The sequence below is a fragment of the Gavia stellata genome, chromosome 2 (genome assembly GCF_030936135.1).
Source record: "Gavia stellata isolate bGavSte3 chromosome 2, bGavSte3.hap2, whole genome shotgun sequence".
NCBI lineage: Eukaryota > Metazoa > Chordata > Aves > Gaviiformes > Gaviidae > Gavia > Gavia stellata.
Genome location: NC_082595.1, coordinates 98,255,535 through 98,543,892, shown reverse-complemented (window position 1 = coordinate 98,543,892; position 288,358 = coordinate 98,255,535).

Sequence of the window (288,358 nt, the reverse complement as noted above, 5' to 3'; positions counted from 1 at the left end):
TGAGTTAGATCTGCTTATAAAGAGGTAGATATATATCTCTTAAGAAGGCGAAACATTCTCTTAGAAAAAAATGTATTCTAGAACATAATTATACTTATGTTTTCTACAATAAAATCAGGCAAATATAAAAGAAAATTAATCAGGCTAAACTAATATCAGTTAAATGTAATTGCTTCACTGCTGGCTCTGAACTCCAGCATCTGTGTTGCTGTGCTTTGTTGCTATTACATTACACCATAGAAAAATGCTGAAACATTCATCAGGATATACCTGAAGATCTGACTCCACTTCAGGGTAAATTTTTTCTGCTACACTGCAAAATGAAAGCATGGATGAGCTGATAACCACAAGAATCTCAGGTAATGCTATATGGTGCTGGCAAGTATGGCCTGTTTAAAGGCAAGCCCTGTACCTCAATTGAGCTAATATGACATTTCTAATGAGTTCTGTATCTGAATTCATCAAAGACTGATCTCAGAACTATAATGGTATTTTTTGAGTTTTAATTGCTTTACTAGTGGTGAATACAATGCATACACACAATGGTTATATATGGTGAATACAATAGATGATACATACAATGGATATGTATTCACCATTAGTGAAGAAATTCATTATAGTTCTGAAATCACTCTTTGATGAGTTCAGATACAGAACTCATTAGAAATGTTCTACTTGATCAATTGAGAAATCATTCTATGAAAGTAATTGCACTAGTGAAAGAGTTAAAATACAATTCACCTGAGAAGGGAAAGGATTTAAGATAAAAATTGACAGGGAAAAAGCAAGTATATCTAGAGAAAAAAAAATATGTTGTAACAACAAGATAGTTTTTAGATATTATTCTATGCGTAATAGAAAAAGAGGGAGGAACAAAAATAAAACAAGATACAAGGAGCAAGGCAATAAATATTGATATTGCAGCAGCAATTGACTTGACATCGTAATCTCTTGTCAAGCAGCACAGTGTCTCTTACTTTTGCATTGACATACAGCAGCTCCAAATGTCATCCTAATTATACTGGTGGAGCAGAGTGTCCTTAGGGAAATACAAAGTGGAAATAAACAAACACAGACTTCCCGTGGTGTGGGAATGGCACTTACACTTCCATTTTAGTGTTGAGAAATACCATGTTCCATTTGGATCTAAAACATTAGCTATCATTTATTTGGCTGCTTTTGTCTTTATTATACACTGTAGATATTTACATCTGTGATGATATTGTTTGTCTGCAAAAAGCTTTTCAAATCTATGTTCTAAGGAAAATATATGTCCTATTAAGGGCCAGATGAATTACTAAAAACAAAAGAACATTTCATTATAGTTCTCAGATTTATTTTTTCTCTTATTCATTTTCACTAGATATATACAGCCCTGTTGTCACAAGACCAATGTTTTAATATTTTTTTCTCATAGGATGCTTGTGAAGCAGGAACGTATGATCAATACCTTTAAACAGATGAAGAATAGAGGCACAGAAAGAAAAAGGCCAGATCTTCAGAAAGCATAGCCACTGTGATTCTTACCAACAGGAGAAAAAAGCAACCCAATTCCTGTTTGAATGAGGATAGACATATACAGAGATAAATTTCCTTGCAGAGGTCTGAAAGGACACATTTCCAGGCAAGGCAATGCTATAAAACCAAGCTTCTTTTCACCTTTAGGGAAAACAAAATGCAGTAGCCAGATAAATAGAACACAGTAGTAGTAGTAGCAGTAGTAGTAGTAGTGACTCTTGTGACTTCAGATATCTTCTGGAGTGGCTCTTCCTAAACTGGAAGGAGATGCAGTGCTCTAGCACAGTTCACAGACCAGAAATTTGCTGGAAGGGACAACAGTACATGCCATTAACCAGCGTGCAGGGCAGACTGACACATTTCCTTTCCTAAATTCTTGCTGAGGGAATTTTTACACCTGGAACTCACAGATGTTCTTTTTCATATGTTCAGCCACCATAGAAGCTTTTATCTTTATTCTAGCGGGGCATTTATTTTTCGTTGGAGGGGAAGTTGTCCACAGAAAATTATTCTCCTCTCCATAGCCCATGCAACCTATCACATTTTATCGAGTAGCTTACATTCACTTTCATGATAAAGCTTTAAAAGGACCATATCAGATAGAAAGGAAGGTTGTTCTCAGAAGTGAAACATGATGGGTACCTCAAAAAGTACTAGCTCTGTATGTCAAAATTATTTCCTTAGTGGAAAAAGTTGAGAATAAATGAAAGGTTTGAGCAGGAGCCAGGTGATTCACATGGTCCTTCTTTTCTTGCAGAAATTGCGCAGGATGGCTTGAATCAACAATATTTTTCCTACATAGTCTCCTCAATGATAAGAAATATTTATTCATGGTTGCAGTAACTCCACAGATATGCAGACCTGGGATTTTTTTAATTTATTTATTGTGTTGGTGAGCTCTATTTCTCCCATATGAGTTACACTCTCGCTCTCCTCTGAGGGTTTACCAGAACAGAGCAGCATGCAAAGAATTTTCATTTTGCTTTGAATTCTATGATATAGCACTCGCATGGCTGGAGTGCTGCGATGGAGGGCTATAAGCTCTTCAGGAGGGATAGGCAAGGAAGGAGAGGCGGTGGGGTGGCTCTGTACGTCAAGGAGTGCTTTGATTGTATAGAGCTGGATGATTGTCACGACGGGGTTGAATGCTTATGGGCAAGGATGAGGGGGAAGGCCAACAAGCCGGATATCCTGCTGGGGGTCTGTTATAGACCACCCGACCAGGGCGTAGAGGCCGATGAAGTGTTCTACAAGCGACTGGCAGAAGTCTCACAGTCGCAAGCCCTTGCTCTTGTGGGGGACTTCAACTTACCGGATGTCTGCTGGAAATATAACACAGCAGAGAGGAAACAGTCCCAGAGGTTCCTCGAGTGTGTGGAAGATAACTTCCTCACGCAGCTGGTAAGCGAGCCTACAAGGGAAGGTGCCCTGCTTGACCTGCTGTTTACGAACAGAGAGGGTCTGGTGGGAGAAGTGAAGGTCGGAGGCCGTCTTGGGCTTAGAGACCATGAAATAATAGAGTTTTCAATTTTTAGCCAAGTAAGGAGGCGGGTGAGCAATACCGCTACCATGGACTTCCGGCGGGCATACTTTGCCCTGTTCAGGACACTGGTTGGGAGGGTCCCTTGGGAGACGGTCCTAAAGGGCAAAGGGGCCCAGCAAGGCTGGACATTCTTCAAGAAGGAAATCTTGAAGGCGCAGGAGCAGGCAGTCCCCATGTGCCGTAAGAAGAGCCGGCGGGGAAGACGGCCGGCCTGGCTGAACAAGGAGCTTATGCTGAGGCTCGGGGAAAAAAAGAGAACTTATCACCTCTGGAAAAAGGGGCAGGCAAGTGAAGAAGAATACAAGGACCTCGTTAGGTCATGCAGGGAGGGAATTAGGAAGGCGAAAGCCCAGCTAGAGCTCAACCTGGCCACGGTCGTGAGGGACAACAAAAAAAGCTTCTATAAATACATTAACCACAAAAAGAGAGCCAAGGAGGATCTCCATCCTCTACTGGATGCGGCGGGGAACATTGTCACGAAGAATGAGGAAAAGGCTGAGGTACTTAATGCCTTCTTTGCCTCAGTCTTTAACAGCCACACCGGGTATCCTCAGGGTATCCGTCTCCCTGAGCTGGATGACAGGGATGGAGAGCAAAATAGGCTCCCCATGATCCAGGAGGAAGCAGTTAACGACCTGCTATGCCACCTGGACACTCATAAGTCTATGGGGCCTGATGGCATCCACCCAAGGGTGCTGAGGGAGCTGGCGGAGGAGCTTGCCAAGGCACTCTCCATCATTTATCAACAGTCCTGGTCAATGGGGGAGGTCCCGGATGACTGGAGGCTTGCCAACGTGACACCCATCTACAAGAAGGGTCGGAAGGAGGATCCGGGGAACTACAGGCCTGTCAGCCTGACCTCGGTGCCGGGGAAGGTTATGGAGAGGCTCATCTTGCGGGCGCTCACGGGACACGTGCAGGATAACCAAGGGATCAGGCCAAGCCAGCACGGGTTCATGAAAGGCAGGTCCTGCTTGACCAACCTGATCTCCTTCTATGACCAGGTGACCCGCCTAGTGGATGAGGGGAAGGCTGTTGATGTTGTCTACCTGGACTTCAGCAAAGCCTTTGACACTGTTCCCCACAGTATTCTCCTAGAGAAGCTGGCGGCCCGTGGTTTAGACAGGTACACTCTTCGCTGGGTAAAAAACTGGCTGGACGGCCGAGCCCAGAGAGTTGTAGTGAATGGGGTGATATCCAGCTGGCGGCCGGTCACAAGCGGAGTCCCCCAGGGCTCAGTTTTGGGACCGGTCTTGTTTAATGTCTTTATTGATGATCTGGATGAGGGGATAGAGTGCTCCCTCAGCAAGTTTGCAGATGACACCAAGTTGGGAGGGAGTGTTGATCTGCTGGAGGGTAGGAAGGCTCTGCAGAGGGATCTGGACAGGCTGGATCGATGGGCTGAGGCCAACCAGATGAAGTTCAATAAGGCCAAGTGCCGGGTTCTACACTTCGGCCACAACAACCCCAGGCAACGCTACAGGCTTGGGGATGAGTGGCTGGAAAGCTGCCCCGCAGAAAAGGACCTGGGGGTGTTGGTTGACAGCCGGCTGAATATGAGCCAGCAGTGTGCCCAGGTGGCCAAGAAGGCCAACGGCATCCTGGCCTGTATCAGAAATAGTGTGGCCAACAGGAGTAGGGAGGTGATCGTGCCCCTGTACTGGGTGCTGGTGAGGCCGCACCTCGAATACTGTGTTCAGTTTTGGGCCCCTCACTACAAGAAAGACATTGAGGTGCTGGAGAGTGTCCAGAGAAGGGCGACGAAGCTGGTGAGGGGTCTGGAGCACAAGTCTTATGAGGAGCGGCTGAGGGAGCTGGGGTTGTTCAGTCTGGAGAAGAGGAGGCTGAGGGGAGACCTTATCGCTCTCTACAACTACCTGAAAGGGGGTTGCAGAGAGGTGGGTGTCGGTCTCTTCTCCCAAGTGACTAGTGACAGGACTAGAGGAAATGGCCTCAAGTTGTGCCAGGGGAGGTTCAGGCTAGATATTAGGAAAAAGTTTTTTACTGAGAGAGTAGTGAAACATTGGAATAGGCTGCCCAGGGAGGTGGTAGATTCACCCTCCCTGGAGGTATTCAAGGAGCGTGTGGATGTGGCATTGTGGGATGTAGCTTGATGGGCAAGGTGCTGTGTGGTGTTGGGTGGGTTGGTTTTTGGTGTGTTGTGGTTTGTTGTTGTTGTGTGGTGTGGTTTTTTTTTTTTTTTTTTTTTGTTGTTGTTGTTTTTTTAGGTTGGACTTGATGATCTTACAGGTCTTTTCCAACCTTAGTGATTCTGTGATTCTGTGATAGCCTCAAACCAATGTTTGTGGTTTTCAGTTCTGCTGTTTTCTTCCACTATTGTGCTAGTGTTAACAGAATAACCTGAAACAGAAGAAATGGTAAAGAATTAGACGAGTTGAATAATAAAACTTATCTGTAACTTGTGTGCTGAAAAATATAAGCCAAATATAAACCTTAAAACTGTTAGCATGTAATAAAGATTATTAGTTTAGAAGCCATTAATTAAGTATAATCCCCACCATTGTTACTTTACCCCAGCTAAGAAAGTTTTCAACAAGATCTAATAATATTGGTATGATATCATATTAGAAGAAAAATATTGAAAGTAGGAAATAACTTCCAGCTCTGCCTGGCATTCACTGGTAATAAACCATGGACAGTGGTATACGATGGCTTGGTATATTACATTATATGCCATTGTATATATACTGTCACGTATACACACCTTAAGTTGTATTACATAATGTATTCTAGGACTGTAAGTCACAACATGTATTGTTCAGTATAAACTTATTGACTTCAATAATGTTTTTCTTTAATTCTGAACTATTTTTCCTTAATACATTAATAAAAGCATAATATAGATAAATGAAACGTAGCACAAACAGCAAAATATTTAGATACCACAGTTAATGAATTTCATGTAAATTGTCATTTAATGGATAATACGCTTGTTTAAACTTCAGATTAAAAAAAACCCAAACAAAAACAAACAAACAACTTTCTGTCATAGCTGTTCTGGAAAAGGAATTTCCTTGGTTCTTAGGCAGCTCCAAAACTCTGAGCTCTTCTGTGTGCCCTGTTTACAACCCTTGCCATCTCTTCTTTCTCTTCTTTCCAATTTTTTTTTTTTTTTTTAGTATCACTACTGTAGTGTTATAAAAGCAGAAGACCAGAAATAAGAGGTTTGGGGCTGAACATTACTGCCAATCTTTTTCAAAAACATGGCTACACTGTTGTTGCCTGTTAATCTCAGCACTGACCCTCCAGCTGGCATGGCAGATGAAAGACATTTGGACACAGCAACTTTTCATGCCATTTTAATTCCAGCCCTGTCTTGGAAAGCCACCTCTGTTAGAAGATAAGACTGGAAGATAAGATTGAATCTTTGATCAGCTGATATGCAGAGGTAAAAAAATAGAATTAATATAAGAAAAGAAGCAGTGAGATGGGTAAGAAATTGGCTAATAGTCCACACTCAGAGAGTGTTGATCAACTGTTTTTACTCAGGCTGGAAGCCTGTCACATGTGGGATTCCCTGGGGATCGATACAGGGCCCCATGCTGTTCAACACCTTCATAAATGGTCTGAATGATGGGATTGAAAGCACCCTCACCAAGCTTACTGATGACACCAAACTGGGTGGTGAGTTGGACATGTCAGGAGAGCCATCTTACAAGAGAGACCTGGACAGGCTGGTAGAGTGGGCTAGCAAGAATAGTATGAAGATGATCAAGGAGCTGGAGAACTTGCCCTATGAAGAAAAACTGAAGGAGTTAGGTCGTCTTCTCCTGGAGAAAAGAAGGCTTGGGAGGGACCTCATCACTGTATTCCAGTACTTAAAAGGCTGCTACAAAAAGAATGGAGACTCTCTCTTTACAAGGACCCAAATAGAGAAGACAAGGAGCAACAGGTACAAGTTGTACTGGGAGAGGTTTTGTCTCGACATAAGAAAGAAATTTATTACAGTAAGAGTAATCGTTCATTGGAACAACATCCCCAGGAATGTGGTAGTGTTCCCATCACTGGGGGTTTTCACAATGCATTCAAACAGGGTGCTTGATAATCTTATCTAAGCTCCCTCTCCCATGAAAGGCTGGACCAGATGATCTTTCGACGTCCCTTCCAACTGGGGCTGTTCTGTAATTCTATGCAAAGTTGGGAACTGTAACTGAAATGGTCAGATTGGTGATTTGCAGAGATTCCAGAAATATTGTTGAAGAGGACAGCACTACTGGGAAGCAATGGTTTTATGGCCTCCTTCGGTAGCAGTGGTGCAATGTGAAAAACATTTCAACCGAACGTGAAATGTGAGGCTTTGCAAAAATTAAATAGACCTATATTAGCTCCTATCACTCGAAGTAGTTGTTTGTAAACTGGCCCTCGTTCCTGCTCCTCATTCCCACTTGAACGTTTACTTTTAAATGTAAATACTATCTCTAACACAGAAACCAAAAGTCTGACAGGTCAGATTTTTCTGGCAAGTACACAGCTGCTCAGCTTTCCTGAGTCAAGACAGTTACTGGAAGACAGAAAGTCCCCAGAACACCATCTCAACAAGGTTGCTAAATGCTTCTCATGGCCTTATTGCTTCTTTAATGCCTCATTGAAAGGTAATCTCTTACAGAATGTACATAAGTAAGATATCCTGCATATTTATTATTCACATAATTATGCCCCTCTAGAGCTAATGATTTAAAATAATGATCCCATTTATGACAGAGAAAAGGTATTTAAACAAAATAAAGTTATCATTTATTTCACAGTTGATTTGAAACACATTGTTGAAATGAATGCTTTGGGCTGCCTGGAAAAATAATACTAAATGAATGAAAAATCAATTAGAACTCAATATTTCTAACAGTGTGTACTTGGGACAAATGAAAGAGAGAGGCCATGACTGAAATCTGTATTATCACAGTGATTTCATGTTTTCCAGTCTCATGTCTACCACAACACTGGAAACTCTGTAAAGAATATAATGAAAATAAGATCCCTGTAGGTAATTACAGCAGGAAATGCTGCATTTGTCTGATGACACCTCCTGTCATGTGAAAGAGAAGTAATCTTTCATCCCTCCTTCCTGCCAGATAACTGAGAACAAAAATTAGGATCCGTTTTTGTCAGCGTGCCTGTACGTCACAGTAACCGTTGCTCTCAGTAGGGCAGCTAAAGTCAGCAAATTGACATTAATATTAAAATATTTTCAACAGTTACCACTGAGTCCTGTATGGATGTCTCATTTGAGTGGATCCATTGAAGTCAACTGGATTACTTACTGACTCAGCTAAAGTCTATGGGATCAAAGGCAACTCCCATGTAATCAAACTGAGCAAGGTTTATTCTTACAAGTGAAAATGTGAGACTAACTCTACTGAATAAATGGCCCTGAAGTCCTTTTATATATTTTTTAAATGTGACTTTACCTGGAGAGTCATCACCTTCTTTTCATTGTAACACTTACAATTTCATATACTTTGAACCTGGCACAAAATGAACTCTTTCAGAGAATCTCTGAGTTGCCAAGATTACAGATATTATATGCTACTTAATCAAGTACATTATGATTCTTTCAGGCATACACATTTTTAGAAAGACTAACTTTACAAAAATCAGACTGGATTTTATATATTCTGCATTAATGGAAAACACATAAGAAAAGATTTGATTTAAAAGAAGAAAAAAAAAAGTTTTCTTGGCATATCTTCCTGTGTGTGCAATTTATGAAAAGTCAGAAAACACCTGAGAAAGTCAGGATGAAATGAGGAGAGGTATAAGGGCCTGAAATGGAGACAGAGTACTGCACATGAAAGACAACAGTTAAAATAACTTGAGAGATGAGTTTTGGATAAGACAAGTTAGAGAGTCTGATACCAAGGTATCTGATATTCATAAATTATATGGTTTAGCATTTGTCCTTTTGAAATTGCTTTTAATCTTATTTGTCAGTTGTTGCAGAAAAGGGAATGCTTTCATATACCCCATTGATTCATACATACACACAAAAACAGAGAGAAAGAGAGAGAGGGGGGGGGAAAAGTCAGCACTGACCAACAGAGAGCATGTTTCTGGACTGAATTCTTTTACTGTAATGAAATAGAAAAACAGTCTCTCTGATGTCATTATATACTACCTTCTCATGAACAGTCATTTTGAAATGGCTTTTCACTATCATCTTTAATAAATGTGTTCCCTGTACAAATTCATATATGTTATTTTCTTGGTAAAAAACACAAATTGGGAGGGCAGAAACATCAAAAAACACTGTGTGGGTAACTATGTTAAGTTTTCAATTATCTCTTTCTGGACCTTCACTAAAAGCAAAAGAGTGGCCCTGAACATTTTTCTAAAAGATTTCAATAGTGGGTCTTCCAAGACACTATGTAGCATTTGTTCTCTTCTTTTTGGTTGTAACCTGAATACTGAAGATATTGTAGCTCATAAGAATATCCTGCTACTCAGAGTAGAGATGCTGGTGCTTTTCTCTTCTTTGTAATGTAAGATCAGGGCACTTGGCTTAAAAAAGTTTTTTTTACCTGATTTGAACACTTCTCCCACTTCTGCTAAGAGCTCCCTAGTGCCAAAACCAATTCAGGTAGGGAGAAATAAAAGGTCAACATCTCCAATGCCCCCATTGAGTTCCTCCCCACTAGTGGGTCAGAACTTTCTAACCCCTTTTAAAAAATGATGTAGTTTTGAGAGATTGCTTGCAGTCCTTTTCCTTTCCCATCTAGCTGCCATGAATATCCTTACAGCATTTCCGTGGGGAAAATGGGATTGAATCCCCTTAGGAAGGGAGTAGACCTATAGGTGAGAAAGTATTGCTGTTACACTGCCACCACCAGCTTTAAAAAAAGCAATCTAATTTTTCTGGTTATAACTTGCTGTTTATTGTCTGAAAATGCCTCCAAATAGGTGAAAAGAATGAGGGGGGTGACTGTGTTAGGAGTGGGCAAGGCACAATGCTGCTTAGCCTGGCAAGGGCTGAAGCTCTGCACAAGCTCAGAGGCACAACTCTATATCCCTGCAAACGTGCAGTTTAAAAATGCAATGTATGCAGAGAGTTAGATGGCAGTTGAGTGTGTGTCTTAACAATCACAGTTTTGAACCTAAGTTTTTGAATTTCACTTAAATCTCATTTTTAAGAGTCTTAATAGCATCCTGTCCATAATAAGTGACATATAACTGGGACTAATGAGGTTAAACTTAGAAAAAGAAATGCCTTTTCCATAATATATTCCAAATAAATATTCTTTTCTCCCAACCTGCCAACAGTTGTCAAGCACTGGAAATAAGTATTCCGGTGCAAACTATAATTGCTTCTTGTTTTTTTAGGTATTCAATTACCCTTTTTCAGAAATAAAACACTAACTATTAGCAAAGTCATAGAAACAAAGCACTACAAAGAAAAACAAAGCCCAAAATATCCATCAACTCAACAGAGGGAGCAAAGGAGTTCAGAGACAACTGGAAGATGAAAGTGATATAAAGTTAGAAGCAGAAAAACATTTTTTAAGACATAAAATCTATGTCAGTTCTCTCACCTGTTTACTAGGACTCCCTACTCATGTATATACTTGCATTTAAAAAGTTTATAGTAAGTCTTCTGTGATAAATCTCATCCTTTAAGAAATGTTTCATTAATTTCTCTTCATCAGATGAATACAGGAAATTATCCAGGCATTTTACTAAGTTGTATTTTCTCTTGGACATGAGCCAGCAATATGTCCTTGCAGCAAAGAAGGCTGATGGTGTCCTGAGCTGAATTAGGCATTGCCCGCAGGTCAGGGGAGCACTGGTGAGGCCACAGCTGGATTACAATTTCCAGTTCTGGACTCCGTAATATAAGAGAGATATGGACGTACTGGAGAGACTCCAACAAAGGGTGACAAAGAGAAGGGGGATCTTATCCATGCATATAAATACCCAAAGCGAGAGTGCCAAAAAGACTGAGCCAGGATCTTTTCAGTGGTGCCCAGTGACAGGACAAGAGCCAATGGGCACAACCTGAAACATAGGAGGTTCCATCTGAACATCAGGAAACACTTTCTCACTGTGAGGGTGACTGAGCACTGGCACAGGTTCCCCAGAGAAGTGATAGAATCTCCAACCTTGAAGATATTCAAAAGCCATCTGGACACAGTCCTGGGCAGCCAGCTCTAGGTGGCCCTGCTTAACCAGGGTTGTTTTACTAGATGACCTCCATAGGTCCCTTCCAACTTCAACGATTCTGTGATTCTGTGATTTTGGGTAGAAGTCCTAAAAATAACAATAAAACCTCGTAGGTTTTATCCCATTGATACTTAAGTTAAAATGGTGATCTATGGCCTGAACTTCATTGGATTTCCTGATATAAATCTAGTCTATAAAGCCAGAACTATATCTCCAGCCAATGGATTAAATATGATACATTAACTGCTTAGGAAAAGGAACATACCTTTTCTGTTCTTGTAACTTATAATAAGAGGATTCTGTTCTACTTGAGATTTTTAGACACTGTACTATATGCAGTGTATTAGAAAATAAAAAAAAATTATGTGTGCGTGTGTGCGCGTTTGCACATCTACACAATAAATGCCTATCATCAACCAACGGGCCAGCTAATTCAAATAGCACACTTTATTGTACATTACTATGCAATTAGATAATGAGAAAAAGTGGCATTTTGCATTTTTTTCTACACTTGTTCAGAAATTAAGTTCAGTAGGTCCTTTGAAATGAAGAAGGATTGAATTTTTTTTTTAGAGGACATTGCATTTTATTTTCTATGTTTCTAAATGAATGGTGTAGATCATTTCTATGACGAATCTCCTATTTCATAGTTTTAAAGAGCGACAAAGACAATTTCAATGAGTGCAGCTCACAAAATCTTTAAATAAACTACAATGTGTTAAAAGCATAAAAGGAATTGTATAAAAGTACAGATTCCACCTCAGGAGCTACCATATATACTTCTACTAGTCTCGTACTCTGTATCTTCATTTTAAACATTTGCTGCCTGTGTTAACTAGACTAAAATAGTATGTTCCTGTTGAAACTTGCCATACATGTATCTTCACACTGTATTCCAGACTAGTAGGCAGTAGCCTATGAGGCCATGATGAGAGGCAAGTTCATAGCTTCATGCTCTTGTACAAGTGTAACACAGTAACCCTTCTAGCTTCAACAAAGGGGTTGTGCATGTCTGGCGCCTTGAAGCTGCATTGTGTTCAAGCTGGCATGCTTGAAACGAGACTTTGCTAGTATATCACTGGGCTGTTGAACTTCTCTATCACTGGTATTTCACTTGATGCTAAAAGGTATTTGAAGCATAATCAAAAGTTATAAGCAGCTACCATAAAGAGAACAACACTGCAATCTGTCTTTCTATCACATTCTTTGGTATATATTTTTAGTGTATTTTTTAAAGGAAGAGTGAATAACAAAGAGAGAAAGTAGATTTTTTTTCCTTGCAATTATTCCCTCTCAAACAATAACACTTAGCCTCCGGAGTGCTATAAAGGTGTTAAGTTCGACCTCTGCAAATCTGCAGAGGAAATATAGCTGTTGGGTGTGCAGACTTAAACCCTATTTATGGCAAACAAATCCAACAACTTGTTGTTATCAAAATAAGGAGGTCATACCTTCTTGTTCTGTCTATTTCTCTCCTCTGCTCTTAGCTGCACCCGTTCATTTTGCTAAATCCCTCAAGTAAGCCAGTTAAACTTACATGGCTAAGGAAAACAAACCACGAAAAATGTGAGCAACTTTCTTTTTGGTTAGCATGGAACTGAAGTCTTCAGCAAAAGGGACTTGCTAGGACTTCAAATTCAAGGTGCTGAAAAGAGGGTGAGGTGCTGAAACAGTGAGCTGTTAGCTTGGGTCAGCTGCTCCTACGAACAACTCTGTTAGGACTGCAGCATATCAAAACCTGTATTATTTCACTTAATGTTGAAGGCCTAATTAAGTTATCTACATTAGATCAAATTAATCACATTCATGAAGGGGTCACTCTGTCTCAAATCCGGCCTTACTCTCAGAGCTAAGTGTCCAGTTTTGAGATGTAGAGACATGTCTCTTCCTATTCAGGAATCACAATCCCAAAGTTTGTTCTCGCTATAGCTTTTGTATTAAATATTGAAAAGTGCCAATCATTCTAGCAAAGCATGTTCTGAAGAGGACCTTTCTTTTCTATAAAGTATCACCTAAAAACTGGATGCCAGATTTTGAGTTTTGTTTGCTCCTCTTTGGGATATCAACCCAATCTGCTGGCAGCCAACCCTTCCTACTAGGTTGTAGAGAAGTCTCATTCCATTCAGCTGAAGTTCTGTTACATTATGTATCATAATGAGTAGTCCTTTTGGCTTGGGTTGCAGAACAGCATCTATGCCTGGTTGTTAGTATACATTTTATGTGGTTTTTAGTATTTATTCAATATGTTACTGTTTTAACTGTTTCCAGTATTTGACAACAGGTAAGTGGAGAGTCAGAGGATCCAAACTGTGGCTTAAAAATTACAGGCATGTTACATATAAGTATTGCTTATAATCTGGGAATGTTTGAAAAAAATTCAAAAAGCAGAGAGATCTGAGCAGAAATAAAAAGAGAAAATGGAGGGGTTTCAAGTAGGAATGTTCCTTGTGGGAACTTGGTAGCAATCACAAAGTGATATCTGGGAAGAAGGAGAAAGAAAAAAATCACATAACTTTTTTTATGTTTAACACAAAAAAAAAACCTTGAGAGGTTTCTTCTCTGTGTAGACAGTGTTCCCTTTGTAGTTTTTAAGGAATTTAAAAAATATATATTGTGAGCAGCATTATCTGAACATACCTCAGGAAAGTCAAAGTGACTTTAAAGCAAGAAGTGAACTATTTTTGTTTGATACTTGTAAGCAACGACATTCTTGATCTGGATCATTATTTGAAGGGAAAGCTAAGTATGTTTTTTTGGGCCAAATGACAATTGAAAAAACAGACAAGCTTGGAGGGTTTCAAACCCTTCTTCAAGTATTCTCAGTGTCTTCTTGCAAAAGTCCTACACATATTCACATGCTGAGTAACCTTAAACACATGAGTATTAGTGAAAAGTGTCACTCTTCCCATTCCTAAGCATTTGCCTGACTAGCAGTTAAATCCAATATGACAAGGGTCAGATTTTTTTCCAGATCCTGTCAACTGCAATTTAAAATCAGTGAAGATAGTTAACATTTTTATTTCCTGAGGTGGCCAAAAATGTGTCTATCATCTAGAATGCCTTTAACCTTAAAGTCTTACAAGTGAATCCCTGCACTCTTGATGGCCTAATTAGCCACATGTTCAAAAAGCTTGAAGTGATCCTTAGGGCAACAGGTTAACACAGTGATTGTTGTCTTTCAGCCTCTTGAGGTAAACTTTAGGAAATCTTTATTTTATCAGCTCTGTTTACATTATCAATTAAATGCATATTTTCGCATTGTGATTTAAAATATCACCCAAATGGTCTGAAAATCGTTTTTGGAAATATTAAAGAGCAGCCAGTTATTGAATTAGCTGAAAAGTCAGGAAGCATTAAGTTAAGTTTTTTTATTAATGAATTCCTAGACAGTGTTAGAACCACAGACAGGCAGCAGGCAAAGTACTTTGCAGAAACCAAATATAGTCACATTACAATCAGGAAAATAGGAACGGGGGAGCACAGTTAGAAGTTCAGCTATTTATTTACAATTTATAACTAATGAATAAGGGACATATTGCATACTACATACAGTGGATAAGGTGATCTTCATGGATTACTATCTAAATATGTGACATTTACAGTACAGCTGTAATATCTACTGCATATACTGTACATACTGTGAACAGTAGGGAAAGAAACATGTAAATATAAGATGCACAGAAGAGAAGACAGAAGACAGGAAAAATTAAAGGATAGGAAAGAAATTTCAAAGAGAGAAGGAATAAGGTACTGTCATCAACTGCCATTGAATATAACTTGCAAAACTACAGAGCTGCAGAGTTGTATCTAGCTTTTACCTCTAACTCTCTGTACTCACTATGATTTTGTCCATACAAATCAGGTGAGGAGTTTCGTGGAGAGGATCAAAAAAGTATTAAGTGTATTTACATTAGTATGACACAGGAAAAACTCCATTTCAGTCAGCAAAGTTACTCTGTTACTGGTGAAGTAGTATGAATATAGACTTATACCACCATAATTAATTCCATAACCATGACAGGGATAATAAATTTAGCTTTTGAGATTAGGTTGTGATACCACATGTGAGAAATGACACACATGCATGTGAGGACAATGTATCAGGTAGACAGAAGTGTCAAATGTGGAAGAGGAGAGTCATGCTGAGAAAACTGAAGAACACAGGGCAGCTATGAATACATATAAAATGGGAAGAAAACACTGAAGGTGAGTGGGAGAGACAAAGCAACATAGCTATAGTACAGGAGAATGTTGTCCTGGGTTAGAGGCAGGGGGATCATGCTGTGTCTGATGCTATTCCTCTCCCCCTTCTATTCAGAAATAATGAAGATTTATTTAGAACATAGGCAACTAGAACTGCTCCATCAGCAAGCTGTATAAGCCTAAATTGTATAGTTCCACTGAACTTAATGGACTTATCTGAGGCTTTAATCTGGGCCAATGAACAAAAACATATGAAGACTTTGATGGTTGGAGAGGGTGTTAGAATGAGTCTGTTTTCTTTTATAAAAGGCAAATATTAAAAATCTTAATGAGCTTGAACTTTGAATACATATCTGATACAAAGAAATGTGACAATGTCTTGTTTGACAGTCTTCAAAAATAGACTGCAAGAACACAGTAAATGATGCATCTACATTGTCAAGTTGCTGGTTTAGTGACTAGTTGCTAAATATCTTTCAAAAATCTGAAAGCAGTATCTGTCAATCCCCCCTGCCCAGTGTAAGCCTAAAAAACTGTGTGTGAATTTAAAAATCTTAAAATAAAAGAGGCAGCAATAACAATAATATTAATTGCATAGGGGATATTTTTAATTTATTTCATTCATATTGCATTTTCCAGTTACTGAGGTTTTTTGATAGATCTCACTCTATTTTTTTTCTTTCTTTTCTTTTTTTTCTCCTGTATGCTAAGGAGTCTATCACTTCCGAAGTCATGTATTATCAATGGAGTTGCTTCCTTATCTCAGCAACAGAGACAATCCTGGATACATCTTAGTGTGGTTTAATCAAAAAACACATCTAATTTCTGCATGGCCTAACATCTGCTCTTCCGCTCATTCTTCTGGGAACTGCATGACCAGCCTCACCATAGTTCCTTCCTCTTCTTCCCTTCATACAATGAATACTTGGACACAGAAGTCCACCTCCTCCAAGAAGGTGGGAAAAACACATTTCTTCCTCTAAAGTGCCTTTGACCACCACCCTGCCCTAGCCTAGCTCCCAAATTTCCTAAGTTTTCCTGCATCAGCTGCTATCCAAATGGCAGTACACTGGGAAAGAAAACTGGTTTCATTTTCACTGAATAGAGCTATCCAATACAAGCCCTCTTGAATGAAAGAAGAAATGCACAGGGTTATGATTTCAAGGTGAAAACAACTCAAACATAAAACTGCATAAGCCAAACCCTTCCCTATAATAATTCCAACTAAGACAGAGCTCAGTTCAGCTTCATATGTGGAGTTTCCAGGCCACACAAAATGTGATAATCTTCAGTAATGCATTTCAGATGAATACTGTTGTTAGTAATGTGTTTCAGGTGAATACTGTCTATAGATTTTTAAGAGGTGAATGTTCATAGAAGAAGTCTTTTTCTCACAATTTTCACTATTCATGTTTGGTGTAAACTGTTCACTCATTCTGCAGAATGGTAATTAAAATGATAAACCTTTGAAATAGGATGTCCATTTTTTCACAATATCCTCACAGATAATGCAGACAGAAAAAGAAGCAGGCAATGAGCTGGTTACTAAATGAACAATTCACAAATAAATGTTACTGCTTCAGTCCTTTTACTTATAACACTTGCATCTTGCTTCCACCATGTTTGCTTTCAGCTTTGCAGTGAAAAATATCCAGGATATTGTTTGGAACAGATTTCATGTAATTCAGTCTGGCTTTTTGTGTGCTACATGTACTCACAATCTTTATAATTCATGTACAACACAATCTGTCATTAAACTTACATCACAAGATAAGAAGTAGATGCATTAGGAATGCTGGATGAGTAAGATGTCTTAGAAAGAAACTCTAACAGTTGTGATAACATGCATACAAAACATTTTGCAAGCCAAAATTTTGTAAGATACAGAGTGATGAAATGGCAAGATAAAAAAAGACAAGTAACATTAGAACAGAATGATTAATGAAGCACTATTCCATAAGACCATGGCAGTAATATAATGTTGTCACATGAAAAATCAAATAAAATCTTTGAGGTAGGAAAGGAAAGGAACTTGATAGCATCATTGGATTGGCAATATGGACACTCAGCATAAAAATAATTATCTGTAATACAAGTATGTTAAATAGTTAATTAGTAGATATTAACAAAAGTTGAGAGATCTTTGTAGATCTACATGCTTATCCTCCTAAAGAACTAGATTTTTTCCTACTTTCTAAAGAGACACTGACTGGACTTTAATCATTCTAGAGTTTGATGAACTGATTTTACAGCATAAGCTGTTTTCTCCAGCAGTGGAATGGGGAAGACAAAGTTTTCAAAGTGCAAGAGGAAGAACATTTCTCTTTATTCCGAATCAAATAAAGCTGGCTGAACATTCGACTCTGAAAACTAATTACAAATCCATTCCTTCCATTAATTACTGAACCACTTTCAATCAAATTCCAGTTTCTAAATGTGCATCCCTGCAACTCTTAAATGTATGCCAAATAGACCTATAGAAAAATGGGTGGATCTTTAGAAAAATAGTAAGGCCTTGGTTAGCCAAACCAAAGCAGTTTTAGATCAGACGTTTCATAGAATTCATCATCAAATGCAAAAAAGAGTGACTCATCTATCATGATGTTAGATTTTGTCGCTGAGCTAGAATTGTAGTCAGCATAAAAGTTAGCCTTGCTGATTCTCCTAGTGGTACTCTTACTAAGTTACTACTTCCTTGTGAGGAATTGGATACAAAAGGCAGCAAGGGATTTTAAGGCACAGAAAATCTATTATGATCCTAAATCAAAGTAAAAAATCCATATAATGTCAAGACACTCTTCTAAATTAGAGGCCACAGATGGAAACACTCATAATTGATTGTCTGTCAGAGTTGAAATGAAGATACAGATTAATTATACCCTTACAGCAAATATGAAGACAGGAAATGTTACAAAAATCTATAATTCTGAAGAAAAGGTTGCTATCCCAAAACACACTAAAAAAAAAGGTAGTACTTATTGTCCGTACTAGTGAAGATCATTTCACTTCATCTATGTAGGTAACCTTAAAGAAACACTATGTACCCAGGCTGCAATGTAATTTTCAGGCTGGCAATTTTGTGGGGTGCTAACTTCCTCTGATCAAGGGGTGCCAACAGAGCTGAATATTTAACTTTTGGTAGGCACTAGGAATTTCTAGGGTTAAAATGGGCTTGATCTTACAGCAATTTTAAAGAGAAACGTTACATGACCAAAAGTGAGCCAATAACTCTTGGTTAAAAATGTACTAATTTTTTTTTTACAAATTTGAACAATCATAATTAACCTCTCATTGCTTTTAATGTCACTGATATCGCCTCCATTATGGATAAGTGTCTATATTTCAAGTAAAGTAGCTGAACAACTTGAGGTAGATTAAATTCATGGGTTTTGATTTTTTAACTCCAAGACAAACAGATAGCTTTTAAACACTGAAAGCAAAATAAATGAAGTGGTCTCTAGGAGCTTGTATCAGTGTTTACTGTTTTGTTTTGGAAACTTTTTCACCCCACTTTGCAGCAGTCCTGTAACATTCTGAGAATTTGGAGGTCAAATAAAAAATCCACTAAAGTCAACAGAGGAACCCTTGGCAAATGTTTCCATCACCACGTGAAAAGAAGATCTGAAGACTGGGAAGGCTGAGAGCCAGGACCCTCCTCGCATTCTCTGTCTAAGGGCTTTGTGGGCAAAGTGAAACCTGGAGCCCAGAAACATGATATCGATGATGTCTGAGTATTTCTTTACTAAACCCGTATCAGAAAACAGCAGTACACAGAGTTTCCAAGTACAGGGTTTGTGATAATGCAGCTAATCTTCCCACTGTTCTGTAAAATAGTGAGGTCCTGTTCAAGCTGCCTGTTGGGAGAGGAAGTTGACTAACACTAATCATGATCAGGCATAGGGTGGGAGGGAGTTTGTTCTCTGAAGCCAAAACCAAGCCATTTTTTGATCAGGCTATTCGGTGATAAGGAAAATCACGTACCAGTCCTCAGCCTTGTGTCTGGCCTTTTTCTTTACTAGTGTAGATGCAGCCCAAATCCCTGAACAGGCTCTGGAATATCATTCGAGGAAGCCTTTTAAAGTGAACTTGGAAGTTTACAACATGGATATTAGGAGAGTTTGGCTGTTGAGGGAAGATTTGGACTCCAGATAGTATATCCCATTAAATTCAGCAGGTAGTTCACAGAATCACAGAATCACTAAGGTTGGAAAAGACCTGTAAGATCATCAAGTCCAACCACCAACCCAACACCACCATGCCCATTAAGCCATGTCCCACAATGTCTCGTCCACACGTTCCTTAAAGATCTCCAGTGATGGTGACTCCACCACTTCCCTGGACAGCCTGTTCCAGTGTTTCACCACTCTCTCAAGTAAAGAAACTTTTCCTAATATCCAGCCTGAACCTCCCCTGGTGCAACTTGACGCCATTTCCTCTTGTCCTGTTGCTAGTCACTTGGGAGAAGAGACCGACACCCACCTCTGTGCAACCTCCTTTCAAGCAATTGTAGAGAACGAGAAGGTCTCCCCCTCCCCTCAGCCTCCTCTTCTGCAGACTAAACAACCTCAGTTCCCTCAGCTGCTTCTCATCAGACTTGTGCTCCAGACCCCTCACCAGCTTCGTCGCCCTTCTCTGGACACTCCCCAGCACCTCAATGTCCTTCTTGTAGTGAGGGGCCCAAAACTGAACAAGGCATGTTGGCCACCTTGGCCACCTGGGCACACTGCTGGCTCACATTCAGCTGGCTGTCAATCAACACTCCCAGCTCCATTTCTGCGGGGCAGCTTTCCAGCCACTCGTCCCCAAGCCTGTAGTGTTGCATGGGGTTGTTGTGACCTAAGTGCAGGACCCAGCACTTGGCCTTGTTGAACCTCATACAATTGGCCTCGGCCCATCGATCCAGCCTGTCCAGATCCCTCTGCAGAGCCTTCCTACCCTCCAGCAGATCAACACACCCGCCCAACTTGGTGTTGTCTGCAAACTTACTGAGGGTGCACTCAATCCCCTCATCTAGATCATCGATAAATATATTAAACAAGACCAGCCCCAAAACTGAGTCCTGGGGGACTCCGCTTGTGACCGGCCGCAAAATAGATTTCACTCCATTCACCACAACTCTCTCGGCTCGGCTGTCCAGCCAGTTTTTTACCCAGCGAAGAGTCCACTTGTCTAAGTCATGAGTCGCCAGCTTCTCCAGGAGAATACTGTGGGAGACAGTGTCGAAGGCTTTACTAAAGTCCAGGCAGACAACGTCCACAGCCTTTCCCTCACCCACTAGGCGGGTCACCTGGTCATAGAAGGAGATCAGGTTGGTCAAGCAGGACCTGCCTTTCATGAACCCGTGCTGGCTGGGCCTGATCCCTTGGTTGTCCTGCACATGCCCTGTGAGTGCCCTCAAGATGAACCTCTCCATAATCTTCCCTGGCACCGAGGTCAGGCTGACAGGCCTGTAGTTCCCCGGATCCTCCTTCCGACCCTTCTTGTAGATGGGCGTCACGTTGGCACGCCTCCAGTCATCCGGGACCTCCCCCGTTGACCAGGACTGTTGATAAATGATGGAGAGCGGCTTGGCAAGCTCCTCCGCCAGCTCCCTCAGCACCCTTGGGTGGATGCCATCAGGTCCCATAGACTTGTGAGTGTCCAGGTGGCATAGCAGGTCATTAATGGCTTCCTCCTGGATCATGGGGAGTTTATTTTGCTCTCCATTCCTGTCTTCCAGCTCAGGGAGCTGAATACTCTGAGGATACCTGGTCTGTCTATTAAAGACTGAGGCAAAGAAGGCATTAAGTACCTCAGCCTTTTCCTCATCCTTGGTGACAATGTTCCCCCCTGCATCCAGTAAAGGATGGAGATTCTCCTTTGCTCTCTTTTTGTTGTTAATGTATTTACAGAAACATTTTTTGTTATCCCTTATGACAGTGGCCAGATTGAGCTCTAGCTGGGCTTTTGCTTTTCTAATCCCCTCTCTGCATGACCTAGTGAGATCCTTGTACTCTTCTTCAGTTGCCTGCCCCTTCTTCCAAAGGTGATAAACTCTCCTTTTTTTCCTGAGTCCCAGCAAAAGCTCACAGTTCAGCCAGGTTGATCCTCTTCCCCGCCGGCTCTTCTTACGGCACATGGGGACTGCCTGCTGCTGCGCCTTCAAGATTTCCTTCTTGAAGAAGGTCCAGCCTTGCTGGACCCCTTTGCCCTTCAGGACTGTCTCCCAAGGGACCCTCCCAACCAGTGTCCTGAAATGGCCGAAGTCTGCCCTCCGGAAGTCCATGGTAGCGGTATTGCTCACCCGCCTCCTTACTTGGCTAAAAATTGAAAACTCTATCATTTCATGGTCACTAAGCCCAAGACGGCCTCCGACCTTCACTTCTCCCACCAGGCCCTCTCTGTTTGTAAACAGCAGGTCAAGCAGGGCACTTCTCCTGGTAGGCTCGCTTACCAGCTGTGTCAGGAAGTTATCTTCCACACGCTCCAGGAACCTCTGGAACTGTTTCCTCTCTGCTGTGTTATATTTCCAGCAGACATCTGGTAAGTTGAAGTCCCCCACAAGAAAAAGGGCTTGTTACTGTGAGACTTCTGCCAGTCGCTTGCAGAACGCTTCGTCAGACTCTTCGTCCTGGTTGGGTGATCTATAACAGACACCCAGCAGGATATCTGCCTTGTTAGCCTTCCCCCTCATCCTTACCCATAAGCACTCAAGCTTGTCGTCACAATTGTTGAGCTCTATATAATCAAAGCACTCCCTAACACACAGAGCCACCCCACCGCCTCTCCTTCCTTCCCTACCCCTCCTGAAGAGCTTATAGTCATCCATTGCAGCACTCCAGTCATGCGAGTCGTTCCACCATGTTTCTGGGATGGCAACTACATCATAGCTGTCCTGCTGCACAATGGCTTCCAGCTCCTCCTGTTTGCTGCCCATGCTGCGTTCATTGGAGTAGATGCACTTGAGCTGGGCTATCGATTTTGGTCCCAACATCGGCACGCCCACCCCTAGGCTCATCTCTAGGCAGCCTGGTTTCATATCCTGCCACCTTCAAATCTAGTTTAAAGGCCTCTCGATGAGGCTCGCCAACTCATGAGCGAGAATCCTTTTCCCTCTTGACGATAGTTGAACTCCATCTGCAGCCAGCAGGCCTGATGCTGTGTAGACCGCCCCATGGTCAAAAAAACCAAAATTCCTCTGATGGCACCAGCCTCTGAGCCACGTGTTAACCAGATTCGCTTTCCTGTTCCTTTCAGTGTTCCTCCCCGCCACTGAAGGGATTGAGGAAAACACTACCTGCACTCCCGATCCCTCAACCAGTCTCCCCAGCGCTCTGAAGTCCCTCTTGATCACTTTTAGGCTACTTCTTTGTGAACTTCATCGTTGCTAACCTGCAAAACCAATAGCAGGTAGTAATCAGTGGGCCGTACCAGACCAGGGAGTTTCCTAGTTGAACAAACCTGTGGAGAAGTAAAAAGGAAATGAATTCACATGAACTTGAATGTAACTTGCATAGCAAAGGTTTGATCCAGCTATATGTAAAAGCCTTTAATGAGACGTTTTAAAAGTACTGAACTGCAGTATAACAGCATATGTCGGATTGTGTGCCTATACAGATATCTATACCTTTGAAAAATATATATATGTATATACATATTTAACATACTCAGTAAGATCAGTATTATTAGAAAGCATTCAATGTGTTGGTCTATATATTTGTAATTATAATATCTTGTCTAAATACAGATTTTGGCATTTTACCAAATAAAAAATCCTTGCTTCTAAAGGTACCCTGTCATCGTTTATAATGTGGGAAATTAACATAACTGTAAATTTGACTACTACTGCTGCATGCAATCTCCTGGAATACTTGCTTTTTCTCTCTAGGCATCTGTTATTGTATCACAGTTATTTAATTTTTTAAAACAGCAATATTCTTAATTTAGATATAAATCAATTAATGTGTACTTTTTTGGAAAAGAAAACCTACAGGCACCTTGAAAAACAGTCAATGGATATACTTTTTTGTTTAAGAATGTAATGGCCATAACAACCTTTATGTACATTAAAATTATAAAGCAACTGAAACAATAGCTATTAGAGCTAATATCAAAATGCATTTAGGAAAAGTCTGTTTAGTAATTTTGGATTCCAAAATATATGTAGACAGAACGAATTCTTGCAATAAAAAAAAAAGAAGAAGAAAGAAATGAAGAAGAAGAAATGAAGAAGAAGAAAACTACAAAGAAATGTAGTTAACCTGAGAAGACAGACGTTGGTGTTGCCTTGTTTGTTAACATAGTTGTAGCCATAGTATGTTAGCATGTATTTCTGCATGTTCTTTGTGAATAATTCACAATGAAATTCTTTAGAAACATATGACAATGATGTGCAGATAAATAAAAAAGTCCAGCAACTGTATACTTGGAATGCATTTACTCAAAGAAATAAATATTTTATAATCACCTGTTATGCAAATCAAAAGCAGATGTTGTATCAGTAGTTCATAGCAATTACAACAATAGTCCATATTTGACAATTTGTCCTACTAGTAAAAGGATGGGAAAGTTGCTTGAATAGCTAGCTAAATTATTCCTGTAAGACAGGGTGGCAATATCAAAATTTGGTGTTTCTAGCAAGAAGATCAAAATTTGATGTTTCTATTTAAGGTGTGCCACATATCATGAAGGAGCGATAATGAATCATTTCGGTACCAAAGATACATTTCCTTTTTTCCTTCACTCTCTTTCTAGCTGTTTTGTCAGCCTGCTGCAATTGCAAACTTGCAGTCCCTCTTCCAAGGCAGTAGCAACAACAGAGCTTGGACATTTGGCTTCTTTAACAACTCTTACCAACTGTCAGTTTTGCCTGTCTCAAACTATGACGATAATAAACAGGACATAAACTGATCTCTTAACTAGGTTATCAACACTTTGGAGAGGGATGATTTTTTCACCCGAATGACTTATGAACAGGCAACCTGCCTGCAAGGTTGTTAAACCTAATAGTAAATGTTATGTACAATGAGCATTGGTCTCCTGCTAAAATGGATTTAGAAAAGATCATCAATGAAGGACTGGGAAAAGGATTTAAGAATACAGTTATAATCTTCAAAACCATAAAAAAGCTTTTTTCAAAACAGATCTTGAAAATAGTTCTTTATATCTACCAAAGGTAGACATGCATATTAGTAAAAATATTTAATAAAAAATAATGAGCCTAAGTTAATTCAAAATATACTTGATATAGATAAGGAAATCATAGTTAAGCACATTACCTAGGGAGACTGTGTAATTCACAACATTAGATCTTAGTTAAAACAGACATATTCAGACAATAACAGCCAGTAGCATTCTGTCAGACCTTGTCTAGACCCATTTGGTTATGCCTCTGAGCAGTGGTCTAGACCAAATCATCTCCTGAAGACACTTTCAAGCCTATGCTTCTCTGACCGTATTATGTAGCTCATTGTTTCTATTCTGAAAAATGACAGCTTGTGTATAAACTGTGAAGAGTACTGGAACATCTATTAATATTTCCTAAAGGAATCTTTTGGAGATAGAAGTATTATCTAAAACTCTGTAGTAAAATTCAGTATTTCACTGAAGACTTTTTTTTTTTTCTCTTCAGAATTGGTTCTTCTCGTGCTAAGAGGGTTTTGGCTTTTTTACTTGTTTTTTTTTCTTGTTTCTAGTAACCCTCAAATTACTTTTTCCTTAGCATTGTTATTCATTATTACTGATTGCGTTTTTAGATGAAATAAAGAATTCGAAACATTTGTTTTTCATATAGCTCCATAATAGGATGTATTGAATGTTTTATGCTTTTATATACAAAAATAATGATAGAATTAGTCACGTTATTGGCAATATATAAAGAAAAAAAATTGTTAAACATTCTAGAAAGGAAGGTGATTTTCTTTTGATCTGGGTAACACTAATTATTTCTGCCTGAGATACTTTAAAGGCAGCTGTGCAGGAATTGAATTGTTTAGACTTAATTGTTTGCCTTTTTTTCTCTTCTACTTCTTATGGGGTTTGTGTTTGTTTGCTTTTAGATCAGTTGCAAACAACATAGCCATAAGCTTCTGGCTATCGTTTAAAGATAAACAAACAGATATGATGAAATGAAAATATGCACAACCTACTTTAGCATAGCGGAAGAAATAGTGTGTTCAGAACTAGCTCATGAAAAAGTTTAATAGATCTAGAGGGCTTTCTGAAATACAACAAAATTGGTTTTTAAAATGGGATCAATGAGGAAAAATAAAAAATGTCTCGATTTCTCTGGTCAGTTATAAGAAAAAACAGAACTACTGCCTCTGCATAACCATAGTTCAGCTTTTTAAAGAAGCATCATTAGTATCTAAATTAGTAATAGTTTGACTGATCTAAGGAAACATGAGCTTTTTGGAAGATATGCCAGTGCACCATAGCATTATAATTTTGAGTCCTTAGGTCAGCAAATGGAATGCTAAAATGCTTTGCATCATTACGGCTTCATCTAATATTCCTATCAGCCCACTGCTGTATTTTAGCAGTGTGGTGCTGTGCAGAGATAACTAGTCATAAGTAAGTGAACTTTAGTACTGAAAACAGTGATGCTAGTCCTTTAGGTTACATCAGCAGAGTGTATGCATCAGGAAGACACTTCTGACCCTCAGGCCAACAGGCAGAGTGAGAAAAATGCACTCTGTTCAAGGCTAGTCCCTCCAGTCCAAAATAAAGTGTATAAAGAAATAGATGCCCATTTAAGTCATTTTTTATGGAATGAAGTTGAGGGTATCAAAGCTATGAGGTATATTGTGACAGTGTGCAAGGGCATTTGAAGATGCAGAGCCTGGTAGGGTAGGGTAGGAAGGTGTTACAAAGTACAGAAAGAGCTGGAGCTGGTGCAGTCTTGTCTGTGATGTCTGTTGGTAAATGTTCCCCTCGGCACAAGCCGAGTGTGTAGTCAGGAAACCAGGACCTGGGATCGATCTCTGAAATTAAACAGCAAGTGTAGAGGGGAACACTGAGAATTAATGTATCAGCTCTACTTACTGCTTCTGTGATTAGCTCAAGAATTTCTACGTAGCTCTGAATTATGTCAAAAAAATCATCCACTTATTTTGTCGCTGAAGAATTCTGCTTTTCCAAACCTGGGGTGTTAGGCCTATGTATAGATTTGAAGGACGCATATGGATTTGAACAAAATAAGAATTGTTTGAGTTCTGATACCTGTTTTTCCCTATCCTTGGGGAACCAAGATGGATCCTTTTGGAAATTTTAAGAAAAGAGAAACACACCTGCACACTCAAATTCAAAGACCAGTGGTAGAATGATAAAATATCTCAAGTTGGAAGGGACTCATAAGGATAATGGAGTCCAACTCCCTGCTCCTCTCAAGACTACCTAAAACTAAACCATATGACTAAGAGTGTCGTCCAGAGGCTCCTTGAACTCTGACAGGCTTGGTGCTGTGACCACTTCCCTGGGGAGCCTGTTCCAGTGACTGATCACCCTCTCAGTGAAGAACCTCTTCCTAATGTCCAATCTGAACTTCCCCTGACGCAGTTTCATTCCATTTCCTTGTATCCTATCGCTGGTCACCAGAGAGAGGTCAGCACTTCCCCCTCCACTGCCCCCCTTCAGGAACGTGTAGACTGCCATGAGGGCACCCCTCAGCCTTCTCCAAGCTGAACAAACCAAGTGACCTCAGCTGCTCCTCATAAGTCTTGCCCTCAAATGGTATAGGAGGTCCTGCTTCAAATCCCTGCTCTTTTTTCTGGAATATTTAATGGCAAAAACTGCTGATCTGCTGTAAGCACAAAACCACAGTTTTTCTTAAGCAAAGTAATTATACCATATCCATAAATTAATTTTGTACCATAATAGGGTCAGTAATAGGATTTAATTTTAAAATATCATGTTTTCCTCCTATTTTAGTATTCCCAAACATTGGACTTTATAATGTATTTTTTTACATGGGGGAAATAAAAAAAAGTAATTTCTTCTTAGATTTGATTAAAAATAAGTCCATCTCTCAAGGAATGAAAAGTAAATGACAATGAATGATAACTTCTATCTGATAACTCTAACAGAAAAGTATTCAAAACTGGATCCAAAATAAATAAACTTTATGCTGTCTGTTTTTCTATGAAAATTGATTATTCATTCAATAAAATTTTTGAGTCCTGAAATTATTGTTTCCAGCCATAAGTTTTCCTGTTTATTATTAAATTCTCTTCAATTAAAAAATTATATGCAGTTTTAGAAGCATCTGTATCAATTTTTAAATTTGATTTATGCTATTCTGTTTAAATTAGGGACTGTATATTTTTCTGAACATACTCATTAGATTCCCCACATCCTTATTTCTTTGAACTATTTTAATGTCAATGTTCTTTTTTTTAAAATGTTTTTGTTTAGATTGAAGTATTGAAGATAAAATTGTCTGTTTTCCTCAGCAACCTCTGAATTCCAGAACAAACCTGGACCCCGACCTATCTCTATTTACATAATTCTCCTGATCATGGTATCTAAACACCTCCCAATTTTGTCTGCAATTATCCTCATAACACCTTGCTATGTATAAGAAAGGGACTGTTTCTCCTTAAGTATTTGTAATAATTTGTTATGGTCAGTGTTTCAGAAATAATTATTTTAGAATTTTAGATAGCAGTATCTACCTAGAAAAGTATTAATCTATGTCTTGTCTAGTATAGATACCCAACACAGCTATTCAAAACACAGAAGTCAGCTTCTGATTCTGTATAAACAGAATAGATGCAATCACCCCTGTGAAACACTGCTGTCTACATTTTACTGATTGTGAAGAGCTATAAACAGAAGCTAAGCAAATAGGACTAGATCACAGATGAATCCTGCTATGAAGCAAAGTTGCTTGTCTTCACCTTAGGCTATGGATTTAAGCATGGCATTTACTTGTCTCTAACCAGTTCCTCTATGCTGCTGGCTGTTTTTTCTGAAAATGATGGCAGTCTATGTTCATGGTAACTTATATGCATAACTTATACTTGCAGAAATACTTCTTCCTCAAAAAAATGCAAGATAAATGTTGTTATAATATAGGGTTTAATAAACTACAGATATAAGCAAGGGATTAATTTATTTGCTTTTGCACATGTGTAAAATGGTAATGAGTTCAAGAAGTTTCCTATCAAACAATATACAATCTTCACTTTATATGAATTGCATATTTTTTCATTTCCCCATTTTTCCCATCTTTAATTTTATCCAGCTTTCTAGATTATATAGTTAACTCATGTTTCAGAGAACAATCAAACCTCTATTTCACATTGATTTTGAAGAATCACTTACAACTGCATTATTAGGTCCCAGATATACCACAGGATCTGTTCACAGATGCACATAAAGAAATTTGATAGCAGGAGTGGATTCATGCACACCAGGATGGTTAGGTAGTATGAATTAGTGGCAAGTTCCATAGCTCTAGTGACTCCAACAGCATTAAGATTCAAGTTAAAAATGGGTTCAAAAGGCTCTTTTTCACAAGTACTTTCTACAGATAATTCTATAATACTTGGACATCCCTGAGGTATGATAAGCAACTGATCTGCTCTGAAATTTATACCTGAGACATTTAACATAGGGCTTTAAAACTTGAGACTCTCACTAGCCTTTTTGCTTTCTCTCACCTTCATTTGTAGTTCCCTCTCTCCTAGATTGACATTTTTGTATTTTGGTCATCATCAACAATATTCTTAGGCCATGACTATGTACATATTCTCTCATCTTTCTTAATTGCTACAGAATAGGTGGAGATAGATACAGAGAAAACTGCCTGCCACTGTAATGACAAGAATCAATCTGATTACAGAAGTTTAGCAGAGAAGTTTCAGATGCATTTCTAGAAATTTAGCCACACATCTCATAATTTTAAATAAATTTTGAACTTTTTGCTATTCCACCCTAACTGGATTTTCTATCTTTAGTCTTTTTTATTGCATTTTATTCCATAGTTCTTCTATCTCATCTCCCATTAATTTCTTAACTAAAATTTGAATAGCAATGTCACACTGCATATTTCAGGCGTCAGGTGAAAAATAACAAAAGGCATAACTACATGTCATGGTTTAACCCCAGTTGGCAACTAAGTACCACACAGCCACTCACTGACTTCCTCCGCCCTCGGTGGGGTGGGGGAGAGAATTGGAAGTGTAAAAGTGAGAGAACTCATGAGTTGAGATAAAAGCAGTTTAATAATTGAAAAATAAAATAAAATAAAATAAAATAAAATAAAATAAAATAAAATAAAATAAAATAAAATAAAATAAAATAAAAAAATTAGTAGTAATAACAAATTGCAAGGAAAAGGAAAATAACAAAGAGAGAGAAATAAAACCCAAGAAAGACAAGTGATGCAAATGAAAACAATTGCTCGCCACCAACCGACTGATGCCCAGCCAGTCCCCAGGCAATTGCCCCTCCGCCAAACTCCCGCCTAGTTTTATTGCTGAGCATGAGGACATATGGTATGGAATATCCCTTTGGTCAGTTGGCATCAACTGTCCCGGCTGTGTCCCCTCCCTACTTCTTGTGCACCCCCAGCCTACTCACTGGTGGGGTGGTGCAAGAAGCAGAAAAGGCCTTGACTCTGTGTAAGCACTGCTCAGCAACAGCTAAAACATCCCTGAATTAGCAAGACTGTTTTCATCACAAATCCAAAAACACAGGCCCATACTAGCTACTATGAAGAAAATTAACTCTGTCCCAGCCAACACCAGCACACTACAAAAGAACAAATTAATTTGCAGATGACAACTCAAAAATTTTTAAGACATAGAACTTAATTATTAGCACATAAGTTAGATTTTAAAACCTTTGTATACAGTGTAGATTTTGGGTATGAGATAAATAAATGTTTCTGGAAACAATTATTGTGTCCAGTCTGAGAATCTATCTACACAGGGACACTGATGTTGCACACCAGACATTTTACCTGAGTTACATAGAATCATAGAATCATAGAATCATTTAGGTTGGAAAAGACCTTTAAGGTCATCGAGTCCAACTGTTAACCTAACACTGCCAAGTCCACCACTAAACCATGTCCCTAAGTGCCACATCTACACGTCTTTTAAACATCTCCAGGGATGGTGACTTAATTACTCCCCTGGGCAGCCTGTTCCAATGTCTGACAACCCTTTCAGTGAAGAAATTTTTCCTAATATCCAATCTAAATGTCCCCTGGCACATCTTGACGTCATTTCCTCTTGTCCTATCACTTATTACTTGGGAAAAGAGACCAACACTCAGCTTGCTACAGCCTCCTTTCAGGTAGTTGTAGAGAGCGATAAGGTCTCCCCTGAGCCTCCTTTTCTCCAGACTAAACAACCCCAGTTCCCTCAACCGCTCCTCATAAGACTTGTTCTCTAGACTCTTCACGTGTAAAGTCCTTCAACAGCTAATGAAGTTATATGGCATTTTCAGAGGATAATCATACTCACACTAAAAATACTTACCATAAATAGGTGAGATGTATTATCCATTGGTATAAGTGGAGATCTTTCTACTGGGACTAGAACAACTTTCATAAAGCACTTACCTTTCAGATGGCTCAATATAGATCTGAATGACTTTCAGTACTGTGAAGTTCTTCCGCAACTCTTTATTAACAGCGCAATTTATGCATTTTCAGATTTGTTTTATATCACACAGAACTTTTATAATCTCCTTGTTTTCCTAGATTATTTCTGAATAGTTCACCCATCTTAGGTTCCAGAAAAAATAATCCTTGCAGGATCCTTGAAAATAGATTACTTCCATTGTGAGAACCAATAATTTCCTACTCCTTGACACCTGTTTTTTGACTATTTCATAATTAATTTTGATTTCTCATTCCCTAAGCATTTTATTTAAGATTTTTCTTTATGCATCTTTTTTACAAAGCTGTTTTCTGAATCAAAGTGTTTTGTACTAGTTTTAGTTCTTTGGTTCAAATACTCATTCATTATTTCAAATTATTTAATACTTTGGAAGATATAATATCCTAGTGTAAAAGATGTATTGACTTTCCCTGTATTTTTCCATGTGTTGACTAATAGATTTCCATTTACCACTTCCACAAATTTGCATGGTTTATGTGTCAGAACTATCACCTGGTAATTTCTGGACCATTGGTGCCACTCTTGCAAAAATTTGTTCCTCTAATTCTGGACAGAATGGATGGACAAATTACATATTAATTAATTTTTCAGTAGTTTCATATCTGAGTTACTTTAGAACTTGTGGAAGATTAGCATCTAGTCCTAATGTTTTATTATTCCTTCATTTTGTTTTTTCTTTCAGAACATTTTGTACTGATACTGAAATTTCATCAGACTTTTCCTAGGAATCCTCTCTAACAGAGAGTAACTCTGGTGAAGGAACCTCCCTGAAGACATTTGTCATGGGAACACTGGTGCAAAAAATATTCTTAAATAATTTTGCTTTTCTACAATATATTTATAGATCTTGTATGCTGATTTTAAACTTTATTACAGTCAAGTCATTTTGCATCCATTTTCTGAGCAAGGTTTTCCATTCCTCTTCAGTTTTTGCTTCTAATAGGACCTATTGTTGCACATAATAAAAAATTGTATGTGCAATATACTGTTGAACCTTGCAATTTCTGCCCATTAGATCAATTGGAATAACAGTAATAAATTTTGTGGTATGTCTAGGAAGGAACCTTTTCTAGAATTATAATTAATTCAGCAAAACAAGGTCTTCTTATCCAGCACAGCTGACTTTACGTATTGGAGAGCAACCAAAGTAGAGTCTGATATTAGCATTACACCTTGAAAACACATTTTAGTTCTTGGATCTTTTCCTTTTTGATCTTAGGGAAACAGTTCATAAACATTGTGGTAGAGAGACAAGATAGTAAGAGTCAAAGCCACCTATCTAGAAGATGAACTCCAGATTTTCTTCAGACTATGATCTGATCTTTCCTGTTCTGTGGATTGTAAATATTTCTGCTGTGCACTTGTGTTTATAAGACCATAGCAAGTCAAATCTGCAATTACTACTCACTACAAAATTACAAAGAACAAATGACAGAATGTAGGCTGTAATATAATCCATTTATAATTAAATAAATGGACTTGGGAGCTATATTGGAAGTACCTAGTTGGATTTCTTATTTCGATGTCACAGTTCTTTCACAGGACTGTATAGGAAGTTGTGTTCTGACAATACTGGATAGAAAGCTTTTGAAATTACTGATACGTTTTTGAATGCAGATGCTTTAGCAGTTATAGCATTAAGTTAGCAGACCTTATTAAACTCTTTGAAAACAATCCTTTATCACTACTTAAATGTCAGTCTGGTATATTTTTTGATAGAAACTTGAGAATCAAATTTACAAAATGAAATAGCTTTACTAATTCCTCAAGATATTAAAATATCAATGTCATATAGGACAAGCCAAATTTTTCCTGTTCTCCCAGTGTGCACCATTTTTGGAATATTATACCAATATTAAAAGAATGGAAGCTACTACAAATTCATTCAGCTATTCAGAGAGCTGAGCAATACCAAAAGGGTTGGTATCTCACACTCTACAGTTTATCAGCAGTATTACTGGTATATGGATTTTTATATAATCTAATTATATCATTTCAGTCTGTATTGATATAGAACTTAATTTCTGTGTATGTGTTTGTGCATGTATAAATACACACAGAAGAGAATGCATATGCAAATTATATACTCCACTAGAATTCTGTATTAACTCAGAGATGGCAGAGATTTATAATTAAATAAATAAATATTCTGCTTCTAATGGAACAAGTCATAAAAGTCTGCATGAGTTTCCCAGGGGTATCATATTTTAAAGAATTATTAAGTGCTAACACTAGAATGGTGCTTTTTTTATGTTGCACTGGATATGCAGAGATGGGGGAAAAAGAAGTAGGAGTTGCTCCAGGACAGTGTGAGAAAGAAGGCTCTAGGACTCACTAATGAATGTTATTCTTTATCTTTAAATCATTCTTACGTAAATTGTACGAAATGCTTTCCAGTGCATGAAAAGGATTTTTATTTGTGGGGGAACATAATATCTACACAACCACTGAAATAAAATCCTTCATATTAGAACACTATTGTGTCCCGTTTCTAACAACACTGAATCACTGAATTTTGCTTCTCTACACCCCATTTAATATCAGTGCAAAATATCTGTAAAATTCACAGGCTTCCTGAGTGTTTGGTTACTCAGAAGTTAGTGCAACTTCTAACCTAGCTTTCTTTTACTGCTTGTACAACATCCATCTTGTAGAACTTCACGAAGTTGCAGTAGGGCCAAATTAGCCTGGTTGTTCATAGCAATGATTTGCTGCACTTGATATTTGACATGTCTTGGAAGCATTTTAAGTGCCGCAATTAAGCTATATATGGTATGTCCTTATTGGCATTTGCCGATGTACATGAGCTTTAACCATTGTCAGCTTCACCAGGATGTGTATCCAGATAGATCGTTTTTTGCTCTTTATTTGTATAAAACCATAGGAAAATTATGTTCTTTTCATGTTCAATATCCTCTGTAAATTTCTGTGTTTAAAAAAAGATTTAAAAAATTAATAAACATCCTTCCATCCACCATTAAAAAATATATGCATATTATTAATTTAAGCTTCAGTACTGCTGAAGTTCCAAAAAAGATTTAAATTCTTCAGTAGGAAACATAATAATGAATAAGAAAACTTCACCATTAGAAAGAGTTTGTAGTTTCAGTACAAATCATGGAAGCACAGAAAACCATGATAGTTTTAAAGACCAGACATCATATAACAATATTACCATAAATACACATCTACTTATTAAAAAATATTTAAAAAGAACACTCTGTTTGTGAGCTAAGGGATGTATACACAATCCCATAAATAACCGAAGGAAGTTTTTGTTTGATCCATTTTTCAGCAGATTGTAAGTTTTTAACTGCCTCAATCTTCCATGCTTCCCCCTTGCAGGAAAATTTAAGGAAGACTTAAATTTCTAGCTGCCTCACCCTAATAGTGCAAACACTTCAGAATATAGAAAAAAAAATCCTGAAACAAATAATACATAACTAAGAAAATAAATGCAACCATTGTTCGCCATTTCTTATGTACTGTTTACATGAGACTGAATAGTTAAAAGATAAACCCCATATCAATAAGCTCTACTACCTGAAAGCATACGCACACATTAAATAGATTTTCTCATCAAGGAAGTGCCGTTGTTGCAAAATTGATGCTTGACCTCACTGACTTCGTATCAAGCTCTGCAGCCGAGCTGGTAAGTGTCCCTGTCTATGGAGGTTTTGCTTTGTTTCCTCACTTTCAGTTTTGTAGCTTGCTGTTAATAGACTAACTGTATTTCAGCCATATTGTAGCTTAAATATTACAGACTACATTGTTTCTTTGCCAGTGGCTACTTTTTTGTTTATTTATTTTTGGTTGGTTGGTTTGGTTTGCTTTGTTTTTTGAGAGAGAGTAAAACAGTCTTATTGCAACAGTAGCCTTAGGCAGAGAGAAAGAATAATTACTTTGGAATTTATCACATCATATCCTACATTTTATACATGTTCTGTAAAGCAGTGGTCCTCTGCATCAGAACTGGTACACAGCACATTGCCTATGAATCTCCCACTGCATGCAATCATCAGAAGAGAGTTAAAACTCAGTTATAACTGAAAGCACACAGGGTGTGAAAAGCACACCCATACACTAGTACTCACATTATGGTCAACAGACCATGAATCAGCAAAAGCAAGTGCCTCCCTTTTCTGTAGGCTTGTAAGAATATACAGAAAATATACATATACACGGGGAAGGGGAAGGGGAAGGGGAAGGGGAAGGAAAGAGGAAGGAAAGGTGGCCATCAAGACTGTGATAGAGGTTCAGGATTTCCTTCCCTAATTTATTTTCCGTAACAAATTGAATAGAGCTTACAATGGGGGTGGCTAGTGTTAAAGAAAATGTGTCTTTGAAAGGAGAAAACAAACACTGGCAAGGTCGTGAGAATCACACACAGCTCTGTGAAATGAGGTCACAAAAGATTGGTTGTTAAGCTTTTAGAAGGGGACAATAAATCATCATTAAGGATCTTGTACCTTCAGTGAGCTATTCTTAAGGGAAAGAGGTGAGTCTGAAAAACTATTGCAGGCGTAGTAACTGAAAAAAAAATGGTATCTGGAACACAAATGAGTGTCTTAGATCTACAGGGGTGTACCTAGACATGAAAAAGTCAGATTGTGAAAGCAGGTATAGTAAAACTGTATGACACTTACTGACTAGGGAATCAGGACAGATGCAGCAAAATTAGTAGTCGGAGAAGACTGCTTTTGGGAAAGGAAAGATACCTACTTCTATTTTTCCCTGAGAAAAGGGGGAAAATTACTGTTTGGAGAATAGTAAATACATGTATAAATTAGAAAATCTTGCCTATGTTTAATTCTACATTTTTCTCCAGCCTCTTAAAAAGTGTTGTTTTGATCAGCGTAAGTGTTTAGGTGACTTCACCACCGAGGAGAAAAAAACCACAATACAGCTGTACCTCCTTATGGGAAATAAAGACTGCAGACTTGTGCCTCCCTTCAGTCCTGTTCAAGTGGCACAGAGGAAAAAGGTCTATTTTAACAGGCTGTGCTGTGGAGTAATTGCAGTAGATGAGCAAAAGGAATGAAGCTGAAGGACCTCTCAGAAGATAAGAATAAATTATGTTGGTCCTTTATTGTTGGTTACAATAACTTTGATCTCTGCTAGGAAAAGCCAATGTTCAGGGCCAATGTTCAGGTTCAATTTATAAATTGAATAGGGGCAAAACTATCAATGTTTTTATGACTTGATTTTTAAAAATATATTATTCTCAACTGCAGCTAGAGGAAGGTACTTACTTCTAAATAACTGAAATTAAACAATTTGTTAACCAATGCCTCATTATTAAGCAAATAATAACAAAAACTGGAGATCTTTTTCCTTCATTTTCATTTGTTGCAGTTAAAGCACAAGGAATATCCGAGTATACCTGAGTGATTTCAAGTAAGACAATGCTTTTTATATGACAATGCTTTTCACGAGAGAGAAAAAAATACCATTTAAAATTAAGATAACAATGGGAACTGCATGTGGATTGTTCATCTTGCCTGTTGTGTGCTTTTTAAGGTTATCTCTCTTCAGTTCTGACCACAGAACTCAGCAGTACAAAATGTTCTTAGGGGTTAATTGCTTCAAAATGCATTGAAGTCCGGTTTCCATGGCTCTCCTACTCACAGTTCAGAAACTACTAAATGTGACAGTACTTGGAGTACTGTAAAAAAAAGATAATTTCAGTTAACCTTGGCATATTGGAAAAGGTAGGCAGAAACTCACTGTTGATTAGCTTTTGTATTCCTGAAATAAACAAATTTAGCTTGATCTTTTAATTCCTCTCTCATGATTGTTTGCACTTTGTTTTTAGAATCATAAAATCAGAGAATAATTTGGGTCAGAAAGGATCTCAGGAGGTTTATAGCCCAACCTCCTGCTCAAAGCAGTGTCAGCTATAAGATCAGACCAGGCTGCTCAGGGCTTAATCTGGTCAGGTCTTGAAAGCTTCAAGGCTGGAGACTGCACAACCTGTCTGGGCAAGATCATACTACAGTAGACCCTTTAATAGTAGATCTCTGTAGACTTACGTAGATCCTCTAAATCCTTTAGTAGGTCATCCTGTTTCTATAGAAACATTTCTTAGCTAGAACTAGCACAATCTAAGCAACTACTATAGACCCTGGGATCTTAGTATGGTTATTCCTCTTCATCTAGTTACCACATGCCTGAAGACATCTGAAGCTTTCATTTTTCTTTACTGAAAGGATAGGAAACCCTAGAATAAGCTGTAAAGTAAGCCCTTGCACATGGACAGCTGACATCGTAGTGCGGCTCCTGTGTGGGAACTCACTCCTGGGAGAAGCTGGAGCTTCTGCTATGCGGTATGCTTGCTTCCTTGCCTGGTCTACTCTGTGGTCTGGGCTTCCAGGCATGGGGAAGGGTGGTTAGGAAGAGAATACAACACTGTTGAAAGGCAGGGCTATGGTATAAGAAAGTGAAAAAGCCAGAGGCTGGACTTAGGGGACTGTACGGTATCGTGGACATTTACATGGAAGGCAGGTTTTCTTTTATTAAAAGGCAAATTTTCTTTTATTAAATGGCTTGGGACACTGCTATAAAATCTTCCTTGGGTCTCACGAGGCTGAAGGCTGAACCTGTTTAACTTTGTTTAACAATATTTAACGTTGTGTGACACAACCAGCCATGGAGCTGCTAAAGATTTTAGTTTTGTACTTTTTCCACCAATGGATAAGCACAGGATAGGTCTTAAAGGAGTATTACCAATTATTTGCTCCATGTATTTCACTGAGGTAGAAAGTTTGGCAGTCCAAAATTTCATTGATTCAGCCTAGAAGACATGGGTAGAATTAAGTAAGCCTAGCAACAAGGCATTGGGAAGCAGTGTGAAGAAGCAAGACCTCCATTATTTCTTCTATAGATGATCAATATTTTAGTATATTTTAGTCTCCTTTTTGGGTACACAATCTAGGAATCAATGGTCTGATAGACAGACATGCTAAGTATTCACAGTTTTAAATCAAAAGGAGCCATACTTTCAAACTATGAAATTGTAGTGCTAAGTGCTTTGAAAAATCAAGTTGTAATCATTTCATACCGGACACTCAGAGGGAACATTTTTGTTAAAAGTTAAAATTTTAATTGCTTATCTTTATATGAAGGAAAACCTTCCTGAGGCCTTCTTAAGGCTTTATCTCCCTACCCCCTTAAAAGGAAGTTATCTTCTCTGTTCGTAACAGTGGCATGCGATAAATATGTTCACATGCATGAGTAAAGAAAGTGTTATACTGATATTTCTAAGGATGGGCTTTGTAAGTCCGTATTCCAAGCATGATTTGAGTAAGATGTCTCAAATAAGGCATATTGGCTATGCATAAAACAGTGGGTACAAAAAGAAATGTTGAAATGACCTTCATTTAAAGGGAACAGCAAAAGCAGGACTGGTCCATGAGGGAGATGAGCCAGGAGCTGAGAGTGACAGGCAGGGCAGTGACCTGGGCACAGTTCTGCAGGACCTGAGCAGGACCAGGTTGGTGACAGTGACAATTTCTACCTACAGTCCCAGAGAACGCAAAGAAATGAGTCATGTCTTGGTCCATCCAGTCAGGAACAGCAGAAGACAGGTCCAAGGACTGGAGACAATGTAACCTATAACATGGATCCAGGGTCCATCTAGGAAGATCAGTTGGTACAGCAGGAAGCAGGGTTGGGCACAGCCCATCTTACTCTACAGCTTATGCTTGCTAATTTTAGGGTTTCCTATCCTTTCATTTAAGAAAAATAAAAGCGTCAGGGAGCTGGTCAGGGCCAGTATGGTCTGGAAGGGCCCTCAGGTCCTTGACAAATGGGTGGCCTGTGAGTCGTTTTCATATGTGGCCAACTTCTGGCTCACAAGTGACTGTCCTATTTGGCCAGATGAGAAAGTGGTCTTACTGAAATATATCCATGTTACTAAAGATTCTTTCAAAACTTATTAAAACATTGGAAATGAGCTGAAGATGAATAGTAATGTTAGTTCTGGCATTTGGTAACTTCAGAATACCAAAGCTGCACTGACAATATTTCTTTCCTGGCATTGATTTCTTAAGATAATATTTAAATGAAGTCAAATTTCTTTTTCTTCTTTTTGTCTTTTTTCCCACCTCATTTCCCTGCCCCGCCCCCTTGAGTTCTGTATGCAACTAAGTTCTGAAACTGAAAAAAACAAGGGAAAGGAAATTAAAGCCTTGAGGAATCAGGTGTGATCTTCACATCATCTTAAAATAAGACAGATGAGAAATGTGTCCGAGAAGGAGGTTTTTGATTTTGTAAACCCTCTGATTCTTGCTTTTAAAGAAACAACTAAAAATACTAAGACAACACTTCACACCTTTATTCTGTTTTATGTGTCCCTTTACATGGGGTTGAGGAGTGTCAGATGAGAGGAAAAGAACATCTTTAATCTTCAATATAGGAAAGAAAATGCAGGGAGAAAGTGTGGTGTGTTAACCTTCACTGGCTACCAGGTGCCCACCAAGCTGCTCTATCACTCCTCCTCCTCAACAAAACGGGATAAAAGTATGATGAAAAGCTCGTGGGTCAAGATAAGGACAGGGAGATCACTTAGCAATTACCATCATGGGCAAAACAAACTCAACTTGGGGAAATTAACTTAATTTATTACCAAACAAACAGAACAAGATAATGAGAAATAAGAACAAACCTAAAAAAACACCTTCCCCCCACCCCTCCTGTCTTCCTAGGCTGAACTTCATGCTTGACTTTTCTACTTCCTTCCCCCAGGTGGCACAGGGGGACAGGGAATGGGGGTTGCAGTAAGTTCATAACTTGTTGTCTCTGCTGCTCCTTCCTCCTCCTATTCTTCCTCTGCTCCAGCGTGGGGTCCTACCCATGGGAGACAGTTCTCCATGACCTCCTCCAACATGAGTCCTTCCCACAGGTTTCAGTTCTTCATGAACTGCTCCAGCATGGGTCCTTTCTACGGGGTGCAGTTCTTCAGGAACAGCCTGCTCCAGCATGGGTCCCCTGTGGACTCACAGGTCCTACCAGAAGACCTGCTCCAGCGTGGGCTCCTCTCTCTCCATGGGGCCACAGGTCCTGTCAGAAGCCTGCTCCCATGTGGGCTTTCCATGGGGTCACAGCTTCTTTCTGGGCACATCCACCTGCTCCAGCATGGGGTCCTCCATGGGCTGCAGGGGGCCAACCTGCCTCACCATGGCCTTCACCAGGGTCTGCAGGGGAACCTCTGCTCCGGCGCCTGGAGCACCTCCCCCCCCTTCTTCTTCACTGACCTTGGTGTCTGCAGGGTTGTTTCTCTCACATATTCTCACTCCTCTCTCTCAGCTGCTGTTGCACAGTTATTTAACCCTTTCTTAAAAATGTTATCACAGAGGCACTACCAATGTTGCTGACTGGCTCAGCTTTGGCCAGCAGCTGGTCTCTCATGTAGTCGGCTGGAACTGGCTCTGTCCAACATGGAGACAGCTTTTGGCATCTTCTCACAGAAGACACGTCTGCAGCCCCCCACTACCAAAACCTTTCTACATAAAGCCCGTAGAGATGTTTTCCCAAGAAAAATATTAATTCTGGATGACATACTATTTCTGGAGAACCTTTCATAACTCTAAAAAATTGCAATTAACAAATATTTCACCTTAAAATTCATGCTCACATTTATGCTTCCCTATATTCCTTATTCTCCTGAAGTATCTAGTTTGCTAGTGTAACTAATTTACGAACCTTGCTTCCCTGTTCTTTTTTTCAGCTTTTTCCTATTTCAACCTTTTCTCACATAGAGCATCCTAAGTGGCAATTCAAATTATGTTAGACAAAGAGCAGTACCATTAATTACTATCTACACAGAGCCTAAATTGATTAAAAAAAATGGAACTGTACCCTAGAAAGCATTTATACTTGGTTGAATTAGGGATGGAGGAGGCTTATTTGGGTGTGCACAAGCTCACTTTAGCATCATCTGTGATAAACAATTTTGACTGATGCTGTGTCTATGGATAAAATAAAGAAGAAGAAAAAGAATAAAAGATCAAGATGCCAAGAGAACAACAGGAAAAGAACAAAATGCCAAATGAACAATACCAGGAACATTAAAAGAGTAGAAAACAATCAGATCTCAATGTGTGTTCACATGATAGTTGCAGAAATACCTCAGGAAAGCACATCAGTCTTAACTGTTCTGGTTAAACAAGAATAGCAACACTGAAACTAGATCAGATTTTTTTCCCAAGCTTTGCTTAGCCACACTCTTAAACACCGAGCAGTGCCATCTGTTACAAAATAGAGTCCCATTACTGTCTCAGCTCATGACAGGCAAAAGAGGAAGACACATCTTGCAGGATAAAGTGCATTCAAATTGTCTTTCACTAGAAATGTGTTCTAGTTTGGCCAACTTCAAAGTAGTGGATTTCTTGATATTGATATTCCACACACACAGACACGTACCTTTAGAGAAACATACCACATAAAAATAAAAGGTTGCATATACCACCTCAAACTTCTCAGGATGAACACTGCTTGTGCTCATTCCTCTTCTGTGGGATTTCTGTGGCTGTAGCTACAATTTTGTAGACATTCTTCAAGATGGATACATTTATATTTTTACAGTTCTTAAATGCTTTTGGCACTGATTGACAGTCCTATAGAGTGTAACAACATACTGTTCAGGTCTGTTCAGGACACTGGTTAAGAGGGTCCCTTGGAGACAGTCATGAAGGGCAAAGGGGTCCAGCAAGGCTGGACGTTCTCAAGAAGGAAATCTTAAAGGTGCAGCAGCAGGCAGTCCCCATATGCCGTAAGAAGAGCCGGCGGGGAAGACAACCGGCCTGGCTGAATGGGGAGCTTTTGCTGGGACTCAGGAAAAAAAGGAAGAAGGGGCAGGCAAGTGAAGAAGAATACAAGGGTCTCACTAGGTCATGCAGAGAGGGGATTAGAAAAGCAAAAGCCCAGCTAGAGCTCAATCTGGCCATAGTCATAAGGGATAACAACAAATGTTTTTACAAATATATTAACAACAAAAAGAGAGTGAAGGAGAATCTCCATCCTTTACTGGATGCAGGGGGGAACATTGTCACCAAGGATGAGGAAAAGGCTGAGGTATTTAATGCCTTCTTTGCCTCAGTCTTTAATAGACAGACCAGGTATCCTCAGGGAATCCAGCTCCCTGAGCTGGAAGACAAGGACGGAGAGCAAAATAAACTCCCCATGATCCAGGAGGAAGCCATTAACGACCCGCTATGCCACCTGGACACTCACAAGTCTATAGGACCTGATGGCATCTACCCAAGGGTACTGAGGGAGTTGGCGGAAGAGCTTGCCAAGGCACTCTCCATCATTTATCAACAGTCCTGGTTAACAGGGGAGGTCTCAGACGACTAGAGGATTGCCAACATGACACCCATGTACAAGAAGGGCCGGAAGGAGGATCCAGGGAACTACAGGCCTGTCAGCCTGACCTCGGTGCCAGGAAAGATCATGGAGAGGTTCATCTTGAGGGCGCTCACGGGACACGTGCAGGATAACCAAGGGATCAGGCCCAGCCAGCACGGGTTCATGAAGGGCAGGTCCTGCTTGACCAACCTGATCTCCTTCTCTGGCCAGGTGACCCGCCTAGTGGGTGAGGGAAAGGCTGTGGACGTTGTCTGCCTGGACTTTAGTAAAGCCTTCGACACCATCTCCCACAGTATTCTCCTGGAGAAGGTGGCGACTCATGACTTAGACAAGTGCACTCTTCGCTGGGCAAAAAACTGGCTGGACGGCCAAGCCCAGAGAGTTGTGGTGAATGGAGTGAAGTCCAGTTGGCGGCCGGTCACAAGTGTAGTCACCCAGGGCTCACTTTTGGGGCCGGTCTTTAATATGTTTATCCATGGTCTGGATGAGGGGATTGAGTACTCCCTCAGTAAGTTTGCAGCCAACACCAAGTTGGGCAGGAGTGTTGATCTGCTGGAGGGTAGGAAGGCACTGCAGAGGGATCTGGACAGGCTGGATCGATGGGCCAAGGCCAATTATATAAGGTGTGTGCTGGGTCCTGCACTTGGGTCACAATAATCCCAGGCAACGCTACGGGCTTGGGGATGAGTGGCTGGAAAGGTGCCCCGCAGAAAAGGACCTGGGGGTGCTGGTTAACAGCCAGCTGAATGTGAGCCAGCAGTGTGCCCAGGTGGCCAAAAAGGCCAACAGCATCCTGGCCTGTATCAGAAAGAGTGTGGCCAGCAGGAGTAGGGAGGTGATCGTGCCCCTGTACTCGGCACTGGTGAGGCCGCACCTCGAATACTGTGTTCAGTTTTGGGCCCCTCACTACAAGAAGGACATTGAGGTGCTGGAGCGTGTCCAGAGAAGGGCAACAAAGCTGGTGAGGGGTCTGGAGCACAAGTCTTATGAGGAGCAGCTGAGGGAACTGGGGTTGTTTAGCCTGGAGAAGAGGAGGCTGAGGGGAGACCTCATCGCTCTCTGCAACTACCTGAAAGGAGGTTGCAGAGAGGTGGGTGTTGGTCTCTTCTCCCAAGTGACTAGCGACAGGGCAAGAGGAAATGGCCTCAAGTTGCACCAGGGGAGGTTTAGGCTGGATATTAGGAAAAATTTCTTTGCTGAAAGAGTGGTGAAGCATTGGAACAGGCTGCCCAGCGAAGTGGTGGAGTCACCATCACTGGAGATGACGGTAGCAGGAACCACCTGAACCAATGAAAGACTAGCCTTACAAGAAGCAGTGCAAGTGCGGCAGTGACCCGACCAAGCTGGCTTTGCTGCCCAATAACCCCGGCAACAGGCACTGCAGCTACTCCAGTACACAAAAAGAAATAAAACTGATAGAGTGAGTCAAGCTCTGTTTTATACTATCCTCCTAACTATAATTTTATACTATAATTTTATACTATCCTCCTAACTACCTTCAAATCATAACTAAGTATCAAAAAATGGAAGTAGAAATGAGGAATTTTAAGGAAAACACAGTAATCCTCTGCAAAAAGACCTGAAATAAAATAACTATACTGAAAATTAATTATATGTATATATGTGATGAATGATTATAAGGATTCAAGATGATTTGTGCATTTAAGCACTTAACAGAATTTTAGGATTACTTTAAAGAAAGTATGGAGAGATGACATAAAAATACAAGTTACACAAAATAATTGCAGTACTAAATAAGCTCTCAGAAATTAATGATAATTTTAATTGACATCAAAAAAAGCAAGATTAAATTCTCAGTGGAAATTATAGTAAGATCACTGCTTTTACTACAGAGTTATAAAGCATCTGACATCCAGATATTTGTAGAGCTGAAGGCCCTTAGCATTTGCCTGGCTGTTTTTCATGGGTTCTGTGGTACTAGGACATACGATTGCAAAATTTATGTAACAAGAATAGGTGGCAGTGCATCAGCTTCTGAGCTGATGTTGCTTTAGAGTAATACTGTTCACAAAAAAAAAGTGTCTTTATGTCTTGGTTACTCTAAGATTTCTAGGCTTTTTACAGCTCATCAGTAGATTAAGTGGACTTTTCCTCAAAATATTGGTTCTATGGACAACTGGATTCATAAACACTCAGGAGCACATGGCAGCTGAATAAAACTTCTGTGCATGTTTCAGCTTGTTTTCCCTAGTTCAAACAAACCTTCTTGACTCCATATCAATCTCTTCCTATGTTGATGGTCCCAATTTGGATGTCTAGGATGTCCCTCCCCCAAACTTGGAGCCTTTGCATTTCTCTAACAAGATTTCTGCTACTGGTATGCTATCTTTTCTCTCTTCTCCATTAATAGTCAGTGAGAGACCCTTTCTTTTACAAAAAATTAATCATGTGATTTATCAGGCAGGCATTGCTGTTATCCATTAAAGGATAGATCTGAAAACTGATGTGTGAAAGAATTGTCGCCTCTTTGTACAAGAGTATTCTATTCAAATTGAACAAGGGCTCTCAAATTTGGTTAAGTACTAGGTACAAGAATTTTACGAGTGTGCCTGTGGACTCTACTTCAGTATAGAAGTAAAAGCAAGTAATTGTACCCACATTTAAAATGCAATGTATAGTCTAAAGTATAAAAAAAGAATTCCCAGTCTCAAATACGACTTATGCATCTGACACTATTCCCAAAATCATGCCAATGGAGGCTCCTTTCTTTTTTTTTTTTTTCCTGTAGAACAGATTAAATTCTAATATTAAACCCCTGTAGATCTTTCTGGCTCATAAACTTCTGTTTCATGAGTTCGCTAAAGGTGAAAATATCACATTCCTCCTACTCATCATGGATTTACAGGTGAAACATATTAAAGAACTTCTATATTTTCAAAATGTCGTTAAGGATGGCAGAAATTAAACCAGTTCTGAAGAAGGGCTATCTCAGAACCTTTCATGTTATCTCTCCACATTTTGAATAAAATTATTATAGTCTTTCTGTCCTCACTAATAAAATAGAAAAAATTTTCTTCTATCATCAGGCTCACCTAATCATGCAATTTTTGTTTATTTTATCTCAACCTAGTCTCTGTTCTTTTCTGCAACTACTGAACTAAATAGGTTGCTGTGAAATAACCCTCTTGCTCTTTTAAGTTATGTTTTATTATTTTAATGTTTGATTTTACAGACCCTAAAAAATGTTCCTTTTTTGCTTTTGAGGCTAATAATGAGTTTGTGCATGTTTTAATGATTTAATTTAAATGTAAATTAAAAGTTTGAGTAGAAATATTTTTTCCTAGGCCTGATCAGATTCACATACAAGAAAAGGTGAAAGGGAGGACATTCATCTTTGGGAGAAGAGTATCTGCAAAACTAAATGTAAAGGTCTTTCTTAAGAATTTGTACACCTCTTTAAAATTAAGTATGAAAGTAAGTGAAAATAGGTTAGTAAAATAGTTCATAAAGACAGATAGCAGTTACTCTTTCTGGCAGTTTTAGAAACATTTCCAGTTCAAACTAATTGAAATCCATTTGCAATATGGCTTTAATTCTATAAATATGAGTATTTTAGACTTCTGGTGAGACATTCAAAACACATAGAAAAATGCTGGAGGGTATGGACTAAGGCTTAATGAGAGTATTAAAGGCTTACTTTTGTTATTGTGAATTGGACTGTTGTTTTGTGGTGCTAAGCATTCAGGCATTATATCAACATCAGATTCCACTATGCTTTGTCCCAAAATGCCACTGAATTTGGGATAAGTGATAGAATGAAAAAAAAAAAAAAAAAATATGATCATGACCACCTAAATACTTTGGCTATTCTAATCAATACCATTAACCAGATAATGTAAAAACAGCCAGAAAAGCAAAATACACACTTTACAACCCTTTAAAATTATACTGATAAAAGCAAATATATTGTTATGTAAACTATTAAAGCAGGAACACATATCTGAGGAAACATTGTCACAGACAACAGTATAGCTAAAAGGGGATTTTTTTTTTTTTACTTTGAATAGCTGATCTTACCAGATGACTAAACTGTGATTAAAATTAATTATTTTTATTAATCCTTTTCATATCTGAAATAGTGTTTTCTGGAGGTTTCCGTTTCATTAGAATCTCCTTGTGAAATCAGTGTTGTGATACTGGTTAGAGTGACATTATAATCTGGAAAGTGACTGTCACCTTCTTAATCAATAGATCTACTCTTCAAACCTTATCTGCTTAGTGACAAGAACGAATTTTTAAAACTTTTTTTAGCTCTGCTATGCTAACAGACTTTGTGTGTGCTGGATTTGATTTCTGTCTTCTGGTGTCCATCGGCTGAATTATTTCTTAAGTTTTAGCTCCAAAAAGAACCTCTAGTTGATTACATCTGTGCAACCCCAACTACTTCAATTACTAGGTTTGTAGATGGATTCTGACAGGATTCTTAAAAAGGCACTTTTCACAGGGTAGCCTGCTTTTCCAAAAGGGAAATCTGGGCTTGAGTGTAGACTACCAGAGGATGTATTATGTATCCATAGTAATTTCTCTTTGCACTTAGCTGCATTATGCTTGTATCAACATGAACTTTCCTGCCTATCAGGAAAAGGCATGCTAGGATCCAATGGCAAAAAATTCTAATTGCAATTTCGAATTTAGATTTAAGGTTCAACTGAAAGTAAGCAAACACTTAAATGGTTTATAAGCTAGAATGGTTACTTCATTACTGTAATAGTATTATTATTTTTTAATTCCCTGTCTTTTTTAGCAAAAAGATACAATCCACTTCATCTGAGAATTAATGCATGGAAATTCTATAAGCTCTGTCATAAAAGAAGCCCATTTGGATGATAACAATATTCTTTTTCACTTACTAATTTATAAATATAATAGAATTTATGAATGGTAAGAACAGAGATATATTTATAATTGGACAAGGGGTTTAGAATACCCCCATTTGCACTACACGGTGCAACAAATATTTCCTGGGTCACATCACAGGAAGGTAATTGCCGAAGTCTCTTGCTTCTTTCATAGCTACATCTGGTTCTGAGTGGGAAAATTTCTTCTCTTACAAGAAATGTCAGTGGTAAAAGTATGAAGCTTTGCAGGAACATGGATGCATACACAGGATGTATGAGTGCATTTTTTAAAACTTAGCACTGTGTCATTGTGAAATTTGGGAAATAACATCTTAAAAATATCCAGACTCTTGTGCTAAAATTAAACTTAAGCAGTTTTTTGTTTGTTTGATTGCTATTTTTTTATTTAAAGCCAGATGCTAGGTAACCAGGAGTTATGCATCTTTTTTCATCCACTGGCTTTGTTGAATTGCTCCTAATCCTATTTATTGTGAACTCAGTCTAAGACTGCCATTCATTTCAGGATTTTAATGTTGTTTGGGGTTTTTTTTGTTTCTTTCTTTGTTTTGGTTTTCTTTGGTGTTTGTGTTTGGTTGGTTGGTTTGTTGGTTTTTAAATAAAAACTCATTAGAAGGTACCATTTTCATTTCATTGTTGCTTGCCTCCTACAGTCAATTTTTTACATCCTTTCTCTTACATTCCTTCCTCTTCCTCAAATGGTGATTTTCTTTCCTGTTCTGCCGCCACAAGTTAGTCTTAGGGAAAAAATCCCTAGAAATAAATTTTGTTCGGAGTAAAATTTTGATGCTCTGACCATTATTCTTACTACGGATCCTCAGATGTGTCCAAATGTGTCTAAGATTCACCAGTTGCCTAGTTTTACTAGTAGTCTTTGTACAGGTAAGTGGAATGCGATACCATCTGGTTCATAAATTTATCTGGCTAAGGGCTATTCAATATAAAAGAAAAAACAAATAACAAAGAAGGTGATAAATTAAACACAGAAACTCAAACATTTAGGAGTAAGTAGTAATGAGACAGTAAGTAAAACTAGAGCTCTTCAGTCACTGACTGATGAGCAGTGAGAAGAAGCATTCAGGAACAGCCTTCAAGGAGGTCAACCTGAGCTGTAACCTCAACCTGTAACTGATAAGAATGGGGAAACATGATAACCATGAGTATTATGGGATACATGAGGGGGCTTAGGGGAAATGCCAAAGACAGGGAAGGGGAGGAAAGGATCAGGGTTGACCAGAGAGGAAGAAACTTTGGAAAATGAAAAGAAGAGGAATAAAGGGGCTATCACATGTAAACAGATTGCAGATCACTACCCTTCTCTGGCCGTGCCTTGTGCCTGATAACTGCAATCTATGCTACCCACTTAGGAAATCCTTAAGTGTTTTGTTCTGTGTAATCTCACTCGATACCTTATCTGAGTGCTACAAAGTCTAAATACCAGCAACAGGGAAAGGTGCGGCAAGCCACCAGGCTCATAGATCTATATGCCAGCAACTGGAGGGCCTGAGGTGTGTTTACATTTCCCCAGTGAATTTAATCCTATGTGAGTGTATGTGTAATTCATAAGCTAATATCAAGTTGTGAATAGGAAAGCTGCATACCGGGTGAGGGGCCCAGGGTCCGGGCCTGGATATTAGATAAGCTGAGAAGCTGTGTAGATATTGAAGTGATCTATGAATATGCATGTGCTTCTGAATCTAGACAATGTGGGCATGTATGTTTTCACTACTGAACCTCAATCCTCGTGTATGTGTCTGTCTGTCTGTCTGTCTGGGATACATATTCAGCCTTGCTACTGGCTGAATGTGCAAAACAAGAACACCAGCACAGACAACAAGCACACCCAGATGGGCTCCAGCACCAAGGCAGGGGGAATTCCCAGTTTCAGGCATCTGAGGAATTTGGCAGCCACCCATAACATCCTTCACTGTGTAAGGTTCCCTCTAGCACAATAGTATGAGTTTGCTCAAAGTGGGAGGAGAGTTTAAATTAAGGTCTCTGATAGAGGTCAGAAATATGGAGAAAGCAGGAATACCAGGTGAGCACCAGAACAATGAAGGCTTTTGCTTGCATTCATAAACATGTCAAATACCAACTAGAAATAAACCACATCATTTTCTGCTGCTTCACATTGCTTTCGAAAAGTCTGTGATATCTGACTCACACTCAGAAGCCATTACACATAACTTATGACTGAAAAAAAAATGTAACTTTCAAAAGAAAGAGGTTTTCAAATTCTGCTTTTATTTTCAGTTGTTTTGCAAGGTTTTAAAAATGATCTGTTGCTGAATCGTTACGGTACTGTTTGATGTTTTTTATTGCATGTTGTCAAGAGTGTAAGAGTGTAAGACCACCAATTCCAGTGCTGGGAGTGACTTACAGTAGCCTTTTGTTTCTAGGATAAAACTGCAGTATCTAAGTGAAGGGTTTTAAATTCTCTGGTTCAAAGTCAGTGCCTTTTTTTTTGGTGATCAAAACAATATTCTTTTCCTCTCTAATTCAAGTTTTACTTTATAAAGTATTTTAAAGTTCCTTCAAGAATCATCTGTAAATATTCATATGAAAAGAGAGGAAGAGGAAAGCAAAACACACAGACACAAAGATATACAATAATGTCAGGGCAGTAATCTAAAAATAATTTAAGTTGACAACTGAGCCCCATTTGCAACTTGCAGCTTGCCTGTATCCATTGTCTTTGCCTAGAAAAGGAAATGGACCTGGGAGATACTGAGCAGAATGTTATAATTGAGTCCAGTTTTTGGCAGGGACCTAAAAAGAGAAAAAAACCGCCTAATTTGAATAGAACATACATCAGAATAAAAAACACATTATGGAGTCTTTCAGGCTAATGAGATCACATCTACCTGCTGCTTCTCTGCTACAAGGCCACTGGAGAGCAAGAAATGGCACATGGGACAACGCTGACCAGATGGATGAGAAAACATTCATTGAAAACAACTTCAGCCTGAGAATTATAAAATGACAGGCTTGCCACAGATGAAAAACTGTTATCCAAGGATGATATGGGACCTGGACTGTTTTGAGGGAAACAGAATCTAATACAGCCAATAAATTTTTCAGGACAGAAGCCTTCATCAGATAAAAGTTTGTTAATTTGCTTTTTTTGTTTAATTAGCAGTAGTTGGTAGAGTAAATTTCTGCTTTGCTTTCACTGTAACAATGCTAGTTTCAAAATGTGACACAGAACACAGAGGCAAATTTGGGGATTATTGCGAACTTACCTCTGAAATACAGCTAAGAGCAAGACCTTTGCAGTCATAGTGATAACGTAGATACAACAGAGTTTCTCGGTATACTATTATTTGGAAAAACTGTATCTAAGACATAATTGTTCTTGCAACTGAAACTACGTCTTTATATGTGTCTAAGAGGACTGTTGCTTTCTTTGAAATACAGACAATATATTCTGGGTTATTCTTAGAGTGAGATTGGCTGAAATAGGGGTGAGGACATGATAATTGCATATAAACATAAAGGTCTAAGAAATGCTGACTTATGCCATCCTGTTTTCAACAAAATATATGCATGTGTATGAGCGCAAGCACCAAATAAACATTGGTTCAATATCTGGTAATATTCTAAATGGAAGCAAGAGGTACTAAGATTATAAATGCATATGACATATTTAATAAAGATTCTGACTTATATCCTTTACTCTCATCAATAAAAAACAAACTAATAATCAGTACAATATTTGTAAGGATTTCTGCACACCTGTTATCATCTACTGATTCCCCTTGACAGTGCATTTTCAATGCATTAACTGATACAGACTTGTGTTTTTGCAAAAGAACTATTTTTATTGTAGGAAATATCAATGCTTCTCAGAAACTAGAAGAGTGAAGTCAATCTACTGTTTCCTGCTCTGCTGGGAATGCATTTCAATCCAGCCTAGACTAGCACAATCAAGACTAATTTTCAGTAAATATTTTCAGCTGTTACAGTTTGGATTCTACTTAATCTAAAACCGCTGTTTTTTTGATACCAGTCCTTGGCCCTGAATTGCAGCAGTTGTTTTTTTAGTAGGTAGAATTCCTTTTTTCCAAACTGGAAATATTAAAAGTTCAGAATTTAAAGGTCAGAGGAGGCATGGATACATTCACTCTTTTTCCCTGGCCAATACATCCTACAAAGACAATCAGTTATCACAACCAGTTATCAAGTTATTGCTTATCTATAGGGTATTTGGAGATCTACAGAATGAAGAGCACTGTTTCATTCTTTCTTGTCAGGATGAAAAGTAGGCTGCAACAGTGATAGTAGCCATGTTTAATACAGCAGATTTATGTAATCTGTTTAGCTTGTTTCCCTGTGTCTAAGACTATATAAGTTACTGTCCAGAATACAGGTCCATCTCCTTGGACTAGAAAGGGAGTCTGTATTAGACATCTAAATTTTTAGGGATAAATTTAGGTATGATGAATCTTAATTCAAGACTTTTGACAAAATCCGTATGGTAAAATTGTCTTAGAAACCAAAACAGAGCCCAAAATGTCCTGTTCTACAATCTCTCTGGTGAAGTTAGGAATTAAAATTAGTTGCACACTCCTTCTGTAAAGCCTAATAATGATTTCAAAGACATGGTTGTAATGCACTCTTTTATAACATCTCCTTATCCTCAGGAAAGTAAAGAAAATGAATACAAAATTTTGTGAATAGTATCCAAGCCTGAATATAAAACAATGGGGTTTTGTCTTAATACAGTTTATTTTAATTTAGACAGAGATGTACAGTAGTGTTGAAAAATTTTAAACACTGCTGTAGCATGTTATTAACTTTGACTGAACAATAGTGCCATCAGAGAGAAAAAGAAAATCCATTTCTTTCATAGAGGTAACCCATCTTGTATCTGCAAATGCTTAGCCAGCCAGCTGCCTTGCAGTTTTACAGTTGAAATCAGAGAAGAAATCAATATATCATCCTTCAACTGTCAAATGTACTGTAGACATTTATAATGAGCATATACATAAAAGGAAAATATTATTCTACTTAATTTCTATTAATGATGATAAAACAAGAATTACAAAGCTTTTGACAAAGACAAAAATAAAGGATTGTGGTATACAATGAAAACATATTAGACAAAGACCAGGTCAGATGCCTTTGACCTTCTGAATTATCGTGCCTGTAACCCCCAACATCCAAAAAGAGTCTTGAAATCAATCTTTATCAGACTTACTGCCAAGACCAAAAATCAATCCACCCAAGGGATGAACATTGTTTTTTGCAAGTGATACTGTGATAGTTTGAGCCATGGTATGTCATAAAGGTCTCACCACTTACAGAAAATAGGTCAGTTCAGAATCACAGACAGAGTGAATGTGGAAGAAAACAGTATTCCTTTAATAAACAAATAAATTAATAAATCCAGTCATAGAGTTTTAACAACGCATTTTGCACAATTTTGGCGGTTTTGGTTTGTTTTTTTTTTTGGGGGGGGGGTGTATAATACCTGGGTAGGGGGAGCACAGATAATTTAAAGGTGGGTTACTTAACTGGAACTATTCTATGAAATGCACCGTAAGTTTTATATACACATGATAGGATATAACATACACAAACATATAGCTGGGGAAAGCTGCATTTGGGTGGTTTTTTTTTCAGGGGTGGGAGTTGATCTGGCTGCCTCCATGATGCACTTCCATCTGTATACTTCCAATTTTCTTCTCATAGAAGAGAGTAAAGTGTTCTTCAAAGTCCCTCTCAAGCACAGATTCTTCAGATTCTGAGGGACCTTGAAAGAAAGGAAGGAGGGATTGTGTAAGCAGTTATACAGAATATCTCTGAACAAAGAAGAAACTGTTGTGGATTTTTTTTTTTTTTTTTTTTCCCCATTGAGTGCTTGTTTATTCTTGCTGTCATTAAAGGCACTACTATTCTACAAGAATCACCTAGAGAAGGATCCCACCATACCTACTTTGCTAAAGATCTACACGAATTTCCTCTGCAAATGGTGTAACTATAAATACAGCAAAGAAGCTGTGTTGCTTGGACCCTGACAGAATACACCTTTGTTCTGATGGAGGATTGCCTCTTCATCATTTTGTAATCGAGGCAAATACAGTCAAGGCAGCATCCCCACTAGACTATTTCTTTGCTGAAATACCCAAACCTTTAAAATCTCAGTTATGGATGAAGAGATATGTTGTCATCTGAAATTGCCTAAATCTGTCAATATAAAAAGAAAAAATATGCACAATGCTCAGAAGAGCTTCATCTCTCTTCAAGTGTCAGTGTCGTCCTCACGTGTCAGACAATCTCCTTGGGCGTGTGGGTTAAACACAAAGTTGAGTGGTAAAACGTTTCTGTTATACATATATATGTGTGTGTATATATATATATATATATAGGGGTTGTTCCATCTGGAGAAGAGGAGGCTGAGGGGAGACCTTATCGCTCTCTACAATTACCTGAAAGGAGGTTGCAGAGAGGTGGGTGTTGGTCTCTTCTCCCAAGTGACTAGCGACAGGACAAGAGGAAATGGCCTCAAGTTGCACCAGGGGAGGTTTAGGCTGGATATCAGGAAAAATTTCTTTATTGAGAGAGTGGTGAAACACTGGAACAGGCTGCCCAGGGAAATGGTGGAGTCACCCTCACTGGAGGTGTTCAAGGAACGTGTGGAGGAGGCATTGTGGGACATGGCTTAATGGGCATGGTGGTGTTGGGTTGATGGTTGGACTTGACGATCTTACAGGTCTTTTCCTACCTTAATGATTCTGTGATTCTGTGATTACAGGCATCTGACTGTGGCCATGCTTTGATGAAATCTGCCACTGCTGGTGACAATCATAGTGCTTGAAACCCATGAGCGAGTTCAAAGACATACAGCAAACAATAGAAGAAAAAATATTGGGAATGAATAAATAACCTTTCAAGATGTAAAACAATGGGTGTAAATAAAAAAATAGCCTAAATAACTCACCACAGATGTAAAAATGCTCTCACCTGAGGTGGCTGTGAAAACTCAGAGAGATTGGCATGTCCTGTCTTCAGGCAGACAAGAGATGCCAAGGTATAAAACTATTAGTAACCCTACTGATATATTACTGAACTATTCTCCACCTCTGGAACTTATATAGCTGTGTATTCATACATGTAGCGAGAGATAGATATAGATAAACAAACAAACACTTTTAGTTTGGGTTATGGTCCCCTGCATGGTAAGTGAAGCCAGTATGTTTGTATTAAAACCTGTGTAGCATTTTGCAGTAACATTTTTTTCTTTTTGTTATGGAGAGCATATTCTTTTCTCTTTTTAAATATCTTTAGAAGGTGAGCTTCTTATTTTCTCAAGTGAAACAAGTAAGTAATCTGAAAGCAAAAAAGAAATCCTCTAACTCAGACTGGAGGTAGAATTTATTTTCTCAGATTTGTTTAATAATAATAAAGTTCTTATTATCAATTAGCTTTTTGTTTAATATAAACCAACCTGCTCCAGCTTCCAGAGACATTGGCGAGGAGTTCTGATGGGCTGCCATTTTGCTGAGGGTCAAAAAATGTATTTTGACAAACCTTGGCTGGGCTCCCATTTGTTTTTCTAGCATGCATAAAATGGAAGATAAGCTTTGGACACATTCAAAAGAATAGGAGAAACCAGAAGTTGACAGAGACAAAAATAAATTAAAAAGTTGAAGGCACAGAGCTGACAAAGCATCCAACTCCAGAAACGTCAGAGAATAAAATAGGGTAATAAATGGGAAGAAATAGAAGGCAACTTCAAAAGATTACATTCTGAATGCTCACTTGTGCAACTGAATGGCTACAAAGGTTTGGGAGTCAAGGGTGTTGGCGTAAAATTTCACAAATATCGAGGCCACCCATTCAGTAGTATACATGCCTGTTATACAAGAGCTTTTCTGTAGTTAAGTAAAGGACAAGGGAGAATAAAATGGCAAGGAAGTTACAAAGCTAAAACACATATTATGTTTTTTTCCATGGTTAACAAAACAACCAAGTTATCACTAGGTCTTCAAATCTGAATCCAGTTAATATTTTTTTTTGTTGACATTTGCAGCGTCTCAGGCTTTATTTCTATTTCGAAATGAAAAAGAATACTGATTTTCATTAGGTATTTAGAAAAATATAACTTTAAAATCTTGATATATAAATTCATCCATTTATCTTCCCTCTTTAGGCTTTACATGAAAAGATTAGACTATCACTTGAAAAAAATATGTGCTGCAATTTGTTTATATTCTTTATTGTGCAATTAGCACATGTGATTAAGAAACAGCCCTTGCAGCAAATCAGAAATTTCCAGTTGACAGAAGTGGTGTTAGGAAACCAGATCTTGTGAGTTTTCTTCTGAGAGTTGCATCAGTTCACTGTGGGGTTTTTTCCAAGAAAAAACTATGTACTTCATCTTTAGTCATGCTAGTTTAATTTTAAAGAGGTGTCCTTTAGCTGTTCTTACAAATTTGTTGTATTACTTAAATAATCTAATTTGCCAGTATTCGGAAATTTCTTCAGCAGAAAAGCTTTCATAATTTGATTCAGTACTGCTATGTCAACTTTAATTTTAATTCTGCTTCTCAAAGTTGATAAGAAGAAAACTCTTGAATAACCCCAGGTACTTAGCTCATATTAATAAAACCTCTCCTCCTTCCCTGTAGGGACAGATTTAATATATATTACTTTACTGACACTACCACGTACAGTAAGCATAATGTCCACTTTTTCTGAGCCACAAAAGAGTTCAACAGCAGTTCAGAGAATTCCCAGTGTCACATTACTAGTCAACACACTTATTTATTTGCTTTACAAATATTTTCTCCTTTCGAACTGCAGAAATTAATGCAGGCTGAACATAAATGACTAAACTTGATGTAATACCTCTATTTAAACTATAGATTGTAAATTTATAATCTTCTTTCTCCCCAGACAGTTGAAGTTTGAGACATTACTATAAAGTTTAAAAAAAACTAAGTAATATGTAATGAATTTAAAGTGTAACACCTGACAGCACCACATGCTATTACATTATCCATTACTTCCCATCAAAAACCCCTTTTCTGAGTTTTTATTAAATTTTCCTAACTAAACCACCTGGTTCAAATTTTCCATTCCTAGTATGCATCTCAGGATGAGATTTTTGAAGGTTTTCAGTGTTCTGTGTGTGTTCATGTATGTATTTTCAGAGATAACCGACAAACAAACAAAAAACCCCAAAACCAAAACCAGGCATCTTAAAAAGATCATGGTGAAGATTACTTTTGGAAGTGGTTAGATTCCTCACTTGCAATAGAAAGGACTTGCAATTTGGCATTGTGATGTTTTTTAACAAGCTATGAAAGTACTTTCATTTTCATGTTGTGGTGTTCTTTAAAGGGGATATGTGGTTTTGTTCTGTTTTTTTTTTTCTTTTCCAATGAAAATCTTTCAATATTTGGTCAAGTTACACTATTTGTAATTTATCATTAAAATTAGAAATCCTGTGTTGCATGTGTTCTGTATACATTTATTAAAATGGATTAAGTCTCTAAAGACTTTTTTTTTCTTCTATAAGTATGCATCATGCCTTCCCTGAGGCATGCTCAGGTGCTATATGGGAGAAAGTTAGCACAAGTCAAAACTATGTTAACAGTTTAACAGTATGAACGGCTGCAGACCTGTATTGCACCTGTGTCGTAGCTCTGTATCATCTACTAGTATAGATGTTACATGATTTATAGATGTCCTGGTGGTACTCCTGCAATATTATGTATGAAGACATCTGATACAAATACAGAATAAAGAACAGTTGGAATATAGGAGGGGAAGAAACAGATGATATGACTGAGACTGTCTAGAAGAAGGGGAATATGATATGAATTGTGTGAAGAAAAATAGAACCACATCAGAAAGAAAATTGAAAGCTAGTAAAGGGAAAAGATGCAGGGCAAAACCCACTGTGTACAGACTGGAGAATACTCATCTAGAAGACAGAAAAAAGGGGAAATACAGTAAGCATAAGTAAGTAAGGACCTGAATTATGCTTTGTATTTTTCATATGAGGTTTCTATCTGTGTTCAACCACACTTTTGCAAGGATTTCAGGATGTCTAGTTAAAACTTAGGAACAAAAAGGAACAACAGGATGCATCTCAGCTAATTGTAGTCATCAACAAGAGGTGTTTAGTCCAAATAAGTTGTCCTAGGTTTCCTCAGCGCTTAATGGGAGGAAAACATTGCAGGTGATCAGTGTCTTCTTAAGATAGTTATCCGAGCTAGTGGAGTATGAATCACTCTCTGGAAATGCCAGTCCTGACCAGATAGGAAGCTTGACTATCAGTCTTCTACATGGCTAGAATTTGATGAGATGAATCATACCTATCAAGGGAAAAGTTTGGACACAACACAAACACGCAAATGGGTGTATTTTTGAATAAGGTATACAGGACACTGTATTTATATTTAAAGTATAAATATAATTTTATACTAAAAAACATACTATATTTACTTTTTCCTATTTCTAGAAACCTTTCTTTTATTGTACTATCTGAAAAATGTGAAAAAAAAAATTGGTGCCTGAGTTCGTTTTCCTAACTCTCGTCACTTCAATATCTGACATTTTTAGGTGGAATATTTTCAACTATTTGGAAGCTTTAGTTAAGATGAATTGATACTGGATTCTTTTTCATAAAGAAAAGTCCACTGCTGTCCTTATGTTAATTTTAGAATATAATTCTCTTTGAAGACAATTATGGAACTATATAGAGTTACATTTTAACTTAGCATTCTTGCTCCCATTTTTATTTTCAATAAACAGATTTTCATTGACAAACACTATTTTATAATTGTAATTCAGATCACGTAACTTAAATTAAAACCAAACAATACAAATAGTTTGAGTTCCATCTTCAGGCTAAGACGAGATGCAAAGAAATCTTTATCAATCCATGTTCATCAATGCATGTGCTCTTTTAAAAGCAAGGTCAGAGGTGAGACCAGGAAATGATCTCCAAGCATTTCTGAAGACCATAAAAGCAATAAAGTACTGAAATTAATTCCAGAGCTTTATTCTGAACCATAGATCAGTGTATAATCTTGATGTTTCAATACTATCCTAGAAGTTTGACCCTTGTATTATGTGCTTAAACAAGTTCTGACAAATTCAACAGGTCTTGCACTTCCTCCAAAGCCACAAAGAAACAACTGTCTCATCAAAATACCAACAAGCGCTCCACTGCTCACTGCTGTGAGTCCACATAAACAGAACTACTGATGCCAGCTAGCTCTACCAGTCCTGCTGCACTGTTTGCTGAGATCCAGTTGTGGATGCTCCTGTCCCCTGGTGTGTGGGGAGGAGGAGACACTGAAGTTCGTCTCTTGTCATTAGCTTCTTGCCTCCATTTCCACAGGGGAGGAGCATTGAGGGGTGGAGTCGGATTGCTTAAAGGTATTTTCCAGCTTGAGTGAGGCTGCTCAGCTTATCTAAGAGGTCGTTTGCAGAGCAGGAGACTAGAACAGGCCTGAGGAATGGGTTTTCTCTATTCCCTGTAAACATCTTATACTACTGTTCTATATGTAGTTTTTATACACTTTCATTTGCATCTATACTATACCAAAAAAGGCCATTCTACAGATTGCAGCACAGACTGACCACATTGTACAGTCCTTGTTCTCAGGCTTTATACAGTGTCACTATGGCCCCACAACATAACTGTTGCCATGTAGGCACTTTGAATTCTGCAATAATGTCTGCAATAATGAAAAGGTTGTTGTATTTGGTTTTCTGGAGCAGGCTCCTGGCATGACCTGTGGATCCGTGGAGAGAGGAGCCCACGCTGGAGCAGGTTTACTGGCAGGACTTGTGACCCTGCGGGGGACCTATGCTGGAGCAGTCTGTTCCTGAAGGACTGCACCCCGTGGAAGGGACCCACAATGGAGCAGTTCATGAAGAACTGTGGGAAGGACTCATGTTGGAGAAATTTGTGGAGGACCATCTGCTGTGGGAGGGACCCCACGCTGGAGCAGGGGAAGAGTGTGAGGAGTCCTCCCCCTGAGGAGGAAGGAGTGGCAGAGACCATATGTGATGAACTGACTGCAACCCTCATTTCCTATCCCCCTGTGCCGCTGGTGGGGAGGAGGTAGAGAAAATCAGGAGTAAAGTTAAGCCCAGGAAGAAGGGAGGGGTGGGGGGAAGGTGTTTTAAGATATAGTTTTTATTTCTCATTATCCTACTCTGATTTGATTGGCAATAAATTAAACTAATTTTCCCAAGCTGAGTCTGTTTTGCCCGTGACAGTAACTGCTGAGTGATCTCCCTGTCCTTATCTCGACCCACGAGCCTTTCGTTACATGTTCTCTCCCCTGTCCAGCTGAGGAGGGGAGTGATAGAGTGGCTTTGGTGGGCACCTGGCATCCAGCCAGGGTCAACCCACCACAGTTGTTTGCAGCCCATCAGTGAAGTATTTTCATAGTTTAAAATTATATGTGTGTTATGTTTTAAATGTTCTGAGATATGGCATGAAGGCAGAAAAAGAAACCTGCTAGGGCAGAATTGGAGGACTGGAAAAGAAACTGATCTTTGAGTGATCTTGTTCTACTAGGAGTAACCCGCGGCCTTTGCAATTTCCAGTCTTTGTTGGCTGGAGCCAAAACCATGCAAACATACTGCCAAAACAATGATACAAATGTTCAGTGCTCCAGAGCTTAAGCTCACACATTAGCCATGTTTCATTTGGCAGTATGGCAAGGTCTTTATGTTTTAATGATGCAAGAGCTTTCTGCTTCTGACCAGAATAAAGCACGTTCATGTAGTAAAATTCTGACCTCAGTAACTCCATCTGTATTCACCCTCCTTTTATCTATCTTCTATTTCATCACACTTTCCACCTGTTCTCTGAGACTTTGCATCCTTTACAACGGAAGGCAAGAATAGTGACTCCTGAAACTGGAGCAGACTGGAACAAAAACAAAGGGGAAGGAGCAGGTGCAATGATCATAAACATGTGGAGGTAGGAGTGCTAAATTCCAATTTAACAGGGAGAGGGAATGAAACAATAATCCATTATGTGTGTGTGCGTGTTACAGACAAGGAGTTAGTTGCAATGTATTTGTGAGTACACAATGTGATTCCCACATTTGTGGAATAGAGATCTGATCTGCATAAGACAACAAAAAGGTATTTGGAGGCAGCCTGGAAAAGTGCTTTCCTCCCTTTTGTGCAGAAAGTGAAGAAAGTCCTGGCAGGAATTTTCTTCTCAAATTTTTCATCAGCATGTGTAAAAGGCTCTGCTTAAAAAGGATAAAATATGAAGCATATCTAAGGAGTTCCACTCTGTAAGTTAAATAAAATGAGTTTTGCAAGTCTTCTCCATTTTTGTCCCTAGCTCACTTCAGATTGCATGTCTGTTTTAGTCATGGTGGGAGAACACCCTTAAATCTATTTTCAACACTTAAACCCAAAGCTGTTATCTATGCTAAAACATACAGAAACTCTAGTGTACCACAAAAGTGCTGCTACTTGTCGTACATTCAGATGACAGTCACATATTGGCAGTTTGAAGCCTAGGGAGTGTATTTGTAATTCCTATAGTATTTATCCCACTGTGGAGTGCCAGTCAGTTAATAGTAACTATAGTCCTGACCTTGCCCCATAGCTTGTCAATGGCTTTTTCAGTTTTTTCCTTTCCAAAATGCATTAAAAATCCTTCTCAATGCTGACTAACACTCACCAGGTCAAGGTGAGATATATTATCTGCAGATGTTCAGTTAGGAATGTATCATTGACACTGGGCATCTATCAAAAGTGTTATATTGCCTCTAGAATATCACCCTACCCTTAGTCCTAATTCACTAGAGAGATTTTTAAATAAGAACACAATTACTAAAGCAGAAGCATTTGAGCATTGTTTTTGATGGCAGAATAGAAGCTGTGTACCCCAGGGGTCAGAACTGGATCCAATACTGTTTAACGTCTTCATTGACGATCTGGATAATAGGGCAGAGTGTACCTTCAGCAAGTTTTCGGATGGTATAAAAGTAGAAGAAGTGACTGATAGGGACCTTGACAGGCTGGAGAAATGGGCTGACAGGAATCTCCTGAAGTTCAGAAAGAGAAAGTGCAAAGGCCTGCACCCGGAGAAGAACAGCCGCAAGCACCAGTTCATGCTGGTGGCCACCCAGCTGGAAGGGCCACACAACTCTCCAGAAAAAGGCTAGGGGTCTTGGTGGATACCAAGTTGAACAGGAGCCAACAATGTGCCCTTGCAAAAAAGGTTAATGGTATCCTGGGCTGCATTAAGAAGAGTGCTGCCAGCAAGTTGAGGGAGGTGATTCTTCCTCTTTACTCAGCACTGGCGAGGCCGCATCTGGAATACTGTGTCCAGTTCTGGGCTCCTCAGTACCAGAGATACTGGAGAGTGTCCAACAAAGGGCCACAGAATGATTAAGGGACTGGAGCACCTCACATATGAGGAAAGGCTGAGAGAGATGGAACTATTTAGCCTGCAGAAGAGAAGGTGGCTGTGGGATCTCGTCAATGTCTATAAATACCTGAAGAATTATTGGGCCTCTTACTACGAGAAGGACATTGAGGTGCTGGAGCACATCCAAAGAAGGGCGACGAAGCTGGTGAGGAGTCTGGAACACAAGTCTTATGAGGAGCGGCTGAGGGAGCTGGGGTTGTTCAGTCTGAAGAAGAGGAGGCTGAGGGGAGACCTCATCGCTCTCTACAACTACCTGAAAGGAGGTTGCAGAGAGGTGGGTGTTGGTCTCTTCTCCCAAGTGACGAGTGACAGGACAAGAGGAAATGGCCTCAAGTTGCACCAGGGGAGGTTCAGGCTGGATATTAGGAAAAATTTCTTTATTGAGAGAGTGGTGAAAGACTGGAACAGGCTGCCCAGGGAAGTGGTGGAGTCACCCTCCCTGGAGGTGTTCAAGGAACGTGTGGATGTGGCATTGTGGGACATGGTTTAATGGGCATGGTAGCGTTGGCTGATGGTTGGACTTGATCTTACAGGTCTTTTCCAACTGTAGTGATTCTGTGATTCTGTGAAGTTAAGAAGACAGAGCCAGGCTCTTTTCTGCGGTGCCTGGTGACAGGACCAGAGGCAACGGGCACAAACTGAATCACAGGAAATTCTACCTGAACATCAGGAAACACTTTTTTACTGTGAGGGTGACTGAGCACTGGAACAGGTTGCACAGAGATGTGGTGGAGTCTCCCACCTTGAAGATACTCAAAAGCAGTCTGGACATAGTCCTGGGCAACCAGCTCCATGTGGCTCTTCTTGAGCAGGGTGGTTGGACCAGATCACCTCTGGAGATCCCTTCCAACCTCAATCATTCTATGATTTGTTGAAGCATTGGAAAGTAAAAAAAAAAAGGCTCTTGTGGAAGAGTCAGGGGGCTTTTTGGAAGCAGAGGTGGAAGTGTCACCATTTAACATTAAGGAAACTGAAGTTCTGAGGTCTTATGTGGGAAGCTTGCTGGCTGCAGAAATTGCTCTGCAGCTCAGTAGTTGGAACAAACTCCCTTTTTTATTGCTTCTTGAAAAAATAATAGGAAAAAGCAACAAGCAGTAAATTTTTAACACAGAAGAAAGCACTGTTCTTTTGGAATCAGAATTTCCAATTCTGTATCTTGAACTGTGCTAGGTAGCAATATTTACCCAGTAAAACTATCTTGGAGAAGAGAATATTCCTATCCAAACCTGGTGACATCAGACACAATCTACTTCAGAACAGCAATGTGTTCCCACTTCTGAACCTCTTTGACAGCATAGCATCTCTATTTCCTCTTACAGAAAAAAACCAAGAAGAAAGGAAGAGACAAGTTTTCTACAGAGGAAGAGAAATAGCTTGGTGGAAGGAATAGGCCAGGTGACTTAGCCCATACACATATCAAATACGGATGCTGTTCCTAACAGCAGTTGTTTCTGGTAGCAACACAGGCTGCATATTTAGGATATTACCTTTTCAACACACCTCAGAGAAAAGTCCAGCTCTGTTTTCTTTACAACCTCTCACTGGGTAACTGAAGACAGCAACAAGATACTCGTCTCCCAGTCTTCTCTTTTTATGACTAGTTGAACTTTGCTCCAGGCCCCTAGTCACCTTGGTAATCATCCACTGATCTCACCCCAGTTTGTCAACCTCTGTTTTTACTGGGGAGCCTGAACCTAGACACAGCTCTCCAGATGTGGTCTCACAAGTGCCAAACAGAGGGGAAGTATCATTGCTCTTGCAGCCCTGCTCACTACACTCTTGATTATTCTGAGGTTGACCTTCTTCACCCTAAAGGGACATTGCTGAGTCCTGTTCACCTTGTCCACCTGGACAAAGCTGCAAAGCTCCTTTGTATTCAGTTTGTGCCTGGCCCATGAAGAAGCCTGGGATTATTCCATCCCTGGAGATTAATTTTCTGTTTGCCTTTACTGAAATTTAAATTACTCTCGAACTATTTCTACAGAGTGTCAAGGTTCAGTTGGATATGACCATTTCTTCCACCATATCGATCTGGTCTCTGTTTTTTTACTGTCCACAAATTTTCTGTGGGTACATTCCATCCCCTTGTTCATGTTATTAATAAAGGCAGTAAAGAGTATTACCTGCTTATCAGCTCCCAAGGAATTCTGTTCATTAGTGGTCACTAGATGGACTTTGTACTCTACTGCAGCAACCAGTGGTCCATCTATCATATAGTTCACATATCCAAATCAAACTGCACCATTAAGTCAAAGTAAGCAGCATCTTCTGTTTTCTCTTCATTTACAAAGCCAGTCATCTTGTCACAGAAAGCTATTACTTTGGTCAGACATGTTTTGCCTATGATAAATCCATGCAAGACATTCCCAGTGACCTTCTTGTCTTTCATCATTGGTACTCACTATATTGTCTCTTCCTCATTATTTAGGCCAACTCTCATATATATGTTCAGCCAATAAACAGAAATTTCTAAACTGTTCCCCAAAATTTCACTATTGTGTTTATTTTGCAGCCTTATGGGATAAGGACAATTCATCAGATTAGGTTAAATCCCTTGCATTTTCAAAATCTCTTTATGCATATGATATATATAAAAAAGTAATCCACAAGAACCTTCCTAATTGAGTGGATAATTTGAATAACAAGCAAAATAAGTGTGAGACTCAACTTTATGTGAGTCTGAAATAATCCTTTGGATCCATAATTATTTTTTGTCCAAATTGTATTTGCATTTCCCATAATAAATATCTGAAACAAATCTGATTAATAAGGGAGACACTTTAGAAATCCAAAGATATTACGGAGAACAACTTTAAGTAGTCTGCATGTGGATTTGCTGATAAATTATGCACAAGGCAGAGAACAACCCATTAAATAGTTAGGATTAAATTAAATTTCGCTCAGCTACTTCATTCACAATTTTCTGTGCACAGTGAATGAGGAAGTAGGCTTGTGAAAATAAACACATAATAATGCAATTAAATACATCATAGTAAATATACATTAGGGATAAAAGTATGGTCCGGCATGTATAACTGATGTTCCTTCATATTGTAACCTTGTTTACTTATGCATGGTAAATTGCAGCATTCGAGTACCATAGCTATCTTTCTATTCAGTATTCTTTCTCTCTCTCATTTCTGCATTTTTTATCGTTCCTGTTCCTGCAACTGGATTCATAAATAGATGTCTGCACCTTGCAGGGCCCTATTCACCAAGACTATAAAACAAATTCGTAAAGTGAAAGAACAATAGGGAACATTCAATAGTTCTGTCTGACCTCTTCTATATATCACAGGCCATAGAATTTTGCCTTTTATTTGTCTAGAGCATACCTTTTGGAAATACATCCAGTTCTCAGGGCATCAAAGTATATGAGGATCTAATACTTTTCTTGGTATTTTATTACAATTATTTATTGTTCTTCTTTTTAAAAAATCATCTTTTACCTCAAAATTTAAAGATATTCAGTTTAAGCTTCCAGTACTTATTTCCTCTTTCTTGATAGATTTTATAGCCCTTGGTATCTAGTGTTCCATACTGTTATGAAATTACCTCCCAGTCTTTTGATAAGCTGTGCAGGTAGAGGTCATCATGATGCTCACTGTAGCAGGTTTATCCCTCAAAGCTCTTTTTGCACCTTTTACAGCTTTTAACATCCTGATTTTTCTCTTAGAAAGTCAAATGCAGAATGTGCAAATCTTTATATCATGTGTCAAAACAAATTTCAGCATTTTTGGTGCACAATAACATTCAATAGGCTCTTGCTGTGTTTACTCCTATATTGTTATTTCATTTCTTTAAAACAACTTTCGTCATTTGTTTCTCTGAAGACCATTTGATTTATAAACTAATTAACAAACAGAAAAGGCTATTATTTCCATATCTGCACTTGTTACTGAATGTGAGTTTGCTAGTTGAGTCACACTGCGTCTCACTAATTATTTCTAGAATTATGTTAATTTGAAACAAACAGGTAAAATGAGGGGATATTGATACTGATGCTAGTTTTCTTCCTTAAGAAGGTTTTAATATAATTTACTCCTAACTTGGGAATAAATATACTTTGGGCACTCCTCAGAATGCTTATTTAACTTCTATTAAAGGAAACAGAATAGCAATATTTGCTGATGTGTTATTTTTACCAGATGCAGTGGGAATAGTTGTTTCAAAGCAAATGAAGAGTTACTAGAAGCAGCAAAAGAGAGTTCAACAGATGGAGAAAATTGTTTTTCTTATTCTTCTATTTTAGGCTCTGTGGGTTAGAATTTGTTAACTCACTGGAGTGTAGAATACATCTTGGTAGATAACTATTATTAGAGTGCTTTGTCACTGGGGCATAAGAGCTGACATTGCAGGGCATTATCCTTGTGATGTTTTCATATATAGAGTCCATCGGTAACATTTCCATTTGTACTACTGACAGGCTTAATTGCACTTCTACAAAGACAGCATCATACAGTATGGTATTTATGTTTTTCCTAAATAGTAGTGAAATGGGGGAGTGAAAGCCTTCAGGGAATATATATGGACAAGTTAAAACTGAAGAAACTTTGAAAATGAAAAATAGAATTGCAACTTTACAGTCAAGAAAAAGTGGTATTTTTTATGCGCCATTTATTAGGCAGACATACAGTGCACATTACCAACTGACGTTAACTTTGGGGAATACTAGAAAATATCAGTAAAAAGAGGCAATAACAACAGCAGTGAGAGGTCATTAGATCCCTACCAGAAGTGGGGCTGGGGGGATTAAATTCACCGAACACAAACCACAGGCTTGAGAGTTCCCCTGTGAAAGGTGTGGGTCCCTGACTGAGACCCCAGCCCCATGGGGGTTTGGCTGCCTGTGCCCCAGACTGGAGCTGCAGGGTGCTGCTGCATAGCTGGGGCCAGGATGAAGCAGGATGAGCGGTGTGAGCCAGGGTGGTGAGATGCCCAGCGGGGCCATCCTCCAGCTGGGGGCTGCGTTTCAGCTCCGGCCCACGCCCCTGCACCTGACCATTCACCCACCCCCATGGCCTCCCGGCTGGGTCTGATGATAACTCCAGTTCTGGGGTTGAACTGCAGTTCTGGTTTTAGAGAGATTTGCTGGGTGTCTGCAGGCTGGCAGCAGGAATGGCTGGGGAAGGGAGCTCGTCAGGGGAAACAGGGAGTTAAGGAGCAGGTTTCATCCAACAATGTCAGTTGCTAGTGTTAAGGTTCATATTTGAGTTACTCACCCAACAAATGCTTAAAATATAGGGAGAAAAATATAGGCACACTAGAGAAATTCATCCTATCTGAAAAGAGACTCTAAAACACAATTCAGATGAATGACTGTCTAAAAGGGCTTATTTGTCTCTGAGGACAACTAGAACAGAGATCAGCAGAAAGCTAAGTAAAATGAAAATGGTCCAGATTGTCCCAATGTGAGCTAGCACCAGTACAGGACATTGTGAGAAGCTTAGAATGGAGAACTTAACTTTTAGACCAAGGTATTGACAGAGCAAGACAGGAAGCTATGCATAGAAAATTAATTTTCACTTTATTAATCCTACGAACAGGGAAAAGAACTTCATCTGTTCTTCTAAGCAGTAGTTATGTAAAATAGACTGCCTCTTCATTGTACTACATCATCAGTAACTGGCATAACCTAATGGACAAAGAATTTTAGGCAAACGAGTTAAAATGGATGATACAATATACTAAAGCCAGTAAAAATAAATGTTTTCTAGAATTTAGATAATACAGAGCAGAAACACTTTCTTTTAAAAATAATTAAATGAAATACTCCACAGGAAGCTTTATTTAGTATGGGATATTGCAGAAATGTTAATTGCTGTTTGAATGCAGTGTTGTAATTTAGCAGCAAATTAAGAATGTGATAAGCAAATATTAAATGAGTATCCACCTGAACCTCATAGAATAAAATTTTTAAAAAAATAAAAATGTTAAAAAAGAGTTATGGACATGTCTTTTGCGTTTATAAGGTCTTTCATTTCAGCTGGCCTAAAAATATACCCAAATTGACTTAAGCTTGATATGTTCACACTCAGTTCAGGGCAAATGAAAATCATTACTTTGATTTTATTCATGCCTTAGACAAAAATTCCATTGAAGCCAGCAAGGGAATTTTATAAAAGACATAAAAATGAGATGAAAAAATATTTTATTGCTTGGCACCTTGTGTAATAAAAAGTAAGCAATAAGAGAGAAGAAAAGATGATGAAAATAAAATGACCATAAAGTAGCTTTTGGTATAAGTAGTATGTATGGATGCCTCTAATCCAAGTAATGACAAAGCGAATATCTTCTCTTGTAAAGTGCAGTGACCAAGTATTGTTTAGTAGGCGCGACAATCATTTTATTGAACATGAGAGCCCCTTTTGTTTCCATTTGCTTATTGTTGATTACATCCATGAAGCGATTTAGAGTATGACAAATTCAGTCATTACTCTGGAGCTAAACTTGAAGAGTTTGGGGCAGTTTTGTTTTTTTTTATTTCATTAGGGTTCCTTTCATAGTCTGAAGTATCTAAAGTAATCTATGCAGCGCGAAGCCTTAGTCCTTTCTGATGAAAATGATCGTAAAAAAGTTATACAGTAGAAAACCTTGATGAGGTTGGATAGCATGCAAGTCTGTACTGGGGTTTCCATGTTAAACTGTTCAGTATTATAAGATTGAATGTTTGCAGAGCCTTGTTGGATCACAGGAACTTTATATAAGCGTCCTTCTGGAATGTGATTCTGAGGTTTAAAAAGAGAGTGGCTGCACAGTGGTTTGAAAACATTTTTTTTAAAACCTGATCTCCACTCATATTTCTCTCTTGGAGCTTCAAATTCATTAGAAAAGTTTCAGGACTGAAAAAAAATAATTGTTCTCCATCTAGACACCTTGGGATAAAATGTGTTTTTATTTTTTTACACACTCCTTGTTCTCAATAAAAAGTCCCAAGGAACTAAGGATTTTGGAATTGATAGAATTATCTCTAGATAAGCAGTTCATGAAATCTGCCATCAGCTCAAAAAAAAGAATCTAGCTTTTAGCACTTTACAAATAGTATGCATTAACACAATACAATTATAACAATTTAAAACCAGTATGTTCGATTTTAAAATATTTAAAAGATCCCATCTTCCTTTCCCAGTAAAGGGAGGAAAAATTATTGCCTAGCTGTTTGTAATTTACAGTCTATTTTATTACCAATGAAGTGCTTTATACAATGAAATTATGTTCTCCCTGTAATAATCTTCAGTATGCTGAATTGTTGAAACCACCAATGTTATTATCATTGTTCTTATATGTAAATTATGTGATTTCACTGATTAAGATTATTCTTTTCTAATTTTGGTCATCTAAAGCTTAGAAATTCTGACTGAGCTTCCTGTGTAGCAAATGTAGATTAACAGGTACTTCCAGAATGGAATTAATCTCATCTGTTTTATATCTTTCTTTTAGGTTTACATTAATTACCTTTGGGATGTAACTACGTAAATCTTAGAGATCAAACTTTAATAAGGCTTATCAACGGCAAATTAATCCTGCTTGCTGAGTCTTTACATTCCCACAATAGTTGTCTTTATCCTCTGCCATCTCTTCTTTTTCTTGTACATGGTTCCAAGATGATAATATAAATGATATAATTTTTTTTCCAGAAGATTAGCTGTATCTTCTGATGACATAATCTGTACAGTCATACATTGCACACACTAAACAATTTCACATATCTTAATCATTGGAACAAACTGCCTACTGGAATGGTGAGTTGAAATCTTCATAATCAGAAGTCTTTACAGAGCATCAAGTTTGGTGAAACAAATTTTTGGCCATAGTACAGGTGTAAATAGATGAAGGTCTGTTGTATCGGATGTCAGGCTACATGATTAATTTTCCCTTTCAGCTTTAAAATGAATCTTTCTTCATTTCTTTTCACTTCCTCCTTGATACTTAAACTACTAGACTGTGAAATGTTCTTCCATAATTTTAAATCCTTTTAAATCTTACTTCCTTTTAAATCTTCTTTATGAGAGAGAGCACAGAGATGGAAAAAGATGCAAGATTTTCAAGATTTTTTTAACAGTTTGCCATTGAAAGAAACCAGTAGGTGAAGTCCCTTATGCTGCTTCTGCAAAAGCCTCAAGTGAGATTTATTTCACCTAAAGTTACCAGTTTTAAAAGTGGTAACTGGTCTAAGCTAGCTCTTCAGAATCCCTTTGTCAGTAAACTTGAGGCTTCTCCTGAAGTGATGTCTCTCAATAGCTAGCTGAAACGTATGTCATATCATTCTACCTTTGTCTTCTATTTTTTATTCTAAATGGAGCAAGACCAGGCAAATGGCTGTTCTAAATAATGGCTATTGTTTTTAAAACCCTTGCATATAACACTCTGATCATGTCAAAATGATTGGTTTTCACTTGTTTTACAACAAGCAGCTGCTAGTTATCATGTATTAACATGATTTCAGTTAAAATTGTGTAACATTGTAAAATGTCTTATGCACCACAACAAATTTCTGTTATTGATGTAATATTTTGATTAGGTAGCTTGAGGACTGTGTATTACTCCTTGTTTTCCAGTGAACTGAAAGAAGAACTTCTTTAAGGATTAATCTCTGCAGTTCAGAATTTCAGTGACTTTCCTTTAAGGACTACTGTGGTGGCTGCCAGGCACCCACAATGCTGTTCTGTCTTTCTTTCTCCTCAGCAGGTCAGGGGGAGAAAATAACATGAAAAAAAGCTCATGGGTCAAATAAAGACAGGGAGATCTCTCACCAATTACTATCACCTGCTCCTGTGTGGGCTTTCCACAGGCTGCAACTTCCTTCAGGGCATATCCACCTGCTCTGGCATAGGGTCCTCCATGGGCTATCCAGTATGGATATCTGCTCTGGTGTGGTCCTCCATGAGCTACAGGGAGACAACCTGTGTCACCATGGTCTTCTCCACGGGCTGCATGGGAATCTCTGCTCCAGCATCTGAACACCTCCTCTCCCTCCTTCACCGGCCTTGTTTTCTGCAGGTTTGTTTCATTCACGTTTTCTCTGAGTGTTGTTTTACACTTTCTTAAATACGTTATCACAGAGGCACCGCCAGCATAGCTGATGGGCTCAGCTTTGTCCAGCAGTGGATCTGTTTTGCAACCGACTGGAATGGGCTCTGTCCAACATGGGGGCAGCTCCTGGTCTCCTCTCACAGAGGGCACCACTGAAGTCCCCTCACTTCAAAAACATTGCCATGTAAACCCAATAACTTTTTTTAACTAAAATTTGTTGCTTTACTTTAAAAAAAAAACCCAAAGCCAACAAGTTCTTTTCTAGTGCACTTTGTTGTAGTTTTCATATTTGTCTATATAATTCATTCATTTAATTTACAATGGTATTTTTACCTCTTTTATGCAAATAATCTCAAGAGAACTAAATACTGAGTATTTAGAAAAATGTGGGCAATAGTTATATTGTCTTCTCTTAGGTACTTAGTTTATTGTTAAAAACAAGTTCAGTTTCAGCATATTAGGAGACTCCCATGGACAGATGAACATTTTTAACCTTTAAAGAAGATTCTCATGGTTTCTAAGGTGTTTTGAAGTGTAATTTCTTTATTAGTTACGGAAGAGATTTTAGTGTCTTTCAGACTTATTTTATTTTAATTGGTTGGTTCAGTCTGGTCCAGATCCCTCAGCTGCATACTGACATGGCTGGATATATACCTAGATTTGGGTTTCAAAGCCAACCAAATCTGACTGATGATTTTTCCTGCTTCCAGGACTAACAGTCATAATCCCAGGCTTAGACCTTGTCTCTGATTCCTTTCATTAAGGCAGTCACTCCACATCTCTTCCCAATAAGATGGGAGAGTTTCTACTTCTACAGATCAATGATCATCTGGGTGGTTCATGTACGCAGGGTCATCACTCCAGTGCAGAGAAACAGTAAGTAGAGAAATGGAGAAAAGCAGTGAGTGGGCTGATGCAAACAGACTGTGTCATGCAGTAAGAGTAGAGAAACACATTAGAAAACTATTTTTATTCAAATCAAACATGTGAAGTAGTTTCAAACTGAGATAGTACCATGTGACAAAAAAACTCAATTCCAAAGTTTATTCAGCTTTTCTACATTTCTACAAGTAAAATGAAGTGGCACATTCTTTAAAAACTCAATCCCTCTGGGAAAATGACAGGTCCATAACATTGTCAAAGTATATTCTACCAGATAACAACATGCTCCATCTTAACAAAGACACAGGAATACACGGTAAGCAGAAGGGGACTGGTTAAAAAAATTAAATACAATAAACATATGATGTTCACCCCAGACTACTTAATAAGGTAATGACATAAATAACTAAAGTATTAAGAATTATCTTTAAGAACTTGGCAGCAAATAGGGGACATTCCATGTAACACAGAACGGGGACAGCTTAGGATGTCTCTCAAAACAAGACAAAGGAAGAAATAGGGAATGCGGAACAAAACATTGTGACTGATTCTTAGAAAAATCGTAGGGGAAATCTTTAAACAGACTGTTTGCAAGAAGCTAGGTGATAGTGAACTGATTCGAAAAAACAGCCAGCATGGATGTATGTATTAAGAACATCATGTCAAACGAGCTTAATTTCTGGCCCTGACAGAACACCTGTCCTAGTGGAAAAGGGAAACAGTAAAGGTAATTAATGTATCATGACTCTAAAAGGCTTTCTGACACAATTTCAGCAGGCATTATCATAAGTAAACTAAAAATATAATGGAATTAATGAAATCATCCACTAGTTGAAAACCTCCTCTCTAAAATCTGTCACTCTCTTTCACTCTGAAATGATGTTTTGAATCTGGACAGGTCCAGGATTAAATAAGGAGTAGAACAAACAGACATGTATAAGAGGGAAAAAGAGTGAAAATACAAAGCAGGAACAACTGGCTAGGCAGAAGTATAGCAGGACTCCCTCCCTGCTCCCCGCCCCCCCCCCCCCCCCCCCCAAACGAAACGAAACAAAACAAAACAAAACAAACTTTCTGTGACATCACAACATGTCAGTAAATTCACTTTTCAAAAAATAAAATCTCATTCTGGGATGGGAATGTTATCCATTAGATAGAGGAATTATTCCTCTCTGTTTGGTTTAATAAGTCTTCAGCTGAAGTATATCATGAGTTCTCACATTTACAAAACAGTAATGAGTAATCGGTGAGAGAATAGCAGAACAACAATAATAAGAAGAACTTGAGAAAACATGGTCTACAGTGGGAGGTAAGGAATTGATTTTGTTCAGTCTAGAAAGGAAAAGACTACAGTGATATACTAGTGTTTCAATTTTAAAATTATTTTATAAAAATTTGAAGTCAATAATTTCATTTTCAACAAATCTTTATATTATTAGAAAGATCCTACTTACTACAAGGGCAATTAAACCCTGAAATGATGCACAATGGGGCCGGGTGGAATATCCTTCCATCCTTATTTCTGAATGAAAGACTAAATACGCAATTACCAGGATGGTTTATTGGGTTTGGACAAAATTGGCCTCCACGAACTTTGGATGTTTCCTCCTTTGGCTATTTCCTACTTCAGATATTTCTATGATTTTATAATTCTATAATTGTACAGCTCCTCACTGACGTCTTTTTGTAGAAAGGTATGGTTTGGTCTTCAGTCTCTGCAACAAGTGGAGCCATGGGGCCTTACTTCACTAAAGATGAATCAAAGTAAGTTAGAAGAACATATTAGAAAGCCCAAGACTGTTATGATATGCAGAGGAGAAATAGCTTTTGAGAAAATAATTACAGAAGTAAGTTAAAACCAAATCAGATCTATAATAACACTTCATTAGAAGACCAGAGAGAACTACCAAGAGTTTATTCATAATAAAAAGCTAAATTGCGTGCACCACTGGATTCAAAACAATCTATCTTAAAAAAATACATTTTTTTTGTATTTGCCATTATAAAATACAAAAATGCTACAGATAATAGATAAAAAATAGCAAGGAAAAACTTCTTTTTAAAGAAGCAGTAGTTTTTAAAAAACCTTCAGCTCATTTTCATTAAGTTCACAGGTCTAACTTTTGAGAAATGCTCTCTATCACACTAATGTTTTATCAATTAATCTGTGTCTTCTGGGACCCTAGAAATTGTTTCTAATGATGTGAGGCATCAGTATCTCTTTACTTGCAATAAAAGTAGCTTTTATTGGCCTTTGCTAATACCAATGAGATCTCTCTTTTAGTCAAAAAAGAGAGGGGAAAAACATTCAATGAAAGCTACTGCAATAAAAGCTTGAAAAGCAGACTTTTATGGTTCCTAAACTTTTTAATTGCACTTACACAACCTGGTGCCATTTTCCTAAGTCTTATTTCATATGCTATGATTTTAAAACTATTTGTATTTATATTTTTTTTTTAATTTACATACTTTTATTCACAAATTTCTAATGCAAATACATACATGCAGGAACACCAGTTAGATTTAACTAAACAGTAATTAGTCTTTCTTTTTTCTTTCCCCCATCAAGGTAGACATGCAAAATCTTAGAATGTTACATAGTGTGAATTACAAAGAGTAATGATTATTGTTAAATGAGTAGTGGCAAGCTAGAGAAATTGGCAGAAACCTCCCACTCAATCCAACGCGATCGGTTCAAGCCCAGTCAAAGCCAATAGTCTTGGAGGAGTTTCTATAGTATAATTAGCTTCCACTGACCTCTTCGAACTAAACTGTTCTAGTTGTGGTCTAGTCTAATGTGCAAGTTTTCTTTTGCTATTATAAAGGCAAAACTGAGAGTTAGTTCTTGTTTAGAAGTCGCAGAAATCTCTTTTCCAATAAATTAGATTAAATGTAGTAATAGTGTTGGTACCATGTAAGATAGTGTTCCCACTTAGTGTTCTGGTTTGCAATCTCATTATATATTCCTTTAATACTGGTGACTGCAATGCAGTTGATGTTTAGTTTCAGTAAGTCGGCGGGGAGGGAGGGATAAAGTATTTGGGAATAACTGCAAGAAAAAGATTGCTTAAACTTGCAAAGTAAGACGAGTTAAGTATTATCAAGAGCTTTCCCAAAATAAACTTCCAACGGAGTTACTGGGAGAATTTAGGTCTCTTTTTCATTTCATTTAGAGTTTCTACTGTATAACACATATAACACAACACAAAAATCTTAAAACATAGACAAAGATTTGTTTCAGAAACATAAACTGATTCCTTTTCACTCCTTCCCAAAATCATTAGTCCAGAGTGGAAAAGGGAAACAGTAAGTGTGTCCACAGAGTGTCCACAGTTCCTGCTACTGTTCCAAATTGATAGATCATTTGATGTTTTGAAGAGGTGGAAAAAATGAAGTTGAATGACTACATGAAGTCTATGCCTGCAAGCCAAAGCCATTAGGAAACAAAAACAGCCTTTAGATTTATTCCTTGTCAGTCATATCTTTGTATTAGGGGGAAAGTGCACTCTCCCCTTAATAAGTTACATTTGTAAGTGCATATACTGTAATTGCAGGGCTCGATTCGGATGTCACTGAGTTTTAGTTCCACTTTCCCTAAGTATAAGCTATGAAACCTAGACTGATGGAGTCAAGTAATTTTTTAATGTAGATAAACTGAGACAACCAAGCTGGGTCTCCTAACTTGGGAAGCGCAAAATACCTCTGCTAAAATAGTTAAGGAAAGATAATTACTTTGCACTATAATATCACGTTTAAACATACTATTTAATAGGAAGATATTCTGTGACAGATTTAATGATAGAAAATAAGCTGCAATTAGGGTGTTCAAAAGTGCAGTAAACATTTTATGGAATGTAAATAGCACTACGTACCTGCTCAACATAACTAGCTAATCCCAAACTGGACTTTTAATTTTATTTCCTAAGTGAATAAGGCTTACATAACATCTCTGTCTTTTTGTCCATCTGTTTCTTTCCACATCTGTCAGTTTCCTTTAATAACGTTCGATCTCACTGGGCATTTTCAATCAGATTTGACAGGTGGGTTAAGGTCTCAAAGCCACTAAATTTCTATGAAATATTAAGTTTCATGAAGTGTGGTTGACAGCTGGGAGAGAGGATGCAAAATAATACTTTCACCAAGAAAATAAGATGGGTGCAACAGTTACCTGTTTTTTTGGCCTGCCATCTAGTCTATCACCATATTAATTTCTTCTAGCCAGCTGCAAGGCTTTCTACTTTTTGCTTCAGGTAAGCAGGGGTGAAAGAGAATTGAAGGGGACAAAGGGAAGGTAGGAAACTGTGGAGGGAGATGGAGATACTTGTAAATTATTTTAAAAATAATTTTTTTAAAGAAAGAAGATGCAAGAACAGCAGGAACAAGAAAATTGTAGAAAATACATTGAGGAACTGGGGTTCTTCTCAGAGGGGAAATAGACAGCAGATCCCTGGAAAAAACAGTTTTCTTTCCACTGTTCACATGTTACACATAATCATCTGTTTTCGTACGTAATATAGAATACATATACTGTCATTTGACTTTGACTATACCAAATGTTTATATGTAGTTACATTTGTGAAACCTCCACAGGATATGCACGGGGGTACATATTTTTCCTTCTTGAAGAATGTCCATTGCCCAATTTTGATTACTACATGAGCACTTTTTTCTCTTTTTAAATGGAAGATATCCCTCCTGAAGTGTAGGCAGCAGAGAAAACGAACAAGATCTTCACCAAGCCTTTCTTATTCTTTGAGTATATCAGTGCAAACAATTACAAAAATGCCATGAAAAGAAAAAAATTATATAGAAGCATAAAGACATTATTTTAAGACTTTTTTTGTATTATTTTTGTTTCAAATAATCATTACATTTTTGTAGTATTTCATTATCTTTGAAAGTATAGTCTTTATTGAGAATTATGTACTTGTTTATTACAATATAAGACCATTATTACAATGTAAAACTATTTCAACTATATATAGATAATTCCAGTTTAACATTTGAAAACTCATAAACTTTTAGATAATTTAATCTGTTACAGAATGAGCACTGCTTCCTTCAGTAACTGATTTATTCACTGATGGTAGAACAACCAATTCCAGACTGGGCTTGACACTGCTAGCTTCTCTGATTGCTAGAGATCAAAGCCTGAACAATTGTGACAGCACTTTCTGAACCCAGTAGGAATCCTCTCACATTTAACAGCAATTCTACATAAATACATCACTAACCAAGAAAATTACATATCGATTCAACGCAGAATATTTGTTTGGGTGGTTTTCAATTCCAGTGAAGTGCTGCTTGAGTATGACACACATATTTGAAGATGATATACACTGCACACAGAACATATACAATACATACACAGATGATATACAATGCACTACAGAACTGGCTTCATTTCAGTGCCAGAGCTCTTCAGGTTTACACGTCTCACCAACCTTACTGTACTTTGTCTTTCCACCTGTCTTTATAGTAAAATCAAATGTTTTAACAATTAGACAAGATAAGTAATAAAAAAGAAAGAGGGTAAACTGTAATTTTCCCTTTTTTTTTTTTTTTTTTTTACCTCCTCCACTCTACTGTCTTTTCTGACTGATTTTGTTCTGCATTCTGGTTTATAACCTACTGACAAATTTAGGACTTTGAAACAGTTCAGGGGCAATCAACAGAACATAACTTTAGAAAAGTACCATTAAAATGGTATAAGTATTCTTAATCCTTAATGTTCAAAAGTAAAGGGTCTGATCCACAAAATAATGGGACAGTTAAGTTAAAAAAAAAAATTAAAAAGGAGGGTTTGGACAACATATTTACAGGATTACATTATGCCAAATTTAAGTTTTCCACTGAATTTCTGAGAGCTATGACTTCCTTCTAAGGAAACATGGATATTTATGCACCAGATAACTCAAGATCTAGGGCTTTAAAAGGAAGACACACCAGGTCCTGTGAGAGTCAAGATATATTTCAGACAGGAAAGTAGCATTGCACATTCTGAAGGAATTTTTTTTGGTACAAAATATTCTATGTTTGAACAGATACATTCACATTTTACACTAATAAAACTCATGGTTGTTGATGACTGATTTAGCCACAATGGGAACACAAAACAGTAAATTTCTGATTTGTGTGTCAGTATTATCACGTTCAGATGCAATGTATGTGACTCATCTAATTTTAATTAACTAAATATTAAGCATATAGTCTAAATTTTTCTTTCAAATTTTCTGTCTAGGTAGATATGTCTAAGAAGCAGTATAGATTTTAGGATGGTTGAACTTCAACCTCTAGTCAGCAGCAGAAGTGATAATGAATTTTTTGTTCCTTCCCAAGCACCTTTCTTAGGATATCTGAAGATGAAAGGTCTTTCAGAGCTAAACCAAGAAAGAGATTTAGGTACATGCAAATTTAGCAACATAACATCTACCTTTTAAGCTCCTCATTTCTGAAATGTGTACCTAAACTACCTCTATTAGGCATAAACCAAAGATTAAAGCTCACAACATCCAATATGATTATGCAATCAGTAGGGGAAAGAAAGTAGTGACTATAATTATACACCCCCGCTGCCCTTACAGCTCAGATGCTTAATCCTTGACTGAAGGGAGATGAATATCACATACTCATTCTTTTTTTTTTTTTTTCCCCCTGCCCCAAACAACAGGAACAATCTAAATATGTGCAATTAGTAGTCAAAGTATAAAATAAATTAACAATCTTGAGAGCGAAAAATGAAATTCATGTGTCCCTCTTTCAGGTGAGTTAACTGCTTGCTTAGAGGATAGAGTTGCTTCTCTCTGCCTCAGTGAAGCTCAAACTCCTGTACTGAAGCACAGCTTCTATTAGAAACTTCCATCTTGAAACATTTTCTACTGGAAGATGGAGACCTAATGAGGGAACACTGAACTGAGGTCTTCCACATCTTTGGAGAGTATTATTCTCACCAGCTTTTAATGGAAAGATAGAAGAGACAGGCTGACTTAGGTTTCTACAGAATGCAGTGCTGCTCATGTTTTAGGTGTTGTCTATTTGGACATAAAATTTTGGATCTTTTTAATGGGCCTTAAGGCAACAAAGACGAAGAAACATTTAACTTCAGGATCTTCATTGGATTTACCCATAAGTTCCAAGATGTTTCATCTAGGTGGTGTCGGTTCCGGGTCCTTGTACAAACAGAACTGTTGTGCTAACAAAACTTTCTTTGTGAAAATCTGGACATCTGTGGGATGATGCAGTGCTTCTGAAGTCTTCACACTTCAACTTTGGCATTATATCTGCCCAAATCTCACTGTAGTCTCCTAAAGCCTTTTGTGGATGTCAGTTCTTTACCACTGCTGTTTTGAAGACACTGGTCACTGTTTTTTTCTGGCCACTCTAAACTATGTTGGAGATGGTGAAGTGCCTTTGTCAACCATCACATAAGGGCACATGTACAATAGTTTTGCTCATATAACAAAAAGGTTTTCAGACTTACAATTGAAAATATCTTGAGGTAGGCACTTAACATTTGATAGCAGTTTCCTCTGTTTAGGGAGTGATACCTTTTGAACAGGCTCATCTGCATCATGATAAAGAAACAATAACAAAGAATAAAATAAACAGAAACTGTTGATGAATGCACAAAAGAGGAAATCTGGTGAGGAAGTTGTCCAAGGCTGTGTATGGACCACACATGCTTCAAACTAACATCAGGACTTTATAAAAAGATAACCATGCTGTCATTCCTTCCCTTAGGAGTTCTATTTCCAGGAGCTGCGGTCAAGATTTTCTCAAGGAGCAAGGGTAATTCAGTGCGTATATTATTCCAGAAAAGGACCAAGACAGAGAGAGATACGTGCCGTATGACAAGGAAGCCAGATGGTAAGAAGGACCTGACTGCTGAATTCTCCTATTCAAAAGCACCTTCAATGAGCTTGTTGATATTTACTACAGAATGGTTCTAGGTGAGTCTGCAGTTGACTGCCTTAGAAAAGCAGTCTTTTCACCTGCTTCTCTAAAATGTATGCAGCCTGGTCTATAACAGCCTAACATCGCTGGCCTGGGGACGAGTGGCATGGAATGGTGTGGTTTGCTTCCATAGTGGCAAAATCATGTTTTGTCCCCAGTACAGAATGACCTGCTACAAACTGTCTAGCAGGAATGATCCTTAGCACATGCTGTTCCCTGAACTACCCTGGGGAGTGCCAACTGATCTGGCCAAAGCCATGCCAAGACGCACACTAATATCTGCAGGCTATTTACATCAGACAGAGGCCAAACCCATGTCTTGGCCCTGCATAGATGAAACCACTAACACACTTTCCCCATTGCTTCAGGTCCAAGGCTAGAGGCTGTTTTGTGTCTCTTTTTCTGGTGTCTCCTGGCAAGCTTCCTAATCAAGGTTACCACGGAACTTTTCCAATTTCTGTGAATCTGAAAGGCAAGACAAACAGTATTTGTAAATTGAAGTGTTTGTTTTTTCATTATTATTATTATGCAGGCGTTTTTCATTGTACACTGCAATCCCAATATAGTTATTGCTGGGCAAGTCACACATTTTGCAAGCACAGCAAAACCTCGACAACACAAAACTTTTTGACTTAGACTCTTAAACTTGCTCTAACATCCTAGCGATGTTTAAACTGTTGATGTCAGTTTGAACAGGTTAATTAGCAGTTACTGATTAGAAGCGTAATTGTTGTGTCAGATAGAATGGTTAAAAAGGTATTTTTCATAGAGTTTAAAAATAATTTGATGTAATTATATTAAAATATGGTCTTACTTTTCTGGTTATCATCATAATAACAAGATTTCCCCACAAGATAAAGACAGGGAAACTGGTGAAAAATATATTTCTGTGAACTTAACAGCCATTTAAAATAGGAACAGACAGTATCCTGCAGGCGATACTTTTGGCTTGGCGGTATAAAGCCAAGAATCTATTTTTTATCATATCCAATGATTTAACTGTTAGTACTACAACAATGTCTGCCAAACAAAATGCCACAGTACTCAGAGATTGTTCTGGTTTCTGCTACTAACAGCAGTTTACTTCTGCTTTCTTTCAGCACAGGTGCAACAGCTTTAAAGGTAACCTCTAGTCAGATGTACAAATGCCCCCTGGAAATCCCAAAATATTTTTTTCATTACATTTCTGACAGAAGTAATTTGAAAATTAATTATAGAATGCATATTTATGGATGTAAACCTGATAGGAGACAAACAGTATTGCAACCCTGTAGTGGTATTTCTTTTTTCTTTATTATATGAAGGCACTAAAAACCAGTAATACCTAAAAACATTAGTATCTATGGATCTAGAATAGAATATTATTTATGGTCTGTCAAAAATCCTGCTCCTGTTAGACTCCTTTTATTCAGTTTATGTTTAAAACCGTGCCTTTAAAGCTGCAAATGACACTCAAGTTTGTGCCAAAGTTAGATATCATGGGCGACTTGAGCAAACTGTTGAAGTTCAGACAGCGCAAAGAGCTAAATTCACAAGGGGTGTTCAGGGCCCTTTCTTTCATTTTCTCTCCAGAATGGACATCCTACAAGGAAAAAGCTAGTAGACACCACATAGTTTACCTTTGCCAAGCTCTCCTACTAAGTGTCAGTGAAAGAAGAATGACCAATTCAGTCATAGATAGGACAATCATCATACTAAAACAAAGCCACAAAGAACTAAACTAAAGGACAGAAAAGGGGAAGAACCTCTATGTTTTGAAATGCTGATTACAGTACAGCTCAGAGTCAGGTGAAATGTGCTGACGCATGAGCTCAGGCTGTCTGGTTTAAAGGGTGCTTGCCTTGAGCAGTATGTGCATGATCATTCTGCGTCACTTGAGCAGTTACCTTTAAAGTACAATACAGCCAGTGTAATTGTATTTTTTTCATAATGCATTTTTTTATATATAAGACATGACACTGTTGAGACCAAAAGAAATAATGACTGGGGTTTCTATGATTTTTCACGCCCAAGGCTTGAAATCATGTGTGAGCTGTCAAACTACTGTAATGACATTTTTATACTACAGTAAAAATGGTGTAAGTTAGATGTGTTAGGAAATATCACAAGGGTATGTAAGTGGGAGCGCTGCAAAAGACCTGCTGGAATAGTGTGATAAAATATATAGGTGGATGGCATCAAACTGGGCGTGAGAACTTCCATATTACCCTTCGGAGCAGTGTCAGGAGTGAACTATCACCAAAATAGCACCTGTTCCATGGGAAATAGTTCACTCAGAAATAATGCCCAGGGGTTAATATGCTGCAACAGGGAAGATCAAGGGAGCAAGACCCAGGAGGAAATGTGGGACACAAGTTATTTGATGTTGCAGTTTATTTATTGACACCTCATGATAGCAAACTGTAAAATGCAAGGAAGAAAAAATCTAGGTGTAGAAGGACCAATCCAATAAACGTTTTTATGTATAATTTTTTTGTAAGTAGCTTAATTTTAAGAGTGGACATCATGGTGTAATTGAAACCCATTAAAAACCAGATCACTTCACAAACATCAGTGTACCACATCTAAGATGCTAAAGCTAACTCATATTCGAACCTAAAACTGAAGAATATAGCTGTCCATGGTGCTGAACAACCTGCCTTGGAAGTAGGGAGATACTTGAAGAAAATCAGGTATGGAAATATTCAGACTTGTAATCCCTTACTAGTGGACAGAAAATTTTTACAGGTGGAAAAAGTCATTAGTCAACCCCTCTTAAAGGACTGAGGAAGAAAAAGAAGGATAAAGAAAATTGAACCATTAAAGCTCTTTAATTATACCATTTGGTTATTAATTGTAAATTATTCATTTGTGTAGTAGTGCTTAATAATGTAACTGAGTGTTTTGAGTGGTTGCATTTTTAAACACATATTTTTAGATGGGGCAATTTTAATGAAGCTCTCCTGGGAATCTCTTCCACTGAAACTATTAAGGGTGTTTCTAATTTAATTATTTTTCCTTTTGAAACACTCGTACTATGCTTCAGTACATATCCATGCTCCATGCTGAAGATGTAGATATTGCTAGACTATCTAATGAAAGATTACTGCATTGCTACAGAGGCAAAAATCCTACGAGGAAAACTAGTGTTAGCTCTGCTGTGTGGACCAAATTCAGATTACCATAATTGTATTCTGACTACCTAAATTTCTCCTGCAGGGAATAAAGCAGGCAGTTTAGTCTTCATAGTCATTCAGGCTACAGCCTCATTGAGAAAGACAGCAAGGGTGCCAATAGAGCTAGTTGAAGGAATCGGAAATGTTCACATCTGATGATCTTAAAGGTCTTTTCCAATGATTCTATGATTCTATAAGTGTCTAGCTAAGAGTGGTAGTACAGGTCAATGTAATTCCTTTACCAAAATAATTACTATAATGCTATTAAGAAATGAATTGTCTTTAAAAGTCTAACAGAAAGATGTCTGGAAATGGATAAGGATCATTCAGTAATTGTACCGAACTTGAATAGTAAATCTGTGCTGCTGCAATTTTATTGTTATTTACACGACATTTCCATTTTATTCCTAGGACATAGAAATTTTGATCACCTTTCCCAACAGGAGGAATCAACATACAGTGTGCAGGAGAGCACATTTTCTCAGGGAAGCCCATGGCACTATTGAGGTGGGAATCTGGGTTATGATCCTCTCCAGAAGGGTGTGGGCCTTGCAGCTAAATATCTGCTTGCAAACTAGTAAAAGGTTTTGTTCTCTGCTCCTGAAGTCACCTACATGGTCTGTTCAAATCTCTAGCCCAGAACATCCCCTAATCCTCCAATAGAGGGAAACTGCATCCACAATGCCTGTGGGGTATAGCACCTGGCCAGTGCTTACTCCAAAGCTGTGTGTGGGAATTTTGTGAATGAATTTTGGATGTCTCAAGCCAAAACTCAACTAGGCACCATTTTAAAAATTTCACAGAACAGGAAATATAATTCATAGCCTGAGTCATTGACCTAGAACCATGTAATTTAGTACAACTAGAATAACCTAAGAGATTATGGCAAAGAAAACCCTTGAATGACTGCTCAAGCATTCACTTGCCCCTTTCACAAGAAATGAGAGAAATCTGAAATATTCCTATTCACATATTATCTATTTCTAATTATATGTTACATACTCTACTCCAAAACAAACATAAAACTTACCACATCTGACTTGTACTTGGGAATCCTGCAAGACCAAGAAAGAATCAGTAGAGGCAGAAGGCATATCTAAAGAGTCACTAGAATAATTCAGAAAGCATTGATATACTTCATACTAAACATCAAAAACATTACTCCTTTATTAACTACCTTCATTCAAGACTTTTATCTAATCAGTACATGAAGATTATCACACTTTTTCAAAATTAAAGTTATGTCCTTGACACTGATTAATCTAACACTTATGAAGAAGAAATCACACTTACTGACACATAATATAGCTAAATACGGTAAAAGGAATATCCAGTACCTGTAAATCCCAGCTGTTGGAACTGCTTATTTGAAATGCTCTGCCTCCTTTTTCTCTCTCTTATGTGCAATCAACAAGGAACAACTTTAAAAAGTTCTTTAGAAAGTAAATAGAGACATGGTGCAAGACACAGTTAACTGTCTACCTTGAATAGAAATGTCTCGCATTTCAATTATTTCTAAGTTATATTTTTAAAATTAGAAATATAATCTGGTACCTAGAATTTGATTTTAAAATTTTTTCAATACTATCACATAGACTCCTTCAAAATAATACATGCTCTAAATAACTCTTCTTTCATAGAATCACAGAATCATAGAATAGTTGAGGTTGGAAAATACCCTTAAGATCATCAAGTCCAACCATTAACCTAGCACTGCCAAGTCCACCACTAAACCATGTCCCTAAGTGCCACATCCACACGTCTTTTAAGTACCTCCAGGGATGGTGACTCAACTACTCCTCTGGGCAGCCTGTTCCAATGTCTGACAACCCTTTCAGTGAAGAAATTAATCCTAATATCTAGTCTAAATCTCCCCTGGTGCAACTTGAGGCTATTTCCTCTTGCCCTATCGCTTGTTACATGGGAGAAGAGACCAACAATCACCTCACTACAATCTTCTTTCAGGTAGTTGTAGAGAGCGATAAGGTCTCCCCTCAGCCTCCTCTTCTCCAGACTGAACAACTCCAGATCCTTCAGCCGCTCCTCATAAAACTTGTGCTCTAGACCCTTCACCAGCTTCGTTGCTCTTCTTTGGACGTGCTCCATCACCTCAATGTCTTTCTTGTAGTGAGGGGCCCAAAACTGAACACAGTGAAATATTTTCGATAAATGTTAAAATATTTGAAAACAATTAAAGCACAGAAGCAGTATAATGAAGTTGCTCTCTAGTGTGAAATGTCCTTAAGGTGGAGAAATTATCAGAAAAAATCTTATTTGAAACACATTATTGACAAAAAATGTTTCCTAACTGCAAAAAGAATAGTTATTATTGTTTGTCAGTCTTGCTTGCTCTCATTTGTACTGGTGTAAACTTGGAGAAACTCCAATAAAGTCAATGGACTTGAACTTGTATAAAACCTTGATATAAAACTGGGATGAGTAACAGCACTGTCTCCTGTGAAATATATAAACTTTATAATCCATGCAAAACTTATGCTTCAGTGATTATGGTTAATACATATTCTTGCGACAATGTGACAATTTGCAAAGATCACGAACTGGATATTTTATGTTCATATTTATTTCAAGCTTCATTTGTAGCAAAGGATCATTAAGATCAGAGATGATTAAAAAAGAAATAAAATAAGAGAAAAAGAGGACTACACAGCTTTTACTCATAAAATTCTCAGTTAACTTTTACCAAAATATTTTGTGAATGTGGATTGGATTCAGTGAAAATTTCATCAGGAGGGTTCCTTACATCCAAAGTAGAATTTTTCTTTAAGGGAAAAAAACAAATAACAGGACATGTAGGATTCATATTTAAGACCCTTACTCTGTGTATGTTTTTTAGCATCAGATTTATCATTTGGGGGAGTGGAGAGTTTTTTCTTTTCCACAAAGACCTCTCTAAAACATTTGGAAAAGTCTTACTGTTATCTTATTAGCAGGGATGAGAGGAGAAAACAACCATCAAAGTTGTCAGAAAATGTCATTCCTATTTTCCATCTTGCCTCAGTGAGTATGATTACCTATCTGTTTTGATTCAGAAATATGTATTTATCGCCATTTTATTAATGCTTGCAATTCCCAAGTGGTAACGTTTTGCTGATAGCAAAGAACTGACTCCAGATTAACTAGCTGCTCATTACAATGATATAGTTGATGTTCTCTGGGGCTTCTTCATTCATATGTCTGTTTGTTTAGCTTCGCCTCACTAATTCTTTTATCTCATGCTTATATTTACTTTTTAAAAGGAACAAATTTGTTCACAATAATAAATGTTTAAGATTGTTTAATAAATGTTTAAGAAATACTTATTCAAACATTGCCACTTAGTGCTCCTCACTAATCAAAGTAAAAGTGGAATATTGTCTAAGGAATTAATAGATTAAATGTGTGGAGAATGTGAAAAGATCTTATTAATGCTTTGTGTAATTTGATCTAAATTATATCATTTTTTAAATTGCTCAATAACAGATTTTCAGTAGCAGATATCACAAAACCTGTTATTGAATATATACATATAAAATCTTTGCCTTTTTAGAATCCGTGGGAGCATTTCTGTGTCTGAAGAGCAACTGGAGGTTTAGCCAATGAGTCTTGAATCAGCTCATTTCTGTCATGAAGCATCAGAGTTGTAGCATGTTTTAATTCTACTATAGGTAGTAGAAGTTTTCATTATACCTGTAAACATCTAGTTCTTTTTTGAGCATGGTTAAAGTCTTGGCCTGAACAGTAATTGTAGCATTGCTTTCTACAGGATTGCTGTGCATTTTATGTAATCTATTGCCTTTTAGTATTGTTGTGTTTGTTGTGTATCAATTTTCTGGCCATGTCTTTGTTCTTGCAGTATGAAAAGGAGTATAAGAGCACCAGTTTATAGACTCTAGACCATTTGTTAGTTCATAAACCCCTGTCATATCCCTTTTTACTCCAGTCACTCTATCATGAGCAACATCACACTTTTTAAAGATACATCTTTGGTAGATATTCATTAGCCTTTTTGAATGTATCAATTTAAAACCTCCTGCTATCAATTTGTTTAGCAAAGAATCCCATTTAACTTGTTTTAAACCATGCTTTTCCTACAAGTAATGCAATAACTCCAGTAACAACTCCAACCACCTTATAATCATGTCTAGATATCTGCTTTAGAGCAACTATATGAAAGAAATATATTTTCCTGTTTACAGTTCAAAAGTCCATTCTGTCAACTTTCATATATTTCTGAAAAAGTTCCAGGATAATTCATGGCTATATGGCAAGACAATGCTTTATTGATTTCCTGAAATGTATTCAATCACTTGATAAAGCTACTGGTCTAGGGTTGTCTGTAGTCACTATTAATCTTTTTAATGGAAATTATAAACTTGTTTTGTCTGGTTATCGTGTGAAAATTATGACCTGCAAGACCAGTTTCAGTGAGGTGCATTTGCGGCTCTATAGATTCCATACTATAACATCACAATTGTAGAGATATTCTACCACCTGTTTTTCTTAAATCAGTTTAATTGACTGAATTACTGAATGGCTTGCATTTCTGTATTTGGCATATCAAACAACTAACTGAGAAGGTTTGACTTACCTTAGTAGGTAAATAACAAAGCATTTTGTCTTCACTCTGTTAATTGAGGTATATTGATATATGCCATGCCAATGACATCAAAAGTCAGACATATTTATCATCACTTTTCTGATGTTAGTTGCAGGACATACTGATTTCCTAGCTGGACTTTTTTATTTTCTTATTGAAGTTCCATTTCAATGCTGTAATATGCCCAAATTTGGATTATAACATCCCAGTATGTGTTTCAGAAATGTCACTTGAAGTTTTACTTACTAACCTCTGGAATCATTTGACTGTATTTTACCCTAAAATTGAGAGGTTTTTGCAAAAAAATCTCATTAAAAAGCACAAGTTGCAAGATACATCTGCCTTGATAGATTCCTAGAGAGGGAGATACATCTGAAGTTAGTGATTTGTGTATAACAACTCTGAGGTAGCTTCTTTTAATGTTCTTCTGACTTCCATCCTGTCCATTCAACAGTGATACTAGACAAATTGTTTTATTAATTAAATCTCCATTCATTAAAACATAGGAAAGTATTTGAATAAATTCAAGCTGGCCCAGGCATGTGGGTAGGGACAAGAGAATAGAACGTGCTTAGTTAGGTACCATATATGTGCTTAGGGCAGTTTCTAGTGAAAAAGTTTATTGGTTAAGTACAAAAATTACAAGAAAGAATATTATCCTGATGATAGTTAAGAAAAGAAGGAGAGCAAATGATTTACACAGCAAATGACTTACACATACAGGGCTTTTCTTGCTAATCTGGAAATGATAGTTCTGACGTTCCCCTTTACAGGACTGGGAGTTTCATCAGAGCTCTAATTTACTGAATCCAGTTGAATAAAAATAGCATGAAAATCTCTTATACTGGGGTAAAAATGTAAACACCTTCAGGTCCATAAAAATAATCTGATTACAATAATTTATTTTCAAACATTTTTCATTTGGTGAATGCAAAGTACATTCAGATATAACTTTTAAAAAGTTATATAGATTTTAGAATTTCAACCACATATTTACAGAGCTGATATTTATGTCTTAATACTAAATTCTCAGTATACCCTAAAGACAGAAAAAGCAAAAAACCAACCAAAACTGGTTTAGTAGGACACACAACATAGTTTCTGATTTAAGATTTATAGTTCAGTATTCTTTGTAAGGTATTAACATTGAAATTGTTATTATTATCAAAGGAAAGGAACGGATTGAGCTACATGGTTCCTACATCATGCTGAAAATCTACCTCTACTGTATACCACATATTTTCTAATTGAATAGATAAAGGAAAAATTACTGTCTATATTTCCCAACAGGTAGACATAATCTACATACATTTACAACTGTTGACAGACATAGAATCTTGTCTGGCAACTGGATCAGACCTAGTAAGTATTGTATCAAGTCCCAGCTTTCCTATGCTTTGAACTTCTCTTACCTATTCCAGTCTGATAACCATTTTACCTATGTTTGAACTTAACATTCAAAACCATATCCAACACTATGCAAACACTTCCTATACTGGAATTATAAACCAATATAATGACAAGTTCTTTCTATTGCAAACTTGTTTAAAGTATCTCTGAGTGGGCCAGAAGAGTACTCTTGGTTTTTTCTTCCAAATTAGGGAATCCAGTTGAGGCAGAGAGAGATTAAAAATAAAGTATATACTCAAAATGTATCAAAGCAAATCAAATGGGAAGTTGTATTGGCTGTTTGAACACTTGGAATTGGTTTTGCTCCGCGATGATGTCTGTTTGCATCAATGTGATGCCAGTATAGAGATGCTACACAAGACTGCATAGTAGAACAAGGTATTGGAGCAACCTTATAATTTCAAATTTTTCAGGATTTCCATCTCCCTTGCCCAGTTCATTGTGTTCACTTGCTAATGAACTTTCACCTCCTCCAAGTGGCTTAGACTGTCAGCATGGAAGAGAACTTACCTTCAACCTCACATTTAGTGAGAAGTTGGGGAGGGGAAATGCCATAAAAAATGTCTGAAGGCTGACCTTGCTCCAGTGAGAGATGTAGCAATGTAAGAAGATCTCTTTCAGTTTCTTCATTGGGAAACAGTAACATCAAGAGTTTGCTCCTCCCAAAACACTCTCCAGTTTATGTGCTCATCTAATATCTAGAAATATCTAGATATCTAGAATATTCAAATAGATTTCAGTGGGATCTGGGAGTGGATTTTGAGTGAGCTGAGGCTACAGAACACTGAGCTTCACCTACATGTGGGAGGGAGACATTTCCTGGGTATTGAGAGAGTATAAGAATGTATATGCTGAGATACAGCAACAGATGAGACCAACATCCTGCCTTTACCCATGATTTATAGGAAGTATTTAGGTAAAAAAGAATATGGCAAGTGATAATTTCCCTACATATTCCAAATATACATGTCCCTATTTTGTACAATCTGCATCTTAAAGGGACCTCCTGAACCAGAGCTTGCACTGAAATTTGAACAGACCTTTATGGGTTTCCCTTTTCCTAATTGTTTTTTAAATACAAGCTGTTTAAACTTGTGCAATCCACAGTATTCTGTGGCAGTGATTTCTACAATCTAATTATGTATTGGGTAATAAAACCTATAGGATTTTTTGTAAAACTGCTTGATTATTTCTTCTGATGTCTTGAAACACTACCATATTTTAGGTGAAATAGTGGACAAGCATTAGTCACTCAATTTCTCCAACTAACTCAATTTTGGTCTCCTTTTGCCACATGCCCTCCACATTCACCCTCTTCTTCTTTCACAGAAGATGTTTTCATCATTCAAGTTGTCTCCCCTGTATGTTTATGGTATGCTTTGTGAGAACAACCAATTTGGCTAGGTACCACAGTCCATTTCCTTGGCAGCTGGGGACTTCTCAAATCTCTTTTTTTTTTTTTCTGGTGGATGTTACGATAAAGCATGTAAGAGAATGAACAGCACCATGAAAATTAACTGTTCAGAAGCATCCAGTGCAGAAGGAAAGAAAACAGATCAGTAAAGGAGAGTCATTATCACACAGACTGTTTTGTGGACATGATGACTGGTGACCCTTGCCAAGTGTGTGTCCTGAAAATCAGTTTCCTATCGATTAGGTCAGTGCTTGTCTGGTGGTTGCAAGGTTTGCTGAGATACGTTAATAGGACTGTGAGTGTAAGAGACATCACAAATTGCTTGTACTTGTCCTTATCCCTACTACAAACAGGGACAAGACTTAGTGTACTACTAATACCGTGCCCTCCTCCATCCTCCTTCTCATCTAAGTTTCTCCATGAATACAAACAGTGAGGTCAGCAGCAAACAAATATTGTAGATCGATGGGATGGGCTTCTGGGCCATGACACGATAGTACATAATGGTCAAATTCAAAATGAATAAAACTAGAGAGATCAAAGGGAGAAGCTGGCTCATGAGTAATACTTGTTCATGGAATGCCTCTATTTCTCCAGCATACAGAGGGCTGCTTATCAGCCCTTTGCTCTGCGCAGCTATACCACATGCTAGGCAGTACCTTTTGCATCATATAACTATAAACTTATAGCTATAACCTATCACATTAATTTTCATGTGGGAAATGACATTCCTTCATGGAAGTCACACTGCATACCTGCTCCTGGGGCATGAGCAACATGCAGTGAACCAATAAAATCTTGCGATCCCAGCCAAGGTGCCCACAACAGCTCAGTCTCTCTAACAAAGTCATAGAATCATAGAATTGTTTAGGTCGGAAAAGACCCTTAAGATTATCAAGACCAACCATTAACCTAATACTACCAAGTCCATCACTAAACCATGTCCTTAAGGGCCACATCTACATGTCTTTTATATACCTCCAAGAATGGTGACTCAACCACCTCCCTGGGCAGCTTATTCCAGTGTCTCACCACTCTCTCAGTAAAGAAATTCTTCCTAATATCCAGTCTAAACCTCCCATGGCACAACTTGAGGCCATTTCCTCTTGTCCTGTCACTTGTCACTTGGGAGAAGAGACCAACACCCAGCTCTCTGCAACCTCCTTTCAGGTAGTTGTAGAGAGCAATAAGGTCTCCCCTGAGCCTCCTCTTCTCCAAGCTAAACAACCCCAGTTCCCTCAGCCACTCGTCATGAGACTTGTGCTCTAGACCCTTCACCAGCTTTGCTGCCCTTCTTTGGACGTGCTCCAGCACCTCAATGTCTTTCTTGTAGTGAGGGCCCCAAAACTGAACACGGTATTTGAGGTGTGGTCTCACCAGTACAAAGGGACAATCCTCCTGCCCACACTGTTTCTGATAGAAGCCTGGATGCTGTTGGCCTTCTTTCCATCTGGGCACACTGCTGGCTCATATTCCGCTGGCTGTCAACCAAGAGCCTCTATGAATTCAACCTTATATATTCTTTGATCAAGATTTTTTTAAATATTGAAATTTAGCTCTTTTTATACTCCTGAGTAAATGAGAGAACAGAAATAAAATCTGTAGAGAGTTCACACAAAAGTATCTCACATAAATATCTGTATATGTATACAAACAATATATTTTTTTTTCATGTATGAATACCCCGTAAATGGTAATAATATACCATTCCTTTAAATTGTTGACTTTTCTTCCACCACCTGGCTAGTTTCCACTAACACTCTTATAAGACTAGAAAACCTCTTTTTCCAACACTTGAAAACACTATTCCTTCAAACTGACTGTTGTAGGTAGAAAAAATAGCCTAGCTTCTGTCATTTCAAAACTTTGCTGTCATCCAAAGAGTTTGTAGGTGCACAGCACCTTATTTGGACTTGTTGTCTCTGTGAAAATAAAAGAACTAGCTGTTTGTTACAAACCTTTGAATACACTTTAAACTTGAGGCAGGCTTACAAGGAAAACAACAAGCTTTATCTAAGCAAAGCCAGGGTGCCAACTCAACAGTTTTTAATTTCCAGAGCATTGTCTTTCAGAAAGTCCCCAAATAAACCTGGAGGTTAACAAGTCATTATTGAGTACAAATGAAATGTCTGAACATTTTCCAGGACTTTTCCCTCAACTCCATCTTTTTCCTTTCAATTTAAGGTGACCAACTATATTCTAGTTTTGACTGACACTTGTTGTTTATGAGAATGCAAATGAAACGTTATTTAAACATGTCAGGTTTAAAGAGCTGTCAGTATAGTCTACTGCTCTCTCAGTATATCAGTTAGATAAAATTTCATCTAATTCCTCCCTTCCTGGACAACAGATCTGCCATTATGAAATGTTTTAAGCTTAGCTAAGCATTTTATGCATATCTTGATTTACAAATTACATATCAGAAAATGAATTAACTGTGTGAGAGTTCTTATTGTCTCATAATTCTCAGGAAGCTACTGGGTTTTTATAGACATCATACATAGTATGTTCATATCCATGTTTCTTACAATCTTGAAGCTTGTGTCAGAAAGATTTTTCTAAGAAAGAGCTTTCTTAAGAAATTCATAGCTCTCAGTGCCATTTAAGCACTGAAAATGCATCCCGTAGTTTAGACTTTGTAAACCTTAATCAAGAATCTATGAGTTTGAGATACACAACCTGAGTTAAATAAACTAAAGAATGGAAAAGCCATTTTAAGGGAAAGAAGTGCATTTTTCTCTGCCATAGTTTTTCTATGAGACTATGCTGTCCGGTGTTAAATGCTTATGCGAGCTATTGAAGAGTACACTGTACTACATAATTCAGTATAGATGTGTCGCTTCTCAAAGCCAAATCAAACAGCTTTTGAAAGTTTTTCCCAATCAATTCCACAGATAATATTAAAAAACAATATAATGGTGGATGTAGAAACTACAGCAGAGAGAACATGGAAAAGATCTCAAAATGAGATTCAGGGAAACAATGTAAACATTTGTTACATTTTCATAAACTAAACACGTTTTTAAAAAAGCTTTAATGAAGGACCTCTAATTTTACCATTTTTTTAACGTTTAATATGTTTTTTGCACTAAAGAAACTTTTTTACTGGTTTAAATTCAATAAGAAAAAGTACTTTTACTACAGAGCTATAGAAGCACAGTTAAGAAATATTTTGTCCGTCACAACAATGAAACAAACACAGCATGATTATTACTCTGAGTCACCTCTAGCTGGATTTCTGTGATGGGTTTAATGGCCCATACTGTAAACATCATGTTATTATCAATCTCCAGGGTTTCAGGTTGACATTTTCACATTCTATGATACACCACATTCAAGCATTGCTACTTATAAGTGATTTATTTTTTATTTTCCCCCTGAAGGTAAGAGTTAGCATATGATGACGTTACTAGGCTTATATGCATGGGGAGGGATGACCGATCTTGCCCACATTTGTCTGACCTGCACCACTGCAGGAAGAACCCCATTGTTCAGCAGGCAGCACCCAAATTGCTGCAATTCCAAACCCAGGGTAAGAGCATAATTGGCACCAATTTCCCTTAACATATCGTGCCAGGCTTGTAATGTGTGGCAGTTTAACAGCTACTAACAGTGCAACAGAATTGTCCCTGCAGTAGAGGTACAGACAGCTGGGTCTGGGTGGAGGGGTCCTACACATATCCATGGGTGAGAGTATGCATCAGAATTGTCTAGTACCCTTTATAAATCCCAAGATTAGTGGGATATAAAAAAAAAAAAAAAAAAAAAAAAAAAAAAAGTTTGTTTCAGATGTTCAGGAAGACACAAGACATTTAGATACATAAAACAAACAAAAGGAAAAAACCAGAACACACACCCCCACCTCCAACCCCAAATGTCATAAGTTATGATTAAACTTGTCTACTCATTTTGGGGAGCAGACAAATAAGGTTGGAGGAGGCATAATTGGGATGGAGTTAAACTGAATCAAGTAGTATATGGTGGCATCTCTGAATCACATATTCTGAGATACGTTTTTAAAATCCATTCTAGATAATTTTTCCTGCCAACCTGCAAATTGTCACTACAAAAGACTAGGTGACTGGGTTTTGGAAAGGAATTTCTCTGACAGATACAAAGCATTGCTCCTCTTCTGGAAGCACAGAGAGACGTTTTGCCTACCCATATATTAGGAAACTACACAGTGCCAGGGCAGGTCTCAAAGCACTGGAATTACATCAGCTGGACAATTAAATTATGAGACTGGTCTCTGGCAGGCACTTGGCCAATCCAAGTAGCACTCCCCCATTCAATGGCTTGACATTAGTAGTCAGTCTGGATGCAGCCATCCTCTTTAAAAAGGCAAGACTTGACACTTTTCAGGTTGTTGGTCTTTATTGGACTACATAGAGTCTTCCTGGTGCAGGGAAAACCCTTATTTCTCCTTGAAAATCAAGTTTAATCTTTTTTCTTTTTTTCATAATTTTTCATCACTTTTTTTCCTATCTATAGCTTCTGCTGTGTTGGTACTAATGCACATTTGTAATGCTGAGGTCACCCAGCTCAAGAAATAAATGAAGAAAGAATTCATAAAGCTATAGTATTGCACATAATGCAGAAGATATAGTCTATGAAAACTATCATTCATACAGCCAGAAATTTATCTTAAAAACATTCTAATATGAAGTTTCCAAAGGGGATTTCTTAGCTTTCTATAGCTCTTTTGTGAATGTATTAAGGGTGGAAAGAAGAGAAACAACACTCTTTTGTCCGTTTAGACTTCCTGTGTTTTCTTATTTATAGTAATAAAATACATATTAATTAATGAGAGAAGGAGGGAATGAATCAGCTCATGTTTAAGAGTAGGGGGTTCCTTTGTTCATCATGATGGCAGAAGACAAATGTTTTGCACTGCTTCATCAGCAAAGCTGATAAGGGTTCTTAGATAACCTGGAGTAAAAATAAATGTTTTCATTTTAAATGGATAAAAGCTTGGATAATTTCAATTTCAGCATGTCTATGCATTACTCTTGAAGGTCATTTACTAATAAAACCCTACAAAATGAACACTTATAAAAAGAAATGATAAATCAAATCAAATCAAATCTTCCATTTATTCCTTTGACAATCAGAATGTCCTGAAAAAGGTATCACTGAGCAGATAAAAGTTTCAAAGCTCAAATGAAACCTCAGAGGCACAACTGAGAACAAACCCAGAGATTTTTAATAACGTTTCAGAATGATTGGTGCCTGTGACACTTTTGCTTTAAAGATGCAATCCATGCCAGATGAAATACAAGTTTCATAAAAAATATCTGCTGCACCACTCTTATAACAAGCACTTTTTCCCTCCTTGGCTTTTCTCCTATAAAAAAAGCATGTATGAGAGATTATAGTATTGCACAGAGAACAAAAAATCATTATGAGCCTTGTTTGAAGCCTTGTGTGCTATACCTTGCAGCAGAGAATCATGGGCATCCACTTTTTCTTAATGGAACGCTTATTAAATTACTTGAGGGATGAATGGCTCAGAGAAGCAGCAATGGGACGTGGAGGCTGCCTCGTTACTTGCTGCTTGTCTCTGTCTGCAGTAACTCCTGCTTAAATCCCTTAGGCTCTCAGGGGTGGCATACAAACCTACATGTCTCATCGGTCTGGGTTCTCCCACTGTGGGCCCTTTCCCACAACTCTCTGGGTAGTGTTTCTCTGGAGTTTGGAATATTTGCATGTTCTTGTCTGTCCCCCATAAATCTCTTCCTCTTTCTGGAGTGACAGCTTGGACAGGGGAACTTGTTTTACGTGTAAGTCTAGGACATCTACCACTACACTTAAGGCTTTGTCTTCTTTACTGTGAAGCGGGGTTATAGTCAATATATAGGTACCGTCCTACTTTGTGCCTGCTATGCCACTCCTATTGAAGGCAAATGTTAATGTACTACAAGCATTTCAAAAATATATAGAATGTGTAAATGTGTAAAAGGAATGTGGAATATATAGAATGTGTAAATGGAATATACTTCATCAACAAAAAAAAGAGGAAAATTGGAATATATGAGCTCTGTAAGAAGGAGCATGCAGTAATGCAACACGCAACCTAAAGACCAATAGAAGCGTCATGAAAGAGCTGCATAGTTCTTATTTAGTAAAAGGAATGAATATATAATATTCATTTTAAAGTTGGTTATTTTGACATAAACCTACTAAAATATTAAGAATGTTTATTTGCTGTGCAAATATGTCATTCCTTTTCACACACTGAAAAATTAAGTGCATATGGGTTAAATGATCTGCCTGATGAGACAGGCAGGGTCCTTTGTCATTTTTTAATATATTATTCCCTGTGTCTGTGGAATTCTTTTTGAAGGATTTTTTGTTTTATTGTAAGTCACAGCAAAAAAAGTGTGAACCATTGAATACTAAAGGGAGAAGGATGAATAAAAAAATAAATTGCACTAGACAGCTAGGTTGGGACTGGCATGATTGAAAGTAGACATATGCCAGTGAGCTAATCACACTAATTCTTTTTATGGTTAATTGAGAGAAATTGGCACTTCCAAAGGAAGATTTACATCTTTCTGAAATAAGGATTTGGACAAGGTCAAATGAACGACCTTTTGAGCTGCCTTTATTCCCCAATTGATTTTAAAGGGAGTCTGAGGTGATTACTTGTAGACTGGGATAACTACAATTTAAACATCCGACAATAAAAGAGACAAAGCTCACATTTTAACAATTATTCCAGAGAACATAGCCATGCTGTACTGAAGAGTTTAAAAAATACTCACAATGTTGTGATTCTTCTGTTGTGATTTCTTGTCTGGGGAAATGAAGTAAATTCAATTCTGAATAGATCACAAAGGCAACCTAAAATCTTAATACTCAGTGAACAAAAATTGCCAAACCCACACGACAAAGGAGAGATGTTTTACAAACAGTGCACAGGGGATTCGGGATCTGCTTTACATTTACAGATTCTCCTGAATGTGAACTTGGGAAAAATAACTTATATTGATATATATATCGGAAAACGATAGGTGAAGATGGGGGCCAGATGTCCACTATTTTCTAGGCAAATAGGTATGACATCAGAGATGTTTTGAATGGATCATGAAACTATTTTTAAGTACGTATAACATGAACTCTAACAACAATAAATGCAGGCATCGTATTTTAGGCACCATATTTTGTCATACACAATTTAGACCACATAGATCTTTAAATTCCCATTTTTTATTCAAAGAAAAAAAAAGGCTAAGTTTTACAACAGGATTGTGGTTTATTCTGTGGCAGCTTTCCACAGCTGTTCCAGCATAAAACCGATTTAACACTGGTTTAGCTAGCCAGAGGATGGTACTACTGAATGCAGCAGTGTGCATCAGTTGCCTTCCCACAACAGCACAGGGAGCACGAGCAGTGCAAGGATGCAGTTCAACCATGCTCTGCATGTTCTCACACCCCACATTCTTGGTACAATTCAGAACTCGTATTTATTCAATGGTTTCCAGTTGTGGCTTCAAATCTGTACCAATCATTTATTTCTTTGAATCTGCACCTGCAATTTAATCTAAGACCTTAAGTCTGAAATCATTCATACCAAACAAATAAAATTAGTCATCTGCATACATTTTTTTTTCAATTAAAATGCTCACACAAGAGAATACAAACTTGGAAGAGGAAAGACATTAGGAGATTATTTTTGTGTGTTCAGTAGAAATTACACTTTGAAATTACATCCAGAAGCACACAAGTATGCATAAATGCTATTAAAAGTAATGAGATTTAAAGGCATGATTCAAATCAGACATATATTTGCAGATTTTTGTGAGCTGAAATGGAATTAATCTTCCTTCAGCTGGACCCTAAATTTGCATTAAAATCAAATGAAAGTCTAAAAATGTACCTCTAAGTATTTAAGATATATCTTTAAAATGTGTTACAGGACATAACTAATCAAAAAAAAGAAACATGGGTCAGTTTTATAACCTATAAAACATAGTGAGCGTTGAAAGTTTGGGTGAGAAAAAATAAATAAGCAGATTCATCTTGACAATGCTATTTGAAAGAGGAGTTAAGGGAAAGGCAACTGATAGATTACTGAAATTAGGTCTATTTAAACAAAGTTGATAAACTCCCTTATGTACTCTCATCTGAAAGCAAGACATTGATCTCTGTAGACTTCAGAGTTTATTACATTCAGAGAGCTCAGATGTTTGATCTAGATTTGTTCTGACAGTTTGATACTTCAGAACTGAGGGGAACAGAGAAAGGACAGATACAGGACAGTGTAGATCATCTCACCAAACTTTAGATGTCTGTGGTGGGATTCAGTTCAAGGTAAAGGCACCCAAATACAGAGGTTTATATGTAAGCATCTATACGGGTGCCAAGTGCATATGACTACACAGAACTAGCAGATGCAGCTCAAGACCATTGGGCTGTGGATGCCTGGTTGGAGAGGCAGACGGAAACCAGGATCTCTAGGGCATTTCAAATGGCATTTTACACCTTTGGATTGACAACTAAATCGAACTTTGAATCAAAAGTCAGTTATGTCTTAGAACGGATACCCAGCTGTTCTCCATTAGAGATGTGATTCAGTTTCCTAAACATAAGCATTTAATGTAATTTTGATTGGTCTTGGACACCCAATGTTATCTCTAATTGACGTTTCTAGAGGCTTTTTGTCTCCTATGATTTCTTTGTTACATCTGCGAACCCTATGTGAATATCCTGGAAAACTCACAGCACCTCAAGGAGCACTACATACTTCCCTTTAAACAAATTAATTACTCTGTCATAGTCTGCTTTACAATAAGATTAATTATTTTTGAAGCTCCATTCACTGTACTAATGAGATTGCTGAGAGTGGGAGACATGTAGCATATCTCTGTACAGACATACAAATCTGAGCTTCTTAACCTGCAGCTGAGTCCCACTTTCCAGTGCACATCGTAACTAAGTTAGGCTCTTTTTATGGAAACATACATTAAATGGACCATCTGAACAATAGTTTACCTGATGTATTTTTCACACTTATTTTAGGATGAGAGGTACTTTCCCTAAAAGTATCTCTGTGCAAGCTGCTTAGATACAGACATTTAAACATGCTCATTTGTTCATACTTTTCAATGTTCTTTAGTGTGCTGGTTTTGGCTGGGATGGGGTTAACTTTCTTCATAGCAGCTAGTATGGGGCTGTGTTTTGGATTTGGGCTGGAAACAATGTTGATAAAGCAGGAATGTTTTAGTTACTGCTGAGCAGGGCTCACACAGCACCAAGGCCTTTTCTGCTCCTCACCCCACCCCACCAGCGAGTGGGCTGGGGGTGCACGGGAAGTTGGGAGGGAACACAGCCGGGACAGCTGACCCCAACTGACCAAAGGGATATTCCATACCATATGACATCATGCTCAGTATATAAAGCCGGGGGAGGAAGAAGAAAGGTGGGGACATTCGGAGTAATGGCGTTTGTCTTCCCGAGCAACCGCTACGCGTGATAGAGCCCTGCTTCCCTGCAGATAGCTGAACACCTGCCTGCCGACGGGAAGTGGTGAATTAATTCCTTCTTTTGCTTTGCTTCTCCGCGCAGTGTTCTTTTGCTCTACCTATTAAACTGTTTTTATCTCAGCCCACGAGTTTTCTCACTTTTACTCTTCTGGTTCTCTCCCCCACCCCACCTGGGGGGAGTGAGTGAGCGGCTGTGTGGTGCTTAGTTGCCAGCTGGGCTTAAACCACGACAGTCCTTTTTGGCGCCCAACGTGGGGCTCGAAGGGTTTGAGATAATAACAGATTCAACAGAACTTCTATCCTTTAAAAGTTATAGGTCAACATTAGTCTGTTTAATTTGCACCATGATCTTCTTTTTGCTATATCTGTTAAAGATTGGCCTGCGCTTTTTCAGTATGCTCTGCTCTGCAGTAATTAGTGACATTTTGCCTGGAAGATTTGTTTTCAAAACGCTGACCTTGAGCTGGATAATCTGGTGTTTGGTCTCTGGGCTGAAGCCATTACTGTATTTTGGGTACCATCTCGTGGAGATACTTAACAATTATACTCCTTCTTCTGAGAGTTTTTTTTTGGAGGAAATACAGAACAGCACCCTTGCTTCCTTCTTCTGTGATGTTGTCTCCCTCATGACAATGACCTCTCAGTACCTTGAACATCCTTGGGCAGTTAAAATACTTCTATTGATATTCCTTAGACATATTGCTTCAGTTTTCTCTAAGGTCAACAAGCAATTTAGGAATATGACCCAGGTTCCACGAGAGTATGGTCACGGGTGGCACGGCATGTGGGAGAATATGGGCAGGTATCTAGAGAACTTCTCACCTCCAATGATCTGGACTTTTACCCCTGAACAATTACAGGATCCTGATGAAGTGGTAGAATGTTTGAAAAAAAAATGCCATGGCTACTCCAGAGAGGCACAACTTACCGCGCTGTGCTGGGCCCTCGCCAGCATCTACCAAACACTGCTTGATACTATGCAGCACCCTCAGGGAGAAGAGAGGGGAAATAAATCAGGCACTGTATCCGTCGCCCCTATAACTAAAAAGAAACAGTGGAAGCGGAAATCAGCTCGTTTAGTAAGGGATGAAGAAGCTTCTCCTAAGAGGGAAAAAGAATCAGAAGAGGCAGCCTCTTCTGCAGCAGAGCAGCCACAGGAACAGGACGAAGATACTGAGATAATCAATGAAACGGAAACCACCCGCTCCCTATCCCTAAGTGAGCTACGAGACATGCGAAAAGATTTCAGCCGTCAACCAGGTGAGCTAATTCTCAGCTGGTTACTTCGTTGCTGGGATATTGGGGCCAGTAGTCAGGAATTGGAGGGTAAAGAAGCCCGGCAGCTGGGATCGCTTGCTAAGGACAAGGCCATTGACAAAGGTATTGGAAAAAAGGCAGGAGTCCTCAGTCTTTGGCAGCGACTCCTATCAAGTGTGAAGGACAGGTATCCCTTCAAGGAAGAACTTGCAAACTCTCGAAGGAAATGGACCAACATCGAGGGGGGCATCCAGTATCTAAGGGAATTAGCTGTGTTGGAGGTAATCTATAATGACCACGCATGCAAAGACCCGGATGAAATCCAGTGCACACGGTCCATGTGGCGCAAATTTGTACGGAATGCAGCAACGTCTTACACCCACACCCTGGCGATAATGAACTGGACAGACATTGAGGCACCAACTATAGATGAACTGGCCAGGCAACTCCGAGAATACGAAGATAACCTTGCTCCCTCCATGTGTGCTTGTGTCTCGGCTGTGGACAGACACAGACTGACTCAAAACATGTTTGAGCAAGCTGAGAAGGGTAGGTTTTCCTCATCCACTCCAACCAGAGCCTCGGCTATTAAGAGTCAACTTTTCCCTGTTCAGGCGAAAGGGTACCGGTGGCGCACACCACGTGCAACCCTGTGGTTCTTCCTGCGTGACCAGGGGGAGGACATGAGGAAGTGGGATGGTCAACCTACCTGGAGACTAGAAGCTCGGGTGCAGGAATTGCAAGGAAAAACAACAGCTAAAAAGCATCCGTCCAGAAAAATGACTGCTCCAGTGTCTGTTGGACAAAGTAGAAGGGCTGATGGTACTTTTGACCCTGATGAAGGGACTTCTGTTATGCACGTACAAAAAACAAGTAATGAAGACTCAGACCAGGAGTAGAGGGGCCCTGCCTTCGGCCAGGCGGAGGAAAGGGACAACCGAGTTTACTGGACTGTGTGGATTCGATGGCCTGGCACATCAGCCCCACAGGAGTATAAAGCTCTAGTGGACACCGGTGCACAGTGTACTCTAATTCCATCAGATTACAAGGGGGCGGAATCCATCTGTATTTCTGGAGTGACAGGGGGATCCCAAGAACTGTCTGTGTTGGAGGCTGAAGTAAGCCTAACTGGGAATGAGTGGCAAAAGCACCCTATTGTGACTGGTCCAGAGGCTCCATGCATCCTTGGCATAGACTATCTCAGGAGAGGGTACTTCAGAGACCCAAAAGGGTATCGATGGGCTTTTGGTATAGCTGCTTTGAATACGGAGGAAATTAAACAGCTGTCTAGCTTGCCTGGTCTCTCAGAGGATCCTTCTGTGGTGGGGTTGCTGCAAGTTAAAGAACAGCAGGTGCCAATTGCTACCATGACAGTGCATCGGCGACAATATCGCACCAATCGAGACTCCCTGGTTCCCATCCACAACTTGATCCGTCAGCTGGAAAGTCAAGGAGTGATCAGTAAGACTCATTCACCCTTTAATAGTCCCATATGGCCCGTGCAAAAATCTAACGGAGAGTGGCGGTTAACAGTGGACTATCGAGGCCTGAACGAAGTCACACCGCCGCTGAGTGCTGCCGTACCAGACATGCTAGAACTTCAGTATGAACTGGAGTCAAAGGCTGCCAAATGGTATGCAACAATAGATATCGCCAATGCGTTTTTCTCGATCCCTCTGGCAGCAGAGTGCAGGCCACAGTTTGCTTTCACATGGAGGGGTATCCAGTACACCTGGAATCGACTGCCCCAGGGGTGGAAACATAGTCCTACCATTTGTCATGGGCTGATACAGAGTGCACTGGAACAAGGCGAAGCTCCTGAACACCTGCAGTATATTGATGACATCATTGTGTGGGGCAACACAGCGGAGGAAGTGTTTGAGAAGGGGAGAAGAATAATCCAGATTCTCCTGAAAGCTGGTTTTGCTATAAAACAAAGTAAGGTCAAAGGGCCTGCACAGGAAATTCAGTTTTTAGGAATAAAATGGCAGGATGGGCGTCGTCATATCCCAATGGATGTGATCAATAAAATAACAGCCATGTCTCCACCAACTAACAAAAAGGAAACACAAGCTTTCTTAGGTGTTGTGGGTTTCTGGAGAATGCATATTCCAAGTTATAGTCTGATCGTAAGCCCTCTCTATCGAGTGACCCGGAAGAAGAACGACTTTGAATGGGGCCCTGAACAGCAGCAAGCCTTTGAACAAATTAAACAGGAGATAGTTCGTGCAGTAGCGCTTGGGCCAGTCCGGACAGGACAAGATGTGAAAAATGTACTTTACACCTCAGCTGGGGATAACGGCCCCACCTGGAGCCTCTGGCAGAAAGCACCTGGGGAGACTCGAGGTCGGCCTCTAGGGTTTTGGAGCCGGGGATATAGGGGATCTGAAGCCCGTTACACTCCAACTGAAAAAGAAATATTAGCAGCATATGAAGGAATTCGAGCTGCTTCGGAAGTAGTTGGTACTGAAGCACAGCTCCTTTTGGCCCCTCGATTGCCTGTGCTGGGCTGGATGTTCAAAGGGAAGATCCCCTCTACGCATCACGCAACTGATGCTACATGGAGTAAGTGGGTTGCACTGATAACGCAACGAGCTCGGATGGGAAACCCCGACCGCCCGGGAATCCTGGAAGTGATCATGGACTGGCCAGAGGGCCGAAACTTCGGACTGTCACCAGAGGAGGTGACTCGTGCTGAAGAGGCCCCTCTGTATAATGAATTATCAGAGACTGAGAAGCAATATGCCCTGTTTACAGATGGATCCTGTCGTATTGTGGGAAAACATCGAAGGTGGAAAGCTGCTGTGTGGAGTCCTACGCGACAAGTTGCAGAAACTGCTGAAGGACAAGGTGAATCAAGTCAGTTTGCAGAGGTGAAAGCCATTCAGCTGGCTTTAGATATTGCTGAACGAGGGAAATGGCCAGTACTTTATCTCTATACGGACTCATGGATGGTGGCAAATGCCCTGTGGGGGTGGCTACAGCAATGGAAGCAGAGCAACTGGCAGCGCAGAGGTAAGGCCATCTGGGCTGCTGAATTATGGCAAGATATTGCTGCTCGGGTAGAGAACCTGGTTGTAAAAGTACGTCATGTAGATGCTCACATACCCAAGAGTCGTGCCACTGAAGAACATCGAAACAATGAGCGGGTGGACCAAGCTGCTAGAATTGAAGTGGCTCAGGTGGATCTGGATTGGGAACATAAGGGTGAGCTATTTATAGCTCGATGGGCCCATGACACATCAGGACATTTAGGAAGGGATGCAACATACAAATGGGCTCGTGATCGAGGGGTGGACTTGACTATTGATGCCATTGCACAGGTTATCCATGAATGTGAAACATGTGCCATAATCAAACAAGCTAAGCGGCTGAAGCCTTTTTGGTATAGAGGACGATGGCTGAAATATCAATACGGGGAAGCCTGGCAGGTTGATTATATCACACTACCACGAACCCGCCACGGGAAGCAGCATGTGCTTACAATGGTGGAAGCAACTACCGGATGGATGGAAACATACCCCGTGACCCATGCCACTGCCCGGAACACTATCTTGGGCCTTGAAAAGCAAATTTTATGGCGACACGGCACCCCTGAAAGAATTGAATCAGACAACGGGACTCATTTCCGAAACAACCTCATTAACACCTGGGCCAAGGAGCATGGCATTGACTGGGTGTATCACATCCCCTACCATGCACCAGCCTCCGGGAAAATTGAACGATACAACGCAATATTAAAAACTACACTGAAAGCAATGGGTGCTGGGACATTTAAGCATTGGGATACACATTTAGCAGAAGCCACTTGGCTAGTTAACACTAGAGGCTCTGCCAGTCGACCTGGCCCTGCCCAATCAAAACCCCTGCGCACTGAGGAAGGAGATAAGATTCCCGTAGTACATATAAGGAACTTGCTGGGAAAAACAGTCTGGGTCATTCCTTCCTCAGGAAAAGGTAAACCTATTCGCGGGGTTGTTTTTGCTCAAGGACCTGGGTGCACTTGGTGGGTAATGCAGAAGAATGGGGAAGTCCAGTGTGTACCTCAAGGTAATTTAATTCTGGGTGAAACTAATCCATGATTTGAGTTATATGTTACAGGAACTACTATAGCAGGAACCACCTGAACCAACTGAGGACAAGCCTTACAAGAAGCAGTGCAAGTGCAGCAGTGACCCGACCTGAGCTAGCTGTGGTGCCCAATAACTCCATGCAATACAACACCTCTTCTCTCCTGAGTGACCACCATAACAGATGGAGCCCAAAGTTATGGACTACATGAACTCAATGGACATTTATGGACATTTTACAAATATTTCACCGGGGTGGTCCATAGACTAAGGGAAGGATATCTGTGTACTATATCAAAGGATGGGAAGGGCGATGATAGGGAATGAGAACGTTTTGGATGGTGTGAGACCTGAGCATGATGTAAATGGTATGGAATAAGGGGTGGAGAATGTGCTGGTTTTGGCTGGGATGGGGTTAACTTTCTTCATAGCAGCTAGTATGGGGCTGTGTTTTGGATTTGGGCTGGAAACAATGTTGATAAAGCAGGAATGTTTTAGTTACTGCTGAGCAGGGCTCACACAGCACCAAGGCCTTTTCTGCTCCTCACCCCACCCCACCAGCGAGTGGGCTGGGGGTGCACGGGAAGTTGGGAGGGAACACAGCCGGGACAGCTGACCCCAACTGACCAAAGGGATATTCCATACCATATGACATCATGCTCAGTATATAAAGCCGGGGGAGGAAGAAGAAAGGTGGGGACATTCGGAGTAATGGCGTTTGTCTTCCCGAGCAACCGCTACGCGTGATAGAGCCCTGCTTCCCTGCAGATAGCTGAACACCTGCCTGCCGACGGGAAGTGGTGAATTAATTCCTTCTTTTGCTTTGCTTCTCCGCGCAGTGTTCTTTTGCTCTACCTATTAAACTGTTTTTATCTCAGCCCACGAGTTTTCTCACTTTTACTCTTCTGGTTCTCTCCCCCACCCCACCTGGGGGGAGTGAGTGAGCGGCTGTGTGGTGCTTAGTTGCCAGCTGGGCTTAAACCACGACAGTCCTTTTTGGCGCCCAACGTGGGGCTCGAAGGGTTTGAGATAATAACAGATTCAACAGAACTTCTATCCTTTAAAAGTTATAGGTCAACATTAGTCTGTTTAATTTGCACCATGATCTTCTTTTTGCTATATCTGTTAAAGATTGGCCTGCGCTTTTTCAGTATGCTCTGCTCTGCAGTAATTAGTGACATTTTGCCTGGAAGATTTGTTTTCAAAACGCTGACCTTGAGCTGGATAATCTGGTGTTTGGTCTCTGGGCTGAAGCCATTACTGTATTTTGGGTACCATCTCGTGGAGATACTTAACAATTATACTCCTTCTTCTGAGAGTTTTTTTTTGGAGGAAATACAGAACAGCACCCTTGCTTCCTTCTTCTGTGATGTTGTCTCCCTCATGACAATGACCTCTCAGTACCTTGAACATCCTTGGGCAGTTAAAATACTTCTATTGATATTCCTTAGACATATTGCTTCAGTTTTCTCTAAGGTCAACAAGCAATTTAGGAATATGACCCAGGTTCCACGAGAGTATGGTCACGGGTGGCACGGCATGTGGGAGAATATGGGCAGGTATCTAGAGAACTTCTCACCTCCAATGATCTGGACTTTTACCCCTGAACAATTACAGGATCCTGATGAAGTGGTAGAATGTTTGAAAAAAAAATGCCATGGCTACTCCAGAGAGGCACAACTTACCGCGCTGTGCTGGGCCCTCGCCAGCATCTACCAAACACTGCTTGATACTATGCAGCACCCTCAGGGAGAAGAGAGGGGAAATAAATCAGGCACTGTATCCGTCGCCCCTATAACTAAAAAGAAACAGTGGAAGCGGAAATCAGCTCGTTTAGTAAGGGATGAAGAAGCTTCTCCTAAGAGGGAAAAAGAATCAGAAGAGGCAGCCTCTTCTGCAGCAGAGCAGCCACAGGAACAGGACGAAGATACTGAGATAATCAATGAAACGGAAACCACCCGCTCCCTATCCCTAAGTGAGCTACGAGACATGCGAAAAGATTTCAGCCGTCAACCAGGTGAGCTAATTCTCAGCTGGTTACTTCGTTGCTGGGATATTGGGGCCAGTAGTCAGGAATTGGAGGGTAAAGAAGCCCGGCAGCTGGGATCGCTTGCTAAGGACAAGGCCATTGACAAAGGTATTGGAAAAAAGGCAGGAGTCCTCAGTCTTTGGCAGCGACTCCTATCAAGTGTGAAGGACAGGTATCCCTTCAAGGAAGAACTTGCAAACTCTCGAAGGAAATGGACCAACATCGAGGGGGGCATCCAGTATCTAAGGGAATTAGCTGTGTTGGAGGTAATCTATAATGACCACGCATGCAAAGACCCGGATGAAATCCAGTGCACACGGTCCATGTGGCGCAAATTTGTACGGAATGCAGCAACGTCTTACACCCACACCCTGGCGATAATGAACTGGACAGACATTGAGGCACCAACTATAGATGAACTGGCCAGGCAACTCCGAGAATACGAAGATAACCTTGCTCCCTCCATGTGTGCTTGTGTCTTGGCTGTGGACAGACACAGACTGACTCAAAACATGTTTGAGCAAGCTGAGAAGGGTAGGTTTTCCTCATCCACTCCAACCAGAGCCTCGGCTATTAAGAGTCAACTTTTCCCTGTTCAGGCGAAAGGGTACCGGTGGCGCACACCACGTGCAACCCTGTGGTTCTTCCTGCGTGACCAGGGGGAGGACATGAGGAAGTGGGATGGTCAACCTACCTGGAGACTAGAAGCTCGGGTGCAGGAATTGCAAGGAAAAACAACAGCTAAAAAGCATCCGTCCAGAAAAATGACTGCTCCAGTGTCTGTTGGACAAAGTAGAAGGGCTGATGGTACTTTTGACCCTGATGAAGGGACTTCTGTTATGCACGTACAAAAAACAAGTAATGAAGACTCAGACCAGGAGTAGAGGGGCCCTGCCTTCGGCCAGGCGGAGGAAAGGGACAACCGAGTTTACTGGACTGTGTGGATTCGATGGCCTGGCACATCAGCCCCACAGGAGTATAAAGCTCTAGTGGACACCGGTGCACAGTGTACTCTAATTCCATCAGATTACAAGGGGGCGGAATCCATCTGTATTTCTGGAGTGACAGGGGGATCCCAAGAACTGTCTGTGTTGGAGGCTGAAGTAAGCCTAACTGGGAATGAGTGGCAAAAGCACCCTATTGTGACTGGTCCAGAGGCTCCATGCATCCTTGGCATAGACTATCTCAGGAGAGGGTACTTCAGAGACCCAAAAGGGTATCGATGGGCTTTTGGTATAGCTGCTTTGAATACGGAGGAAATTAAACAGCTGTCTAGCTTGCCTGGTCTCTCAGAGGATCCTTCTGTGGTGGGGTTGCTGCAAGTTAAAGAACAGCAGGTGCCAATTGCTACCATGACAGTGCATCGGCGACAATATCGCACCAATCGAGACTCCCTGGTTCCCATCCACAACTTGATCCGTCAGCTGGAAAGTCAAGGAGTGATCAGTAAGACTCATTCACCCTTTAATAGTCCCATATGGCCCGTGCAAAAATCTAACGGAGAGTGGCGGTTAACAGTGGACTATCGAGGCCTGAACGAAGTCACACCGCCGCTGAGTGCTGCCGTACCAGACATGCTAGAACTTCAGTATGAACTGGAGTCAAAGGCTGCCAAATGGTATGCAACAATAGATATCGCCAATGCGTTTTTCTCGATCCCTCTGGCAGCAGAGTGCAGGCCACAGTTTGCTTTCACATGGAGGGGTATCCAGTACACCTGGAATCGACTGCCCCAGGGGTGGAAACATAGTCCTACCATTTGTCATGGGCTGATACAGAGTGCACTGGAACAAGGCGAAGCTCCTGAACACCTGCAGTATATTGATGACATCATTGTGTGGGGCAACACAGCGGAGGAAGTGTTTGAGAAGGGGAGAAGAATAATCCAGATTCTCCTGAAAGCTGGTTTTGCTATAAAACAAAGTAAGGTCAAAGGGCCTGCACAGGAAATTCAGTTTTTAGGAATAAAATGGCAGGATGGGCGTCGTCATATCCCAATGGATGTGATCAATAAAATAACAGCCATGTCTCCACCAACTAACAAAAAGGAAACACAAGCTTTCTTAGGTGTTGTGGGTTTCTGGAGAATGCATATTCCAAGTTATAGTCTGATCGTAAGCCCTCTCTATCGAGTGACCCGGAAGAAGAACGACTTTGAATGGGGCCCTGAACAGCAGCAAGCCTTTGAACAAATTAAACAGGAGATAGTTCGTGCAGTAGCGCTTGGGCCAGTCCGGACAGGACAAGATGTGAAAAATGTACTTTACACCTCAGCTGGGGATAACGGCCCCACCTGGAGCCTCTGGCAGAAAGCACCTGGGGAGACTCGAGGTCGGCCTCTAGGGTTTTGGAGCCGGGGATATAGGGGATCTGAAGCCCGTTACACTCCAACTGAAAAAGAAATATTAGCAGCATATGAAGGAATTCGAGCTGCTTCGGAAGTAGTTGGTACTGAAGCACAGCTCCTTTTGGCCCCTCGATTGCCTGTGCTGGGCTGGATGTTCAAAGGGAAGATCCCCTCTACGCATCACGCAACTGATGCTACATGGAGTAAGTGGGTTGCACTGATAACGCAACGAGCTCGGATGGGAAACCCCGACCGCCCGGGAATCCTGGAAGTGATCATGGACTGGCCAGAGGGCCGAAACTTCGGACTGTCACCAGAGGAGGTGACTCGTGCTGAAGAGGCCCCTCTGTATAATGAATTATCAGAGACTGAGAAGCAATATGCCCTGTTTACAGATGGATCCTGTCGTATTGTGGGAAAACATCGAAGGTGGAAAGCTGCTGTGTGGAGTCCTACGCGACAAGTTGCAGAAACTGCTGAAGGACAAGGTGAATCAAGTCAGTTTGCAGAGGTGAAAGCCATTCAGCTGGCTTTAGATATTGCTGAACGAGGGAAATGGCCAGTACTTTATCTCTATACGGACTCATGGATGGTGGCAAATGCCCTGTGGGGGTGGCTACAGCAATGGAAGCAGAGCAACTGGCAGCGCAGAGGTAAGGCCATCTGGGCTGCTGAATTATGGCAAGATATTGCTGCTCGGGTAGAGAACCTGGTTGTAAAAGTACGTCATGTAGATGCTCACATACCCAAGAGTCGTGCCACTGAAGAACATCGAAACAATGAGCGGGTGGACCAAGCTGCTAGAATTGAAGTGGCTCAGGTGGATCTGGATTGGGAACATAAGGGTGAGCTATTTATAGCTCGATGGGCCCATGACACATCAGGACATTTAGGAAGGGATGCAACATACAAATGGGCTCGTGATCGAGGGGTGGACTTGACTATTGATGCCATTGCACAGGTTATCCATGAATGTGAAACATGTGCCATAATCAAACAAGCTAAGCGGCTGAAGCCTTTTTGGTATAGAGGACGATGGCTGAAATATCAATACGGGGAAGCCTGGCAGGTTGATTATATCACACTACCACGAACCCGCCACGGGAAGCAGCATGTGCTTACAATGGTGGAAGCAACTACCGGATGGATGGAAACATACCCCGTGACCCATGCCACTGCCCGGAACACTATCTTGGGCCTTGAAAAGCAAATTTTATGGCGACACGGCACCCCTGAAAGAATTGAATCAGACAACGGGACTCATTTCCGAAACAACCTCATTAACACCTGGGCCAAGGAGCATGGCATTGACTGGGTGTATCACATCCCCTACCATGCACCAGCCTCCGGGAAAATTGAACGATACAACGCAATATTAAAAACTACACTGAAAGCAATGGGTGCTGGGACATTTAAGCATTGGGATACACATTTAGCAGAAGCCACTTGGCTAGTTAACACTAGAGGCTCTGCCAGTCGACCTGGCCCTGCCCAATCAAAACCCCTGCGCACTGAGGAAGGAGATAAGATTCCCGTAGTACATATAAGGAACTTGCTGGGAAAAACAGTCTGGGTCATTCCTTCCTCAGGAAAAGGTAAACCTATTCGCGGGGTTGTTTTTGCTCAAGGACCTGGGTGCACTTGGTGGGTAATGCAGAAGAATGGGGAAGTCCAGTGTGTACCTCAAGGTAATTTAATTCTGGGTGAAACTAATCCATGATTTGAGTTATATGTTACAGGAACTACTATAGCAGGAACCACCTGAACCAACTGAGGACAAGCCTTACAAGAAGCAGTGCAAGTGCAGCAGTGACCCGACCTGAGCTAGCTGTGGTGCCCAATAACTCCATGCAATACAACACCTCTTCTCTCCTGAGTGACCACCATAACAGATGGAGCCCAAAGTTATGGACTACATGAACTCAATGGACATTTATGGACATTTTACAAATATTTCACCGGGGTGGTCCATAGACTAAGGGAAGGATATCTGTGTACTATATCAAAGGATGGGAAGGGCGATGATAGGGAATGAGAACGTTTTGGATGGTGTGAGACCTGAGCATGATGTAAATGGTATGGAATAAGGGGTGGAGAATGTGCTGGTTTTGGCTGGGATGGGGTTAACTTTCTTCATAGCAGCTAGTATGGGGCTGTGTTTTGGATTTGGGCTGGAAACAATGTTGATAAAGCAGGAATGTTTTAGTTACTGCTGAGCAGGGCTCACACAGCACCAAGGCCTTTTCTGCTCCTCACCCCACCCCACCAGCGAGTGGGCTGGGGGTGCACGGGAAGTTGGGAGGGAACACAGCCGGGACAGCTGACCCCAACTGACCAAAGGGATATTCCATACCATATGACATCATGCTCAGTATATAAAGCCGGGGGAGGAAGAAGAAAGGTGGGGACATTCGGAGTAATGGCGTTTGTCTTCCCGAGCAACCGCTACGCGTGATAGAGCCCTGCTTCCCTGCAGATAGCTGAACACCTGCCTGCCGACGGGAAGTGGTGAATTAATTCCTTCTTTTGCTTTGCTTCTCCGCGCAGTGTTCTTTTGCTCTACCTATTAAACTGTTTTTATCTCAGCCCACGAGTTTTCTCACTTTTACTCTTCTGGTTCTCTCCCCCACCCCACCTGGGGGGAGTGAGTGAGCGGCTGTGTGGTGCTTAGTTGCCAGCTGGGCTTAAACCACGACATTTAGTTCTTTCCATTTTCTTTGCACCAAAGATACCACATTTTGTCACCCATTTATTTTTCAATGTGATCACTGGTTCTTTATTGTATTTGAAGCCTATCATTGTAAACTTTGGGAACCAAATGGATAAGTGTTTAGAGGCAGTCTAGATTTTCTCTTTCACTGCCTAATTCCTGATGGCTCAGCAGGGGTTCCAATCTTTGTTTCTATGCTGTTCAGGCAGACTATGGCTCCAAATAATCTTTTGCCAAATCTTTTTTCAGAAAGGTATTCAAGGAAAATAGGTGCCTTTTTAAGCGTGCAAAATATAAGAATTTTTTAGAGACCAGTTTGGGGACAACACCTGCCCGTACTAAGACATCCTCAAAACTGCCAAAAATATTTTCATAGATATCTACTGATAAAGATCAATAAACCACAAAGCAGCATCTTTTTTTGCCATCGAAAGGTTGTTTTCTGCACAGTGTGGTTTAGAAGTTTCTTTGAAGTAACCTGAGCATACAAAATAGGGTCCTAATAATTACTGTCTGAAGAGATAAAAGCATCAAGTCTGCAGTGTATTTTCTGTCTATAAATCACAGGAATTTTTTTTTTATGCTATTTCTTGAGCTTCTTGAGATTGAGCAAGAGGATTTTAAGGTTAATATTATATTACCTATGAATTAATTTGGTTTAAGAAGTTCACATAACCACATACCATGCTTATATACTATATAGCTTTCCCTCCCTCCCAATTTGGCTTGATGACAACTAGTTATATTCAGGAAAAGAGAAAATATATTGGACTTCAAGTTATTGTTTCATTATTGTTGTTTCTAAAACAAGATTAGCTATCAATTAAGGTGTAAGAAGCACACAAAGATGCTGTAAACCCTTCTTGTAAACAAATAGTCATTATTTATATAAGCAATCCCAAAACCAATTCGTGTGTGCAAGGCCAGCTAAGTAAATGTCAAAGACAGCATAAAACGTGTTTTCCAATTAAATGATATGTACATATATGTGCAATATACCTTTTTAATATGTGTCATGCAAAATTTTACTTTGCAGAGTTAGTAATTGTATAAATGGTTTATAAGTATTCTTTCCATTATTCTGCACTCTTTAAGACCATTAGGTAGAGACTGCACTGGAATCACTAGAGCTGCAAAGGTATAGGAGAAGGAAGCATCCAAAAGATAAATACTGACACTTTGAAAAAGAAATTCTTTCCATCATAACCAGGTGTTTAAGATAAGTGGGATGACTAATTCAGCTTTTTGTCTTTCTTCATCGGCTTTGAAGAGATCCAAGACCACTAGCATAGACCAGTCTTCTAATTTTTAGTTTGCTAAAGTTAGTGTAATGAATCCTAGCCTCCAGATAGAAAATATAAGATTTTTTTCAGGACTTCAAGAAATAAGCTTAAAGAGCATTCTACAGTGTCGCTCCTTGCAATCTGTAGCAGCCATTCCTTTCACTCGTTTTTACAAATCACAGAATCACAGAATGATAGGGGTTGGAAGGGACCTCTGGAGATCATTTAGTCCAACCCCCTCGCCAGAGCAGGTTCACCTAGAGCAGGTTGCACAAGAATATGTCCAGGCGAATTTTGAGTATCTCCAGACAAGGAGACTCCACAACCTCTCTGGGCAGCTTGTTCCAGGGCTCTGCTACCCTCAAAGTAAAGAAGTTCCTCCTCATGTTGAGATGAAACTTCCTATGACCAAGTTTGTGCCCATTACCTCTTGTTCTGTCACTGGGCACCACTGAAAAAAGACTGGCCCCATCCTCCTGGCACCCACCCCTTAAGGATTTATAAGCATTAATAAGATCCTCCCTCAGTCTTCTCTTAATGTTTTATGGAGATGATAGATGACATATTATGAAGGACATATGACTTCACCTGTAATGGATGTTTGCTGGGTCCCCATATTGTAGCTCTATATTGCCTAAAAAGCTTTTCAAACTCGTTCTGATTCCACAAACACAATTAGGTCCAATACGCTATATGGATATTCCTCAAAAACATATCATTTAAAACACATCATTCAGAGTTGTGAGACTGATTCTCCACTTGTGTCCAAAAGTAACCTAAAATTGTTGATTTACCAGCCATAATGTAGCTAATATTTGTTTGACTGGCTTTTGGAGAAGACTAAAAGCTGCCTCCTAAAACTATGAAGGAACTGAAAGAGTAAATTTTTGTTGGAATAATTATCTTGATGCTGCTGGAATATCTCTGTATCATATAGCAAAAGTGTATAAATACTGTGACTACAGACCTGGAGAGAAGTCTATAATTTTAAATTATAAAAATTAGCATAATTTTTTTTTTCTTTGAGAAAAGTCTTTCATCATAAAGAAGACAATTTGCATACAGTGAAGAGATTTACTGAGCTTTGTAACATGGCCAACATGATCTAAGGTAGTAGGCTAAATTTTTTCTCTTCTGAAGCAAAAGCTATTACAAAGCCAGTTGCTTTTCTAAACTTACAATGTTGAACTACAGATATATTTAAAAAAAAAGCAACTATGCCCTAAGCCAAGCATGATTACATTTCTAATCAGAAAACATTTTTAGAGGTTTAACTCAGCTCTTATACTTTGGTTCCTAGTAAAGTGCATTTTTTTCTTACAGTTTTCACCACTTAAAGACCAAATTAAGTTCTGCTGCATTTTGAGTATTTTTTTTTTTTTAATTGAACATGGGTTTTGGCATGATTCTTTGATGCTTTTTCAATGTGAAGAGCACTATAAATTCAGTTATATACGCAGAACTGGATATTTTATATTCTGTAATTGTCATTTAATTTATAGTTGAAAAATGAAACAAAATTAATTTTATCTTTGGAAATACTGGAAGCAATTGGTGTTCATTATTCATCAAATGTAGGAAAGCAACAGAAGAAATCCTGAAGAACTTCATAGAAACAACACTTGAAAACCAGTATGTTTAGATACAAACTGAGTGCAGAAAAGTCAGAAACAACCTTCATATAGTAGGTCTGTTTATGATAGTTTGTATAAAGTCTTGAAGCACTATTAAAAAAATCATGGAAATAGATTTCAAATAGACAGTGATTAAGAAAAATTGAAAAGTAAACATTAAAGTTTGACTGAATAAGATTCATCTCCCCTGAAATTGAAATGCGATGTTCAACTGTTTATCTAGATTCCCTCAAGATAATGGCAATAAATGGTGGCTTCCAGATTCCAGTTTAACAATTTATCCTGCCCTAAAAGAAGTGTCAATGATCTCTGAGATGAAGTGCCTTAAAGAGGTGCTGACTTCCTTCTACTGACTGTAGAGGAAACCTCAACTGCTATGTGACATTAAAACTGACATATTTTTATCAATAGGGCAGGATTCTTCCACTGAACTTTATGATATAAATGCCTATATCTCAACTAGTCAACCTAGACTTTTATTATTCATGAAGATAAATAAGCATTTCCGGAGTTCTTTCATTTAATCTATCTTAGTTGTCTACCTTAAGTCATAAATAAATAATCAGGTGCCTCTGTAATAAATAGTAGGCACTCTTAGAAATGCTTATTTCTCTTCATTGTCTGTAAAGGAAGTGAAATGGCAAGCTTAAATATAGACATCCACACTGTAGAAAGATAAATTTTGCCTGATGAGTTCCTCTAAGGGTTCTTCAGCAGAGACAATTTCATTTTGATAGGGTACATTAGAAATGTGATATGCAATAAACCGACACATCGCTACGATTCATATAAAAAAGTCTTGTCACCCACCTTCTTTCTGATACAAAAGAAAAATTCACTGGGGTCTGGATCTGGCATTAGATGAAGAAAAGGCAGACATCAGCTCATGACAACAGAAGGCCTTTAGGAAGCCATTGGTTTTTATAACTGCAATTATACCAATGTGTGTGTAGAATCTCTCTACATTTTCACGGGATCTTGTGGAGGAAATTATAGTGAATACATTTCTGAATTATATGTAGTTAAGATTACGTAGTCAGAACTGGCAATACAGGATTCCTCAATCAGAAGATGTCTAAAGCCAGAATATGTACAACAAAAAAGATACTTTTCTGAGTAGTCCTCCACAAGAAGACTGCTTCACCAGCATTGTGTTTCATTCAGAGATCTAAGACTATACCGCAGCAGATGGAAATCAGATAGATAGATAAATTTGTTAACACCCTAGCCAACTCTGTCATTCACTCACAGATGTTATTACCCAAAGATACAGATGTCTGAGTTATTTGTGTAGCAGGTCTTGCCTTGCTGTAGTTTTCACTCTCATAAGCAGAAAGTAGGATTAGTTCAATTTAGTATGATAGGTTAGAAACTTATTTTTTCTTCAACATGCTGGGTTAGAAACTTTCTTCCCACCACATTAGGCATTCTGCTCAGAGTGGCAGCATCTATCAGAAGGGCAAGGTGGGAGACTGACTGGTGGCTGTCACCACTTCAGCTGTCTGATTTTAATCCTCTGCCACATGTCTGCTGGAGTCTTTAGTGAGATAAAGCACTGCCAAGGATTAGACAGGCTATTAGTGAAATAGATTTTAATTAAGAATATTGACTTATTGTGAATTTAGGCCTATAGTCTTTTCTCCTGTTCCACCTTGAAAAACCAAGGACAAAATATTTCTGAGAAAGGATGTTAGCTGACTTAGGTAAAACAAAAGCCAAGTACAATTGTTATTTAACTTCCACATAAAGTTACTACTAGCTTCTACTCAGTACCTCATCTTAAATTACATTAAATTACTTGATGAGTTAAAAGATCTTAAGTAACTTCCCCGAATACCTTCTCGAAGTTAATCAATCGTTCCTATAAGCTAAACATATTTAATGTTTGCATTAAGATTAGTGCAATTGAAGCTCCACAGAATGTGAGGTTCATTGTTTTACACACTGTCCTGCTACATGAAGCTTCTAGTCTGTATATCAAAGTCAGGCTGAGAAAAAACTAGATGTGATGTGAGTTGGCAAGAAAAATCTGGCAGACTCACTTCTTCCCCAGTTTGTAGTTCAAAGCCTGTCTTCTGGATCACCCAATTCAATAAATTGGGTTTTATGTAATTAAACATCCATGACCATCCAATAGCTTTATGACAGTTGGAGAAACCAATGTAAAGGGTATATACTATTTCTTTTCTATCAATCCAGATATGATTGATCCCTAAAAAAACCTATCCTTACTTCTACAGAGGCATAATTTCTGCAAAAGTCCTCTGCAGAGACCATAGACAAAATGAATTTATGTGAGAAATGTTTGGCTCAGAAAAACTGTCCGCTTCGGTGTTATGGAGATAAGAATATAAAACATAAACCAATGTAGGGAAACAGGTCTTTAATACGCCTGATATATAATAAACACTGTCACATGGAGGAAAACAACTCTTTGTATAGAATACCATATTATATGAGGTTATTCAGTTTGTCACAGAGACTGGAAATGTTATTAAGGAAAATATAGACAATGACTATAATGTTATTTCTTTGGAAAAGATGTTCAAAAATGGGAATAATTGTGTTCATGGTATTAAAAACATGGTTTCCAATAATCATACTTGAATGTGCTATTTAATCCATTCTAATGAATTGGTGGTCCACTGATGAAATGTGAGAAAAGGTAGATAAGCAGTTTTCTCCCATTTTATTCTCACCATATGTCTCCAAGACTTTGTTGAATTTATTTTGCTAGACAGTTGAGATGTGGCAGTGTGGGTTTTTTATATGACTTCTGAATATTGAAAGATAACATTATGTTATTTCTCCATAATACGGTTGACTTTGCTTGTTGGGTCATCTACTTTGACAAAAAGTCTGTGCTATGGCACAGTTTCAGTAAGTACATTTTTACAGCTGTGTTACCGTCACAGACGAATACAGTTTACTTGCTTCTAACTTGGGCAATATGAATTTATCTTTATACTTCATGCCCTGGAGAGTTGTATTCTCTTTTATGTATACCACAACAGTTCTGCTTTATTAACTTGCTTTTTATCAGTTTTTATTCTCTAGTTCAAAGGTCGCTAATCAGCCATGTGAACCCACACATGAAGGTAGTCATATGGATGGCTAAGGACACAAAGAATACCCATCGCATAACTAGAGCCAAAGGGTAGACTTTCTGAGAGCATTTCACAAATGGGAAGTTGTAAAGGTTTCTGCATCTTCCACTGCAGTATGGTGTTAGACTGCCTTTGTACCAGAGAGGGGACCAGATCACCTATCAGTCTTTGCACAGCCTCACCAGTGGCATGATGTAGCTCTGAAAAGCCCAATTTTGACCCTTGTTCAGTGATCAACATGTGGCTCAAGATCCAGACTGGTGTCTTCTGCCATATATATGAAGCATTATAGTCCAGTTTGTCTATCTGGTTCATACAAAAGATGAAATACAGCTGGAATACCTAGTAAAAGAAGAACTGGTTAGAAGAAGGGACAGGTGGTTTGCTTAGGCCCAAAGTATTTGTCATATATTTTCCATGTATATGGAGCTAAATTCCTTCTGATGGACTCAGGTTGTATAGAAGAAATGTTATAAATGGGAGATGAGTGGTTTTCTCCCAAGGCATACCTTCAAGTCATGTTCAATTACTTTTGCACATGTAACCAGAAGATGCAGGAAACATATCATTACATCATCATATACGCCTCTATACAGATCCAGACTCTCACTTAAAGTTCTGTGGGGGAAGCCATAAGCATCCAAACTCGTTTTTTGGAAGGAACCCTAACAGTATGAAAATCATCCCTCTCGATGAGCCAGAACAAACCCAACTCATCAAACATAATTTTGATAATGAACATCACGATTTTACATTAAAATACCTCCAAAATGGAGGCAATTTATTAATGTCAGATTAAAGGGCTTAATTCATTATTCCCTTTCAGTAAAGAGGCAGTTAATGAGTGATGCATGCACATGGACAAGCTTCTAATTAGAGCTTCTGTATGTGTTGAAAGCTTGGTGCTGGGATACTGAGTGGCTGCCAGCAGACTATTGACTTTTTTCCCTCTTTGCTGAACATGCCTATTTATACAGCTTATTGCTAATGAGATGCTAATTGAGTCTGCCATATCTAAATAAAAAAACCCTTGTGTTTATTGCTGAATCCTCTAAATGGAGCTCCATTTCAAAATATTCTCCCCTGACTCATTTTCCTCTGCACTCTGTGCTCTGATTGAAAAATAATTTTGAACAATAGGAACAGGATGCCAATTTTAAAAAAAGAGAAAGCATTATTTCTAATATTAGTTTAGAAAAGAACTTAGTAAATTTATGCCTGGGTATTTACATTTAGTTTTACTTAAAAGAATGCCAAAATGCACTCAAATGTGTGGTGAATGTTCTGTGGAAAATGTATAACTGCAAGTTTCTATACCCTGGAGAGGTTCCAATATAATCATTTTGCATGGAATGCAAACAACCGAAATGATCACCACAAAAACAACAACAAAGCACGTTAAGAAAAGTAGAATGAAGGCAGGAGTAAGGATTAGAGCAATTAAATCATTTGGTTAGCTAGTTTAGGTTTGCATAGGAGTGAAAGCTATCTAAGCGTGAAGATAAAGCACTGTTTTTATGGTCTTCAGCTTATTATTCAGCTGGCAGTAAATTCAGCTGAGTGCACACTTACACTCCTTTTTCTGTATAAAGTTGTATATTTTAGGACAAATTTTGGAAATATTTTTAGCACTAATTTTGGAAATATTTCTCTAAAAATGTTTGATGCTTCCTCAGGTACCATACAGTGGCTGAAATCCCCCTTGGATTTGGGGTTTTGACAGATGGAGAAACTACAGCAACCTAATCAGGAGCACACTGGATAAGCTACTCCAAAAACCATCGGAAGAGAATAATTAGATCACTGCCCCTCCTGTGAAACCCACCAAGATGTTTCAAGAAAAGAATTTCCGTGGAAGGCCATCAAAACTAAAGGAGTTATTGTCTAAAAAAGTGTAAGACTTATCTTGGAATGCAGCAGGAAAAGAATGTGTAGATTGTGTAAAACTTATTATTGGCTCTTTTCAGGGCTTGTGGGAACATGTGAAATACGTTTAGGGGAAGGATCAAAAGAGGGAAAGTGAGGTCTTAGGGTCGATCAGTGAGGCACTAGCATAGGAAAAATGGAGGAAAAAAAGGTGATAAGAGGGCGTAATTCCATGTAAACAGGTGGCTGGTCAGTACACTTGTCTGGGGATGCCCTGCACCTGATCCCTGCAGTCTATCCTATATTCTTATTAAATCCTTTTTCTGACTATGAGGTGAATGCATTTCCTACCTGAGGCTCTGTGTATACATGCTAGAGAACGTAAAGCCAAACAAGCTGAGCATTAGGAGAAGAGGTTTATATGACAACCTCCTGGAGCAGGAGATTGATGCCTGAGGGGCCCCAACTCTGGGTCACAGCAGCTAGAGGAGACCAGGGTCTGAGACCCGGCAACTGAGTGGACTGAATGTGTAAGACCAGCTACAGAAGAGAGCCCGTGTGTGTGTGTGTGTCTGTGTGTCTGTGTGTGTCTGTGTCTGTGTCTGTGTCTGTGTGTGTCTGTGTGTGTGTGTGTGTGTGTGTGTTCAGGTTTGTGTGGATGGCAGCACAGGCTCTGTGTGCTGCACTTGTAGACTGCTGTGTGTGCTGTTTGTAGGGTGCGTGCCTATGGAGAGGATGGACTTATCCTTGCTGCTGGCTGGAGCCGGGGGCATGAAAATGCAGCAGCCTTGCAACTATGGGGCTGGGACAGGAGAAAATCCCCTGGGCACAGAAACCTACCGAATTTGGCTCTCTCTAACAAATTCTACTAGAAAGCCCAGTTTGTCTCCAAGCCAGAGAAGCTAGAGAGCCTCCATCATTGGAAATGTTTAGATTAGAGAAATAATCTGTCAAGAATGGTACAGATGCAATTGATCTTACTTGGGGCAGAATGGACAAGCTAAATGAGGTCATTTCCAGCCTTATGATTTCATTAATCTCCATCATTTGGACCATTATTCACACTCTTGGAAATAAAAACAGCCATTGACAGAGCTGGACTTGTTCTGTCGGACAACAAGGAGACTAAAGGGTGAGCTTGAAGCCTGAGGGAGTCTCAAAAGGTGAGCTGCAGTTACCTGAAGGGCAGTTACAGACAAGAGAGTCAATCTCTGCTCAGTAAACAAATGATGGTAAAAACAAGGAAAATACTCATCATTAAAAGGGTAATGCAGCACTGCAGCATGTTTGCTAGAACAACTGCAGAACTCCCCCCATCTTTAGTGGTATTTAAGGCTCGGTAGGATAAAGCCACAAGTGACCTGATTTGTTGTTGGCAACAGTCCTGCTTTCAATAGGAGCTGAACTCCTTGACCCGCAGCAATCCCTTACAACAAGCATTTCTATGATTCTGTGACCTCTGCAGCAGCTGCTTTGAATGCCACTGTTTAGGGCAGGTTCCCTTCCAACAGTTTATGACCAGGACTGACACAGGCTGTCATGACTTAGCTAGGTAGCTAATATGAGCATGACTAGATTTTTAGTACTCGTGTGTGATCAATACCATACTTTTTTGTTTCATCTTGAAGATGACACCTTTCACAGCACTAAAAAAATGGTGTGATACTACTTCACAGCTGTTATATCTGAATCAGCAATGCAAAGTTTTCCTTAGGATACTATTATCAAAGGGAACAGCTTATATAGTGGACTACCCATGCCTTGTAATAAACCATCAACTCAATTTTTTAGTACTGAATTGACACTTGTAGTAGGACTTCAAACAAACGTGTTTGTGCAAAGGATGTCCATGGCAGTTCAAAGCAGTTTAGTGCAAGGACAATATGCCAGTTTAGAGCCTTCAGGTATTAAAATAAAAAAAATATTTTTTTTAAATTGGCTTCCTACAACGGTTATGGGATTCATCAGATAACATCCAGACATGTGTAGTGAAACAAGCTCCCTTTACAGACAATAGAGAGACATACGCACTGTAAAGGTGTCATTTATCTCACCCTAAAGTTTATATTTAAAATGAGAGAAAGCAATTGTATCCATTCTTTTCAGTTCCTGTAAAGGGATTGTATTGGGTCTGGCTGAGATGGAGTTTATTTTCCTCATAACAGGCCTCATAGTTCTGTGCTTTGTATTGGAGCTAGAAAGGTGTTGCTATGATAACACCCCAGTGTTTTGGCTACTGCTGAGCCACGCTTACACAGCATCAAGGCTGCCTCTCCAGCATTCCCCCCTCACCAGTAGGCTGGGGGTGGGCATAGCCAGGACAGCTGACCCAAACTGACCAAAGAGATACTCCATACCATATGACATCTGCTCAGCAATAAAAGCTAAGAGAAGAAGGAGGAAGAGGGGGGCATTCATTATTTTTGACTTTTGTCTTCTGGAGCAACTGCTACACACACTGAAGCCCTGCTTCCTGGGAAGTGGCTGGACATTGCTTGCTGATGGGAAGCAGAGAATAAATATTTTGTTTTCCTTTACTTCCAAACACGGCATTTGCTTTTGCTGTATTAAACTGCCTTTATCTTGACCAATGAGGTTTTTCTCTTATTTTCTCCCCCCGGGTCCTGCTGAGGAGGGGAGCGATAGGGCAGCTTGGTGGCACCTGGCATCCAGCCAGGGTCAAGCCACCACAGGGATTCTAGGGTAGGTAGCTTAGATGCATTTGTCTATATTATAGGTGTCTTTGTATGCATAGACATAAGATGAAGTAGTAGTCTTTAAAGCCTTACAAGGTAGATGAAATTATAGCATAGTGTCTGCAGTAAGATGAATCTTTTGATGGGCTTCAGAGTCCTGCTCTGTTAAGAATTGAGCAATTTAAAAAAAAAAAAACCTTCCAGGCATTTTTTCCCACTCTTTTATAGCCTGAGAGGTAATAGACAAGTTCCACAGAGGATTTTTGTTACTCACTGGTGCTCCTGGGTTTCCTAATCCATGATGTATGAAGCTTTCTTTAACTGATGGTGAGAGTTAACAAATGGTAGGAATTTCCCTAGGCATTTTTTCTGGTCTGGGAGTGTTTTTGGACAGAAAAATGGTACAATTATATTATTCCACATCTATCTTACCAGGCCATCTAACCTGTTGAAAAAGAAAGAAATCTTAGTCTGATTTCCAAAGAGCTGCCTATTGAAATGAGATGCCCATTTAGGGAGGATACCAAGTAACTAAGTGTTTCAGAGTTTCAATTACAGTTATGTACAGCATCCCAAATGAGTCTCTCAGTGCCTTTCGCATAGCACTTTCTCTCCAATTCTACCCTCACGAGCCCGTCAGTCAAAACGAGAAAAGGGTTGCCTAGTTTGCAGATTCTGATAATGTGTAAGTTAGGTGCAGTCAAGACTGAATCCCTTCTCAACGTCTAGAAGCTGAAGCTTAGACGTATGGAGAATTTTGATACCAAAAGCTTAAGCTCTTCCTGAAATTGATTTAATGTGTCTTTGTTTATGTAACAGTCTAGCACATACTTTGAACTAGTCATCTGCTCTGAACAGAAAGAGACAGATGGCAATTCATCACACCTATCTTAGACACCTACATTTGGACAGGATGAAAAACCTTCTGGAGGTGCTTAACTCTTCACTGGATCTAACTTCTATTTATGTTCTTAATTCTAACTCTGAAATTTGTTATTGAAATTCTGTCTGATATAATGATATGTCTATACCATAAAATGCAACACAGTTTAACACAGTATGCCTTCCTTAGATGGAAATACCATATTACATAGTGTTCTTCCATGGAGACCAAACACTGCAGGACACAAAATACACAACTTGTGCAAATTGTTTGTTCAAATATAACAATAATACTTCCCGATGTACAATACCACTTCCTGAGTACAATACCACATTTCTATAATACATCATTGCTCTGTGGTGTGAATACTTGTCAGCTGGACTACAGTTTAGGGAACTTTGTTCACACCTCCCAGTGCTTCCGATTCTCAGAGTAGTCTGCAAAAAAGTTTTGTTTAAACCTGCAGGGTGGGTTTGCCATAGGTGTCACTGAAAATAACTAGGATTTAGGTTCTCGAGTCTTTCAGTTTCTTTTGAAAAAGTTTTTTTATAGTGGAGTCACCTGGCTGCATGTAATATCTGCTGTATCTAATATCTTCACATATTACCATGTGTTCCCTTGGGAAGCAGCGAGATACACCTTTCAAAATAAGGAAGAAAGGATCAACAACAGGTGAGATAAATTGCCCCAAAGGGTACACCCAGACATCTAAATTTAGCTGAAATAAACCCCATCCTCACAGCTTTATCAAAAGTAGCCAAATACATTTTACATTTAAAATGGCAGAAATGCCATCACAAGGTAGTAACAACTAATTTCTGTGTTGAACTATTTCTTGTATATGCCTCCCTATCTTTCTTTGAACAGGAGAAAGACCTCTAATTAACTATCAGGCATAGCATGATGTCATCTCCAGAATGATACCAAAGTAAAAAAGGCAAGCTTAATCGTGTATCACATGACATATGTATCATAAAAGATCTCTCTAGGCACAGTATGTAAGTAGTAATGCAGCTGTGGAAGTTACTGGTGAGAACTCATCTGAATTGATACAGATTTTGCATCATTCATTATCAAAGCCAATGAACATGCACTGGAAGAGGAAGAGAAAAGAATTGTCTGGATGATCAGCAGAACAGAAAGCCTGATTGTGAGAAGACAGAAAAAAACGTATGAAAGTGGAAGCAAATGTTAATGCCCACAAAAATTTGTCTCAGCAAGCTACTTACAGCACCTCTGCATAACGATGCCTGCTAAAAGGGACAAAGTGCTACCAAATCCCTCAGCTTCCACCAGCACTTCTGTCTCGGGGACAACCACAGCACACATGAAGAAAAACATCTCAAGTTCCCATTGGCCTGGAGTGCACTTACTGAACGAGAATGCACTGCAGGGAGTGTTACAGCCTTTGTTGCCTCCTCCTCTGGGATGCCTCTCTGTCTGGCTATGTAAATAGCTCTCATTAGTGATGTTTAGACCAGGTTGAATAACCCATCCTTTTTCTTTGCTTGGATGTTCGGGGAGGGGCAGAATAGCGAATCACTGAAAAGATCCTGATGACTTAGTCTGAAGGCAGGTACCCTTCTAGGTGTCCTTAGCTGCAATGTGAGAGGAAATAAATTCCAGCTCATTGATCCCTGATTTGATGCTACAAATATAAAAAACTGTAAAGAAACAGCAAAGCAAGCTTTTCTATTAACTATGACAAACCCAACAGATTTTAAGAGGAATATTGCAATCATCTTAAATGTTGCAAATATAGTAAATATGATAGTAAAAAAATGGCTTTGAGAAGGATCTAGATACATTAAAGAGTTAGCCTTAAAATAGTTTTCTATTAGATAAGTTTATCAGCTTTTGCTGTGTTATCTAAGCCTTCCTTTTCTTTCTACTGGGAATATCTGCAAACATTGAGATAATGCACTAGGAATCTAGGTAATTTTTATCTCCTGAAAACACACTACTTCTTAGGGGCAAACACTTTATATAACAGGTTATGCATATATAGGATGTGTGTGTATATATATATACACACACACATATATAAACATGTTTTTTCATACATGTTTGTGTACTTTTATACACAGCAAGAAAATATTTAATAGCTAATCAATTGTATTTTTATATGTATTTAATTGGTGTATTTATATTCCCAAATTTTTGTTCACCTTGTTTTTCATAGCTACTGACTCCACATCAGTTTGCCATTGTGATATCCTATATTAGAATACATTTGGAGATTTTTCCAAACAGAAATTCTGCACAGAACCACTCTCCCAATAGTTTATGATTTAAATACACATCAACTTGAAATATAGTAGCACAATCTGCAATACTGAACAATATTGAGAAGAACTAGAAGTTGGCAAGGAATTAAATAGTCCTCCCCTTTTATTTTTTAAAACGACTCATGATTTTAGAAGTGTAATTTTCTGGGTGCTCATCCTGCTAATCCTTCAGAGGAACTTTATTTTCAAAGGCTGGGTATGTTGCACTTTCTGAAAATCAGGCTCATTCTAAGATAAGTCCTTTTCTTATATGGAGATATTCTGAAAACACATTTTATTGTTGTAAAGTCTTTGAAAATTTAGTGTGGTATTTAATAAGCTTATTTAAAGTTAGTATCCATAATGGTATTTGACTGCAAAACTAAAAGTCTTTTACAAGCCACTGAAAAAGATACTCACATCATCCATTTCATGCAGCTGTAGGCTTCTCACAGGTGGTTAAGAATAGCAAGTTTTATGCCTCAGGTACTTACAACAGAATATAAGATTTTTCCACTCTTATATATTCACAAAACCATATAACTTTTGAGAATGTTTTCAGCTGGATATTTCTGCTGGGACCAATGAAATACTAGTTAAATTAACCTTTTACTTAACAGCTGACCTAGTAAAAACTTAACATCAGTGAGACTTTCAGTAATTTATGTTGCAGGAACTCTGCACTAATTTGTGGTCAGTATATCCTTTATCTTTACTCCAGACTAAACACATTTTTTAGTTTGCTTTTTATTGGTTACATAATTGCATAAAATACTTCTATTTTCAGTTCATGTCTGTACTTCATTAGGTTCTGGATGGCATTTTAGAAACTCTTAGAAAACATGAATAACTTCAAATATACTGCAATGGTCTTGACTACACAAATCCACTGACAGAGAGTTTAGTTTATAGCAAAACCATAAAAGTATGGTCTTCATTGATTGATGCACACAGAAAGGCAAAACTAAATACCAGATTGTAAAATGAAGTTTAACACTCATTTAGTAAAGCATGTCAAAAAAGAATCAGTATACTATGAAATGTGATAAGTAAACTCCCTCCAAATCCCTAAAATGTGTAATTTGATCAGCAAATTCTAAATACACATAAATATACCAGTGATCCAGAGGACAATTTAACATATTTATGTCCAATATTAATTTGCAGAAAATGAAAGTCATCAGCATTTAAAACATCTTCCCTGACAGAAAATTAAAAAAAAACGAAACCAACTACTCTATTCAGTTGCATATAATGTAGTTGATATCCCCTTTGTCTTTACTTGCACATCATATCACCCACTCTTTCACTGTTCTCAGGGTGTATAAACTGTTTTGAATTTATTTAGTCCATCAGTCAGGCTGACTGATGTTTTGTTTTATTCAGACTACAGATGTACATGACCAACAAAAGAACAACTATCTGTAGAGCTGGAGAGCTCAAACATTTTTAGTACAACAGACAATTTGACTGGAAAACAAGTAAAGGGGATTTAAAGTAATATTGAATATTCATCTGCAAATTGCATTTGCCTACCTGTGGGCTTTAAGAGTGAATCCTTCTCACTTTAGTAATTATTTCTTTCAAGAGGGAGGTCTGTTTGCCTAAAGAATTGTCTTATTTTTTTCTAACTGTATGAACTAGGCAGTTCCAAGTTGTAAGCTCTCTCCACAGTCCTTTTAAGTATATCCAGACTCTGTTACATGCTTGTTTTGCATAGACTGTCACAGGTACAGCAAGTGCTGCGAAGTTAACATAACTTCAGATCTTTTTTTGGAGTATGCGCAGATCTGAATCTTACATCTTCTGAAAAAAAGAACCAGATACTTTTCCCTCCCCCAAACTTACTAACAAAGATGCATTAATAAAAGTATTTAAACTGTCTCACTTTATTGCATGCAATATTCTACAATGTAACCCCGTTTTAGTTGTTCTATAGCCCTTTTTCTTACAACTCCAGCTGATATAACTTGGACCACCCTGGACTAAAATCCAGGAAAAATTAGCTTCTTTATAGCCTAGATATCCCAGCCTTGTGCATGATCTGCTTTACTGAAGAAAGCTATCTCATTAGGTAAATAATTAGGATTCTGCACTTGAGGTTAATTTGTCAGGAAAAAATCATCAAAATAAGCAATCATAATATGATTAATAACTCTGGGACTTGATCATGTTTTTGGATATTTATTAAAGCAACAGTAAGAAATCAAAGAATGGAAATTACAAATTTTTTTTTGTGTTATCATAGCACTGAGGAGTCAGAGTCATGGAACAGGGCCCATTTTTAACAGCTTTGTGCAAACACAAAGTGTGTGTATATATATATAAAAAAATTAAAGATTGCCTTTAATAAGCTCATAAAATGTGTTTGCTTCTGGAATTGATAGAGATTTGAACAACGTTTGTCATACTGACATTTTCTAAGTTTTGCCATTATTAGCATCACAACTTTAAAAAGGGTTTTTTCTTTCTTGCAGAGAAATAAACATCCTGATGGATGATTCACTTACTTTTTGTTTTATAACCACAGTATTAAAAGGTATAGTCTTTTCTAGGTCATCAGGCTTAAAAAAGACTGCCTAGGTTCAAATGAGACTGATCAGCATTGCAAGTCCTAATCACTGCATGCTTTTTATATGACATATTAAGAAAGTTCAGCATCTCACAAACTAAGTGGGAAACCATCAAAACTGGAAAGTGGAAGATGCCAATGAAAGAACAAATGTAAATCACACTTCTGGGGGAGAATTAGATGTTTTCTTTAACTTGAGAATTCTAATCTTAAACCTGTTTTTGGTTTTAAAATACTTCAACTAGATTAATCAAAACCTGGGGGGAAATAGAGGGGCTTCCACAGTTATGAGTAGTATCAGCTGGGTGACCTGTGTTCTGTTCCCTGCTAAGTCTCATATAATCAGCGATCTTTCACCCTTTGCATCACCCTTGACCAGTGAGCTATAATTTATTAAGGTTATAGCTTTCCTAGTCCTTTTTAGTTTAATGTATTCTAACACGATAAAGTAATCCAGTCTCTGCTGGAGTCAATAAAATGCCCATTAGAGACTGGAATGAACAATAATCTTACTAAATACAGCATGCATTTGGAAGACTGAGATTGAAAACTTATTAATATTTAAAAAATGTTAATAAACTTTTTTATTATTACATACGGTTGCATACTCCAAAAAGAGATGCTGATAGCTCCCAGTAATCTGAAGAACAAGACACACTGGTAGGAAATACCATCTCTAATCTCAGCCCAGGTGAATTAAAATAGGTGTTGGAAGCTGTATTTCCCCAAACCGAAGTTAAATCTCTCACCAATGAGCTATTTCTGTATTTTGATGCTGCTCCACAGGTAGTATCAACTTTCTGACACTGAGCACGTTGGTGCCATTAGGATTCTACCTAGAGGCATAAATTTAGGCTACATCTATACTAGTAAATTACAAAGCGGCAGGGACCATTCCCAGCACCATGATTCAATCATCTGTAGTGTTCAGTTGCTAGAATTGTCCCTAATACAATTGTGGCTTGGGCCAATTCCTATGTCTAAAACCCATTTTTGAATAGTGACCCTCTTTCAAAGGCTGACAGACTTTAACAGCATGGATTTAGGTAATTTAGTACCTAAGTCCAATTACGGGCACAAGTAATTGACTCGTATATACCGTACACTGTAATTTAATGGTTAATGCCGCAGCTCGGGTGCCTGGGGAGCTTTAAAAAAAAGAATTGAGATAACTATGGAATTAGGCAGCTTCACAAATAGGTAGGAGTCTGAGGAACCAACACATCCAGACTAATGCCACCTAACTCTTATATTCCTCATGGAACTAATTAGACTCCTGAATTTAGGATACAAATAAACTGGAGTATTTTTTTTCCTCCAGTACAATAAGAATCTAAATTTTTGAAATTAAACATAAAAGTCTCCCTTCAGTAGATGAAGAATTTTGGATCTTCTATTTCACTTTAAGACAATTTCCAACAGTAAGTTGCCTGTTAACTTACCTCTTATGTGGATTGCAAGTCTGAAAAGATTGATCTAATCTCATTTATCATTTCCATTCATGACTTCTCATTGAGCCTTATGGGCAGATATTTTTGCATTAGTCTCCAGGTTATGACTTCCACCAATCAGTGGTCTACAGCTTTAAGACTACTTTCCCTTTTGTTTGCTTCTTTTTAGCCATATATTTTGTATGTTTCTAGCACATTACTTCTACCACCTCAGAAAGTCAGGTGGTTGTTATTTCACTACTATCCTTTAGTGCTATCAAGAAGGGCCACGAAGATGATCAGAGGACTGGAGCACCTCTCCTATGAGAATAGGCTGAGACAGATGGGGCTCTTCAGCTTGGAGAAGAGAAGACTCCGGGGAGACCTTCTAGCAGCCTTCCAGTACCTGAGGGGGGCCTACAAGAAAGCTGGAGAGGGACTTTTTACAAGGGCAGGTAGTCATAGGGCAAGGGGTAATGGCTTCAAGCTGAAAGAAGGTAGATTTAGATTAGATACTAGGAAGAAATTCTTCACCCTGAGGGTGGTGAGGCACTGGAACAGGTTGTCCAGAGAATTTGTGGATGCCCCAACCCTGGAAGTGTTCAAGGTCAGGTTGGACGGGGCTTTGAGCAACCTGGTCTAGCGGGAGGTGTCCCTGTCCATGGCAGGGGGGTTGGAACTAGATGATCTTTAAGGTCCCTTCCAACCAAAACCATTCTATGATTCTATGATAAATATGCTGTTATAAACCAAAAGAACCCATGCATATAACAAAGCTAGTGTATCACACTTGCATTCTGTTTAGGACACAAAGTTTACAATCCAGCATTTCCCGGAGGGACAAAAATCACGTGTAAGCAGATATTCACGCAAGACACAGAGCATCCCTGGGACCTGGAAGTTCTGCTGTGTTTGTAGCTGTTATTTCAAGGTTCCTGAGCTAACCTGTAATTTATGCTTTCCAAAGAAACACATAATTTCAGATTTCACTATTATCATCTTCATCATTTGTTGTTTTCCTTGTCATTGGGCACAGTATGTAACTTAAAAAAACACACAAAAAGATTTATCAGTTTTGTTCATTTATTCAGTTTGTGGGGGTTTCTTCATTCAGCAATTTTACATTTCAATTCCTTTTTAAAAAACAAATTTGGCATGAATTTGATCTTAGATTTTGTGCTAAGCATGGGTAGTTTTTCTTTACAAAGAATAATGGTTATGAACAAAGACTTAGAAACCATGATCTTTGTTTTGAATATTTTCTAATTACTGAAAATGTTTTTGTGAGGGGTTAGGGTTTTTTTAATACACATATTTAAAGCAATAAAATAGTACTTGGGGAGAACTGTGTTCATAAACTAATTCTTATGCAGACTTTCTTCATGACACTGAACAAGTTTATGTTTAATTTTGTTTAAAACTTGTCCTCAAACTGTGGTGCTGCAACCGCTTGTGTGTGCTAGTCAGACCAGGTTATTAAAAGGGTGAAGGCTGAACAAAAAAGTCAACTTTTTACTAGAGAAACTGTTAAATTACAGATGCCTGCTTGCCATGAAAAATGTAAGAAACCCTTAGAAAAAAGAAAGGACATCAATACCATCCCAAAAAAAATTAAAAAAACCCAAAAACTCATATGAATTATAGTTCAGTTCCGTACTATTGAACTTCCATTTAAAACTACAATCCAAATCTCTTCCATACATCACCTCCACTTACAAAATGGTATGAGAAGGATGGAAAACAAGGTGTATCAGAGAAAAGGCAAATCAGTCACAGCTTATAAAACACATCTGGAAAGAAGCTTCCCCTCTGCATAAGGAAGCATGTTGTGTGATGTTATTAACTGTTATCAAGACTCTCATAACACTAGTTTTAGTTTTCGCCTTGGCTACTTTTTTTCTGAGAGGTTGTTCCACAACCCCTCTTCTCTTTCCAAATTCCAAGGTAAGTATATCAATGATCAGTTTTCCTGAATTAGCATTAGCCAATTGTTGTTGAGCCAGTAATGGCTTTCAGCTTAAAAAAAAATTACTTTTCCTTCTCCATCATATGTCTGACTTCAGATACATGCATATGTATAAAGAATAGCCCTGAAATATTGAAAACACAAACAGCATTCTACAGCTGTCACAAGGCATTCTGGCAGCTATAAGGTATTCTCCCAGTCAATAATTTTGTATTTTTCTTTTGCAAAAAGAATAATCATTTCTATTAAAAAAAAAAAGCTTCCCAAAACATACCTAATAATTACATATACAAAAAGAAAAAAAAAGTACTAAAGTTTTGATGATCCCAACTATTTTGCATAGACCTTTTAAGTTTCTGTAGAGGTTCCTGTCAAAATCATGGCAAGTAATGGTTTTCTGATAAATATGTTTTTAAAAATATTTTTTTCTAGATATGTTATTGATTAATAGTGTCTTTTTAGGTTATGTATAACAATTATTTCCTCTGTGTTTCAGATCCAATTGGATTGGAGGGGTTAGTCCAGATGATCTCCAGAGGTCCCTTCCAACCCCTATCATTCTGTGATTCTGTGTGATTCTATGTGTGGATGTTTCTAAAAATCTTACGCTATGCTATGCTATGCTATGCTATGCTATGCTATGCTATGCTATGCTGTGCTGTGCTATGCTCTGCTCTGCTATGCTATGCTATGCTATTCTTTCTTGGTTTTTTTCTACTGAAAAAAAGAACTCTACAAAATTGTTTTCATAGGTTTCACTATATTTTAACAGATGCACATCATAACTACTTTTCACTTTTGTTAAATAAGAGAGACATGTAGAGATTAGGCAACAACTCTGAGGCGTATAAACAGACTGACAGAGCTTCTGAGAAAAGCTTGGCCTGTGATTAATGATCCCCTTGCACTTGAGTGCTTGTTTTGTTTAGATACATGTTCTATCTAAAGTTTAATACTGAATTACCAAAAAAAAAGTGTTTACTTTTAGGAGAGCTTTGGGAACAAGAGCAACTTTCAAAACCATCCCTGAATGATTTTATTGTCATCTATAATAACCATTATTTCTGGTTTATTTGTCAAGTTAATGCAAGATGTTATAAATATTATTTCAGTCTTATGTGCCCAGACTCATTTCTTGTACAAATGCTTTTACTAGTTGTATGTTATACTTCGGTTTTTTATCTCATCGTGTAACAGTAAGATAGGAGTCAATTATTCAAAACTTTGGAGGTCATGTTCTGTCTTTAACCTAAACCTGAAAGGGAAAGACAAATACCTCAGAAAAAAACATGTCCCTTCAGATTCTTTATTGTTCCTCGGTAAACTTTATAGTTCCTTGATAACTTTATAGAGTATCTGCCTCAGATAAGTGACAGTGGGCAAGGGTAAGGCACCTTCATAAAGAGAATACGCAATTGTCTTATCTACAGATAGGAGGTATGTTATGCCTCCATACAGGAATAAAACCAGTGTAGAGTAGACTCAGACAATTGGTACTTTGGTAGATTTTTTTTCCTTATAATCTCCAAATTTCTTATATGGAAATCAGTATTTCCTAGATCCTGTGCTCATAGTTCAGTTGGAACACAGACGGTTGTATACCTTTGAGAATAAGTGTAAGCATTCAGCTTTCATGCTGTTGGAGTTTTTGGCCTTGAGTAATGACTAAAACTACCTGTTTCCATCTAGGATTTTTATTATTCCACTTATGTCTTTAAAAGTATAATTAATACAGGAACAACCCTAACTTCTTTCTTCTGCATGTGTAAAGCTAATGGAAACTGAACTTTACACATTAGAAATGAAAAGGGAATGGTTTTCCTAGATTAGATGAAGAAAATGCTTACATGCTGTTAGTCTTGAATTTATTTTAAGAAATGTAAGTTTATTTTTCTATATGGAAAAAATTACTATCTGTGAAAATATTTTGGCTTATAGCAAAGGAAAATAAACCTTTTTAAAAGATACACTTGAAGAAAAAGTCTACTTAACACTTAGGGAGGCAAAAGTGCTTTATGTCTTCTGGTAATTGTTTTCATCTTGATAGCCAGGATGACTTTTAGCAAAAAGAGCAGTCAGTGAATTCGTCTGTTAGCTCTGTGCCATTTTTAGCAAGATGTTTATCAATTACTTTTAGTTGATGGACAATCATACTTGGGGATTATGCAGTCTAAATGATACAGTTTTTGTAACAGGCTGAAATAGGTGAGAACTCCATTTTGAGATACATATTCAAGTTTTGAAATTTCTTTCTTTGTAGAATTAAAACTAGACCTTTAAAATTAATGAAAAATGCCCAAAATAAATCGACAGATGCCCAAAATGGCCCAGAACATTCACTTGAGCTTTCATGTGAGGTGCAGAACAACTAAAATCAAGGTTCAGTTTTGCACAGTGATTTGCTTCTGGCCTTGAAAAGCTCCATATCAGTGTTCTGTACACTCCAAGTTACATTACTTCTGTTTAATCTCTTCTACTTCCTGGTAGTGACATTCTTTTGGCTGTTCTGGAACTTCATTATCCAGGGCTTTCACCTGACATGTGAAAACCTTGTTTTAATCCTTTACCTGAATCAGACATGACAAATTTTCTGGAAAATAAAGTTTTTATGGGAGTGAGTTAAGTACTGAATGAATAACCAAGTTAGGATGGATTTCTCTCTTTCTCTAGTCAGAACTCGCAAAATGGATAAAAAAAAAATCCAAAATTATTGAGACCACAAGGCTGATTTTAAAATTGGTGTTCTTCAAGGACAGAACTTTTTTTCTTCCAAACATTTGTCAGTCAGTTCTAATAACCAATACAAGAGACAGTTTTTTTCAAGGAAGAGCTTAAGGGACTGAGTCATAAGATGACACTGATCCTCAATTTAAAAAAAAAGGAAAAGACCACAAAACCCCATACTATTTTGGTTGATGAAAAAGAATTACCCAAGATTTTGTAAACTACCTTATGTTCCCATTTGTAATAATTAATCACTTTTTTCTTTTTTATTACATCCTTACCAAACAGATTGACATCTCACTTATTCTTCACTGAAATATTTTTCATCTCTTCAGTCCTGCAAAGGTGCTTCCAAGAGAGCCTCAAGGTCTAAACTGAATATGTCCTTTATTTATTTTCTTTAACCAGACTTTATCATTTTTGTGATTTTATATATATATAATTTAATACCAAATAATCCAACTGTTACTTCATTTCAGGTGTTTTTTGATTATCCCATTTCTTTAAAAAACATATCTCATTAATAATCACAAGTTTCCTTCAAGAGAACATTGCAGTCTAGGATATTTTTAAGGACATATGTCATCAGAAAGCTCTGTGATTTTTCTTTTTTCTCCCTACACTGAAATGTGCATTTTAAAGATTCTTTAAACTGGGCTGTCTGAACCTCATTTTATTTTTGCCTGGATTACTCATGGACAAGTGACGTAAGAACAGGATCTGACTATGGCCCATGTTCATTGACTTCTGGTGAGTTCATTCTCCCTACTTTACCAATGGTATCAACTATATGCAGATTGATTAGCTTTGATAATATCTTAAAAGTCTGATAATGTTTTATTTCTATATAACATCATCAGGGCTGTTCTGGGACAGCAAATGTCAAAAAGTGGTCATCCATTATCAAAACTAACAGAAATCTCATCATGCAGTAATGAAGTCCAAAGTAATCTGTCTTTATTACTGTTCACCAAGGACTACTTTTCTGGCAGCAGTTACAGTGAAAACCCAGCCAAACAGTCTTTGAGCTTTAATTAATAATTGGGTTGTGAATCTGAAAGTCAGTGAAAGTCTAAAAGCCAGTCCCCTATTCTGTAAATTAGCAACTTGTCTTTTTTTTTCTTTTTTGATAGTTTCTACAACTTAATATATGCCAGAAAAAAATCTACTAGCACACTAAAAAAACCCCCTATTATTAAGCTATAAACAAAGCAGCTCTGATGGAGCATCTGAATCAGTCTGTGATTCAGTGTCTTATATACCTGTGGAGGTGCCTTAGAGGATTGAGAGCCCCCTCTTGCCCTGTTATCCCATATGCAAATGAACCTCTGAGAGCAGAAGACTCAAGTGGGTAGGGGTTAGTACTGTTAGCAGAGACAATTACATAAGAAGTCTAAAAAGGATAATGACGATGATGATGATGATGATTATTATCATTATTGAATGAATTCATGTCCAAGAAGCATTGTTCTTCTGCATCCTTCTTTTTATACTAAAAAACTATATTGTATGTAATTGACAGAGACAGAGTAGACACAAATTATGAGCCTGAGTAATTTCACTTTTCAGGTTTCTATAGCTAGGTTTTAAAAAGTCAAATTTACTAAGACAAATAGAAACATCTTCCATTAAATTATTGCAAAGTCTAATCATTATCTTATTTAATATGTTTTTCCGAATTAATTTTCTATTCCGATTGACTATACTGGTCTGTTGAAAAGACAGAACAACTTGGAAATTGTACAAATTATGCTGATTAAGGGAACCTTCATTTAGGAGTAGGAATAATTAAAGCCTAACACTAAAAGTCAAATCAGCAAAGACTTAGAAATACAATAAAGGGAGAAGTACAACACAGGAAATAGTGGTTCATTAGGGGAAGAGATCAGCAAGAGAATAAAGGAAAAAGAGGTGTTAGGCACAGAGAAGACTATAGACCAATATTTAGATGTTTTGAAACATGATTTATGTATTAGATTTTGTATGTGAGGTTTAGGGCACCTTTTTTCCTTATATTTGATTTAGTAAAAGGCTTTAGTAGCTAGAACATGGTTCTTTGAATGCGTGGGTCACTGGTTTGAATATCTTGTATTTGCAAAATGTAGGCCCAAAATAACTTTGAGAGCTTGAAAGACCACAAAACTTTTTGTCTAGGGTTTTTTTTTTTTTAATTAAGACCTTTAATGCTGTTTTATGCCAGTTAGTAGGCTCTGTGGATGTAGACTCTTACATGAAACTTCGACTTTTTTAAAGAGCTCTTAAAAAAAAAAAAAAAAGAAAAAAAAAGGAAAGAAAATGTTTTAAAATTATTTATTCTTTACTAGTAATATTAGATTCTACCATGTGTCTAGATAGAGACTACAATCTATTAATACTAGCAAAGAATAAGTTTCTTCGCTACGTGGAAAAGCTGTTGTGGTCAACATTTGCAATCACCTTCTAATTGCTTACATATCTCTTGGAAAACAAACAAAAGAAGGCGTATGGCTTCAGCAAATAACTGCGTTATTTTTGTGAGAAAGATTTTCCTCCAGAAAGTTGAAACAGCAGCTGGGATAACAGCTTAGCACTAATCAACATGATTCATTTGGGACGTCATAGCTATGCGTAACTATAATTTTGAAATGTGGAGGGCATTAAATTACATTAGTACAAAAAGATAAGATAAGATAAGATAAGTAATTTGATTATGACAGACTTGAAAAAGGAGGCATGGAACAAGCACTGTACCTGTGTGATATCCTAGAAATGGGAGAAGTTGAAGAAAAAAACAGAATAGAAGGGAAATTCTAGTTTTATACTAGTCCAGATATTACAGAAAAAAATCTCAATGCTAAAATGTATTAAAAAAAAGAAATTGACATTATATCAAGGGACATGGATATGAAAAAAAAATACAGGTGACTAGTACAAAAAGATAGTGCAGATTTGCAGAGTCAGAGTTAGAAGGCTGAAGCCTCAAAACAAGATACTATTAGCAGAGTGAAAAGGAGAAGAACAAGTTTTTTAAGTATGTAAGAAGCAGGATATGACAAAAACAGTGTCGATCAGCACAGTTGATACTTTGGTTGTATTTTGACCAAAAAGAAAATAGTAAAGGAATGTTTAATGAATTAAAAAAGAAAAAGGAAATGGCGATGTGAAAGGGCAGGGTAAGAAACGGAGAATTAAGGGTAACCTGAAGGTACTTACTGGGAGGTTGTGAAATTAATTTGCAGAAGTCTGGTGGAGTTTATGGAGTCCAGTGGCCATCTGATAATGCTTGGAGAACAGAGGAAGTCCTAGAGAACTGACACAGGGAAAGGATAAAATAAAATCTGTGTCTCAGTAGAAACTAAAGAAAAAAAAAAAAAAAAAAGAAGGGTTTTGCTCCTGAAATCAAAAGATGCCTTTATCAACCATACTAGATGAAAAAGAAGTCATATGACTCATTGGATTTTCACAAGCATTCTTCATAAAACCAAATTGTAATACCTGGTTTTTGCAAATCAACACTGTCAAAAGTACCTGATAAATAATAACACAGACTAAAAATGTCAGTTTTGTAAGGATAATCACCATGAACAAATCATGCTTAGACTTTCCATCGTGGATTAAAACATGCCTATGGAATACAGATGTCATTATCATAGGGATGCTGTTCACACTAGGTAACGAACAAATCACAGCACTGTAAATCTAACAGCTCCCCTGAGTTTCTTGGTGTTAGTTTAGTTTTCTGCTGGTGAAATGATCAAAATAACTACATCCTTATAGAAAATATTCTAATAAGGATCTACAAATAATTTTAAATTCACAGTCCAATTATTAATTTTTTTATTGGTCATGTGCATCATACAATGGGATGAAGGATACTCTATAGTTCAGATCAAATCCCTTTGAGATTGAATATTATTCAATACTTTATGAGCTACAAGATGAAGTGAAAAGTCAACTAATTAAACCACAAATGTGAAAGATACAAATTTGAGAGGCATCTCAGACATATTTTGCAAAGGATTAAGAGAAATCTTCTTAAGCTACAGAAATAAGCCAAAAATCAATGAAATGAGCATCACTACAGACAAAAGTAGTTTGTAAAGTATAATCATATAAAGAAATAAACCACAGCCTATAGGAATAACCTAGGAATTATAATAATGATAAAAATAAATATGAGTTAATATAAGGTTATTTCAAAAGGTTATAATACTTTATTAAGCACTACTAATGAAAGTAACAGTGCAAGAGAAATCATAAAATTATTCTATTGTGCTTTACATTGGTTTAACTTTAATAATAGTTATCCCTCAGGATGTTCAGAGTAGTGGTACTCTTAGGGCAAAAGAAGTAGTTAAAAGGTTCAGATAATGATTTGAAAGATATTGCAAAAGTACAAATCACATTCTTCATATAGGAAAAAAAAAGACTTGGTAAAAGAGAAAAAAAAAATTATTTTCATGATAAAAAGGTAAAACTAAAATATTTTAAAAGGCCAACAAACAACAACCAGGAAGCACTCTAGCAAGAGAAAAAGTAATATTAATTATTACTGAAAAGCTTCTTAACTGTTATAAGACCAGAGGCAGAAAAAAATTATTTATCCAAATTTGCACTTCCCAAGGTCACTAAAGAGAGACCTGAAGCTTATTATAAGTCAGCACTATCATCCCAGAAAATACTGTACTGTGCATATTTAAACAAGAATGCAGCCTACAAAGCTGAAGTGATAAACACTGACTTATTCAGTATTAATAAGGCATCACCTGCTTGTATCTGAATTTGGATAACCACATAAAAAAGATACAGACAGTTTAAAGAGAGTTAAGAAGAAAACAATCAAAATTATCAGAAGTTTGGAAAACATGCCCTTCAAGAAAACATTTCAAAGTGTTGAATTTCAGCCTAGTGTTTTAGTCTAAATAAGTATAGACTGTATTTTTAGGATAACTCCTTAAATTCAGAAAGTTGTAAAAAGAAAGGAAAAACCCCGAAGTTGACATCTACGACTGACATGACAGGAACAAAAGGATTAATTTTGGGCAAGAAAGTTTCAGTATGAAAAACTTTCTGACAGGAAGAATACTGATGTACTAGAAAAGACCACTTAGACCATTTCTTTAATCACAAGCTTCCAAAAGACTAAATGAACATCTGTCATAAAGCACATCATGCTTTGGTTCAGGGGCATGAGCATGATGTCTTCTGAAGAATTTCTAGGATCAATAATTTTGTGCCTAGAGGTATTTTTATGCTGTATTTGCATAATTTTACCATGCTTCTGACCAAGACTTCTTCAAAATTTAATGTAATTACCAAAGTGATCTCATAGCGTAGTTTGAAGAGCAAAACTATTCTTCACATACATATGCTTACTGTCTTGGGGCACTTTATACCTCACTAGCTATCCAAAGCCTAGTTGCAAGTTAGATGGCTAGGTTAGGCAGATCAGATCTATCTAGTACAACTTTTTTAAGATAAGTTTTCTGTATATATAAACCATCCCCAAAGCCCTTTTCTGTATTTATAAATTCCATGTCGATTTAGTCTTTCTTGAATATGGGTGACCCAAACTGTACAAGATAAACTTAACATGGGTCTCACCAATGATGTCTTTACTGAAAGCACTCCATCTCACACTTCTTATATAAATATAGTAATTACGCTGATAGAAACAGCAGACAGAAATATCATTTGTTCACCTCAAAAGAAATAGGGCATTTATAGAACCACCCAAAAAGAGTAGAAATGTTAGTAAAATAAAACAACAGGTAATCTGAAATACTCCTGTTGATTTAGATGTCTTGAGATGCCTCCTTTACTATTTTCACATTCCTCGAAACATCCATGATTGGTAACAATAACAATATCAGAAACAGACCATATCTTGATCTTTAAAACAGCATCATTCAGGCATAAAAGGAGATTGCCTGAAAAAAAAAAGGTGAGATTTACATATGTGCAAACATGTGTGCATGTAATATGAAAATATGCAGTTTGAAAATGTAAGAATGGCAGATGTAGATAAGACTAAAGTTCATCCAGTTCACCATACTGTTTCTGGAAGCAGTAAGTAGCAGATGCATTGGAAAGTTGTAAAAATAAAAATAAAGATAAAAATAAAATAAAAATAAAAATAAAGATAAAAATAAAATAAAAAATAAAAATAAAAGTAAAAATAAACATAAATTTTATAGCTTCTATATAAACTTTAACTTAGAGTCACCATTGCTAAATAGACTTTCATCATTCAACTAAAAAAATACTTAGATACAGAACTGCCAATCTTTTATCAGTGGATTTCCTCAGCTTCAATACTTCGTTAAATCTTGCTTACTGTTCACTTCAAAGAGCTAAAATTGAAGCATCTACGTTAAGAAGAATGCTAATTGCCTTTCAAGAAAAAAAAAAGGGGGGGAAAAAGGAAAAAAAAAAAGGGCAATATAAACATTACAAAGGAAAGATTCCAAAAAAGTATTTTCACTTTCAGGATGAGGAAACAGAAGTTAAACATTTTTATTTTTACAATATTACAGTTCAAAGTCTTATGAACTATTATTGTACTGAGAACAAATTAACCCTTGAAACTAATCCTTCAATAATTTTTCACCAGTATTTCAACTGCCAAATAATTTTAATCATGCGCATTCACGGGTAAGTTATATGAAAAAAAACCCCATCAGAATCATCACAATTCTTTTTTGGTAATATATCAAAAAAATAGAGGAATAGTGGAATATAAGTATAATCTAGACGATAAATCAAAAAAAAATGCAGTGTTTTTCAAATGCAAATGGACTGTCTGCATAAAAGACAGATCACATTCTTCACAGAATACACAATGACTGAAGAGTCAGAGGTAGATTTATGGAAAAAGGCATATCTTCAGCATTATTAAACACACAGGACTCTACTGCCTGCCAAGAAATGTTACTTTTAATCTCTGTCTCTAAAACCTGTTGGGACAGTGCTTCACCATTGAAGTCTTCCTGATACACTCTAGATGAATCTGAATGGGACATGATGGCTATTCATAATTGCACACTATGATATTGCAGCCGTTCCCCGGGTCATGTTTAGAACCCCCTGCCTTTTGCAGGAGCATTCAGCTGCATGTTCATGAACCAGGTGAATATTAGTTCCTACCCCCTGAGTGGTAATCATAAATATAAACTCTTCTTGTACCCCTCCTTGTAGAGAAGTCAGGTTTGAAAGATGAGCGCATCACTGGCCAAAAATATATTCAGAGTCACAGAAAAGTTCTACTGAGGTCAACCACTGGTGACATTTTGCTTTCTGACACCAATAAGAAGACACAGTCAGATGTTCTAAAGAATCATTTATTGAACTGATCAAATGCCTCATGGACAAAGATTTTGCTCTTTTTTTTTTGCTAAAAATAGGATCAGTGAAATAAACTGTAGTATGTAACTTAAATTTGGGAGGTTTTGTTTTGTTTTTTTTTAATTTCCCCTCTAATGATAGTTTTAAAGTGATACTAAGACAAATGAAAGATACGTATCCACACATATGTAGGTAGGCAGGTCTGTATGTGTATATAGATAAGTATGGCAGCCTGCAATAAAAAAAAGTTTTCCACAGGTTCCTAGAAATAATTTTAATCACTATTTGTTAGCTATTTTTACCATGCCAACAATGCAATGGACTTTTTTTGGACAGACAGAAAGATTTGAAGCCAACTGTAGCCTCAGTCAGTTTTGCTTCAGTGAAACTGAAAAAGGAGCTTTGTTTGATAGTGATAACAACCACAAAAACAAAATGTTACACTCAAAATCTTGTTTATGGGCAAAAAGAAAACACTTCTTATATTTTAAGACAAGAATTTATTGCGAGCATAATTGACATCTTGCTGGTTTTTATACAATTTAGTACCCTTTAGATGACATTTGAATAAGAACTACTGTCACCAACACTCAAAAATGTTAACACACTTATGAATCAATGTAAATTTTAAGTGGCAGTGACTGATTTTGAGTACCATAACCTACAGACAGTTTTTAATAACTTTATCTATTGAACAAGCAGGGCTATTTGCAGATTAAACAAGTATTCTTTGGAACCAATTACTCTTTGAAAGCATAAAAATATGACCATGAATGACAAGCTGTACATCTCATAAAAGCTCTCCTGATGACTGAATGTGACATGATGCAAGACCTACTTCTTGCAAAAAGGTAAGGTTATTCCACAGAGAGAGGAATCAGGCAGCCATTCCACAGGTAGGGAGGAGATTGCACCTGAGAGGTAGTAGGCTATGAAGATCTATTTTAGGAAGTGTAACTTTCTTTTCTGTTACCTGATGTTAAGTCCTATAACTGAGGTACAAACATTTTTCCAAAAGAAAGAAATGACAGACTGATCTTGTGAATTTAAGTTTGAATTTTCTTCCTTACTTCACAAAAACTTACATCTCAACTTCTGGACATCTTATGTATATGTAACAGCTTTTAAAATGGGGGGAAAAAATGAAGATATTTGTTTTAAGCTAAGGAATTTTCATCATACATGCATACATTGTTGAACATTCTATTTTTAGACAATTAACTGATTCATTCAAGAACACATTTTCCTTCTATCACTTCATTTCTGTGTGTTTTCTCCATATTGTTCATACTGTAGGATTTCACATCAAGTTTCAGAATCCTATACCACAACATATTCAAATATGAGACCAGACTTGGCCCATCTAGGACAGGGTATATATCAGAAGACAAGTTTTTTACAAAGATCCTAAATGTAAGTACAGAGTAAGAATAACCTAACTGGGTAAGATTCTTAGAATCATTAGAATCACAGAATGGCTTGGGTTGGAAGGGACCTTTAAAGGTCATCTAGTTCCAATCCACCTGCCATGGGCAGGGACACCTTCTGCTAGACCAGGTTGCTCAAAGCCCCATCCAACCTGACCTTGAACACTTCCAGGGATGGGGCATCCACAGCTTCTCTGGGCAACCTGTCCCAGTGTCTCATGACTCTCATCGTTAAAAATTTCTTCCCTACATCCAATCTAAATCTACTCTTTCAGTTTAGAACCATTGCCCCTTGTCCTGTCACTACAGGCCCTGGTAAAAAGCCTCTTTCCATCTTTTTTATAAGCACCCTTTATATATTGAAAGGCCACAATAAGGTCTCCCCAGAGCCTTCTTTTCTCCAGGCTGAACAATCCCCTCTGTCAGCTTTTCTTCATAGCCCTATGATCATTTCCGTAGCCCCTCTCTGGACCCGCTCTAACAGGTCTGTGTCTTTCTTGTACTGGGAACCTCAGAGCTGGATGCAGGACTCCAGGTGGGGTCTCATGAAAGCAGAGTAAAGGGAGCGATCACCTCCTTCAACCTACTGGCCACACTTCTTTTGATGCAGCCCAGGATACAAGTGGCTTTCTGGGCTGCGAGCACACATTGCTGGCTCGTGTCCAGTTTTTCATCTACCAATATCCCCAAGTCATTTCTGCAGTGCTGCTCTGAATCCATTAATCACATAGTCTGTACTGTTACTGGTGATTGCCCTGACCCATGTGCAGGACCTTGCACTAAATGTGGAACTTCATGAGGATCGCAAAGACCCACTTCTCCAGCCTGCCAACATCCCTTTGGACAGCATCCCTTCCCTCAAGCATATCAGCTGCACCACTCAGCTTGTTGTCATCTGCAAACTTGGAGAGGGTCCACTCAATCCCACTGTCTGCATCATTAATAAAGATAGTGAGCAGTACTGGTCCCAAAACAGACCCCTGAGGGACATCACTTGTTACTGATCACCATTTGGATATTGAGCCATTAAGTGAAACTCTTTGGATGCCATCCAGCCATCCAGCCAGTTTCTTATCCATCGAATAGTCCATCCATCGGATCTGTCGCTCTCCAATTTAGAGAAAAGGATTTTGTGTAGGACCATGTCAAAGGCCTTTTAGAAGTAAAGGTAGAGGACATCACTTGCTCTTCTCTTATCTACCAACACAGCCACTCCATTGTAAAGGGCCACCAGACTGGTCAGGCATTCTTTGATCTCATCTACCCTACTTTAGACATAAATATGTTCAAAGCTTAAGCCATAGTTTTAAATGCCTAAAATCCATCTAAAGTTAATGTCCATAGAAAACGGGATGGGGAAAAACATTCTTGGAGATGACTTTTTTTCTCTACCAAGAAATTTTTCCAATCAGTTTCAGATCTAATTCTTTCACGTATGCATCAAGACAAGGCCAGATTTTTCAGTAGTTCAGGAGACTAGATACTGATTTTTTTTCTGAAGCTCTGGGGCTAAACTGAAGGTTTTAGAATTTTGAAAAATATGGCTCTAAAAACAGTCTGAATCAAGGATGAAGATAGATCATATCATGCAGATTATATCAACAATATAGATGGAAGAGCAAAAGTTCGGGTTTTCTCCTATTTGAAACCTAAAAAAAAAAATTTAAAAGTAACAAATTTAATACAATTGATTCAAAGGCAATATTTAAGTTCTTTGGAGTTTGCTGAACAACTGCTCTGCAAAAAATTCACAAAATTTTTCAATATTAGAGTTAATGGATTTCATTATCTGATGTACTCCCTGTGATTTGTGTTCTGCCTTGCTGACTGTGATCATGCTGCCAAAACAAATTTTTGTCTGCTTTTTCCTTGGAATGAAAAGTTGTTAAACATATAAATATATGCTATTTTATCTATATGTAATATAGATATAGATATATTTATGTATATATACATGTATATGTAATATGCATATAGATATATTTAGTTTCCATTTCTGTCTCCCTTTATCTGTAATGGCACACTAAAAGGTAACCAGCTGTGAAGGCATCAATGGGGAGGAAATCAATGATTTGGTGCTCAGCAGTTCCCTACCAGTTGCTGAACTATTGACTGACTACCGATCAATTGCTACACTGCTCCTACTGAGTCACATAATGTAGATAAAGCACATGGCTCAGGGAAAGGGGCAGCAGGATTCGTAAAAATGGAATGAAACCTAAAGAATATAGAAAAAAATGGAGGGTAGATAGTAACGAAAGAACAGACCAAAGTGGGCGGAGTGAAAAACAAGGCCAGAAAGGAAAGTGGTTTTCTTCAAACATGTAGGTGGAATTATGTGAAAGTCAAAACTGATGCTTAAAGATGGGTAACTGAAAAAAGGTAGAAGGATGTTGAACTGATCTTGGGTATTAGCTACTCTCACCTACCTCCTGCTACTCAGTTAAATGCTAAAATTTTCAGGAAATCTTATACACTCTATTTCCTATGACACACAGTAATAGAAGGATGAGATAACAGAAAAAAGCAAAAGCATGGAAACTGTGAAACAGATCTAAATTAGTTATAAGAATGCACCACATCCACTGTAATTGCTGTCAGAAAAAATGAGAGATATAGAATGAAGCTCTAAGTGCAAAGAATTGCCCTTCTTGAGGGTTTTGGTTCTTTTTAGTTTAATAAGGCACTGTTAGTCTACAATCCAGACTAATAGACAATTGTAGACTCTTAGTCTACAATACAAACCTATGTCTTAGGTCTTACCTTTGCCTATCTCTGCCTACCCTTGAACAGGACAGAAAAAATCAGGAAGTAGTATGATTAAAACACATGCAAGTTTATCAAACACGAGTGGCATATGAACCACCAATAAGAAAGCAAAATACCACACTAAAGAGATGATTAGCTAACATAAGAAATAAATTTATCAAGACATAAAGCAAGCTTACTCTAATAGAATATAAGACTCAAAGCACATACTAGAAGATTGTTTAGCTGAGATCTGTCCTGAAAATCTTAAGAAGTCTTGCAGTGATATTCTGATGTGGTTTTATTTATTAACACACTTGCAGTTTCAAATAATCAGAAGAATATAAAGGAACTCACTGATCACATGGGAAAGTAATACTGGAGAAAATGTTAGTCTCAAGTTTGTATACATAAGTTCAGTTCATTGCTCCACCACTGATTTTTACCGTAATGTTGGAATTCAGTCTGTGTGTGCCTCAGTTCACTATCTTTAATGTAGGGACACTATCTTTAGTGTATCTTTAATGTAGTTCACTATCTTTAATGTAGGGACAGCTGGCGGAATATGAGCCAGCAGTGTGCCCAGGTGGCCAAGAAGGCCAACGGCATCCTGGCCTGTATCAGAAAGAGTGTGGCCAGCAGGAGTAGGGAGGGGATCGTGCCCCTGTACTCGGCTCTGGTGAGGCCGCACCTCGAATGCTGTGTTCAGTTTTGGGCCCCTCACTACAAGAAGGACATTGAGGTGCTGGAGCGTGTCCAGAGAAGGGCGACGAAGCTGGTGAGGGGTCTGGAGCACAAGTCTGATGAGGAGCGGCTGAGGGAGCTGGGGTTGTTCAGTCTGGAGAAGAGGAGGCTGAGGGGAGACTTTATCACTCTCTACAACTACCTGAAAGGAGGTTGCAGAGAGGTGGGTGTTGGCCTCTTCTCCCAAGTGACAAGTGATAGGACAAGAGGAAATGGCCTCAAGTTGCACTGGGGGGGGTTTAGATTGGATATTAGGAGAAATTTCTTCACTGAAAGGGTTGCCTGACATTGGAACAGGCTGCCCAGGGAGGTGGTTGAGTCACCATCCCTGGAGGTATTTAAAAGATGTGTAGATATGGCACTTAGGGACATGGTTTAGTGGTGGACTTGGCAGTGTTAGGTTAATGGTTGGACTTGATGATCTTAAATGCCTTTTCCCACCTACATGATTCTATGAGTCTATGATAACATTACTTTCATACTTCTCAGGAGTGCTATAAAGATTAACAAATGTAATTAATGGCTGTGAAGTCCTTAGACAATATGATGTTAGGATCATGTTAATCTCTCATATAGATGTTAAGAAGCAGGTGAAGTTAAACTACTTAGGGGTTTTCCAATCTGTTAAATATATACTGTCTGATTCTGAAAGGTGGAAAGTGGAGGTAGTTTTCATTGGTTTCAGACACAATTTCTGAAGGTCTGTACCTCTGAAAATCAAACTGTTCCTATTAACTGCTGTCTGACTTCTGGTTAGATGTGGTTTGTAACACAAATCCCTGTCAAGCCCTCACTTACTTTTGCCAAGCTTTCATTTTAAGATGCTGTCTGTCTTATTTACTTTCATTGTTAAAAGTCAGTAGTATGTAATCAATAAAAGACGGCTCTCCATGTTAATCACCATCACTTTTCCTATAAATATGTAAATTTTAGGACTTATGATCTCACTGATTGCCATTTATTGACAATTTGGGAAATTGAAATGAAATAGACTTACCCTACTTTTAAAATCAGTAAAATAGGCAGATGGGATACATTACTAAAATGAGAACGTGTTATATCTTGGTGCTTGCTTCAAAGATAAACATTGTACTGTTGTTACAGTGTGTGTGAGATAAGGCCCTTCATCTTATTTGTAATTGTTGCCAGTAGTTTATTCTAAAGTTATCTCATCACTAAGCATAACCGAAGTGACTTCTGTGTCTTTCGTCAGCTTCTAATTTCACTAATGCATCAGCTCATCACTAAACTTCCTTCCAGTGCTACATCCATGCCCCTGTATCCCCTTATCTATTTAGACATATATGAAGACTTGCATGAGAGGAGCAGACCAGTGATGATGGTTCTCTGTGCTTGGGGCACGAAACAACTGAGTGAATGGAAAGAATTTCTGAACTATATTGGAAAGTTAACAAGTAAGGAAGAACCCACCTGAGAATTGAACCAAATCTTGACACTGGGGTCAAAATTGATCTTTTTTGATAGATATTTAAAATGAGAGGCAGTCAAAGACAAGGTCCTATCTATTCATCAGAGGCATGGATATTTACTACTGGGAGCAATAACAAAGTCCAGCCTTCATTCATATTTACCCTTGTTTGATGGCCTTTTTTTCATCTTATTGAACTGTTTAGAGAGCTATTCACCAAGGAGAGATTATGAGAATTTCCTTCCTATGAAAAAGATAATTACAGGATCACGAGATCATCCAGGTTGGGAGGGATCTCAGGGGGTCTTAAGTCCAATCTCCTGCTCAAAGCCTGGTCAATGCTAAAGTCAGACCAAGTTGCTCAGGGCTTTATTCAGTTGGTCTTGAAAATGTCCAAGGATGGAGACTCCACAACCTTTCTGGGCAACTTCTTCCACCGCTTGATTGTCCTCATAGGGAAAAAATTTCTCTTATATCCAGTCAGAGCTCCTGAACCCCTGCCTTCCTGCCAAGGTTACACTGCTGGCTCGTGCTGCTTGCTGCCCACCAGAGTCCCATGGGCCTTTTCCACAGAGCTGCTTACCAGCTAGTCAGTCTCCAGTCTGTGCTGTTGCAAAGAGTTTCCTCATTCCCAGGTGCAGGACTTCACATTTGCCCTTGTTGAATTTCATTAGGTTTCTGTCAGCCCATGTCTTTAACCTGTCTAGATTGAATGGCAGCACAACTCTCCAGCATATTGACTGTTCTTCTTAATTTATTGTCATCTGCAAACTTGATGAGACCACACTGCACCGCTTCCTCCAGACCACTGGTATTAGGCAATGCCCATCTTCACTATATCATCTTTTCCATTCAGTAACAGGATCATGTTTTGCTTGTTCAGCATTTGGCTACTAATGTAGTAATCGAAGATCTTGTCCTTGATGCAACTCAAACTGCAAATGTCAACTCCACATGTGCTCCAGCTTTCCCTGCAACACTTTGTCATGCCCAAGCAATGTTTCTGAATTCCTCCTTTGCAGCGTATTCCTGTTTCTACGGCTTTTTCTTTGTATTGGAACTCCACTGTTAACCCCCTATTTATCTAAGAAGACAGTTTTTTATAGGTTTACTTGTTTTCCTGAGTATCAGGATGGGCCATTCATGTGTGGTTCACAACTCACATCTGACAAATCCCAGAAGAATACTCTTTGGCTGGAACATTTCCACTTACTTTTCACACCATAAAAGTTAAGCATGTAGTCCATATTCCATCTTTAATAAGTAGAAAGGGAGAAAGATGTTTAGATGAAGATTTATCTCTCTTTTAGACAGTTTTCTAAGATTAATATGATCAAGGACAGAGCTTAGGTATGTAACAGACTCTTTACTTTCAGGTAGCTAGAGTTATTGTGCTGGTTTTGGCTGGGACAGAGTTAATTTTCTTCATAGTATCTAGTATGGGGCTGTGTTTTGGATTTGTGCTGGAAACAGTGTCAATAAAGCAGGGATGTTTTAGTTATTGCTGAGCAGTGCTTACACAGAGTCAAGGCCTTTTCTGCCTCTCACACCACCCCACCAGCGAGTAGGCTGGGGGTGCACAAGAAGTTGGGAGGGGACACAGCCGGGACAGCTGACCCCATCTGACCAAAGGGAAATTCCATACCATACGATGTCATGCTCAGTATATAAACTAGGGGGAAAGCTGGCTGGGGGACCGCTGCTTGGGGACAGCCTGGGCATCGGTCGGAGGGTGGTGAGCAATCGTTTTCATTTGCATCACTTGTCTTTCTTGTTTGTTGTTGATATTTTCCTTTTCATTAAAATTTTTATTATTATTATCATTTTTTTATTTAATTTCATTTATTAAACTGTTCTTATCTCAACCCACAAGCTTTCTCGCTTTTACTTTTCCAATGCTCTCCCCCATCCTCCTGGGGCAGGGGGGAGTGAGCGAGCGGCTGTGTGGTGCTTAGTTGCCAGCTGGGCTTAAACCATGACAGTTATCAAACTGAATCAGCTCCTGATCATCTTTATCGTAAGATATTGAACTCTTCTTTTGTTCTCTGATAACTCAGTTGAATGACTAGTGAATCTGACAGAAGTAGATGGGATAGATAGATACTCTTTCTTTGCCCATTTAGAAGAATATAGTGCAGGAGAGGCTGATGAGGATTAGGTTCCTTTTAGCTTTGGCACTTCTGTATGTAGCAGCTAATATCTGTGATGAAGCGAATATCATCACAAACACTGTGACCAGACAATATTTTTTCAAGTGTTCCAGCTGTTTTAGAACCCAAACCCTCTCTCTCTCTTACTAGGTGACATTAATAGTTTCACAGATCTTTGCCAGTTGGCCTGTCAGGATCAGTAGGCTACATGTGATTCTCTAAAAAGAACAATTGAGTACCCCTTCCTTTATCTTAGGAGTTCTTCTAGATAAGGGAGTAGCTCCCCTAACTGAGATAGACAGTGACAAGGTTGCTCATTTCTTTGGTGGAATTCTTCCCATCAAATGTGGATATTCACAGAGCAGATGACTAAATCTGAATCAGTTTGCTCTATAAATGGTGAATATTTGGTAAATACTGACAGCGGAATTTAGGACGTGGAATGAATCTCATCTTACCAAAGATGCTGAAAATAGGTCTCATGCAGCAGTCCATCAAAGTGCCTGACTCTTTCCATTGACTAAAAAGGGAATCTAGGATGACAGGGTTAGATTGCATGGATACACATTGCAGAAATCTCATATAAGGTGAGATTAATCCAGTCCTTGGTGATGATTATTCCATTCCATGGCATCAATAGACATTACTAATTTGAAACCTTTGTGCAAATGAAGCGCTAATGTAGACAATCACTCTAAGATGAACATGGAAATTGACTGTTAGTAAATTGAGTGACCATTACAAATGTTTCTTAATAAATAGTCTATTTTCATATTTTCTCAATGAACACAAAAGTCTGATAACATGGTTCTTATCAAACAAATTAAAACTAAATTGTCTTTATTGATGTCAACTGAGTTATCCATGAAATAACAGAAGAAAAATTTAGCAAACAGATGACACTATTAGGAAATATGGTGAAGTGTGCTGTGGTTTCACACTGAGTAATAGATATGATCATTGGCTAACTATTTTGAAGAATTAATACTTATTTGACATATGAAAAGCTGTTTATTTGAAAATTTTATTTCCTCTTTATTCTCATTATCCTCATTTATTTTTAAAAGCTCTTATTATCCCCTCAAGTATAATTGGTTTATTAATAATAAATTATTTGATTATCAATAGTAATCCTTTCTATAATTTTTCTTACTGGGATGTTGCTTACACTGTATTTGGTGCACTTCAAATGTATTGGCAAAGCAGGAAAAAATATAAGTATTTGGTCTGAATTATCTTCACTTGTTTAAAAACCTTGCCAGCATCTGATTCAAAAATCTGTAGCATATGTCTGTAGCATACTAACTTCTGCTGTGATGTAGCATATGATCTGCTATTCTAACTCTCCTTAGTTTCTAGGTCACAGGATAACAGTCTTCATAAGGTGAAATAGAATTTCCTTTTTTAATGTATTCTTGGTGTAATCATACACTTATTCAGTGGGAAACAGAGAGCACACATAATGTAGAAACATTGCTTCAGGATGAACTGTGAACTGTCATCACAGAGAGACACCTCACCATTGAATAAATACCAAATCTTTGGATAGTTGAATGAAAACAGGAGAAGAACCAAGCACAAGCTGAACTCAGAACTGCTTTAAGGCAGAATAATGTTTTTTTCAAACTCAGAATTTATTCTACCAAATCAAAACCATATAAGACTAGAATGCAGAAGTGGATGAAACACAGTAGAAATTCTTTGGTTTTAGATTCCCCTGAACATAAAACCAGAGAATTCAGAGCAATGAAGGGCTATCTGCTAGAAGCAAACATTCAATTTGCACTAGTTTGAGAGTCCATTTCAGCTGAAAAGAACTGACATTTAGTTAGCTCTCCTGCTGAATGTTCCAACAGATAGAGATGGAATTGAGCAAACAGCATTTTCTCCAACTCAGAAGCTGAGCAATCTTAAAGCTTTCAACTGGGGAACTTTCATTTGATCAATTTGGTACCAAACATCACTACAAGCAGTGCAAAATGAGACTGTGATATATTATGAAAAGAGCCACTCGCTGGTATAAGCATAAGAGAGTATTTGTCAAAGCTGTGCTACAGTCTTACAACAGGTCTGAACTTGACCCAACGTCACTACAAAACAGGTGGAAACAAGAACACTCTTGTGCTTACCCCTTATGCAATAAAAATGCATATTATTTACAGAACATAATCATAAAAATTACTTTAAATTACATAAAATTCTATGAAGTATATCCAGAAAGAAGGAAAGGATTTTGTACTACTGCTAGGTCACAGGTACTAATATTAGAAGCAAATATGTGGCTGCATAAAAACTTTGGTTGCCAATATCATTAGTGATGCTTTCATAGTGTGAATTTATTCAGTAAATTAGAAGCTGGAAAGAACTAGGATTCACTGAAAGCTATCTGCTCTTTGGCTGGAAACAGAGCACATCTGGTTTGATCACAGAGGATGGTGCCATGACTCTACTTGGCAGAGATTCTTCTTTTGTCCCAGCCAAACTAGATGAATGCAAAACTCTCAATGGATCAGTGTAAAAGTCAGATGCTGTTGCACACATGTGAGTATCACATTTCAAACACACAGGTATTTTATCAAATGCTAAGTGACAAGGCAGTATTTACACCTCTGTCTCTATCTCCAAAAGCAACCAACCAACAGTTAGCAAGCTCATTATCTTAGATGAATAAAATAAAATTCAGAACTCCTTCAACGTATTGATAAACTGCTGCCAATGAAAGTTTACAAGAACAATAAACTAATAGTATTCTAATAATAAATTAACATCATTATTCATTCAGTAAATAGAATTCAACAAAAAAAAATTTATGCAGAACAAAAATGAGAAAGATTATTCAGAACATAGTCGTATAAAAATCTATTTTCTATCAGATTCTCTAAAGAGAAATAGTCCATATTATAGTGCATATTTTCCTCTGCACAATTTCAGGAAAATTCATCACTAAAAATTTCTAAGAAATTCACTGTTTAAAAATTTAATTTATAGCTATGACATAAATTAATTTCCTCTCAGAATGAAAAAGCTATGACTGAAAAGAAAATTGAAAGGGGAGATGGAAGTAATAGTGATTGAAATTTTTAACTGAATGAATTGCAAAAAGCTTAAATCAATCTTCATATAATAAATATACATCAAAGACCAAAAAAAAATTTAAACAGACATATAGGTTTTTACATATAATGTAGAAATGTGAAGCAGCAATTCCTTTGTTTTAATTTGTCCTCCAAAGTTGGTCACCTGTCCTGCTTTGGGCAAGTCACTTTATTTTTCTGCTTGTAAGAAAGAGGTAACAGCACTATGCTTAATGCTTCTCTACCTCATAGGGCTATTTTGGAATCAAATGTCTAACCTAGACACCTCTGCTAAACCTTATAATTAAAATATCTTTAAAAAAACTCTTTAGTGGATTGCAGTAAAAGTTTAAAGGCTCAGTCTTGCCGGTCTTACTGAATAATGCATAGGCCTCTGTAGCCCCTTTGAAGTCAGCATGACCACCTGAATGAGTAATAGCAGTGGAACAACTCCTAAAGGCTAATTCTGTTGGCTATTCTTAGTTACATGAATCAAGTAACAGTTTTACCTACAAGGTACTAAGAGTGTCTCAGTCATTAGTAAAAGGAATTTCAACCATCTTGTTCAAAGAACTGGACAGTCAGCCTGCAGAATTGTAATCCATTATTGATGATTATTGTTCTCTCAGAAAGTACTCCCATCCTATTGCTGAAAAGAAAAATGAGGCTGATAGAAAAGCCCACAGATATGTGATAGATCTCTGATATCTTTTTTGGCTTCAAGGAAAGTCATTTCATCTTTTTGCTGGTGAACAGCATAACATCTCTTTTCAGTACAAAGATATAAACGATGAAGAAAGGGCAACTATTAACTCCTATTGAATCGCTAAAGTAAAATTTTTTCAGCCTTGTTAGATAGCAGTGATTTTGTCTTTCAGTAATATCAGTGAACCAATTCATTCTAAAAAAACTAAGCTTGTTTAAGCAACATTGCACTGCCCTCCTCAAATCATGGAAATACCTAGTATCAAAAGGAGGATATTTATAAAAACATATATGTACTTCTGGTAGGGAAGAAAACTCACACATCACCCAGACTACCCAAAACAAAGATGTAAATGCAAATAAATGTTTGGGTACAATGGGAAAAACTATAGGAAGGAGAAGTTGTCAAATCTCAAAAATATACAGCAGAAGATTGATTTATTTCCTCAGATACAGAAGCCAACAAGATTTTGCAAATACATTTGCAAGGGTAAGTATGGGGAGTTGCAAGGAGATCTAGTATTTTGTCAGTCTGTTAAGATTTCCAAGAGGAATTGATTCAACAGCTATTGCCAGTTCCATAGAACAATTTTCTCTTCTCTGTGAGGAAGGGCAGCAGTGTAACTGTGAGGGGGTAGAAGATGGCACAGGTGTTTTGGGCCACTGCATAGTTGTGTCTGTAATCTGAGGATATTTCAGAGCCAAAAAATTAGTTGTCCAGATTCAATCAATGATGCAAACTTGATTTTGAAACAAGACAATGAGAATTCTCTGAGGAACATCTAGTGGAGTTTTGTTTCTTGCACAAATTTTCCAGCTGATGGACATTTAAGCCTGCAGCTGAGACCTAAGCTTGCGTTTCCAGACAAAAGCAATTTCATCCAGTCTGATAAAGTGATCATGACAATGCTAAGTAATTGTTAAAACCAAAGTTGTGAATAGAAGTGGAGTGCAAAAGGGTTTAACTGAAATATAATGGGGAAATGAAAATCAATACAGACAAATGTTGAAGGATATATAATTCTATAGAAAGGATTGCTTAGGAGAAAAAGGAATGAGGTGATAGCTTTATAGTTTAAAGAAGGTAAATCAGTAAGACAAGAACCCCTAGAGAAACCACAAGTGAAGGGTCCCTGATGATTATTCATAAGTGAAGGTAAATATATCTAAGTTGTAGAATCTGTCATGCTAGGAATTAGCTGTAGGGCAAAATAACCCAAAGGAGAAGCATGGTTGTATAATAAAATATATATTACAGAAGAAAAAGAAAGGATAAAAAATTATTTAATTAACTAGTCATAATTCAATATACAATGAAATACATAAGATGAGTGATATACTGCTATTTGTAGTCCTAGTAGCAAAATGAGTTACAATTTCTTCTACATATAAGAGAAAAAAGAGAACAAATATTACTCCAAATTTGAAAGCATAGATGTAGAAGCAAAGAATGACTAAAACAACCTGGATATGCTTGAAATGCAGATGAGAAATGTACTCTGGATGAATCAGGAAATTGTCTGCACTAAATATAGCAATAGACTTATAAGAAAACAACTAAAAACCAGTCCTCATTAACACATAAACTAAAGGAAATCAGATATGACAAAAATAATAGTATTCTAATAAATGCGTCATGCTAGAAAAGATCACATTGTAGAAATCTACTTAAAAAGGTAAGAAGAGTTAAGTGAGGAAGAAAGTCCAAGATATGAGCATAATTTTACTGTCAGACTAAGAAAAAAAAATCCTAAAATATTATTTTTTTACCTATTTCTTTAGGGAAAGGGGAGGGGCCACAGACAAGAAAGACATCTAGGTTATATTAGTCTTTGTCATGGCAGAAATATGAAATGCAAGAAGAACAGACAGTGTCTGAGGGTTATCCAGTACTGGCCTACTTTAGCAGAAGAGCTGGAAGTCAAAGGATGTCAGCAAAGAACGATCAACAGGATGCAAAATAACTTTAGTAAACAATACAGAAAATAATTGTAAATGAAAGCCTTAAACAAGACTTTCACAGCCAGTCAGTTTAGGAGCCAGGACAAATACATGCTTCAGCAAATGAACACACTATGAACCCAACTCTATTGCCCAAGATCTGTGCAAACACACTGCCCTAAAGTGCCATATGTTACAGAACAGAATATACTCAGCTACAGCCAGTAGAAACCATAAACCAGCTGGTTTAATCTGTTTCCTGGTGCCAGCAGGGACACAACTGCACAGCTGTATGATGCGATGAATGAGTAACACCAGTTAGGAAGGAGTAAAATGATACATCTCTGAGGTCCCTGCCAGTTTTGCCAGCAGAATAAAATAATAAAAGAAATTTGCAGATCTCTGCACGTTACTTGGCATCTTTTGGCCTCTATTTCACATGTTTCACAGTACATACCGCAAATGTTCGGTTTACTACAGACTAAATGTTTACTGAAAAACAAATCCCTGTCAGCACTGTTAGAATCTATTGTTCGTGATACATGCTTTTTTTCTCTTTTCTAAGGTGGAATGCAAAACATCCATTTTATTTCCTTTAGATTTAGCAAAGCGGTGGCCATACGCATGCAGTTGGCAGTACTGCTATTCGCATATAATGTTGTTCCATTGCATCTTGAATTATCCAAAGATTTATAAGATTCTTGTTCCTAAGGCTCAGTCATCCCACCGTCTCTGAATCCATCTTTCTCTATACATCCCTATGTTCACCTTAAGTTGATTAAATGGCAGGTGCTGGTTAATTTCATTTATTCCTTTACAAAGGAAATTAACAATTCCTTTTATATTTCCAGTATATGTTGATCTATAGATTTTTAACGTCAAGATTTTTTTTTTTAATTTTTAAGTTGGTTCATAATCAGTTTGCAGCTCCAGAACTCTACAAGCTTTTGTTTCCTGCCATAAGACAATTTAAAATGAGTGGCTGGAGTTCAATTGAGTAAACCAGTTAAGCCAAACCTCGTCCCTAGGCTTATAATACATTGTCATAATATTTCACCTTTCTGCAATGAGTAAATTTTTGCCAAGGTATTTATAACAGCATTGTTAAGCAAGTTTTTGAACATCTGTAAGCCAGGATATTGCATCAATCCTACTCAAGTCAAAATTGGATGAATATATTTTATATAAAACATACAAAAATACATCAAATGAAAAAATCCTTAAGGATAATATAACATTCCACCATCAAAGTGAAAATTTGCTAAGGACAGTACAGTCCACGTTAGTGTTCAACAAAACAAGTCAACTTCTCCAACCTGGAAGATGAAGAAAAGTTTCAAAGTAATAAGAACTTTAAAATTGTGTTAAAATAGTGACTTTAAAAAAAAAGTAATTTCTAACATATTGAAATGAAGGAACTTCAGCTTTATTGCATCTTGTCCAGATAAATATACTAATTCAGTACAATGATAGTACCACCAACTTTGAGGTATTTGAAGTTGGGAAGAATGCAGATATTTGCATATATTATCTTTAACTTCTTTGATGTGGTTTCACAGAGGAAACATCTGTAGGCATAAGTAACAGCTCATCTGAGAGCCTGAAATAAGGTGGTTAATAATCAATACTCTCTAAGAATTTCAATGTCAAGTTATTTTTTATGACTACCATTTGAGTTAACTTTAAGAACTCCCTTAAGAATTAACCGGTACATTCAGATAGCACAAAATGCAGACAGATACCAGTGGATACAAACAGCTACAGACCTGAAAGCTTAGGTTATGAGGAATTATTTGAATTATTTAGCTTTTAGACTAGGAAATTTTGGTAAATTTGTTATTTTAATAAGGTAAAATGCCCAAGTTTATAAATGTGAATATAGTATCTAAACCTAAAACTACACTCCGCATATGAAGACAAAAAAAAAAAAAAGACGAGGAATTTTTTTAAAATGAGGGATATGTTGTGAATTGCAATATGAAAAAGGGGGCAGATCCTCCCTTCATGGATCTAGCTTCATGCTGAAAGGTACATGTGATATAACATAGGTATATGCCATTTGCAAATCTACATCCAGAAAAGCATGGAACCACATCACACCTATTATGGCCCAGGCAGAATAAGTTAACGGAGACCACAGTATTTTTCTGGCTAAAGAAAATAAATTTTGAGTAACCTCTTATGTGATTTAGAGCACAAGAGCCCACTAAGCGAATTAGGAGCCTAATTGTGTTTGAAAATATCCTCATGATTTTTGGCAACCTTCTTCATAGTCAAGTCTGACTTCTCAGGGTTGATTTGGTGTTAAAAGCTCCTTGCCTCCTAAAACCTTCACAGCAAAATACTTAGTTTTCATTAAGAGGTGTAATTTATCCTCTGTGATATCATGCAGCTATGGTTCTCTCAAGCAATTTAATCAAACAACACACAATACAGAATCGCTGTGATGACATCCAATTCTCAGAAGATCTTGTATGGCCATATAAGTTTGAGAAGGTTCCCTCTTCCACCTATCTTAAGGACAATCAGAGCTATTGAAAAATTTTAACATTTTTAGTAGAAAAAAGAACATTTGATGGACAGTCAACAAATCTGGACATGAAGATCACTTTTACAAGAAGACTGCTATCATATTATTTTAAGCTACTGTCAAAGTGAGTTTCCACGCACCTGTCAGCTCAGGACACTGGACATTTGAGAACACTGGACAGTACTGGTCACGGTGCATATGCAAAGCAGCTCTCTTGTCAAGGCAAAGCAGAGCTGGTCTGCACTGATAAATAAGCCTGTCAGGAATGGGAAGTGTCTGGCTTGTTGTACCATTTTTGGATCTGCCTGTGTTAGCAGGATTGATGATGTAATTTGTAAAACCATCAGCTTCAAATTTGGCAGCAATTAAAAAAATAAACAGGATACCAGAAAAGACTGCAGCAAAGATAAAGGAGGAAAACACATATCTGAAGAGATAATTTTAGATGTTGGCACTGTATACACAAATCTAATGAGACCTTACCTGGAGTATTGTACATAAACCTGGACACCTTGTTAAAGCAAGCAGACCAAATACCTGGAAACTGTACAAAATAGTGAGAAAAGGCTGATGAAGTATCTTTCAGGTTATAACTAGTATTTTAAGAAAGGCTGGAAAAAATCAGATTTATTGTCATTACAAAGAATTAAAATCAGACAATTAAGCTATACAATATTTTGAAGGGCATAGAGACAGTGTATCATCAGCTATTGGAAAGTCAAAAATTCCCTCAAAATAAAAAACTGAGAAGCTGAAAGGACCATAAGCACTGAGGGAGTTCACAAGACAATTGCACTCTGAAAGCAAAAGCAATGTTCAGAATGGGCTAGAAACTGTATTACTAGAAAAAAGAAGTGAGTGTAAGCTTCTGTAAGCAATTGGGGTATGGGGAAGAAAAGAGAGGAAATTACACTCCTGTCCCCAAAGACAGAGGCTTGAATGGGCTTGGGAGCTCCATTACACTCTCAGTCCTTGAAATGCTTCCTCAGATCAGTATTGAAGAGATAAACCATTCTGAGGGAGAGAAATGGGCAAAAGTGTCTCTTCATGACCTAAGAGTCAACAGAAAAGTCACTGTCTTTGTGGTTTACTTTCTGTTCAAAACTTTTGTTTAATTTCTGTTCAAAAGATGTATGAGACTCCACCATGAGATTTTAGTTCAAACACCCCTCCACTATCTCCTAAATTTTTATTTAGATTTTCACACTCTTGCTGAAAAGGGTACAAGCACAGAGCAGTAGTGATTAAAGCCGTCCACTAGGAACAGGGCTGAACACTAACTCATTTCACACAACCCCTCAGAGGACTCACGAATGGTAATAACTTTCGGTAACTGCTTTCCTAGGTGAGTCTCAAAGTTATTATCAAGAGGAGAAAAACTTCATAGACATTTCCTTTCCTTAAGATTTCCAGTTCCTTAATTTGGCTGTTTTCAGAAACAGAGAAATATTCCTTAAATTGGATTTCAGCAGTATGAAGGAATGGGAAAAAGTCTGTGTTACAAATCCCCCGTCCTCCAAATGCCAACAGTCATAGACTTCATTGCATCCATTCAGAACATCCTCAGCATTGAAGGGCTATGCCCAAGCACACAGTTACGTCCCTGTATATGGAGCTGGATGGTGTGGATGAAGCTGTGGATGCAGTGTGGTGCAGTAGTACTTTATGATGTGCCTAAGATTCTAACCCAAAGCTCAAAACCCAGGAGGGAAGCCTTACATATGAAATAGAATTACAGAAATCTGAGAAGCAAGAGATATGAGACGTCATCAGAGCACTCAGAACTACAGATGCATTTCTTCAACTATTAGAGATGGTTTAAGCAACGGCCACCCATCCTGTCCTGCCCCAGTCACAGAATCAAACTGAATCACAGAATCACAGGGGTTGGAAGGGACCTCTGGAGATCATCTAGCCCTACCCCCCCACCAGAGCAGGTTCACCTAGACCAGACTGCACAGGAATGAGTCCAGGCGAGTTTGGAATATCTCCAGAGAAGGAGACTCCACAACCTCTCTGGGCAGCTTGTTCCAGGGCTCTGCCACCCTCAAAGTAAAGAAGTTCCTCCTCATGTTTAGATGAAACTACCCATGATCAAGTTTGTGCCTGTTACCTCTTGTCGTGTTGTTATAGGACATGATTTTCGGTAACACTGTTACTGGGCACCACTGAAAAAAGACTGGCCCCATCCTCCTGTCACCCACCCCTTAAGGATTTAGAAGCATTAATAAGATCCCCCCTCAGTCTTCTCTTCTCCAGACTAAAAAGACCCAAGTCCCTCAGCCTTTCCTCATAAGAAAGATGTTCCAGTCCCCTAGTCATCTTCGTAGCCCTTTGCTGTACCCTCTCCAGCAGTTCCCTGTCCTTCTTGAACCGGGGAGCCCAGAACTGGACACAGTACTCCAGATGCGGCCTCAGCAGGGCAGAGTAGAGGGGGAGGATAACCTCCCTCGACCTGCTAGCCACACTTTTCTTGATGCACCCCAGGATGCCATTGGCCTTCTTGGCCCCAAGGGCACATGGCTGGCTCATGGTCATCCTGTTGTCCCCCAGGACCCCCAGGTCCCTTTCCACAGAGCTGCTCTCCAGCAGGTCAGCCCCTAACCTGTACTGATGCCTGGGGTTATTCCGCCCCAGGTGCAGTACCCTACACTTGCCTTCGTTGAATTTCATCAGGTTCCTCCCTGCCCAACTCTCCAGCCTGTCCAGGTCACGCTGAATGGCAGCGCAGCCTTCCAGTGTGTCCGCCACTCCTCCCAGTTTTGTGTCATCAGCAAACTTGCTGAGGGTACACTCTATCCCTTCATCCAGGTCATTGATGAATATATTGAACAGGACTGGACCCAGTACTGACCCCTGGGAAACTCCACTTGTTACAGACCTCCAACTAGACTCTGTGCCACCAGTCACAACCCTCTGAGCTCTATCATTCAGCCAATTTTCAATCCACCCCGCTGCCCATTCATCTAACCCATGTTTCCTAAGCTTGTCTATGAGGATGATGTGGGAGACGGTGTCGAAAACCTTGCTGAACTCAAGGTAGACAACATCTACTGCCCTCCCCTCATCTATCCATCCAGTCATGCCATCATAGAAGGCTATCAGATTGGTCAGACATGACTTCCCCTTGGTGAATCCATGTTGACTACTTCTAATAACCTTGTTTTCCTCCAGATGCTTTGAGATGACACCCAGAATGAGCTGTTGCATCATCTTTCCAGGGATGGAGGTGAAGCTGACTGGCCTGTAGTTTCTTTCCTGGAGAAGCTGGTGACTCGTGGCTTAGACAGGTGCACTCTTCTCTGGGTAAAAAACTGGCTGGACGGCTGAGCCCATAGCAAGTCGAGGGAGGTTATCCTCCCCCTCTACTCTGGAGTACAGTATCAGAAATAGTGTGGCCAACAACAGTAGGGAGGTGATCGTGCCCCTGTACTTGGCACTGGTGAGGCCGCACCTCGAATACTTCCCTTGCCTGATTTCTTGCTCTTAGGGATGCACCGATCCTGAGCTTGGAGGGAGCGGGACTTGAATATCACCCAGCTTTCTTGAGCCCCCTACCCTCTAGAGCCCTAATCCATGGGATTTCTCCAAGTGGTTCCTTGAGGACATCAAAGTTAGCCCTCCTGAAGTCCAAGGTTGCAATCCTACTTGTCGTTTTGTGCATACTGCACATGATCCTAAACTCTATCTTGTCGTGATCACTGCTGCCCCCAACCTTAATGTCCTCCACCAGTCCCTCTTTGTTTGTCAGTACTAGGTCCAGTAGTACACCTCTCCTTGTTGACTCCTCCACCACCTGAGTCAAAAAGTCATCATCGGTCACCTGTTCCTCATCCTCCCTATCCAATTCCTGTGTTATACATGCACAGGTATTTTTCTAGCTGTGCCAAAGAACTCAACAAGCAAACTAATCCCAAGAAATAACTAATTTAATTCTGCTGAGTTTTTTTTCAGCAACCTTTCACAGAACAACTACACAAATACTTGTTCTATCATAATGCAGCGGGAGGAGAGCAGTGAAACAAAACATCTGGGGAGAAAACAAAGGCAAATAACTCTTAATTATTGGTGTGTGAATTTTTGGTTGCCTTTTTAACAGTTGTTGCAAAACTCTATTTCAAAGGGACACATGTCACTAGAGTCATTATACCTTAGTAGAGAAAAGAAATCCCTTTCATTTTCAAATTATTTCAGTCACTGTGTAAGACTGCAGCTCAGACTTCTAGAGGTTAAGGTTTCACATGCAATAGACTGGTGAGAAGACAGACATATTTTAGGAATTTATATATATTTACCCAAATCTCTGTATAACCTATATCTATAGATTATCTATATCTATGTCTATATCTATATCCTTCTGTTGTGATGAGTAAGGGTTAGATCTGAGCCACTCCAATAAACAGCACAGTTTAATACAGTAAAAAGACTGCATTAGATTTGGTGTATTATGTAAACCCAAAGTACAAGAAAGTCTGGTTTTGTGGTGCACAAATAATTTAATTCATGTAATTACTATGTAATAGTGCAATTGTTATAAGGCAGAATGTGAGCCAAGAATCTAGCAATTATGGAATTATTTATGTCCTATAAATACCATTGTAATTATACTACAATTTAAAGTACCATGCAATACCTACCTTAATTGCCTCTTGGTTTGTATGGCTAGCTCAAAAATGAGGACCCTCTTTATTGTAAGCATAGATATAAGTACATTATAACAATGTACATGATGTTTAATAGTCCAGCACATATAACTAAACAACTAGAGCAAATCAAATTATTAATGACAGACTATACACAAATTTAGCCTCTTTATGGTATCCAGCAGTTTGTTTGTTGTTTCAACTGACTAACAAATATTTTTTGTAAACAAATTTAGAATCATTGCTTCCTCATAAATTGCCAGCATTAGTTTAGCTGTTCAACAGAGATAACTCTAATCAAGAAGTTTGATTGGTGAACATATTTATACAGTGCAATATATGCAATATCTGTTTCCTGACTGGCTTTCTCGCAGAGAGGCAGCAGAAATGTTTTATGAATATGGAGAATAGGAATCTGAGGGTCCTCAGTGGCAGTATGCAAAGTTTCCTCTTAGGCATGTACGATATGATAGCCACACACATTTTTTAGACCTAAGCTCTGTAAAGGAATGGTGAGGCAGACACCCACTTTTCTTTCTGCTCATACTAATACTTGACTAGTTGTTGCAAAGCTTTTATATTGAACTCTCTCACTTTTGCAGGCTTGCTCCCGCCAAACTTCATCTGCAGTTAAAGGAATGTTCTCTCTTCTGCCTTCCTCTCAAGGTTGCCTCTAAAGTAAGTCTTAACTTTTATCTGTGATGTGTTACTAAAGGAAACATTGGGGTTCACACTAAGATCCACAGCTGCTCTTTGATACCATCTGCACAACAGACACCTGTACTCCTTCTGTCCTGATCAGTGCTGTTGGTTTCTGTTCCAGTGTCGCTTACCCTAGGGATTGCAGGCAGAACATTCCCCTCTTGTAGTCCTAGAGTCATGGTGGTTGCAGACTGGTGATGGCAGCAGCACTTAACAGCAGTAGTGGCATGATTAAATGTGCTACTTTGCAGTAGCAAACTGTGGCAGCAACCCACAATATCAGTATCAAGTGCTGATGCTATCAGGATCTAAGATGGGATCATGATAATTTTATAGTTGGCTTTATTGCACTGCAGAGCCCAGAGCTGACTAGTCTCACCGCAGTCTGGGACCACCCATCAGAAGGGCGAACGCCCTTCTTCTAAGCCCTTTCACAGAATAGGGATAAAACTATCTTCAAAGTCTGTCCAGTGTTGTGATGGACAATGGAAGAGCCTGAGGTAGGCTGCTTTGTCCTCTTCTTGCCCTCGGTTAAGAATACTGTTACTGCCTCAGCAAGGTACCAAAGGGAGAGAGAAGTGGTGTACGGGTTTCCAGATGGCATTCAAGCTGCTTAAGCATCTTTCCCAGGTGGTGGTGTTTTCTGAAGAAGAGGAGGGGATCCCATCACTACATTTCATTTCCACTTCCCAGTGGATTGTTGTTACTTACACAGAGTGAGAAATCCTAGTCCCAGGTAATGCCATTCCTTCAAGGATAAGCAGACTAAGAAAAGAAATAGGGATAGCAGCCACGGATGGCCAATTATCACCAAACCTGTATTCAAAAGTTTGAGCGGTATTACAAAACTTCAAGGAATTGTGCCCCACTTTTGCTGTCACTCCTGAGAAAATAAAATGTTACCACTTTTCTCTGTTATATCTATCCAACCACAGGGCAATTAACACATGACTCAGCCATTCCTGAGTTGATTTCCAGGACTGAATCTTCCTCCACCCAAACACACATCACTGACTAACTCGAGTATGTGCAAAGGCTTTCCAGAGAAAGGGTTACTGCTGTGCTGGTTTTGGCTGGGATGAGGTTAACTTTCTTCATAGCAGCTAGTATGGGGCTGTGTTTTGGATTGTATGGGGCTGTGTTTCGGATTTGGGCTGGAAACAATGTTGATAAAGCAGGAATGTTTTAGTTACTGCTGAGCAGTGCTTACACAGAGTCAAGGCCTTTTCTGCTCCTCACCCCACCCCACCAGCGAGTGGGCTGGGGGTGCACAAGAAGTTGGGAGGGGACACAGCCGGGACAGCTGACCACAACTGACCAAAGGGATATTCCATACCATATGACATCATGCTCAGTATATAAAGCCGGGGGAGGAAGAAGAAAGGTGGGGACATTCGGAGTAATGGTGTTTGTCTTCCCGAGCAACCGCTACGCGTGATAGAGCCCTGCTTCCCTGCAGATAGCTGAACACCTGCCTGCCGACGGGAAGTGGTGAATTAATTCCTTCTTTCGCTTTGCTTCTCCGCGCAGTGTTCTTTTGCTCTACCTATTAAACTGTTTTTATCTCAGCCCACAAGTTTTCTCACTTTTACTCTTCTGGTTCTCTCCCCCACCCCACCTGGGGGGAGTGAGTGAGCGGCTGTGTGGTGCTTAGTTGCCGGCTGGGCTTAAACCACGACAACTGCATAACCTGAACTCTGTCTCAAACATCCCATAAACCTCTGTTTCTTCATGCTGCTACTTACTGGGTCGAGTTGTTTCTGAAGTCTGCTGTTCCTTGTGATTCATGTTTATGGTTTGGCAAGAACTCATAACACACATGGGTACAGACTTAGCCAAATGTCAGTATTTCAACAAATAAAAAATTCCCCTTCACAGAGGAATAATAACAAAGCACATTCACAAATAACAGTTTAGATGTAGCCAAAGGGTTTTAAGATTTCTATTAAAATGCAATTATAGAAATCTCCTCTTCTGATTCTATTCCAAACTAGATTTATAGCTATTTCTGAATCAGGTGTTTCATAAGTATCTTTTAAATAAAACTATGTGAAACAATTTTTGTTACAATTTTTTCTTTACAAGTTACTGTTGCTGAAGGTTGATCCTGAAAATTGTGATTGTTTGAGAGGTTGACTGATTTGGGAATAGATTTTGGGGATCTGTCCCTTGAAATCTGATTGTCAAATGCCAGATAAAACTACACAGAATAAGAGAAGGGAGGATTTTGGAACAGTAGTTTGGCATTCAGATGATTTGCTTAACCTAAAAAGAGTGTGGAATCATGTTAATTTTGTATATATGTGTTAGTCATTGCGTCTCGTTTTTAATTACAATATTTTGAATTGCTACATGAGTGCTGTCCAGGAGGGCTGCAAATCTGGTTGCCTAGCAGCTATATTACAGATTTAATTAACACACGTTGAGGACTGCTGCAAATCAGCTGTGCAACCATTCCCTTGCTATTGATGATGACAACCTTATGGAGGCCAAGCTGCAAATCCGCCTCACAGGCTGCAGTGCAGTAACCATTATTCTATTGATCAGCTTTGTCTCAGATGTTATGTGGCAAAAACGCGGTAATCAGGATGACAGGCTTAAAAGATGTAAGCTATTCACAGAGCTATTGAGGAAAAAGAGGCTACAGGCATTTAGTGTCACTCAGTGCATCTTTTGAAAGAAAATACAGTCTTTTGAATATAGCAGAATGCCAGAAACAAAAATATGGCCAATCATTAAAACAGGCTAAAAGATCTGAGTTTAAAGCAAAGTGCAGCAGAAAATAAATACTGAAAACAACCATCCAGGAAAATTCAACACTTGTAGAGATGGCAAGAACAGATGTTTACTCTTCCTGATCTCTGTATGGGAATTGTCCCCTTTTACAGGTTTCTCGCACTGTTGTTAATGACACCATAAAAACAGACAGATGATAGAAAAAAGTGCAAAACAAAAAGGAATTGTTACTAAACAGTGTTGAGGCAATGAAAATGCTGCTTAGAAATAACACTAGGGAAGAAGTGCCCCAGTGCATTATCACTGAAGGAAGGTGTGACAATATTTTGACCTTACAAAGTCTCTGTTCTGCTCTGTTCAGATTCGTAAATATTCCCATGGATGAACAGCTGAGAAAGAGAACTGCTCCCCTAGGCTAATATGCCATCCTTGAGGTAGAGTTACATCAGCATGGAAGAATTGAGTTAATAATAATGCCATGCTTGGGAAAACACACACTTTGACTCATGTGTTTTGAATTATTGTTAAGCAGTATTTGAGAATGACATAGCAATTGCTGAAACTAAACATGCAACCATTGATATAGAGACAATTAGCAAGTGTGCTGCAATTAAATTAGAAATTGTATGAAAGAGTACCTCTAATTAACAGCTCTGGAGGAAGTGAGACAAATTATTTGTGGAATATTTGCAGAAATCAGCAATTAAATACAAACAAATGAGTCTAAGAAATCATGTACTGTACCAAACAATGAAGAAAGAGGAGCTTTAAATAGGGAGTAACTGTTTTGCTGAATACTGACTAAGAGCGAGCTTTGAGAGTTACTGTAGATAATTCCCAAAGGCCCTTAATCAATTGTGCAGCTGAGAAAAAGAATGAATATAGAGGGTGCTAATGCTGATCTGCTTTACAAGAAGAATAGTGTTTAAATAAGAGTGTTGTAATTGACTAACTTTTATGCTGTAAAATATTGTGATATGCCCAGCCTTCAAAGCAAGTGCCATTCCAATGAATCCAGCGGGCCTTGTTAAAATAACATGCTGTGATAAAATCACACCAGCCACAGAAATTACAATTTAAGGTTGAAAAGCCTTACAGCCAGCTCTCCTGATCATAGATACTGTAACCTATATGTAAAGTCATATTAAGAGTCTGAGGGTGTGAATAGTTTACTTATTTATGAGAGTGTTACTCTTGTTCATTCACATCACTATTATCTTCCCATTGCTCGGACATGAATAGGCTTTTTTTTGATCCCACTCCACTGTGAGCAACTCCCTGCATAGTAAAACATGCAGTATGTAAAGAAGTATCTTCATCAGTTATTAACAAGATTGCCATCACATTTTTCATAGGGAAAATGGATTTACTTTTGAAAACCTCAGGTGCTCTGAGAGCTAAAGAAGCCAGACAAACAGATACAGCTCTAATCCTCCATACCACTTTTTGTCTCCTCTAACAAGGTTGATGTGTAGCTCCAAAATAAGACCTTTTCTTGACAAAAAAAAAACATTCACTGACCTCAAGTGCAGGATGCAGACATAGCTATGGCTATAGACATAGCTATGGCAGGTCAGTTTCTCTGAAAGTGATTTTGGTTTCAGTTGGACAGATGTTATGCATATGCTAGTTTTACACAGTGTCATCAAAGAAACTCTTGATACTGTTTTTTTGTTAGTCAGTTGGTCCAAGTCAATTTTATCTGAGAAGCTGGGTGTAATCCTCGAAAAAATCATGACTGTCAAAGATTTCCTGAGAAAGACCTTTTAGAGGATAAAAAGAGGAAATAACTTTGTATTTAGCATAACCTAGGACACTGATGCACTAACTGACTATCTCTAGTAAAAGTATATTAAATATTGTATACCAGCATGGGACAAGTGCAAAATTTAAGGACATGTAAGTCAAAGTTGCTTGAAGAACCGTAAACCAAACATTCGACCAGCAGCAATAAAATGGTTATACACTGCCATATGCACTTCTTCTACTATCCTTCGAGAAACTCGGGCAGCAAGAACCCGAGAACATTGAACAAGCTTCAGCCTGATTGAATGTAAACTTTCAGGTTATTTGTGATCTGACTTTCTTTCTTGAAGCATCTTTAGCCGTACAGAGTCATATTAAAAGTTCAATCAATTTTACAGTCTTTAAGAAGCACCTGGTTCCTGACACTAAATAGAAATTTCAGGTTTTGTCCTGTTACAGAAATGGTGGTTCACACTGAACCATTTCAGAAATCTGCACTGCAGCTATGATTAATTCTGTAGCCTCAGGAAGGTGACTGACAACAGACAGAATACACAAATCACAAGCCACAAGGCACACTGTAAATTAAAGTCTTCCTTGGTCATTAGCAGACTGCATTTCACATATTCACAAGACCATATAGCCTATTTCTGTGCTGGTGAACTGAACGGCTCCTGGGTCCTTTCTCTGGCCTGGAGGATAAATGATGCAGAACAGCTTGCATCCACTAAGTGATCATAGGCTCTAAAAAAGCATCCAAACTGTCTGCTGGGAATTGGTCTTTGGACCAAGGAAATGTTTCTCCAAGGAAATGTTTGGATGCCCAGGAATTGTTTATTTGGCTTACATTAAAAGGATACTAAAGATAGTTCTAGCAATATAACGGTATAGGCAACTGAAAGACATTAAGAGTATAGAGGATTGGTCTACATGTTAGCTTCAGCAACATTGTCTGGCACTGTTTAATTTACCAGTATGTACTGGTTTTGGCTGGGATAGAGTTAATTTTCTTCATAGTAACTTGTATAGGACTATGTTTGGGATTTAAGAGCAAAACAGTGTTGATAACACACCAATGTTTTAACTATTGCTGAGCAGTGCTCACACAGAGTCAAGACCTGTTCTGCTCCTCACACTGCCCCACCAGCGTGTAGGCTGGGGGTGCACAAGAAGCTGGGAGGGGACACAGCTGGGACAGCTGAGCCCAACTGACCAAAGGGGTATCCCAAACCATATGACATCATACTCAGCCATAAAACCTGGGGGAAGAAGGAAGAAGAGGGGACATCTGGAGTGATGGCGTTTCCCTTCCCAACTAACTGTTAAGGGTGATGGAGCCCTGCTTTCTTGGAGATGGCTGAACACCTGCCTGCCGATGGGAAGTAGTGAATGAATTCCTTGTTTTGCTTTGCTTGCATGCGCAGCTTTTGCTTTACCTATTAAACTGTCTTTGTCTCAACCCACGAGTTTTCTCACTTTTCCCCTTCCAATTCTCTGCCCCATCCCACTGGAGGGAGTGGCTGTGTGGGGCTGAGCTGCCTACTGGGGTTTAAAACACGACACAGTAGAGACATAGCTTTACAAAAAAGAGATACAGATTTTACACAAGCACAAATCTCCATGATTTAAAGAGATTTTTTTGGTAAAATTAAGCATGTGTATACAACTTGCAACATTGAATTTTGTCTTTTGAGGCTCCAAGTCTGTTTCTACCATGGTAATTTTAAAAACTGATTTATGGTGACATCTTTTTACATGTTATTGTACAATATGTCCTGACCCCAGGATGCATACTACTCTATTGATATCTTAGTATAAAAAAGAAGAAATGAAAGAAATTATTGGCTGGTTAAAGTTAGGAGTATGAATAATTTCTTTAAGAAAGTAAGTATATGTATCAGGGCATGCAACAGTGTTTGCAGAATGGAAAGCCTAGAGATATTAACAGCCACTTAAACTTCTAAAGCTCATGCGCTGCTAGATCTGGCTGTAAAAAGTAATCTCTTTTTTTATTATATTTTATGAGAATATTTTTCATTAAATACTTGTCTTCTGGATATTATTCTACTGTCATTGCATTGCCACTGCTTCAGGAAAGCAGAACAGCATCCAAAGCAGAGCATTCCCTTTCCTTTAAGAGTTTGTACTGCTTTTAACAACATGCTCTTTTTCTGTTACTTCTGATGCAGCTGATCCTCCTCAGTCTTCTTGACAATGCATAGTGTCACTCCCCCTTCCTGCTGGCTGGGGAAAGGAGACACAATTTAAGCAATCATGAGTCTTGAGCATTGGTGTGCAAAGGTCCTCCACTTTCAGCCCACTGGGACACAGCAAGCAAGACAGGGTAATTAAGCATAAGTGTAGGGCGGATGAGGAAAGCTGGAGCTGAATGTTTCGGTTTCGATATTTTGTCAGAGGTCAGTTGAAGGTTGCTAACATCAGCCAAGGTACAGAATGTGAAATGTATTGTTAGGAACTAAACAGTAAAAAGGGACAATATACTATCTTTCCACCTTTAATTTGTCGACAGACAAGTACACTCACTAATCTGTCTACAAAGCCAGTGAAATTACTCCAGCAACATGGTTACCTTTGCTGCCATTGCCTGTAGCTATCAGAAAAGGGATTGCACAACTGTCTAAATCCATTATTAGAGTAGACAAGGGTAGTTCACCTTCCTTTGAACCACAAGGAACTGGCCACAGCTGGAAATGGGATACCTAACTTAAAACACTAAAAAAACCCACCTGAAAATCAATGCGACTGTGATACATTGCAGCTTCAAAGAACTGGATAAAGGTGTTGCAAAATGATTGTCTAATCAGTAATATCACCTGCCAAGCTTGAAAGAAACCAATGACTCTGATGTTCCTCTGCTTTGCTATAATTCACACAGCTCTGGTATCTCTCCCCTGCCTGAAGAACAACATGGCTTCAGAAACCATTAGGAATATTAGGATAAGAGTAACTCACTAAATGCCTGCAGTAGTTGTGAAATTTACACTTACAAGACCCCTAAAGTTTTGACAGTCTTGAATGTATAATGGAAGCAGCAAGGTCAGCAGCACAAAAAGCATTCCCATTTTCTACCATTGGCTACATGAGGCTTCCAATTTACACAAATTTAGCTGAGGATAGCTGTGTAAAATCTAATCAAAAAGATACGCTACAAAAAGACTTTATTGGTCTCAAATCAGACATAACTGAGCATGTTGTAGAGACTTTTGTGTCTATGTAAAGCAAGTGATGACAGATATCACAGGAGCCAACGCAAGCATGGTTTGGGCTTACTTGAGCCACATATTCACTTTTTCAGGTTTATCTTTATTTCATTTGTAGATATATTTTTTAAACTATTCTTCAACTGCAGGAAAATCTACACCTTTGGCTACACATACAGTGTTATTTCGTTCTTTCATACCTAGCCTTACTTCACCCAAATTAAAATTCAGACTGTAAAGCCTGGATTTACTCCCTACCCAAGCCAGTGGCTGCCCTAAAGGAAAAAAACAGGATAGAATAGAATAGAATAGAATAGAATAGAATAGAATAGAATAGAATAGTCCAACTGCCTGACCACTTCAGGATCAGTCAAAAGTTGAAGCATCTTATTAAGGGCGTTGTCCAAATGCCTCCTAAACACAGACAGGCTGGGGATATCAATCACCTGTCTAGGAAACCTGTTCAGTGTTTGACCACTCTCTCAGTAAAGAAATGCTTCCTAATGTCCAGTCTAAACCTCCCCTGACACAGCTTTGAACCATTCCCAGGCATCCTATCACTGGATACCAGGGAGAAGAGATCAGCACCTCCCTCTCCACTTCCCCTCCTCAGGAAGCTGTAGAGAGCAATGAGGTTGCCCCTCAGCCTCCTTTTCTCCAAACAATGCAAGCCCAAAGTCCTTAGACGCTCCTCATTGGACATTCCTTCCAGCTTTGTTGCCCTCCTCTGGACATTTAAGGACCTTCACATCCTTCTGAAATTGTGGAGCCCAGAACCTCACACAGTATGCAAGGTGAGGCTGCACCAATGCTAAATACAGTGGGATAATCACCTCTTTCGACCATCTGGTTATGCTGTAATTAATGCACCCCAGGATGCAGTTTGCCCTTTTGGCTGCCAGGGCACACTGCTGACTCCTGTTGAGCCTGCTGTCAACCAGCACCCCAGCCACTCCTCTCCCAATTTACACTCGTGTCCGGCATTACTCCATGCCAGATTCAGACTCTGGCATTTGTTATTGTGTATCTTGTACACCTTTCTACAACATTTAAATGTTTGACCTTCCTTGTTGAAAAATCTTTATTTTATTTCATATATCTTTAATAGTATAATAAAGCGGTTTTTAATCAGTGTATTAAGCCATCTATACCATCTATTATCACCAAGGTGTTCATGTATGAGGAAGAGGATCTAAACACATGTGACTGGATTAGTTCATTAGGTCATGCAGAGAGGGAATTAGAAAGGAAAAAGCCCAGCTAGAGCTCAATCTGGCCACAGTTGTAAGGGATAACAAAAAATGCTTCTATAAATACATTAACAACAAAAAGAGAGACAAGGAGAATCTCCATCCTTTACTGGATGGGGGGGGGGGAACATTGCACCAAGGATGAAGAAAAGGCTGAGGTACTTAATGCCTTCTTTGCCTCAGTCTTTAACAGCCACACCAGGTATCCTCAGGGTATCCATCTCCCTGAGCTGGATGACAGGGATGGAGAGCAAAACAAACTCCCCATGATCCAGGAGGAAGCAGTTAACGACCTGCTATGCCACCTGGACACTCACAAGTCTATGGGGCCTGATGGCATCCACCCAAGGGTGCTGAGGGAGCTGGCGGAGGAGCTTGCCAAGACACTCTCCATCATTTATCAACAGTCCTGGTTAACAGGGGAGGTCCCGGACGACTGGAGGCTTGCCAACGTGACGCCCATCCCCAAGAAGGGCCAGAAGGAGGATCCGGGGAACTACAGGTTTGTCACCCTGACCTCGGTGCCAGGGAAGATTATGGAGAGGTTCATCTTGAGGGCGCTCACAGGGCACGTGCAGGACAACCAAGGGATCAGGCCCAGCCAGCACGGGTTCATGAAGGGCAGGTCCTGCTTGACCAACCTGATCTCCTTCTATGACCAGGTGACCCGCCTAGTGGGTGAGGGAAAGGCTGTGGATGTTGTCTGTCTGGACTTTAGTAAAGCCTTTGACACTGTCTCCCACAGCATTCTCCTGGAGAAGCTGGCGACTTGTGGCTTAGACAGGTACACCCTTCGCTGGGTAAAAAACTGGCTGGACGGCCGAGCCCAGAGAGTTGTGGTGAATGGAGTTAAATCCAGTTGGTGGCCGGTCACAAGCGGAGTCCCCCAGGGCTCAGTTTTGGGGCTGGTCTTGTTTAATATATTTATTGATGATCTGGATGAGGGGATTGAGTGCACCTTCAGTAAGGTTGCAGACGACACCAAGTTGGTCAGGAGTGTTGGTCTGCTGGAGGGTCGGAAGGCGCTGCAGAGGGATCTGGACAGGCTGGATGGACGGGCTAAGGCCAATTGTATGAGGTTCAACAAGGCCAAGTGCTGGGTCCTGCACTTAGGTCACAACAACCCCATGCAACGCTACAGGCTTGGGGACAAGTGGCTGGAAAGCTGCCCTGCAGAAAAGGAGCTGAGGGTGTTGATTGACAACGGGCTGAATATGAGCCAGCAGTGTGCCCAGGTGGCCAAGAAGGCCAACGGCATCCTGGCCTGTATCAGAAATAGTGTGGCCAGCAGGAGTAGGGAGGTGATCGTGCCCCTGTACTCGGCACTGGTGAGGCCGCACCTCGAACACTGTGTTCACTTTTGGGCCCCTCACTACAAGAAGGACATTGAGGTGCTGGAGCATGTCCAGAGAAGGGCGACGGAGCTGGTGAGGGGTCTGGAGCACAAGTCTTATGAGGAGCAGCTGAGGGAACTGGGTTTGTTCAGTCTGGAGAAGAGGAGGCTGAGGGGAGACCTTATCGCTCTCTGCAGTTACCTGAAAGGGGGTAGCAACAGGATGAGAGGATGAGTCCCAAGTGACTAGCAACAGGATGAGAGGAAATGGCCTCAAGTTGCACCAGGAGAGGTTAAGGCTGGATATTAGGAAAAATTTCTTTACTGAGAGAATGGTGAAGCATTGGAACAGGCTGCCCAGGGAAGTGGTGGAGTCACCACCACTGGAGGTGTTCAAGGAAAATGTGTATGTAGCATTGTGGGACATGGTTTAATGGGCATGGTGGTGTTGGGTTGATGGTTGGACTTGATGATCTTACAGGTCTTTTCCAACCTTAGTGATTCTGTCATTCTGTGGTTCTGTGATTCTTAACTATGGGACACATAGTGTATTCGTCCATGAAACCAACGCAAGAGGACACTGAGTCACCTCACTCAAATTACAGGCAAGGATACGTTCACAGTCTGATTAGATTTGTCCCAATGCAATGAATAAAGCAGGATTTCTTTTAAATAGCAGTTGGAATGTAAATAACTATTCACTTTTTGTACATCATAGCTATCATAACAAATCAAGGAAAATCCTGAAGTCCAAAATCCTCTTGTGACAATACATACAGAGGAGCCCAAAGTGATTAACAAGATTTCGTCAAAACTTGAACCAAGTTTAAAAATGTACTCTTGAGTACAGAAAAAGCAGAGTCAATTTCCCATGCTAAATATCAAGATTGAAAATGTGAGATTTATCTGTGATCTCTGTATAAAAGACGTACTCCTGAACACATTACTTCTGGGAGGCAGCTGCCACCCAATCATATAAAAATGTGGATTACACTGTCAATCAACTACTGCATGCTGAATGCTTCTATAAAGATAGTAATCTCTGTGACAGCAGAGCTGAGGAACCCTTAGAGAATTTTAAGAGGAAACAATGCAGAGAAGCTGATTACAGAAAGCTATCTGCAGGAAAGGAACTCAGAAGGAGCTATACATTTTAGAACTTTGTACTTGCTACCTAATTACAAAAGACACTCAGAAACAAACCCTTTCAGAAGGGAAAGGATGTGACTTTAGTACAAGTTCAACTTTACTATCAATACTGCAGGTAGACTCTTCCATCCAGGAAAACTGTAAACAATTGTTTGTTAGACAAATACACAGAGCCAAAGACAGTATTTCCAGAAACTAGGAAGGTATACCAGAGAGAAATTTGTTTTATCTTCCCATGTTGTCGTACTCTTTCCCTGGCATCACAGGTCACACCCTGGGCTGAACTGTTCTGGACAGTTAGCTGGTCATACAGCCTTATACTAAGCTCACAAGATACTGTGGGTTATGAACATTTCAGACTTAATATTTGCATTTGAAGCCCAAATATTTTGGGTGGTTTTGACTGAACTCAGTGAGAATTATATGTAGTCTGGAGGAGGACAGAATCACCTCTTTTTGTCCAGAATCACCTTTTCTACTCTATGTTCTGGGGACAGAAGGGCACACCATTTTTAAGCCTGAGCCTTTTGGCATCCCAATTTGCTTCCACTTCTCATTACCTGTGTTGTTTTCTTTATTTCTGTTTTGTGCATCTCCAAATCTTGTTCTACAAATAGAATTGAGACGAGATGCAAAATAGACAACATTTCTATAAAGAGAAAGTCTGGAGCAAATGGGAAAGACTGGGGAAAAATATGTCTCTTACTTCCAAAGAGTACTAAGTGCTTTTAAGGATTTTCTAAATATAATTTGTTATAACGATTAAAATACAACAATATGCAGCTCACACTTCACTCACTGCTTGTCTATCTTAGACTCAGTGTCTGACCAGTATGACAGTATCATGAGTGAGAGATAGTATATGTGCTTTGTTAACAACAAGGGTCAAAACCTAGTTACTCTGGAAACAATATAGTCAATGTAACAAAAAGACTCCTTCATTTTGAGGATCCTGAAGTGAAAAGGCCAAAATTCCATTTCATGTATATCTAAAAAGAAGCATCTCCTATTTCCATGGTTGGTCCTTTGTTGAATTATTTGGAGGGTGATTATAAATAGAAAGAAAAGTTACAATTAAGCAAGGTTGTAAACAACTGCTTACCATGAGCACATTTATTAGGGAAGACATGAGCTAAACACAGGAAATCTACTGCACAAATTATGTCCTTTGTTGAGCTTTGCGTGTAACGAACACAATTCAAACTCCTATTTTCTGCTAGCTGATCAAGTAATTAGACTTTTACATACCATCAGTTGTGTCACCAATAAATCCCCGGGTAAAACCGTGCCTTCTTTATCATCTTTTAGACGTAACACATCATTGTAAAACATGTAAAAACCATGATGAAAGGCAATTTAGTAGTAAAAGTAAATGGGAATTTGCTATCCCAAAACACATAACACATGACAGTAAAAGGATCACTTTACAAATCTCATCACAGAAAGTTTCAGGTAGAAAACAGAGTACTTGACACTGTATTAAGAACTTAAGCAATCACTGATCAGTTTTGTTATAGGTAGAGGTCAGACAACATTTTAAAACTTTGTAATTAAATCATTGGTCAATGTAGAAAAGGTAATGAATATACCTTGTTATTTTTCATGATAAAAAATTGTGAGATCTGAAAATTCATAAGCTGTACAAGCAGCTATTTATTCTCAGTCTGACTGTTTAAAAAAGGAAGGTGAATCTTATCAAAAAGAACAGGAATTCTTAACTCAGAAAATTATTTCAGGCTTAAAAGGTGGTACAATAAAGACTGACAGAAACCTCCAGGCATTACTTCATAAAATGCTTATATTTAACCAATTTTTTGTAAAAAGTTAAAAAATAAAAACATTGGAATGGAAATTGCACTTCAAGGAAATGGTGTAGTATAGGTATATTGTGGGGCAAAATTTGCTGGTTGATGCATATATTATAAAGAAACTCGACGGTACCCTTTGCAACCAGTGTCTATTTTAGTTCTCCTCTAGCATGGGTTGAAATACTGATCACCTCATAAAATGGTCATGTTTACTTGAAGGCAAAAAGTGAAATGTCTATGGAAAGCATGAGGAAAATTGAAAATCAACACCTGGAGCACCAGGCCAATATCGGTGACTCAGATGAAAATGAAATTACTATAAAACCTTTGTCCCTTTATGCAATGCTTTACATATCAATTGAAAATTATGTGGAAAAAATGTCACTAATACATTAGTACATCATTTATATACTAACATCTGTTTAGACATATATATATGAACAGAATAGACTACCTTCATTGTGTGGAACTTTCAGCAAATTTTTCCACCATTTCTAGTTAAAATGAATAAACATGCATTCTTACAGTAATTTCACGGATAAAATAGCAGTGATTCCACTCTGAGAGAGAATATTATATCATCAGTGAAATATCAGTCTTCTAGAAAGAATAATATAAGCATCAATGTCTCTTGGTAAAAGAGAATAAATCTTCTTTCCATAGGCTAAATAAGCATTAAAATGAAAATAATGCCTCCACAAGGTTGTTTAGTTAAAAAATAGGTTTGATATTTATGTATAGTTGATTGGAAAGCAAAAACAATCATTTGCTGCTGAGGGTGATTTATGTTTCAATGTTAGTAAACTGGTTGTTATCTCCAGCACAGGAAAACAAGTAGAGAAAAATTCTTTTTTTTTAAGAAGCACCCCTTTAAACACCTGGCAATCTGATTTCTTGTAGGGCTAGAAATGTTTTCTTTATTTCATCTGTATTTTAATAAATATTAAAGAAATAAAAAAAAAACCCTATATTTTTGGATGCAAAAGACTGAAAATGCTATGTAGATGTGAAGTTGAACATAAACGAAAATGCATGTGTTAAATTGCTACCACAGATCTTTCAGTACCATTGAACACACTGTACAGTGTCACTTTTTTAAACATAGTTCCATGGTCCCGTGCATCAAACAGGTAGTCTGGTATGAGGATATGAAAAAGGTAGTGATACCCTGCCAAGAATGGCTCATGCTCCTACCAAACGGTGAACAGGGAACTGGCAGAGCCATGTGTAGTGGCTGATAAACCGATGACCCCCTCCCTCTTTCGTCTTTTTGCGGAAACATGCGAAGATTGCTGGTACAAACTGCAATTACCCAGTACAGAAGGTGCCCAACTGGAAGAAATACCCAGTGGTGAAGTTTGCAGAAAAGGCAGGGGGCCTATGTTTTTTGCGGTTTAGTTTCAGATCATAGCTGCAAGTAATTGCATGTAGGTAAAGCAACCTTTCACATAAAAGCTGAGCTTAGGATAGAATTAGCTGGGGATCTCACTAGTGCGGTGAGATGCTCCCAGCCAAGGACGTTTGACCATATGACACTGCCGGTCACTGTAATTGCAATTGTAAGTTTGATTTGTATTGCTATCCTTTTAATTTTGATAAGGTATTTGTATATCTTTATCAAGGAGTATCTGAATAGAGTTTTATCTCGCATAGTTTCTATTCATGAATACATAGATGCTGAATAAATCGTATATAAGTTGTCAATCCTGATGTTTGACTGGTTTATTTCTCTTTCTCTGGGGGCCCAGTGCACATTTTCCTTTTGTCTCTTATTCGCAAATGTCATTTTGTGGACACTGGTTTGGTATTGCACATACACCCATTTTAGATAGTTGGGCGGAAGTAAGGCAGCCAAGAAGGAGTCTGGGTATGTGACCCTGGTTATAGGCGATAACCCAGATCTGTCTCTGCAGCAGCCTGAACCTTAACCAATGCATAACCCCTCAGAACAGTCTGGTGATGACACCATGCTGCTTACTCAACTTCTTTGTTGGCCTGTGCAGTACTACGTATTGCCTCTCCTCCTCTGCTGCATGCACCGTCTCCAATCTAATAATTGAATAGGTCTTAGTGGCAAACACCACTGAGCATCAGGGAGGTTCTTGCACTCTTCTGTCACTCACAACATAACGCATTGATGATCTTTACTTTTTATAGATTTTTGTTTGTTTGTTTGTATAATCAAATTCAGAGGTATAAACAATGGCTTTTGCATTCTTTAAGGATAAATAATTTGAATTAATTCTTTTTTCCCTGTCAAAATTGACTGGAAATCACTACTCTGATGGTTGATGACAGATGCCAACACATCCTCAGGGTGGCATGGTTAAATGGTTTTCCTGGCACTCATAAAGTATGGTCACAAAGAAACATAAAGTCCCCCTCAGTTAACTCATCAGCTTCATACAATAACACTTGTGTCACAATGAGCAAATCACTTGGGTTATGTCCACATCATAGATTTTAGCAAGATTGTCCACAATTCAAGAACTTAATAAAATTTTATTCAAATTCCCTCAGTACTTAAATTCTGTTTTTCAAAATATCCAGAAGCATTTCAGTCCTGTGTGGGCTGGCTGCTCAGCTGATCTCTCACACTTAGGATAATTTTGGATCCACAAATCACATGTTTTCAAAGGGAGCACAAGTCTTATGAGGAGCGGCTGGGGGAACTGGGGTTGTTCAGTCTGGAGAAGAGGAGGCTGAGGGGATACCTTATTGCTCTCTACAATTACCTGAAAGGGGGTTGCAGAGAGGTGGGTGTTGGTCTCTTCTCCCAAGTGACTAGTGACAGGACAAGAGGAAAGGGCCTCAAGTTGCGCCAGGGGAGGTTTAGACTGGATATTAGGAAAAGTTTCTTTACTGAGAGAGTGGTGAAACACTGGAACAGGCTGCCCAGGGAGATGGTGGAGTCACCATCACTGGAGGTGTTCAGGGGATGTGTGGACGTGGCATTGTGGGACATAGTTTAGTGGGCATGGTGGTGTTGGGTTGATGGTTGGACTTGATGATCTTACAGGTCTTTTCCAGCCTTAGTGATTCTGTGATTCTGATTCTGTGAGTGGCATCACTCTGAACTCTGCCTGCCAAAACAAGATTTACCTAAACCCCTGTGGCATCTGTGACTCAAATAGGAGCTGCTGCACCATTTCATACAAGTCTGGTGGTTGGAACCAGGAGCTGGCAGACTGACGTTTTATTTCCAACTCTGTCTGAGACTTTCAAATCCCTTCCAAAAGTGCCTCAAACCCTAGTTTACAGACTAAGGGGAAAAGGGGAGACAGGTTTCCCTGCACTAATTCTACTGAAGCTGTTTCCTTTTAATTAGAATAACAGAAAAAGTAGTAGATCAAAGAAATAGGACACCATGTTTCTCAAGTTTATTGATTAGATCACTTAATATGAATACAGAGATCCAAGGTTTCTCTCTTCTTCTCAGGCTCTTTTCATTTTTAACAATAAGCAATGATGTGATTGAATGGAATAAATATTGAAGAAGTATAGGAAGGCAAGAGTCATTGAATCCAGTCCCTTTCTACTGCAGGCAATCCCATCATATATGTCTGCTCATATAACATCCAGATATTTACCAATACAAGGCATCAGTCAAAATCATAACCAAGCTTGGACAGTATAGTCATTAAACTTTTCAGAGTTCATCTTAGAAGTCACATAAAAAAAAATAAGGAGCACCAGATCAACTGTGTGTATATGGGAACAGAACAGAAAAGTTTAAACCAAAATCACTTATTTCTCCTTATGTGGATAAATTAACCCATACCACTGAGCTGCTCAGAAAAAGTCCCATACTCATACTGCTGGCAGGAATCAATTCAAACTGCAGCAAAAAAATCTGTCTGGAAATAATAAATCTATGTGGTATATTCATTCCTCTTCAATAAGATTTTGGACATTTCAGTCTCTGTGAAGCAATGAAAAGTTCAGGCAAAAAATCCAGCTATATGAAACAAAGTCCACTTAATTGGGTATACACGGGCATAATTAATTGTTCCCCCTGTGGTAGTAAACCTCTTTGTACTAGCATTTCAAACAGCATTTACGTATACAGGCTTTTATATTCACATAAAATATACTATCATCGAGTAAACACAAAACATAATCTCTTATATACAGTGGCATTTAAATAACATGTGGAACTTTCATTGCCATATGAGTTCCTTGATATGCCTTATGTATTTTCAGTTAATAGTCTAGATCAACATATTCCACTCTTTCTCCAATCATTTCTTTATCAGTGAGTACGTCATGTGTGTGGTTCTGCCTAGTGAACTGGTGGAAACAAAATTGTTTTTGTATCTATTTAAAAGTGCTTTAAACATTCAAGAAAGCTGTCCTCTGGGCTGTCTTGTGAATTAATAATCTTGTCTCCTTACATATAAATTAGTTAGGCATTTTAGGTGGGAAGCATGGATATAGACAAGTGTTTTATCATTAACCAATGCACAGGATATGGGTTGATGACACTTATTTCACAGTCTGATTGGGAACAAAAGGAAGCGGTCAACCTAACAGGAACAGAAAGGACACTTTTTGACAAGAAAGGTAGTAACATTCACTTTGATAAAGATTTTAGTTCATTTTTTGTGTGCTTGCAAATTTTGCTTTCTAGTCTTTGTTCTTTTATCTGCCAATTGGTGGCTTTGTAGATGGCATGAAATAGTTTTGCAATTCTTTAGAAACCCCATATGAAGCTCTCATTCCAACTCCAAGAGTATTGAACACTTCAGCAGAATGCAGATATGAAGAATGCTAGTCTAACTAGCGTTAGACTAACTAGCAGAAGGCTTGAAATGCTAAATCGAAATGCCACTTGAAATGCTAAATTGAGACGCTACTCTTAGTATCCCTTAATAGTAGTAGCCATTATTTCCTTAGAAGTACATCTTCCTCTGGAGGACTTGAAAATCATTTGCATCTGTTTGCTAACTAGACAGGGAACCTTGACACTTAATTTAGGGTGACTGCTTCTCTAGATCCCTAAAATTTAGGGAAAAAATAGGCTCTTAAATTAGATAGGTTTCCTTCTATCTTCTACTCTGAAAACAAATTTTGAGAGCGCAAAAAAGTAGTGGCAGAGCATCAACTACATTTTGCTACACGAAAGGGTGATTCAAAAATCACAAAAGGAGATTAATAAGACCACATTTTTGCCTAACAGCAATGAATGTAATTGAGGAGATGACTAAGGATATCTCAGCACAGGCTAAATTTAACTACTTTGTACAGATACTTCTACTGTACTTTTACTTTTGCACATAGAGCAAAGTGTGATGTGACTAACACACCACAGTTAAACATTTTTGTTTTGAAATATGAATAATAAATTCTATTATCCATGGTTCCTTGTCCCTTTTCTACCACATTATGCTTCTTATACTCAGATTTGTTCGAAGAACAAGAAATGTGCGGCAGCAAATTTCTTGTAAGGTTTGCCCTTAGACAAAAGAAGCATTTTGCACCAAAAAAAAATTCTGTCAACTGAATCAACAGAAAATGCTCCTGTGCACTTAAAACACTCTGAATTTTACATGCCATTTGATACAAAAAGAGCAGGGAATGTTAATGCTCCATTGCAGTGTCTGTTGACCATAAATTTCACATAAGAATCTGGAAATTAGGATTTCAAGTTCTTATATTTTCTGAAACAATGCATTCACTGAAGATCTGAGGTCATAACATGAGGGCTGGGTAAGCAAACTTGCTTTCTTTGAACAACTTCAGACATGCGATCTCACAATACTGGCAGAAGTCTAGGGGGAAAAGATTACTATTTATTCTGCCAGTTAGCATTCTCTCCTCTTTTATGTCAAAAATAGAACATTTATAAAATTGTTGATTTATTTAATACTCAGACAATTTAATTCATTTGCAGCTGTTAAATTTGATAATGACAGAGATATGATTATTAATATAATATTTCAGTGCAACCTTTTTCACTTTAGAATTAAATATGTTTAAGACTTGAAGGGGAAAATTGAATACCGTGCCCTTATTACTATTTTCTCACCATTTTGACACCAATGTTGACAAGTTTCTCACAAATTTATAATTAGAAAGCCCCAAGCACTGACCTTGAATGATCCTGAAGAAACAGAACAGGTTTTCCCTAGAACTGGTATTCCTCAGAAACATGCCCTGACCTTCAGTATATCTACACATACCCATACATACATATTTACAAAACATCATTAGCACTACAGTTAAACCCAAATACTGTTTCAAAGTTATACATTTGGTTGGTAATTTGCCCCAACTGGCTTCAAAATCAGCACTGAATCAATGGCTGGTGGTATAATGGACAAAAAGGACCTGCATAAGGCAATTTGACTGCCATCATCACTTTGTGAATGTAATCATTGTTATTTTGTCCTAATTATAGTCTAGAGAAATAAGAATTAAGTACTATTATCTCTGATATATTGCATGGCAATGCTCATAAAGTGGCTTCTTGATATATTTTTATTGAAGCATATTAGGAAAAAAGACCACTTATTCTGAAGAGAAGTTAAATAATTTAAATGTCAATATTATAGCTATCTTTACTGAACATTGAAATTAACACTTCCTCAACATGAGAAGAAGCAGCTCATAGATCTCATTGTGACTGAAATAACAGACATTTCTTCATTTTATGATCTCACAGTTCTCATTTGGAAGAACAAGAGGTGGCAGCTAGAGAGGATGCCAACACGTGCCCCAGAAATCTTTATTCCAGCCTTGAATGCTGTGTGTTTTTGTCAGATTCAAGATACCCAGTCACACCTTGATCAGGCACATCACGTCTTGGGAAATCCCACACCAATTCATGCAATTATTTCTGGCTTAACCTGTGCAAGATCCTTATGTTGTATTATTCAAGTTATAAAAAAAAGACAGTGCTGATGGCATTCTGCAGTAAGTCTCAAAACAGTGAAAATGGGCCTCTCTGAACTGAGACAGAAAACTATTTTAAAATCTCATTGGTGTGTAGATTATTCATGTTACAGAGAAGTCATGGTCTAAAGACTTCACTTCTGGTAGTCTTTGGGAGTAGCAAAAAGTCTTATTCTTTTCAAAATGTTTACTTAATAAAGATCATTTTAGTCATAATATGAAATCAGAACAGTTAGTGGTTTGGTTTTAACTTTTTGTAGTATATTTTTAAATAAAAACTAACATAGTGACAGTGTCTCATGACTTCTGTGCCTTGCATAAGCCCCTCCACTAAAGTAACAGACAATAGTCATAAAGTTTAATGCTTCAATTTTTTCATGCAGTGACACATGGCTAATATGTCACAGCTATATTTTAGTTTATAAACAGCTTATCTACTTATTCTTTTATTGCACTGTGAGGGGATATATTTAGTGTCATACCTCGGTTGCCATTTAGTTTCTAAATGAAAATTGGAATATTATACATGCCGTATATACTCTCCAAGATGAAATGGAGGGCATACTGCTCCATGAATCAAGATGCAGATGTGCTACATGAAACTTCAGTGTATAGAAAAGGAAACACTTTCTTAAAGCTCTCTTTGTTTTCCGATATCCAATATTCACTTAACGAGGCTAGGCAATGTTATTTCTAAGAGTAACAACAATAACCATAATAATAATAATGGTGATGAAGATGATAATTTCACTGATAATAATAGTGTTCCTTCAAATGCAACTGTCTCTATAAATTTTCTTGCATATTCTTCTGAAGATGTTGGGATTGGAAATTTGTCAGTGGCAATGAACGCCAGACATGAGAGTAACTTAAACTTAGTAAACTTTAATTTTTTTTGAGATTGTGTTACTAATATTTGAACATTCAGTGCACAGCATAACTAAGGATTACAACAATTGAAAGAATTTGACCTAATTTGCTATATTTTGGAGTTTTTTTCTTTCATAATATAATATGGCTTCAAGTGCAACAGGGCCTCGAAGAATCACCCTACAAATCTTAAGCAGTTATGCCAAGAGCCTGAAAACTTACATATGGTTAACTGTTCATGTGAATAGCACAGTTCCCTCTAACAGGGCAGTGAATGTAAACATGTAGATATGTGTTTTCAGAATTGATGCCCAGTTAAAGAAAGATGCAAATAGACTATGTGATTTACAATGACTGGAGGTCACAACCCATGTGAACTGATGGGAGCAAATAGTTCACAAACCAGCTATCCACTCAGTCCATAGGCATGTGCTTATTTTTAAAAAGTTTAAAGAAATAATAGTTACAAATGTTATCCATAATTCTTGCTGCAGCACAAGCGATGCATATTCATGGAAAAGGTAAAAAGCAAGAACATTCTTCCTAGGGTGCTAATTTATATAGGATGCTGTGCTGGTTATTACATTAAGGCAGAACATATCCTTTCTAACAGCTTGTTATACAAGTGCATGCATAATGCCTGAGATTATAGACAGAGTCAAAGATTAAAGAATGTACTAACACAGTTTCATTATACCGAACATCAAAATATTAGCAACAAAAATAAACAGCTGGGGAAGCAGGAATGCCAATGTTATAAAACCCAAAGCAGCAAGCACTCAATTTAGAGATTAATCTTTTAAAAAAGAGCTGGTAATAAAAAGCATCATTAGAACTCAGCCCCATTAGCAGTTGTAATCTGCCCTTTGTTCTGAAGCTGGTCCCAGAGTCCCCAGAAAACAAGAGAAAATTTATGGTGAGGCCCTAAATCACAGAGAATGGTGAATAACACCATTCATTCCAAACTTTTCATTCTCTGCGTTATCACAATTCCCATGCAGCAGTCATAACAAAGACACTTTAATGGGTCTTTCCTGAGGGCTTGTGGAAGAAGTCAGCCTACCTGACAATCAGCAGCTTTCAGAATGGCAAAACTTTCTAAATAACTGCAATTTCGTTTGCAGGAGTCATGCATGTTTTCATGCAGGAGTTAAAATATTTCACAAAAATATATTGATTTCACACAAGTTTTCTTCCTGAGGTGATTTTATAGGGATCCAAGAAGGAATGGAAGGCAAATGGCAAGACAAAATCTTTTAGCCTTTTTCTTAAACCACGGGTGGACTTTGTGGAATGGTTTTGTCCATGCCAAAACTGTCTGAAGCAAAGCTACACTGAATCAAACAGAAGAGACAAGTCTTAAGTCATGCACATTGCTTAGCACTAGGCTACATGTATACGCATTACAAACTGTCAAGAAGTTTTTTCAAGACATTTAAAAAACCATCTACTTCTTTTGTAGAAGAAAGCAGAAAGTCTGCACCTTAGAAACCACTGCAAAATAGAATTGTCTTCAAGGAAACTCAATTTAAGATTAACAATAAACACCAGTTCTGGTGCCTCTCTCTCCAATTACTTCCCATTTTGAATGTTGACCTTTCCAAAGCTTCTCTTTTTAAACATTATGGGTTTGTAACCATTATTCTTCAACCTGGACTATTTATTATTCCTTTTATAGCTGACATCATTACAAGTAATATTTGTTGCTTTGCTTGGTTTTTGCATAATGAATCATTTAAAAACAGATCCTGATTTTTTTTATTTTGCATTTGTAGTTTTTTAGTATTAGTTGAAGGGTTGTATTAATAACTTTCAGACTATGATTTATTACTAAATCGTAATAAATAAATAAATTATTTTTTCTATTTTCTTTTTTGCAATTTCTACTGTTTGGTTGTTCACCTAAGTCAGATGGTATATGAGTAACTGAACATTTTTAAATAGGAGAATGACAAAAAGCAAATGCACCTGTGGGATGACTTTTCATGCTATATTTTAGGAAATGTTTTGATTCACTATATTTCTCACTAATTCCCAGTAGCCATACAAATGCTTGCAAACCAACCAAATAAATAATAAAACCACTTGCACATCAGGGAACCAAATCCAGTGCTTTATTCTGTCAACAGCTTTCAAAGCATACACTCAAGTCTGCACAAACTTAACCTACAGTCAAATTTGTTACATATATGGAAGCCAATGCTGTTCCATGTATAGAATAAGACTACAAGAACGTGTAGTGCTTCCCCATGTTAGATATATTAGTATTAACACACACACACACAAAAGAGATTTCTTTCAATTTTATACCATTCTAGTTCATACAACTTTTCTTAAACTCTTTTTTAATAGGGTGTTGAGTTTGGGCGGGTTTTTTTGAGTACTATGTTATATAATCTCACTTTAACTGGCAAAGATTTCATAAAACCAAAACACAATAAAAAGCTTTATAATGCTAAGAAGGAAGACTATTTGCTATGAGACAAAACTAAAGCAACTGTTCTTAGAGAAAAGGCTAGAGAAAACGGACCCTAATTTACAGAATTCGTTATTCTTTATCAGTTAACATAAAACTCTTTATAGATATGTCTGTTAGTCCTTCAAGAACCTAACATATTTCTACATATGTTCCTATGAATAATCCATATAATGTAATTTATCTTTTACTATTGCTGGACAAAAATGAAATAAAACTAGTCAGTCTAAATAATCAACGATATGTAACTACTTACATTTTTTTAAGTCTGTATGTTCTAAGGCTTTTCATTATATTTTCATTTATTTATTTCTATACAGCCATGAGTTTAACTAACAACCCCAAAAATCTAGACATTAGGGGAAAAATACGGATTTAAACCAAGCCTCATCTAAATCTCACAGCTAGACCTGATGTGTACAATGAAATTAACAATACCTGCAAGTCTTAATGGACAGTCCCAAGATGTGCAGTTATTTAGATGACAGATCTGTGTCCTGACTTTGCAGTTCATATCTATTTCTTATTAACAATACAATACTGATTGATCCACAGCTCATTCAGTCTATCCTGTATGCTTGGGTTTTTTTAGTACTTATCTACCGGAATAATAAAGTCTGCCTGCGTGACTCAAGTAGGCAGAAAGGTGACAAGTCTCCTGTTTTATCAACAGGATCCCTCCAGAGCCTCAAAATGCACAATCCTTGCCTTTGGACATAGTTTTAGGAAGAAGAGAGAGGTTTGCCCTTCAGCGAGAAACCCTTTCCATGATTGTTAGGATAACCCTATCTGTCTCATGATACCTTTAAGCACAAACTCAGATCTTTTCCCCTCCCCACACTTGAGCTGCTTTCACTTGTTTCTGGAGTGGATTTCTGTATAGAAGGAGACCTCCCTTGCGTTTATATCCTAAAGTCCTTGGGAGCCTGGCTCTGAAAGCTTATGTTATTGTTCCTCCTGGCATCTCCAGGACAAATACAATATAGAACCTAGATTTATTTTCAAGCTTTTCCTCTTTGCTATTTAGTGCCTTGTTATCTTTCAATAACACGTTTTGTGTTCTATCTGCTTAGCTTAATTCCCACCTCCATACTGTTATTTATATGTCATGTTTAATCAGTTTTGTTTCCATCCCATCAGTACATTGGTTTAGAGTGTTTATTTGGACATTAGATTATTTAGCCTTCTACTATGTATGATACTGACACAGTAGTACCTTGCAGCTCTTTTAAACTGATGTTAACATATTCTGTGAGGGCTCTTAAGAATTCTTTAGTTGACTCATCTATTATTTTTTTCTCCAGAGGGAGAAGTGCAGTTTTAAATCATTCTATTTGACATACCACTGCAGGAAACCTCTCAGACTTCGGAAATAGAGATTAATTTGGGTTGTTCTACTCTTTGGGTTTGACTTTTAGGCATTAGAATAATCTTGTAATCTTCCTAAGCTTTTTATAACTAAGAAAAAGGTAATATTTCTCCAAAGTCAGTCCAAGAAGGAAAAGCAGTAATTGCAAGCATATTCAGTCCCTTTTTTTTCCTTATAAAAAAAGGGAGACACCATTGAAAACCCCCAAGTCAGGAAGAAAGACTACAAAACGAGATGTGAGATAGAAGGAACCTCACAGGTGTGCTGTCCTTGCCTCCAAGAAGTCCAAAGTTTACAGTCCCATGAAAGGGTTTTAGACCTTGACCATCCCTATAATTTCAGCAGATTTTGACACAGGACAGGTGATATACAGATTTAATTTACTTCTGTTAATAAGGAGTAATATGGTGTTACAATCATAATTCAAAAAATAATTCTTCTTGGAGGGAGACGGATTTGTTGGGTAAAGCAATAAAGCATCATGATTTCTTGTTTGTAAGACGTCAAAGTGAACCTTATAGAAAGCAGGCTGTATGACAGAGAATCAATAAAAGAAATTCACCAGTGCTTAGTAAGAGCTAAGCAGCAGTATTCTACTTTTGCCTGCCAAAAGGCTTGTCAGGTCACCTTGAGCCAGGCACCTTCCTGGGCTGGACTTTCTAAATTGCCTAGGGATGATACTCAAGTCTCCTACACCTATGACAAAAGACGATTGTTTCAAAACAAAGCAACATCCCTTTGGGAAACCCAAGAGAAGACACCAGAGTTTTAAAAGTTGCTGGAATACAGCAATCCTCATTCAGCATCTAAATTGCTCAACTATTTTAAAAAAGTGTAGTACTTTTATATCTAAACTGAATGTTTTTGAATATAAGGCCTTCTCCATATATTTCTTCATCCTGAAAACTGACAATCTAATAAAATCAGGCAGATGTTTTTTGAACATATACCCATTCAGCACAGAATATATTTGTCCTGCAAACTTTCTGCCAAGTAGCAACTGATAGGAAAAATGACTAGGTTAAATTTCTAGACTTCCTTAGAAAAATCATTACAGTGTTACTGTCCCAATCTCCCACTCTGAAACCTGGAATGCTTAATTATACTGGCTAGTATTCAAAAAACCCACTGTTTTTTCTCATTCATGAGCAAAAAACAGATTTGAAAAACTGTATTGCAGTAGTGAGAATAAGTATAAAGCACAAACATAGCATTTTGAGAAGCCAGAACAACTGATAATATGCAAAACTCTGTAGCTCATGCTATACCGTCAATAAGCTTTACTTCTTCTGCTACTGCAGTGTTTGCTGAGATAGCTGGCCCTACCAGTCTCCAGCTTTGTTAAATCCCAACCAATATTTATTGTTCCAATTAGAGACATCCAGTAGACCTCATGGTTTTGATGAGATCTGTTCTGAACTGAATGTAATTGAATATTGTCATTAAACACCAACAGGATGGAAGAGCAAGTATAGTTATTGGAATTTCAGAGTGAGACAGGGATAGAATTCAAAATGATCTTGACAAACAGGAAAAAAGGCCTGGAAAAAATATGATGAAATTAATCACTGACAAGTACATATCGTAGTTAGGGAATATGAAATAGGAAGACTGGCTAGGAAGCAGAAAGGGAAAGAGTCTGAGGGATATTGTGCTTGAAACTCTACACTGAAATCAGTGGCAAAATACCATAGTGAAAAAACAAATGTCACACTGGGATGGACAAACAGGTGTGTCACCTGCAAGACACATAAAATAAACTTTACATTCTTCCCAGCCATTGAAGCCCTAGATGGCATTCTGGATGTCTCTCTCTTTCAAGGAAAAAGCTATTTCTATTCACCTCTTTGTCTACTTTGTGTTTGCCTCTCAATTTGAGTACATTTTGAGTATGTGAAAACTAATCTTTCTAGGTGCTGGTTTAACCTACTCGTCAGCTGCTCCAGCCTGAAGTTTTCTAACGCATCTCTCACACGAACACACATACAGATTAGACAGTAGCATTGCACAGCAAATAGTTTAGAATAGGATATAATAAGAAGAGAGGACAGACTGTAAAGTAATGAGGCACAGGGCTTGGCCGGACAAGAATGCTGACCAGCTGCTGGCTTACACCCAGCTGACCCCTTGTATACCCATTCTCTAGTCTTTCAAGCTTGTTCCTCCGTTTCCTTGTCTTTGGCCCTTCCACTAAACATCCCATAATAAGTTTTGCATAACTCCACAAGCGCTCTCAAGTATCCCATAATAAGTGGATGGTTTTCCATGAGACCCATGAACACCTTGTTTCCCCTGCCTTATCAGCTGCAAAGTTCAGGTTGAACCTCATCAAGCCTATGCAGGAGCATGGTCCTCAACAGGCCAGAAATCAGCAACACAAAATATTTCATCTTTCTTATCATCTATGTTATCTACAGTCATTAGGGTTTAATTTATTATTTGTCTTGTCTGTTTTTCTTGTGTTTCTTTACGTTGGTTTTTTTTTTTTTTAATGTTTAATAACCACTAAGCAGAAACCCTTACAAACCTGCAGGTTATCACAGTTGTTTCTTAATCACTGGTAAGGACGTGATTCAGATTTTATTGATGTAGACAGTTCCTCCTTGATTAGATGGGACTTTGACTCATTTCTCCAATAACTATCCGGCAAGTTCACATTTAGTTACAATCTTTGAAGGTGACCAAGATTTGACCAAAGCTGAACATACTGATCTATTTACACTTTCTTTGAGCACGGGTGCGAATAGACGACTTCCTGAGCAACCTTTCAACTAAATTGGTGCATGATTCTATGCATTTATTTCCCAGTCTAGACTTTTGACACATCTGTTACTTCTGCTGGAACAGATGTGTTTTTTACTGCTTGGTGAATACTGCAATGAGGACCTTCCTTCAAAATGACAGGGTTTCTCTTCTTTCTTTCTCTTCCTTCCTTCCTTCCTTCCTTTCTTTCTTTCTTTCTCTATCTCTTTCTTTTTTCCTTCTCTCCTTCTCTTCTTCTTTCTCTCTTTCCTTTTTTTCTTCTTTCTTTCTTTCCTTTTTTCTTCTTTCTTTCCTTTTTTTCTTTTTCATGTAGCACAAATAGTATTTGAAAAAAGTCTCTGCAGCATATATGCCTGATATAACGTCCATTTCAATCTGTATGTTTCACTAATGCATGTATCCTAACCCCACAAACACATTCTGCATTCCAGTTAAATTTGCAGTCTATCTGACAAACTCTGGAGCTGAATTTTGCTTCAGTAGATGGAAATGTATATGTATGTATAGGCACAGAGGGCTGGTAACAACCTCATGGGGGACTGAGTATTGTCTTCTTGCATCATACAGTCCCTGTCTGCAGACTCAATTTGCCTGTATGTGCAACACTTGGTGACATGGCCATACTGTTTCTAAGCCCAGAGCTAATATATCTTCTTTATGTAGAACTGTATCAGGTGGACATATCAGATGACTATTTCACTGCTGCTTTACAAGTGTGACTCAGCATTTATTAGGCAAGGTGTTCCCATTAAAGGCTATAAAACATTGGGGGGTTTTTAATATATATATAAAAATGACACAGTGCCAGTGAACTTGATTATCTATGCTTGTTTACTAGTTAGCACATGAAAGACACCTTTCCAAATAAGAAGTGAACACACCAACGCCCTGTTTTGGAGGCTAAGAGATTTTAGCTGTATGGATTTCACAATTAAAAAAATAGTCACTAGCATATTTAATGTATTAGTACAGACGTAGTTATGGCTGTTTGTTCAGTACTAACTCATCTATCTTCACCTCAAGGTGCATATAGCTATGTTAACAGTCTGAATAATGACTGATAAATCCACAAAACTGTTTGCACCTAATGCTCATGCTGGAAAGCAGCATTGCAGAAAAAGACCTGGGAGTCCTGGTGGATAACAAGATGACCATGAGCCAGCAATATGCCATTGCAGCCACGAAGGCCAACAGCATCCTGGGCTGCATTAGGCAAAGTGCTGCCAGCAGTTCAAGGGAAGTGATCCTTCCCCTCTGCTCAGCACTGGTGAGATGCATGTGGAGTACTGTGTCCAGTTCCGGGACCTCCAGTACAGGAGTGACACGAACATACTGGAGTGAGTCCAGCAAAGGGCCATAAAGATGACTAAGGGATTGAAGCATCCAACATATGAGGAGAGGCTGATAGAGCTGTGATTGTTCAGCAAGGAGAAGAGAAGGGAGGTCTTATCAACATGTATAAATACCTGAAGGGGAAGTTAAGAAGATGGAGCCAGGCTCTCAGTGGTATCCAGTGACAGGACAAAAGGCAGTGGGCACAAACTGGAATACACAAAATTCTACTTAAACACGAGAAAAAAATCTTTTTCCTGTGAGGGTGGTCAGACACTGGAACAGGTTGCCCAGAGAGGTTTGAGAGTCCCTATCCTTGGTAATAATCAAAGCCAAGCTGACATGCCCATAAGCAACTTGCTGTAGCTGACCCTACTCTGAGCAGTGGGGTTGGACTAGACGATCTCCAGGGTCTTTTCTCATCTCAACTGTTCTGTGAGTCTGATATACAAAAATACATATGCACAAGCATATATGCACTATTTACATACTACATAGATAAATAATCAAATAATATAATGCTGATCTCTCAACATGCCTATAATATAGCTCAACACTTTAAACATTTATTTTACATTATTAATGTATAAAGTGCACATAGTATTTGCCCACACAGTGTTCTGACAAACACAGAATCAGGCATACACCAAGGACATCACTTTCCAGTAATAGTAGCTTCCAGTAGTTTCAAAATACAAAACTCATTGTCTGCTTGCAGGGCAGATAGAGGAGACAACCGGTGTCCTAAATTTACCTTACAGCTTTTAAATCTCCATGAAAATACACAAGTAGTACAGCTGACTGAAAAAACTCAAGTGGCAAATTCATTCTTTCGTAACAAAAAAACTAAACCGTGTATCTTTGTTCAGTCTTAGAAGTGGCCCCTAACACTAATCACAGCCAGCAGCAAACAAAACTAAATACCAGCCTCTGTCTCCTGCGTTGATCTTTATTTCACTTCAAGGACCAGGGAAAACAGAAAAAAACAGAGCTAGATGTTCAGCTCCTAACACTGCTGCTAGAGCTTTCCTCTGCCTTCTAAACCAGAGAGTTTTTTTTTCTTTTGTTAGGCAAGATACCGCTGCAACAAGGTAGTTGCTTACTATACTTATTTCTTAATTTTGTAGGAAAGAGTAAATATCCTGTTGTACTCAGAACTTATGGTCATTTATCTGAAATTCTCTTCCCTTGTCTACATCACATTAAAGACATGTGGGCAGATGAAAGATTTTATTTCTCTTTATTTCCAGTTCTTCTTCCCACAAGGCTTTTCCTTCAAAAATCTTCCCTTTACCCACTGGAACAAAAGATAAATTACTATAGTTAAGCTACTCCTCTGCAAATTCTCCTCTCCTCTTTAATATATAGCATGATTTTTATTCACTGAAAGGATTTTTTTCAGCGGTAAAATCCAATTGTTTGGATAATAAAATATTCACAGAGGCAATAGGGTAGTTTTCCATGGGGAAAAAAATCCAGAGCACATCCTTAAGCACTGCTAGTTTAGCTTTATCTGGAACAGTCCTTTCCTTAGGGGGAAGGTATAGGTGAGTTGGATTTGTTCTTTTCAAAATAGCAACAGTGCATTAAAGCTCAATGTTTAAGACTTTCACTCAGAAGACAGAAGATCTGGTTTACCTCTGTGGTGAAATCTCACCTCTCATTTATCAAAAGAATGCTCTAACCCGTAAACTACAGCATGAGGGACAGAAGGGGCAAGCAAAAGTGATACCTGCTGTGTCTCACTTCTCCAGCTACAACTGAATTATTTTAGAATGAAGGATGCAAGAGTCAGAGGGTCAGAGACATGGGACAAACAAGAGCAATTCCTACAGCTTAGTGAGTGAAACATTCAGCACGGACATGACAGATCACGGCGTTAGTTCTGGCTCCCTGTATTACTGCTAGGGTGCATTTCATTGTTTATTTTTATTATTATTTATTGACAGAACTGTCCCATGGCAAAGCTAATGCCTTATTCTGCAAACAGTCCTGTGGCGGTCTGGATAGCAACGTGTCATACAATGCTATTGCATTCATGTTTCAGGTTCAAGGACTGTGTAAGGAAACTGTTTCTAAAGATCAGATGTTAAAAGTTTACCCTTTCGGTTTGTTTGCCTGCTCGTTCAAAGCCTTCTGGGTCATTCCTTGTATTCAGCTTTGTTTTGTTTTATTAAACTCTGCTTTCACTGAAAGTTGTATTAAATCTAACTGGGTTGGTTTGTTGCCTGTTTGTTAAAGTACAGAAATATTAGCTTAAACACATTTTGTAATTGCTGTATATTTGCCCATCCAAATTTTCACAGAATTGCTGAAATTGAAAGGGAATTGAGGACACTTTCTAGTCTAATCCCCTTGCTCCAACAGGATCACCTAGAGCAGGTCACCCAGGACTGTGTCCAGTGGGTTTTGAATATCTCCAAGGATGGAGAGTCCACAACCTCTCTGGGTAACCTGTTCCAGTGCTCAGTCACCCCCACAGGAAAAAAAGTTCTTTCCTTACAATTGGATATAATGTCCTGGTTTTTAATTTGTGCCAGCTATATCTCATCCTGTCAGTGGATACCACTGAGAAGAGACTGGAGCCTGCATCTTCTTTCCCTCCCAATGGGTATTTTCTTTAGCCTTCTCTTCTCCAGGCTAAACAATCCCAGTTTTCTCAGCCTTTCCTCATAGGAGAGATCCTCCAATACCTTCATGATCATTGTGGCCCTGCACTGCACCCACTCCAGCAAGTCCATATCTTTCTTGTACTGGGGAGCCAAGAACTGGACCCCGCACTCCAGATGCGTCTCACCAGTGCTGAGCAGAAGGGAATTACAGAATCACAGAATCACTATGGTTGGAAAAGACCTGTAAGATCATCAAGTCCAACCATCAACAAAAAAAAACCAAAAACCAAAACACCACCATACCCATTAAGCCATGTCCCACAACGCCACGTCCACACATTCCTTGAATACCTCCAGGGAGGTATCAAAATAATCACTGTGATTTTTTTTTTTTTAGGCTCTTCTATATGTCTAGAGTGTTTTTGCATGAAAGACTTACTACCAAGTATATTCTTGAATATTATGGAGATCAGCTTACAATTTAGGGATCGTTTATATACAGCAAAAGAGAAACATATAGCCTGTGGTGATTATTATTAACATGTAAACCCTTCAGGAAGGGAATGTGAAGTCTCTGTGTTTTGAAAAGTGGTGAATACCTTACAAAGGTGCTGCAGATCAATAGCAGAAGTGAGTTGTTCATCAGCTTGCTCCTGAACTGTTTTCTGATGCCTCAATGGTTAACAATGATTCTTCTTAACCTCTTGGAAAAGCTGAGAATGGAAAGTTTACTGCTTATAGTAAAAAAAAGCATGAAAAGTTAAACTTCCTAACCTAAAACTATGTTTTCAGCTAAGTCTTCCTCAGCCATAAGAATTTCTTCAGTCCAGTAGGAAATTACTGGTTTTGTGAGTTTGTTCCTTTCCTGTGTTCCTCTTTGTTATGTCAGAAAGAAATTATGACGTTGTGTAGTACTTCGCTGAATCCATGTTGCAGACTGCCTCTGACAATGCAGTCACAGAGGAACACTCCCTAGGGTTGCAAAGCAATGCAAGCTACAGGTTTCTCTAAGAGATAGAAAGCATTTAATAATTTTATTTGCCAAATAAAACACATGCTCTTGCATGGATCACAGGGAAAATCTTATAAAGGATTGAGATGAAAAACAGCCCTGTCACATATAAAGATTTGAGTTTGCTCTTTTTTTCCCCTCTTTTTTTACATATATATCAAAGAGTACTTAAATTACTGCAGAATCTAGAAAACTATGATTAGAGGTGTGGGCTATGCAACATCCATCTAATGGAAAATGGCAAACACGCTCGGCCAGCGACAGCAGTTCTCTTGTCCTGAAGTGATTTGGCTCTGCAGAGCTTGCATCCATATGACTAAACTCTCTTACTCTTCAAAACATGATGGAATCATCCAAGCCAACTACTGGTAATTGTTCCTGGCCTATTCTAATCCTCAAGCCATTCTAGGGTCTGCCTGGGAAGGTAATTGTCCTCAGCCAAAAAAACACCCCTTAAAAGTGCAAACAGTTTATCAGTATGTACAGTTCCCTTCAGTATCTGAGAAATCATTAGGTTAAAAACAAATTCTGTGTTGTAAAAGCAGATTTTTCTATTACAGTATATTAAAACACATTCTGAGAGAATGCTGGAGACTATCAGGCCATTCCTTCTTACCAGAGCATGGGAATCACAGAGCAGCACTTGAGTAACGTCTCCTCTTCAAGCATATATTTTTCCCCTATGGTACAGGAAAATCTGTTTTCCAAAGAGAAAGAAATCAGTGTCTACTGAATTCTTCTGAGTTCATAAATAGATGGCATAAGGATCTATTGAGCATCAAGAGTAAGTCCAAGCTCATACTTAATCTTACCATCCAAAGTGTTTTGCTAGTACAGTACAGACTGGTGTAGTAATTATCTGAGGAACAAGCAGTTGATTCCAGGAGACAAGGAACAGTTCCCAAAATAATATCTCTAAGGTGTCCTCTATCAAACTGAACTACACATGGTGACTTTGTCTCAACTTCCATGTAGATGAGCAAATCAGTTTCTGTGTTTCCCTTCCCTATTAAAGTAATTAAATCAAAAGTAGTTTAGCTTTCTTTTATGTTGTATACTTGCCTTTTGATGATCCTTGCCATCCTGCAGTGAAGTGTAAACACAATAAATCTAACTGTGGTGTGAAGAACATCTAAACAAAAAGCAGAATAATTCTTCCTTCATGCCATCAGAAGCTGTACTGTTGCATGAAACAGGACAGCAATAACACCCCATACAATAGTAAATGTATATATTTTAATACAGCTCAGAAGTTCATATAAATTACACTTTTTGGTGATGTAAAGCATAAAAAATTTGAGACAATAGTCATATTACTGAGAGCAGTGGTGTCAGGAGTGAATCTTCTGCAAAAATATTTTGCATGCTAAAACATAAAGCAATAAAGAAAAGCAGGGATAATGAGTATTCTTTATTCTGTCCTATGAACCTCATGATACAATCCAATGTTCCAGTGAAGGTGAATGGATGACTTTAGAATACTAAAACAATGTTTAATGCCATAATCTGTGAACAGTGGGAGCAGAAATCTATAAAAATGTAAAACATGGTGAAGGAAAGGAATAATGAGAAAGATGCATATATGTACCTGGGGAAAAAATCAACTAATTCAGCTATTCTAATCTGCATACTTACACATTTCACAACTCCTCCTAGATAATTTTTTATTCCTTTGTATATGGATGTCCTAGACTCTTCCTGAGCAAGTTTTGTCTCTTTCCAGCAACAGGGTATCCAGACCACAGAGTGTTGTATATCTGTCATTTGAAAGACATTTAGAAGACTGAATTGATGTATCTATTAAGTCAGATGTTCATTCTTTCTGCAAGTCCTCCTTTTTCTATGTGTTGACACAAAATACTTTTTCCTTCAATTTCTTCAAGACTACTCTTTGGCTGCAGGGATTCTGTATCCTAACTTAATCACACCTTATTATAAAAATGTTTGTCCATGGCATGAAAAAATGTCAAATAAGAGTTTCATTGCTTTCATCTCACCAGATGTTGAGAGAGTGTTAGTTCAATTTCTAGGGAGAGTGGCTACTCTTGAGTGGAAACTAACAGTAAATCTGCCCACTACAGATCCTTTGAATGTGTCTGGATCTGCTGTTGCATTAGCAGGAGTATGTAGTTTGCTAATTAAAATGCTTACACACTCCATTGACTGTATTTTATGGGATAAAAAAAAGGCATTCCATTGCTTGAGGGATTACTCAGAGTGTGAATAAAAGGGGAAGAAAAAGTTGCAAAAATTATTATAATTTGAATCAATCTAAATAGACGGATGACTGCCAGCTTCATTTCATAAGCCCTGAAAGAGCAATGCAACACTGACTGGAATAAAAATTGGACTTATTCTTCATTTGACAACCATAAGGACAAGCCTGATGTAACATCAGACATCTAGGAGAATCAGGGATACTGTGTAATCAGTGCAGTAAGGAAACCACAATGATCATGAGAAATATCAGTGTTTCTTGCTGAATTGTCCCTGAGTATCATTAAGGACTATTCCCATGCATACTGTTAAGGACACCCTGCAGCAAAATTTTTCGAATGATCTGCCAGCTCAAAAATGTAATCAGCCATTTTTCCTAAGGAAGGCGCGGGGATTACCTAGACTTCATCACTAACTCGTTAAATCTTGCTCATGGACATAAAAAATCTTTCAAGTCTGCTATTGCAAGAACTATGCACTACCACATGAGTAACTACTATTCATAAACTAAGGAATTTTTCAGCTCTTTCTTCCCCTATGTTAGTAATTTGCCTTCATGTACTCTTTGTCCTACTTTACTTTTCCTACCTTTAAACTATTTTATTAATCTTAGTAGCCACCATCACGTAATTTTGTCAATTTGGATAGAGGATATTTCCTTTCATTCCAGTACACCCATCTTCTGAAATAGGTGCACTACATAGTTTATAACATCTTGTTGGATTGTGGTTGCCTAAAAAATTTAGAAAGGGAGTTGTATTACATTTCTGTCATTGTAACTCACATGGTCTTCTTTGCTTTCCGAACACTAGTAAGTTCAAGGGAAGAACTGCATTATTTCCACATGCAAATGTTTAATTTACATTTGATTTATACAGTCTTACAACATAAAAAAGAGTGCACCAATATGTGCAATGAAGACCATTAGTTTCAGCTTGGCTTTATGAGATTATCTTTCCAGAATTCTAATACAGGTTAGTTTCTGTTGCAGCCTTGCACAGTGATTGCTTTTCACTCTTTCATTTCAGTAAGATGCACACTACCAATGATCAGGTTTCATTCAGGTATTTTGCTGAGGGCTCTTTTGCAGGTTTTACTTTAGAATTACAAATAAAAGACCAATTTCAAAACTGAGAGATGAATGCAGGCTGAAGGATTATTTCTTTGAATCTCAGCTATTTGAGGAGAAAGACAAATCAACTCTAGTGGAAGGATTTAGTCTGAGACATTTAGGTATTTGGATGGATGTAAGCAGGCACATAAGGGTCTCAATTACCTTTCTAGACACAGAACTTGATTCAGTTTTTTAGTATCTACGGTCATCTCTGTACTGAATTGCCTAAATACAAGTGTTTATGTCCTAAAGTATCCAAGATACCCACATGGGCCTGGTAGATATGACAGAGGACTTAAAACAGACGCACGCTCTCGTGGTAACTGGAGGCCTGGTAAATTGCTACAGGATATCATAAGTGTCACTGAATACCTATAGTTAGGCAACAGAGTTGTGCCCCATGTTGGACTGGACTGAATTCCCTTGTATAGTTCTCACTTCACTAACTACAGTAGGCTCGTAACTCATTACTTTGAGCATGATTAGCAGGGTAAAGTTTGATATGATGAATCACACATTATGGAGTGCCCCGGTCTCAATTCAGTTTTCTACACACAACTTTCTAGTGCTATTTAACTCCTCCTGCCTAGCATGTCTAAAACATATGCACCGAGGTGGCATATATGACATAAGGAATACAGGGAGATTTGTGCTCTGTGTAGGCAGACAGAATAGTCTAGGACATCTCAAATGGCATTAGATGCCTTTCTATGGGCAAGTGAATGGAGCCGTCTATACCTCTAATATCAGAAAAATAGCTTTGTTACAGTATAACTTTTTACATAGAGAAGAAATAAATCTTTTGAGTCAAGGATGTTTGAAACAAATACAGAATTCCAGGTATAATTAAGAAAGTGTATTGCACTGTGATTTTAATAACCCTGCGCAAATTAGACATTATGAATAAGGCAACAGGTACAGCATTACAATAACTATTAAAGTCACAGGGAGTGGTTTGTGCTATCCTGCACTAATAACAATGTAAGTTAAAATTAGAAATTAATATGGTTTTATTTTCATTTAAAATTGATTAATCGAGTGCCAGACTTCTGAGAAGTGTCTGGGCACCTTTCTGAAAACACATATGAGCTCTGACTGTTGGAAAAAAAAAAAAAGAAATTAAGACCCATTGTTTAAAAATAAAACCAGCTTGTTTGTTCAGAATTTGATTAGGTTTTGTGGGGAAAGAACACATAAAGTATGTCTCATGCCAGAATACATAGATTATTTTATTATAAATGATATATGTACATTCTCATCCCTGGAATTCTTGATTAAAAAAATGCATGGAAATGCTACCACATTTCCAGATTATTAGTTGAAATTTAGGTCAGACTCTGTGGTCTGTTCTGCAAAACAGTTAGGGTAATCTCAGTTATCCTCTTCATTTTGAATACCTGCCTACATGCCCAAGCAATCTGCTACGTTTGCCGTTATTAGACACCTTGGCTGGCATTTCTAGAACTAAGACTGTGGTAAGTTTCTGAGCATACTCTTAAAGAGTCATCACACCTAAGTTCTCAGTATTTTTCCTCAAATGCCTGTCTTCCTGCAGGCTTCACACTGCAGCAATGAGGATAAAAAGCTCAGAGTCAAGGGGTAACCACAGTTTGAAGAAAAACTGCCTGCATAATTCCTCAGTAAATAAAGGAATTAAGTCTCTGTGACTATTATCAGCTGCAAGTAGAACTCTCAGAAAGATTCTTTCCTTTTAAAGAATTATAATAAAAATAATTAAATTTACTATGTAGGGGCTGTGTGGACAAAGTTCTAGAAAGACAATTTGACCTATTACCCCTCATATCAGAAAAAGAAATGGATATCACAATAGTTCTTGGTGAGGACTTAGAGAAATAAGGCAGGTTGAAGAGCTAGGCTTATTCATCAAACTGAGTTCAACTCCACAACCTAATTCTTTCAAGCTATTGAGAGAGCCATGAAACACACAATAAGAAGTAAAATTTAATTTCCCTGGAAGAAATTTAAGTTTTATCTCTGATTAATATAAATCAGACCACATACCTGGGGCTTTAAGTGAAAATTAAATAAAAAATAATTATTTATATCTGAAACATAAGAAAACACATTCCTAAGGCAATTAATTTATCTTCTAATAGCTACCACAGAGAATTATTTTTCCCTAGCAAGATTTAGGAAGTGTCTTTGGCAAAACCTTTCTGACTATCATTTGTGGAAGATCTCATATTTTAGCATGTCTAGATCCAGTCTCGTCTATCCTTCATCTGGCGATTCTCTCTCAACTGCCTTTCCCTTGCAGTTCTTGAGCTTTGCCTTTTTGTAAAGTAAGGCACAAGAGTTTCAGATTATGAAAAAAAAAAAAAAAATTAATGATATCATAGAACTGAGGCTTTTCTTAAAAAATATCCTTAGAGAAAACTACAGGTTCTTGGAGATTCCTCTCAGAATTGAATTACCTGTTAAGAACCTCATGTTTCTTTGAGGAGATCAGGCCCAACTGGAGTGTTCATACGACTTCCACAGGAGCCAAAATTTCTCACTTTTCACTCTGGCTGCAACATACACCTCTGACCTTACTTTCACTGGCCTAGTGTGGAATTTGGATAATGAGGGGGGATTCCTGTGCACAAAGAGCTGTTAAGACTGCCCTTGCTATCTCTTGTGCGACCCGGGGGAGTGGAGACTCGCCCGGCTAACACAGGGTGCAGATAAGGAGGGGGCCCTGTGGAGGCAGGACAGCCCTGCTTGTGGTCAGCAAAGACAGTAAGATAACAGGAATGTGAGAGGTCCTTTGTTTCTTTGAAAAGGCTTCATGTCCGATAACTGACCTTTGCCTCATTACCTGTGAAATGCATATTACAACTCACACCCCTGCATATGCTAATGAAGATTATAGAGGTCATGCTAAACATATATGACTATAGCACTCGTCTCTCCACCCAAATCATGCTACACGTCACATATGGGGGGGGGGACCTCGTATTTTTGGGGATAAAAGACAGAGAAAATGATTGTTAAGGTGGGAGAGAAGAACCTCGATACCTGACGGACCAGTCGATGGGCTGTGTTCTCTTCCTCCACCCCAGGCAGGGACGCCTCTCTGGGTAAGCGCTGCTCCTCTCACCCTCTGGGTGAAAGTTATCCCCGGGTTCTTGTATTACTATCAAGTTTGCTAGCAATATTAACCTTAATTAGTAGCACTATTGTAGTTAGTGAATTTATCAACGGCAATCTCGAATCTGTTTCTGTCGCTTTCAATAAAATAACTAATTTCGATTTTTGTGCATCTGCTCAGTGCAAGTCCTGTTGTTGGGGCTCTGATAAATGGGTCAGTGAAAGTCCTGGGACTCTGACAGACAAATTTCGAAACTGCATTCCTTTTAACGCGACACCTAGACATATAAGAGAACGAACATCTGGAAAATAAAGCCTAAACAGTGCAATGTAAATATAGCTCCCTATCTCCCTAGACAGAAAATGAGATGGAGAGAGAAAGGACTACATCTAGCAGATGGTCAGGTCACTGCTTAGTGCTTCCAGGTGCTGGGACAGTAAAGCAACAGTGCTATCTGCAATAGAACTGCAAACAGCTATTGCTTCTTTCCCAAGTATTTGATTGAGTTTAGGAGAGTCCCATCATAAAACCAAATGACTAGATCTGCATGATAAAGGCACTAGTCTCTAACAAGATAAAATATCATCACAGAGAAAGAAGTAGCTGATGTGCTTTCAATAAAAAATGAATACCTTAGCAGAAAACCCAGCAAAATTAACAACAGAATCAGCAAATATGACACTGATGTCATCCATGAGATTCACAGTAGCTTTGACGTCTTTAATTGCACTTTCATTTACTTCTTTGTTTTTCTGATGCACTTCTGAGAACATCTGTATTTGTTTTCATTCCCAACATAAGGCTCATCAGATATTCCACACAACCTCTATGTCTGTTTTTAATGATAATGAAATTCTGAAGATAGTATAATCTTATATTCTTTATTCAAAAAACTTGGGGAAAAATGCCTTGACTGAAAGAGTAGTTAAGGATTTGGGCCCACATCACTTTCCTGCTACAGTATGGAGACTTTTCCACCATCAAACACAGAATGTTACACAACACATGGAGTTTTAGGACTCAAGTCAGCAGCATTCTGGTGAAGGAAATTGGTCTGTCTTTTTTCAGAGAAATATAACCAATGTATTACCTTTATACCATGAGTTTTTCCTGCTACACATTAATGTATTCTGTCTTCCAATTTATCTTTACTCATCACCACACAAATAAAATCAAAATCAAATATCCTTACCATAAGGGTTCATATTATTATGTACTGAAGCAAAAATAAATGCATATGTTTTCAAAAGATCCGTTGTTCTCCTGCAAGAAGGCTCTCAAGGAGTTGTAGGAATTGGTACTGACAGCTATGTTGAGTAATCTGAAACATGGCGGGGGGGTGGGTTTTTTTAACATTTAGGCCTAAACAAGCCATGATGACAGTAGAGAAAAAATGTTTTAAATAACTGTGTCTACATTCAGAAAAGTGTAGCTTTTATCAAAACTTGTGTATGTTCACATTCGTTTCTTTTTTAAACTTACTGCAAGCTGCATTTACAGGAAAAAGTACATCAATTTTAAACATTTTCTTTGAGTGAGTAGACATATTGGAACAGAAGAAGTTTGGAGGAAAACGCTTTCAGGTGTTACTGATACTTCAGTCAACTACAAATCCCCCCATAATCCTTCCAGATTATGACTGCAATAGGAAGCAAAAAGCAAGGTCAGGAGCAGTCCTCTGACCTCCACATCACTGGAAGTGAACCCAGGAGAAGCTTACGTGGAGGTAAGGAAGAACTGAAGCCAGGCTGCAACCTTCCCCACTTGGGCTCACTCAATCCAGACCAAATGTGCACGAGCCTATGTGAAAGCACCAAACTTGCTGTAGCTGACTCTCTCAGCAGTGATCCGGAGTTTGACCTACATCCACATCTATAAGGGACTTTTTGACACTTATAAACCATGTGAAAACCAGAAATGTTTGTTCATAAAAATAGAGACTGCATTAGCTTGTGGATAAAGGACAAGCTCAAACAGAAAAAACAAGTGGACAAGCCTGAGTTCTGCCTCTGCAACCTCAGATAATTTAATTTCCCTCTCAGTTCCTGAAAAATAGAACAGCAATGATAATCAATAATGTTTCATGACCTTACAGAGATACTGTGCGCATCAATGCATGGCAATATGATGGGAATCAAGTCTGTGAAGAAACTCCTAATATGCTTATTTCTGAACTCTGCAGGAGTTTCATGGTCATAACTACGCTGAAAATTTTCATATCAAAATTACCATAAAGTTTTTGTGCTTGTTCCTGCTGTAGGCAGAAAAGGAGAAAGAATCTAAGAAAAAAAATCCTTAAAAGGCAATTTTCTGAGCCACTATCTCCCATCGCTATGCACTTAAGAAAGGCTTCAAAAGCCCTGTGAATGAAGCACTCCATCCTCATGTTTTTGTGAGACAAGGTTCAGTGCCTACAAGGTCCAGGCCTTGCTCCACATGATGGTAACATAGCTGAAATTGCAGTGCCACTGTTATGCAACCCCACAACTTTTTCTGTATTATACAACCTCCTGAGCAAATAGGATGAATGAGGAAAGAAAGGGGACTGAAGGGAGAATGGGCGCTGTATCCTCTTTATAACATCCAGTACATACAGGCTTATGCAGCTGAGAAAAAGTTGAACTGTTTCAGCTTTGGGCTGTTCCCTAACTAGCACTGCACCAGTAGTGGCCAGAGCATGCTAAAATATAAATTATATGAAGTCTGCTAGATGCTAATCAATTCCTTTCTGTTTGAGATGTTTTGAATGAATTGTGCTAGCAAAACCTATTCTTTGGGATATGACAGGTATCATTTCTCTCATGCAGACTCTGTCAAAGAGACAAAGGTAGAAAAAATGAGTATACCTGCTGCTCTGTTCACTATATCCACAGACTCACAGAGTGAATAAGCACTGCAGAATTTGGTGATGTGTTTTTAAAATTATAAGTAATGATGACCTTGAATGATAAATCTATGGTGCACGGAGTTCTTAAACTCAGAGGGGCAGCAATGACTCTTTACATTCCCAAACAATATAATTTTAGGACTTACTTCCCGATGCCGAACATTTCCACACTGCCACTCCCAGATATGTCCTGTAAATCAGTACAGATAATGTAATTCAAATTTTGGCAACTATCCAGGAAGCCTACAGAGCTCATTGCTGAAGAACATAAAATATAAATTGAATGTGAGATCCTGTTTTGTGGAGCTTATTACTTTCCACTGCTGCTAGATGTATTCACACATTCCAGCTGACCTTTCTTAGCTTTCACAGCAAGAGACACTAGCTTGAATTTGCCACCCTCATTGCCCCTTTTATCCATCCCACCAGAAATTTAGGTAGCTGAAAATTAGAGCAATATGAAGCTCCAGGGAATCAATTCACAAGGAGTGATATTAAATTTTCCTTCAATCTGGAGGCACATGCAGCTGTGACACCTGGATTTCAGATAAAAGCACATGAAAATGTCCTCACCAGGGTGCTGGTCCAGGGACGAGGCAGAGGAGAAGGCTGGTATCAGCTAACTCTTTCCTTATTGCCTCTACAAGTGGCCTCCTATGAGAAAGAAAGTTTTTGGGGGAAGAAGAGGGACTTACCAATTAGCACACAAATATACAACGTAGCTTGATTTGCAGAGTCAGCTGCATCAGCAGCACTAGAAGAAACTTAGGTTTCTCAAGGTTTTGAGCTGAGGATTTCCAGATCATCCAAGTATACTTATAATCCATGAAGTGGGAGAGGACAGACACTTTAGAGCAAGCCCTGCTTGCTGAGGTTTGCTATCACGCATGTGCCCTACCTCAAGCCAAATTTTTTTGCAAAGCTTAATCTCATTTTGTATTCACAGCACGCAAAACAGCAGGTGGATTGTTTTCCCTTGAACCCCTGGCATCCTAATCTACAGTTGAATTCCCTGATATTTAGCAATATATCTGCTTCTGATTTCTGATCAACAGGGTCTGAACCAAACCAAAATATCCACCTAGTCACTCAAAAAAAAATCTAGTTTCAGCCTCACTTGAGGCCTCTACATAGAGAGGTAGGTTTGTAACTAAAGACCAAGGAAGTTTGTGTTTGTGGTTTCATTACAGATATATCACTATTCTGTTAATGACATAACATCTGTGATGGCATTTATTTGATGACTCCATAATTGATAACAGTATTAAGAGAAAATGAATTGTGTGAATTCTCACAATACCATCCACCAAAGAGAAATATCTTTACAAGACAGGCAAGAGCAACCACACTTTTACACTCCTGCCCCAGAGGAGTTTTTCATTAAATACATACTTACTTACAGAAATAAAGTTCGATGGTAATCGTTACTTCACAAATAGTGTCCTGCAGTTTATGATTATTAAAGTCGGCTAGTCAGCAGAGGGCACTGAAGGGAACATTATAATAGATTCTGTTGGTATAATCACTGCTGCCACCAACTCCTGATGGCTTGGGGCTCAGTATGAATGATTGTTTGCAGCCCCTTTATTTTATTAATATTGTTGTTTGTCTAATAAGAAAGCCATTTACCTGCTGTGTGTGATGAGGTTCCTTGATAGATGTTATTGCTTACTTTCCTCTCGCTCAGTGTTTTGGCTTTTGCAAAAATATGGGAGAATGACTTTTTTTTTACTTTTTCTTTACTCTTTTGAGGTATCTGGGAAAATTATATACAGCGTCCTCCTTCACCATTTCTGCCTGAATAACTGCTATTGCTTATCCCTAAATGTATACCTACCCACATTACCTTTCAAATATTGGAATACTTCATCAGAGAGCTATCTGTTTTTTAATCATTGCTGAACCCAGATAATGAAAAGCAGCTCTTTTCCGTACAGAAATTGTTATATTGGTTCAGACCAATGGTATGAAAGTGATTTCACTTTTCTATTTTCCTTTTGATATCTAATGGGTTTAGACTAGTATTCCATCTAAAGGACAAGGTCTGAGATTCCAATATTTGTGTTGGGTTTCACTGTAATAATTCTTGATAATTCAAATGAATATTCAATCCTTTTTGGTATTTTTCATTTTGGGAGCCTAAATTTTTTCCTGTCTTAATGAGTTTCACCATCTAGACAGGCAATTCATTTAATTTCCCACCAGTCCTGCCAACTGTATGTTAAGGCTTGTGAGGATGCTTCCTATGACATTGCATGTATCATGACTAGTGCATTTATTGATGGGCCTATTGGGAATGTAATAACTCATCCTCAGTGGTGCTGTGATTGTTCTTCTTACTAGCACAATTGCACATGAAGTTAAATATTTCTATCGCACTGATTTTATTTCTTGTCTGGCAGTATTAGAAAAGACAGGTTTATGAAAAGCAAATTTTTGGTTTTTTCTTGTGAGCTATAAACTTCCCACAATGGAAAAGATACCACAGTTCTATAGATTTTTAACTCTCTGTAGAACTACATAACACATATACATATTACATATACATATACATATATTATATATCATCCTGTGGTGATACAGGCTGAGCACTGCCTGGCTGGGGAGCAGCTCTGTTGAAAAGGCCCCTGGGATCTTCTGGTACAAGCTGAGGCATTAAACCCAGGCAGCACGACTGGCTAACTGCATCCTGGGTCGTACGACCATGAGCACAGACAGGAGACTAAGGCAAGTAACCACCCCCATCTCTACTCAGCACTCGTTAGGCCACACCCGGAATATTGTTCCAGTTTTTGGTTCCCCAAATACAAGAAAGATGTTGATAAACTTGGAGATGTTCAGGAGGCTGGAGCACATGATTTGTGAACAGAGCTCAAGGCAACAGAAGGGGAACTGGGAGTGGAAAAGTGCACAGAGTGAGCTGAATAAAAACCCCATGACCGTGAAACCATTGAAGTGTCTTGATAAGTGGAACTGCTGAGTTTTCCACAGCTCTAATACCATTCTACTCTGATTTTGAGGCATTTGCAAAAGCCTAAAATCAGTTTGCTTATACTCCCTGCCTTACCAGTGTTTTTTGAATTATTATTTTAGAAATACTTTAATGCTAAATCAACATTCTCTTGAATATCCAAGAAAAAGTTTATGTAAAAAGCATGTAATTTCGAAAGAGATGAAGGGCTAGGTTAGTGGCAAAGTATTTTTCAAAACTCCTAGCAGTGCCCATGATTATTTAAAATGCTATCCCTCACTTATCAGCCGAAGTTTATCACTGTATACTGCAACAGATATCTTCAGTAAGCAAAACACGTAACATGATTTACCATGTTCTGCAGTTACCTTCTGTAATGATCTATGCATTTCCAGTGCATGACCATTGGTCAGGGTAAGGCCATTTAATCAATCCACTTAAATTATATTTCTAATATTATATAGGGGCTATGATTATATATTGATGTAGTTTTGAAGCCAAGCCTAAAATTACCAGTGTTCACTTTGTCTAAGTGAGGCAATGTATAGACTTCACATTCCAAACCCACACCAAAGTATCAGGAATTTTGCTAACTCTCAAGGTGTGTCAAAGTGCTAGGAAAGACCATCTTTTTGTCTCAAAATCAGGGAACAGGAAGTCTGTAAGAAAAACAAAGTCACTCACTGAAAAAAGGTAACTTCTCTGAGCATCTGCCTATTGAACTTTTTCTTATTACCCGCATACTCACATCGTCCCTCATAGAGACAGCAGCTTGTTTTGACAAATAGCAGCATATGTGGCCAGAGATTTGTGGATGGGATATACAGATAGGCTTTAAACAATCTTGAAAGAAGGTAAGAGGAAAAAATTTGGAAATGGGAAGTGGCACTTTTCAATTGATTACTGAGACCCCCTTTTTAGATTCTGACTGGGGATAAGAATCCAAATATTGTTTTTCCCAAATCAAAATGTAATCAGAGTTGTACTGTATATGATTTTTCCAGTCTGTATTCAGTTATGAGTGGCATACAGTTTTCCAAATTGAGTCTCTGATTTACAAATGCCATTTAAATGGCTTCTGCGTATATGTTAGAACACTTAATTTCTTTGCATAATAATTTTCGTAAACAGAGAACACTTTCAAATAAAGCATCATTTACAGTATTAAGTAAAAGAAATACTGGCATAAAAATCTGCAAGTGCAATTTGTTTTGAAACCCATTGACTTGCCATTTAGATTAAAATCAGTTTAACGTAAACATTGTGGGACTTTAAACAGTGCAATTAAACCTTGTTATATATGACAAATAATGCCATTATTAATGAGATTTTTCAAAGAAAAAAGGTTATTTGGTTGAGTTCAAGTCTAAATTGCTCCAGATATAATAAAAGCCACTGTCAAACTCTGCACACAAGACTCAATTATGTCTGACACTGAATGAACGTGCCAAATAGAGGGCCAAGGGTGAGGAGCCTGTTGCCCTGCCTTTCACACAAAACGCAGGTACAGCCTAGCTCTGAGCCTCCGTGGCTGCAACAGCTCTGCTAAACGAGCTCTGCAGGGGAAGTTTAGCTCTGCATTGTGGTGCCTAGTATTTGGGTATAGTGAAGAAACTATGCCCTAAAATTGTCTGATGAAAATTATATACACAAAGAGATGCCTATCCCATGGACTGTACTGCAGTGTCAGAAATGCTGAGTTTCTGTGTCTTCACAGTACAGCAGATTCATGCAAAAAACCACCTGAGGACTATTTTGGTCTATTACACAGAAGCTAATAAGCCCCATTTAGGCATTGTGCCTCATGGATACCTTGATTCTCCCTCTGGTTGCAAAGAAAAAGGGACGTCTGGATGGAAGTTGTCCTGGTGTAAACTGAACAGCAGAGAACCCTGTGTTCACATGGCTGGAAGTGCCCACGTCTGCTACGAGATGGATGTGGAAATAGGGGAGAGGAGAGAGGGTGTGTACTCTCCTGTCCCACGTGGCCTGTGAGTGTGCAGGCTGTGCATGTAACTCTGTGTGTCTGTGTCTGTGTGTGTGATGGTGGAGGTGATTAGAACGTTCTGGCAGTAGTCTTAGAAGGGTGTTCAGAGATTTGTAGTTGTTTATAAAGTTTTTAAGCATCCACTATAGTAGTTGATCTGTTGTATCATTGATATTGACTCTGAATGTATAATTCAGCTACTGCCAGCTAAGTATCTGTCATTAATAATTCAATAAATCATTTTGATGCTAATTTGATTTAAACCACATGACTTGAGAAGTTTTTCCCCGTGGTAAATTGGAACCTGGTTCTTCCATTTCCAAAATGGTGAAATAACTAACAAGACTCGTGGGCAAGACTTGTTGTGTTTGGGGTTTTTATATACAGTTTGCTGAACGGGCATGTTATGGCTGTGTAAACTAGACTCTCTGCTCATTTGCAAAGGAAGTAAAGGGGCTAACTTCAGACTTAAATGAGTCTACCGTGTCCAGAGTTTCTCTGCTGAATGCTGAAATGCCTAAATAAGTTACTTACTTAACAACACTACACACAGTTTTCTAGTTTCATATGCAGTTTAGTGAGGGTTTTTTGCAGAGCTGATTTCCTCCCCAGTCTAATTCAAGATATACATGCCTTTCTGGTAGTTACCCAGACTGCCCAGTGAAACTAGCAAATGGCCCACTGACTTTCTATGAAACTTATTAAATCTAGCTTAGGAGAAGTAATTTTTGTGTCCCACCACAGAAAGCCTGGCACCCAAACTCTGAGACCATCAAAACTACTAACAGCTGAAAAATAAATAATCATGCCAACACAAAAAATAAATAATTAAAATGGAAGAAGACATATTTGCAGAGTATGTAGCAGACTCTTGGGTTTTCCCTGATACCAAGGTATTCTACTTCTGCTATATATGCCTGGTATTTTAAGATCATTAAGCAAAGAAGTTTTCCGAGCTGTATTTACTTGTTTTGATCAGATAATGAAGGCCACAATATACTTCAGGAGAGGACAAAACAGACGAGAGAGGAAACACAACATTTCCCAGTAGTTGCAGTGATACTGGGTTTTTTCTAGAGCTGTTTCAGAAGAGAAACATGACAGCTGCACTGGAGCAAGCTGGGTATGGCAAACCCCACTTTCCTCAGGAAAACATCATGTATCTCAAGGACACAACACCTTCTGGTGTCTGTGATTTAGTGTATATATTAAGGTTCACTCTCTTCTCTCTTCGTACAAACATTTAGAACTTGCTTAGTATCTCCACAAGGCTTTAGGATGTGGGCATTTGGATTTGTATTTCCATTTCATTTACTTATCACTTGCTTGGTGACATTTTCTTAAATGAGTTTATGCGCTGCTTACACATGCTTGCAAACGTTTCTATATGCAAGTGCATGCATTCATACTGTGGGTATTTCATCATAATTTTAAAAATATATCCTAGGAGTCACAAGAGCATCCATTTTGCTAATGGACTGTTTAAAGCAAACAAGACATTCTTAAAGTTGTTGGAAGTTAAAGCCAATATTTTGAGGGTTTTTTTAAAAAGGATTTTCAGGGTTCGTGTATAATATCCCTCTAAGAGGTCTTAGACTGCATTTTGAGACTGTAATTACAACCTTGTTTGAACTGGCAGTATTTAACAAACACAGAGGGTGAAGATTAAAGTATATCTGGCAAAGATTTCATGATGACAATTCTACCTACCTTTTTGAACTATCTGTCAGAAGAGTGAATTCTTATTCCCTTTCTTGCAATAGGTTTGTCTGAGAGCATGTGGTGGTAGAATTTGTCCTTAGACCACGTTATGTTTTTTTGAAGGGATAGACCTGTGTAAGGTGAAGTGGTATTTGGGGGGTTCTGTAGGCAGAGAGTGAATAAACAGACACAGTTGAGCAGATAAACGCAGTAGTTTAGACCATTTGATTCTATTTAATGATTGAGTGCCTAAGATGTGAAAACACTAATTCCAGTTACTTAGGTCACTAAAAAGTATCTTTACAGATGGACATGATAGATTTTCTGTTTAAGACAATGAAATTAAGAATTTAGGCAATAATTTGCATTACAGCCTCATTTGTTGTTTCAAAGACAGTTTCTTTTTTTCTCACCCTGCCCCTTCCCCCCTTCCAGAAGTAGCAGAAAAACAGATGTGGTTACTTTGTTAGCAATATAATTTCTGGTGAATAAACTGGCCCAAGTCACACACTGTATTATAGCCGTCCTTACTCCAAGTCCTATGCCCAGGTTCATATACCTGTGAACAGGGTAGCAGTTAAATGATTCCTAAAGATAAGAGGTAGTTCAAAGTCATGCTAAGACATCAAACAAGACATTAAACATCACCAAGACTAGTTAGCTTAAGTGACGTTTTAAGACCCATCTGTGCTCTACTAGATCCTTTGAATGGGTCTAAATGCCTGCAACCTGTTCTTGTTAGAAGCAGTAACAAGAATGGCAAGTGTATCCTAAATAGAAGGAAAAAGGGCTTGGAATGTGTTTGGTCAACACATTGCTACTCTGTCAGCAGGAGAATAACCCATTCCAAAACATGAAAAGTCTCCTGGCCACTCTGAAGTCAGGGCAACACTTTTAAAGTGATCATTTATGCTTAGGTTTCAAATTAGTATTTTTGCACATTACTGTCAATCTAAGATATGGTAATTCTAAATTTCTCATTCCTCTAATGAATGAATGATAGTCCTAGAATTTACTTCATTATGCTTTAGACTAAGACACTATTTCATAAAGTATTCCAGAAGATAATTACAGCTGAACAAAGTGTTCCCCACTTAAACAGTCTATAACTAGTGCAAATTATCCTGTGCATGTATTTTATTTTAAGATTCCTTGGTTTGGTTTCTCAACAGGTAGAGGCATTCTGAATAATTACCAATGCTATCTGCATGATGCACTATAATTATAAGTGACTTAACTATAAGAGTCTGAGTGTTTATTTATACTGGTATGTCTGATCTTCTAAGGAACTTCTATCAAGGCATAGTAATCAGTCTTGTGTTGACAGAAAAGTGTTCTGCTCTGCAATATTTAGAAGATAAAGAAGCTAAATTAACGCTAAAATATACTGCCTTTATAGTCTGATTAAAGTCTAAAGAATCTGAACATGTGAGTGTATATATGAGAAATGAACTCAATCATCCTTAATGAAACATATTTTTATATGTTACACTACATCATAAAGTGTAAAGGATGTTTATTTGTGAAGAGCTCAAACAGTGAAGTCCAAAACCTTTGGTTCTCATTTAATACAATTTCACAGAAAAATGGACTGAATCAAATGAACTTGAACACACTTAATTAACTGCTTTTTCCTATAAACTCTTTGATATTGTACATTAATTTTTACAGATAGCTGGCTGATAGCTTCTCCAACTCTAACGACTGTTATTTTATTGACTTGCAGAGAATAAAAGGCGCACCATTTTAATGTTTCAGAAAGATGTATTCTTTCATGAAATTATTTTTTTCTATTTATAAAAAGCACAAGTCAAAATTCCAAAACTTTTATTTGAAAACTGTAGCATTTCTTTGATAATGGCTTAAAGACTGCAAAACTTAACCCTGTTATGAATGCAAGTTATCATTGGGGTATAAAGTAGCTTACAATTGGTTGAGAGTGTAAAATCTGGTACACAAAGCACGTTTAATGAAATAAATACATTCCATAAAACGTGTGTGTAATAATCCAGTTTATTCAGTATTCTCCATTAAAAATTGAGTATAAATATAACCTAGCACAAATTGTTGTCGCATTTGATAAATTTTTGTTCAAGCACCCCCTCCTTTGAAAAGAGCAATACCACATAAATATCTCCACATCCCTTTCTCCTTGAATTCCATATTCTCCAAATAAGTTTTACAAACTTTATAATGATCTAGCAAGTGAAATGTTGATAGCATTGCCTATCTGGCTAACTGGTAAAGACTTACTGACTTTTTGCGTTTTCCTTTCCCCTTACGGCAAACATTTGTTGTTTCAATACTAAGACCTGTAATATACTCATAGCAGAAAATATGATTTGTGCCATATGAAGGTGATTTGTACTCTTGGTACACAGTGGTGTCATCTCCCCTAGTGTTTCAGTTCAGAACAGGAATATACTTTTGAAGTGGATCTCCTAGTCACCCCTGGTCACCTACCATGCTTTGGTTCACATCACACAATGACCCTTGAGTGCCATGAGCTGGATGAAATCATACGGAACTGAAGTAGAAGATGTGCTCCAGCACTGCATGTGATGTGCTCCACCAACTCATGGGGTATTAAGTCCACATGAATGGACTAGAATTAGTCAGAAGCAAAGACCTTCTGAAATATGTGCAGAGCAGTCACTGGGATCACAGCATCAACTGATCACTCTACAAATCCGCTCTTATTTGTCTACACCAGTTGAAAATTTAGACATAGGGGAGCCTTGTTCCATGATTAATACTTTTAACTGTTACTGAAATAGAAATAAATAACTGTTGAGGTACTTGAGTTATATACACACAGGTGAGTGCCTGACCGCATCAAGAAAAAGCGTGAGTTAATACAAATACCTTGGTTGTAATTCAGGAATACTTGCACTGCATTGAGACCATTGGATATGGACTGATTATGAAACATTTTGATAGTGGTCCATTCACTCATCCCCTCTTCCCATCCCCTCATATCAATTCTACTCTTCCTGGAAGTTCATCTATTTCACTTACCACAGTTATTCATTTCCCACTTGTATGATACATAGCTCTTCATTAGTGTGAGTGAGCAAAAAACAGTATTTCAGAATTTAAAAGGACCATTGCTGTAGCATGAAAGTATTTCTTAGGTTCAACTGTGAAGCTGCTACATAACACCATTATCCCCTTTTTCTTCAGGAAACCCTCCCACAGGAATTTTCTCCCAGACCAGCTCTGCTGAATCATCTTGAGTCTGATCACCTTGAGGACAGCATGAATTGTGAGCCTCAGGAGGCTGAGCTGGCAGCACCTACAGAAACTATGAAATGTGAGAAAGATATATTTTCTCTTCCCTGTTCTATATTTTATTCTGAGGTTATGACAGGATTATTAGGCACCAAGTGGAAATGAGGAGAAAGTAAGTGACAATGTGTAATAAAAATAATGACTAACTGTGGCAGGCTGAGAGACTGAGATGTGATGGGAAGAAAGGAAAATCTACTAAAGTAAAGAAAATGAGGAAGTTGGGACAAAAGAAAGGTGATATTTAGCCCTTCTTTTCAAGACCCTGTAATAAATTAATATCCTGTGAATCTACCTCACCTCCAAAAAATATTCCCTTTCTGGTTTTGTTTCATCTGAAGCAAACTTTTACATTTCAGTGTAAACCCTGTCTCATATTATTAGAGCATTTTAAGCATTTACAGCAGCTGGAACTGTCAGAGGGACCATTCTCATCTACTTGTGTATGAATTTATCTATCATGATGCCAAGCATAGGGTTTTTTGATAGTCCCTTTTCTATCATCACAGAATCTGAAAGTGAATCTTAACTCAGTAAAGACTTACAGACTTTATTTTTAATTCTTAAAAAAAGAAAAAAATAAACAACCAAACTTATAGTGCAGGAGTCATAGATGTGTTAAGCCAAGACACAATAGACAGTAGACTATACCCATGGGTAAATCAGGTGTCTATTTTTAGACTGAAATTCAGCTTTTTTAAAAGTAAAATTCTGCTTTTAATCATTCCAGCAGGCTCTGGTGTTTTCTTTGGCAATTCCTAACTCATAAATACGAAAGAGATGTTTGTTCATGTATTACGATTCCTTTTATCTTCTGAACCATTTATAATAGTTAATAATCCTTTCTTGAGGTACGGTTACCAAAAGTGGACACTAAACAAATAATGATTTTCACAGTGCATACAAAGGTAAAATTTCCTTCCAATTTGTATTTGGTGTTTCCTAATTTATCCGTGAAATAATAGAAGCACATGTGCACATGCTGAAAATCCATGTTCCACACATTATTTCACATGGCTGCTTCATCCCTCTTGAATTCATTGCTTTCCAAAGTAGTGGTAGCCCTCTCATGCTACAAATATGACCTTTTTCCTGTTTTTTACCTTGTATTTATTTGAATTAAAGCACAAATCATAAGGCCAGCTACCTATGCAGCGTGATGGTTCTGGTGATATGACCTGTCCTTACTTCCTCCTCCACCTGTTTTTGTTACATTTGTGAACTTTGTCAGCCATATCTTTATGTTCTGTTCATAAAGATACCAAAAAAACAAAAGACTGAGAAGTTATCCTTAGGAATCATACAAGAAATAGCCACATTAGTTGAAGATTTCCCTTCCATTTTTTTCCCTAATTGACTGTTTCTATTCATCAATCACTTTTTTCACCAGCCCAGATTTTTTTCTAGATTTGTTCTTTGTCTAGAATCCTGCTACAAATTTCAAACACCCTTCCTTCTTTGCCAGTATGAAGTATTTCATTTAGATAAACAAGAAAAACAAGACAGCTAATGCTCTACTGTTCTATATCCTGTTCTTTCATCAAAATTGATTCCTTGATTAACTAATGAACAATTCACAAAACAACAGTTCATTGCAGGAGCTGAACTATATTTTTCATAAACTGACAAAAACACTGAATAACAGGTGAGTGGTTTCTTCTTAGACAGATAATTTTTTTTCAGACACGTATGTATAAAACATAAAGGAATACTAAAAGTCAGCCTCAATGACTGTTTCTTAGAGAATAAGGAGAAAAGGGACTGAGTCACAAACATCCAGGCTTTAGTAGTGTTTGATTTCCTCTAACCTCTGCTTTTTATCTAGCATTGACTGTCAAAACAGAATAAGAAGGATTAAGAAGTACTTGGCTTACTTCTACTAGGAGATAAGCTTTTATTCTATATGAGGATTATTAAAATCAGCAAAGGACTAGAAAAGTTGCAACATCTTTGATTAAACTGAGTGACATACCAACAGAAGAAAAATTTTAAAAAAATTATTTGCCTTAGGCAAGAACTTAATTTATATGGACTGAATGTCATGTATCTATGAAACACTCTGTTCCATATATTAAGATTTTACTTTGTGTTTTACAGCAAAGCCTCCAGACTAAATTTGTTTGGTTCCTGATCTCAAAATATACTTTGCTTAAATTGCCAGATAGATAAGATGAGATTGAATTGATCAGAACAGTCAACTACAGATAATCTTAATGATAAAGATGAATAATTTCTACAATTCTATGATGCCTCAGTAAATGTGGTGTATCCTGGGTTGGGTTGAGTTTATAGATCTCCCTATACATATCTTTGAGTACACAAATTAACAAAAAGCCCCCAAAATTTTGATATTCTTCTGTCTTTCTAAATATTCAAAATAGAAACACTTATAAAATCAAATTTACCAACAGGTCTTAATTATAAATAGAATAAGCTATGCTATACAGGAGCAGTTAATTTGTAATACTTGAAAAAGCAGTTCAAATTATCATCAGAATGAAAATTGAAGAGGTGGTTTGTTTCAAGGTGGAATAAAAGATACAAGTCAGAATCACAGCATCATGGATCTAAGTACTGTACAAGCACACAAAAACTATCTAATAGACCCAAAAAGTTGAGCACAAAGAACCACACTCACAGGTTTGTATCAGCTGCTGGCACAGTGGAAGCTCAGGGGCAAACACATATTTTGTTCAAATTTGTGTAATTTTATATAAATGCACAACAGTAATTCCCTCTTTAAAAGACATCATCAGTAAAGTACATTTAAAAAAAAGATAATATTATTATAATCTAGGCCTGGAAAACCAAGACATCCAAATCATAATAATATGCATGGCATCAAGACGGGGAATAGTCAGTATCATTTGCAAGTGTTTGCATTTAACATGCTGGTATTTAATTTACATTTAACTTTAACCCAGAGCTTCTGACACGTGTGTTTTGAATTAATAAAACATGCTTTGGAGATTATTACAATCCCTTTATAGCTTTATTTACACTGCAGTACAGATGTACATTATCAGCTATAATTCTATATCAATGTATTTGGGCTGAGAGGAAAATTACAGTTTTGTAAACAGGGCTGGACTAATTTGAACCTAGGTTATATTTGGTCTTACAAGTTTCTAATACTATTAGAACTATAAAACTATAAAACTATTAGACAATTAAAACTAACAGAATTATTGGAATTTTTTAAAACTTCATTTTAGGTAAAACATTGCCTTTATTTCCTTCTTTATGAAAATGTACCAGCATATTTTTACTTTTCCATTCAAACTGCTAGATTTTGACACTGGAAGCAAATTGGGTGTGCTAATGACTCAATTCCCAGTCCAATGGGGTATCAGATAGAGATTCTCATCTCTGCCTCATAAGTTTGTGACCATACCTCATGATTTTTTGCAAGGCTCCTGACTTCAGAATGTCTGGCCCTGTGATATAACCGTAGTGTTAAATTTACATATGATGGCACAGAATTATACAGTAGTCATAATGTCACAAATGTAATTATTTCTATAGAAATCCCACTGGAGAAATAATAGATGAAACAATACTGTAAACTTTTAATAAAACACCTTTTAAAATGCCACTGCCATTTCGGGTGCATGCAGCAGTTTAAATTTATTTCAAACACCTAACTATTTCTGATTACCCAGATTTAATCTTTGACGCATTTACTGATGCAAGGCAGATGCAGGCAGGCATTGTGTTAATCAGTCAGCCTTAGGCATACCAGGCCCAGTCGCCCATTTCGATGTTCCTTTGAGCCTCTAAAGTAAAAAAGTATATGAGTGTGTTTTGCAAGAAACCCAAACTCAGTTTTCTGGAAAATGAAAATCATATTCTATAGACTATTTACAGCCTCAGCCCATAATACTCAAATGAATATAGTGACCCACACAAAAAGACCACCAGACAGAAAAACTGAACATGACCATGATGCTGATAACTGTATAGGAAACAAATGAATTTTTCTTCTCTGGCCTTCAGACTGAGTGGACCAGCATAAATTGCATCGCATCAAAGACAGCTAATTTATTTTACCTTTCATAAGAGGATGGTGGCGTCCAAACTATGTGGTGCAAATGGTCCCTGGACCATGCTAAGCTCTTATACTATACTCATGCTACCTTGCCCAAGCCAAAGCTACAACAGGAATCCTGCTGAGAAATTAATGATCTAGTCAGCCATGTGCCAGTGCTCAGCCTTGCTCCCTCACCCTTTTGACTCTACCACTGTTTAAGTGTGGCCAATAAGGCACAAGGCAATTTGTCTCAGCCATACTTGCACATCTGTAGCTCAAAGGAAACCATAAAACCTTTTGCCTCCTCACACCATCAGAGGACCTTTCAGATGCCTGGATTAATCACAAAGATACCAAGTCAGGCTATAGTAATTTGAAACACAACAAAAATATTCCAGGAGTCGGAAACGAATAGAAATAGTTGCAATCAGAATTTGATTTAGTGGTGTGCGTTGTTTTCTATCCTATCCATTCCTCTTTTGTCGCCACTTTGGAGCTAGTTACACTTTCTGTACTTTGCCTTCTCCTTACAGAAGTGCTTCCCAGTGGTCAGCTGAGTTTCTAGTCCTTGATTGTCTTGAAATGAAATCTTTCAAGTTTTTATGTCCAGCCAGAATGGTGCCTACATGTCAGCAGCTTGTCACCTTGTTTCTGGGTTACAGGCAACTACACCTCCATTTTCAGGAGCAAAGGCAAGTGAACTTCATGAAGGTCTTTGAAAAATGACATGTTTTATTTAGCAGCTGTAATAAAGTTCTACTATAAAAAATTGTTAAAAAGCAATCACACAGCCAGAAGCCTCCAGACACATTTAGTCTCACTTAAGTCTACATTTCAATCCAAGCTAAACTGGATAAAATTTCTTCCCAGGTTTCAAGAATAATTCCCATACACAGCAGGCTCTTTCTAGATGGTATGGATTTCTCACTCTACTTCTTTCCCTGAATACAACCATGGATTTTCATTTCAAACCCTGCAGGGATTATTTCGCCTCTATGGGCAGGATTAATCAGGATAAATGTAGACAACTACGTCTCAACTAGTTGTCTAGACTTTCGATAATGTCAATGGAAAGAAATAAACACTCTTTGCTTGTGATTCATCTCACACCAAAATAGATGTCTAAAATAAGTCAGATGAATCATGTTCTAAGACAGCCTGTTTCTCTCCATTACCTATAAAAGGACATCAGTCAACTAGTTGAGATGAAGAGAGCTACATCTGCTCTAATGAATCTCACTTTAAGTGTTTTCTGGATTGGTGCCCTGTCAGTCAATCCAGTTCTTCACACTGGAGGAGATATAGGAGCAGGGTATTAAAACCATGAGTGCATCTGTCTAAGGGGCAGCTGTTAGCTATGTCTGATGGTGGCTGCTCAAGCTCGCTATCCCAAAAGATGCCATATGCAGCACTTTTTAAAAAGTAGTCCTTCAATTATTACAGAAAGCTACAGTACCATTAAAGGAAAATCAAAGAACATTCTACTAAGCCTTCACAGATTTTTTCTTCTTTATTCTGTGTTGGGCTGTGTCACCACAGTTGAGAAGCTGTTGGGAGTTCTAAGATTTCTTGGTCATATTTGTGAGCAGGAGGGAAAAATTAAGCATCTGTAATAGCTGAAAATGAGAAACAATGCAAACTGTGGTTACAAGGCTCTCGGAGCCAAAATTGCAGGCCATATCCAAAAGCAAAGGTGGCCCTTGACAGTTTCCTAACATTTTTTACTAGTTTTCACAGCTGCAATATTTATAATGCCATAATGAAATCCCAACCATAATTGTCAAAGAAAGCCTGCTGCTAAATGTTTGCGGTTGGGATTTCAGCCCTGGTTTTCAGACATGCGAATAAACTTTCATTGCTGCATTTATTTTATTCTTCTGTAGTGGAAAAAATAGAGTGCTGGGTAATTAGCTCGTATTTGCCTCAAAATGTGCCATTGTAGTTTAATATCAACCTGTCAGATAAGCAATCACTACTCACAAGATAAGGATTGTAATGATTTCTTAAGTATTGTTTTGTCCTTTTTTGGGCCTAGTTTTCAGAAGTGCTGAGCAGATTCAGTTCCTGGGGGAGACAGGCCTTTGTGGGAACGTGTGCTACAAAAAGCCAGAACATGCTACCAAAAGGGTACTGAAACAGAAAGATGATATACGGAGGAAAGGAACTAGCTTTGTACTGAAATTCCTGATGATTTTCCAGAAGGTTTTACATGTCCTAAGAGAAACCTTTCTAATGCATTTGACAACAGGTGAACCTAATGCGACTAGTGTAGTAGCTTACTAAGTATTTGAGAAGTAAAATCAGCTCTTTAAAATTTGCACATATATAGTTAAACACTTTATCTTGTGTTATAAACAACACACCTGTGGCTATTTTAATTAATCTTTCTGTGACAGCTTATAGAAGTGAGTGGATAGTTAATGTTTATCATTCCTTAAAAGATACTTTAAGCAATATTAGGCTACTTTATATATTATTAATACCCTGTGATGGGAATTGGGAAAAGTAATTTCTGTCTAGGTCAACAGGTTTTTACTCTTTGACTTCATTCAGTCAAGTTTTTCACATGTGAAGGTAGAGCACTGGAGTCAGTCAGGCCGCTCATCCTAAGTTGATTGTGTCCTTAAGTACTTTGCTTTTTCAGAGTTCCCGTGGTAAGTGCGGTGCAGGCCGGGTCCTTGGTTCACCAGAATAACCCCGTGATTTTTTGTCTTTTTCACAATAATGGTCATAATAGCATGCACATAGCAGAAAAAGGATGTAATCTGAGGCAGAACTTTTCTGTGTGACCTCGACTTTGATCTTCATTCTCCCTTATCTCATACCCATTTTAATTAGCAAGGTAACGCGGCTAACGTCATTTGCTTAACTGAATAAATACACTCTGTGAGACAGGCTAGGAAGGCTGAATCTCAGAAAAATAAATAAAATCTTCTGCATGCAGAAGTTGAAGTTATCAGAGGTTCTAAAATACATTCAAGGATGATCACCTACCCCATGTCTGAATCATCTGAATGATCCTGGGAAGAGGACTTCCTTCAATACCTGTGACAAGCACACAGCCACTTTCTTTCCCTTTGTGCCCAGTATCTCAGTTTTCCTGGGACAAATAGGGATGTTTCCTCCTCCCTGTAACCTTCTGAGGAATTAAAAATCCAAAGAAGTTGAGATGCTTTCTCTAGTTAGTTTAGAGCTTGTCCAAACAAATATCCTTTTCTTCTCTATCTTAATGGCTGTGGCTCATAGCTTAACACTGTTCTTTTTCCCCAGTTATAATATCAATAGGTACAAGCAGTTCCTGTTTCTATCAGCCTATTCCTCTGTTTCTAGTTCTGATGTCAAAATTATCACTTTTCCTCAGCATGTCTATCTGTGCTTCTCTCAAAAATCTCTGTGGTCCTTTAACCAATTGAAAATCTATTTCCTTCAAGTAGTGATTCAATTTTCCAAGTCTGCTTCTAATATACCTCTGACAATGTTCTCATTACGTTTTTTTCTAATCCTGCTGATAGCCATCTGCCATAGAAAGAATTATGAATTCCATTATGTCTTTAAATTTTAAACAGGGCCAGAAGTAAAACCTTTACTTACTCAAGAAGTCAAGTTTTCAGTGATGGGGTTTAAAGAATTACAGTTTCTTAAACTCATACTGAAATACATCAGAAAACATAGATCTGTTAGAAGGCCATATTTGTTCCTGTAAACTGACAAAAACTGTTAACATGCAGAAATCACTCACTGCAAGTTTTAAGAATTATTCTTTATAAAAGTCTACAAATAATACCTTCTTTTTATGTTTCTTGTGCCATTCCTAAGGGAAATTTTTTTAAGCATTTTTTCTCATTCTCTAGACATAAGGACTGCTGGCACTGCTTCTAGTCAGATGTGGCTGGATGATATCAAGTGGTTACCTCCAGACCGTGGGTTGTCAGTAAGCAAAACTTAAGTTCATCATATTGTCATTTACGAAGCTCTTATAAGTTTTCCCTTTTCTAGCTGCCTTTATTTTTCCTTATCCTCCTGAATAATGTTGTCCTTTCCTCCTTAAATTTGTTAATCTTATTCCTTAACACTCAACTTGGATCACAATTAGAATTAATATCCAGTCAGTATACACTGGATTTTTCTCTTTTCTTTTTTTATTCCCTTCAGTATCCTAATAAGCTAGGAAATCTTGCATGTCAGTCCCCTTAGAGACCAGAGATATCATTAAGTTATGCAATTAGACACTGCAAGATTATGTATGTAAATTAGGTTCAACCATGTTGAGAGGGAATTGTCCAGGCCTCAGAATAAAAATATTTTGGTGACTTATGTTAAAGTCAATGTAAAATAGTATCTGTGGCAAGACTAAAGATTTAGAGAAGTTGAATGAATATAAATTAAAGTATTTCGAGGTGGAGTATATTTGAATGTCTGATGGTAAATAGGATATATCATTACTTAGCTACTATAAAATAAAACATGAAGTATGGTAGAAGTACTTTCAGACAGAAAAAAATATAAAAAACTAATGACTATTGAGCTAAATAGTTTAGCCAGCATGTAAACAATTTAGCTTGAAACTAAACAGAAAATACTGTGGTAATTGATATATTGCTTCATACTATTTGGTGATTTAGGTATTCCATTGCAGGAGACCATCCATTAGAGTAGATTAGAACATCTGCTATAAAAAGTACAAGATTTTACTGATGAAAAAGTAACAGGTATTAAGATGACCAACAGATAAAACAACTTCTGAATTGCTTATGGGACTTTTTTCAAAACATGGGATTAGCCAAAGCCATGTGCTGTTCTACCTCTTATCTCTTTCTGGAGAGAGAACTAGCTGACACATGCAACAAGACACTATTCCACTCACCCAAGAACTTAAAAATAGTTCCCCAAGACATTTGGTAGCAAGAAGGCTAACAGAAAACAGTTCTAGCTCCTCAGATATCTAAAATTGCTCCATACTGCAAGCACCCAAAGGCTTTATTGATGCACATAACATTTTTTTAATGTGTCAACCCTGGTGAACTAAAACTACTTCACGTTCTTCTGAATTAATTTTAAACACTAAAAAGATCATAAGATTGAAAGAAAAGTTGTAAACCAGAAGATTAAAGTACTAAAATGTGATTCTAGATTAAATTTAATTGCTTTTTTTCCTCTTCAGCTCTTTCTCTACTTTGGATATTTTTTAGGAAAGCAGCCTAGATCTTCTTTCTCAGCAATGACTACTGAAGTTGAACCTTTGTGTCCCCCCTGCTTCAGTATCAAATCCTTACAAGTCAGTTCTTCCTAGGTTCACTCCCAAAACCTGAGTCACATGCTGCCATTCAGTGAACAGGTAATTAGCATTACCTGGAGGCTTCTCTAGTGTTTTGTTTTGTTTTGTTTTGTTTTCCTTACTAGCACCATCTTTTTAACTTTAATAAACTTATAGTAGTTTTCAGTATTTTCAAGCTGTTGCAACATCTTTTAAGTAATTTATTGTTAGGTGTAACTAATGTGCATCTGTCCTTCTTACTTAAATCAATTCACTGCTTGCTCTGACAGAAACCATGTATGGCATTCATAATGCTGCTGGCAGAGGCAGTATTCACGGAGTTTTTTCTGCCTCCACTTTTTGTCAGTTTTAGGGTTCTGTTCTTGCAGTCATAACCCACACCTACTAACCTCAACTGGAATCCTGGGTAATATTTGCATCATTACAGTTAGATGACATATACAGTGTAGCTTGTAATTATTAGATGTATTGAATGTACAGAGCATAATCTGATTTTGTATGATAATGAACTTTAATTTTATTTGCTCTGTAAGAAGAGAAAAAATAAATAATTTATGGTAAATAGAAATTTATTTTATTTTTCACTATGGAAGTGCATTTGCTTTATTTTCATGTTCTGCTTTCAGTCGTGACTTTTCCTTTTTTAATCTACTCAAGTAGTCAAGTTGAAACAATTTTCTTTTACCTGATTTTGAGAGGTCGCACTGTTGTTGGTGGTTTGCTTTTTCCTTGGAAAGTACTAAATCACCTATGAACACGCAGATAATCAACCTACTTGTGTGAAATATCTAATAACTGCCAGAAAAGGAATGCTACTCCATGAAATTGGAAAGCTATTTGCCTGACCGCTTTTTCCTGTTTCAGAAAAGTTACCCTACAAAGTGTCTTGGCACATTTCAAAGAGGGTATTTATCTTTTGAAAATAACTATTGATTTTTATTTTGTAACTTGAGACTAATTAAATAGGTCTGAGTTTCTGAGTCAAGCCCTCTTAGGTTAATGGGAAAAAGGATGTTTCATTGACTAATCTGCTAAGTGTGGCTTTGGAAAATGTATTATTTTCTTTGTTATTGTGAACATTGTTTTTATGACCTTGGAAATTCAGGACTAGAATTGTAGAGCAATGTAGTCACTTACGGATGCAGTTAGGAGCTAGGAATGGTAATTTGTTTATTCTTTGCAACACTGAAGAGCGATTAAGGCACTGTTTAACTGTTGGTTGGAATTAATCTCCATTCTGTAACTCACCTACAGATGTATCCATACTAGTAAAGCAGCCAGTACCTGGTCAGAAACTTTAGCAGCAGAACATTCATTTCTACTGCATTAAATTGGCATGGTGGTCCCTGACTCAGCTTTGGCTTTGGGCAATTCTTACTCTTTCAGACTATTCTCAAATGCAGTTTGGGAATTCAAGGGAGTAGGGAATCATTCTCCTGAGGCAATTTGGATGCAAAAATCTTGTTTGGAGGCAAAAAGACTAAGCCAGTTTTCCCTCAAGGCATGCCCTAAGAGCCTCTGCCCCTGGTGCTAATTTACTAGCATATAGATGTAGCCCTTTCCTTCTGAAGCTATACCAAAGTTGGCAAATGCTGCCAAGAAGGAAAATAATGCAAAAATAACAGGCTAATGAAACTTGCTGGCTTCTAGATCAGAGTGGCCTCTAGTCTGGTCATCTTGGCAGGAGAGCAGAGTGAGCTACAACTTGTCTACCACATCCATGTAGCCCTATCCCAGGCACAAGTAATTTCTAAGTGAGGGTAACTGAAATTCTCCAGCTGGCAGGAATGTGACACTGTACCTTTGAGACCCAAGGTCTCACTGAGATAGATGTATTTGACACACATCAAATAATTCGATACTTCTGAATATATGCTTTCTTGATTAAAAGAACAGGTTAAAAATTGCTCTAATTTTATTTAATTCCTTGTTTACTTAAACCAAAAATGGATAAAAGCTGACACCAGGCTTCAGGGTTCAACATATAGTGATTCACAGTGTTTTGTATTTACTTATATAACTCAGAAAATAATTTCTACTGACAATCTTGACAACTTTGGCAATTTTTTATCTGTTCAAGAATACCTTAGTTAGCTCAGAGGGTGAAACTTCAGTTTCAGAATGAACTAGGTGGAAAGACTGATTAAAGAAAATCAAAGTAAAATGGACAGTATGTGGGACAGAGAAGTCAACTAGGACATAAAGGTTTCAAAATATCCATCTTACAGCTTAAATGACACAACCAAAAGAAACAAGCTCATCCTGCAGTGGAAAAGAGAAGTTTAGGTTTAAAATGTAGTCCCATCCCTCCTTATAAACCATGTTCTTATATCAGTGGCCTACCATGAGGTAATGAAGAACACAGAAAATATGACCCAGATATAATAAAACATGAAGAGGCAACACTGTCCAAATTCTATTCTGTTCTTATCTCCAGTAAAGTTGGGCACCTAGCATAGCTCTATAATCACTCCAAATAAAAAAACAACCTCTAAAAGAATTTGCAAAAAAAATAACACAGAAGCAGCAATCACCAAACCTAGCAATCACCAGAAACTGTGCTAAGGAGGAAAGGGACAGTGAGTTTAAGGAAGAGCCAGCCTCAAAATATAACTTACAGCAGCAGAAGAATGTCACACTCAAAGTAATAAAATCTCACACTTCCTTCTGGAAATATTGTTATATGCACAGAGAGCTTCCTAAAGTCAACCATCATCATGGTTCACATGTACTTAAAGGTGTTTTGATCTCAGGGATATCAAAGGAACTAAGACAAAGCCTAAATTTCAGATGCCTAACTCTCAGAGTGTCATTTTGAATCCTGAGTTAGGCACTGAAGTGTACATATATGTTGCAGGCAGATGGAGAATCTTACCTAGGACTTCTAGTAGTCAGCACACAGCAGTCAAGTAACGAAAAGCACTGAAAAAAACATTCCTGAAACCCTACTTCTCTCAGGGTGTAGACACTTCATTAAGGTAAGGTTTCAGACCCATAATCTTTTTCATAGGGAGATACCATCCACTTCTCTTGTTAAAGCTGTGCATGACGGAGGAAAAAGGAATTCAAAAAGGAGCATGACTGTAGCACAACAGTTTAAAAGGAGACTATTGGGTTAATTTCCCACACTGAGGACTGTTTCTGTCTTTCAACCAGTGTCTACTGGCTGACATAGTATGTAGCTGACATATTAAATGTTCATATTCTTCATATGACTACAAACATAACAAATCATCAGCTTTGCATTTGGTCTTTCAGAAACATTTCCATGATCAACTTTCTCTCTTCAGAGGACACAACTAGCAAGAGTTCCTCTCCCTGAATCTAAGTCCAAGGTGGCACTTTCCAGCTTTTTCAAAGAGCAAAATACAATCAGCTTGAAAAATAAGAAAATTTTACTTTCATGGAAAAATCACTGTCTACCAAGCATAATTTAAGGTAGTTATTTAAACAAATACTGCCAAGACAGATTAATAAGAGCTTCTTATTTCACTGCTGTTTACCTTGATTAAGAACAAAATTAACTTAGCTGAAGTAAAAATGTAGTTCAACGTCCAATATAATTTCAAAGGCAGCAAATTGTATTAGACAAGCTCTAAAACAGACTTCAGTCACAGAACCAATTGAATTCCTTCGTGAAAAAAGTGCCCACAATTTTCTTGTCTTTTTCTCCTTTAGGATGCTCCTGACACCTGTTTTATTGGCCTTTTTCAATATGTTCCAAGTGAGTGACAGCCCAGTGATAATGTGATTAAGCAGCTCTAAAATTTATGAGACAGTGAAATTTCAGCTACTGAAAAACAGCTTTTGGAGAATGTTTCAAAGGAACTCAGTAATACAATTGTTAGATGGAGATTTAGAAAGTCTAATGTATTAATCTGATTAATCTTGCTGCAGAGGGAGAAAGAGATAAAGAAGAAGAGAAAGGGAAATATACATGACGACATTGAAATTGAAGTGGACTGAATAATTTGCAATCTGTAAAAAACCATTTATTTTTAGCTTTCCAAAAATAAAAGTAATAAAAGAATGAACTCTAGAAGCCATTACAAAGAAAAACAAAAATCAAGAAGAAACGATAAAGGTAATTAAGGATTTTGACAGTTTGTCATGTGCTAAAAAAAGGTTTTAATTTCCATAAAGGAAATATGTTAAACTTACTTAAATGATGATGAGAACATGGACATAGAAAACAGATTTGATAGTTACAAAATTAGATTTGCCTTTGAGGGCTTTGTTTGTTTGTTTGTTTGTTTGTTTTTTATTATATGGTGGCATGTGCTGTAAACAGAATAGTCAATGAATTATGTGTAGAATTTTGGCAGTATTAGAAAAAAGTGTTTAGGCTAAAAAATGTCTAGGGAGCCATAATAAATAAAGTGTGTCAGAAAATGTCCATAGACACAAGCTCAACATCCTTAAAATCTGTCAATAGTAAACTGTAGTCCAACATTATGGGTAGTAATATTTATTTGACAAGAGTAAGACTTAGTAAGAACATTTTCGTTACTAATAATTTTAGAAGTAGTTGTAATATATATAAAATAAACTCATGCTTTATACAAGCATAAAATACATGATAAACTGTTTGCCTGCTTTCACTGAAATTTTGCTAGATACTCCAGCACTGATGGTATATAAGTTTATTGTGATGACAATATGGGCAGCGATTCTTTTTCATCTAAAAAATTTGAGCTTGCCTAAAGTATTCTATCTGGAATGTACAACACAATTTTTTATCTGGCTTCGGGAGCTTGATGTAGAGATGAATATAAACATCCAGTTCCTGGACATCAAACTTCATTAGGCAAACCACCATAAAAGGAGAATAGAGGTGAATGTTGAACTGACTCAAAGTTTTTTGAAGCTTTTAGTGACTCATGGTGTTCTTTATCATTCCAACAAAGCCAAATGGTACATTTAGGGCTTAGGTTTCAGGAAATATTTCAGGTTAATCAAAACTTATCAGAACAAAAACTTTAGGTGGCTGTCAGTCTGTGGACAATTCAGCTGCACCAGAGCTGGTTTGTAAAGTTTCTGTGTCAATCGGCGTCAGAAAAAAGAAGATATGAACCATCATGTACTCTAGTAATTTCTAGCTGATGAGATTATTTTGAACTATTGAAATTGCACTCGGCTGTATGGTGACCAGAGAACCAGGAAGTTCAAAGTGCAGAGATAACATTGTTTTCTCAGACTATCTTGCTCTATGTATCCGTCTACTAGTACTATCCAGATACAAGCTTTTAACTGTCAGTTAAAATTTCCCATTGCTGTGAATAGTTTTGACCCCAGATATTATTACATTTTCTGCATAAAACCTCAGCCAGTAGTGGGGAAATATATATTCTCTCACACAAAACAAGTCACCTTATAATTTTATAATTTTTTTTTAAAAAACAAGGGTATATTGACAAAAATTGGAATTTTTTTCAGGGCAAAATATGAAACCATGTTTTTTTAAAGAATAAAAGATTTACTTTAGAATGATCTGGTGAAATATTACCGCATAACCACAACTTCCATGCAATTCCATCAAATGCGGTTACCCTTTGGGGTAGCATCGTTTGGCTACTTTCGATGTGACTAACTAGTTTGTCTCTTCCTAAAATCTAGAATCGCCATAAAACATCTAAAACTTCAATACTAGGATAATTTCTATATCATAAAACTGAAGCTGAAAGTCGTCTTGTGCCACCACTATGTACTCACAAAACAGCTACCTACTTATGAAGGCTATACCAGTAGACCTTTTATCTGGGCAGAAAATGGGCAAAGGCATGGTTTTTTGATCTTGCAGCCAGCTGGTAGGGTCAGGCAGGTGTGCATACAGCTGATCTCTCACACCACAAGGAAGCAGTCACATGCAGGCTGTTTCCCTGCTGACCCCCAGGCCACTCCTGGATGTTGCCTGAGAGTCTGCTGCCTGGGCTGGCATGAAACGCCACAGACGAGCCACGCATCAGTGCTTAGATCCATGCCCTGGCCCTGCTTAGTTGACTAGTATAGACACAGCTACGGAGCCACAGTAAATCAAAGACAAGTGAAGTGAAGTGAAGTGAAGTGAATAATACAATGAATAAGAGCAGATAGAAGACAGATGTTCCTCCCAATTAAGTCCCTGAGATAAGGCATTCCATTCATTAATGAACTACATATGGTGCACATAAAAATCTGCAATGCCATTGAAATTATTTGAGTTGTGTCACCCTGCCTTTGATACCGAAATAAAAAATTTATGTTCCAAGGAAGGGCATGTAGTCCTGAACTTGCCTTCTGTTGACTTAGCTCAGGATCCTTATTTAGCAGGGTAGGCAGGTGCCAGCCATCAGGCTCACAACCGCATACTGAAGCCAGTCAGACACATCCCTGCATCCCTGGTCTTTGAAAACCACATGTTGTTAAGAAGGCAATTTTTAAACTGATGCTATTGTGCCTACAGAGTCCTTGAAGAACAATTAGCTTTTAGACAAAGAAAAAAAGTTTGCTTTCTGCCATCAGTATCTTTAGATAAAATCAATTCTTGGGAAGTCAGCTTTGTCCAAGATTCCCAATTGCTTACATGCTGCTTAATCACTTCTGTTCAAGGCCTGATGAATAAAAAAATAAATTGCACTTAATATATAATCAGATTCTAAGTTGAGTATTTTTTTCCTGCAATGGAAAACTGCTCTTTAATACTCTCAATTTTGCTATTACTTTGCAGATCCATCCCATAGGGAAATAAGTTAAAGAAAACAAATAATCCATTCTCTCATGTCCCTCTGTACATAGAAAGGCTGCTCATTAAAAAAGATTATGGACTATTAATTTGATGATTCTGTAGTTCTACAAGATAGAGCAGGGAAGAGAGAAGAAAAGTGTTTTAAAGGAAAGTACTTTTGTCCTTCTTTGATGTAAATACATTTTGTTGTGATAATTATCTTTTAAGAACTACAGTCTTTGATGTGTGAATGACTTTTCCTTGTCTTGTAAAGATTTCACAGTAATTTTAACAAGACCTTTATATCTTAAAAGTAATAGATTTCCCAGTACATTTCAGAATAAGTAATTTTTGAGTTAAAATGACATAGCCAGGAGAAAATTTTTCAGTTTTCTATTTCTATGACATTTATTTTGACCTTTCACATTTACACTGAATCTTTCTTTCTTGCTGCTCTATCATGAAGCACCCTTCTTGTGAACATTAGAAATCATTCTACTCATTACCAGTTCAAACTAGGGACATTTTTTGAAAGCATCTAGCTGGAGGATAATGTTAGTTCAATTATTATATTGGAATACATTTTGATTGCAAGATGCAATGTAACCAGTCTCATACCAATTTCTGCTGGCAACTTTCTTCTTGCCTATAAACCTTGAAAAAGACTTCAAAATTTAAAAGGCAATAACAACAAGAAAGCTTTTGTGAGGTGAGATGTTTCTCAAAGTGTCTCAATGGCTGGTTTATTCTTCTACACAACATGTAGTAATTTTCATTCCATCTTATACTTCCTCTGAAATCTATATTTATTCTGTATAGAATTCATATGCCACGATAATACACTCCAGAATAACATTCTGGTTTGTACTCTGTTTTTCTTTATTATCTTTTGTAAGGAAAAAAAATGCATGTGTTATTTTCAAAACTTTATTACAAAGAAAAGTTTCCTGAAATGCTATTTTTGCACCAATGGAGAAAAAACATGAGCTTTAAAAGATGGATATTTTTTGCAAAATAGAAGAGTGTATGTTTTCTAAATCTTGTTCTACTTCATTGGCCTTCAGTCATTTATTTTTCAATCTCACTTGTACTTCTTTAGAGTCACTATTAAAGAGATTCATGATAACTAATAGATACTCTGTGAGCCTTTTTGCTACTTGGTGTAGTGCTTAGTATGTTTTTGGATAAAGTTTGTTTTATATGTGACTAGATAATTTAGTTAGGTGACTGTAATGAATATACTGCATATACATTAAGGACCTGGCTACTCTGCAGTAACACTTCACAGTTACCTCCTTTTAACCCATTTAGAAAATGATATCTCTTACTAAAATAGTAATTGAATAGTTTAGAAAATCTGCAATATGGAAAATCTGTATGTGTTGGCTGACATTTAAAACTTGAAAGAAATTCACTGCTATGACTGGATAGTAATAATGGGAGTTGCTAGTGGAGATTCCTACCCCACGCAGCTGGAAGTATTCCCATCTATGTTTGACAGCTCAGTAGGGCAGGCGCTGGCTTGAGACTTGTAATTATTTTCTTTGTCATAGTCGTTCAGTATGGCCTTAGGAAGGCTATCTTTCCCTCTCTGTGCCTTAGTTTCCACACTGTCTCGTCTATTAAGTTTGTCAGTTTTGGGGGTCAGAATTGTCTCTTACTATACATTTATGCAGTACCTTAGGCACCTTGATATACTCCCACAACACTGGTGATAGTAATAGATAATAGCATCATGAAGTTCTGAAGGAAAGTAGGGAAAGATTTATGAATGGCATCCTGTAGTCTGTGGTTTCATGTTCAGCAGCAAAGACTTATACCAGTATAAATAATCATGCACTTTCACTTTCATGCACTCTATGCCATGCCATGCCATGCCCCATGCCAGCACAACTATTTGTAAGGTCATATGATGGACAAGATTAGAAACCAAGTCAGTTAGTGAGTTTGGATGTTTTTTCCTGACACAGAGCCATACACATTTGTTGGGCACATGGACAGTGGGATGGAGTGCACCCTCAGCAAGTTTGCAGAGGACACCAAGCTGAGTGGTGTGGTTGATACTCTAGAGGGAAGGGATGTCATCTGGAGGGACCTTGATAGGCTAGAGAGGTGGGCCCATGTGAACCTCATGAAGTTCAACAAGGCCAAGTGCAAGGTCCTGCACATGGGTCAGGGCAACCCCAAACATGGATGCAGGCTGGGCAATGAGCGGATTGAGAGCAGCCCTGTGGAGTACTGGGGGGTACTGGTGGATGAAAAACTGAATAGGAACCGGCAATGTGCGCTAGCAGCCCAGAAAGCCAAACGTATCCCGGGCTGCATCAAAAGAAGTGTGGCCAGCAGGTCAAGGGAGGTGATTCTCCCCCACTACTCCACTCTGGTGAGACCCCAGCTGGAGTACTGTGTTCAGCTCTGCGGCTCCCAGCATAAGAAAAACATGGACCTGCTCGAGTGGGTCTAAAGGAGGGACACAAAGATGATCAAGGGGCTGGAGCACCTCCCCTATGAGGACAGACTGAGAGAGTTGGGGTTGTTTAGCCTGGAGAAGAGAAGGCTCTGCGGAGACCCTATTGCAGCCTTCCAGTACTTAAAGGGAGCCTATAGAAAAGATGGGGAGGGACTCTTTATCAGGGATTGCAGTGATAGGATGAGGAGTAATGGTTTTAAACTGAAAAAAGGTAGCTTTAGATTAGATATCGGGAAAAAATTCTTTACTGTGAGGGTGGTGAGACACTGGAACAGGTTGCCCAGAGAAGCTGTGGATGCCCCCTCTCTGGAAGTCTTCAAGGCCAGGTTGGATGAGGCTTTGAGCAACCTGGTCTAGTGGAAGGTATCCCTGTCCATGGCAGGAGGGTTGGAACTAGATGATTTTTAAGGTCCCTTCCAACCCAAACCATTCTATGATTCTATGAAATGCTTATATGGGAAAACCAGAGAGGATAGTCCAGCACCAGGAAAGAGTAGATTGAAAGGAAAGAGATGGAGATTACTCAAGAAACATTCACAAAACTGCAGGCTCAGGTGCAGGAAGTAGGATAAAGAGGTTGAAAAAATAACCCAAAAAGCCCTTTCTTGAAGTGAGACAAAGTGAACCTCAAATGCACAATGGAAGCATCTCAAGATCATCTCTCCATGCCTTAGTAGGCATGCAGTGTCTCCATCAGAGAAAAGTTGAGCTAACAGTTGAACTGTCTGTTTCCAGAAAGTGGAGGAAAGAAGAGGAAAGTCAGGAAATTCTTCCCATCCAGCCCTTTCAAAGCCAGCAGGAAGATGAAATGTAATTTGAGAACCTGCTTCAGTTAGGAATGAGAGTGATGCAAGTGAGTTTTTATGCAAGAGACTATCTCTTTCCTGGAGTTCATTGTGGCACACATATTTTGCATGCTTTATAGTACTGCTCAAAACAATATCATCCTAGGGGTACACTGTACTATATATGAATCTGACAGTCCACCTATGATTCACACCCCCTCTCCCAAATTTTTTAAATTACTTTCTTCCCAATGTAAATTTTCTCCATCCTGTTTGTGTAATCTAAAACATATGTTAGTGCTTCTGAATAGATGACATTCAATTGGCTAGACATATGTATACACATACCTATATATTTTTATATATATATATACACACAGAAGCAGTTGCTTCATTCAGTTACTTAAAATGTAACTGGCAGATATTTTAATTACACAAGTAATTTAAAAATAGCAGAAATACTGATATGCTTCAATCCCCCAGAAACAAACACAGAGAAACAAAGTGACTAATATCTCACCTTGGACCTTGAATACCACAGAAGTGTCTGAAGCTGCTGCCAGGTGCCTCTGGCAGCCTGCATGATCTATGCCTGGATGTGCTCTAAGAACTCACTGCCAACCTGCAGGGTGCATGGGATGTGTGGTGCTCAATAGTTCATCTTTTTAAAGATAGTACCAGCTTCATCTGGCATGTCTGCTAGTTGCTATTTGTATGGACATCAAAGCAATAAGTCTGGTTTCTTCTCATCTCCTTCAAATTCCATGAAAAAACACGTCAAAGACCCTTATTTGATATAAGCTGAAGTTCAATCTCAATCCATCATCAGAAAATCAAGTCAGGTAATTATAGCACTGTGGTGGCACGATTTTTAAATCTGCATTTAATGTTTCGGCTTATTTAATTTATTGGAGTAAAAAAGATATCAGGCTTGAATGCATATCCAAATCCCATGACATACAAGCATTTTCTTCCTATCACAGTAATATATATAATGAGCTATATATATTAAGTAACAGATTTAACATAAAGTGCAAATGTCAGCTCTACTACTGCAAATAGTGTCTTGCTGTCCTAAAATGAATGCGTTTGCTTTTGTTCTGTTTTATTAATTATGTTTAGTGAGTACCAGGACCTGACAAGGCACTTCATAATTTTATTTTGCACTATGTATGGTGCTGTGAATGTCAGATTCATTACACTGGGCATTATGGGTTGTCATGTGCTGTAATTGTGTCATTAATTATTACTTAATGAAGTGTTTATGTACATACTTTTTGTATGTAAGGCTTTTTTAAGAATATTTCATGTTAAATTTTTTAAAAAGCAAATGAGATTTTTCAGAGCAATTTGGTGTTAGTTCACCTATAATTTTTGTTGTAAGAGGCAAATTAAAATGCATCACAATGTCATCTAAACAAACCTTTGTTAAAGCAGTATGCCTATTTTGAAGCTAAGACAGAAATGGCTTCATATACCACCGAAATACATTATCCCTCTGACTTATGTGGAGTAGCTGCTTAAGAGTCCATAGAAGCAATGTGCAGCATTTTAGAGTAAGAAGTAATGAATAATTTTGTCAGCTGAATTTCAAGGAATGTTTGAGGTAAGATGAGTATAGAGAATCAGATAAATATTTTGTCAAAAGACTGTAGCTAACACAACCTTAATTCCAAAGATGAGACATTATTTCATAACTGTAAAAGATCAGAACCTTCGCCTTAAGGTTCTTATAGATTATCCAATCCTAATTACTTTTATTTTACCTTCATCTTCTCAGTCATCACCTCTAAGAATATGCTTATTGTATATGTTTACTCACAAGTTCATGAAAGGGTTCATGAAAGGCAGGTCCTGCTTGACCAACCTGATCTCCTTCTGTGACCAGGTGACCCGCCTAGTGGACGAGGGGAAGGCTGTTGATGTTGTCTACCTGGACTTCAGCAAAGCCTTTGACACTGTTCCCCACAGTATTCTCCTGGAGAAGCTGGCGGCCCGTGGTTTAGACAGGTACACTCTTCGCTGGGTAAAAAACTGGCTGGATGGCCGAGCCCAGAAAGTTGTAGTGAATGGGGTGAAATCCAGCTGGCGGCCGGTCACAAGCGGAGTTCCCCAGGGCTCAATTTTGGGACCGGTCTTGTTTAATGTCTTCATTGATGATCTGGATGAGGGGATAGAGTGCACCCTCAGCAAGTTTGCAGACGACACCAAGTTGGGAGGGAGTGTTGATCTGCTTGAGGGTAGGAAGGCTCTGCAGAGGGATCTGGACAGGCTGGATTGATGGGCTGAGACCAACCGGATGAAGTTCAATAAGGCCAAGTGCCGGGTTCTACACTTTGGCCACAACAACCCCATGCAACGCTACAGGCTTGGGGATGAGTGGCTGGAAAGCTCCCCCGCAGAAAAGGACCTGGGGGTGTTGATCGACACCCGGCTGAATATGAGCCAGCAGTGTGCCCAGGTGGCCAAGAAGGCCAACGGCATCCTGGCCTGTATCAGAAATGGTGTGGCCAGCAGGAGCAGGGAGGTAATCATGCCTCTGTACTCGGCGCTGGTGAGGCCGCACCTCGAATACTGTGTTCAGTTTTGGGCCCCTCACTACAAGAAAGACATGGAGGTGCTGGAGCGTGTCCAGAGAAGGGCGACGAAGCTGGTGAGGGGTCTGGAACACAAGTCTTATGAGGAGCGGCTGAGGGAGCTGGGGTTGTTTAGCCTGGAGAAGAGGAGGCTGAGGGGAGACCTTATCGCTCTCTACAACTACCTGAAGGGGGGTTGCAGAGAGGTGGGTGTTGGTCTCTTCTCCCAAGTGACTAGTGACAGGACTAGAGGAAATGGCCTCAAGTTGCGCCAGGGGAGGTTCAGGCTAGATATTAGGAAAAAGTTCTTTACCGAGAGAGTAGTGAAACATTGGAATAGGCTGCCCAGGGAGGTGGTAGAGTCACCCTCCCTGGAGGTATTCAAGAAGCGTGTGGATGTGGCATTGTGGGATGTAGCTTGATGGACATGGTGCTGTGTGGTGTTGGGTGGGTTGGTTTTTGGTGTGTTGTGCCTTGTTGTTGTTGTGTGGTGGTTGGCTTGCGTGGGTTGTTTGTGTGGGGTTTTTTTTTGTTTTTGTTTTTGTTTTTTTTTCAGGTTGGACTTGATGATCTTACAGGTCTTTTCCAACCATAGTGATTCTGTGATTCTGTGATTCTGTGAAGTACTGACAAAATTTTGAAAGCATGTCCCAAACAAGCCACAATTAAATTTACTGGTTTTCTTCTCGAGGAAGTTTTTGCTTTGTGGAATTAACCAGAGCAGTCTTGGCATCTGTAATTTTTCTTACTTTATTTATTTTAAATTATTATTTTATATTTATTGCCTGCTTTTTCTCAGAATTTAACACTGCAAAAAGCCTCTTTTGGCTTTTAGTCCAGCCATTAAAAGCCAGATTCAGTCAAAAACCTCAAGACAGAGTGGTTACCTGAGGAAAGAGAAAGTTAAAAACGAAGGTGAAATTATAAGTCCATTCAAGTCAATGGCAAAGTTCTCATTGATTTCAGTGGGGCTTGTATTTCATGCAGAGTGTGGAATTAAAGATTTATTTTCCTGAAAATGAAAATATACCCCCCTGCCAATGTCATTTCACTGTGTAAAGACAGTATTTCTATAGATTAAAGGCAAACTTCTCTTACCCTTCAAATACCTAATGAAAACACATTTTAGTGCAATTTCCGGTACTGTATAATATTATATGCTCTACATTTAGTAATATGTAAGTCAAACTGCAGAGAATAATGGTTATATTAAAGTGCAGACTAATAAAAGTTGGTGCCTTTGCCTCTAACTTCTGACAATGAGGGTTATAAGTCTTTTTAAACATGAGAGGTTTCAGTTTTATGATTTCCATGTAAGCTGGCTGATAAAAGGCATGCAATACAGCTTTCCTTCCCCGTGCTGTGCATAATCTCCAAGGCTCCCCATCTTGATATGGGGAGCTTACCAATAATTTCTTCAGTCTTTCCAATGATTTGGCAAAGTTAACCATCTTTCCTGGGATGTTGTCAAAATTCCTTGATATCTAAGACTTTAGGCCACAGGGGGTGACACAGAAAGTTTTATGTTGGAGAAATAAGAGAGAAAAGATTTTAGTAATAACCTTATGAGTAGGAGAACTGAAAGTTATGTTTGCACATTGCATTTTCTTTTCCACATTGCTCTACAACGCTGCACATAGAATTGTAGAATCTTTTAGGTGGGAAAAGACCTTTAAGATCATTGAGTCCAACATTTAACCTAACATTGCCAAGTCCACCACTAAACCACGCCCTGAAGTGCCACATCTACATGTCTTTTAAATACTTCCAGGGATGGTGATTCCACCACTTGCCTGAGCAGCCTGTTCCAATGCCTGACAACCCTTTCAGTGAAGAAATTTTTCCTAATATCCAATCTAAACCTCCCCCAGTACAGCTTGAGGCCATTTCCTCTTGTCTTATCGCTTGCTACTTGGCAGAAGAGACCAACACCCACCTCACTACAGCCTTCTTTCAGGTAGTTGTAGGGAGTGATAAGGTCTCCCCTCAGCCTCCTCTTCTCCAGGCTAAACAACCCCAGCTCCCTCAGCTGCTCCTCATAAGACTGGTGCTCTGGACACTTCATCAGCTTCATTGCTCTTCTTTGGACACACACCATTACCTCAATGTATTTCTTGTAGCGAGGGGCCCAAAACTGAACACAGTATTTGAGGTGCAGTCTCACCAGTGCCGAGTACAGGGGCACGATCACTTCCCTAATCCTGCTGGCCACACTCTTTCTGATACAGGCCAGGATGTTATTGGCTTTCTTGGCCACCTGGGCACACTGCTGGCTCATATTCAGCTGGCTGTCAATCAACACCCCCAGGTCCTTTTCTATCGGACACTTTTCCAGCCACTCTTCCCCAAGCCTGTAGCGTTGCATGGGGTTGTTGTGACCTATGTGCAGGACCTGGCACTTAGCCTTGTTGAATCTCATATAGTTGGCCTTAGCCCATCGATCCAGCCTGTCCAGATCCCTCTGCAGAGCCTTTCAGCCCTCCAGCAGATCAACACTCCCACCCAACTTGATGTCATCTGCAAACTTGCTGAGGGGGCACTTGATCTCCTCATCCAGATCATTGATAAAGATATTGAACAGAACTGGCCCCAATACTGAGCCCTGGGGAACACCAATTGTGACTGGCCACCAACTAGATTTAACACCATTCACCACAACCTTTTAGGGATGGCCGTCCAGCCAGTTTTTTACCCAGAGAAGTGTGCACCCATCCAAGCCATGAGCAGCCAGTTGATCCAGGAGAATGGTGTCAAAGGCTTTACTAAAGTCTTGGAAGACTACATCCACAGCCTTTCCCTCATCCACTAAGGCAGATCACCTTGTCATAGAAGGAGATCGGGGTACTGAAGCAGGACCTGCCTTTCATAAACCCATGCTGACTGGGCCTGATCACCTGGTTGTCCTGTGCGTGCCGTGTGATGGTACTCAAGATGATCGGCTCCATAACCTTCCCCAGCACTGAGGTCAGACTGACAGGCCTGTACTTCCCCAGATCCTCCTTCTGGCCCTTCTTGAAGATGGGCGTCACATGTGCTAACCTCCATTCAACTGGGACCTCCTCGGTTAGCCAGGACTGCTGGTAGATGATGGAAAGTGTTTTGCTGAGCACTTCTGCTAGCTCCCTCAGTACCTGTGGGTAGATCGCATCTGGCCCAATAAACTTGTGGGTGTCTAAGTGGTGTAGGAGGTCGCTGACCATTTTCCCTTGGATTGTGGGGGCTGCATTCTGCTCCCTGTCCCTGTCTTCCAGCTCAGGGGGCTGGGTACCCAGAGAACAACTGGTCTTACTATTAAAGGCAGAGGCAAAGAAGACATTAAGTACCTCAGCCTTTTCCTCATCCTTTGTCACTATGTTTCCCCCTGCATCCAATAAATGATGGAGTTTCTCCTTAGCCCTCCTTTTGTGGCTAATGTATTTATAGAAATATTTTTTACTGTCTTTTGTGGCAGAGGCCAGATTAAGTTCTAGTTGGGCTTTGGCCCTTCTAATTTTCTCCCTGCATAACGTCATGACATCCTTGTTGTCTCCCTGAGTTGTCTGCCCATTCTTCCAAAGGTCATAAGCTCTCCTCTTTTCCTGAGTTCCAGACAAAGCTCTCTGTTTGGCCAGGCTGATTTTCTTCCCCACCAGCTAGTCTCTTGGCACATGGGGACGGCCTGCTCCTGCACCTTTAAGATTTCCCTCCTGAAGAATGTCCAGCCTTCCTGGACTCCTCTGCCCCTCAGGACTGCCTCCCAAGTGACTCTGTCCACCAGGCTCCTAAGCAGGCCAAAGTCAGTCCTCGGGAAGTCCAAGGTAGTAGTTCTGCTGACCCCTCTCCTTACTTCTCCAACAATCAAAAATGCTATCATTTTGTGATCAGTATGCCCAAGATGGCCTCCAACTGTCACATCACCCACAAGTCCTTCTCTGTTCACAAACAACCGGTACAGAGGGGCACCTTCCCTAGTTGGCTCACTCACCAGCTGTGTCAGGAAGTTATCTTCCACACACCCCAGGAACCTCCTAGACTGTTTCCTTTCTGTTGTATTGTATTTCCAGCAGACATCTGGTAAGTTGAAGTCCCCCTTGAGAAAAAAGTCTAGCGATTGTGAAACTTCTCCCAGCTGCTTATAGAATATTTTGTCTGCCTCTTCATCCTGGTTGGGTGGTCTGTAACAGACTCCAACCATGATACCTGCCTTCCTGGCCTTCCCCCTGATTCTTACCCATAAACACTCAACCCTATCATCACCATCATTAAGCTCTAGACAATCAAAACACTCCTTGAAATATGGGCTACCCCACCGCCCCTCCTTCCTTTCCTATCCCTTCTGAAGAGTTTATAGCTATCCATTGCAGCACTCCAGTTGTGCGAGTCATCCCACCAAGTTTCCGTGATGGCAACTATATAATAGTTTTCCTGCTGCACATCTGATGCTTATGGTGTGAGTTCCAATTAAAAATAGTGAATGCTGAAGCTATATGATAGCGCCATTATAATTTTACAGTGTTGTATGGAAATCTGGAAGAATCTTCATACAGAATTTTGTGGAAACATGCTCCACTTAAATGAAAGAGTAAAAAGAAAAAAAATTGAAAATGTAAAAAAAAGTTGTCAAAACCAGAAGATATCCTCCTATACAAATCATGCCAAGTAAACTTAGTAAGGCATCTCTAAAAGTCAGATGGTTCAAAAAACATGAAAAATGAAGCTAAAAATTAAATTAGACAAAAAAATACTTACTGTAGGTGGAAAACAAGGATAAGTTTAAAGTGCATATCTTACGCAAATGCCAGGAATATGTGGAAGGATCTAAAAAAGTAGAAAAATAATCTGTAGAAAATTCTACTTATCTGTGCTAGAAAGCAGCTGATGTTTTTAGCAAAGTGCTTGAAGCAAAAATATATTTTGCAAAAATTTTCCAGTTTAATAAAAAATTTGTCACATAGCCTTTGAATAAACACTTTGCAGAGTGTAATCTTGCTGCTTAAACAGAACAGGTGTGCACTTTACCACGTTTGCACAAATGACACAAGTTGGGCTAGTTAGAAAACAGGTGTTCCACTTATCACAGTATGTTGAGGGCTTTGAGTTTCCCTTATCTTTATTCTCTCATGCTATTAAAATCTGAACAGAAAACTTATTTAAAATAATAATCATGGTCAGTGCTGCCTAGGAACAGGAAAAAAACAATGAGCAAAATAGAAATATAGGAAATTCTTTTTACAGATGAGGAAAAAAACTTTCTTACTATAAGGGTTATTGAACATTGGAACACATTGCCCAGAGAGCTTGTGGCGTCTCCATCCTTAGAATTATTCAAAAGCCAGCTGAACACGGTCCTGGGCAACCTGTTTTAGCTGATCCTGTTTTCAGCAGGAGGGTTGGACTAGATGAAGTGAGGTGACTTCCAACGTCAGCTATTGTGTATTTCTGTGGCTTTCAATAGGGTAACATGTAAAATCCTTAGAGCAGGTGGTCTTTTTGGACACTTAGCCTGAAGAAGTATCCACTTCGATTCTTCTGGGAAAAAAAAGCTATATTGCTGAGTAAGAACTGCAAAATCTATGGGGATGCAGACTGTGGTGAAGAATACCCCATTAAGTTTTTTTCTATGGTTCCCTGGGCCACTGCAAGTGTTGACCCTAATAAATGGATAGTCAATTTGTTTCTCTTGGCCAAGAGTGAAATTGTGAGAAGGCAGAGGAGAACTATTACATCCTGTTCATGTAGCAGCTTTCCTTATTGCAAAGCAGTACTAGCCCAAGTAAAAAGGAAGAGTGGTTCTCACCCAGTTTCATCCTGTGCCAGTTAGTCAAGACTGAAAGCACCACTAAGCTTCACAGTATTTTTTTTTTTTTTTTTTTTTGCATGTAGGGCTGGAAGAGGAAACACCTGAGTAAGAGTGCCTGTTAATTGCAGCAACCATATAACTGAAATGCTAAGAGGGACCAATGTGTCTTTGTCTATTTATGTGTTTCTTGAGGGTGAGGGATCCTAATTTGCATTTTCAAGAATCTACTAGCTTTTTTTCTTTTCAGTTTGGTCAGTAATCCACTGACCTTGTGACTACCACCTACAGAGCCTCAAAGGTGTGTGCGTGTGTATATTGCACTGCTCTGCTGGAAGAACAGCAGTTCACATATGCTGAAAGCTCCAGTGTTCCAGTCCTTGTCCTTGCAGATCCTATTTAACCACTCTGACTTAGCAGATCAAAGTCAGCTGCTTCTAACTTCTTAGGGAACAAGAGTCTCACTCCTGTCACACAGCTTCTCAAAAGCATAGGGTTTCAAATGCACCTGGAAATTCAAATGACCTATCCATCCCATTTCATCTACTTTTCAAGAGATTTGCCTGGCTCAGTTTTAAGATACTCGGGTAGGAAAGCTTCTTTCATTTTCATCTGGTGAATATTCCACTGCTCAGACTGACCTTATTGACAAGCGGTCTCTCAAGTCATCTCACTCCAGTCTTTTTCAGTTCAGCTGGTTTTCCTAAACGTACCACCTGCACTATCCTATCCTCCCCCAATTTGGCATTTCTAGCTTTCAAACAATTGCAAACTATTACTCTGCAAATTACTACCCTACACAAAATAAATATAAAAAAAATACCTAAGAGCTCGACTGCACAGTGCTAAACCTTTTTTTTTTGCTTTCCAACAGACAGTATTTTCCCATTTAGAGTATCGCCTGACACAATGTTGTACTTATATACCCTTGTAACTGCTTTCTGGAATTACCTTAGGTAGATCAGATTAGGTAGGTGATTGCTCAGAACCTCGCAGCTGAACAAAAAGTAGAATCACAGAATCACAGAATCACTAAGGTTGGAAAAGACCTGTAAGATCATCAAGTCCAACCTAAAAAAAGAAAAAAACAAAAAACCACCACACAACAACAACAAACCACAACACACCAAAAACCAACCCACCCAACACCACACAGCACCATGTCCATCAAGCTACATCCCACAATGCCACATCCACACGCTCCTTGAATACCTCCAGGGAGGGTGACTCTACCACCTCCCTGGGCAGCCTATTCCAATGTTTCACTACGCTCTCAGTAAAGAACTTTTTCTGTTCTCACAGAATGAATATGAAATATGTGTCTCAGCACACTGAAGGATAGGGCTGTATTTCAAACATGTGAGCCTAAAGACAATCTCGTAAGTCTGTTTATTATAACTGTCAAGAGAAGCCAAATCTAGGACCACAGGGGTTTTGCTTCCTAGCCTGTGTTTTGCTCTGTTCCCATGTGCAGGTCTGGTCTGTAGCAAGGCTGAGCATGTATTCATAAGATCCAGGTACACACAAAAAAACCTACACCTGACCACACTGCGCAGAACAGGCAGAGTGAAGTCCTCCACAAAAAACCCCAACACTACTCATATAAACATGGATGTTGACAGCCTGATTCTGCCCTTCCTTTGATATTTGATCAGGATTGAAGGTTATGCGCACACACGCACACACACATACTCTTGATTCACAGGTTTATTCACATTCAGAGATTCCTTGAAAATACCACTGGAACTCCCTTCATATCTTCTCAAAGCCCAGCTTTAACTCTGTCCAGTATCTATGTCCAGGCCTCAGGCTTTTTACCCAGCCACTGGCTCAGACCCTGGGTCTTTCCAGGCCTGTGATTCTTCCTACTCACCATCTAGTTCAGCTTGAAGGTTGCTAATGAAACACATATGCACATACAGAACAGAGAGCGGGGTTACACAGAAAATAGTTAGAAACGAGACTTAGTGAGACGGGACAGACTGCAGTAATGAGGCACAGGGCTTGGCCAGACAAGCATGCCGACCAGCTGCTGGTTTATACCCAGCCATCCCCTTTTGTCCCCATTCTCTCTAATCCACCACGCTTGTTCTTCCCTGATTCACTCCACTCCTTCTCTTTTTTTTTCTTTAGCTCTTATATCTTCCCTGGTCTTTAAATCTTACAACAGTATCTCATTTCAACATCCCATAATAAGTTCTGCACAAGCCCGCAAGCCCTTTCAAATATCCCTTAATAAGTAAGTGCTTGCCCATGAGACACAGGACAACCTCGTTCCCCCTGCCTTATCAGCTCCGAAGTTCAGGCTGAACCGTGCAAATGCTACATGTGAGCAGGATTTTCAATGGCCCAGGCATCAGTGACCTGAGAGGTCTCATCTTCATTGTCATCTATATTATTTCCACTTGATAGGGTTTGTGTATCGTCTGGGAGTTTATTATTTTTCTTGCCTTTTGTTCTTGTTTTGTTTGTTTGGTTTTATGTGGAATAGCTTCTAACCAGATTTCCTTACATCCTTATATTTGAGTATAATACAGAAAGACATCAAAATACCTATATTCATATTATATTTTGCTTAAATAAGACAAATATCATTTATGTAAATGCTTCAGTATATATATTTTAAAATATTTTATTTAGAATCCGGTATGAATTTAGAGAAATACCACTGGAAAGGACCAACAGCTGTGAACCACACAGATGAATATATGGGAGATGAGTAATTTTTCCCACTCAAAGGACAGGGGAACACATGCTTCTGAACACTACATATAGGAACAACCTAGGCATTCTGTAATAGAAAGAGAGTTTTCTGACTTTCTGAGTATATCCCTTAAACTATTTTCAAAAATAAAGGTGGTTGCTTTATACTTAACTTTCATTAAATTTCAGTTGGTAAAACAGGGCTAATTGAAATTTTGTAATCCCATAATATATTACAGGGATAAACTCATAAAAAAAAATAAAAAGAATGTTCACAAAATGCCACAAGAAAAGGCATAGAAAGGCTCTCATTGAAAAATGCACACACTGAAAGCTGACTATTGCTATACATTTCAACGACAATTCTCCCCAATGTCCTACATAAAATCTATTGAAATCATTGATCTTCTATAAATCCTAGGCCAAGAAAAGCAAAAGACTCCAAAAGAAAGGAAATGAAACACATATCTGTACTTTTCCTTTAAAAAATTAAAATAAAGAAACATTTATCAGGCTTGACAGAATCCTTTTGTACGTAAATTGAACAAAAGCTTAAAATAAAATGATCATTTTCCATTTCACGACAGATAATAATAAATTTCCAATCTGAAGCAATACTTACAAAAGGATATATGTAGCTTGAAATTGTATTTTTCTGCTGAAGATAAGCTATATATATAATATAGTCTAAGATATAGTCAGAAGTGAGTTTTTTACTACACCATTTGTACATGCATCATTCAAAAGAGAAACCAGCTTAGTACTGGATAGCAATTTGGGCAGTCTAAATGTCTACGTTTATACTAAAAATCTGTCTGCCTATTTGTTTTATTTTTCTGCCCATATTAGCTAACCAAAGAACATTTTAAAGCACAAGAAAGAAATATGGAACTCAAAAAACAGTAAGCAAGTAATTTTATTTGCAGGCAACTACAGACTTAAGGGCAGTTATAAATATACCTAGCAAACAGGAAGATATAGCAACAAAGTAATTCAAGATATTTTAAATTATCGGTGAAATATATGTATCAATCTAGTATTTATTTCTTCTGTTCTTCTTTTACTTGCTTCAATGCAAGCTTATTCATTGGGAAAAAAAATCAAGCAGAAGCCAAGTTCCTATTTTCCTGTCTACTTTTTGCAGCATAAACCTAAGAGAGTGAGAACTGCATGTCTGAAAAGGAAACAAGGGGCAGGTGGCAGGGAAGAACTTTGTACAAGATGATGCTACAGTTATGGTTACCAAGGGAAGGAGCATAGCTGAGTTAATCAGATACTAAAGTGGGGCTCTGGGAAATCTAGTCCTTTTCCTAATTCTGCTGCAAGTCTACTTGGTGACTTTGAACAAGTCACTTCCCTCTGAGCATTGGTTTCTCTATATACAGACTGCAGATGTTCTCTCATGTATTATGTGTTGAGATTCACAGATAGAAGAAATATTACTGTAATATTAATAATTTTTTTTCACAAGGCCCTTATTTCAGCTGTGTGCCAATTGGTGCCAGTTGACTGACTGGTGGGTTATAGCTATATAACACTGACACTAGGGCATAGAAACAGCCAAATAACCACATGGACAAACTAGAATCATAGAATGATAGAATTGTTTAGATTGCAAAAGACCTTTAAGACCATGAAGTCCAACCATTAACCTAACACTGCCAAGTCCACCACTAAACCTTGTCTCTAAGCACCTCATCCACACATCTTTTAAATACCTCCAGGGATGGTGACTCAACCACCTCCCTGGACAGCCTGTTCCAGTGTCTGACAATCCTTTCAGTGGAGAAGTTTTTCCTAATATCCAATCTAAACTTCCCCTGACACAACTTGAGGCCTTTTCTTCTTGTCCTATCACTTGTCACTTGGGAGAAGAGACCAGCACCCACCTCTCTGCAACCACCTTTCAGGTAGTTGTAGAAAGCAATAAGGTCTTCCCTGAGCCCTCTCTTCTCCAGACTAAACAACCCCAGCTCTCTCAACTGCTCCTCATAAGACTTATGCTCCAGACCCTTCACCAGCTTCATTAATTTGTTAAATACTTATTGCCAAGATTATAAATACTTTCTGCAAAATATTTAGGAATACTTTGTGTGAAATCTACCCTGGAAATGTCTTGTTCTAAAAGAGTCAGCTTAGCACAACATGTATAACACACAGAAATGAGTGAGACAAAATGGTTATTACTGAACTCTTGTTTCATCCTCAGAAATCATAGACAGGTGGGGCAAACATGACCCCCACCAGATGCTGAAAAACTGCAGAATTCCCCAACCCCTTGGAATGAGTTTCCCATACAGCACAAATGCAGGATTCCCTTTTGCAAGGAAAGAAAGAAGATCTATATATATATATTTTTCGTCCATTACCTAAATTCTCCTTCCATGCATTATATTCCTATTAAGTAATAGTTCACCAACATAAGCAGCGTCAACATTTTTGATACAGTTCATGCATGGAGCAGCCCCAATCACATACAAAACACTCACTGCCTAGAAGCAACCTCAAGAGGTTATATGATTATCCCTCTAGTTCATGGCAGGATCAGTACATGACAGATGTTTGCTGAACCTGTTCTTAAAGACCTCCCATGACAGAGATTTCAAAAGCTCCTATGTACTTCAGTGCCCATTTTCTATAATAAAAATCTCTTTATCCAGAATTTACATGGCAAAAGGATGGGATGTTTAGTCCAAATGGGAAAATGAGGTTAATATGTGGAGAATAATTTAAGGTAAGAGAGAATTTACTTCAACAATTAATTTTGCAAGGTTCTTAGGTAAACTTGCCCAAAAATGTAATGTATTAACTAAACATATGCACAACCACTACATGTGTAAGAGCCTATTTGTATTTATTAATTTACAATGGACCATTTTCACTAGAAGAGAAGCAAGGACAAATTTTAATAAAAACCTGCTTTTACTATCCCCAAAGGAAAGAAGCCAATTTGACACTACGTAAGCTGAAAAATATATTAAAATAATTATTTTTATTGTAAACATCATGCATCTCAGTACATTTTAATTTCATAAAGTCCAAGTCACTCCAACTTCTAAGACTTTTTAAAGTATGATAAAGTATTTGTTCTAGCAAGAATCAACAGGCTTATATTTGACATGAAAATTTGTGAAGTGGAAATATAAGAAGCATTACATAAAATAGGCAAATAGTACAGGAGACAATGAAATGAGGAAAAGGAACATCTTTCATTTTTAGTCTTTCGAATTATGGATAAGATACCAGGCATATTAATCTTTCAAAGTAATTCCTCACTTATCTCCAGGAATGATTCATGCCATCAAATCTCAATGGCATGCTCTGTGATTTAATGCATTTCATTTAGCACAAGAAGGACCTTCTCTATCTGTCCACAAGGAAGTTATGAGAGCTAGAGATGAGGCATGTTGGATGCACACCAAGTGCCCTCTGCCTTAGCAATGAAATCTTGCCAGTCTTGCCACTGTGCGGGCGGGAACAGCAGACACTTGGACCCAGAGAGCAGTGGGCAAGCAGACACGAACAGCCTGGTGATTCAGGACATACATCTGAAGAGTGGAGTCTGTAAGTTTGGCCCTAGGACTATCATTTTAATTGCACTTCACAGGGTATGCAGTGCAAAAGAAACTATGGAGCAGAAGACAGAACCCTGAGCTCACCTCAACCCAGAAAGCCACAGTATCGGGCTTCTTTTGTCTTGCTTTCCTTCTAGCCCCCACAATCTTGTTAATGCCCCATATTCTTTGTTGCAACTCCAACAGATTGCATGGAGGATACCCTCAGTCTGCTTAGCCTTTCAGCTGCAGCATGCTCCCAAAGGGTTTGCTTGAATTCCCTTAGATCAAGCAAAATGTATGACATGTATCTCTTCTCAGTAATTGCTCTAGTGGGCATCAGAGAGAATTATGTGTTGCTCTGACTCATGCAGCCAAAATAGTAAGAGCTAAGAGCTCAGATGTCCCTATAATTGGTGCATTTTATCAGTTGATATTCACTTAGCTTGCAGGTTTCTTGTGCACCAGACTTACAAGGAACATTTCTAGGTGTCTTGTTCTCTTAGTTTGAATCACCATTCTGAAGCCTGGGAGACCCAGGGGGCTTTTGCAGATGTAGCTCAAATGCACCTAACTGTACCCAGGTGGTTAAAAGTGACATAAAATGATAGTGGCTTGATGTGCTCTGTAATGCACCCCACAGTTTTGGTTCCCAAGTTATCCTGGTTAAATTCTGCCTCTAAAGCAAGTATCCCTTGTTGCTTGTGCTGGTCTTGGTCTCCCAGTTGCACCAACTGGACTTGACCTGTTTCATCCCTGCACAAGTGCTGGGCTTTCTTTCCAAAGAGAACTGGAGTATGTGACAGAGCCAGTATACAACCTCCACATCACCAAGTAACCATCAGAAGCAAGTCTGCAGGGTACCCTGTAGCACCCACCTGTCCCACAGTACCCACCATGGTTAGCCCTCTTCTCCCATCATCCTTCACTCAGTTATAACTGTGTATTGATTCTTCAAGTCACTGATATTTGTTCCGATATGGTATTTTTATACTGGTGGAACAGGGGAAAAGAGTTTTGTCAATTCTGGGTGGGAGGTACTGTGCATAGATAGTGTCAGATACTCACCAGTTCACCTAGGACAGACAATCCAGCCTCCACGCATTGCAATTACTTGTGCAAGAGAAATCAGGTTGTTTTTTCTTGTACTTGTATAATCCTTTTATCTTGTTCTTGTTCAACTCTCTTCTTCAGTCTTTTTTTTTTTATTCCTTCCATGATCATTCAGATAGGCCCCAAGGCTGGGGAGCGGGGGGTGTTGCTCATAAATATTTAGAAATCTGTTTGCTCGAAATGAATTTCCAGCTACAACACTGAACAAAGTGAAACTGTCACAGCCTGAACGTCCTACACTCTGTAATGCTGTTCTGCCATGGCCATTATTGTACCTTGTCTTCCTGTATTATATTGCATCTTTCAAAACCCAGGATTTAGATGATTTCATGTGGTATAAACTGCTATATATGTTAGCAATTTTAAAATGTATGTTTTAGACAATCCGGTAGAATTAGTTTCTAAAAGGACTTCAGAGGAAAAGAAAGATGTATGTTCTGCTAAAACCAACATCCTAAGAAAGCCAACAAACAGCATATAAAAAAGCACAGTGAGGATTTATATAACCCACATTTCTCATTATGTGTAGTTCCTTGAAATTAAAGTAATTATTCTGTTACGGTTAGCAATTAAAATGAATATAGAAATGTTTAGAAGCTATTGGAAGCTCTTCAGGTACAGCAGTTAATGATTTCTACAATATATTTACCTGTCATAAAATGTTTATAGCACATAGGTGAATTAAAGACATATTTTTATCAGAATTAAAAATAAGCAAAACAAACTGACATCTTGCTTTCCTCCAGCTACAAGTGTAACTTTGAGAAATACAATAATCCAATGTTTAATATTTTACAAAACAACAAAAAACTAGTGTTCTCCTATTCTTATCAATTTATGGGTTAACACTCAGAGTAACTGGTTATAAATTATACTCATAGTGGGGGAAAAACCTGCTGGATTTTCCACTGAGGCAGCCAACTCATTTTAGATTCAAACTCTTTTTTCATTTAGTGTAGTGGATAAGTTTCATACTGGATACCAAGACAAGAATGAGTTACAAAAGTGTACTTAAGAACAGTGCTCTTTGAATAACTCCTGTTCCTGCTTTTGAAACAGATCTAATTTTATTTTCCATATTTACTGAGATTTAAGTTTCAAATATACTGCGCTCAGTATTATTTTATCTACTTAGAAATCTCAGTGAGATAGTTTTCTTTGCTTATTTTTTCCACTAACAGTGGAATTCAGTTCACAGTAGCCACTTAAGTAAGTAGTTTCCATTAGTTTTCTAGCTTTATTTCTAAAGATGCTGTAGAGAAAACGTGTGTTTTATTTGATTTAATCCTAAAATGTGTGCTTAAGATGCATTTGATGGGTACCTGTGACCACAGTGAAAGATGTCACAAGCTCAGATGACTAATTTTGATACGGCTACAATCAGGCAACAGGAATCTCATTTTGAGTGAGCCTTTGAAACAGGATTTCTCTACGACTAAGCACAGGAGACAAACATACATGCAGAAAATAAAACTTTTCCTTGAAAATCGCTCCTAGTCCTCCCTTTGGATAAGTATGGCAATACAACATTACCTGACTGAGTTCTCGAGTGAACAACCTCTGCCACCTCTCATATCTTCACTACTGGTTTGCTCTATAATAATGCTGACTTGGAAAGGGCTTATTTTTAGGAAAAAGTATTTCCAGTGCCTTTGCCCACCATTTGGCAAAGAGGTCCAGAAAGAGAAGAGTAATGGCATACAATATCTCTTCTTTCCATAACACCACAAAAATCCCTGTTGAAAAGTTGTTTATTTTTAAAAACAAAACAAGCCTTTGATCCACTTTTGCAAAAACCTAGACGAAATTACATAAACGGTAAGAGTCGAAGGGGCAGTAGAGTTTAGGGGGTCAGAGACAGGGAGTGCAGAGTAGCAAGGGCTCTGGGGTAGGTCTCGCTGTTTATCATCCAAATAGATATATCAAGAAATAATGACACTGAATGTTGGCATGGTTTGTTACATTTTAAAAAAGAAGCTACAGGCTACACATGAGAATACAGTAAGCTTTTAGTTTCTTTACTAGCTGCTTTAGTATAATTTTTTTGTACCTTTATTAAATATTTATTTTTTCATCTGTATCAATTTTACCCATGAGTAGCTCATCTTTTCTAATACTGGCAGATACAGAGCAGACCAATACAGTATGCTGAGCTATTTTTACCTGTTACTGGGCCCTAAATAATGTAACCACTGAGCAAAGAAACTCAAGTTTCAAACTCTATTTGAGAAGTACACATGCATAACATGCACAGTGGCAACATTAAGATGTGCTCTTAGGAACTTAATGGACACTAAAAAACCAAGAAGTTAATTAGGCTACTGCATTGTCCAACAGCAGGAACTATTTTATAAAAGTATCCAAACACTGAAGTGACATGAAGTAGAACATGAAAGCTTGTGGAAAGGAATGTTCATTGAATAAGTACAGTCTAGTTGCCCTGAAATATATTGGAGTATTTGTCGATGTGTAGCTCACAGTTAAAAGCACTGGTTTGTACCTGCAAACCTTTAAAAAGGCCCATGACAGGAGACAGAGCTGATCTTTTGTATCTACGTTTCTGTGAAACTGATCTCCAGCATATCTTCAAGCTAATAAATAAAAATTGCAGGGATTTAGACCAATTGTTCTTCCCAGATCTCCCTGAGTTGATGCACTTGCATTTACAGTTATGCCATTGCAAAACACCCCATGCATAGCACTGTGGAAATTCAGTATACTCTTCTGTAAACATCAGCTATGCTAAGCCAAAAAAAATGCAAGCCTTCCTTTTAGGGAATAAGGGGATAAATGTAGACTCTACTCCACTATCTCCACTATGCCTATCAAGTAAGTAGTCTTAGAGAAGTTATACCTGTTGCTGAAAGAGGGAACAGAAAATATCCTATGCTGCAAGCCCCACTGTGGCTGTTTTCTTCATACACATTCACACTGCCACATACATTAAAGAGAATAAACCTACGCCCAGCCCCAGCAGATTTTGGCTGGCAGTACATGAAGTAGGGAAGATGCAGCTGACTGCACTGCTCAGCCAAAGGAGGGAGCCAACCCACCCTGCCTGCAGGGGCTCTCCAGCTGGCCCCAAAAAGATGCCTTCTGTTGCAGATGGAATGATAGAGAGTGCACTTCACTCATAAGAGAGAAGCAACAATATGTTTTATTGATATGAAATAGTGAGTTAACAAAGTTTGATAGTAAGTGTGGCAATGGTTTAAAAAGATTTGATGGCAAGGTACATGACTATTTACTCCGTAGAGAACAAGGTCAGACAAAACTGTCAGGAAGACTGTCCCATTGAGTCATGAGCTTCAGAAAGGATCCCCTTACATTCTGAACTCCTTCTCAGAGAGGAGTCTAGGTGCAGCTGGATCCAGACTTAGTCCCAGACTTTGTCAATGGTTTATGTCTAAAGGATTATATATACGCGCAATCAATCCTTTATATCACTCAGCTAAGATTTCGAAATTTCAGCATGCTATTAGTCACTTACCAAGAATCTGTAGTGGCAAGGAATCTCTCAATCTCAAGTAGTAACCTTGAGAGGTGTCCCTACTCAAGGGGAGATCCCATCATGCAGCCCACTGCCATGCAGGAGAGCTCAAAGAGCTCTTGGGCTGCTCACTATTTATGAGGGTAAGATGATTGACTCACTCATAGTCATGTTTGCATACTGACCACAGATTTTATTTTCTTCCAAGTTTGGCTTCAGTTGGACATTGACCAGCACTGTGGTTAGGTGGACGCATTGCCATAAATTAGCCCTTGGCTATTGTGTTGTTATCTGTCTACCCTGAATACACTCTGAGCTGAATACATCCATCACGAGCAGACACATCCATCATGAATGCCACTGGTGGTTACCGCTTGAACAGGGTTATGGGAAAAGGTCAGGTCAGAGGCTGCGGGGAGCACACCATCACACTTTCACACAGATGCCAAGATCCACCACAGACATAATACTTTCAGGATACAAAAGACAGGATATTTTTCTGGATACTCACTGTGTGTCTTATTTGAGGTATAGTGAGTGGAGATTTCTCTTCGCAAGTAATACAGGTGACCAGGAGTCCTCAAAGTCAAATACTTCTGGGTGCCTAGTAAAAATGAATGTCAAATCTTATTACTGAACAGCAGCATTCATACTGTGATAGATAAACAGTGACGTATAGAAAACTCTGCTTTTTTCTCCCTTTTTCTTCCCATTCCATATTAATGACCCCATGAAAGAACATTAAACAGTGAGGTTTTATGCATCCTGCTGCCATTATTTGCCAACCATCACTCTGAACATGCCATCATCATTCTGAGCAAGCCAAAAGCTTCTGCCTTGATCATAGCAGAGTGAATTCCACCTGATGAGGAATCTGAAGGAAAGCTTTCTATAACACTGCCCTGTCAGAATAACAAATATTAGAATCATTTTTTACTTAAATATTTGTTTGACTTTTATTTGGGAGATGATATGGTGAATGTCAGTGAGTCATTATAAAGCTTAAATGAATTGAGATTGTGCTACTGTAAGGATTCCGGTTTCTGCTGCTGGCAAAATTATTAAGAGCAAACATGTCATGAACTGTGTCAGACACATACAAAATTACTTAAATGACTCAAAGGAACAGAAATAGAGCAAATCTTAATCTAAACCTTCCTTCTTTTTATTAGTCTACCACACCAATTCATTTTAGTAGTGCTTTTATAATCTGTAATAGTTGCCAGTTTGTGAATTGTCAGTTAAACAAACAATTTCAAATAAATAATGTGAGTTTTCAAATTGGTGTTTTGCATCCCAGTGGGGCTCACTAATTAGCAATATAGTATACTTGGGGAAATACACCAGCATGACTTACACTCAGTAAACAAAAATACACTCAATAATAATTGGTGAGAGTAATATGTGCATTGCAGCTCTATTTCACAGTATTGCACATCTTAAAAAATCAAGATTCAACTGATACCTATGACTGAATACATTATAACTATAACAACGATATACATTACAACAATAACAAATACAAGAATACACTAGTAGGGAAATGGAAAAAAAGAAAAGTTATTGGACCAGGAATAGGCTACTCTTCTTCCTATTTGCAGTTCAGAGGTAGGATTGACGTTTGGAAACTATTGATTCCTAACGTTCTGCTCAACCTATATCTACTACCCAATTATGAACACATCTATTCCTCTAATTTATTCTCATAATTTTGATTTAGTTTTATTTTTAAATAAAAATAATGCTTCCCAGTTTCTTGGAACCTGGTGATAAAGTGTATTCTATATAGAATGTGATATAACATGAACTGACCTTTTAAAGCCCAGTTCTGTTTCTGCTACTAGTCTAGCCCAGTATTGTTGCAGTTATCTCAATGGCTCTATTTACAGCATATGAAGCTATATGCTATGAGTTAAAGAAGTGCGTAATGTATTAAATAATTGCATCTGACTGTGATTATTTTTTTTATTAAACTAATTTACATTGGAAAATGTCAATTTTCAGTGGAAAGCATCCATCCCAGAATATCCATTAATTCAATGCTTGAGGGACTCCCTAAGTTGTAGTCTATTAAAAGCAACATCAAATAGAAAATTATAACCTCTTATCCATGCTTGTAGTAGAAAGCTTAAATTACAAAGAAGAAAGATTTACATTAGAAGTTAGGGAAACTGTCTAATGGTAGTAATAGTGAAGCTCTGATGTGACCTACCTGAAAATACCGTGTGGCTTTTGTCACCGCAGGTCTTTAAAAGAAATTGGAAAAGCATTTGTCAAGAATGGTCCTGTCTTGGTGTAGGGGATAGACTGGAGGATTCACCAAAAGCCCCATCAGCTCCTCTATGTGTATTTTATTTTACAAGAGCAAAGGGAATAAACAGGTTACCCAACTTAAGGTACAATAAAAAAGAAAACCCTGTTTATACTCCGAGGGAGAAATAAACTCTTAGCGAAACAACCATCCTAGTGCTCACATGGTCACTCAAACATCATCTTCTTAGTACAAGTGAACACTTGCACTCAGGAAGAGTGCACCAGCTTTTAGACCAGATACTTACTACAGTATGGAGGTACACGTAACATTACTAAGGTAGTACATCATGTAGCATAGAGCTTGGGACTGCCAGTGTCAGTGATGCCATTTACCCTAATATTTGTTGCTTCATAGTGGTACCCAATGAAAAAGTTTCATTGTGGTTTTGACTTTTCTGGACTTTCTTATATGTGATTTCAAATGCATGTGCACTTTTAAAACCAATGCAAAACAGAAACATTAATATATTTTTGGTTTATTTTCCTAAAATTTCCATGAAATGCAGAAAAAAACAATGGCCACCTAGCTCTCAAAATGTTCCCTAGATTGGTCACTGATTTCCTGGGCATAAGACAACAAAACGTTGAAGAATAATGCTAACAGGTGGAATAAAAATTGAACTATTAAGTTCATTAAGACTTTTATAATTATATTAGAAGAGAAAATGATATTCATTTCTATGTAAAAGAAGCTTTATGTTTTCCTTCATTTATTTGCTGACATTAGCCACTTTAAAAAATACAAGGAGTAAAGTAAAAAGAGGTAATGAACTCTTTCAGCATAATACTGCTAAAAAGAATTTTTAGTGCAGAAAACCCAATCCACCTCAAAGGGAAGGATGAGCTAATAAAAAATAAAAAGGAATCAGGATGGAATTTGATCATAGTGGGATGGTTGGATAGATTAACTATCATGAAGTGAAATTAAAACATAATGAAGTGTTATAAGCAGGAACTTTCTGCTGGAAAATGTATTAAATTTCACCTGCTTTAACCATGCATAAACAGATTTTGGTGACCTGACCTCCTACATCTCTTTTATGGCGAGTATAAAGCTTTGAAGTGTGCCAGCAATTAGGGTCATGAAGAAAGAGAAAAATAATAAAAGTGTGGGAGGACAGGTTCTCTCAAGAATGCATTTTCACAGCTCTCAACACAGAAAGTAATTGCTAGCTGAACATGGCCTTGTATTTTTAACTTCAGAATGAAACAAAGAAACAGAAAAAGGTATTTCACCTTTGATGAACTCCTATTTATTTCCAGTTTTGAACTCTTACAAGTAGCACCAAACCCAAAACCATGATAATGTTTCAACAACTTTTTTTAGTTGAGAAAACTTCCTAGTAATCTCCCTTGTCTTTTAACAAGATCTTTTTATTCTTTTATTTTTTTATTTATTTTTAGCAAACATTTCTCACAGTATCTTTTTTTTTTTTTTTCACAGAAAGGCAGGTCTTCACTCATTGGGTATGTGTCTAAAGCCTTGCTGGAATAATTTTAGAGCTTCTGTATGAGAGGAGATTTGCTTTGCTGATGTCTTCTTGATCAGATCCATCAGCCAGAGAAAACGATCACACCTACTTTAACTTTGCTGGAGTCATGCTGTTACACACTCAGGATTTGTGTCTCTACCACTGTAGAGGTACTGTGCAGGAACTTCATCTGAAATAAGCTATGAAGTTCCTATGACTTTAACATCACAGATTGAAGGCCTGACAGTGTAGTCTTATATACTAGGTCACGACAATGTGCAGCAAATAAACATGTAATCAGGTGTAAGAAGTATTTCTTGAATACAGAAAATTTTAAACATTTCATATAGATATAAATATTGACAAATGTAAATTGATGAATAAGATGAAAAATCATTGCTATAATGCTGAGAAACAAAGATATTATCATAATCAAATCCAGCCACAGAAAATTGGGGAAAAAACTGTCCATACACTAAGGTCTGAAAAAACAATGCTGTTAGTAAACAAACATACACATGTACTCATAAAAGTGCAGTTTGAAAAGCAATTGAGTATCTTTTAGCTATCAAAGAATACAAAGGCAATTTCATCCTGAAAAGTCTGCTTTCCTGAGTCAATTTGCAATTTAGAATAGATCTGGCTTCATTATAATCAAAGAATGATACCTTTCTTAGAGAAAAATACAAATACTAATCTGAGCAGAATATGGCAATCACGGTATGCCAGCAAGTGATAACCCCTAGATCACAAGTTTTTCTTAATCTTTGGCATTTTTTCTGCTTTAAAAAAATGTAATATTTTGCCATAGAAAGGAATTTATTTTCGTTCTTGAAAACAGTCAGCCATGGCATAGGTGGAGTCGTACAGCTGTGAGGCAGTGGAGTGTATGTTAACTAATAGCTGCTGTACTGTAGCATCTGTAGGAAAGGAAATAATAAAGCCTGGGTTTTTGTTTTATTGTTCAAAATTTCTATATGCTGTTACTCAGCAATAACCCCAGCTTCTCCTTTTCCATTTACAACTTCACCTTTATCCATGCTGTTTCTGCTCCCCCAAACTCCTTCATAATTCCTAGCTACTCTTTCACCTCAGTTTTAATCTGCTTCTTCTGTCCTTTGGCTCTCAGCTGGAAGCTGACAGACAGACAGACAACCTAACCTTTAAGGAAACACTGCTAAAAACAGTGCCCCCTAAATCATTGGCTTGTGTGACATAACATTTGGTAGGAAGCTGGATAAAGTTCTACATGTTGCGCTTTGAAAGATAATTCTGCCTTAGTGAAGGAAAAGTCTGTGCCACCTACTATGTCTTTTCTATCCTTAACCTCACAGATTCCCTGATAATTTATAATCATTAAAAAGAGATATGGGTAACTGAGTCATTCAAAAAGTCTTGGATGCATATTAATCTGCATGCAAGGCAGATTAGGAATTATTTATATAAAATTAGATGGTGAACCTGGAGAAATGACCTGTCACTTCTGGAAGAATAGTCTTGTCAAATCCTACAAGGAGAAATTTCACATTCTTACAGCTACCAACTGTTGCAGAGTACATTTTAGAGATGACCTGTGTGGGGGGCTGGACAGGAAAATAAAGATATGCTCTGTCACCCACTTGCCCAGTTTAGGTTATAGCCTGCGCTTTGTGCACAGGACACTGTAAAGAGGTGGCGTATTTGCCCACAGAAAAACCAGAAACTGCAATTTATTGAGGCTTTATTTCTTCTTTAGCACACACTACTTACCTTTCTTGCTGTATATACACTGCAAGTGACTTGTTCCCAAATCAGACTCTTCAGATCTCCTCTCTGGGTTTCTTTATACCTCATCAATTGACTCATGGCTGGTGTTCTCCCAAATGAAGTTTGGCAGAACAACTTATTTCACAAACTTCCATCACTCAGTGTTACACAAGGGTGTTTAGTGAGTAACCCTATTTCTGAATGAGGACTTACTCCATAAAGCTAATCTTGAGAGTATGATTAGTTTCTAGAGGAAGATCTTGGAGGTACTAGTACCTGCCCATTTACCTTCTGGCAGCTCATTGTCTTGCTATGTGCAGTGGTTTTTGGCCTCTGCATATTTTTCTTCCTTGGAGCAGGGTGGAAACTGGTCATCAAACTCTGTAGTGCAGTATTCTGAGAATCCCCTGCAGGAGCGTGTTTCATTTATGAACAGCTTTGTTTTAAAGCCCTTTTCAAGGAAACAACATAGCTAGAGCTTTCTAATTTGCATTTATGTTTTTTCTGCTGATGATACTGAGCTTCATACAGAAGTTGCCAAGCAGTTTTGAAGGAGGAAGGGCCCAAGGCCCATTTCACAGCACTGTAATATATGAATAATCCTTCATTTACATAGTAATATTTCCATATGGTAAGGGGTATTTCGTCACTACCTGTTATAGTAGCAACACTCCAGGGTAATGCTATACACATTTTATTTTTGAAACATCTGTTGAATTTTGATTTGCATCATATTTGTGAGGCTTCTGACACATTTTGAGATCAGTTGTCTTAATAGACTGCAAATAGTATTCTCAACATTTGTAAATAGATAATCTCAAAAGCCGCTACCAGGCAATTGCTTGTCTTATACAGTTTCATTTGCCAATACCTACCTTTGGAAATAAATGTTGATTATGTAAATGTCTTTGCCTTATGAGTTAATATTTTTGCATTGTAAATACTTGGTAGTGGGCATTTCTTAATATGCAAGTTGCCTAAATATAAGAAAACATAGCTGCACTGGTTTCTTAAATGTTATCTTGCTGTTCATCCAATGTGAAGACTCTAACTTGAACAATGTTCTTTTCTTTGCCGGTTCGCTTCATTACTTGCGCTTTTTTTCCTTTTTTTTTTTTTTTTTTGCTTTAGTTCTCTGAACGCTTCAGGAAAGGTGCTGTGGTTGCTGAAGCATTGCATCCTTCTCTAGGTATAACATGGCTGGAGGGTGTCACAGTCCTTCAGATGAATACTACAGGAGTTCTGCTGGCAGGCTACTGCAGCACATTGGCCATTCTGAATGCTTTTGTTCTGCCTCAGTGTCTATCCTGTGAATCATTTGTCCTAAGTTTAGTGTCAGTAGTTCATGAATTCACTCATTTTAACTGAAAGGGATGGCTCCTTTGCTTTCTGCAGCACCTGAAAATTCAGGCTGTGCATTTTCTTTGCTCTGCTACATCTTATGTACATTGTTCTAAGGGTAATATCTTCTTAGTTAAATTATAATTTGGCTTTGCTTAGTTGCAGTGTGCTGCTTAATAAAACTGAGAAAGCTGTTTCAGGCTAGAGCAATCATCCATACACCATTCTCTATTTGGCCTTCAATTACCTGTTTGGTTTTATTCTGCTAACTTGTCCTTATACTTTTTGCTATTGCACACTCTACAAACCTTTTATTTTTCTGCACTAGTTACATTTATGCAAAATCTCATCCTTCCACTAATTGCTTGTGCCCCCAATGTGATGAATTGCTTTCCTTCTCTTTTCTTGTCTGCGTGCTCTGACATAATGGTTTTTAGGCTGTAATTAACCTAGAGATAGGGCATTTTCCATTACAGTTTTCTCCACACCTTCCCAGGTTTGCCTTTGCATACTGTCATCACTGCTTTATACTTTTACATTTTCTTCTCAACAGATTTTGATGTCTTGCCCCCTTTATCTCCATGTTTTCTTTGTGCCTTTCTATGAATTATCTTTGTGTCTATTCCCCTGTGCTTTACATACAGATACAATTTTTTCTCTGCTTTGTTCTGTGTCGGTAGCTTTTGGAGAAGCTACTGTGAGAGCTGAAAGTTCTTATTCAGGGTCTCACTATTAATGTATGTGGAACTGTTTGCTCTTTGTAACACTAGTCAGTCATTTCTATAGTTTGTCCATATAGAGGAGGGTTTTTTTTCCCTGGGTTCTTGCTTATTCTTTTCAAAAACCTGTTAGTTGCACACACATCTTATCGTGGACTGAAAATGCTCTCACAGTTCTTCTGGGCAGAACCAGCCATTTCTCCACATAGGCTGTTGACACAAGAGGCATCTTTGACTGTCGGGGCTAATAGTAGAGTTCACTATGCTTTCCCCAGATTAGGTAGACAAGAAATGCAAAGATACGAGTATGTTGCAAAAACTGTGGTTCATATTCCTTCACTGACCCCTCAAAACCTTCTGTGTCTACAAAGATTCAAAGAATGAGGAAGGCAGGAGAGAGTGCACCCAAAGGTCTCCACAGGGCAGAGAAGCACACAGAAGAAACCAGAGACCTAGAAAACAATCATTCAAAAAATACCCCATGCTATTCCTTCAATACATAGGAGTGAAGACGCTAAAGTGTAGGTAAATAGCATTCTGGTATCAAAAGGGTAAGAGACAGTTAAGAGAACTCACATCACTACCTGGCAACAGAATTTCTCACCTTCCTGGGAAGAAAGCATCTGTTAATGCCATGAGTATAATGTTTGTGCTGCCTTGGGCCAACACATTGGTTACCAATGACAGGTACCAAGACTGAAAAGGCAGTAGTGAGGAACAAATCAAAAATTGCACAAGGCTAACATCTGCTTCGATTTCTGATTTGAAAGTGTCCCTTTCTGCAAATTTGGATCTGACTTGGAAGCAGCAGAAATAATAGGGATACTTATTTTTTCTTCTAAAGAAGTGAAAAATGCAGTAATATTTGGATGCAGTTTTATCTGTCCCTGCTTGCATTTCCTACCTTTGAGCTGAACATAGCATTGTTTGCAGCTGGTACACTGCCAGTGTTTTCTTTAGAAAGATTATATCACTTTGCCAAGAGCTTAGCCAACTGTTAGCCAGTCAGACAATTCTGAGGTCTATAAAAACAATAGAAAAAGAAAGAGATGGATGATCTTCCTTCTCAAAGTTTATTTTTTCCTATCAGGATTAAGAGAGAGAGGGAGCCAAAGAGACTGGGACCATTCAAAAAATGTTCTTTTGCTTTGTTTTTCCATTATTTTAGTTTGTAGCCAACATGCTATCTTTATGACTTTAACATCACTCTATCATCCTTAAAGGCAAGCAAAAAACAGCTGAAGTTGGCCAAGGGAGGTTTAGCTGCTAAAAGGAGAAGTAGCTGTATGCTATGTATGGAAGCAATGCCTGTTGTTTTAAAACATGCAGAAGCTTCTGGATCGTTGCCTTCAGAGATGCCAGATGCAACTCCAGGTGGCAGTGAACTTGAAAGCTCATTCTCATTAATATGTTTGCCAATAGCACACTGATCTTTAGGAGCATAGATCGCATTAAAGGCCTTGCTGAATTGCACTGTTTGTTGCAGCTTCCAGGGACATCATTCTATTCAGTGGAAAGAGAAGATCTGAGCCGGTGTTAACTTCATTCAGGTTTTATTGCCATTTTCAGATGTTTGGGTAACATGTTTGCCCTATGATGTAAGTTTGAGGACTAAGCAATACCTTTATACAGGTGGCTAACTTATTCAGGGCCCCCAGTGGTACACAGGCATCACTGATTATTACTAAAAATTGCAGAACAGAGATATAGACAGGTAGAAGATGCTAGTGAATGCTCTACAGGTTTAATTTTACAGAAGGCCACATTTGCATATAACATTGCTATATCCTTTTTCAAGCAGGGATCCAAGCAAGAGAGGACAGAACTGCCCAGAGACGTAACAGTGAGCAATTCGACTCCTCTAAGAGTAACCACCTCTCAAACTCTCCTCCTCTGTGAGATGAATGCAGCTTCTCCACAGAAGTCAAAATGGATTTCTAGATCTGGAATTTGAAAAAAAATTGGAGTGTCAGAAGAGAAGTGACTTTGAAAGAAGGATGAAAACCTAACTTCTTTGTCCTGTTTTTCAGCCTGCTTTAGAGAAAATATTCATATTAGAGTCCTCACCATAGAAATCACTATAAATCTATTTGTGCTGCATTTTATTGTCCTACTGTGTTTAAGCAGTTTGTACTTATCTTTGAACATTGAGATTGTAAATGCAAGTGAAGATTCATACACATTATTTATACAAAAGCCTAGTTAATAATAATAAATACAAGAGTACCTTTTAGAACAAAAAGGACAAGCTGACCTTGATTTGTTCTTTGTCTTGTGTGGGTTCTCATTTTGTGGAAACAATTTTGTACCTGCAATTTAGGTTACATTAAGATGTCTGACAAATCATAAGGCAAGATGACTAAGTCAGTTAAACTGCAGGCAGAAATAATTGTGGGCAGCAGTGGCAACAGTAGCCCTGAAGGAAGAAAGTAAAAACAAAAAAATGTTTTATTTGCACATTTTTAAAACTCCTGATGTTTTTCTTGCAGTCTCTAGAATATTTTGGCAGCCTTAAAGGTATTATTATTTGGAATAGGTTTTCTTTGAAGAAAAAAGAAATCTTTCTTAATAAATGAGTTAAACCACACAGTAATGGGGCCTAATTCTTCAACCTAAAGAGAACCAAATCCTGAAATTGTTTTGTGGCTACTGGGGTTCTGCCAGTGGTGTCCTTTCAGAAGGATTTTAAAGTATTCTTTGAAGTTGGAAGTTAGTTTCCTTTCAAGCTATCTGAGGCTCAAAAGAACCATAGAGTACTGAATGTTCACTACAGTGTTAGCCCCTATAGAGCTAATGACAATCAGTTACTGGTGGCTGGCAACGAACAGGGTACCACAGAGACCAATACTGATTCCTGTACTCTTTGATATCTTCATCAGTGATTTGGATAGTAAGACATAAGAAAAATTTTAGAGAGGGTGTATTAAATGAAGGGGAAGTGATTGTCAACACATGGCTGAACTTCCTCTCAGAATGACATGGACAAACATGGGGATTGGGCCAACAGGAGCCTCATGGGGTTCAATAAGTTGCCCCCACTTCTGCACCTAGTGTGGGATAACCCCACACATCAGTGCAGGCTGAGGGGAGCACCCTGCTGCCACCACTGTGGACACAACGTTGAACATAAGGCAACAAACAATGTGTTCTCATTCCATAAGGCAAACTTCCTACTGAACTGCATTAGAAAAAGGGTAGCAAGCAGACTGAAAGAAGTTATCATCCTGTTCCACTTCCATTCAGGAGAGGTGTGGAGAAGCTGGAGAAGGTCCAGTGGAAGGCACTACGAAAGGAATCTAGACCATGAGGGGAAATGTTGAAAGACCTGGGCTAGCATAATCTGGCGACAAGAAGGACAAAGGCTCCTCATAATAGCAACCTACAGCTGCTTGAAAGGCATCACAAAGATGATGAAGGGGCAGATGCAACAGCAAGAGCACCAGCCACACGCTGCAGTTTGTGACATTCAGATTGGATTTTAGGAAAAACTTTTTCACCAGGAGTGTGGTGCAGCACTTTAATTTAGAAGGAGCAGGATCTCTATCCTTACAGGTTTCCAAGTCTCACCTAAACAAACCTGTGACTGACCTATAGCTCTGCTTCAAGAGGAAGGCTAGACTAGATGACTTGCAGAGGTCCTTTTCAACCAATATGATTATGTAAAAACAGAGTATTTACTGCTGTGTAAGAAGAGATACGTTAAAAGAGCTCTGAAAAGCTCCTTTAATTACTGATGTTGAACTATACGTATTAAAAGATCATAACCATTGGGAAATATCATTTAAACATGAAAGTCTGAATTAATCACAATTCATACATACAGCAGAAGCTGTGACTTTTGATACTTGTCCAAGAAATAATTGCCTATACCAGATAGTAATTATGCAGTTTCAATAAGCAAGCTAATGAAATAAAGCATTTCTGACAATGTTCTTCTGAAAACTCCTCAGCAAGGCTTCAAGAATGTATTTTTGTAATGCCATTTTGTGGCTTGGTTTCTGCTCGAGGCTTGATTGTGTGATAAATGACAGCTTGACGGAGATGCATAGCTACCAGTGATTTTGAAAGCTCCATTTAGTTCTCATTATATACTGTGCGCATCACTTTGGTTTTATTGGACTTTTCAGGAAAGGGCTACACCATCATTCTTTAATTCTAAATAGAAATGGAAAGCTGTAAATCTCTATACAGAATGACAGCTTACAAAACATGTTCACTTCTTCAATTCACTTGGCAAGCACACATTTCAAAGTTGAAAAAGTAAGAGAAGCAGCAGGTCAAATCCCTAGCACTTTTGATTATTTTTCATCCTGGAGAGGTAGGCAGAGAGAGGATTTGAATCCTAACCAAGAAGTACTTTAGCACACTTTTGCAGCTTCATTACCATAAGTTTGTATTGGTAGCCTCAACAAGAAAAAGCTTATTTAGGTTCATATAATTTCATGCTGAAAGAAATAAAGCCCAGTCAATTCAGTACTGGTACATTACATGAAATGCAAATGCAGCGATAAAAAAATGCCATTGCTCCTCTGACCTAAGCCCATTGGTTGTAATTTGGGGCCTTGAAAGGTTATTTCAATTGGAATGAGAAAATTGCAGACATCAGTCAAATACACAGTTTCATGTAATTTTATTTACTTAAAAAAATATACAAAGTACTATTTCCCCAAACACAGCATGAATAGGGGCAAGTAGCTCTATAACTCTGAATTCTCCACATCTGCTCCTCAAACTACCATCTACCCACAAAGCCCCATCTCTTTGCATTCTCGTTGCTCATTCCCAGATTTCTATGCCCAGTGCATACATATCCACAATTTCCATCTGACAAGCTAATACCTCGCTAGCAATCTGAAACATAGTCATATTGCCCTGCATCATAGTTCCTCAGGGAGAGCTCCTTCTTCCCCACTCCCACCACCAGATGCTTTTATGGCATAAAAAGTCTTCCTTATTTCTTTTTTTTTAAGCCTGCAATGAACTGCTTGCATACCTAAGGTTTAATAAGAGCTGTGATTGTCTTTACAGTCAAGGTATAGCAGCTGGTAGCCATCAAGCCCTTTTAGCAAAAAAAAACATTAAATGAAATTATTGCTATTGCAAACTGTTACTATAGGCTGGTGAGGTCTTTTCATGATGTGATATATTGTTAAAAGGCATGGCTCAGTGAGATACGGCCATAAAAACAAGATGCATCTTTTAACGTCTTTAGAATTTTAAAAAGCCCAGTGGGGCTTCAGTGGGACCTCCTTTGTTAAAGATGGACCTGGAAGAACTGTTATAAGAGCACCCTGCCAGGGTTTTATTCTATTCCTTTTCCCATTGTCATCTCATTTTTTCTTCATATGCTATGCCAGTGCTCAGACCCTTTCCTTTAGTCTCATGTAATTTCCCCTGCTCAGACAGAATACCTATCATCATTTACTGCTATTACTACTATTGCTTTTTCATTATTGCACCTTGATCATTTTTGTGACAAAATCTTATTTTGATTTCCTGATGTAAGATTCTTTTTATTGTAAATAACCATTTACTCCATACTATTCCCTGGAAGCTAATAATTCTGCTGAGGAAAAATATAAACTGGAGAGTCCAAAGTTAGAAATTCGGTTTTATAAAACTCACAAAACAACCTCAGAAATACTCATTTTTTTGCGTGTGTGAACTATTCTCAGTTAACTAAACGGAGTGCAGCAGCAGAATTTTGCTAATACAATACATACACATCCAAGGACATAATTGAAAATAATCATAACATTTTGATTTATTTTGTTCAGAACCCTTAAGCTATTTTGTTAGCAGTGGAAGCCAACATTTTAACAGGTCGTTATTAACTAAGAGCCAGCTCCTAACTTCAGGACCTATTTACAGTAGTCATTGAGTTTGTTTGAGAGGAGCACAGGAGGAAAGAAAAAACCTCATCCTTTGATCCCACACTGAGGAAATGATTAAAGAAGTGGTCCATCCTCCACCCTCAGACCAGGAGCCACAGCTGATTTCTGAAGGCCAAAGGGACTGCTGAACCCTACATTAGATCCCTGTCATCTGTCTCTTCAAAAATGGCTGGAAAACATCACTTCACTCATTAACCTGATCATCCTATTTGAATTCCTCAAAATCAAGTTAGGTTCATGGCATGAAACAGTTCACATCAACAGGAAATCAGTAAATCTTTTGAGAGATTTGGCAATCTGTGTAAATTTCATGTTACACAAAACCTGCTGAAACATGTCTAGAGAAATTCAAGAATGCCAATCTGTGGAGAGTCATGTAAAGCTCTCACTGTAAAACATAACTTCTACACAATCGAATAAAAAACCCTCGGTAATTTCTTTGGATCTTGCTTTAAAGAACCACTAGGGAAAGAAAATAAAACAGGACTGTCACTCATCTCAAGAGGCAATTAAAGAGATATTTCAGTCAAAAAGAGAAGGGTAAAATGTCTTCATAAATTGATCTTGGCAGACCTAAATCAGGCCCTGGAGTGAGAGAAATAATAAAACATGACATAATTACTTCCTTCCCTTGGTCTCTTTTCTGAACATAGTTACACTGTTTTACACTGTCTATACCTCCTGGCTGATTTTTCATTCTCAAAGAGATTTGACTTAAGGCATAGTTTAGCTGGTTAATTTGTCTGCGACGCTCAAATTTGACTGATATTTGTCAACACATTGTAAAGTTATAGGGTGGAACTGGCTTTTAAACGCCATTCCTAATTTCCTTCAATTCTTATAAAAGTAGAGAGCTGGGTAATAGAAATCCAGTCTTCTCTTCTCCCCCACACTAGCTTCATACATTGAAGAAGACAACAAACAAGCTCATAGACAAAAGCAAGAGAAAATGAGGCAGCACAAGTTCTGCTTACAGAACAACACCTTTCTATGTTACAACTGCAAGAACACAAACCATTAATATTTCAAGACACCAGAAAAATAGATGTGGAAACATCAGAGTGGAAACCAGAGGGATATCTTCTACTAAGTTGCTTTGGCACAATAATTTCAAGAGTTTTGTTTAACAAAATCTTTTTAAAAAATACTTCCAACAACTGCGTCCAGAAGTCTCAAGATTGCTGTCAGATATACTTTTTGAACTTAGAAAAAATAACCAGAATAGCTACATTTATAACCTAGGGAACATTCCTGCAGAACTCATAGTTAATTGTTGACATATTATGGTATCTAGGAGCCTTTAGGACTCTGGGCCTCTGACTTGCACTTCCAGTGAAGAAATGGAGACCTTTTTTTAGGATTTTTCACAGAATTTTCCCCAGAACTACCACTGACAGACAATATTACATTAGTGATATTAGTGTGCTTCTGGAATAGCACCCAAGAGAGAAGAGAATATCTGCTCACCATTTTCTTTTATTGACCTTCCACAGAGACAATAGTAGGGCTTTCTTTCAAAACACTTATTTCTGCTTCCCAAGGTTATTAGTCTTTCACACTCCATGATTTATAGTCCTTAAAAATAGCTGCCAATAAACCAAATCCCTCAACACACTCCTCTAGGATTAAAGCCTTCACTTAGACAAAAGAAAAACCAAAAAAACCACCCACCAAAAAACAACCCTCCATCCCTTAGTTTCACCAAGCATTTGACTTTTTCCTCCTAAAAGACACATAGCAAGGCAAATTTGAAATGAAACAAACCTGCAGAATTCATAGAGGAACTGCTACTCCTCAGTGAGGCAGCTCGGCAACCCAGAATGAAAGAAATAACTATTAGCTATTGAACTCTATATACCAAAGAAAGACTAGTATGGGATGGTGTTTTCCCAGTCTTGCTGGATTAACTCTCTCTTTTCCAGAAAGAATATCAACCTGGAGCTGAAGAGTTTCTCCAGGTTGGAGTTTCAGGGTTTTCTGAGGTCCATTCAACTGCATCTTCCTCAAACTTAGATGGTTCATCTTTACCTAATCCTATAAAAATGGAATCTTTTAAATCCTTGGGTTTTGTCTATACATACATGTCTAGTGTCCCAGAGTACGCCAGTAGTGCCAATACCATGTTTTGGCTTTACCTGTTTATGCTGCAGTTCAGGGATAAAATGCATGATCAAGTATTATTGCCTTCCTCTGGCATGAAAAGAGGCTCTAAATTCAACCGTAGGCCAAGGCAGAGATAGACCTCAACTTTCAAAATCAAGCAGTGCTTTTCCATTGCACCTGAGACTGATTCCATTGTGATAAAATTGATTGTGACAGTCTAGTTTAGTAACTCTGGGATGCTTGTTTATATCTTGTTTATGTGAAATATTTCACAAAGGCCACTACTGATTTACTTACAATTACATTATAACTGTATCGCTTCTCATATGTTTTTCCCCAAATATTTAAGATTCTGATGGCAGAAGACAACTTAGTATTACATAGATATCAGAAGTCTCCTTTCTGAGACAGTAATATGAAAGGAGTCAGGATTTTTTTTTTTTTGTAACACTTTCCATTCATAAATTCAAAAATATTTTATGTTAATAAAAATTGGTATATGGACATCAATTCAAAAGCAAGTTTAGTCCTTTTCAGAATACACTCCAAGAGGAAAAGTGGCATTAATTTCCAGCATACATACATCTTTAAAAATAATATTTTATAATTACTGGTTTTGATTTTCACTTTGCTAAAAACTATATATTTTCTAGTCTGATAATAAACAAGAAGCATAAATAAGATGATAAAACAAGTGTAAGAATAAATACAAATTTTTAAACCCTTATCCAACTGTTACACATACGCAAACATCAGAAAGTCCATTTGACAGTGATAGGGATGAGGGTAGTTGCCACAAACTGACTGAATGACCAAAAAAGTTTGTTGAGAGTCACCTTTATGTTTCCTTGTCCCATAGTGCATTTGACATTATATGTATTTTATGTGAGCAGGGGATCGCAATAGAAGTCATGCTAGCTGACAAGCAAAATATGAATAGGATTGGGATAGAAACTAAATTCAGTCCCAGAGCCTTTTTCTAGGTCCATAAGCTTTTGCCCACTCTGTATAATGGACAATTTTTCATGTTGTGAATCAGAGACACTTCCCATAATTCATTTAACAAAGGAAAGTTGTCCTCAGGAAACTGTCAAAAACCAAAACCAACCAACCAAAAAAGCCCGCCTTTTATAAGGCCCAGACCCACTTCACTTCAAAGTAGTCATCATACCAAGCCTTGTAAATCAGGAGCAGCCTGCCCCGCGTTCTCCTGCTATGGAACAGAAAGCATCACGTCCAAACTGTAGTTCTGCTTACTTAACCTCTGAATCACCCTTGTCAGAAGCCTCTTCCACTCTCTCTCTGTACCTATTGTGTAAGAAAATTACAGGGGCTATGCTCCCACCTTAGGCATCTCATGCTGCCATCACAAGACAAAGAAGCTTGAGACCTTTTACTCAACCTCTTTCCACTCTTCTTTAATATATGTACGTGAATCATACATATAATTTGGGGGAACTGAAGCACAAAAATATAGCACAAAACCATCGCTGTCCTGCACTACAATCCACAAGACTTTAATTATCATATTACGCTGAGTACACAGCTTTATCGCAGTAAATCCTCTGGCACAGGAAGAGTAAAGCTATTTAGAACTCCTATATTATTATGCCATTCAGCAATGTGTCACTTCTGTCAAAAACCAGCAAGACTCTTTAGAGCACGTTTGTGTTAATTCAGGTTCTGTAACAATTTTTTTGTTTCTTAGATTGTTTGCACTGCATAAATAGTTTCAAATCCCTTTTGGTGCCAGAGACTTTTTCAGTAATTAAGGCCTTGCATATTACTGAGAGGAACACAACGCTGAAGTTGAAGCTCAAAGTCCAAAACACTGAGTCAAAACTTGGGCTGGTGTTATTCATTGTTTTCGACAGAAATGTTCCTGTTAACAGCAAGACTGAACGTTCCTGTGTGTTTTGCATAATTTCCCACTGAAACCACTCAAAATTTGTTTTTCCAAATACACCGATTAACAGCAAATGTCTCCTACTGGTGCTGTCATATAAAACCTTCCAAGGCTTCTCTCCCTGCAGCCCAAGAAAAAGTTCATTCTTGGCAACGTGTACTGGAAGTTATTTGCTTTGGTTGTGCTAGTGAAAGTGAGAAGCTGTGACACGTTGAAGGAAGATTTACTCTCTATTTTAATCTATCTACCCACAATTTGAGGCCACTTTACTTTCTGGGAACAATTCATGGAAGAGAGGGTAAGAGTTCTGAAACGTTTGTGATTTTGTCTGTTCCAGAACCAATCCACATGAGTGCAACTAAAGAAAGCAAACAACACCCACACTACCCCCAAACCTCCTGCCATTGATTCCACTGGGAAACCAAGCTGTATAGCAAAGAGCATCTGCTAATCCTGAGCAGCGGGCCAGCTATAGAGAGAGTCCTGTCATTATTTATTTAAAACAAAACAAGAAAATGTCATTGATGCAAACTTTGTTTCAGTAAAATGCTTAAGAAAGTGACAGCTTTGTATGACCTTGGTCTAATCAAACCATGCATAGAAAATTCAGCATTGCGTAAGCTTTCATAAGTGTTTAACAAAAAGAAGATGTGAATACCAAGAAGGATGAAGAATTATCATGCAAGTACAAGGCAGCATTTGAAAGAGCAATGTTGTGACACCATCAGTGCAGACTTAGCCTGAACATTAGCAAAGTTTTCTTACTGGCAAAACCTTGAGCTTTTTTAGTCTAAAGGGGTCTTACAGTTCTCTGCTATTAATTAATGGGCATTGAATCACCACTTTACCTTCCAACGTTGATGGATAAAGCATACTTTAAAGAGTTATTAGCTAAAAGCTCTCATGTATTCATTTCAAACCATTCATTCATGCCTGTGACTCATTGATGTAGAAAGTGCACTGGCACACATGCACACTTTGCACTTTTTTCTCATTGCTTCATAAGAACCCTGCCCGTTTCCCAATTTGAAAGCATGCTGTGATGTCTCAGTGAGATATGTATTGTTTCTGAAGAATGCTATATTAACATGCTCATCTTCAGGAATACTAACCAGATGAAGTGTGCTCTATAGATTAAAGCACAGCATGCAGATTATTTCCACCCTGACAGAGGCTATGTGGCACATCTTGGGAGACAATTATACTGACTAAATGCTTGTCTAGACTAGGATAAAAGGTGCCTTTAAAAAACATGTGCCTGACAAATTGATGTTGTGTCAACAACTAGTAAAAATGCTGATAGCTAAAGCAACAGCTAAGGACCCTGAGGTTTATATAACTTTTTTTGTAATATGAATGCTCCCTTTTTGAGGGAAATTGAATTAAAACACTGTTTGGGGAATTAGGGGACAGCTTTTCTTTGTTTCTGTTCTTTGCTTACAATTATGACTGTTCAACATTTTAAGTGATGCAGAACAAATGTTAATGGTAAATTGCTGGAGTGTGATAATTGATTTCTTTATTAATAAAGGAGATTTAATGCTCCATGGAAAGCTTGATCTAACTCACCATTAGAGATTTTGCTTTAAGAGTAACCTACAAAGTGCAGTTCTTCACCTTGAAGGGTGCTTATTCCTCTTACTAAGCATAACTGCCTTTGCACAACTGCTCATCATACGTGGGATGTGATATTTTGGAATTGCTAAGTGCTTAACACTGTCATTAACTTCCTGTGGGATTGTGCTCAGCACTTCTAAGAGCCAGTGCTGTGGAAAATGAATCTGTTCTGCTGTTAAACATGTGGATGATTAAAGCGCAAGGACACCGGCAGCAGGCTGATGATGAAGAAGAGCAAGGGCCAGGTCTATCTTAGTTTGAACGTGCATGCAATAAGCCCTTGTGGCAGGTAACCCGCAGAGCACAAGCAGAGAGCACAGCAGAGGCCTCCAGAGGACAAGCACAGGATAAAGCCGGAGACCCAACGGTACAGACACAGATCACCAACAGTCGATCACTGGTCTCTAAAAGAGTACAACCCAGAGAGATTCATAAGCACTATCCTATCCTGTTATAGGAGGTTACGAAGAATGCATATCCCATGTACATAAAACATCACACATTTGGTGAAAACACAGAAGAGGTATCAAGCACCTGTATAAAAAGCACAGTCACAACCTCCAGAAGAGGAAGAAAGAGAGGGTTTGCTCCACCACTGCCCCCCCTCCCTGATGCAGGACACCAGGCCTGACCATTCTACCAGTTACCCACAGCACCTTCACTGGACAAAACCCACTGTTTTCTCATTTGCCCTTCATCACGTTTTGCCTCTGCAGACTCAGCAATTGTACACATAGCATTATCTTTTACTGTATCTTGTAGTAAATGTGTTAGAATTTTAAAGAGCTCTGTCTGTATGTGTCTCTGTGTGTCCAAAGGACAAATTGATCAGTACTGAAGAGGAAATACAGAGAAAACACCCTGTCCTTTCACTCCAGTATAAGCAGTTGCCACACCTTGGGCAGTACCACAACAGAAAATATGGCAATAGAAATACTGGAAAGAAAGTATCTGTGCTTTCCGAACAAAAAAAAAAAAAAAAAAAGAGAGCATTTTAAATTCAGATACTTTCGGATGCCAGCAAAGAAACCTTTCTTGTTTAAAGGTGTACTTCCAAGATGACATTAGCACAAGCCAAACTTTCATTCTGATAGATGTTATCGCTGCCCCAGCTGAGCTGTGTGCACACACTCCAAGGCCGTTTGATTAAATCACCTCCAGCTAACAAGAGGTGATATGAGAGTAAACTAGGGAGTGTGTGAAAACTGCCTGAGGGCAATTATGAATGCTATTTAAGCAATAGTTTTTCTAGAATACACCAAAGGACTTTCATAAGGATGTCACAGAGCTATTCCAGAGGCATATGTAGGATGCCAAAATGTTTTTAATACGTGTTACAATATGAAATATTTATTCTCTGCTATGTTACTACTTGTGTGAGAATTATTAAATCTCATTTTAGAGTTACTAATGACTCATGTCAAACAGACACGAAAAACGTTAAGAACCAAAACTCCAGCTACTTCAATTCGACATATTCTGAATAAATGGAGCCTCAAGTGCCATCTAGCGTAGACCTGACTCTACAGTTCTAGTATGAGTTCACTCCTCTCATGTTACTTCATTCCTTAACATGTCTATCAAAGAAAGAGGTGTGTTGCTGCTTTCAGTTTCTGCGGACACTTAAGAATATAGTTAGTATTTCAGAAACCTTATTTAACCTCAAATTTTACTATCATTAAGATAGCAATTTCAGCAAGATGTTATTTTTGGTTAAATTTTCAAATCAGAAAAAGGAAAATTTCCTTAAAAGACACATATTCTGTTGTTCAAGGAGAGGAATTTGTAGCACAGGCAGGTGTATTCATTTGATGTGATTAAAAGCCAAGGATTAACACAACACTGAGAAGCCTCATCTCCTGTGACTTTCTGTCCTATGGATCCTGATGTCCAATATTCTGCTAAGTGAAAGCAGCAATCTCTGCTTGGCAGCGGAACTCATTTGGGTCTCTTTTCTCTAGCCACAGAGGAACTTGCTTTCTTTAAGATCACTTCGTAATTTGTTAAACGTGATTGAAATTGTTCCACAAACTCAAAAAAATACTAAGGAGAGCCTAACAGACAGTACAATTGAAAAAAAAAAAAACATGATAAGGAAACTAAGTCAATCAAATAATGCCCTTGAGGAAGATAAGTCCACAAATATAAAACAATTTTAAAAAATAAATTAAAAAAAAGGTCAGTTCTGATTGCACTGTGTCAGAAGTACGGCCTGGAACTACAGCTCAAACATATTCAAATGTTATTAAGACAGTTATACCCTACATGGTACCAGGTATCATTTTAAGGAAATAGTGGCAGCTCGTTAAACTCATACACATATAGAGAAAAAAATTGATCAGTAAATTCACTGTTTGTTATTTAATTTCAGCATGTGCAGACATGCTTTGCTGCAATAAAAAGTATTTTCTATAAAATTCACTAGGGATAGAAAATATTTCTCAATAAATTGATCTTTATGCCAAATTAGAGAAGCAGACAGGGAATGAAAGCAGAACAGGAGTCAAGTACAATATTACCTATGTAATCTGCATACCAAATTCAAAACAGTCTTCATTTTATCTTATTGTATTCATGCATTCCTGCCCTTATAAGAAGGCTTTATTTGGCCTTCCCCAGACATACAAGCAAGGGTGAAAGCTTACAAGGCAGAAGGAAATGCCAGGATCTAACAGTTCATCCTGAGAACCTTATTCATGCAGACCTTCAAATTTACACAATGCTTTTTGGCTGATTTCTCCTATTTCATATTACACAGCTCAAACCACACCAAGAATATAAAATTATAACTTACCATTTGAAGTGCTCCCTGAAACAAAGTAGAAGGAAGTACAGAAGAAGAAATGTCAGTTCAATGAGCCATGAAAAGTGTCCTGCTTCAACCCCCTGATTCATCAGGCAGTATATACAGATGCCAAACTCCAGCTGACTTCAATGAGAGTCACAGAATCACAGAATCACAGAATCACTAAGGTTGGAAAAGACCTGTAAGATCATCAAGTCCAACCTTAAAAAAAAAAAAAAAAAAAAACAAAAACCACCACAAAAAACAAACCAAAACACACCAAAAACCAACCCACCCAACACCACACAGCACCATGCCCATCAAGCCACAATTGTCCTGTACTTGGAAATGCAGAACCCAACTATTTTTTTGTCTTGATTAGATTTCTTCCCTTTTAAATCTCTAAATATATGTAAAAAATCAGAATCTCTTCTAGATTTCCTCATTGGGCAGTCATTCCTTGCTAGTGATAGAATGGAAAGTTCTAAATCAACCATCTTTGTGGCCAAAACCAGAGTCTAACTTAAAAGCAGCAGGATGCTGCTGAAGTTTCTACAGAGAATTGAGACATATCTACAGGTAGAATAATTATGATAATCTCTCATCTCTTCATGATACCAGTAACTTAGGACTGGATTCTGAAACAGAACTACAAGTTCATGTCACATGTGAAGTGGACTAAAGCCTTTTCTGGATACTGATGCTTTCAGTATGGGCAGGCAAGAATTCATCCATAGCTCTAAATGTTATATTAGTTAATAAACATACTATTTATTCTAAATGCCAGAGTAGAAAAAAAGCATGGCATATGCTCCGTGGTAAGCGTTAACAATCAGGGATTTTCTGCAGCAACCAGATATACTGCATGCAACGAGGTTTGCTTATAACTCTTTGACTCTCTAAAGCTGTCCTCATTACTTGCAGTGCAAAGACAGGTGGCAAATTAAAAACAATAATCTAAAAAACAGCGATGGGGTGAGATGATTCTTTGTTCTATTTATACAAATGAACAGACCAAACAAGCTAAGGTCATGCTACTCATAGCTTTAATTTTGCTCCTGCAAAACATGGTGTTTTCTGGTAAGCAGCAAATTAAGCATAGTAAGTTAAAAGTTTTCCTTGTAATTTTTCCTATGACTTCTTTACAGCAGTTTTTTTGTCTGATTTAGAGAGCTAATAATTTGAAATCATCTACTCATTAACACTGCCCCTTTACATGACCCCTGAAGTGCTCTACCGTTGTATCACATAAAACTCACATAGCCCATTCCCCATGGAAGGAGCAGGCATGGCTGCTGTCTGAAGTAGCTCACTGCTCATTTCTGATGCGTGACAAGAAACTTCATTATCACCTTATTTAAGTGAAATTATACATTTCTGCACTGATATATTTCAGTAGCTGAAGGTGTCAAAAAGCTATTTGGTTATTGATGTACTATGTGGATGGTTAGAATTAATACTAATAACTTTATTATCATCACTACAGTGTGTATAGCATCTTTATATATGCATATATATACGTGGCCCTCACCAACTGGAGATTAATGACATTTTCTGAGCTATATAAGAAGGGAAAGTACAATATGGTATTTTATTCTCTCAGAATGACTTTTTCTCTGAAAGTAGGCCCAAGAGCCATGCTAGCTTTCCCGTTTCTGTGAACTCTGTTATTACGAAAACTTACTAATTGGTCATATCTTCTTGAATAAGCCATATATACCGTCTCTTATTATGGCAATAGTATATATTTTTTATGCTTAGGGCTCATTACAATGTGCTGCTTTTCCTCACACCATCCTTCTTCATTATTATGCCTTGTATGCATACTCTAATTTGCTAATATTAATATTCCACTCCAGAACTCTAAACTGATAAAGTAAAATAATCATTACTGGGACACTTTACCAACCAGAACAAGCAGATGTCCCTATGAAGAGTAGATTTTATTTAAAAGGAAAATCTATAGTGGCTAAAGAGGAAATCAAAACAAAAACAAAGAAACAAACAAACAAACAAACAAAAACTACACTGTGCTGAAACAAAATAACTGCATCCCAAGCCAAATACATTGCAGGCACAGCTTCATTTACTTCAGTGGAATTGTATCTAATAACACCAGGCATCAATTTCAACTATTGTCTTTATTTCTTCATTTAATCTTTATTTTAAAAGATCAGAATTAAGAGAGAAGAACACAAAAATTATCATCTATTTAATGTCTGCTTAAATTCTACTTAAATTGCTGCCACTATTTAACCTCCTTTACAAGGCTTGGGTTTCTTTTGTTGGGGTTGGGGGGGGTGAGTGTTTGGGGGCTTTTTTTGGGTAAAACTATCCCAGGTCAGCATTCATTATCCTTATGAGTGTCAGATTAAATTTGTTCTGAAAAAACAGGCATCTGAAAAATGCAATGCAGATATCCAAGAGCATTCATACCATTCAATTTTTACCTTACCAGATCATTGCATTCGTATCTTCTTGAGACTTCCTAGACCATACTGTGCTTTTTTGTCTTGTAAATTAATCTCCTCTTGAAACTCTAGATGTTCCACATTAATAAAGGTTCCAAAATGGGTGAAAATGGATAAAGGTTTGTTTCCTTAGACCATCATGGTACCAGAGAACTAGTGTGACATTTAATGCTGCATTCAATCAGATCTGATATTTGCCTGCTGCCACATTAGCAACTGTAGCTCTTCTTTCCCTGTACTACGTCATTCATCTGCCCTCAAGGTAACCCAGTTCAAAAAGCCACACCCAGCCAAAACTAATGCTACAAAAAGAGAGAATAGGTTTCTACTGGTAGCAGCTAGCCGTAAGATTAATTTCTCTCATCAGACTACACTTGTTGAGTGTGCAGTGTGACGTTTCCATCTGCAGTGCATACTCCCATCTCTTCAGGTGGCCACCCAGGAAATTGTGGCCTGATGATGAAAGAGACAAGACAGGAGACATTTTCAATAGCATGGTCAGCTTAAACGAAACCTTCCTCTGAAAATCCAGTGAAATGCTATTTCTGAGATTCTAAAACTAGAGAGCATGATTCAAAAAGGATTTAAAATTTAGAAAGTGGAGAAGTGATGGTTTCACTCTCAATATACACAAGTCTATTGGGACACTGAAAGGTGTTATAAAGTGAAAAAGCATTTGCAGACACTTTTTAAGATGTATATCTAAATCAAGAAATTCTAACACCATTTTAGTGGTTTCAGTTCAAAATTAAAACTAATATATTAGATAGTTCATTAAATATTATACTTTGAATCAAGATTATATCCTGAAAAAATATTTGTTGGACAGGTACATCAAAAATAGCTACATTAGTTGTAGGTTTTTTCTAGTCATGGGTTGATGAAAGCCATTTTGTTTCCCTTTATTATGCATTCTATGGTTAAAGTAGTTTTACTCATTTTGTACAGTAGTTGCAGCTCAAAATTCCCTGAGGAGTACCTGTCAAGAAATACCACTTATTTTTTGCACAGCTGAACATTTGCATGAATGAAGAGAAACCATGGTGGTATGCCTTTAAAGTCAGCTTAATGTGGATTGGAGGGAGGGGGGGAAAGGGACATGGGTTTTTTTAATGCTTACATTGTATAATTAGTTATGCTATATTCTGTTTCACATTGTACTTACCTTAAAATAGCACTTTCAGATGACCAAATTGGTGTTTTCTGTAACTTTTTTTTCTTAATTTCCAAAGTTGCCTTTCATTGCTGTCAATTTAAATCAGTATTAAGCCTAGGAGGCCAGACCTCATGCCACACCCAAAAATTTCCTGTCAGACTTCAGCAGGAGATGTACATTCACCTACATACTGTAAAATATTTGCATTAAATTAAATATCCTAATAGAAGAAGATGGAATCCCTTAAGGATACTGTGAAATACTGCAAAAAGTTTTTATGTTTTAGGTCAGCATATCCACAGGCTCCCATTCAAGCACATGCATAAATCACTGCAATGCAAATTTAAAGGCATGTATCTAAGCAAACCAAGCTGCAGAAGTAACTTATCAATGTTATGGACACTCGTACTTTATTATTTTTCTTCTTACCATTAACAGTATTTAACACGTTAATAGTAAGCTTGATTTTGTACGTTAGTTAGGGTAGTACTGGAACTTATTTTTTCCCTCTTTCCCCTTTTCCCCAGATCAGCATCAGGGGCTCACAGTGAGATTCATTTCACTGAATTTGTACCTTGGCCATAAATTCCTTTTGTAGACAACAGAGGGTAAAAGAGATCTCCACATTACAATTCATCTGATCTATTGAAACTGAGGAATCTTAATTATTTTAGAAGATGTTTCACCCTCTGGAGGTGCTAGGCCACATTTCGGCTTTTTGATGCCTAAGGTAAGGGAAGTGATTCTCACCACTAGCACAGCACACGTCCAGATTAAGTTAAAATGGAGATATTTCAATAGCTTGACTGAATCTGAGTTATGATCACAAACCCCTAATACAAATCATCCATAAAACCCAAAACTATAAAAGGAATGTAAAACCTAATGTCTCTTTAAATGCCTATCCCCAGCAAAGTCACCTTCAGCCCAGAGTACCTTTGTAGTCTGGGACTTCTACAGACTAAAAACATAAATAACTTCCAACTATGCAGGTATGGGAAGTTTCAACTGTTAGGCTTAAGTGTAATTTTGAGTAATGGGAGAAGCATTGATCAGTAAAGTTTAGTAACCCAGCTCACATACTTAAAACCCGGTTTATGTTACCCAGGGTAGTCCAAGAGGGTACAAAGCAGTGTGTTCATCTGCTGCTCAAATCAAGGTGAAGTCACACAGCACAATGTCTTTGCAACACAGCAATGTACCTGTTGTGAGGAAAGGGAGTTAGCTGCTTATCCTATAATTGTCATGGATTTGTAATCCTACCAGCCTTTAATATGATTAGAGGTTGGTAAATTCAAAAACAGCTTTTCTCACAGTACTTACTATAACATACAGCCAATACATTAGATTTTTTATACAGAAAGACTGTTAATATAGCTGTATTTATTGTCCATGGGCATGTCAATAAAGTTACAGGTTTCCAGCAGGATCAGAGTACCTGTGAGAACGCAGTAAGTGTAGAACAAAGTCACAATGAGGAGTGGCGGCAAATGTCATTAATTAATCAACCTGTATTTAGTTGCAGTATTGTCTATGTGTATATATAGGTGTGCACTGTTGATCTCTAGTAGCTTTTTCACAGAGCAGGTTCACCATCTAGAGCAGCTACAGAAACTGTAGAAAAGAAAGTCACAGCATTTTTTAGTTTTGGAGGTGGGTGGTGAGAAATTTGGTCTTAGCTCCCCTGAAATGTGAGAAAAAAATATAACTTGCCTCTTTTGCAAATAGTAAGAATCTTTACAAGATATGAATATCAATATCACATAAACAGATCCATCTTATCTGAAGGTAAATCACATCTTTGCTACATACTCTAATGAGACAACAGGCAGGGAATGATAATAAGAGAATATGAATATTGCCAATGACTCAAGGGAGGGCAGCAGTTCTGAAATAAGTGTGAAATAGTGTGCACATGCTTACTGTGGTGCTTACACTAAACACAAAATTTTCAATCAAAAAACCTGCCAAGGATATATGCAATGTATATACTTGTAATGTAAATGCAATAGCAGCACAATGCCAAATTTTACTCATAAAACCAATGACAACTTGCTTTGCGAGTCCTTTATCCAGCACCCGGCAATACAAAGACGCAAAGCTTCTTTTCTCAGTTAGTTAGGGAAATCCACCTTCCCTAACGATTTTAATTTCAAACTTAGGCATTAGCAAATATGACCTAGGAGCAGAGAAATAGACCTTGATCGCTTCTGCAAACATTTGCTTTAACTGCAATCAAAATCACAAAACTCCAGGTGATCTAACTACATTGTTCTCACAAACATTGTGGTTTTCCTCTTGCACTTTCCAATTCTGAAGTAATGCTACTTTCCTCTTTTCATGGACATGTGCCAAGAGAAGGTGTTGGGAGAGGTAGGAAAAGGCAAGAGACTGCAACAGAACTGCTCTAACAGCACATGCTGTCTACTCTACCTAGTCATCCTTATCTGCTCTTACACAGAGGAATGAGGTTAGCCTTTTTATCAAGCCCAATGGCCTAGTATTGAGAAATGGCACAGGGCCCATAGACAGTGCAGGCTGAAGTGGTTTTCCAGAAGTGCCCATTAGAGAATATGCTGACATTTTAGGGAGATTATTAGAAATGCATGAATTGTGAACAGTAAATGTCAATGGAGTTATTAAAAAAGAGCTCCTACATCGTCTTAGGAGAGGTAAGCAAGGAAGTCTTTTCTTTTATTGTCCCTTGATCTTGAGATTGGTGGTCTTCTAAACAGGCATGCCAGCTACAGATTATCTGTTTATTTAAGTGGGGAAAACCCAAAACAATACTCAACCAATGTTCAAAGATTGTCACCCAAGTCTATGAGAAGTTCTTCTAATATGTAGAAACATACAGTTTGCAAACTCTAGTTCATCTACCAAGGTCACAGATTGTGAATTTTAAGCAGACTATATATCAAACCAAAATCATTCTAGGAAAATGACATCTTCACTCAGTTTGGGAATTGCTCGCAAAGTAATTGCTGACTTTAAGATTCTGTGTGAAAAATGATATGCAGATTTTTAGAAGAAAACACATCCATTTTAACTTTCCTGGGGAACTGTTAGAAGTACCTTCATGATTAAACTGAACTTGTATTCATGGGTTTCTAACTATGAACAGACTAAAAAAATGTTGTTAAGTAAGGTACGTAAAACTAGATTTTAACAAAAAAATATTTAATTTACTATAGCCATGTCTCACATAGAACAACAGTATTTAAAATATCATTACAGAGTCAAACACAAAGGGCCACCAAGGCCCACCACTGCACACTAACCTAACCTTAACTCTGCCACTTAGCAAATTGTTTGTGTTACTAAGTAACAGATTTTAAATTTTACTTGTGACCTAATGCCATTCTCAAAAGGCATTAGGAATCGTAAGATTAATAAGAAACTAATAATGTGTGGATTTGTAACTGACTTGTGAAGCTGTATTGCTCAGGGGTTTTAACTATGTTATTGTCAGCCAACAAAGCACTATAAGTTCAAGCTGAACTTCAGCTTGAACTAGATGTTGGAGTTATTTACACACATCTGCTAATGCTTTTTTACTGGCTTTAAATTTCTTCCCAGAGAAAATGGTTGAGAATGTGATTTTATCTGGGATGCATTCTTCCCCAAGCCAAGGAAGAACCAATAAACATGTGAGCTAAACTTGATTTAGTGGTAGAACTTGTTATTGCCTGAGAGGTGGTACAAGTTCAGTTAAAATCTACATTGAAGGACACATGACACAGAAGGTACCAAAACCTCACAAACATAAAATGTTAACTCACATGAGCAGGTGTGATGCAAATTTGCAGAAGAAGAAGGGCAGAAAGCAGCAATGGGAGAACACTCTGGCCAGACAAATGCTGAGTCTAAAACTGTGTCATACATGGAAAAGGGATTTACATATGAAAGTACAGAACTATACACTGACAGTATGTTGAAGAAAGCAGCCATTCAACGGTGAGAAGAGGACCTATTTCAGCTGTAGCAGACAAAAAAAAAAAACCCCACCTAAAAAGACATCAGCACTGCCATTAGAGCACAAAACGGACAGAAGCCTATCAAAAGGTTTCAATCGAATTCTGATTTAAACATCAGTGTGGTGCCCACAGAAGCCTAGGGGAATGCAGAACTCAAATCCTCACTTCTTAGCAAAGCACCAAACTAATTTTGCCATTGCATGCAGTTTACCTTTCTTTTTGTAATGTATGTAGGAAGTTACTAAGTAAGGCTGAGTTCCAAAAGCAAAAATGACTCATGAGTAGCATTTGCTTTACATATGAAGAAGTTACGGCCTGAGCAAATAAAAAAGGAACAATTTAATAATAGTATGTCTTGTGATCCTAAAGGAGCACATGGAGGCATAGGTAATGAAGAGCACAGCTGTTTTATTAGGTGATTTATACTCAGATGTTGATTCATCAGTTGGATTACAAGTTTAGACTGTACACCACCATCAGGCTGAGGTTTGGTGTGTTTTGTAGGTTAGCGTAACTGTAAACAAAGGAATTTACAAGTCAATTATCTTCAAAGGAAAGATTTACAAAACCTGGGCAAGCCACATTTTTCTGGATTATTGCTCTTCTCTTCCAAACACACAACCTAGGGAAATGATATGCAAAACATCTACAGTTAATGAACCAATATCAACCAGCAACAGCAATGACAGAAGTCAAAATCAGTAATGCCAGAAAGTTCCAAAGTCACACTTTCTCCCACAGTTTTGACTTAGCAACATTATCCATCTGTGGAGTTCCTATTTTAGTTTGTGTTAACTATTCACTCTCTTAATGTTTTATTGTTTATTAATAAATTCTAACAGATACAGTGCAGCCAGTTTTTAGTGCACTTGAAATGCTAGAAGTTCAGCTTCTAGAAATTCTCATTGCAGACTCTTTAATAGTCATAATCTTTTGCAGTTTGAGTTCATTTAGCTGGAATTTATGCATAGAGTTTTGGAAAAAGGGAGGTTGCATTATGGGAAAGCTATACCTGTATTGCTTTTATCTATATATAAACACTTTAACACTATACAGTCTCCCTCTGAAAGATGAAAGTCTACAGGGAAGTTCAGACTGAAATACTCCTCTTGAAAGGAAAAGGAAGCATAATAGGGGAGGATGTAAGAATATATGTAGGGAATAGCTGGAATGAGCTTCCTGCCCTGCTAAGTATGTCAGTGCTGCAGCCAGTGAGATGTAGCAACCATGTTTACACCTCTCCTGGGGGAATTGATAAGCAAGGCAGATCCAGATGACTTTTGCACGCACTGTGCAATGAGGTGGATCTAGCTAATCTGATCTTAGTTCTCCTTCTCCTATTGCCAAAATTTTCCCTATACAAAAAGCAAGAGAGTTAAAAGAAGTAAAAGGAGAAAACACAAGATCAAGGGAAGAATAAGCAGAATGGAGTGCCCAGTTCAGACGAGTGAGTGGGCCACTAAATACCCCAACACAGAAATATCAGGAGATAACTTCCACCACCTTTATTGCAGTTCCCTATGGTCACACATGCCACATCCCTTTTTTTAGTACCTTCATGTGATCTCCCTCCCTGGACTAGTTACCAACCCAAAGATTGCTCCAGAAATACATTAATATCACACAACCACCACAACTACAAAGACAATTTAAACTACTTCAGGTGCAGCCAAGTGGAGCTCACACATCCCCAGGCCACCAGGTGGTCAATCAGCATGCATTTAACTTCAGCAGAGAGAGGCACTCTCCACTTGGCCAGGCCACCATATGCAGCATGCCAGCCCTGAAGGAGGCTGCTTTAACTTCCCAGTCATGAGTTTCACCTACTGTCTGATTTGGCCAGGACTGAAAGAAAACATTGACTGTTTGCAAAGGCAACTGAGCCAGCTGTGAACAGCTCTGCTGTAATAATTCTCTTTATAAGTAGAAAAATAGCCTCTAAAAGTAATAAGACAACCAATAGCATTTGAAACCTCTATAAATAATGCATACAAATAATATCCCATAAATGTAAATTACATTGCTTCTTGGGGTGAAACTGGAGTTGATTTTACTCATTACTCATCAACTGCTAACTCCAATGTTTATGAGCAATTTTGAATGTGAATATGTAAAGTATACAGCATTTATTATATTATGCATTGAATGACATTTACAGACATCTGCTTCTGATTTTTGATTCAAGAAGGTGAGTTCTGTCAATGTGATTTTACTTTAATACCTGCAAGATTAAAATTCAATACAATTGGGTGCGTTTGCCATTTTATTATTCTGTATTCCTGCCAGACATCTGTCTTCTGTAACAAAATCCGAGTGGAGGAGGAGTGTACAAAAATGCCATAGTGAGTTTTAGAGAAAATATAGACAGGGCTAAATACCAAGGCCAAACTCACAGGCAAGGGACAAATACTATGTATGAATGTATGAATTAAGTCTCTCCGGAGTTTTCATCATGCACCTATTTTTATCATGAATGCTGCCAGTGATATAACAATCATTTTCAAGAATGCTCTGAGACGGTTTCAGCCTTTCCTGTCCGATCACTTCTAGGTAGTGATGATACAAAATTGCTTCTTTTCTTTTAGGTGCCATTGCCTGTAATCTCTCCCTTACCATATTGTCTATGTTTAGCGGCTGCAGAAGAACTAAGAATCAGGGATTCTAGTTTTGATACTGAATAGCTTATCTGAATTTTGTGTTTACTTCTAACATTATAAGCAATACTTTACACTTTTTACCAGCATCTCTCAGTTATTGAAGTTTAGATGAAAAGCAGATACCTGAAACTAAGCCATGACTCTACTGAGCTATTTATTAGGAGGAAGGATAATAGTACATGCTTCATTAATAGCTGCCAATTTCTAAAGAAGACATTATAAAACTGTGAAATAGATTCTCTTAATTTTAATTAATTTTAATTTATTAAAAGTGTTCAATTTATTAAACCTCTACTATATTTTATGATCTGTTATATAAGTGCAAAGATATCGATCGTTTCACATCCTCATCATGAAATTTCACTCTTAAAATGCATCACTCAGCTGCCACAAAAATATGCACTATTACACATGAAATGCAAGCCATGCACTGTTGAATTGATTTGTTACAATAAAGGCCCTCAAGCCTGAAGCCTAAAAAAAAATCCCACATCAAAAGGTATGACAGAATGAAAAGCCAGCTGGTATCAGTCATTATATCTGACTTTTGCCACAAATACATCTGTGAGAGAGAGACCTTGTTTTGAGAACTCATCTGTACTTCTTGTTGTGTATAAATATTATTGGTGTTGGCTCATAAAATAATTGCTAATTAAAACAGCTGAATTAAACAAGAAAATATAAGGAGAATCTATTCTGCTTAATTTGGATGGATAATTTTGTGACTAAATCTTAGGCACTTCATGAGAGAATTCTTTAAAATAAGTACTTAAAGTCACAGTCAATGAATAGAGGTAACTTTGAAGCTCGTTAGAAGAATATGTCTGCCTACATCAGGGCTGGGACGTCTCACCTACCTTTGCTATTCAATAGTGAGGGGACTTGCCTATGCCAGTGAGTTAGGGTTCATCTGCAGTCAATGGAGAGAAATGTGCAGCTTGCCCCCATTAGATTAAATGCCATCTATCTTTGTTTAAGATTAACTGTTCCCTGAAAGAAACTGTTTCTCTCCAATGTCTGTAACACAGCCCAGATTATTAGCTTAGACTAGACCCTTAACCTTAAATGTCTATAAATGCTCGCGAGGGGTTACATCCTAGGTGTCAAAACGTGGTCAGATAGGACCTCTTTTGGGAATCACCTACCTCTCTCCATTTATTATGCAGGGAATGAGATGTATTGTATTAGAGCAACTACTTCATTTGGCACCTAACAAAGTTTCTTGGGTAAGGAAGCTAAATCTCAAACAATATTTTTTAGAGCTGCAAAGCCATACTCAAACACATGCTGGTTGTGCTTCATTTTTTACGCTTTGGTGAGCATAGGTCCATTTCAATTTCATTGATAATTCCAGCCAGACTCTTCCCATCCAAAGCTGTTGAAAAACAGACCAATTCACTGGTATTTTTCTATCAGTGTTTTCTCTTCAAACTTGTTCGTTGTAGTTTTAGATTACCAAAAAAAAATTTCAAAATGTATCCCAACACATCAGTGACAGACTGATTTAACATCTTTTAAAGTATATTATTAAAACTATATCATCCAGGACTGTGTTCCTCACAAAAGCTCCTTGACAGAATGTGTACACTCATTTACAGCACAGAATATAACTTATCATATAAGCAGCATACTATCTCCTTTGGAGGCCTATGTTAAGTCAAGCATGTTTACTTCTCTCTGTCCCTTCCTCTTTCTCCTTTCCAGCATTCAGCATTCTTTTTTCCATTTACACAGTGAAGGATGCACACCCATTTGGTGCTTCAATTTACTGCTGTATGTGGCAAGAGTGCAATTCATCTGACTAAATGTACACATCTACACTTTAACTAATCACTTAAAGTTCTTTTTCTGGTGAAGAAAAAAGAATAGGTATGGTTAGTGCACAATTGTTCTCAAAATGCCTATTTCTCTCCATTGACTGTAATGAGAATTTAGGGTGACTAGCTCACAGGCAGACAACTACTCTGTAGATCAATGTATTTGCTGAA